This window comes from Schistocerca gregaria, unplaced genomic scaffold, assembly GCF_023897955.1.
Source record: "Schistocerca gregaria isolate iqSchGreg1 unplaced genomic scaffold, iqSchGreg1.2 ptg000169l, whole genome shotgun sequence".
Taxonomy (NCBI): Eukaryota; Metazoa; Arthropoda; class Insecta; order Orthoptera; family Acrididae; genus Schistocerca; species Schistocerca gregaria.
This window is the reverse complement of record NW_026061724.1, coordinates 13,858,700-14,147,057: the sequence shown is the minus strand read 5'-3', so window position 1 is coordinate 14,147,057 and position 288,358 is coordinate 13,858,700. Positions and strand designations below refer to the sequence as shown.

General features: G+C 29.4%; 8 long non-coding RNA genes across 9 annotated transcripts; 4 read left to right on the top strand and 4 right to left on the bottom strand.

Moving 5' to 3' along the window:
* The first annotated feature begins 33,437 nt into the window (after positions 1 to 33,437).
* On the top strand, positions 33,438 to 47,969 carry LOC126302183 (uncharacterized). The gene is made up of 2 exons (XR_007553099.1): positions 33,438 to 34,283; positions 47,772 to 47,969. It is a non-coding gene; the product is annotated as an uncharacterized LOC126302183 (long non-coding RNA).
* Positions 47,970 to 50,590: 2,621 nt separating this feature from the next.
* On the top strand, positions 50,591 to 75,479 carry LOC126302187 (uncharacterized). Its single transcript, XR_007553103.1, has 2 exons — positions 50,591 to 51,273; positions 74,863 to 75,479. It is a non-coding gene; the product is annotated as an uncharacterized LOC126302187 (long non-coding RNA).
* Positions 75,480 to 93,704: 18,225 nt separating this feature from the next.
* Positions 93,705 to 110,233, top strand: LOC126302190 (uncharacterized). The gene is made up of 2 exons (XR_007553107.1): positions 93,705 to 94,601; positions 109,964 to 110,233. It is a non-coding gene; the product is annotated as an uncharacterized LOC126302190 (long non-coding RNA).
* Positions 110,234 to 111,330: 1,097 nt separating this feature from the next.
* LOC126302184 (uncharacterized) lies at positions 111,331 to 237,840 on the bottom strand. Its single transcript, XR_007553100.1, has 2 exons — positions 237,148 to 237,840; positions 111,331 to 111,889 (listed from the first exon to the last, which is right to left on the bottom strand). It is a non-coding gene; the product is annotated as an uncharacterized LOC126302184 (long non-coding RNA).
* Positions 125,007 to 237,182, top strand: LOC126302189 (uncharacterized). 2 transcript variants are annotated; one of them, XR_007553105.1, is made up of 2 exons: positions 125,007 to 125,258; positions 236,847 to 237,182. It is a non-coding gene; the product is annotated as an uncharacterized LOC126302189 (long non-coding RNA). The 2 variants fall into 2 exon arrangements; XR_007553106.1 differs by lacking the exon at positions 125,007 to 125,258 and adding an exon at positions 138,263 to 138,514.
* On the bottom strand, positions 126,498 to 140,425 carry LOC126302191 (uncharacterized). Its single transcript, XR_007553108.1, has 2 exons — positions 140,084 to 140,425; positions 126,498 to 126,828 (listed from the first exon to the last, which is right to left on the bottom strand). It is a non-coding gene; the product is annotated as an uncharacterized LOC126302191 (long non-coding RNA).
* Positions 167,333 to 180,296, bottom strand: LOC126302188 (uncharacterized). Its single transcript, XR_007553104.1, has 2 exons — positions 179,149 to 180,296; positions 167,333 to 167,483 (listed from the first exon to the last, which is right to left on the bottom strand). It is a non-coding gene; the product is annotated as an uncharacterized LOC126302188 (long non-coding RNA).
* Positions 180,495 to 196,530, bottom strand: LOC126302192 (uncharacterized). The gene is made up of 2 exons (XR_007553109.1): positions 196,296 to 196,530; positions 180,495 to 180,825 (listed from the first exon to the last, which is right to left on the bottom strand). It is a non-coding gene; the product is annotated as an uncharacterized LOC126302192 (long non-coding RNA).
* Positions 237,841 to 288,358: the final 50,518 nt, after the last annotated feature.

Below are 288,358 nucleotides of genomic sequence, written 5' to 3'. Positions count from 1 at the left end.
AGTTGTTATATTGTTTTCTATTAATGATTGTATTACAATTCATTTTGGTAAGAATCCAAGGAATGGTGGTAGTCCACCTAAAGATAATAAAGATAAGAATATTATGAATTTAATTTCGGTTTTTATATTTCTGGCTGAATAAATTTGATTTATGAAAAATAAATTTATTTGCTTAAATAATAAAACTATAATTAATCTTAATAGTGAGTAAATAATGAAGTATAGTTCTCAGATGTTTTCTCTGACTGTTAATGATCTAATTATTCAACCTAGATGTCTGATTGATGAATATGCTAAAAGTTGTCGTAAGGATGTTTGATTTAAACCTCCTATTGCCCCAATAATAATTCTTAAGATAATAATTGTTCAAATAAAAGTTCTTAATTGAATACAATAAGATAAGACCATTATTGGGGCGATTTTTTGTCATGTTATTAATGTTAAACAATAATTTCATCTTGATGCTCCTATAACTTCTGGAAATTAGAAATGGGAAGGTGCAGCTCCAATCTTTAATAATAGTCTAGATCTAATTATTATTGATGGGATAAATTCTGTTTCCCATCCCATGGGATATTTTATTTGAATCAGCAAAATTGAAAATAATAATATTGTCGATGCTATTGCTTGGACAATAAAATATTTAATGGATGGTTCATTTATTATTATATTTTTATTTCTTGTTAGGAGCGGAATAAATGAAAGTAAGTTGATCTCAAGTCCTATTCAAACCCCAAATCAGGAATTTGATGAAATGGACAGGATCGTTCCTATCATTAATGTTGATAGGAAGAGAAGTTTTGTAGAGTTGTTGGTCATTAAAAAGGAGAGGATTGATACCTCTATAAATGGGGTATGAACCCATTAGCTTGTTTAGCTTACCTTTTTACATTAAGGTGTATGATGCACGTTAGTTTTTGATACTAAAGGAGGTAGTTTAATTCCATCTTATGTAATTTTAATGAAGGTAATTTTATTTACTTTATTTACCCTATCAAGGTAACCCTTTAATCAGGCACTTCATTTATTTAATATATAAATCGAAAGTTTTTTTTTAAATTCTTTTATGTATTATTTTGTTTAATTAGGATTAATTTATCCTGCTCATTTTATTTTATATATATATATATATATAATAAATAATTTATATTAACATATTACATTTAATTGAAATTAAAGTATTATAAGTTCATCTTACCATTATCAATTGATTATTTTAATGCAATTATTTACCTAGGATTATAGCTACTTATGTTTTTAGCTTAAAATAGGTTATTATAATATAATATATATAATAATATGTAATTTAATATTTAATATTATTATAATTGGATATAATAAATAAAATTATTAATTTAAATATAAAATATTATAATTAATATAATTATTTATATCCAATTGGAATTCAACCCTTTAACCCTATACAAATTCCATTACTTAATACAGCTATTCTTTTAGCATCAGGAGTAACAGTAACATGAGCACATCATAGTTTAATGGAATCTAATCATACTCAAGCACTACAAGGATTATTCTTCACAGTGTTATTAGGACTATACTTTACAATACTTCAAGCATATGAATATTGAGAAGCACCTTTTACCATTGCAGATGCAGTTTATGGATCAACATTCTTTGTTGCAACAGGATTCCATGGTTTACACGTAATTATTGGAACAATCTTTTTATCAACATGTCTACTTCGACACTCAATAAATCAATTTTCACCAAGACATCACTTTGGATTTGAAGCAGCAGCATGATACTGACACTTCGTAGATGTAGTATGATTATTCTTATATATCTCTATTTATTGATGAGGTAGATAATTGTTTTTCTAGTATAAATAGTACATTTGACTTCCAATCAGAAAGCTTGATATAAATCAAGAAAAACAATTCTAATTCTATCAACAAGAGTTTTCATTAGATTTATTATTCCAATAATTGTTATAATCCTGGCAACAACACTATCAAAAAAATTAATTAATGATCGAGAAAAAAGATCACCATTTGAATGTGGGTTTGATCCAAAAAGATCAGCACGAATACCATTCTCAATGCGATTCTTCCTAATCGCAGTAATCTTTTTAATTTTTGATGTAGAAATTGCACTAATTCTACCAATTGTAATTATTTTTAAAACTTCAGACATTATAATCTGAACAGTATCAACAATATTTTTTATTCTAGTTCTATTAGGAGGACTATACCATGAATGAAACCAAGGAGCATTACAATGAGCAGAATAAAGGGTTGTAGTTAAATATAACATTTGGGTTGCATTCAAAAAGTATTGATATTATCAATCAACCTTAAATAGAATAAGAAGCGAAATATTGCAGTCAGTTTCGACCTGGAAGATTGGTATGTACTACCCTTATTCTTATTAATTGAAGCCAAAAAGAGGCGTATTACTGTTAATAATATAATTGAACTATAATAGTTCCAATTAAGGAAATGTAAAGCCAATATGAAAGCTGCTAACTTTTTATATTAGCGGTTAAACTCCGTTAACATTTCTAAAATTTATATAGTTTAAATAAAACATTACATTTTCACTGTAAAAATAATATATCTATATTTATAAATACTTAAAAGTAAAAATACTTCCTTAACATCTTCAGTGTCACGCTCTAATTATAAGCTATTTAAGTAAACGAAAAACAATATTACCAAAATAAATATTCAAGAAATAAAAGTTAAAAGATAAATCTTGAAATTAGAATCATATCAACCTTGAATATAACCAATTAAATAAATAAATAATCTATATAAACCTTGACCACCAAGTAATTCACCTCAACCATAATCAAATGACTTAGATGAATAATAACCTATTTTTAAAGGAATATATCTAATAAACTTAGTTGAAAGAAAAGGTATAAATCATATAGAACCAGCAAATCTAACAAAAGAAAGTATACTTAAAGAAAATAAATTATGAGAAAAATCAAAATTAGAAATAAGATAACCTAAATAAGCACCTAAAATAACAACTGTAATAGTTAAAAACTTTAAATAATAAGGTAAAGCAATCACATGAGGAATAGGAAAAATTAATCAAGATAAAAGACTACCACCAAAAACAGCAACAAACAATAGAACAATTATTCCAAATGAAATATAATAACCCTTATCATCAAAAGAAAATCTAGAATAAAAATTATTATCACCAGATATTGAATAATAAAACAAACGAAAAGAATAAGAAGCAGTTAAACCAGTAGAAAAAAAATAAAGAAAAAAAATTAAACAATTAATTCATCTTAAACAAACCATCTCAAGAATTAAATCCTTTGAATAAAATCCCGCTAAAAAAGGTATTCCACACAAAGATAAACTAGAAACATTAAAACAAACTGAAGTTAAAGGTATGAAATTAACAATTGATCCTATAAAACGAATATCCTGAGAATCCTTCAAATTATGAATTATTGAACCTGCACATATAAATAATAATGCCTTAAATAAAGCATGAGCCAATAAATGAAAAAATGCAAGCTTTGGATAACCTATAGCCAAAATTCTTATTATTAAACCAAGTTGTCTTAAAGTAGAAAGAGCAATAATCTTCTTTAAATCAAACTCAAAATTAGCGCCCAATCCAGCCATAAATATAGTTATACAACCAATTAAAAGTAAAAATCAACCACAATTATAAGTATCCAATATTGGTCTAAAACGAATTAATAAATAAACACCAGCAGTAACAAGAGTAGAAGAATGAACTAAAGCAGAAACAGGAGTAGGAGCTGCTATAGCAGCAGGAAGTCATGAAGAGAAAGGAATCTGAGCTCTCTTAGTTATAGCTGCTAAAACAATTAATATAGTAATGAGCTTTATTTCAAAAGAATTAGAAATAAAATCATAATAATAAATATAATTTCAACCACCAAAATTTAACATTCATGCAATAGAAATTAAAATAGCAACATCACCAATACGATTAGAAAGTGCAGTTAATATACCAGCACTATAAGATTTTACATTTTGATAATAAATAACTAAACAATAAGAAACTAAACCTAAACCATCTCAACCTAATAAAATTCTAATTAAATTAGGACTAATAATTAAAAAACCTATAGAAAGAATAAATATTAAAACAATAATAATAAAACGATTTATATTCTTTTCACCAGATATATAATCCTCTCTATAATAAATAACCAAAGAAGAAATATATATAACAAAAGATATAAAAATAAGAGATATTCAATCCAAAATTAAAGTTATAACAACTATAGAACCATTTAAATTGAAAAGCTCACACTCAACAAAAACTCTATAATCAATTATTAAATAATAAATACCTAAAATAAAAATTATAGTTCTCGAAATAAACAAAGAAAAAAAACTCAAAGAACAAATAGAAAATAAATTCACGGCCTAAGATGAAAAACTTCATATCATTGATTCCACAAAACAATATTTTTAATTAAAATACTTAAGCAAACTAAACAAAGAAATATTCACCCTTTAAACAGAGAATATTTAAAGGCAATCAATGTAAAAGTAAAAGATGATATTCACGAAAATAACCAAGAGAACAAGTATAAACACCAGAATAATAATTCCCATGCTGAGAATAAGAATATATATACAAAGTATAAACAGCTCTAAAAAAAGATAAAAAAATCAAAGCAAAGAATCTAAAAGAAGATCAAGATATAATTCTATTTAATAATCTAATTTCACCTACCAAATTTAAAGAAGGAGGAGCAGCCATATTTGATGATCTTAAAAGAAATCATCATAAAGCCATTCTTGGCATCAAATTAATTATACCCTTGTTAATTAATAATCTTCGTCTACCTAAACGTTCATAAATAATATTAGATAAACAAAATAAACCAGAAGAACATAAACCATGACCAACCATTAGAGAAAGAGAACCTACACAACCTCATCAATTCACAGTCATCAATCCACCAATAACCATTCTTATATGAGCAACAGAAGAATATGCAATTAAAGACTTTAAATCAACCTGACGAAAACAAATAAATCTTACAATAACACCCCCAGATAAACCTAAAGACAATCAAAAATAATTAAACTTTAAACCCAAATAAGAAATAACCTTTATAACACGAAAAATACCATATCCACCTAACTTTAATAAAACACCAGCAAGAATTATTCTACCTGAAATAGGGGCCTCTACATGAGCCTTAGGAAGTCATAAATGAACCAAAAACATAGGTATCTTAACTAAAAAAGCCAAAATTATAAATACATAAAACATAAAATAATAAGAACCAAAATCAACCAATAAAGGAAAATATAAAGTATTAGAAAAATCATAAACCTTAAATAAAACTAATAATAAAGGTAATCTAGCAACCAAAGTATAAAAAATTAAATAAACACCAGCCTGCAAACGCTCAGGTTGCTAACCCCAACCCAAAATTAAAAGTAAAGTAGGAACTAATCTAGCCTCAAAAAAAATATAAAAAGAAAGAAGACTTAATCTAGCAAATGAACAATAAAGCATAATTATTAAAATCAAAACCATAAAAACAAAAAAATTAGAATGATATGAACTTAAATAAACTGAACCTCTAGCAGTGATTATTAAAGAACAAATCCAAAAACTAAGTAAAATTAAACTAAAAGAAAAATAATCAATACCAAAATAATATCTAATTATATTCAAATCAGCATATGAATAAACACAAATTATAAAAACAAAACCCGACAGAAACATTAAAGAATGAACCAACCATCAACAATTATTTAATAAACAAAGAGGGATCAAAAAAATAGTTATAAACAAATACTTTAACATAAAGATAAACCAAAAGAATTAAAAAAAATCATTACCATGAGAACGAATTATTGAAACTAAAATAGAAAGACCTAAAGCACCCTCACAAACAGAAAAAACTAAAAAAATAACAGGAAAAAAATAATCATAATCAAACTCAATAAGAAAAACAATAACTAACATAAATAAAGAAAGAACAATATATTCTAATCTCAAAAGAACCATTAATAAATGTTTACATTTAGAAGAAAAAACATAAACACCAGCAAAATAAATCAATAAAGAAGTAAAAATAGAGAATATAAACATTAGTTTTAATAGTTTAAAAAAACGCCGGTCTTGTAAACCGGAAATAAGTCCAGCCCCCACTTTTAAAACTTCAGAGGTGGAAAAGCTTCCATCATCGGTCCCCAAAACCGGTATTTTAAATAAACTAACCCCTGAAATGATCAAAATAATAATTATATCATTATCAAATGTAATAAATATTAATTTTATTAAATTAAGACACCCAATATCAATAATGCTTTTTATTATCCTTCAAACCTTCCTAGTTGGATTAATAACAGGAACAATAATAGAAAGATATTGATTATCATATATTTTATTTTTAACATTTCTTGGTGGTATACTAGTATTATTTATTTACATTACAAGAATTGCATCAAACGAAATATTTCAGCCTAAATCAATCCTATAATTATTACATTAATAATGTGAGTATTTATCATATTAATATTAATTATTCTAGATATATCTATATTTATAGACTTTTTCAAAAACACCGAAACTATAAATATTGATAATTCAATCAATTATCAAGAAATAACAATATCTTTAGAAAAATTATATAATAGACCAACATTCATTATTACAATAATAATAATAATTTATTTATTTTTAGCACTACTAGCAGTTGTTAAAATCACCAATATTAATCAGAGACCTATTCGTAAAATAAGATAATTACTAATGAATAAACCCTTACGATTAAGACATCCTTTAATTAAAATTATTAATAACTCTTTAATTGACTTACCTGCCCCAACAAATATTTCATTTTGATGAAATTTTGGATCCCTATTAGGCTTATGTTTGGTGATTCAAATCGTAACTGGACTATTTTTAGCTATACATTATACATCAAATATTGAAATAGCATTCAGTAGTGTAGTACACATCTGCCGAGACGTAAATAATGGTTGAATTATCCGAACCTTACACGCAAATGGAGCATCTATATTTTTTATTTGTATTTACTTACATGTAGGACGGGGAATTTACTATGGATCTTATATATATATACATACCTGAATAATTGGTACAGTGATTTTATTTTTAGTTATAGCAACTGCATTTATAGGATATGTCTTACCCTGAGGCCAAATATCTTTTTGAGGTGCAATAGTAATTACTAATTTATTATCAGCAATCCCATACTTAGGAACAGATTTAGTCCAATGAGTATGAGGAGGATTCGCTGTTGATAATGCAACATTAAATCGATTCTTCACATTCCATTTTGTATTACCATTTATTATTGCTGCTATAGCAGCAATTCATTTATTTTTTCTTCACCAAACAGGATCTAATAATCCTCTTGGACTAAATGGAGATATTGAAAAAATTCCATTCCATCCATACTTTACCTTTAAGGATTCTATTACATTTGTAATAATAACATCATTATTAATTATACTATGTTTAATTAATCCTTACCTATTAGGAGATCCAGATAACTTTGTACCTGCCAACCCATTAGTAACACCAGTTCACATTCAACCAGAATGATATTTCCTATTTGCATATGCAATTCTACGATCTATCCCTAATAAGTTAGGAGGTGTTATTGCATTATTTTTATCAATTAGAATCTTAATAATTTTACCATTTTATAATAAAACACCATTCCGAGGCATTCAATTTTACCCTATTAATCAAATTTTATTCTGAATTATAGTAGTTGTTGTATGCTTACTAACGTGAATTGGTAAACGACCTGTTGAAGAACCTTATATTATAACAGGTCAAATCTTAACAGTTATTTACTTCACATATTTCTTAATTAATGTCCATGTCGCAAACGCATGAGATAAATTAATTAAGGAATAAAGTTAATTAGCTTAGGAAAAGCATATGTTTTGAAAACATAAAATTAGAAGTTTAACTCTTCTATTAACTTTTCTCAAAAAATTTCACTAAACAAATGAGATAAATAAAATCTTTAAACCAACAAAGAAAATAAAAAAATTCAAAGATAAAGGTAAAAAACTTTTTCAAGCTAAGTACATTAATTTATCATAACGGAACCGTGGTAATGTTCCACGAACCCAAATAAAACCAAAAGATATAATAGCAAGCTTAATAAAAAATATAAAAGAATAAAAATCACCGCCCAAAAAAATTAAAGCCAATAACATTCTTATGAAGACAATTCTAGTATATTCAGCTAAAAAAATTAAAGTAAAACCATCCGCACCATACTCAATATTAAATCCTGAAACTAACTCAGATTCCCCTTCAGCAAAATCAAAAGGAGTACGATTAGTTTCAGCTAAGCAAGAAGCAAAACAAGCTAAAGCTAAAGGAAAAGAAATAATAATAAATCAACAATAAAGCTGATAGTTTATAAAATCAAACATATTAAAACTACCAATTAAAATAATTAAAGACAATAAAATTAAAGCTAAACTAACTTCATAAGAAATTGTTTGAGCAACAGAACGAAGAGAACCTAATAATGAATAATTTGAATTAGAAGATCAACCAGCAATTATAACAGTATAAACACCTAATCCAGTACAACATAAAAAAAATAAAAATCCATAAGAAAAAGGACACATATAAGTTAAATAAGGAAAAATTACTCAAACGGCTAAAGAAATCATTAAATTAAAAACAGGGGAAAAATAATAAAGTAGGTAATTAGATATAATAGGAATTGGCTGCTCCTTACAAATTAACTTAATAGCATCTCTAAATGGCTGAGGAATTCCAACAAAACCTACCTTATTTGGACCCTTTCGAATCTGAATATAACCTAAAACCTTACGCTCTAATAAAGTTAAAAAGGCAACACTAATTAAAACACAAATAACCAATAAAAGAAAATTCAAAATAAATATAAATTAATCATAAAGTATCAATACTATTTGTAGAAAAAATCTACATAAATGAATTCTAAATTCAACACATTAATCTGTCAAAATAGTAAATAAATTAATATTAATCAATATAACAAAAAATATTTTAACCATATGGTGCTTTCGTACTAATATGGATTAACAATCTTAGGATAGAAACCGACCTGGCTCACGCCGGTCTGAACTCAGATCATGTAAGAATTTAAAGGTCGAACAGACCTAATCATTGGGCTCCTGCACCCAAAATTGGATCAAAATAACAAACATAAATAAATGATATAATAATGAAGAGTTTATCTATTCTTCATGTCACCCCAACAAAACATCATCATTAAATATAGAAAGACAAACAAAAAACTATATAAAAGTAAAATGTCAAGCTCTATAGGGTCTTCTCGTCCTAAAGAAGAATTTAAGCCTTTTGACTCAAAAGTTAAATTCAAAAATTTATTAAGAGACAGTTGATTTCTCGTCAAGCCATTCATTCCAGCCACTAATTAAGAGACTAATGATTATGCTACCTTTGCACGGTCAAAATACCGCGGCTCTTTAAAAATACGCTCAGTGAGCAGGCCAGACCTCAAAATATAAACAAGAGGACATGTTTTTGATAAACAGGCGGAAATCAATTTTGCCTAGTTCCTTATAATAAGTTCACAAGGTAAAAATTTCATACAAATAAATATACTAATTCTATCATTATTACAAAAATTTTAAAATTAAATTAATAATCTTAATAAAAAACTAAAATATTTATAAAATCAAAATAAAAAATAATGAACTAAAACGTAATCTTAAAGATAGCTGGTTTAAAGCTTACTATTATATTTCTATAAAATAAATTATAGGTTATTAACTTCAAAGCTTATCCCTTAAAGAATAAATAAGTTAATATTTTTACTTAAAAAATTAAATAAAAACAAATAACTTTAAAAAATTAAATTTTTTCTTAAGAAACTAGATATCTTGGGAAACGATTAACATCTCATTTCTATAAATAATTTAATAATAATTATGATACATTAACTATAAATTATTTATAAATCAACCCAAATCGAGACAAGTAAAATAAATACTAAAATTTTGATAAACCCTGATACAAAAGGTACAATAAATAAAATCTACTTAAAAAAATTTAAAATAATATTTCATAAAACACTTACATTACCAATAAACTATAACTTAAAAAATCAATTCTATAAAATATACTAAGACAAAAATACAATAAAATTATTTATATTAAATAATTAAATAAACAAAAAATAAATATAATAAAATAAATAATCAAGATATCCTGATTTGCACAGAAAAATTTTCAGTGTAAATGAAACACTTTACTAATAAGTTATATCTTGAAACTCTTCCTAGATACACTTTCCAGTACATCTACTTTGTTACGACTTATCTCATCTAAATTGAAGCTACTTTAAAATAAAATAGAATAATCAATAATGAGAGCGACGGGCGATGTGTACACATCTCAGAGCCAATATCAGTTAAATTAAATAAATTAAATTACTTTCAAATCCACCTTCATTAACAGTATTTCACTATCAAATCCGTTATAAACAAAAATCTATTGTAACCCACCTCCTCTTAACTATAAGCTGCACCTTGACCTGAAATATTTTATAATTATAAATCTTGAGAATTATAACTCTAAAAAGATTCTCTGATAACGGAGATATACAAACAAATAAATTAAGTAGAGTAAATCGTGTATTATCAATCATGGGGTAAGTTCCTCTGAATGGAATGAGATACCGCCAAATTCTTTGGGTTTAAAGACCTTAACTAATAGTACCCTGGTAAATATAATTAACATTTAAAATAATAGGGTATCTAATCCTAGTTTATTATTTAAATTTCACAGATTCATAAAAAGGGCCACAAATAAATTTTAACATTTCACCTTACAAATTTATATTTCAACCCTAATAATATAAACAACTGTTTTAACCAATAATATTCACTTGTATCAATCGTATAACCGCGGCTGCTGGCACGAATTATGCCGATACTAAATCAATTGCTAAATCCAAAATCACTTGATAATTATATCAAATTACTGCAAAAAGAACATTTAGTCTAACAAAACTTACATATAATACAAAGAAAAAGTGAATAAACAAGCAAGAATAAAACTTTTAAAAATAAAAAATAAGAAAATTTTAAATCTATTAATTCAGGAAAAAATAAAAGATTCGAATATTTAAAGAAAAAAAAAGAAAAAAACCACAAACATTAACAAAAAAAAGAAACGCCCCTATGTATGACCACAACAACTTCTCTATTATATATAATTAAAGATTAATATGGAACATGTATAGCAATAAATGTATTATATTCTTTCTTATTTAATCTTTCTTTTCACTAATAAATAAAGAAAGATTAAATAATATAATAAATATATTTTATACAATTATGTAATTTAATATAATATGTTATTAATATGAATTCTTTTTTTTATATTAAGTTAACTTTCATATATATTAGTTAAATAATCTAATTATAGATAATTTACATAATTATATTATTATAATAATATAATTATTTATATTAATTATAATATTTTATATTTAAATTAAAAATTTTATTTATTATATCCAATTATAATAATATTAAATATTAAATTACATATTATTATATATTATATTATAATAACCTATTTTAAGCTAAAAACATAAGTAGCTATAATCCTAGGTAAATAATTGCATTAAAATAATCAATTGATAATGGTAAGATGAACTTATAATACTTTAATTTCAATTAAATGTAATATATTAATATAAATTATTTATTATATATATATATATAAAAAATAAAATGAGCAGGATAAATTAATCCTAAGAAACAAAATAATACATAAAAGAATTTCAAAAAAAACTTTCGATTTATATATTAAATAAATGAAGTGCCTGATTAAAGGGTTACCTTGATAGGGTAAATAAAGTAAATAAAATTACCTTCATTAAAATTACATAAGATGGAATTAAACTACCTCCTTTAGTATCAAAAACTAACGTGCATCATACACCTTAATGTAAAAAGGTAAGCTAAACAAGCTAATGGGTTCATACCCCATTTATAGAGGTATCAATCCTCTCCTTTTTAATGACCAACAACTCTACAAAACTTCTCTTCCTATCAACATTAATGATAGGAACGATCCTGTCCATTTCATCAAATTCCTGATTTGGGGTTTGAATAGGACTTGAGATCAACTTACTTTCATTTATTCCGCTCCTAACAAGAAATAAAAATATAATAATAAATGAATCATCAATTAAATATTTTATTGTCCAAGCAATAGCATCGACAATATTATTATTTTCAATTTTGCTGATTCAAATAAAATATCCCATGGGATGGGAAACAGAATTTATCCCATCAGTAATAATTAGATGTAGACTATTATTAAAGATTGGAGCTGCACCTTTCCATTTCTGATTTCCAGAAGTTATAGGAGCATCAAGATGAAATAATTGTTTAACATTAATAACATGACAAAAAATCGCCCCAATAATGGTCTTATCTTATTGTATTCAATTAAGAACTTTTATTTGAACAATTATTATCTTAAGAATTATTATTGGGGCAATAGGAGGTTAAAATCAAACATCCTTACGACAACTTTTAGCATATTCATCAATCAGACATCTAGGTTGAATAATTAGATCATTAACAGTCAGAGAAAACATCTGAGAACTATACTTCATTATTTACTCACTATTAAGATTAATTATAGTTTTATTATTTAAGCAAATAAATTTATTTTTCATAAATCAAATTTATTCAGCCAGAAATATAAAAACCGAAATTAAATTCATAATATTCTTATCTTTATTATCTTTAGGTGGACTACCACCATTCCTTGGATTCTTACCAAAATGAATTGTAATACAATCATTAATAGAAAACAATATAACAACTATTATAACTATTATAGTTGTATTAACTACAATTACACTCTACTACTATATACGTATTAGATTCTCAGCTCTAATTATATCATACACAGAAAATTCGTGATCTATAAAGATAAAGTCCCAAGAATCAAGAATCATTCTTCCTATAACAGTAATAATTTCAACAATAGGATTGATTTCAACATCAACCTTAATTTCATTATACTAAGGACTTTAGACGTAGAATTTGACACTTATATAACACCAGAACAAGACCTAGAAATGATGGATTCCGACTACTAGATGTAGATAACCGAACAATCCTACCAATAAATACAGAAGTACGAGTATTAACAAGAGCATCAGATGTTCTACACTCATGAGCAGTTCCTGCATTAGGGGTTAAAATTGATGCAACGCCAGGTCGGTTAAATCAAGGAACATTCACAATAAATCGACCTGGATTATTCTTTGGACAATGCTCAGAAATCTGTGGAGCAAACCACAGATTTATACCAATTGTAATTGAAAGAACTTCAGTAAATTTATTTATTAAGTGATTATCTAAGATAATTTAAGGAGTTAGTTAAAATAAATAACATTAGAGTGTCAATCTAAAGTAACTAAAAAAAATTAGTACACCTTGAAATTCATCAGATGACTGAAAGTAAGTAATGGTCTCTTAAACCAAATAATAGTAAATTAACGACTACTTCTGATGGGGAAATTATATCCAAATCCCTCAAATATCCCCTCTTATATGATTCTCACTATTCATTATATTTTCAGCTACATTAATCTTGTTTAATCAAATAAACTTCTTCTCATTTAAACCTAACCTTATTAAAAGAGCAGAAAAAGGAACAATTGAAATAAAAAACTTAAATTGAAAATGATAACAAATCTATTCTCAACATTTGACCCATCAACTAACATCTTTAATTTATCATTAAATTGAACTAGAACATTTCTAGGACTATTATTAATCCCATCACTATTTTGACTTACACCATCACGAATTAACATTATCTGAAATAAACTAAATTTAACCTTACATAATGAATTTAAAACACTTCTTGGACCAAAATCATTTAATGGAACAACATTCATTTTCATCTCAATTTTTATTATAATATTATTTAACAATTTCATAGGATTATTCCCTTATATTTTTACTAGAACAAGACATTTAGCATTAACATTTGCAATTGCCCTACCTATATGGCTAAGATTTATATTATTTGGATGAATTAACCATACTAATCATATATTTACACACCTTGTACCACAAGGTACACCGCCTGCATTAATATCATTTATAGTACTAATTGAAACAATTAGTAATGTTATTCGACCAGGTACATTAGCAGTACGGTTGGCAGCAAATATAATTGCAGGACACTTATTATTAACCTTATTAGGAAACACAGGACCATCTATAGCAATAAACTTAATCTCATTACTAATTATTGGACAAATACTTCTATTAATTCTAGAATCAGCAGTAGCAATAATTCAAGCCTATGTTTTCTCAATTCTAAGAACTCTATATTCTAGAGAAGTATATTAAACCTATGTTAACAACTCACTCAAACCACCCATTCCACTTAGTAGACTATAGACCTTGACCATTAACAGGAGCAATTGGAGCAATAGTCCTAGTATCAGGACTAGCAAAATGATTCCACCTATTTAATATTAACTTATTCATAATTGGATTTGGAATTACCCTACTAACTATAATTCAATGATGACGAGATGTAGTACGAGAAGGAACATATCAAGGATTACATACAGGATTTGTATCAATTGGATTACGATGAGGAATAATTTTATTTATTGCATCAGAGGTATTATTTTTCGTTTCTTTTTTTTGAGCATTCTTTAGAAGAAGATTAGCACCAACAATTGAACTAGGAATACTATGACCTCCAATAGGAATTCAACCCTTTAACCCTATACAAATTCCATTACTTAATACAGCTATTCTTTTAGCATCAGGAGTAACAGTAACATGAGCACATCATAGTTTAATGGAATCTAATCATACTCAAGCACTACAAGGATTATTCTTCACAGTGTTATTAGGACTATACTTTACAATACTTCAAGCATATGAATATTGAGAAGCACCTTTTACCATTGCAGATGCAGTTTATGGATCAACATTCTTTGTTGCAACAGGATTCTATGGTTTACACGTAATTATTGGAACAATCTTTTTATCAACATGTCTACTTCGACACTCAATAAATCAATTTTCACCAAGACATCACTTTGGATTTGAAGCAGCAGCATGATACTGACACTTCGTAGATGTAGTATGATTATTCTTATATATCTCTATTTATTGATGAGGTAGATAATTGTTTTTCTAGTATAAATAGTACATTTGACTTCCAATCAGAAAGCTTGATATAAATCAAGAAAAACAATTCTAATTCTATCAACAAGAGTTTTCATTAGATTTATTATTCCAATAATTGTTATAATCCTGGCAACAACACTATCAAAAAAATTAATTAATGATCGAGAAAAAAGATCACCATTTGAATGTGGGTTTGATCCAAAAAGATCAGCACGAATACCATTCTCAATACGATTCTTCCTAATCGCAGTAATCTTTTTAATTTTTGATGTAGAAATTGCACTAATTCTACCAATTGTAATTATTTTTAAAACTTCAGACATTATAATCTGAACAGTATCAACAATATTTTTTATTCTAGTTCTATTAGGAGGACTATACCATGAATGAAACCAAGGAGCATTACAATGAGCAGAATAAAGGGTTGTAGTTAAATATAACATTTGGGTTGCATTCAAAAAGTATTGATATTATCAATCAACCTTAAATAGAATAAGAAGCGAAATATTGCAGTCAGTTTCGACCTGGAAGATTGGTATGTACTACCCTTATTCTTATTAATTGAAGCCAAAAAGAGGCGTATTACTGTTAATAATATAATTGAACTATAATAGTTCCAATTAAGGAAATGTAAAGCCAATATGAAAGCTGCTAACTTTTTATATTAGCGGTTAAACTCCGTTAACATTTCTAAAATTTATATAGTTTAAATAAAACATTACATTTTCACTGTAAAAATAATATATCTATATTTATAAATACTTAAAAGTAAAAATACTTCCTTAACATCTTCAGTGTCACGCTCTAATTATAAGCTATTTAAGTAAACGAAAAACAATATTACCAAATTAAATATTCAAAAAATAAAAGTTAAAAGATAAATCTTGAAATTAGAATCATATCAACCTTGAATATAACCAATTAAATAAATAAATAATCTATATAAACCTTGACCACCAAGTAATTCACCTCAACCATAATCAAATGACTTAGATGAATAATAACCTATTTTTAAAGGAATATATCTAATAAACTTAGTTGAAAGAAAAGGTATAAATCATATAGAACCAGCAAATCTAACAAAAGAAAGTATACTTAAAGAAAATAAATTATGAGAAAAATCAAAATTAGAAATAAGATAACCTAAATAAGCACCTAAAATAACAACTGTAATAGGTAAAAACTTTAAATAATAAGGTAAAGCAATCACATGAGGAATAGGAAAAATTAATCAAGATAAAAGACTACCACCAAAAACAGCAACAAACAATAGACCAATTATTCCAAATGAAATATAATAACCCATATCATCAAAAGAAAATCTAGAATAAAAATTATTATCACCAGATATTGAATAATAAAACAAACGAAAAGAATAAGAAGCAGTTAAACCAGTAGAAAAAAAATAAAGAAAAAAAATTAAACAATTAATTCATCTTAAACAAACCATCTCAAGAATTAAATCCTTTGAATAAAATCCCGCTAAAAAAGGTATTCCACACAAAGATAAACTAGAAACATTAAAACAAACTGAAGTTAAAGGTATGAAATTAACAATTGATCCTATAAAACGAATATCCTGAGAATCCTTCAAATTATGAATTATTGAACCTGCACATATAAATAATAATGCCTTAAATAAAGCATGAGCCAATAAATGAAAAAATGCAAGCTTTGGATAACCTATAGCCAAAATTCTTATTATTAAACCAAGTTGTCTTAAAGTAGAAAGAGCAATAATCTTCTTTAAATCAAACTCAAAATTAGCGCCCAATCCAGCCATAAATATAGTTATACAACCAATTAAAAGTAAAAATCAACCACAATTATAAGTATCCAATATTGGTCTAAAACGAATTAATAAATAAACACCAGCAGTAACAAGAGTAGAAGAATGAACTAAAGCAGAAACAGGAGTAGGAGGTGCTATAGCAGCAGGAAGTCATGAAGAGAAAGGAATCTGAGCTCTCTTAGTTATAGCTGCTAAAACAATTAATATAGTAATGAGCTTTATTTCAAAAGAATTAGAAATAAAATCATAATAATAAATATAATTTCAACCACCAAAATTTAACATTCATGCAATAGAAATTAAAATAGCAACATCACCAATACGATTAGAAAGTGCAGTTAATATACCAGCACTATAAGATTTTACATTTTGATAATAAATAACTAAACAATAAGAAACTAAACCTAAACCATCTCAACCTAATAAAATTCTAATTAAATTAGGACTAATAATTAAAAAACCTATAGAAAGAATAAATATTAAAACAATAATAATAAAACGATTTATATTCTTTTCACCAGATATATAATCCTCTCTATAATAAATAACAAAAGAAGAAATATATATAACAAAAGATATAAAAATAAGAGATATTCAATCCAAAATTAAAGTTATAACAACTATAGAACCATTTAAATTGAAAAGCTCTCACTCAACAAAAACTCTATAATCAATTATTAAATAATAAATACCTAAAATAAAAATTATAGTTCTCGAAATAAACAAAGAAAAAAAACTCAAAGAACAAATAGAAAATAAATTCACGGCCTAAGATGAAAAACTTCATATCATTGATTCCACAAAACAATATTTTTAATTAAAATACTTAAGCAAACTAAACAAAGAAATATTCACCCTTTAAACAGAGAATATTTAAAGGCAATCAATGTAAAAGTAAAAGATGATATTCACGAAAATAACCAAGAGAACAAGTATAAACACCAGAATAATAATTCCCATGCTGAGAATAAGAATATATATACAAAGTATAAACAGCTCTAAAAAAAGAAAAAAAAAATCAAAGCAAAGAATCTAAAAGAAGATCAAGATATAATTCTATTTAATAATCTAATTTCACCTACCAAATTTAAAGAAGGAGGAGCAGCCATATTTGATGATCTTAAAAGAAATCATCATAAAGCCATTCTTGGCATCAAATTAATTATACCCTTGTTAATTAATAATCTTCGTCTACCTAAACGTTCATAAATAATATTAGATAAACAAAATAAACCAGAAGAACATAAACCATGACCAACCATTAGAGAAAGAGAACCTACACAACCTCATCAATTCATAGTCATCAATCCACCAATAACCATTCTTATATGAGCAACAGAAGAAATGCAATTAAAGACTTTAAATCAACCTGACGAAAACAAATAAATCTTACAATAACACCCCCAGATAAACCTAAAGACAATCAAAAATAATTAAACTTTAAACCCAAATAAGAAATAACCTTTATAACACGAAAAATACCATAACCACCTAACTTTAATAAAACACCAGCAAGAATTATTCTACCTGAAATAGGGGCCTCTACATGAGCCTTAGGAAGTCATAAATGAACCAAAAACATAGGTATCTTAACTAAAAAAGCCAAAATTATAAATACATAAAACATAAAATAATAAGAACCAAAATCAACCAATAAAGGAAAATATAAAGTATTAGAAAAATCATAAACCTTAAATAAAACTAATAATAAAGGTAATCTAGCAACCAAAGTATAAAAAATTAAATAAACACCAGCCTGCAAACGCTCAGGTTGAAAACCCCAACCCAAAATTAAAAGTAAAGTAGGAACTAATCTAGCCTCAAAAAAAATATAAAAAGAAAGAAGACTTAATCTAGCAAATGAACAATAAAGCATAATTATTAAAATCAAAACCATAAAAACAAAAAAATTAGAATGATATGAACTTAAATAAACTGAACCTCTAGCAGTGATTATTAAAGAACAAATCCAAAAACTAAGTAAAATTAAACTAAAAGAAAAATAATCAATACCAAAATAATATCTAATTATATTCAAATCAGCATATGAATAAACACAAATTATAAAAACAAAACCCGACAGAAACATTAAAGAATGAACCAACCATCAACAATTATTTAATAAACAAAGAGGGATCAAAAAAATAGTTATGAATAAATACTTTAACATAAAGATAAACCAAAAGAATTAAAAAAAATCATTACCATGAGAACGAATTATTGAAACTAAAATAGAAAGACCTAAAGCACCCTCACAAACAGAAAAAACTAAAAAAATAACAGGAAAAAAATAATCATAATCAAACTCAATAAGAAAAACAATAACTAACATAAATAAAGAAAGAACAATATATTCTAATCTCAAAAGAACCATTAATAAATGTTTACGTTTAGAAGAAAAAACATAAACACCAGCAAAATAAATCAATAAAGAAGTAAAAATAGAGAATACAAACATTAGTTTTAATAGTTTTAAAAAAACGCCGGTCTTGTAAACCGGAAATAAGTCCAGCCCCCACATTTAAAACTTCAGAGGTGGAAAAGCTTCCATCATCGGTACCCAAAACCGGTATTTTAAATAAACTAACCCCTGAAATGATCAAAATAATAATTATATCATTATCAAATGTAATAAATATTAATTTTATTAATTTAAGACACCCAATATCAATAATGCTTTTTATTATCCTTCAAACCTTCCTAGTTGGATTAATAACAGGAACAATAATAGAAAGATATTGATTATCATATATTTTATTTTTAACATTTCTTGGTGGTATACTAGTATTATTTATTTACATTACAAGAATTGCATCAAACGAAATATTTCAGCCTAAATCAATCACTATAATTATTACATTAATAATGTGAGTATTTATCATATTAATATTAATTATTCTAGATATATCTATATTTATAGACTTTTTCAAAAACACCGAAACTATAAATATTGATAATTCAATCAATTATCAAGAAATAATAATATCTTTAGAAAAATTATATAATAGACCAACATTCATTATTACAATAATAATAATAATTTATTTATTTTTAGCACTACTAACACCAATATTAATCAGGGACCTATTCGTAAAATAAGATAATTACTAATGAATAAACCCTTACGATTAAGACATCCTTTAATTAAAATTATTAATAACTCTTTAATTGACTTACCTGCCCCAACAAATATTTCATTTTGATGAAATTTTGGATCCCTATTAGGGTTATGTTTGGTAATTCAAACCGTAACTGGACTATTTTTACCTATACATTATACATCAAATATTGAAATAGCATTCAGTAGTGTAGTACACATCTGCCGAGACGTAAATAATGGTTGAATTATCCGAACCTTACACGCAAATGGAGCATCTATATTTTTTATTTGTATTTACTTACATGTAGGATGGGGAATTTACTATGGATCTTATATATATATACATACCTGAATAATTGGTACAGTGATTTTATTTTTAGTTATAGCAACTGCATTTATTGGATATGTCTTACCCTGAGGCCAAATATCTTTTTGAGGTACAACAGTAATTACTAATTTATTATCAGCAATCCCATACTTAGGAACAGATTTAGTCCAATGAGTATGAGGAGGATTCGCTGTTGATAATGCAACATTAAATCGATTCTTCACATTCCATTTTGTATTACCATTTATTATTGCTGCTATAGCAGCAATTCATTTATTTTTTCTTCACCAAACAGGATCTAATAATCCTCTTGGACTAAATGGAGATATTGAAAAAATTCCATTCCATCCATACTTTACCTTTAAGGATTCTATTACATTTGTAATAATAACATCATTATTAATTATACTATGTTTAGTTAATCCTTACCTATTAGGAGATCCAGATAACTTTGTACCTGCCAACCCATTAGTAACACCAGTTCACATTCAACCAGAATGATATTTCCTATTTGCATATGCAATTCTACGATCTATCCCTAATAAGTTAGGAGGTGTTATTGCATTATTTTTATCAATTAGAATCTTAATAATTTTACCATTTTATAATAAAACACCATTCTGAGGCATTCAATTTTACCCTATTAATCAAATTTTATTCTGAATTATAGTAGTTGTTGTATGCTTACTAACGTGAATTGGTAAACGACCTGTTGAAGAACCTTATATTATAACAGGTCAAATCTTAACAATTATTTACTTCACATATTTCTTAATTAATGTCCATGTCGCAAACGCATGAGATAAATTAATTAAGGAATAAAGTTAATTAGCTTAGGAAAAGCATATGTTTTGAAAACATAAAATTAGAAATTTAACTCTTCTACTAACTTTTCTCAAAAAATTTCACTAAACAAATGAGATAAATAAAATCTTTAAACCAACAAAGAAAATAAAAAAATTCAAAGATAAAGGTAAAAAACTTTTTCAAGCTAAGTACATTAATTTATCATAACGGAACCGTGGTAATGTTCCACGAACCCAAATAAAACCAAAAGATATAATAGCAAGCTTAATAAAAAATATAAAAGAATAAAAATCACCGCCCAAAAAAATTAAAGCCAATAACATTCTTATGAAGACAATTCTAGTATATTCAGCTAAAAAAATTAAAGTAAAACCACCCGCACCATACTCAATATTAAATCCTGAAACTAACTCAGATTCCCCTTCAGCAAAATCAAAAGGAGTACGATTAGTTTCAGCTAAGCAAGAAGCAAAACAAGCTAAAGCTAAAGGAAAAGAAATAATAATAAATCAACAATAAAGCTGATAGTTTATAAAATCAAACAAATTAAAACTACCAATTAAAATAATTAAAGACAATAAAATTAAAGCTAAACTAACTTCATAAGAAATTGTTTGAGCAACAGAACGAAGAGAACCTAATAAAGAATAATTTGAATTAGAAGATCAACCAGCAATTATAACAGTAGAAACACCTAATCTAGTACAACATAAAAAAAATAAAAATCCATAAGAAAAAGAACACATATAAGTTAAATAAGGAAAAATTACTCAAACGGCTAAAGAAATCATTAAATTAAAAACAGGGGAAAAATAATAAAGTAGGTAATTAGATATAATAGGAATTGGCTGCTCCTTACAAATTAACTTAATAGCATCTCTAAATGGCTGAGGAATTCCAACGAAACCTACCTTATTTGGACCCTTTCGAATCTGAAAATAACCTAAAACCTTACGCTCTAATAAAGTTAAAAAGGCAACACTAATTAAATCACAAATAACCAATAAAAGAAAATTCAAAATAAATATAAATAAATCATAAAGTATCAATACTATTTGTAGAAAAAATCTACATAAATGAATTCTAAATTCAACACATTAATCTGTCAAAATAGTAAATAAATTAATATTAATCAATATAACAAAAAATATTTTAACCATATGGTCCTTTCGTACTAATATGGATTAACAATCTTAGGATAGAAACCGACCTGGCTCACGCCGGTCTGAACTCAGATCATGTAAGAATTTAAAGGTCGAACAGACCTAATCATTGGGCTCCTGCACCCAAAATTTTTCTTAATCCAACATCGAGGTCGCAATCTGCTTTGTCGATATGAGCTCTCAAAAACAATTACGCTGTTATCCCTAAGGTAACTTAATCTTATGATCATAAATTATGGATCAAAATAACAAACATAAATAAATGATATAATAATGAAGAGTTTATCTATTCTTCATGTCACCCCAACAAAACATCATCATTAAATATAGAAAGACAAACAAAAAACTATATAAAAGTAAAATGTCAAGCTCTATAGGGTCTTCTCGTCCTAAAGAAGAATTTAAGCCTTTTGACTCAAAAGTTAAATTCAAAAATTTATTAAGAGACAGTTGATTTCTCGTCAAGCCATTCATTCCAGCCACTAATTAAGAGACTAATGATTATGCTACCTTTGCACGGTCAAAATACCGCGGCACTTTAAAAATACGCTCAGTGAGCAGGCCAGACCTCAAAATATAAACAAGAGGACATGTTTTTGATAAACAGGCGGAAATCAATTTTGCCTAGTTCCTTATAATAAGTTCACAAGGTAAAAATTTCATACAAATAAATATACTAATTCTATCATTATTACAAAAATTTTAAAATTAAATTAATAATCTTAATAAAAAACCTAAAATATTTATAAAATCAAAATAAAAAATAATGAACTAAAACGTAATCTTAAAGATAGCTGGTTTAAAGCTTACTATTATATTTCTATAAAATAAATTATAGGTTATTAACTTCAAAGCTTATCCCTTAAAGAATAAATAAGTTAATATTTTTACTTAAAAAATTAAATAAAAACAAATAACTTTAAAAAATTAAATTTTTTCTTAAGAAACTAGATATCTTGGGAAACGATTAACATCTCATTTCTATAAATAATTTAATAATAATTATGATACATTAACTATAAATTATTTATAAATCAACCCAAATCGAGGCAAGTAAAATAAATACTAAAATTTTGATAAACCCTGATACAAAAGGTACAATAAATAAAATCTACTTAAAAAAATTTAAAATAATATTTCATAAAACACTTACATTACCAATAAACTATAATTTAAAAAATCAATTCTATAAAATATACTAAGACAAAAATACAATAAAATTATTTATATTAAATAATTAAATAAACAAAAAATAAATATAATAAAATAAATAATCAAGATATCCTGATTTGCACAGAAAAATTTTCAATGTAAATGAAACACTTTACTAATAAGTTATATCTTGAAACTCTTCCTAGATACACTTTCCAGTACATCTACTATGTTACGACTTATCTCATCTAAATTGAAGCTACTTTAAAATAAAATAGAATAATCAATAATGAGAGCGACGGGCGATGTGTACACATCTCAGAGCCAATATCAGTTAAATTAAATAAATTAAATTACTATCAAATCCACCTTCATTAACAGTATTTCACTATCAAATCCGTTATAAACAAAAATCTATCGTAACCCACCTCCTCTTAACTATAAGCTGCACCTTGACCTGAAATATTTTATAATTATAAATCTTGAGAACTATAACTCTAAAAAGATTCTCTGATAACGGAGATATACAAACAAATAAATTAAGTAGAGTAAATCGTGTATTATCAATCATGGGGTAGGTTCCTCTGAATGGAATGAGATACCGCCAAATTCTTTGGGTTTAAAGACCTTAACTAATAGTACCCTGGTAAATATAATTAACATTTAAAATAATAGGGTATCTAATCCTAGTTTATTATTTAAATTTCACAGATTCATAAAAAGGGCCACAAATAAATTTTAACATTTCACCTTACAAATTTATATTTCAACCCTAATAATATAAACAACTGTTTTAACCAATAATATTCACTTGTATCAATCGTATAACCGCGGCTGCTGGCACGAATTATGCCGATACTAAATCAATTGCTAAATCCAAAATCACTTGATAATTAAATCAAATTACTGCAAAGAGAACATTTACTCAACAAAACTTACATATAATACAAAGAAAAAGTGAATAAACAAGCAAGAATAAAACTTTTAAAAATAAAAAATAAGAATATTTTAAATCTATTAATTCAGGAAAAAATAAAAGTTTAATATTTAAAGAAAAAAAAAGAAAAAAACCACAAACATTAACAAAAAAAAAGAAACGCCCGTATATATGACCACAACAACTTCTCTATTATATATAATTAAAGATTAATATGGAACATGTATAGCAATAAATGTATTATATTCTTTCTTATTTAATCTTTCTTTTCACTAATAAATAAAGAAAGATTAAATAATATAATAAATATATTTTATACAATTATGTAATTTAATATAATATGTTATTAATATGAATTCTTTTTTATATTAAGTTAACTTTCATATATATTAGTTAAATAATCTAATTATAGATAATTTACATAATTATATTATTATAATTAATATAATTATTTATATTAATTATAATATTTTATATTTAAATTAATAATTTTATTTATTATATCCAATTATAATAATATTAAATATTAAATTACATATTATTATATATATTATATTATTATAACCTATTTTAAGCTAAAAACATAAGTAGCTATAATCCTAGGTAAATAATTGCATTAAAATAATCAATTGATAATGGTAAGATGAACTTATAATACTTTAATTCCAATTAAATGTAATATATTAATATAAATTATTTATTATATATATATATAAAAAAATGAGCAGGATAAATTAATCCTAATTAATCAAAATAATACATAAAAGAATTTCAAAAAAAAACTTTCGATTTATATATTAAATAAATGAAGTGCCTGATTAAAGGGTTACCTTGATAGGGTAAATAAAGTAAATAAAATTACCTTCATTAAAATTACATAAGATAGAATTAAACTACCTCCTTTAGTATCAAAAACTAACGTGCATCATACACCTTAATGTAAAAAGGTAAGCTAAACAAGCTAATGGGTTCATACCCCATTTATAGAGGTATCAATCCTCTCCTTTTTAATGACCAACAACTCTACAAAACTTCTCTTCCTATCAACGTTAATGATAGGAACGATCCTGTCCATTTCATCAAATTCCTGATTTGGGGTTTGAATAGGACTTGAGATCAACTTACTTTCATTTATTCCGCTCCTAAGAAGAAATAAAAATATAATAATAAATGAATCATCAATTAAATATTTTATTGTCCAAGCAATAGCATCGACAATATTATTATTTTCAATTTTGCTGATTCAAATAAAATATCCCATGGGATGGGAAACAGAATTTATCCCATCAATAATAATTAGATCTAGACTATTATTAAAGATTGGAGCTGCACCTTTCCATTTCTGATTTCCAGAAGTTATAGGAGCATCAAGATGAAATAATTGTTTAACATTAATAACATGACAAAAAATCGCCCCAATAATGGTCTTATCTTATTGTATTCAATTAAGAACTTTTATTTGAACAATTATTATCTTAAGAATTATTATTGGGGCAATAGGAGGTTTAAATCAAACATCCTTACGACAACTTTTAGCATATTCATCAATCAGACATCTAGGTTGAATAATTAGATCATTAACAGTCAGAGAAAACATCTGAGAACTATACTTCATTATTTACTCACTATTAAGATTAATTATAGTTTTATTATTTAAGCAAATAAATTTATTTTTCATAAATCAAATTTATTCAGCCAGAAATATAAAAACCGAAATTAAATTCATAATATTCTTATCTTTATTATCTTTAGGTGGACTACCACCATTCCTTGGATTCTTACCAAAATGAATTGTAATACAATCATTAATAGAAAACAATATAACAACTATTATAACTATTATAGTTGTATTAACTACAATTACACTCTACTACTATATACGTATTAGATTCTCAGCTCTAATTATATCATACACAGAAAATTCGTGATCTATAAAGATAAAGTCCCAAAAATCAAGAATCATTCTTCCTATAACAGTAATAATTTCAACAATAGGATTGATTTCAACATCAACCTTAATTTCATTATACTAAGGACTTAAGTTAATCAAACTAATAACCTTCAAAGTTATAATTAAAAGAATAATCTTTTAGGCCTTAGTAAAATTTTACACCTCTAGAATTGCAGTCTAGAATCATAATTGAATATAAGACCTAAATATTATAAGAGAGAAAACATCTCATAAGTAGATTTACAGTCTACCACCTAAAATTCAGCCATCTTACCGCAAAAATGATTATTCTCAACAAACCATAAGGACATTGGTACTTTATACTTCATATTTGGAGCATGAGCAGGAATAGTAGGAACATCAATAAGAATACTTATTCGTGCTGAACTTGGCCAACCCGGATCTCTAATTGGGGATGACCAGATTTATAATGTTATTATTACAGCTCACGCATTCGTAATAATTTTCTTTATAGTAATACCTATTATAATTGGTGGATTTGGTAATTGACTTGTTCCACTAATAATTGGTGCACCAGATATAGCATTTCCACGAATAAATAATATAAGTTTTTGATTACTACCACCTTCACTAACCCTTCTTCTTACATCTTCTATAGTAGATAATGGTGCTGGCACAGGATGAACAGTTTACCCTCCTCTAGCAGGAGCTATTGCACACGGGGGTGCATCTGTAGATCTAGCTATTTTTTCACTGCACTTAGCAGGTGTATCATCTATTCTTGGTGCAGTGAATTTCATTACAACAGCAATTAATATACGATCAGAAGGTATAACTTTAGATCAAACACCTTTATTTGTATGATCTGTAGCTATTACAGCATTACTTCTCCTTCTTTCACTTCCAGTTTTAGCAGGAGCTATTACTATATTATTAACAGATCGAAATTTAAATACATCATTCTTTGACCCTGCAGGAGGGGGTGACCCAATTCTATATCAACATCTATTTTGATTCTTTGGACACCCAGAAGTTTATATTTTAATTCTACCGGGGTTCGGAATTATTTCACATATTGTATGTCAAGAAAGAGGAAAAATTGAATCATTTGGAACATTAGGTATAATTTATGCTATACTATCAATTGGACTAATAGGATTTATTGTATGAGCACATCATATATTTACAGTAGGAATGGATGTTGACACACGAGCATATTTTACATCAGCAACAATAATTATTGCTGTACCTACAGGAATTAAGGTATTTAGATGATTAGCTACATTATATGGAACTAAATTCAAGTTCAATCCACCATTATTATGAGCTCTAGGATTTATTTTCCTATTTACAATTGGTGGATTAACAGGATTAGTATTAGGAAATTCATCACTTGATATTGTATTACATGTTACATATTATGTAGTAGCCCACTTTCATTATGTATTATCTATAGGAGCAGTATTTGCAATTATAGGAGGTGTCATTCAATGATATCCACCATTTACAGGATTAACTATAAATAATACATGATTAAAAATCCAATTTACAATTATATTCATTGGAGTAAATTTAACATTCTTTCCTCAACACTTCCTAGGATTAGCAGGAATACCTCGACGATACTCTGACTACCCAGACGCATATACATCATGAAACGTAGTATCAAGAATTGGGTCTACAATTTCTATTGTAGGAATCATTATATTCATTGTAATTATATGAGAAAGAATGATTACAAACCGAGCAATTATATTTAGAGCTAACATAAGAAGATCAACAAAATGACTACAAAATAACCCTCCTGCAGAACATAGTTACTCAGAATTACCATTAATCTCTAGATTCTAATATGGCAGATTAGTGCAGTAGATTTAAGCTCTACAAATAAAGGTTTGACCTTTTATTAGAAAATATTTATTAATGGCAACATGATCAAATTTATCTCTTCAAGATGGAGCTTCACCATTAATGGAGCAATTATCATTCTTTCATGATCATACTATGGTCGTATTATTATTAATTACAGTAATTGTAGGTTATGCCCTAAGTTATATATTATTTATTGCCTATACTAACCGTAATATACTTCATGGACATTTAATTGAAACAATCTGAACAGCTTTACCAGCAATTACATTAATTTTTATTGCCCTTCCATCATTACGACTATTATATTTACTTGATGATTCAGTAGATGCAATAATTACAATTAAAACCATTGGACGACAATGATATTGAAGATATGAATATTCAGACTTCATAGACGTAGAATTTGACACTTATATAACACCAGAACAAGACCTAGAAAATGATGGATTCCGACTACTAGATGTAGATAACCGAACAATCCTACCAATAAATACAGAAGTACGAGTATTAACAAGAGCATCAGATGTTCTACACTCATTAGCAGTTCCTGCATTAGGGGTTAAAATTGATGCAACGCCAGGTCGGTTAAATCAAGGAACATTCACAATAAATCGACCTGGATTATTCTTTGGACAATGCTCAGAAATCTGTGGAGCAAACCACAGATTTATACCAATTGTAATTGAAAGAACTTCAGTAAATTTATTTATTAAGTGATTATCTAAGATAATTTAAGGAGTTAGTTAAAATAAATAACATTAGAGTGTCAATCTAAAGTAACTAAAAAAAATTTGTACACCTTGAAATTCATCAGATGACTGAAAGTAAGTAATGGTCTCTTAAACCAAATAATAGTAAATTAACGACTACTTCTGATGGGGAAATTATATCCAAATCCCTCAAATATCCCCTCTTATATGATTCTCACTATTCATTATATTTTCAGCTACATTAATCTTGTTTAATCAAATAAACTTCTTCTCATTTAAACCTAACCTTATTAAAAGAGCAGAAAAAGGAACAATTGAAATAAAAAACTTAAATTGAAAATGATAACAAATCTATTCTCAACATTTGACCCATCAACTAACATCTTTAATTTATCATTAAATTGAACTAGAACATTTCTAGGACTATTATTAATCCCATCACTATTTTGACTTACACCATCACGAATTAACATTATCTGAAATAAACTAAATTTAACCTTACATAATGAATTTAAAACACTTCTTGGACCAAAATCATTTAATGGAACAACATTCATTTTCCTCTCAATTTTTATTATAATATTATTTAACAATTTCATAGGATTATTCCCTTATATTTTTACTAGAACAAGACATTTAGCATTAACATTTGCAATTGCCCTACCTATATGGCTAAGATTTATATTATTTGGATGAATTAACCATACTAATCATATATTTACACACCTTGTACCACAAGGTACACCGCCTGCATTAATATCATTTATAGTACTAATTGAAACAATTAGTAATGTTATTCGACCAGGTACATTAGCAGTACGGTTGGCAGCAAATATAATTGCAGGACACTTATTATTAACCTTATTAGGAAACACAGGACCATCTATAGCAATAAACTTAATCTCATTACTAATTATTGGACAAATACTTCTATTAATTCTAGAATCAGCAGTAGCAATAATTCAAGCCTATGTTTTCTCAATTCTAAGAACTCTATATTCTAGAGAAGTATATTAAACCTATGTTAACAACTCACTCAAACCACCCATTCCACTTAGTAGACTATAGACCTTGACCATTAACAGGAGCAATTGGAGCAATAGTCCTAGTATCAGGACTAGCAAAATGATTCCACCTATTTAATATTAACTTATTCATAATTGGATTTGGAATTACCCTACTAACTATAATTCAATGATGACGAGATGTAGTACAGGAAGGAACATATCAAGGATTACATACAGGATTTGTATCAATTGGATTACGATGAGGAATAATTTTATTTATTGCATCAGAGGTATTATTTTTCGTTTCTTTTTTTTGAGCATTCTTTAGAAGAAGATTAGCACCAACAATTGAACTAGGAATACTATGACCTCCAATAGGAATTCAACCCTTTAACCCTATACAAATTCCATTACTTAATACAGCTATTCTTTTAGCATCAGGAGTAACAGTAACATGAGCACATCATAGTTTAATGGAATCTAATCATACTCAAGCACTACAAGGATTATTCTTCACAGTGTTATTAGGACTATACTTTACAATACTTCAAGCATATGAATATTGAGAAGCACCTTTTACCATTGCAGATGCAGTTTATGGATCAACATTCTTTGTTGCAACAGGATTCCATGGTTTACACGTAATTATTGGAACAATCTTTTTATCAACATGTCTTCTTCGACACTCAATAAATCAATTTTCACCAAGACATCACTTTGGATTTGAAGCAGCAGCATGATACTGACACTTCGTAGACGTAGTATGATTATTCTTATATATCTCTATTTATTGATGAGGTAGATAATTGTTTTTCTAGTATAAATAGTACATTTGACTTCCAATCAGAAAGCTTGATATAAATCAAGAAAAACAATTCTAATTCTATCAACAAGAGTTTTCATTAGATTTATTATTCCAATAATTGTTATAATCCTGGCAACAACACTATCAAAAAAATTAATTAATGATCGAGAAAAAAGATCACCATTTGAATGTGGGTTTGATCCAAAAAGATCAGCACGAATACCATTCTCAATACGATTCTTCCTAATCGCAGTAATCTTTTTAATTTTTGATGTAGAAATTGCACTAATTCTACCAATTGTAATTATTTTTAAAACTTCAGACATTATAATCTGAACAGTATCAACAATATTTTTTATTCTAGTTCTATTAGGAGGACTATACCATGAATGAAACCAAGGAGCATTACAATGAGCAGAATAAAGGGTTGTAGTTAAATATAACATTTGGGTTGCATTCAAAAAGTATTGATATTATCAATCAACCTTAAATAGAATAAGAAGCGAAATATTGCAGTCAGTTTCGACCTGGAAGATTGGTATGTACTACCCTTATTCTTATTAATTGAAGCCAAAAAGAGGCGTATTACTGTTAATAATATAATTGAACTATAATAGTTCCAATTAAGGAAATGTAAAGCCAATATGAAAGCTGCTAACTTTTTATATTAGCGGTTAAACTCCGTTAACATTTCTAAAATTTATATAGTTTAAATAAAACATTACATTTTCACTGTAAAAATAATATATCTATATTTATAAATACTTAAAAGTAAAAATACTTCCTTAACATCTTCAGTGTCACGCTCTAATTATAAGCTATTTAAGTAAACGAAAAACAATATTACCAAAATAAATATTCAAAAAATAAAAGTTAAAAGATAAATCTTGAAATTAGAATCATATCAACCTTGAATATAACCAATTAAATAAATAAATAATCTATATAAACCTTGACCACCAAGTAATTCACCTCAACCATAATCAAATGACTTAGATGAATAATAACCTATTTTTAAAGGAATATATCTAATAAACTTAGTTGAAAGAAAAGGTATAAATCATATAGAACCAGCAAATCTAACAAAAGAAAGTATACTTAAAGAAAATAAATTATGAGAAAAATCAAAATTAGAAATAAGATAACCTAAATAAGCACCTAAAATAACAACTGTAATAGTTAAAAACTTTAAATAATAAGGTAAAGCAATCACATGAGGAATAGGAAAAATTAATCAAGATAAAAGACTACCACCAAAAACAGCAACAAACAATAGAGCAATTATTCCAAATGAAATATAATAACCCTTATCATCAAAAGAAAATCAAGAATAAAAATTATTATCACCAGATATTGAATAATAAAACAAACGAAAAGAATAAGAAGCAGTTAAACCAGTAGAAAAAAAATAAAGAAAAAAAATTAAACAATTAATTCATCTTAAACAAACCATCTCAAGAATTAAATCCTTTGAATAAAATCCCGCTAAAAAAGGTATTCCACACAAAGATAAACTAGAAACATTAAAACAAACTGAAGTTAAAGGTATGAAATTAACAATTGATCCTATAAAACGAATATCCTGAGAATCCTTCAAATTATGAATTATTGAACCTGCACATATAAATAATAATGCCTTAAATAAAGCATGAGCCAATAAATGAAAAAATGCAAGCTTTGGATAACCTATAGCCAAAATTCTTATTATTAAACCAAGTTGTCTTAAAGTAGAAAGAGCAATAATCTTCTTTAAATCAAACTCAAAATTAGCGCCCAATCCAGCCATAAATATAGTTATACAACCAATTAAAAGTAAAAATCAACCACAATTATAAGTATCCAATATTGGTCTAAAACGAATTAATAAATAAACACCAGCAGTAACAAGAGTAGAAGAATGAACTAAAGCAGAAACAGGAGTAGGAGCTGCTATAGCAGCAGGAAGTCATGAAGAGAAAGGAATCTGAGCTCTCTTAGTTATAGCTGCTAAAACAATTAATATAGTAATGAGCTTTATTTCAAAAGAATTAGAAATAAATTCATAATAATAAATATAATTTCAACCACCAAAATTTAACATTCATGCAATAGAAATTAAAATAGCAACATCACCAATACGATTAGAAAGTGCAGTTAATATACCAGCACTATAAGATTTTACATTTTGATAATAAATAACTAAACAATAAGAAACTAAACCTAAACCATCTCAACCTAATAAAATTCTAATTAAATTAGGACTAATAATTAAAAAACCTATAGAAAGAATAAATATTAAAACAATAATAATAAAACGATTTATATTCTTTTCATCTGATAAATAATCCTCTCTATAATAAATAACCAAAGAAGAAATATATATAACAAAAGATATAAAAATAAGAGATATTCATACCAAAATTAAAGTTATAACAACTATAGAACCATTTAAATTGAAAAGCTCTCACTCAACAAAAACTCTATAATCAATTATTAAATAATAAATACCTAAAATAAAAATTATAGTTCTCGAAATAAACAAAGAAAAAAAACTCAAAGAACAAATAGAAAATAAATTCACGGCCTAAGATGAAAAACTTCATATCATTGATTCCACAAAACAATATTTTTAATTAAAATACTTAAGCAAACTAAACAAAGAAATATTCACCCTTTAAACAGAGAATATTTAAAGGCAATCAATGTAAAAGTAAAAGATGATATTCACGAAAATAACCAAGAGAACAAGTATAAACACCAGAATAATAATTCCCATGCTGAGAATAAGAATATATATACAAAGTATAAACAGCTCTAAAAAAGATAAAAAAATCAAAGCAAAGAATCTAAAAGAAGATCAAGATATAATTCTATTTAATAATCTAATTTCACCTACCAAATTTAAAGAAGGAGGAGCAGCCATATTTGATGATCTTAAAAGAAATCATCATAAAGCCATTCTTGGCATCAAATTAATTATACCCTTGTTAATTAATAATCTTCGTCTACCTAAACGTTCATAAATAATATTAGATAAACAAAATAAACCAGAAGAACATAAACCATGACCAACCATTAGAGAAAGAGAACCTACACAACCTCATCAATTCATAGTCATCAATACACCAATAACCATTCTTATATGAGCAACAGAAGAATATGCAATTAAAGACTTTAAATCAACCTGACGAAAACAAATAAATCTTACAATAACACCCCCAGATAAACCTAAAGACAATCAAAAATAATTAAACTTTAAACCCAAATAAGAAATAACCTTTATAACACGAAAAATACCATAACCACCTAACTTTAATAAAACACCAGCAAGAATTATTCTACCTGAAATAGGGGCCTCTACATGAGCCTTAGGAAGTCATAAATGAACCAAAAACATAGGTATCTTAACTAAAAAAGCCAAAATTATAAATACATAAAACATAAAATAATAAGAACCAAAATCAACCAATAAAGGAAAATACAAAGTATTAGAAAAATCATAAACCTTAAATAAAACTAATAATAAAGGTGATCTAGCAACCAAAGTATAAAAAATTAAATAAACACCAGCCTGCAAACGCTCAGGTTGATAACCCCAACCCAAAATTAAAAGTAAAGTAGGAACTAATCTAGCCTCAAAAAAAATATAAAAAGAAAGAAGACTTAATCTAGCAAATGAACAATAAAGCATAATTATTAAAATCAAAACCATAAAAACAAAAAAATTAGAATGATATGAACTTAAATAAACTGAACCTCTAGCAGTGATTATTAAAGAACAAATCCAAAAACTAAGTAAAATTAAACTAAAAGAAAAATAATCAATACCAAAATAATATCTAATTATATTCAAATCAGCATATGAATAAACACAAATTATAAAAACAAAACCCGACAGAAACATTAAAGAATGAACCAACCATCAACAATTATTTAATAAACAAAGAGGGATCAAAAAAATAGTTATAAATAAATACTTTAACATAAAGATAAACCAAAAGAATTAAAAAATCATTACCATGAGAACGAATTATTGAAACTAAAATAGAAAGACCTAAAGCACCCTCACAAACAGAAAAAACTAAAAAAATAACAGGAAAAAAATAATCATAATCAAACTCAATAAGAAAAACAATAACTAACATAAATAAAGAAAGAACAATATATTCTAATCTCAAAAGAACCATTAATAAATGTTTACGTTTAGAAGAAAAAACATAAACACCAGCAAAATAAATCAATAAAGAAGTAAAAATAGAGAATATAAACATTAGTTTTAATAGTTTAAAAAAAAACGCCGGTCTTGTAAACCGGAAATAAGTCCAGCCCCCACTTTTAAAACTTCAGAGGTGGAAAAGCTTCCATCATCGGTCCCCAAAACCGGTATTTTAAATAAACTAACCCCTGAAATGATCAAAATAATAATTATATCATTATCAAATGTAATAAATATTAATTTTATTAAATTAAGACACCCAAAATCAATAATGCTTTTTATTATCCTTCAAACCTTCCTAGTTGGATTAATAACAGGAACAATAATAGAAAGATATTGATTATCATATATTTTATTTTTAACATTTCTTGGTGGTATACTAGTATTATTTATTTACATTACAAGAATTGCATCAAACGAAATATTTCAGCCTAAATCAATCACTATAATTATTACATTAATAATGTGAGTATTTATCATATTAATATTAATTATTCTAGATATATCTATATTTATAGACTTTTTCAAAAACACCGAAACTATAAATATTGATAATTCAATCAATTATCAAGAAATAACAATATCTTTAGAAAAATTATATAATAGACCAACATTCATTATTACAATAATAATAATAATTTATTTATTTTTAGCACTACTAGCAGTTGTTAAAATCACCAATATTAATCAGGGACCTATTCGTAAAATAAGATAATTACTAATGAATTAACCCTTACGATTAAGACATCCTTTAATTAAAATTATTAATAACTCTTTAATTGACTTACCTGCCCCAACAAATATTTCATTTTGATGAAATTTTGGATCCCTATTAGGGTTATGTTTGGTAATTCAAATCGTAACTGGACTATTTTTAGCTATACATTATACATCAAATATTGAAATAGCATTCAGTAGTGTAGTACACATCTGCCGAGACGTAAATAATGGTTGAATTATCCGAACCTTACACGCAAATGGAGCATCTATATTTTTTATTTGTATTTACTTACATGTAGGACGGGGAATTTACTATGGATCTTATATATATATACATACCTGAATAATTGGTACAGTGATTTTATTTTTAGTTATAGCAACTGCATTTATAGGATATGTCTTACCCTGAGGCCAAATATCTTTTTGAGGTACAACAGTAATTACTAATTTATTATCAGCAATCCCATACTTAGGAACAGATTTAGTCCAATGAGTATGAGGAGGATTCGCTGTTGATAATGCAACATTAAATCGATTCTTCAAATTCCATTTTGTATTACCATTTATTATTGCTGCTATAGCAGCAATTCATTTATTTTTTCTTCACCAAACAGGATCTAATAATCCTCTTGGACTAAATGGAGATATTGAAAAAATTCCATTCCATCCATACTTTACCTTTAAGGATTCTATTACATTTGTAATAATAACATCATTATTAATTATACTATGTTTAATTAATCCTTACCTATTAGGAGATCCAGATAATTTTGTACCTGCCAACCCATTAGTAACACCAGTTCACATTCAACCAGAATGATATTTCGTATTTGCATATGCAATTCTACGATCTATCCCTAATAAGTTAGGAGGTGTTATTGCATTATTTTTATCAATTAGAATCTTAATAATTTTACCATTTTATAATAAAACACCATTCCGAGGCATTCAATTTTACCCTATTAATCAAATTTTATTCTGAATTATAGTAGTTGTTGTATGCTTACTAACGTGAATTGGTAAACGACCTGTTGAAGAACCTTATATTATAACAGGTCAAATCTTAACAATTATTTACTTCACATATTTCTTAATTAATGTCCATGTCGCAAACGTATGAGATAAATTAATTAAGGAATAAAGTTAATTAGCTTAGGAAAAGCATATGTTTTGAAAACATAAAATTAGAAGTTTAACTCTTCTATTAACTTTTCTCAAAAAATTTCACTAAACAAATGAGATAAATAAAATCTTTAAACCAACAAAGAAAATAAAAAAATTCAAAGATAAAGGTAAAAAACTTTTTCAAGCTAAGTACATTAATTTATCATAACGGAACCGTGGTAATGTTCCACGAACCCAAATAAAACCAAAAGATATAATAGCAAGCTTAATAAAAAATATAAAAGAATAAAAATCACTGCCCAAAAAAATTAAAGCCAATAACATTCTTATGAAGACAATTCTAGTATATTCAGCTAAAAAAATTAAAGTAAAACCACCCGCACCATACTCAATATTAAATCCTGAAACTAACTCAGATTCCCCTTCAGCAAAATCAAAAGGAGTACGATTAGTTTCAGCTAAGCAAGAAGCAAAACAAGCTAAAGCTAAAGGAAAAGAAATAATAATAAATCAACAATAAAGCTGATAGTTTATAAAATCAAACATATTAAAACTACCAATTAAAATAATTAAAGGCAATAAAATTAAAGCTAAACTAACTTCATAAGAAATTGTTTGAGCAACAGAACGAAGAGAACCTAATAATGAATAATTTGAATTAGAAGATCAACCAGCAATTATAACAGTATAAACACCTAATCTAGTACAACATAAAAAAAATAAAAATCCATAAGAAAAAGAACACATATAAGTTAAATAAGGAAAAATTACTCAAACGGCTAAAGAAATCATTAAATTAAAAACAGGGGAAAAATAATAAAGTAGGTAATTAGATATAATAGGAATTGGCTGCTCCTTACAAATTAACTTAATAGCATCTCTAAATGGCTGAGGAATTCCAACAAAACCTACCTTATTTGGACCCTTTCGAATCTGAATATAACCTAAAACCTTACGCTCTAATAAAGTTAAAAAGGCAACACTAATTAAAACACAAATAACCAATAAAAGAAAATTCAAAATAAATATAAATTAATCATAAAGTATCAATACTATTTGTAGAAAAAATCTACATAAATGAATTCTAAATTCAACACATTAATCTGTCAAAATAGTAAATAAATTAATATTAATCAATATAACAAAAAATATTTTAACCATATGGTCCTTTCGTACTAATATGGATTAACAATCTTAGGATAGAAACCGACCTGGCTCACGCCGGTCTGAACTCAGATCATGTAAGAATTTAAAGGTCGAACAGACCTAATCATTGGGCTCCTGCACCCAAAATTTTTCTTAATCCAACATCGAGGTCGCAATCTGCTATGTCGATATGAGCTCTCAAAAACAATTACGCTGTTATCCGTAAGGTAACTTAATCTTATGATCATAAATTATGGATCAAAATAACAAACATAAATAAATGATATAATAATGAAGAGTTTATCTATTCTTCATGTCACCCCAACAAAACATCATCATTAAATATAGAAAGACAAACAAAAAACTATATAAAAGTAAAATGTCAAGCTCTATAGGGTCTTCTCGTCCTAAAGAAGAATTTAAGCCTTTTGACTCAAAAGTTAAATTCAAAAATTTATTAAGAGACAGTTGATTTCTCGTCAAGCCATTCATTCCAGCCACTAATTAAGAGACTAATGATTATGCTACCTTTGCATGGTCAAAATACCGCGGCTCTTTAAAAATACGCTCAGTGAGCAGGCCAGACCTCAAAATATAAACAAGAGGACATGTTTTTGATAAACAGGCGGAAATCAATTTTGCCTAGTTCCTTATAATAAGTTCACAAGGTAAAAATTTCATACAAAAAAATATACTAATTCTATCATTATTACAAAAATTTTAAAATTAAATTAATAATCTTAATAAAAAACCTAAAATATTTATAAAATCAAAATAAAAAATAATGAACTAAAACGTAATCTTAAAGATAGCTGGTTTAAATCTTACTATTATATTTCTATAAAATAAATTATAGGTTATTAACTTCAAAGCTTATCCCTTAAAGAATAAATAAGTTAATATTTTTACTTAAAAAATTAAATAAAAACAAATAACTTTAAAAAATTAAATTTTTTCTTAAGAAACTAGATATCTTGGGAAACGATTAACATCTCATTTCTATAAATAATTTAATAATAATTATGATACATTAACTATAAATTATTTATAAATCAACCCAAATCGAGACAAGTAAAATAAATACTAAAATTTTGATAAACCCTGATACAAAAGGTACAATAAATAAAATCTACTTAAAAAAATTTAAAATAATATTTCATAAAACACTTACATTACCAATAAACTATAATTTAAAAAATCAATTCTATAAAATATACTAAGACAAAAATACAATAAAATTATTTATATTAAATAATTAAATAAACAAAAAATAAATATAATAAAATAAATAATCAAGATATCCTGATTTGCACAGAAAAATTTTCAGTGTAAATGAAACACTTTACTAATAAGTTATATCTTGAAACTCTTCCTAGATACACTTTCCAGTACATCTACTATGTTACGACTTATCTCATCTAAATTGAAGCTACTTTAAAATAAAATAGAATAATCAATAATGAGAGCGACGGGCGATGTGTACACATCTCAGAGCCAATATCAGTTAAATTAAATAAATTAAATTACTATCAAATCCACCTTCATTAACAGTATTTCACTATCAAATCCGTTATAAACAAAAATCTATTGTAACCCACCTCCTCTTAACTATAAGCTGCACCTTGACCTGAAATATTTTATAATTATAAATCTTGAGAATTATAACTCTAAAAAGATTCTCTGATAACGGAGATATACAAACAAATAAATTAAGTAGAGTAAATCGTGTATTATCAATCATGGGGTAGGTTCCTCTGAATGGAATGAGATACCGCCAAATTCTTTGGGTTTAAAGACCTTAACTAATAGTACCCTGGTAAATATAATTAACATTTAAAATAATAGGGTATCTAATCCTAGTTTATTATTTAAATTTCACAGATTCATAAAAAGGGCCACAAATAAATTTTAACATTTCACCTTACAAATTTATATTTCAACCCTAATAATATAAACAACTGTTTTAACCAATAATATTCACTTGTATCAATCGTATAACCGCGGCTGCTGGCACGAATTATGCCGATACTAAATCAATTGCTAAATCCAAAATCACTTGATAATTAAATGAAATTACTGCAAAAGAACATTTAGTCTAACAAAACTTACATATAATACAAAGAAAAAGTGAATAAACAAGCAAGAATAAAACTTTTAAAAATAAAAAATAAGAAAATTTTAAATCTATTAATTCAGGAAAAAATAAAAGATTCAAATATTTAAAGAAAAAAAAAAGAAAAAAACCACAAACATTAACAAAAAAAAAAGAAGCGCCCCTATGTATGACCACAACAACTTCCCTATTATATATAATTAAAGATTAATATGGAACATGTATAGCAATAAATGTATTATATTCTTTCTTATTTAATCTTTCTTTTCACTAATAAATAATCGTAATCCAATTGATACAAATTATAATTATATACCTATTATATACCTATTATAATTGGTGGATTTGGTAATTGACTTGTTCCACTAATAATTGGTGCACCAGATATAGCATTTCCACGAATAAATAATATAAGTTTTTGATTACTACCACCTTCACTAACCCTTCTTCTTACATCTTCTATAGTAGATAATGGTGCTGGTACAGGATGAACAGTTTACCCTCCTCTAGCAGGAGCTATTGCACACGGGGGTGCATCTGTAGATCTAGCTATTTTTTCACTGCACTTAGCAGGTGTATCATCTATTCTTGGTGCAGTGAATTTCATTACAACAGCAATTAATATACGATCAGAAAGTATAACTTTAGATCAAACACGTTTATTTGTATGATCTGTAGCTATTACAGCATTACTTCTCCTTCTTTCACTTCCAGTTTTAGCAGGAGCTATTACTATATTATTAACAGATCGAAATTTAAATACATCATTCTTTGACCCTGCAGGAGGGGGTGACACCATTCTATATCAACATCTATTTTGATTCTTTGGACACCCAGAAGTTTATATTTTAATTCTACCGGGGTTCGGAATTATTTCACATATTGTATGTCAAGAAAGAGGAAAAATTGAATCATTTGGAACATTAGGTATAATTTATGCTATACTATCAATTGGACTAATAGGATTTATTGTATGAGCACATCATATACTTACAGTAGGAATGGATGTTGACACACGAGCATATTTTACATCAGCAACAATAATTATTGCTGTACCTACAGGAATTAAGGTATTTAGATGATTAGCTACATTATATGGAACTAAATTCAAGTTCAATCCACCATTATTATGAGCTCTAGGATTTATTTTCCTATTTACAATTGGTGGATTAACAGGATTAGTATTAGCAAATTCATCACTTGATATTGTATTACATGATACATATTATGTAGTAGCCCACTTTCATTATGTATTATCTATAGGAGCAGTATTTGCAATTATAGGAGGTGTCATTCAATGATATCCACTATTTACAGGATTAACTATAAATAATACATGATTAAAAATCCAATTTACAATTATATTCATTGGAGTAAATTTAACATTCTTTCCTCAACACTTCCTAGGATTAGCAGGAATACCTCGACGATACTCTGACTACCCAGACGCATATACATCATGAAACGTAGTATCAAGAATTGGGTCTACAATTTCTATTGTAGGAATCATTATATTCATTGTAATTATATGAGAAAGAATGATTACAAACCGAGCAATTATATTTAGAGCTAACATAAGAAGATCAACAGAATGACTACAAAATAACCCTCCTGCAGAACATAGTTACTCAGAATTACCATTAATCTCTAGATTCTAATATGGCAGATTAGTGCAGTAGATTTAAGCTCTACAAACAAAGGTTTGACCTTTTATTAGAAAATATTTATTAATGGCAACATGATCAAATTTATCTCTTCAAGATGGAGCTTCACCATTAATGGAGCAATTATCATTCTTTCATGATCATACTATGGTTGTATTATTATTAATTACAGTAATTGTAGGTTATGCCCTAAGTTATATATTATTTATTGCCTATACTAACCGTAATATACTTCATGGACATTTAATTGAAACAATCTGAACAGCTTTACCAGCAATTACATTAATTTTTATTGCCCTTCCATCATTACGACTATTATATTTACTTGATGATTCAGTAGATGCAATAATTACAATTAAAACCATTGGACGACAATGATATTGAAGATATGAATATTCAGACTTCATAGACGTAGAATTTGACACTTATATAACACCAGAACAAGACCTAGAAAATGATGGATTCCGACTACTAGATGTAGATAACTGAACAATCCTACCAATAAATACAGAAGTACGAGTATTAACAAGAGCATCAGATGTTCTACACTCATGAGCAGTTCCTGCATTAGGGGTTAAAATTGATGCAACGCCAGGTCGGTTAAATCAAGGAACATTCACAATAAATCGACCTGGATTATTCTTTGGACAATGCTCAGAAATCTGTGGAGCAAACCACAGATTTATACCAATTGTAATTGAAAGAACTTCAGTAAATTTATTTATTAAGTGATTATCTAAGATAATTTAAGGAGTTAGTTAAAATAAATAACATTAGAGTGTCAATCTAAAGTAACTAAAAAAAATTAGTACACCTTGAAATTCATCAGATGACTGAAAGTAAGTAATGGTCTCTTAAACCAAATAATAGTAAATTAACGACTACTTCTGATGGGGAAATTATATCCAAATCCCTCAAATATCCCCTCTTATATGATTCTCACTATTCATTATATTTTCAGCTACATTAATCTTGTTTAATCAAATAAACCTCTTCTCATTTAAACCTAACCTTATTAAAAGAGCAGAAAAAGGAACAATTGAAATAAAAAACTTAAATTGAAAATGATAACAAATCTATTCTCAACATTTAAACCCGTCAACTAACATCTTTAATTTATCATTAAATTGAACTAGAACATTTCTAGGACTATTATTAATCCCATCACTATTTTGACTTACACCATCACGAATTAACATTATCTGAAATAAACTAAATTTAACCTTACATAATGAATTTAAAACACTTCATGGACCAAAATCATTTAATGGAACAACATTCATTTTCCTCTCAATTTTTATTATAATATTATTTAACAATTTCATAGGATTATTCCCTTATATTTTTACTAGAACAAGACATTTAGCATTAACATTAGCAATTGCCCTACCTATATGGCTAAGATTTATATTATTTGGATGAATTAACCATACTAATCATATATTTACACACCTTGTACCACAAGGTACACCGCCTGCATTAATATCATTTATAGTACTAATTGAAACAATTAGTAATGTTATTCAACCAGGTACATTAGCAGTACGGTTGGCAGCAAATATAATTGCAGGACACTTATTATTAACCTTATTAGGAAACACAGGACCATCTATAGCAATAAACTTAATCTCATTACTAATTATTGGACAAATACTTCTATTAATTCTAGAATCAGCAGTAGCAATAATTCAAGCCTATGTTTTCTCAATTCTAAGAACTCTATATTCTAGAGAAGTATATTAAACCTATGTTAACAACTCACTCAAACCACCCATTCCACTTAGTAGACTATAGACCTTGACCATTAACAGGAGCAATTGGAGCAATAGTCCTAGTATCAGGACTAGCAAAATGATTCCACCTATTTAATATTAACTTATTCATAATTGGATTTGGAATTACCCTACTAACTATAATTCAATGATGACGAGATGTAGTACAGGAAGGAACATATCAAGGATTACATACAGGATTTGTATCAATTGGATTACGATGAGGAATAATTTTATTTATTGCATCAGAGGTATTATTTTTCGTTTCTTTTTTTTGAGCATTCTTTAGAAGAAGATTAGCACCAACAATTGAACTAGGAATACTATGACCTCCAATAGTAATTCAACCCTTTAACCCTATACAAATTCCATTACTTAATACAGCTATTCTTTTAGCATCAGGAGTAACAGTAACATGAGCACATCATAGTTTAATGGAATCTAATCATACTCAAGCACTACAAGGATTATTCTTCACAGTGTTATTAGGACTATACTTTACAATACTTCAAGCATATGAATATTGAGAAGCACCTTTTACCATTGCAGATGCAGTTTATGGATCAACATTCTTTGTTGCAACAGGATTCCATGGTTTACACGTAATTATTGGAACAATCTTTTTATCAACATGTCTTCTTCGACACTCAATAAATCAATTTTCACCAAGACATCACTTTGGATTTGAAGCAGCAGCATGATACTGACACTTCGTAGACGTAGTATGATTATTCTTATATATCTCTATTTATTGATGAGGTAGATAATTGTTTTTCTAGTATAAATAGTACATTTGACTTCCAATCAGAAAGCTTGATATAAATCAAGAAAAACAATTCTAATTCTATCAACAAAAGTTTTCATTACATTTATTATTCCAATAATTGTTATAATCCTGGCAACAACACTATCAAAAAAATTAATTAAAGATCGAGAAAAAAGATCACCATTTGAATGTGGGTTTGATCCAAAAAGATCAGCACGAATACCATTCTCAATACGATTCTTCCTAATCGCAGTAATCTTTTTAATTTTTGATGTAGAAATTGCACTAATTCTACCAATTGTAATTATTTTTAAAACTTCAGACATTATAATCTGAACAGTATCAACAATATTTTTTATTCTAGTTCTGTTAGGAGGACTATACCATGAATGAAACCAAGGAGCATTACAATGAGCAGAATAAAGGGTTGTAGTTAAATATAACATTTGGGTTGCATTCAAAAAGTATTGATATTATCAATCAACCTTAAATAGAATAAGAAGCGAAATATTGCAGTCAGTTTCGACCTGGAAGATTGGTATGTACTACCCTTATTCTTATTAATTGAAGCCAAAAAGAGGCGTATTACTGTTAATAATATAATTGAACTATAATAGTTCCAATTAAGGAAATGTAAAGCCAATATGAAAGCTGCTAACTTTTCATATTAGCGGTTAAACTCCGTTAACATTTCTAAAATTTATATAGTTTAAATAAAACATTACATTTTCACTGTAAAAATAATATATCTATATTTATAAATACTTAAAAGTAAAAATACTTCCTTAACATCTTCAGTGTCACGCTCTAATTATAAGCTATTTAAGTAAACGAAAAACAATTTTACCAAAATAAATATTCAAAAAATAAAAGTTAAAAGATAAATCTTGAAATTAGAATCATATCAACCTTGAATATAACCAATTAAATAAATAAATAATCTATATAAACCTTGACCACCAAGTAATTCACCTCAACCATAATCAAATGACTTAGATGAATAATAACCTATTTTTAAAGGAATATATCTAATAAACTTAGTTGAAAGAAAAGGTATAAATCATATAGAACCAGCAAATCTAACAAAAGAAAGTATACTTAAAGAAAATAAATTATGAGAAAAATCAAAATTAGAAATAAGATAACCTAAATAAGCACCTAAAATAACAACTGTAATAGGTAAAAACTTTAAATAATAAGGTAAAGCAATCACATGAGGAATAGGAAAAATTAATCAAGATAAAAGACTACCACCAAAAACAGCAACAAACAATAGACCAATTATTCCAAATGAAATATAATAACCCATATCATCAAAAGAAAATCTAGAATAAAAATTATTATCACCAGATATTGAATAATAAAACAAACGAAAAGAATAAGAAGCAGTTAAACCAGTAGAAAAAAAATTAAACAATTAATTCATCTTAAACAAACCATCTCAAGAATTAAATCCTTTGAATAAAATCCCGCTAAAAAAGGTATTCCACACAAAGATAAACTAGAAACATTAAAAAAAATGAAGTTAAAGGTATGAAATTAACAATTGATCCTATAAAACGAATATCCTGAGAATCCTTCAAATTATGAATTATTGAACCTGCACATATAAATAATAATGCCTTAAATAAAGCATGAGCCAATAAATGAAAAAATGCAAGCTTTGGATAACCTATAGCCAAAATTCTTATTATTAAACCAAGTTGTCTTAAAGTAGAAAGAGCAATAATCTTCTTTAAATCAAACTCAAAATTAGCGCCCAATCCAGCCATAAATATAGTTATACAACCAATTAAAAGTAAAAATCAACCACAATTATAAGTATCCAATATTGGTCTAAAACGAATTAATAAATAAACACCAGCAGTAACAAGAGTAGAAGAATGAACTAAAGCAGAAACAGGAGTAGGAGCTGCTATAGCAGCAGGAAGTCATGAAGAGAAAGGAATCTGAGCTCTCTTAGTTATAGCTGCTAAAACAATTAATATAGTAATGAGCTTTATTTCAAAAGAATTAGAAATAAAATCATAATAATAAATATAATTTCAACCACCAAAATTTAACATTCATGCAATAGAAATTAAAATAGCAACATCACCAATACGATTAGAAAGTGCAGTTAATATACCAGCACTATAAGATTTTACATTTTGATAATAAATAACTAAACAATAAGAAACTAAACCTAAACCATCTCAACCTAATAAAATTCTAATTAAATTAGGACTAATAATTAAAAAACCTATAGAAAGAATAAATATTAAAACAATAATAATAAAACGATTTATATTCTTTTCACCAGATATATAATCCTCTCTATAATAAATAACCAAAGAAGAAATATATATAACAAAAGATATAAAAATAAGAGATATTCAATCCAAAATTAAAGTTATAACAACTATAGAACCATTTAAATTGAAAAGCTCTCACTCAACAAAAACTCTATAATCAATTATTAAATAATAAATACCTAAAATAAAAATTATAGTTCTCGACATAAACAAAGAAAAAAAACTCAAAGAACAAATAGAAAATAAATTCACGGCCTAAGATGAAAAACTTCATATCATTGATTCCACAAAACAATATTTTTAATTAAAATACTTAAGCAAACTAAACAAAGAAATATTCACCCTTTAAACAGAGAATATTTAAAGGCAATCAATGTAAAAGTAAAAGATGATATTCACGAAAATAACCAAGAGAACAAGTATAAACACCAGAATAATAATTCCCATGCTGAGAATAAGAATATATATACAAAGTATAAACAGCTCTAAAAAAAGATAAAGAAATCAAAGCAAAGAATCTAAAAGAAGATCAAGATATAATTCTATTTAATAATCTAATTTCACCTACCAAATTTAAAGAAGGAGGAGCAGCCATATTTGATGATCTTAAAAGAAATCATCATAAAGCCATTCTTGGCATCAAATTAATTATACCCTTGTTAATTAATAATCTTCGTCTACCTAAACGTTCATAAATAATATTAGATAAACAAAATAAACCAGAAGAACATAAACCATGACCAACCATTAGAGAAAGAGAACCTACACAACCTCATCAATTCATAGTCATCAATCCACCAATAACCATTCTTATATGAGCAACAGAAGAATATGCAATTAAAGACTTTAAATCAACCTGACGAAAACAAATAAATCTTACAATAACACCCCCAGATAAACCTAAAGACAATCAAAAATAATTAAACTTTAAACCCAAATAAGAAATAACCTTTATAACACGAAAAATACCATAACCACCTAACTTTAATAAAACACCAGCAAGAATTATTCTACCTGAAATAGGGGCCTCTACATGAGCCTTAGGAAGTCATAAATGAACCAAAAACATAGGTATCTTAACTAAAAAAGCCAAAATTATAAATACATAAAACATAAAATAATAAGAACCAAAATCAACCAATAAAGGAAAATATAAAGTATTAGAAAAATCATAAACCTTAAATAAAACTAATAATAAAGGTAATCTAGCAACCAAAGTATAAAAAATTAAATAAACACCAGCCTGCAAACGCTCAGGTTGATAACCCCAACCCAAAATTAAAAGTAAAGTAGGAACTAATCTAGCCTCAAAAAAAATATAAAAAGAAAGAAGACTTAATCTAGCAAATGAACAATAAAGCATAATTATTAAAATCAAAACCATAAAAACAAAAAAATTAGAATGATATGAACTTAAATAAACTGAACCTCTAGCAGTGATTATTAAAGAACAAATCCAAAAACTAAGTAAAATTAAACTAAAAGAAAAATAATCAATACCAAAATAATATCTAATTATATTCAAATCAGCATATGAATAAACACAAATTATAAAAACAAAACCCGACAGAAACATTAAAGAATGAACCAACCATCAACAATTATTTAATAATCAAAGAGGGATCAAAAAAATAGTTATAAATAAATACTTTAACATAAAGATAAACCAAAAGAATTAAAAAAATCGTTACCATGAGAACGAATTATTGAAACTAAAATAGAAAGACCTAAAGCACCCTCACAAACAGAAAAAACTAAAAAAATAACAGGAAAAAAATAATCATAATCAAACTCAATAAGAAAAACAATAACTAACATAAATAAAGAAAGAACAATATATTCTAATCTCAAAAGAACCATTAATAAATGTTTACGTTTAGAAGAAAAAACATAAACACCAGCAAAATAAATCAATAAAGAAGTAAAAATAGAGAATATAAACATTAGTTTTAATAGTTTAAAATAAACGCCGGTCTTGTAAACCGGAAATAAGTCCAGCCCCCACTTTTAAAACTTCAGAGGTGGAAAAGCTTCCATCATCGGTCCCCAAAACCGGTATTTTAAATAAACTAACCCCTGAAATGATCAAAATAATAATTATATCATTATAAAATGTAATAAATATTAATTTTATTAAACTAAGACACCCAATATCAATAATGCTTTTTATTATCCTTCAAACCTTCCTAGTTGGATTAATAACAGGAACAATAATAGAAAGATATTGATTATCATATATTTTATTTTTAACATTTCTTGGTGGTATACTAGTATTATTTATTTACATTACAAGAATTGCTACAAACGAAATATTTCAGCCTAAATCAATCACTATAATTATTACATTAATAATGTGAGTATTTATCATATTAATATTAATTATTCTAGATATATCTATATTTATAGACTTTTTCAAAAACACCGAAACTATAAATATTGATAATTCAATCAATTATCAAAAAATAACAATATCTTTAGAAAAATTATATAATAGACCAACATTCATTATTACAATAATAATAATAATTTATTTATTTTTAGCACTACTAGCAGTTGTTAAAATCACCAATATTAATCAGGGACCTATTCGTAAAATAAGATAATTACTAATGAATAAACCCTTACGATTAAGACATCCTTTAATTAAAATTATTAATAACTCTTTAATTGACTTACCTGCCCCAACAAATATTTCATTTTGATGAAATTTTGGATCCCTATTAGGGTTATGTTTGGTAATTCAAATCGTAACTGGACTATTTTTAGCTATACATTATACATCAAATATTGAAATAGCATTCAGTAGTGTAGTACACATCTGCCGAGACGTAAATAATGGTTGAATTATCCGAACCTTACACGGAAATGGAGCAACTATATTTTTTATTTGTATTTACTTACATGTAGGACGGGGAATTTACTATGGATCTTATATATATATTCAAACCTGAATAATTGGTACAGTGATTTTATTTTTAGTTATAGCAACAAGTTGTTGTGGTCATACATAGGGGCGTTTCTTTTTTTTTTGTTAATATTTGTGGTTTTTTTTCTTTTTTTTTCTTTAAATATTTGAATCTTTTATTTTTTCCTGAATAAATAGATTTAAAATTTTCTTATTTTTTATTTATAAAAGTTTTATTCTTGCTTGTTTATTCACTTTTTCTTTGTATTATATGTAAGTTTTGTTAGACTAAATGTTCTTTTTGCAGTAATTTGATTTAATTATCAAGTGATTTTGGATTTAGCAATTGATTTAGTATCGGCATAATTCGTGCCAGCAGCCGCGGTTATACGATTGATACAAGTGAATATTATTGGTTAAAACAGTTGTTTATATTATTAGGGTTGAAATATAAATTTGTAAGGTGAAATGTTAAAATTTATTTGTGGCCCTTTTTATGAATCTGTGAAATTTAAATAATAAACTAGGATTAGATACCCTATTATTTTAAATGTTAATTATATTTACCAGGGTACTATTAGTTAAGGTCTTTAAACCCAAAGAATTTGGCGGTATCTCATTCCATTCAGAGGAACCTACCCCATGATTGATAATACACGATTTACTCTACTTCATTTATTTGTTTGTATATCTCTGTTATCAGAGAATCTTTTTAGAGTTATAATTCTCAAGATTTATAATTATAAAATATTTCAGGTCAAGGTGCAGCTTATGGTTAAGAGGAGGTGGGTTACAATAGATTTTTGTTTATAACGGATTTGATAGTGAAATACTGTTAATGAAGGTGGATTTGATAGTAATTTAATTTATTTAATTTAACTGATATTGGCTCTGAGATGTGTACACATCGCCCGTCGCTCTCATTATTGATTATTCTATTTTATTTTAAAGTAGCTTCAATTTAGATGAGATAAGTCGTAACATAGTAGATGTACTGGAAAGTGTATCTAGGAAGAGTTTCAAGATATAACTTATTAGTAAAGTGTTTCATTTACACTGAAAATTTTTCTGTGCAAATCAGGATATCTTGATTATTTATTTTATTATATTTATTTATTGTTTATTTAATTATTTAATATAAATAATTTTATTGTATTTTTGTCTTAGTATATTTTATAGAATTGATTTTTTAAATTATAGTTTATTGGTAATGTAAGTGTTTTATGAAATATTATTTTAAATTTTTTTAAGTAGATTTTATTTATTGTACCTTTTGTATCAGGGTTTATCAAAATTTTAGTATTTATTTTACTTGTCTCGATTTGGGTTGATTTATAAATAATTTATAGTTAATGTATCATAATTATTATTAAATTATTTATAGAAATGAGATGTTAATCGTTTCCCAAGATATCTAGTTTCTTAAGAAAAAATTTAATTTTTTAAAGTTATTTGTTTTTATTTAATTTTTTAAGTAAAAATATTAACTTATTTATTCTTTAAGGGATAAGCTTTGAAGTTAATAACCTATAATTTATATTATAGAAATATAATAGTAAGGTTTAAACCAGCTATCTTTAAGATTACGTTTTAGTTCATTATTTTTTATTTTGATTTTATAAATATTTTAGGTTTTTTATTAAGATTATTAATTTAATTTTAAAATTTTTGTAATAATGATAGAATTAGTATATTTTTTTGTATGAAATTTTTAGCTTGTGAACTTATTATAAGGAACTAGGCAAAATTGATTTCCGCCTGTTTATCAAAAACATGTCCTCTTGTTTATATTTTGAGGTCTGTCCTGCTCACTGAGCGTATTTTTAAAGAGCCGCGGTATTTTGACCGTGCAAAGGTAGCATAATCATTAGTCTCTTAATTAGTGGCTGGAATGAATGGCTTGACGAGAAATCAACTGTCTCTTAATAAATTTTTGAATTTAACTTTTGAGTCAAAAGGCTTAAATTCTTCTTTAGGACGAGAAGACCCTATAGAGCTTGACATTTTACTTTTATATAGTTTTTTGTTTGTCTTTCTATATTTAATGATGATGTTTTGTTGGGGTGACATGAAGAATAGATAAACTCTTCATTATTATATCATTTATTTATGTTTGTTATTTTGATCCATAATTTATGATCATAAGATTAAGTTACCTTAGGGATAACAGCGTAATTGTTTTTGAGAGCTCATATCGACAAAGCAGATTGCGACCTCGATGTTGGATTAAGAAAAATTTTGGGTGCAGGAGCCCAATGATTAGGTCTGTTCGACCTTTAAATTCTTACATGATCTGAGTTCAGACCGGCGTGAGCCAGGTCGGTTTCTATCCTAAGATTGTTAATCCATATTAGTACGAAAGGACCATATGGTTAAAATATTTTTTGTTATATTGATTAATATTAATTTATTTACTATTTTGACAGATTAATGTGTTGAATTTAGAATTCATTTATGTAGATTTTTTCTACAAATAGTATTGATACTTTATGATTTATTTATATTTATTTTGAATTTTCTTTTATTGGTTATTTGTGTTTTAATTAGTGTTGTCTTTTTAACTTTATTAGAGCGTAAGGTTTTAGGTTATATTCAGATTCGAAAGGGTCCAAATAAGGTAGGTTTTGTTGGAATTCCTCAGCCATTTAGAGATGCTATTAAGTTAATTTGTAAGGAGCAGCCAATTCCTATTATATCTAATTACCTACTTTATTATTTTTCCCCTGTTTTTAATTTAATGATTTCTTTAGCCGTTTGAGTAATTTTTCCTTATTTAACTTATATGTGTTCTTTTTCTTATGGATTTTTATTTTTTTTATGTTGTACTAGATTAGGTGTTTATACTGTTATAATTGCTGGTTAATCTTCTAATTCAAATTATTCATTATTAGGTTCTCTTCGTTCTGTTGCTCAAACAATTTCTTATGAAGTTAGTTTAGCTTTAATTTCATTGTCTTTAATTATTTTAATTGGTAGTTTTAATATGTTTGATTTTATAAACTATCAGCTTTATTGTTGATTTATTATTATTTCTTTTCCTTTAGCTTTAGCTTGTTTTGCTTCTTGCTTAGCTGAAACTAATCGTACTCCTTTTGATTTTGCTGAAGGGGAATCTGAGTTAGTTTCAGGATTTAATATTGAGTATGGTGCGGGTGGTTTTACTTTAATTTTTTTAGCTGAATATACTAGAATTGTCTTCATAAGAATGTTATTGGCTTTAATTTTTTTGGGCGGTGATTTTTATTCTTTTATATTTTTAATTAAGCTTGCTATTACATCTTTTGGTTTTATTTGGGTTCGTGGAACATTACCACGGTTCCGTTATGATAAATTAATGTACTTAGCTTGAAAAAGTTTTTTACCTTTATCTTTGAATTTTTTTATTTTCTTTGTTGGTTTAAAGTTTTTATTTATCTCATTTGTTTAGTGAAATCTTTTGAGAAAAGTTAATAGAAGAGTTAAACTTCTAATTTTATGTTTTCAAAACATATGCTTTTCCTAAGCTAATTAACTTTATTCCTTAATTAATTTATCTCATGCGTTTGCGACATGGACATTAATTAAGAAATATGTGAAGTAAATAATTGTTAAGATTTGACCTGTTATAATATAAGGTTCTTCAACAGGTCGTTTACCAATTCACGTTAGTAAGCATACAACAACTACTATAATTCAGAATAAAATTTGATTAATAGGGTAAAATTGAATGCCTCAGAATGGTGTTTTATTATAAAATGGTAAAATTATTAAGATTCTAATTGATAAAAATAATGCAATAACACCTCCTAACTTATTAGGGATAGATCGTAGAATTGCATATGCAAATAGGAAATATCATTCTGGTTGAATGTGAACTGGTGTTACTAATGGGTTGGCAGGTACAAAGTTATCTGGATCTCCTAATAGGTAAGGATTAATTAAACATAGTATAATTAATAATGATGTTATTATTACAAATGTAATAGAATCCTTAAAGGTAAAGTATGGATGGAATGGAATTTTTTCAATATCTCCATTTAGTCCAAGAGGATTATTAGATCCTGTTTGGTGAAGAAAAAATAAATGAATTGCTGCTATAGCAGCAATAATAAATGGTAATACAAAATGGAATGTGAAGAATCGATTTAATGTTGCATTATCAACAGCGAATCCTCCTCATACTCATTGGACTAAATCTGTTCCTAAGTATGGGATTGCTGATAATAAATTAGTAATTACTGTTGTACCTCAAAAAGATATTTGGCCTCAGGGTAAGACATATCCTATAAATGCAGTTGCTATAACTAAAAATAAAATCACTGTACCAATTATTCAGGTATGTATATATATATAAGATCCATAGTAAATTCCCCGTCCTACATGTAAGTAAATACAAATAAAAAATATAGATGCTCCATTTGCGTGTAAGGTTCGGATAATTCAACCATTATTTACGTCTCGGCAGATGTGTACTACACTACTGAATGCTATTTCAATATTTGATGTATAATGTATAGCTAAAAATAGTCCAGTTACGATTTGAATCACCAAACATAACCCTAATAGGGATCCAAAATTTCATCAAAATGAAATATTTGTTGGGGCAGGTAAGTCAATTAAAGAGTTATTAATAATTTTAATTAAAGGATGTCTTAATCGTAAGGGTTTATTCATTAGTAATTATCTTATTTTACGAATAGGTCCCTGATTAATATTGGTGATTTTAACAACTGCTAGTAGTGCTAAAAATAAATAAATTATTATTATTATTGTAATAATGAATGTTGGTCTATTATATAATTTTTCTAAAGATATTGTTATTTCTTGATAATTGATTGAATTATCAATATTTATAGTTTCGGTGTTTTTGAAAAAGTCTATAAATATAGATATATCTAGAATAATTAATATTAATATGATAAATACTCACATTATTAATGTAATAATTATAGTGATTGATTTAGGCTGAAATATTTCGTTTGATGCAATTCTTGTAATGTAAATAAATAATACTAGTATACCACCAAGAAATGTTAAAAATAAAATATATGATAATCAATATCTTTCTATTATTGTTCCTTTTATTAATCCAACTAGGAAGGTTTGAAGGCTAATAAAAAGCATTATTGATATTGGGTGTCTTAATTTAATAAAATTAATATTTATTACATTTGATAATGATATAATTATTATTTTGATCATTTCAGGGGTTAGTTTATTTAAAATACCGGTTTTGGAGACCGATGATGGAAGCTTTTCCACCTCTGAAGTTTTAAAAGTGGGGGCTGGACTTATTTCCGGTTTACAAGACCGGCGTTTTTTTTAAACTATTAAAACTAATGTTTATATTCTCTATTTTTACTTCTTTATTGATTTATTTTGCTGGTGTTTATGTTTTTTCTTCTAAATGTAAACATTTATTAATGGTTCTTTTGAGATTAGAATATATTGTTCTTTCTTTATTTATGTTAGTTATTGTTTTTCTTATTGAGTTTGATTATTTTTATTTTTTTCCTGTTATTTTTTTGGTTTTTTCTGTTTGTGAGGGTGCTTTAGGTCTTTCTATTTTAGTTTCAATAATTCGTTCTCATGGTAATGATTTTTTTAATCCTTTTGGTTTATCTTTATGTTAAAGTATTTATTTATAACTATTTTTTTGATCCCTCTTTGTTTATTAAATAATTGTTGATGGTTGGTTCATTCTTTAATGTTTCTGTCGGGTATTGTTCATTTGCTAGATTAAGTCTTCTTTCTTTTTATATTTTTTTTTAGGCTAGATTAGTTCCTTCTTTACTTTTAATTTTGGGTTGGGGTTATCAACCTGAGCGTTTGCAGGCTGGTGTTTATTTAATTTTTTATACTTTGGTTGCTAGATTACCTTTATTATTAGTTTTATTTAAGGTTTATGATTTTTCTAATACTTTATATTTTCCTTTATTGGTTGATTTTGGTTCTTATTATTTTATGTTTTATGTATTTATAATTTTGGCTTTTTTAGTTAAGATACCTATGTTTTTGGTTCATTTATGACTTCCTAAGGCTCATGTAGAGGCCCCTATTTCAGGTAGAATAATTCTTGCTCGTGTTTTATTAAAGTTAGGTGGTTATGGTATTTTTCGTGTTATAAAGGTTATTTCTTATTTGGGTTTAAAGTTTAATTATTTTTGATTGTCTTTAGGTTTATCTGGGGGTGTTATTGTAAGATTTATTTGTTTTCGTCAGGTTGATTTAAAGTCTTTAATTGCATATTCTTCTGTTGCTCATATAAGAATGGTTATTGGTGGATTGATGACTATGAATTGATGAGGTTGTGTAGGTTCTCTTTCTCTAATGGTTGGTCATGGTTTATGTTCTTCTGGTTTATTTTGTTTATCTAATATTATTTATGAACGTTTAGGTAGACGAAGATTATTAATTAACAAGGGTATAATTAATTTGATGCCAAGAATGGCTTTATGATGATTTCTTTTAAGATCATCAAATATGGCTGCTCCTCCTTCTTTAAATTTGGTAGGTGAAATTAGATTATTAAATAGAATTATATCTTGATCTTCTTTTAGATTCTTTGCTTTGATTTTTTTATCTTTTTTTTAGAGCTGTTTATACTTTGTATATATATTCTTATTCTCAGCATGGGAATTATTATTCTGGTGTTTATACTTGTTCTCTTGGTTATTTTCGTGAATATCATCTTTTACTTTTACATTGATTGCCTTTAAATATTCTCTGTTTAAAGGGTGAATATTTCTTTGTTTAGTTTGCTTAAGTATTTTAATTAAAAATATTGTTTTGTGGAATCAATGATATGAAGTTTTTCATCTTAGGCCGTGAATTTATTTTCTATTTGTTCTTTGAGTTTTTTTTCTTTGTTTATGTCGAGAACTATAATTTTTATTTTAGGTATTTATTATTTAATAATTGATTATAGAGTTTTTGTTGAGTGAGAGCTTTTCAATTTAAATGGTTCTATAGTTGTTATAACTTTAATTTTGGATTGAATATCTCTTATTTTTATATCTTTTGTTATATATATTTCTTCTTTGGTTATTTATTATAGAGAGGATTATATATCTGGTGAAAAGAATATAAATCGTTTCATTATTATTGTTTTAATATTTATTCTTTCTATAGGTTTTTTAATTATTAGTCCTAATTTAATTAGAATTTTATTAGGTTGAGATGGTTTAGGTTTAGTTTCTTATTGTTTGGTTATTTATTATCAAAATGTAAAATCTTATAGTGCTGGTATATTAACTGCACTTTCTAATCGTATTGGTGATGTTGCTATTTTAATTTCTATTGCATGAATGTTAAATTTTGGTGGTTGAAATTATATTTATTATTATGATTTTATTTCTAATTCTTTTGAAATAAAGCTCATTACTATATTAATTGTTTTAGCAGCTATAACTAAGAGAGCTCAGATTCCTTTCTCTTCATGACTTCCTGCTGCTATAGCAGCTCCTACTCCTGTTTCTGCTTTAGTTCATTCTTCTACTCTTGTTACTGCTGGTGTTTATTTATTAATTCGTTTTAGACCAATATTGGATACTTATAATTGTGGTTGATTTTTACTTTTAATTGGTTGTATAACTATATTTATGGCTGGATTGGGCGCTAATTTTGAGTTTGATTTAAAGAAGATTATTGCTCTTTCTACTTTAAGACAACTTGGTTTAATAATAAGAATTTTGGCTATAGGTTATCCAAAGCTTGCATTTTTTCATTTATTGGCTCATGCTTTATTTAAGGCATTATTATTTATATGTGCAGGTTCAATAATTCATAATTTGAAGGATTCTCAGGATATTCGTTTTATAGGATCAATTGTTAATTTCATACCTTTAACATCAGTTTGTTTTAATGTTTCTAGTTTATCTTTGTGTGGAATACCTTTTTTAGCGGGATTTTATTCAAAGGATTTAATTCTTGAGATGGTTTGTTTAAGATGAATTAATTGTTTAATTTTTTTTCTTTATTTTTTTTCTACTGGTTTAACTGCTTCTTATTCTTTTCGTTTGTTTTATTATTCAATATCTGGTGATAATAATTTTTATTCTAGATTTTCTTTTGATGATAAGGGTTATTATATTTCATTTGGAATAATTGGTCTATTGTTTGTTGCTGTTTTTGGTGGTAGTCTTTTATCTTGATTAATTTTTCCTATTCCTCATGTGATTGCTTTACCTTATTATTTAAAGTTTTTAACTATTACAGTTGTTATTTTAGGTGCTTATTTAGGTTATCTTATTTCTAATTTTGATTTTTCTCATAATTTATTTTCTTTAAGTATACTTTCTTTTGTTAGATTTGCTGGTTCTATATGATTTATACCTTTTCTTTCAACTAAGTTTATTAGATATATTCCTTTAAAAATAGGTTATTATTCATCTAAGTCATTTGATTATGGTTGAGGTGAATTACTTGGTGGTCAAGGTTTATATAGATTATTTATTTATTTAATTGGTTATATTCAAGGTTGATATGATTCTAATTTCAAGATTTATCTTTTAACTTTTATTTTTTGAATATTTATTTTGGTAATATTGTTTTTCGTTTACTTAAATAGCTTATAATTAGAGCGTGACACTGAAGATGTTAAGGAAGTATTTTTACTTTTAAGTATTTATAAATATAGATATATTATTTTTACAGTGAAAATGTAATGTTTTATTTAAACTATATAAATTTTAGAAATGTTAACGGAGTTTAACCGCTAATATAAAAAGTTAGCAGCTTTCATATTGGCTTTACATTTCCTTAATTGGAACTATTATAGTTCAATTATATTATTAACAGTAATACGCCTCTTTTTGGCTTCAATTAATAAGAATAAGGGTAGTACATACCAATCTTCCAGGTCGAAACTGACTGCAATATTACGCTTCTTATTCTATTTAAGGTTGATTGATAATATCAATACCTTTTGAATGCAACCCAAATGTTATATTTAACTACAACCCTTTATTCTGCTCATTGTAATGCTCCTTGGTTTCATTCATGGTATAGTCCTCCTAATAGAACTAGAATAAAAAATATTGTTGATACTGTTCAGATTATAATGTCTGAAGTTTTAAAAATAATTACAATTGTAGAATTAGTGCAATTTCTACATCAAAAATTAAAAAGATTACTGCGATTAGGAAGAATCGTATTGAGAATGGTATTCGTGCTGATCTTTTTGGATCAAACCCACATTCAAATGGTGATCTTTTTTCTCGATCATTAATTAATTTTTTTGATAGTGTTGTTGCCAGGATTATAACAATTATTAGAATAATAAATCTAATGAAAACTCTTGTTGATAGAATTAGAATTGTTTTTCTTGATTTATATCAAGCTTTCTGATTGGAAGTCAAATGTACTATTTATACTAGAAAAACAATTATCTACCTCATCAATAAATAGAGATATATAAGAATAATCATACTACATCTACGAAGTGTCAGTATCATGTCTTGGTGAAAATTGATTTATTGAGTGTCGAAGTAGACATGTTGATAAAAAGATTGTTCCAATAATTACGTGTAAACCATGGAATCCTGTTGCAACAAAGAATGTTGATCCATAAACTGCATCTGCAATGGTAAAAGGTGCTTCTCAATATTCATATGCTTGAAGTATTGTAAAGTATAGTCCTAATAACACTGTGAAGAATAATCCTTGTAGTGCTTGAGTATGATTAGATTCCATTAAACTATGATGTGCTCATGTTACTGTTACTCCTGATGCTAAACGAATAGCTGTATTAAGTAATGGAATTTGTATAGGGTTAAAGGGTTGAATTCCTATTGGAGGTCATAGTATTCCTAGTTCAATTGTTGGTGCTAATCTTCTTCTAAAGAATGCTCAAAAAAAAGAAACGAAAAATAATACCTCTGATGCAATAAATAAAATTATTCCTCATCGTAATCCAATTGATACAAATCCTGTATGTAATCCTTGATATGTTCCTTCTCGTACTACATCTTGTCATCATTGAATTATAGTTAGTAGGGTAATTCCAAATCCAATTATGAATAAGTTAATATTAAATAGGTGGAATCATTATGCTAGTCCTGATACTAGGACTATTGCTCCAATTGCTCCTGTTAATGGTCAAGGTCTATAGTCTACTAAGTGGAATGGGTGGTTTGAGTGAGTTGTTAACATAGGTTTATTATACTTCTCTAGAATATAGAGTTCTTAGAATTGAGAAAACATAGGCTTGAATTATTGCTACTGCTGATTCTAGAATTAATAGAAGTATTTGTCCAATAATTAGTAATGAGATTAAGTTTATTGCTATAGATGGTCCTGTGTTTCCTAATAAGGTTAATAATAAGTGTCCTGCAATTATATTTGCTGCCAACCGTACTGCTAATGTACCTGGTCGAATAACATTACTAATTGTTTCAATTAGTACTATAAATGATATTAATGCAGGCGGTGTACCTTGTGGTACAAGGTGTGTAAATATATGATTAGTATGGTTAATTCATCCAAATAATATAAATCTTAGCCATATAGGTAGGGCAATTGCAAATGTTAATGCTAAATGTCTTGTTCTAGTAAAAATATAAGGGAATAATCCTATGAAATTGTTAAATAATATTATAATAAAAATTGAGATGAAAATGAATGTTGTTCCATTAAATGATTTTGGTCCAAGAAGTGTTTTAAATTCATTATGTAAGGTTAAATTTAGTTTATTTCAGATAATGTTAATTCGTGATGGTGTAAGTCAAAATAGTGATGGGATTAATAATAGTCCTAGAAATGTTCTAGTTCAATTTAATGATAAATTAAAGATGTTAGTTGATGGGTCAAATGTTGAGAATAGATTTGTTATCATTTTCAATTTAAGTTTTTTATTTCAATTGTTCCTTTTTCTGCTCTTTTAATAAGGTTAGGTTTAAATGAGAAGAAGTTTATTTGATTAAACAAGATTAATGTAGCTGAAAATATAATGAATAGTGAGAATCATATAAGAGGGGATATTTGAGGGATTTGGATATAATTTCCCCATCAGAAGTAGTCGTTATTTTACTATTATTTGGTTTAAGAGACCATTACTTACTTTCAGTCATCTGATGAATTTCGAGGTGTACTAATTTTTTTTAGTTACTTTAGATTGACACTCTAATGTTATTTATTTTAACTAACTCCTTAAATTATCTTAGATAATCATTTAATAAATAAATTTACTGAAGTTCTTTCAATTACAATTGGTATAAATCTGTGGTTTGCTCCACAGATTTCTGAGCATTGTCCAAAGAATAATCCAGGTCGATTTATTGTGAATGTTCCTTGATTTAACCGACCTGGCGTTGCATCAATTTTAACCCCTAATGCAGGAACTGCTCATGAGTGTAGAACATCTGATGCTCTTGTTAATACTCGTACTTCTGTATTTATTGGTAGGATTGTTCGGTTATCTACATCTAGTAGTCGGAATCCATCATTTTCTAGGTCTTGTTCTGGTGTTATATAAGTGTCAAATTCTACGTCTATGAAGTCTGAATATTCATATCTTCAATATCATTGTCGTCCAATGGTTTTAATTGTAATTATTGCATCTACTGAATCATCAAGTAAATATAATAGTCGTAATGATGGAAGGGCAATAAAAATTAATGTAATTGCTGGTAAAGCTGTTCAGATTGTTTCAATTAAATGTCCATGAAGTATATTACGGTTAGTATAGGCAATAAATAATATATAACTTAGGGCATAACCTACAATTACTGTAATTAATAATAATACAACCATAGTATGATCATGAAAGAATGATAATTGCTCCATTAATGGTGAAGCTCCATCTTGAAGAGATAAATTTGATCATGTTGCCATTAATAAATATTTTCTAATAAAAGGTCAAACCTTTATTTGTAGAGCTTAAATCTACTGCACTAATCTGCCATATTAGAATCTAGAGATTAATGGTAATTCTGAGTAACTATGTTCTGCAGGAGGGTTATTTTGTAGTCATTCTGTTGATCTTCTTATGTTAGCTCTAAATATAATTGCTCGGTTTGTAATCATTCTTTCTCATATAATTACAATGAATATAATGATTCCTACAATAGAAATTGTAGACCCAATTCTTGATACTACGTTTCATGATGTATATGCGTCTGGGTAGTCAGAGTATCGTCGAGGTATTCCTGCTAATCCTAGGAAGTGTTGAGGAAAGAATGTTAAATTTACTCCAATGAATATAATTGTAAATTGGATTTTTAATCATGTATTATTTATAGTTAATCCTGTAAATAGTGGATATCATTGAATGACACCTCCTATAATTGCAAATACTGTTCCTATAGATAATACATAATATTAGATAAACAAAATAAACCAGAAGAACATAAACCATGACCAACCATTAGAGAAAGAGAACCTACACAACCTCATCAATTCATCGTCATCAATCTACCAATAACCATTCTTATATGAGCAACAGAAGAATATGCAATTAAAGACTTTAAATCAACCTGACGAAAACAAATAAATCTTACAATAACACCCCCAGATAAACCTAAAGACAATCAAAAATAATTAAACTTTAAACCCAAATAAGAAATAACCTTTATAACACGAAAAATACCATAACCACCTAACTTTAATAAAACACCAGCAAGAATTATTCTACCTGAAATAGGGGCCTCTACATGAGCCTTAGGAAGTCATAAATGAACCAAAAACATAGGTATCTTAACTAAAAAAGCCAAAATTATAAATACATAAAACATAAAATAATAAGAACCAAAATCAACCAATAAAGGAAAATACAAAGTATTAGAAAAATCATAAACCTTAAATAAAACTAATAATAAAGGTGATCTAGCAACCAAAGTATAAAAAATTAAATAAACACCAGCCTGCAAACGCTCAGGTTGATAACCCCAACCCAAAATTAAAAGTAAAGTAGGAACTAATCTAGCCTCAAAAAAAATATAAAAAGAAAGAAGACTTAATCTAGCAAATGAACAATAAAGCATAATTATTAAAATCAAAACCATAAAAACAAAAAAATTAGAATGATATGAACTTAAATAAACTGTACCTCTAGCAGTGATTATTAAAGAACAAATCCAAAAACTAAGTAAAATTAAACTAAAAGAAAAATAATCAATACCAAAATAATATCTAATTATATTCAAATCAGCATATGAATAAACACAAATTATAAAAACAAAACCCGACAGAAACATTAAAGAATGAACCAACCATCAACAATTATTTAATAAACAAAGAGGGATCAAAAAAATAGTTATAAATAAATACTTTAACATAAAGATAAACCAAAAGAATTAAAAAAATCATTACCATGAGAACGAATTATTGAAACTAAAATAGAAAGACCTAAAGCACCCTCACAAACAGAAAAAACTAAAAAAATAACAGGAAAAAAATAATCATAATCAAACTCAATAAGAAAAACAATAACTAACATAAATAAAGAAAGAACAATATATTCTAATCTCAAAAGAACCATTAATAAATGTTTACGTTTAGAAGAAAAAACATAAACACCAGCAAAATAAATCAATAAAGAAGTAAAAATAGAGAATATAAACATTAGTTTTAATAGTTTAAAAAAAACGCCGGTCTTGTAAACCGGAAATAAGTCCAGCCCCCACTTTTAAAACTTCAGAGGTGGAAAAGCTTCCATCATCGGTCCCCAAAACCGGTATTTTAAATAAACTAACCCCTGAAATGATCAAAATAATAATTATATCATTATCAAATGTAATAAATATTAATTTTATTAAATTAAGACACCCAATATCAATAATGCTTTTTATTATCCTTCAAACCTTCCTAGTTGGATTAATAACAGGAACAATAATAGAAAGATATTGATTATCATATATTTTATTTTTAACATTTCTTGGTGGTTTACTAGTATTATTTATTTACATTACAAGAATTGCATCAAACGAAATATTTCAGCCTAAATCAATCACTATAATTATTACATTAATAATGTGAGTATTTATCATATTAATATTAATTATTCTAGATATATCTATATTTATACTCTTTTTCAAAAACACCGAAACTATAAATATTGATAATTCAATCAATTATCAAGAAATAACAATATCTTTAGAAAAATTATATAATAGAACAACATTCATTATTACAATAATAATAATAATTTATTTATTTTTAGCACTACTAGCAGTTGTTAAAATCACCAATATTAATCAGGGACCTATTCGTAAAATAAGATAATTACTAATGAATAAACCCATACGATTAAGACATCCTTTAATTAAAATTATTAATAACTCTTTAATTGACTTACCTGCCCCAACAAATATTTCATTTTGATGAAATTTTGGATCCCTATTAGGGTTATGTTTGGTAATTCAAATCGTAACTGGACTATTTTTAGCTATACATTATACATCAAATATTGAAATAGCATTCAGTAGTGTAGTACACATCTGCCGAGACGTAAATAGTGGTTGAATTATCCGAACTTTACACGCAAATGGAGCATCTATATTTTTTTTTTGTATTTACTTACATGTAGGACGGGGAATTTACTATGGATCTTATATATATATACATACCTGAATAATTGGTACAGTGATTTTATTTTTAGTTATAGCAACTGCATTTATAGGATATGTCTTACCCTGAGGCCAAATATCTTTTTGAGGTGCAACAGTAATTACTAATTTATTACCAGCAATCCCATACTTAGGAACAGATTTAGTCCAATGAGTATGAGGAGGATTCGCTGTTGATAATGCAACATTAAATCGATTCTTCACATTCCATTTTGTATTACCATTTATTATTGCTGCTATAGCAGCAATTCATTTATTTTTTCTTCACCAAACAGGATCTAATAATCCTCTTGGACTAAATGGAGATATTGAAAAAATTCCATTCCATCCATACTTTACCTTTAAGGATTCTATTACATTTGTAATAATAACATCATTATTAATTATACTATGTTTAATTAATCCTTACCTATTAGGAGATCCATATAACTTTGTACCTGCCAACCCATTAGTAACACCAGTTCACATTCAACCAGAATGATATTTCCTATTTGCATATGCAATTCTACGATCTATCCCTAATAAGTTAGGAGGTGTTATTGCATTATTTTTATCAATTAGAATCTTAATAATTTTACCATTTTATAATAAAACACCATTCCGAGGCATTCAATTTTACCCTATTAATCAAATTTTATTCTGAATTATAGTAGTTGTTGTATGCTTACTAACGTGAATTGGTAAACGACCTGTTGAAGAACCTTACATTATAACAGGTCAAATCTTAACAATTATTTACTTCACATATTTCTTAATTATTATCCATGTCACAAACGCATGAGATAAATTAATTAAGGAATAAAGTTAATTAGCTTAGGAAAAGCATATGTTTTGAAAACATAAAATTAGAAGTTTAACTCTTCTATTAACTTTTCTCAAAAAATTTCACTAAACAAATGAGATAAATAAAATCTTTAAACCAACAAAGAAAATAAAAAAATTCAAAGATAAAGGTAAAAAACTATTTCAAGCTAAGTACATTAATTTATCATAACGGAACCGTGGTAATGTTCCACGAACCCAAATAAAACCAAAAGATATAATAGGAAGCTTAATAAAAAATATAAAAGAATAAAAATCACCGCCCAAAAAATTAAAGCCAATAACATTCTTATGAAGACAATTCTAGTATATTCAGCTAAAAAAATTAAAGTAAAACCACCCGCACCATACTCAATATTAAATCCTGAAAATATAATAAATTAAAGACAATAAAATTAAAGCTAAACTAACTTCATAAGAAATTGTTTGAGCAACAGAATGACGAGAACCTAATAATGAATAATTTGAATTAGAAGATCAACCAGCAATTATAACAGTATAAACACCTAATCTAGTACAACATAAAAAAAATAAAAATCCATAAGAAAAAGAACACATATAAGTAAAATAAGGAAAAATTACTCAAACGGCTAAAGAAATCATTAAATTAAAAACAGGGGAAAAATAATAAAGTAGGTAATTAGATATAATAGGAATTGGCTGCTCCTTACAAATTAACTTAATAGCATCTCTAAATGGCTGAGGAATTCCAACAAAACCTACCTTATTTGGACCCTTTCGAATCTGAATATAACCTAAAACCTTACGCTCTAATAAAGTTAAAAAGGCAACACTAATTAAAACACAAATAACCATTAAAAGAAAATTCAAAATAAATATAAATAAATCATAAAGTATCAATACTATTTGTAGAAAAAATCTACATAAATGAATTCTAAATTCAATACATTAATCTGTCAAAATAGTAAATAAATTAATATTAATCAATATAACAAAAAATATTTTAACCATATGGTCCTTTCGTACTAATATGGATTAACAATCTTAGGATAGAAACCGACCTGGCTCACGCCGGTCTGAACTCAGATCATGTAAGAATTTAAAGGTCGAACAGACCTAATCATTGGGCTCCTGCACCCAAAATTTTTCTTAATCCAACATCGAGGTCGCAATCTGCTTTGTCGATATGAGCTCTCAAAAACAATTACGCTGTTATCCCTAAGGTAACTTAATCTTATGATCATAAATTATGGATCAAAATAACAAACATAAATAAATGATATAATAATGAAGAGTTTATCTATTCTTCATGTCACCCCAACAAAACATCATCATTAAATATAGAAAGACAAACAAAAAACTATATAAAAGTAAAATGTCAAGCTCTATAGGGTCTTCTCGTCCTAAAGAAGAATTTAAGCCTTTTGACTCAAAAGTTAAATTCAAAAATTTATTAAGAGACAGTTGATTTCTCGTCAAGCCATTCATTCCAGCCACTAATTAAGAGACTAATGATTATGCTACCTTTGCACAGTCAAAATATCGCGGCTCTTTAAAAATACGCTCAGTGAGCAGGCCAGACCTCAAAATATAAACAAGAGGACATGTTTTTGATAAACAGGCGGAAATCAATTTTGCCTAGTTCCTTATAATAAGTTCACAAGGTAAAAATTTCATACAAATAAATATACTAATTCTATCATTATTACAAAAATTTTAAAATTAAATTAATAATCTTAATAAAAAACCTAAAATATTTATAAAATCAAAATAAAAAATAATGAACTAAAACGTAATCTTAAAGATAGCTGGTTTAAAGCTTACTATTATATTTCTATAAAATAAATTATAGGTTATTAACTTCAAAGCTTATCCCTTAAAGAATAAATAAGTTAATATTTTTACTTAAAAAATTAAATAAAAACAAATAACTTTAAAAAATTAAATTTTATCTTAAGAAACTAGATATCTTGGGAAACGATTAACATCTCATTTCTATAAATAATTTAATAATAATTATGATACATTAACTATAAATTATTTATAAATCAACCCAAATCGAGACAAGTAAAATAAATACTAAAATTTTGATAAACCCTGATACAAAAGGTACAATAAATAAAATCTACTTAAAAAAATTTAAAATAATATTTCATAAAACACTTACATTACCAATAAACTATAACTTAAAAAATCAATTTTATAAAATATACTAAGACAAAAATACAATAAAATTATTTATATTAAATAATTAAATAAACAAAAAATAAATATAATAAAATAAATAATCAAGATATCCTGATTTGCACAGAAAAATTTTCAGTGTAAATGAAACACTTTACTAATAAGTTATATCTTGAAACTCTTCCTAGATACACTTTCCAGTACATCTACTATGTTACGACTTATCTCATCTAAATTGAAGCTACTTTAAAATAAAATAGAATAATCAATAATGAGAGCGACGGGCGATGTGTACACATCTCAGAGCCAATATCAGTTAAATTAAATAAATTAAATTACTATCAAATCCACCTTCATTAACAGTATTTTACTATCAAATCCGTTATAAACAATAATCTATTGTAACCCACCTCCTCTTAACTATAAGCTGCACCTTGACCTGAAATATTTTATAATTATAAATCTTGAGAATTATAACTCTAAAAGGATTCTCTGATAACGGAGATATACAAACAAATAAATTAAGTAGAGTAAATCGTGTATTATCAATCATGGGGTAGGTTCCTCTGAATGGAATGAGATACCGCCAAATTCTTTGGGTTTAAAGACCTTAACTAATAGTACCCTGGTAAATATAATTAACAATTAAAATAATAGGGTATCTAATCCTAGTTTATTATTTAAATTTCGCAGATTCATAAAAAGGGCCACAAATAAATTTTAACATTTCAAATTACAAATTTATATTTCAACCCTAATAATATAAACAACTGTTTTAACCAATAATATTCACTTGTATCAATCGTATAACCGCGGCTGCTGGCACGAATTATGCCGATACTAAATCAATTGCTAAATCCAAAATCACTTGATAATTAAATCAAATTACTGCAAAAAGAACATTTAGTCTAACAAAACTTACATATAATACAAAGAAAAAGTGAATAAACAAGCAAGAATAAAACTTTTAAAAATAAAAAATAAGAAAATTTTAAATCTATTAATTCAGGAAAAAATAAAAGATTCAAATATTTAAAGAAAAAAAAGAAAAAACCACAAACATTAACAAAGAAAAAAAGAAACGCCCCTATGTATGACCACAACAACTTCTCTATTATATATAATTAAAGATTAATATGGAACATGTATAGCAACAAATGTATTATATTCTTTCTTATTTAATCTTTCTTTTCACTAATAAATAAAGAAAGATTAAATAATATAATAAATATATTTTATACAATTATGTAATTTAATATAATATGTAATTAATATGAATTCTTTTTTTTATATTAAGTTAACTTTCATATATATTAGTTAAATAATATAATTATAGATAATTTACATAATTATATTATTATAATTAATATAATTATTTATATTAATTATAATATTTTATATTTAAATTAATAATTTTATTTATTATATCCAATTATAATAATATTAAATATTAAATTACATATTATTATATATATTATATTATAATAACCTATTTTAAGCTAAAAACATAAGTAGCTATAATCCTAGGTAAATAATTGCATTAAAATAATCAATTGATAATGGTAAGATGAACTTATAATACTTTAATTTCAATTAAATGTAATATATTAATAAAAATTATTTATTATATATATATATAAAAAAAAATGAGCAGGATAAATTAATCCTAATTAAACAAAATAATACATAAAAGAATTTCAAAAAAAACTTTCGATTTATATATTAAATAAATGAAGTGCCTGATTAAAGGGTTACCTTGATAGGGTAAATAAAGTAAATAAAATTACCTTCATTAAAATTACATAATGGGTTCATACCCCATTTATAGAGGTATCAATCCTCTCCTTTTTAATGACCAACAACTCTACAAAACTTCTCTTCCTATCAACATTAATGATAGGAACGATCCTGTCCATTTCATCAAATTCCTGATTTGGGGTTTGAATAGGACTTGAGATCAACTTACTTTCATTTATTCCGCTCCTAACAGGAAATAAAAATATAATAATAAATGAATCATCAATTAAATATTTTATTGTCCAAGCAATAGCATCGACAATATTATTATTTTCAATTTTGCTGATTCAAATAAAATATCCCATGGGATGGGAAACAGAATTTATCCCATCAATAATAATTAGATCTAGACTATTATTAAAGATTGGAGCTGCACCTTTCCATTTCTGATTTCCAGAAGTTATAGGAGCATCAAGATGAAATAATTGTTTAACATTAATAACATGACAAAAAATCGCCCCAATAATGGTCTTATCTTATTGTATTCAATTAAGAACTTTTATTTGAACAATTATTATCTTAAGAATTATTATTGGGGCAATAGGAGGTTTAAATCAAACATCCTTACGACAACTTTTAGCATATTCATCAATCAGACATCTAGGTTGAATAATTAGATCATTAACAGTCAGAGAAAACATCTGAGAACTATACTTCATTATTTACTCACTATTAAGATTAATTATAGTTTTATTATTTAAGCAAATAAATTTATTTTTCATAAATCAAATTTATTCAGCCAGAAATATAAAAACCGAAATTAAATTCATAATATTCTTATCTTTATTATCTATAGGTGGACTACCACCATTCCTTGGATTCTTACCAAAATGAATTGTAATACAATCATTAATAGAAAACAATATAACAACTATTATAACTATTATAGTTGTATTAACTACAATTACACTCTACTACTATATACGTATTAGATTCTCAGCTCTAATTATATCATACACAGAAAATTCGTGATCTATAAAGATAAAGTCCCAAAAATCAAGAATCATTCTTCCTATAACAGTAATAATTTCAACAATAGGATTGATTTCAACATCAACCTTAATTTCATTATACTAAGGACTTAAGTTAATCAAACTAATAACCTTCAAAGTTATAATTAAAAGAATAATCTTTTAGGCCTTAGTAAAATTTTACACCTCTAGAATTGCAGTCTAGAATCATAATTGAATATAAGACCTAAATATGATAAGAGAGAAAACATCTCATAAGTAGATTTACAGTCTACCACCTAAAATTCAGCCATCTTACCGCAAAAATGATTATTCTCAACAAACCATAAGGACATTGGTACTTTATACTTCATATTTGGAGCATGAGCAGGAATAGTAGGAACATCAATAAGAATACTTATTCGTGCTGAACTTGGCCAACCCGGATCTCTAATTGGGGATGACCAGATTTATAATGTTATTATTACAGCTCACGCATTTGTAATAATTTTCTTTATAGTAATACCTATTATAATTGGTGGATTTGGTAATTGACTTGTTCCACTAATAATTGGTGCACCAGATATAGCATTTCCACGAATAAATAATATAAGTTTTTGATTACTACCACCTTCACTAACCCTTCTTCTTACATCTTCTATAGTAGATAATGGTGCTGGTACAGGATGAACAGTTTACCCTCCTCTAGCAGGAGCTATTGCACACGGGGGTGCATCTGTAGATCTAGCTATTTTTTCACTGCAATTAGCAGGTGTATCATCTATTCTTGGTGCAGTGAATTTCATTACAACAGCAATTAATATACGATCAGAAAGTATAACCTTAGATCAAACACCTTTATTTGTATGATCTGTAGCTATTACAGCTTTACTTCTCCTTCTTTCACTTCCAGTTTTAGCAGGAGCTATTACTATATTATTAACAGATCGAAATTTAAATACATCATTCTTTGACCCTGCAGGAGGGGGTGACCCAATTCTATATCAACATCTATTTTGATTCTTTGGACACCCAGAAGTTTATATTTTAATTCTACCGGGGTTCGGAATTATTTCACATATTGTATGTCAAGAAAGAGGAAAAATTGAATCATTTGGAACATTAGGTATAATTTATGCTATACTATCAATTGGACTAATAGGATTTATTGTATGAGCACATCATATATTTACAGTAGGAATGGATGTTGACACACGAGCATATTTTACATCAGCAACAATAATTATTGCTGTACCTACAGGAATTAAGGTATTTAGATGATTAGCTACATTATATGGAACTAAATTCAAGTTCAATCCACCATTATTATGAGCTCTAGGATTTATTTTCCTATTTACAATTGGTGGATTAACAGGATTAGTATTAGCAAATTCATCACTTGATATTGTATTACATGATACATATTATGTAGTAGCCCACTTTCATTATGTATTATCTATAGGAGCAGTATTTGCAATTATAGGAGGTGTCATTCAATGATATCCACTATTTACAGGATTAACTATAAATAATACATGATTAAAAATCCAATTTACAATTATATTCATTGGAGTAAATTTAACATTCTTTCCTCAACACTTCCTAGGATTAGCAGGAATACCTCGACGATACCCTGACTACCCAGACGCATATACATCATGAAACGTAGTATCAAGAATTGGGTCTACAATTTCTATTGTAGGAATCATTATATTCATTGTAATTATATGAGAAAGAATGATTACAAACCGAGCAATTATATTTAGAGCTAACATAAGAAGATCAACAGAATGACTACAAAATAACCCTCCTGCAGAACATAGTTACTCAGAATTACCATTAATCTCTAGATTCTAATATGGCAGATTAGTGCAGTAGATTTAAGCTCTACAAATAAAGGTTTGACCTTTTATTAGAAAATATTTATTAATGGCAACATGATCAAATTTATCTCTTCAAGATGGAGCTTCACCATTAATGGAGCAATTATCATTCTTTCATGATCATACTATGGTCGTATTATTATTAATTACAGTAATTGTAGGTTATGCCCTAAGTTATATATTATTTATTGCCTATACTAACCGTAATATACTTCATGGACATTTAATTGAAACAATCTGAACAGCTTTACCAGCAATTACATTAATTTTTATTGCCCTTCCATCATTACGACTATTATATTTACTTGATGATTCAGTAGATGCAATAATTACAATTAAAACCATTGGACGACAATGATATTGAAGATATGAATATTCAGACTTCATAGACGTAGAATTTGACACTTATATAACACCAGAACAAGACCTAGAAAATGATGGATTCCGACTACTAGATGTAGATAACCGAACAATCCTACCAATAAATACAGAAGTACGAGTATTAACAAGAGCATCAGATGTTCTACACTCATGAGCAGTTCCTGCATTAGGGGTTAAAATTGATGCAACGTCAGGTCGGTTAAATCAAGGAACATTCACAATAAATCGACCTGGATTATTCTTTGGACAATGCTCAGAAATCTGTGGAGCAAACCACAGATTTATACCAATTGTAATTGAAAGAACTTCAGTAAATTTATTTATTAAGTGATTATCTAAGATAATTTAAGGAGTTAGTTAAAATAAATAACATTAGAGTGTCAATCTAAAGTAACTAAAAAAAATTAGTACACCTTGAAATTCATCAGATGACTGAAAGTAAGTAATGGTCTCTTAAACCAAATAATAGTAAATTAACGACTACTTCTGATGGGGAAATTATATCCAAATCCCTCAAATATCCCCTCTTATATGATTCTCACTATTCATTATATTTTCAGCTACATTAATCTTGTTTAATCAAATAAACTTCTTCTCATTTAAACCTAACCTTATTAAAAGAGCAGAAAAAGGAACAATTGAAATAAAAAACTTAAATTGAAAATGATAACAAATCTATTCTCAACATTTGACCCATCAACTAACATCTTTAATTTATCATTAAATTGAACTAGAACATTTCTAGGACTATTATTAATCCCATCATTATTTTGACTTACACCATCACGAATTAACATTATCTGAAATAAACTAAATTTAAACTTACATAATGAATTTAAAACACTTCTTGGACCAAAATCATTTAATGGAACAACATTCATTTTCATCTCAATTTTTATTATAATATTATTTAACAATTTCATAGGATTATTCCCTTATATTTTTACTAGAACAAGACATTTAGCATTAACATTTGCAATTGCCCTACCTATATGGCTAAGATTTATATTATTTGGATGAATTAACCATACTAATCATATATTTATTATATTATTTAATCTTTCTTTATTTATTAGTGAAAGATTAAATAAGAAAGAATATAATACATTTATTGTTATACATGTTCCATATTAATCTTTAATTATATATAATAGAGAAGTTGTTGTGGTCATACATAGGGGCGTTTCTTTTTTTTGTTAATGTTTGTGGTTTTTTTCTTTTTTTTCTTTAAATATTTGAATCTTTTATTTTTTCCTGAATTAATAGATTTAAAATTTTCTTATTTTTTATTTTTAAAAGTTTTATTCTTGCTTGTTTATTCACTTTTTCTTTGTATTATATGTAAGTTTTGTTAGACTAAATGTTCTTTTTGCAGTAATTTGATTTAATTATCAAGTGATTTTGGATTTAGCAATTGATTTAGTATCGGCATAATTCGTGCCAGCAGCCGCGGTTATACGATTGATACAAGTGAATATTATTGGTTAAAACAGTTGTTTATATTATTAGGGTTGAAATATAAATTTGTAAGGTGAAATGTTAAAATTTATTTGTGGCCCTTTTTATGAATCTGTGAAATTTAAGTAATAAACTAGGATTAGATACCCTATTATTTTAAATGTTAATTATATTTACCAGGGTACTATTAGTTAAGGTCTTTAAACCCAAAGAATTTGGCGGTATCTCATTCCATTCAGAGGAACCTACCCCATGATTGATAATACACGATTTACTCTACTTAATTTATTTGTTTGTATATCTCCGTTATCAGAGAATCTTTTTAGAGTTATAATTCTCAAGATTTATAATTATAAAATATTTCAGGTCAAGGTGCAGCTTATAGTTAAGAGGAGGTGGGTTACAATAGATTTTTGTTTATAACGGATTTGATAGTGAAATACTGTCAATGAAGGTGGATTTGAAAGTAATTTAATTTATTTAATTTAACTGATATTGGCTCTGAGATGTGTACACATCGCCCGTCGCTCTCATTATTGATTATTCTATTTTATTTTAAAGTAGCTTCAATTTAGATGAGATAAGTCGTAACATAGTAGATGTACTGGAAAGTGTATCTAGGAAGAGTTTCAAGATATAACTTATTAGTAAAGTGTTTCATTTACACTGAAAATTTTTCTGTGCAAATCAGGATATCTTGATTATTTATTTTATTATATTTATTTTTTGTATATTTAATTATTTAATATAAATAATTTTATTGTATTTTTGTCTCAGTATATTTTATAGAATTGATTTTTTAAATTATAGTTTATTGGTAATGTAAGTGTTTTATGAAATATTATTTTAAATTTTTTTAAGTAGATTTTATTTATTGTACCTTTTGTATCAGGGTTTATCAAAATTTTAGTATTTATTTTACTTGTCTCGATTTGGGTTGATTTATAAATAATTTATAGTTAATGTATCATAATTATTATTAAATTATTTATAGAAATGAGATGTTAATCGTTTCCCAAGATATCTAGTTTCTTAAGAAAAAATTTAATTTTTTAAAGTTATTTGTTTTTATTTAATTTTTTAAGTAAAAATATTAACTTATTTATTCTTTAAGGGATAAGCTTTGAAGTTAATAACCTATAATTTATTTTATAGAAATATAATAGTAAGCTTTAAACCAGCTATCTTTAAGATTACGTTTTAGTTCATTATTTTTTATTTTGATTTTATAAATATTTTACGTTTTTTAATAAGATTATTAATTTAATTTTAAAATTTTTGTAATAATGATTAAATTAGTATATTTATTTGTATGAAATTTTTACCTTGTGAACTTATAATAAGGAACTAGGCAAAATTGATTTCCGCCTGTTTATCAAAAACATGTCCTCTTGTTTATATTTTGAGGTCTGGCCTGCTCACTGAGTGTATTTTTAAAGAGCCGCGGTATTTTGACCGTGCAAAGGTAGCATAATCATTAGTCTCTTAATTAGTGGCTGGAATGAATGGCTTGATGAGAAATCAACTGTCTCTTAATAAATTTTTGAATTTAACTTTTGAGTCAAAAGGCTTAAATTCTTCTTTAGGACGAGAAGACCCTATAGAGCATGACATTTTACTTTTATATAGTTTTTTGTTTGTCTTTCTATATTTAATGATGATGTTTTGTTGGGGTGACATGAAGAATAGATAAACTCTTCATTATTATATCATTTATTTATGTTTGTTATTTTGATCCATAATTTATGATCATAAGATTAAGTTACCTTAGGGATAACAGCGTAATTGTTTTTGAGAGCTCATATCGACAAAGCAGATTGCGACCTCGATGTTGGATTAAGAAAAATTTTGGGTGCAGGAGCCCAATGATTAGGTCTGTTCGACCTTTAAATTCTTACATGATCTGAGTTCAGACCGGCGTGAGCCAGGTCGGTTTCTATCCTAAGATTGTTAATCCATATTAGTACGAAAGGACCATATGGTTAAAATATTTTTTGTTATATTGATTAATATTAATTTATTTACTATTTTGACAGATTAATGTGTTGAATTTAGAATTCATTTATGTAGATTTTTTCTACAAATAGTATTGATACTTTATGATTTATTTATATTTATTTTGAATTTTCTTTTACTGGTTATTTGTGTTTTAATTACTGTTGCCTTTTTAACTTTATTAGAGCGTAAGGTTTTAGGTTATATTCAGATTCGAAAGGGTCCAAATAAGGTAGGTTTTGTTGGAATTCCTCAGCCATTTAGAGATGCTATTAAGTTAATTTGTAAGGAGCAGCCAATTCCTATTATATCTAATTACCTACTTTATTATTTTTCCCCTGTTTTTAATTTAATGATTTCTTTAGCCGTTTGAGTAATTTTTCCTTATTTAACTTATGTGTGTTCTTTTTCTTATGGATTTTTATTTTTTTTATGTTGTACTAGATTAGGTGTTTATACTGTTATAATTGCTGGTTGATCTTCTAATTCAAATTATTCATTATTAGGTTCTCTTCGTTCTGTTGCTCAAACAATTTCTTATGAAGTTAGTTTAGCTTTAATTTTATTGTCTTTAATTATTTTAATTGGTAGTTTTAATATGTTTGATTTTATAAACTATCAGCTTTATTGTTGATTTATTATTATTTCTTTTCCTTTAGCTTTAGCTTGTTTTGCTTCTTGCTTAGCTGAAACTAATCGTACTCCTTTTGATTTTGCTGAAGGGGAATCTGAGTTAGTTTCAGGATTTAATATTGAGTATGGTGTGGGTGGTTTTACTTTAATTTTTTTAGCTGAATATACTAGAATTGTCTTCATAAGAATGTTATTGGCTTTAATTTTTTTGGGCGGTGATTTTTATTCTTTTATATTTTTTATTAAGCTTGCTATTATATCTTTTGGTTTTATTTGGGTTCGTGGAACATTACCACGGTTCCGTTATGATAAATTAATGTACTTAGCTTGAAAAAGTTTTTTACCTTTATCTTTGAATTTTTTTATTTTCTTTGTTGGTTTAAAGATTTTATTTATCTCATTTGTTTAGTGAAATTTTTTGAGAAAAGTTAATAGAAGAGTTAAACTTCTAATTTTATGTTTTCAAAACATATGCTTTTCCTAAGCTAATTAACTTTATTCCTTAATTAATTTATCTCATGCGTTTGCGACATGGACATTAATTAAGAAATATGTGAAGTAAATAATTGTTAAGATTTGACCTGTTATAATATAAGGTTCTTCAACAGGTCGTTTACCAATTCACGTTAGTAAGCATACAACAACTACTATAATTCAGAATAAAATTTGATTAATAGGGTAAAATTGAATGCCTCGGAATGGTGTTTTATTATAAAATGGTAAAATTATTAAGATTCTAATTGATAAAAATAATGCAATAACACCTCCTAACTTATTAGGGATAGATCGTAGAATTGCATATGCAAATAGGAAATATCATTCTGGTTGAATGTGAACTGGTGTTACTAATGGGTTGGCAGGTACAAAGTTATCTGGATCTCCTAATAGGTAAGGATTAATTAAACATAGTATAATTAATAATGATGTTATTATTACAAACGTAATAGAATCCTTAAAGGTAAAGTATGGATGGAATGGAATTTTTTCAATATCTCCATTTAGTCCAAGAGGATTATTAGATCCTGTTTGGTGAAGAAAAAATAAATGAATTGCTGCTATAGCAGCAATAATAAATGGTAATACAAAATGGAATGTGAAGAATCGATTTAATGTTGCATTATCAACAGCGAATCCTCCTCATACTCATTGGACTAAATCTGTTCCTAAGTATGGGATTGCTGATAATAAATTAGTAATTACTGTTGCACCTCAAAAAGATATTTGGCCTCAGGGTAAGATATATCCTATAAATATAGTTGCTATAACTAAAAATAAAATCACTGTACCAATTATTCAGGTATGTATATATATATATAAGATCCATAGTAAATTCCCCGTCCTACATGTGAGTAAATACAAATAAAAAATATAGATGCTCCATTTGCGTGTAAGGTTCGGATAATTCAACCATTATTTACGTCTCGGCAGATGTGTACTACACTACTGAATGCTATTTCAATATTTGATGTATAATGTATAGCTAAAAATAGTCCAGTTACGATTTGAATTACCAAACATAACCCTAATAGGGATCCAAAATTTCATCAAAATGAAATATTTGTTGGGGCAGGTAAGTCAATTAAAGAGTTATTAATAATTTTAATTAAAGGATGTCTTAATCGTAAGGGTTTATTCATTAGTAATTATCTTATTTTACGAATAGGTCCCTGATTAATATTGGTGATTTTAACAACTGCTAGTAGTGCTAAAAATAAATAAATTATTATTATTATTGTAATAATGAATGTTGGTCTATTATATAATTTTTCTAAAGATATTGTTATTTCTTGATAATTGATTGAACTATCAATATTTATAGTTTTGGTGTTTTTGAAAAAGTCTATAAATATAGATATATCTAGAATAATTAATATTAATGTGATAAATACTCACATTATTAATGTAATAATTATAGTGATTGATTTAGGCTGAAATATTTCGTTTGATGCAATTCTTGTAATGTAAATAAATAATACTAGTATACCACCAAGAAATGTTAAAAATAAAATATATGATAATCAATATCTTTATATTATTGTTCCTGTTATTAATCCAACTAGGAAGGTTTGAAGGATAATAAATAGCATTATTGATATTGGGTGTCTTAATTTAATAAAATTAATATTTATTACATTTGATAATGATATAATTATTATTTTGATCATTTCAGGGGTTAGTTTATTTAAAATACCGGTTTTGGGGACCGATGATGGAAGCTTTTCCACCTCTGAAGTTTTAAAAGTGGGGGCTGGACTTATTTCCGGTTTACAAGACCGGCGTTTTTTTTAAACTATTAAAACTAATGTTTATATTCTCTATTTTTACTTCTTTATTGATTTATTTTGCTGGTGTTTATGTTTTTTCTTCTAAACGTAAACATTTATTAATGGTTCTTTTGAGATTAGAATATATTGTTCTTTCTTTATTTATGTTAGTTATTGTTTTTCTTATTGAGTTTGATTATGATTATTTTTTTCCTGTTATTTTTTTAGTTTTTTCTGTTTGTGAGGGTGCTTTAGGTCTTTCTATTTTAGTTTCAATAATTCGTTCTCATGGTAATGATTTTTTTAATTCTTTTGGTTTATCTTTATGTTAAAGTATTTATTTATAACTATTTTTTTGATCCCTCTTTGTTTATTAAATAATTGTTGGTTCATTCTTTAATGTTTCTGTCGGGTTTTGTTTTTATAATTTGTGTTTATTCATATGCTGATTTGAATATAATTAGATATTATTTTGGTATTGATTATTTTTCTTTTAGTTTAATTTTACTTTGTTTTTGGATTTGTTCTTTAATAATCACTGCTAGAGGTTCAGTTTATTTAAGTTCATATCATTCTAATTTTTTTGTTTTTATGGTTTTGATTTTAATAATTATGCTTTATTGTTCATTTGCTAGATTAAGTCTTCTTTCTTTTTATATTTTTTTTGAGGCTAGATTAGTTCCTACTTTACTTTTAATTTTGGGTTGGGGTTATCAACCTGAGCGTTTGCAGGCTGGTGTTTATTTAATTTTTTATACTTTGGTTGCTAGATTACCTTTATTATTAGTTTTATTTAAGGTTTATGATTTTTCTAATACTTTATATTTTCCTTTATTGGTTGATTTTGGTTCTTATTATTTTATGTTTTATGTATTTATAATTTTGGCTTTTTTAGTTAAGATACCTATGTTTTTGGTTCATTTATGACTTCCTAAGGCTCATGTAGAGGCCCCTATTTCAGGTAGAATAATTCTTGCTGGTGTTTTATTAAAGTTAGGTGGATATGGTATTTTTCGTGTTATAAAGGTTATTTCTTATTTGGGTTTAAAGTTTAATTATTTTTGATTGTCTTTAGGTTTATCTGGGGGTGTTATTGTAAGATTTATTTGTTTTCGTCAGGTTGATTTAAAGTCTTTAATTGCATATTCTTCTGTTGCTCATATAAGAATGGTTATTGGTGGATTGATGGCTATGAATTGATGAGGTTGTGTAGGTTCTCTTTCTCTAATGGTTGGTCATGGTTTATGTTCTTCTGGTTTATTTTGTTTATCTAATATTATTTATGAACGTTTAGGTAGACAAAGATTATTAATTAACAAGGGTATAATTAATTTGATGCCAAGAATGGCTTTATGATGATTTCTTTTAAGATCATCAAATATGGCTACTCCTCCTTCTTTAAATTTGGTAGGTGAAATTAGATTATTAAATAGAATTATATCTTGATCTTCTTTTAGATTCTTTGCTTTGATTTTTTTATCTTTTTTTAGAGCTGTTTATACTTTGTATATATATTCTTATTGTCAGCATGGGAATTATTATTCTGGTGTTTATACTTGTTCTCTTGGTTATTTTCGTGAATATCATCTATTACTTTTACATTGATTGCCATTAAATATTCTCTGTTTAAAGGGTGAATATTTCTTTGTTTAGTTTGCTTAAGTATTTTAATTAAAAATATTGTTTTGTGGAATCAATGATATGAAGTTTTTCATCTTAGGTCGTGAATTTATTTTCTATTTGTTCTTTGAGTTTTTTTTCTTTGTTTATTTCGAGAACTATAATTTTTATTTTAGGTATTTATTATTTAATAATTGATAATAGAGTTTTTGTTGAGTGAGAGCTTTTCAATTTAAATGGTTCTATAGTTGTTATAACTTTAATTTTGGATTGAATATCTCTTATTTTTATATCTTTTGTTATATATATTTCTTCTTTGGTTATTTATTATAGAGAGGATTATATATCTGGTGAAAAGAATATAAATCGTTTTATTATTATTGTTTTAATATTTATTCTTTCTATAGGTTTTTTAATTATTAGTCCTAATTTAATTAGAATTTTATTAGGTTGAGATGGTTTAGGTTTAGTTTCTTATTGTTTAGTTATTTATTATCAAAATGTAAAATCTTATAGTGCTGGTATATTAACTGCACTTTCTAATCATATTGGTGATGTTGCTATTTTAATTTCTATTGCATGAATGTTAAATTTTGGTGGTTGAAATTATATTTATTATTATGATTTTATTTCTAATTCTTTTGAAATAAAGCTCATTACTATATTAATTGTTTTATCAGCTATAACTAAGAGAGCTCAGATTCCTTTCTCTTCATGACTTCCTGCTGCTATAGCAGCTCCTACTCCTGTTTCTGCTTTAGTTCATTCTTCTACTTTTGTTACTGCTGGTGTTTATTTATTAATTCGTTTTAGACCAATATTGGATACTTATAATTGTGGTTGATTTTTACTTTTAATTGGTTGTATAACTATATTTATGGCTGGATTGGGCGCTAATTTTGAGTTTGATTTAAAGAAGATTATTGCTCTTTCTACTTTAAGACAACTTGGTTTAATAATAAGAATTTTGGCTATAGGTTATCCAAAGCTTGCAATTTTTCATTTATTGGCTCATGCTTTATTTAAGGCATTATTATTTATATGTGCAGGTTCAATAATTCATAATTTGAAGGATTCTCAGGATATTCGTTTTATAGGATCAATTGTTAATTTCATACCTTTAACTTCAGTTTGTTTTAATGTTTCTAGTTTATCTTTGTGTGGAATACCTTTTTTAGCGGGATTTTATTCAAAGGATTTAATTCTTGAGATGGTTTGTTTAAGATGAATTAATTGTTTAATTTTTTTTCTTTATTTTTTTTCTACTGGTTTAACTGCTTCTTATTCTTTTCGTTTGTTTTATTATTCAATATCTGGTGATAATAATTTTTATTCTAGATTTTCTTTTGATGATAAGGGTTATTATATTTCATTTGGAATAATTGGTCTATTGTTTGTTGCTGTTTTTGGTGGTAGTCTTTTATCTTGATTAATTTTTCCTATTCCTCATGTGATTGCTTTACCTTATTATTTAAAGTTTTTAACTATTACAGTTGTTATTTTAGGTGCTTATTTAGGTTATCTTATTTCTAATTTTGATTTTTCTCATAATTTATTTTCTTTAAGTATACTTTCTTTTGTTAGATTTGCTGGTTCTATATGATTTATACCTTTTCTTTCAACTAAGTTTATTAGATATATTCCTTTAAAAATAGGTTATTATTCATCTAAGTCATTTGATTATGGTTGAGGTGAATTACTTGGTGGTCAAGGTTTATATAGATTATTTATTTATTTAATTGGTTATATTCAAGGTTGATATGATTCTAATTTCAAGATTTATCTTTTAACTTTTATTTTTTGAATATTTATTTTGGTAATATTGTTTTTCGTTTACTTAAATAGCTTATAATTAGAGCGTGACACTGAAGATGTTAAGGAAGTATTTTTACTTTTAAGTATTTATAAATATAGATATATTATTTTTGCAGTGAAAATGTAATGTTTTATTTAAACTATATAAATTTTAGAAATGTTAACGGAGTTTAACCGCTAATATAAAAAGTTAGCAGCTTTCATATTGGCTTTACATTTCCTTAATTGGAACTATTATAGTTCAATTATATTATTAACAGTAATACGCCTCTTTTTGGCTTCAATTAATAAGAATAAGGGTAGTACATACCAATCTTCCAGGTCGAAACTGACTGCAATATTTCGCTTCTTATTCTATTTAAGGTTGATTGATAATATCAATACTTTTTGAATGCAACCCAAATGTTATATTTAACTACAACCCTTTATTCTGCTCATTGTAATGCTCCTTGGTTTCATTCATGGTATAGTCCTCCTAATAGAACTAGAATAAAAAATATTGTTGATACTGTTCAGATTATAATGTCTGAAGTTTTAAAAATAATTACAATTGGTAGAATTAGTGCAATTTCTACATCAAAAATTAAAAAGATACCTGCGATTAGGAAGAATCGTATTGAGAATGGTATTCGTGCTGATCTTTTTGGATCAAACCCACATTCAAATGGTGATCTTTTTTCTCGATCATTAATTAATTTTTTTGATAGTGTTGTTGCCAGGATTATAACAATTATTGGAATAATAAATCTAATGAAAACTCTTGTTGATAGAATTAGAATTGTTTTTCTTGATTTATATCAAGCTTTCTGATTGGAAGTCAAATGTACTATTTATACTAGAAAAACAATTATCTACCTCATCAATAAATAGAGATATATAAGAATAATCATACTACGTCTACGAAGTGTCAGTATCATGCTGCTGCTTCAAATCCAAAGTGATGTCTTGGTGAAAATTGATTTATTGAGTGTCGAAGTAGACATGTTGATAAAAAGATTGTTCCAATAATTACGTGTAAACCATGGAATCCTGTTGCAACAAAGAATGTTGATCCATAAACTGCATCTGCAATGGTAAAAGGTGCTTCTCAATATTCATATGCTTGAAGTATTGTAAAGTATAGTCCTAATAACACTGTGAAGAATAATCCTTGTAGTGCTTGAGTATGATTAGATTCCATTAAACTATGATGTGCTCATGTTACTGTTACTCCTGATGCTAAAAGAATAGCTGTATTAAGTAATGGAATTTGTATAGGGTTAAAGGGTTGAATTCCTATTGGAGGTCATAGTATTCCTAGTTCAATTGTTGGTGCTAATCTTCTTCTAAAGAATGCTCAAAAAAAAGAAACGAAAAATAATACCTCTGATGCAATAAATAAAATTATTCCTCATCGTAATCCAATTGATACAAATCCTGTATGTAATCCTTGATATGTTCCTTCTCGTACTACATCTCGTCATCATTGAATTATAGTTAGTAGGGTAATTCCAAATCCAATTATGAATAAGTTAATATTAAATAGGTGGAATCATTATGCTAGTCCTGATACTAGGACTATTGCTCCAATTGCTCCTGTTAATGGTCAAGGTCTATAGTCTACTAAGTGGAATGGGTGGTTTGAGTGAGTTGTTAACATAGGTTTATTATACTTCTCTAGAATATAGAGTTCTTAGAATTGAGAAAACATAGGCTTGAATTATTGCTACTGCTGATTCTAGAATTAATAGAAGTATTTGTCCAATAATTAGTAATGAGATTAAGTTTATTGCTATAGATGGTCCTGTGTTTCCTAATAAGGTTAATAATAAGTGTCCTGCAATTATATTTGCTGCCAACCGTACTGCTAATGTACCTGGTCGAATAACATTACTAATTGTTTCAATTAGTACTATAAATGATATTAATGCAGGCGGTGTACCTTGTGGTACAAGGTGTGTAAATATATGATTAGTATGGTTAATTCATCCAAATAATATAAATCTTAGCCATATAGGTAGGGCAATTGCAAATGTTAATGCTAAATGTCTTGTTCTAGTAAAAATATAAGGGAATAATCCTATGAAATTGTTAAATAATATTATAATAAAAATTGAGATGAAAATGAATGTTGTTCCATTAAATGATTTTGGTCCAAGAAGTGTTTTAAATTCATTATGTAAGGTTAAATTTAGTTTATTTCAGATAATGTTAATTCGTGATGGTGTAAGTCAAAATAGTGATGGGATTAATAATAGTCCTAGAAATGTTCTAGTTCAATTTAATGATAAATTAAAGATGTTAGTTGATGGGTCAAATGTTGAGAATAGATTTGTTATCATTTTCAATTTAAGTTTTTTATTTCAATTGTTCCTTTTTCTGCTCTTTTAATAAGGTTAGGTTTAAATGAGAAGAAGTTTATTTGATTAAACAAGATTAATGTAGCTGAAAATATAATGAATAGTGAGAATCATATAAGAGGGGATATTTGAGGGATTTGGATATAATTTCCCCATTAGAAGTAGTCGTTAATTTACTATTATTTGGTTTAAGAGACCATTACTTACTTTCAGTCATCTGATGAATTTCAAGGTGTACTAATTTTTTTTAGTTACTTTAGATTGACACTCTAATGTTATTTATTTTAACTAACTCCTTAAATTATCTTAGATAATCACTTAATAAATAAATTTACTGAAGTTCTTTCAATTACAATTGGTATAAATCTGTGGTTTGCTCCACAGATTTCTGAGCATTGTCCAAAGAATAATCCAGGTCGATTTATTGTGAATGTTCCTTGATTTAACCGACCTGGCGTTGCATCAATTTTAACCCCTAATGCAGGAACTGCTCATGAGTGTAGAACATCTGATGCTCTTGTTAATACTCGTACTTCTGTATTTATTGGTAGGATTGTTCGGTTATCTACATCTAGTAGTCGGAATCTATCATTTTCTAGGTCTTGTTCTGGTGTTTATAAGTGTCAAATTCTACGTCTATGAAGTCTGAATATTCATATCTTCAATATCATTGTCGTCCAATGGTTTTAATTGTAATTATTGCATCTACTGAATCATCAAGTAAATATAATAGTTGTAATGATGGAAGGGCAATAAAAATTAATGTAATTGCTGGTAAAGCTGTTCAGATTGTTTCAATTAAATGTCCATGAAGTATATTACGGTTAGTATAGGCAATAAATAATATATAACTTAGGGCATAACCTACAATTACTGTAATTAATAATAATACGACCATAGTATGATCATGAAAGAATGATAATTGCTCCATTAATGGTGAAGCTCCATTTTGAAGAGATAAATTTGATCATGTTGCCATTAATAAATATTTTCTAATAAAAGGTCAAACCTTTATTTGTAGAGCTTAAATCTACTGCACTAATCTGCCATATTAGAATCTAGAGATTAATGGTAATTCTGAGTAACTATGTTCTGCAGGAGGGTTATTTTGTAGTCATTCTGTTGATCTTCTTATGTTAGCTCTAAATATAATTGCTCGGTTTGTAATCATTCTTTCTCATATAATTACAATGAATATAATGATTCCTACAATAGAAATTGTAGACCCAATTCTTGATACTACGTTTCATGATGTATATGCGTCTGGGTAGTCAGAGTATCGTCGAGGTATTCCTGCTAATCCTAGGAAGTGTTGAGGAAAGAATGTTAAATTTACTCCAATGAATATAATTGTAAATTGGATTTTTAATCATGTATTATTTATAGTTAATCCTGTAAATAGTGGATATCATTGAATGACACCTCCTATAATTGCAAATACTGCTCCTATAGATAATACATAATGAAAGTGGGCTACTACATAATATGTATCATGTAATACAATATCAAGTGATGAATTTGCTAATACTAATCCTGTTAATCCACCAATTGTAAATAGGAAAATAAATCCTAGAGCTCATAATAATGGTGGATTGAACTTGAATTTAGTTCCATATAATGTAGCTAATCATCTAAATACCTTAATTCCTGTAGGTACAGCAATAATTATTGTTGCTGATGTAAAATATGCTCGTGTGTCAACATCCATTCCTACTGTAAATATATGATGTGCTTATACAATAAATCCTATTAGTCCAATTGATAGTATAGCATAAATTATACCTAATGTTCCAAATGATTCAATTTTTCCTCTTTCTTGACATACAATATGTGAAATAATTCCAAACCCCGGTAGAATTAAAATATAAACTTCTGGGTGTCCAAAGAATCAAAATAGATGTTGATATAGAATTGGGTCACCCCCTCCTGCAGGGTCAAAGAATGATGTATTTAAATTTCGATCTGTTAATGATATAGTAATAGCTCCTGCTAAAACTGGAAGTGAAAGAAGGAGAAGTAATGCTGTAATAGCTACAGATCATACAAATAAAGGTGTTTGATCTAAAGTTATACTTTCTGATCGTATATTAATTGCTGTTGTAATGAAATTCACTGCACCAAGAATAGATGATACACCTGCTAAGTGCAGTGAAAAAATAGCTAGATCTACAGATGCACCCCCGTGTGCAATAGCTCCTGCTAGAGGAGGGTAAACTGTTCATCCTGTACCAGCACCATTATCTACTATAGAAGATGTAAGAAGAAGGGTTAGTGAAGGTGGTAGTAATCAAAAACTTATATTATTTATTCGTGGAAATGCTATATCTGGTGCACCAATTATTAGTGGAACAAGTCAATTACCAAATCCACCAATTATAATAGGTATTACTATAAAGAAAATTATTACGAATGCGTGAGCTGTAATAATAACATTATAAATCTGGTCATCCCCAATTAGAGATCCGGGTTGGCCAAGTTCAGCACGAATAAGTATTCTTATTGATGTTCCTACTATTCCTGCTCATGCTCCAAATATGAAGTATAAAGTACCAATGTCCTTATGGTTTGTTGAGAATAATCATTTTTGCGGTAAGATGGCTGAATTTTAGGTGGTAGACTGTAAATCTACTTATGAGATGTTTTCTCTCTTATCATATTTAGGTCATATATTCAATTATGATTCTAGACTGCAATTCTAGAGGTGTAAAATTTTACTAAGGCCTAAAAGATTATTCTTTTAATTATAACTTTGAAGGTTATTAGTTTGATTAACTTAAGTCCTTAGTATAATGAAATTAAGGTTGATGTTGAAATCAATCCTATTGTTGAAATTATTACTGTTATAGGAAGAATGATTCTTGATTTTTGGGACTTGATCTTTATAGATCACGAATTTTCTGTGTATGATATAATTAGAGCTGAGAATCTAATACGTATATAGTAGTAGAGTGTAATTGTAGTTAATACAACTATAATAGTTATAATAGTTGTTATATTGTTTTCTATTAATGATTGTATTACAATTCATTTTGATAAGAATCCAAGGAATGGTGGTAGTCCACCTAAAGATAATAAAGATAAGAATATTATGAATTTAATTTCGTTTTTTATATTTCTGGCTGAATAAATTTGATTTATGAAAAATAAATTTATTTGCATAAATAATAAAACTATAATTAATCTTAATAGTGAGTAAATAATGAAGTATAGTTCTCAGATGTTTTCTCTGACTGTTAATGATCTAATTATTCAACCTAGATGTCTGATTGATGAATATGCTAAAAGTTGTCGTAAGGATGTTTGATTTAAACCTCCTATTGCCCCAATAATAATTCTTAAGATAATAATTGTTCAAATAAAAGTTCTTAATTGAATACAATAAGATAAGACCATTATTGGGGCGATTTTTTGTCATGTTATTAATGTTAAACAATTATTTCATCTTGATGCTCCTATAACTTCTGGAAATCAGAAATGGAAAGGTGCAGCTCCAATCTTTAATAATAGTCTAGATCTAATTATTATTGATGGGATAAATTCTGTTTCTCATCCCATGGGATATTTTATTTGAATCAGCAAAATTGAAAATAATAATATTGTCGATGCTATTGCTTGGACAATAAAATATTTAATTGATGATTCATTTATTATTATATTTTTATTTCTTGTTAGGAGCAGAATAAATGAAAGTAAGTTGATCTCAAGTCCTATTCAAACCCCAAATCAGGAATTTGATGAAATGGACAGGATCGTTCCTATCATTAATGTTGATAGGAAGAGAAGTTTTGTAGAGTTGTTGGTCATTAAAAAGGAGAGGATTGATACCTCTATAAATGGGGTATGAACCCATTAGCTTCTTTAGCTTACCTTTTTACATTAAGGTGTATGATGCACGTTAGTTTTTGATACTAAAGGAGGTAGTTTAATTCTATCTAATGTAATTTTAATGAAGGTAATTTTATTTACTTTATTTACCCTATCAAGGTAACCCTTTAATCAGGCACTTCATTTATTTAATATATAAATCGAAAGTTTTTTTTTGAAATTCTTTTATGTATTATTTTGTTTAATTAGGATTAATTTATCCTGCTCATTTTTTTTTATATATATATATAATAAATAATTTATATTAATATATTACATTTAATTGAAATTAAAGTATTATAAGTTCATCTTACCATTATCAATTGATTATTTTAATGCAATTATTTACCTAGGATGATAGCTACTTATGTTTTTAGCTTAAAATAGGTTATTATTATATAATATATATAATAATATGTAATTTAATATTTAATATTATTATAATTGGATATAATAAATAAAATTATTAATTTAAATATAAAATATTATAATTAATATAATTATTTATATCCAATAGGAATTCAACCCTTTAACCCTATACAAATTCCATTACTTAATACAGCTATTCTTTTAGCATCAGGAGTAACAGTAACATGAGCACATCATAGTTTAATGGAATCTAATCATACTCAAGCACTACAAGGATTATTCTTCACAGTGTTATTAGGACTATACTTTACAATTCTTCAAGCATATGAATATTGAGAAGCACCTTTTACCATTGCAGATGCAGTTTATGGATCAACATTCTTTGTTGCAACAGGATTCCATGGTTTACACATAATTATTGGAACAATCTTTTTATAAACATGTCTGCTTCGACACTCAATAAATCAATTTTCACCAAGACATCACTTTGGATTTGAAGCAGCAGCATGATACTGACACTTCGTAGATGTAGTATGATTATTCTTATATATCTCTATTTATTGATGAGGTAGAGAATTGTTATAATCCTGGCAACAACACTATCAAAAAAAATTAATTAATGATCGAGAAAAAAGATCACCATTTGAATGTGGGTTTGATCCAAAAAGATCAGCACGAATACCATTCTCAATACGATTCTTCCTAATCGCAGGAATCTTTTTAATTTTTGATGTAGAAATTGCACTAATTCTACCAATTGTAATTATTTTTAAAACTTCAGACATTATAATCTGAACAGTATCAACAATATTTTTTATTCTAGTTCTATTAGGAGGACTATACCATGAATGAAACCAAGGAGCATTACAATGAGCAGAATAAAGGGTTGTAGTTAAATATAACATTTGGGTTGCATTCAAAAAGTATTGATATTATCAATCAACCCTAAATAGAATAAGAAGCGAAATATTGCAGTCAGTTTCGACCTGGAAGATTGGTATGTACTACCCTTATTCTTATTAATTGAAGCCAAAAAGAGGCGTATTACTGTTAATAATATAATTGAACTATAATAGTTCCAATTAAGGAAATGTAAAGCCAATATGAAAGCTGCTAACTTTTTATATTAGCGGTTAAACTCCGTTAACATTTCTAAAATTTATATAGTTTAAATAAAACATTACATTTTCACTGCAAAAATAATATATCTATATTTATAAATACTTAAAAGTAAAAATACTTCCTTAACATCTTCAGTGTCACGCTCTAATTATAAGCTATTTAAGTAAACGAAAGACAATATTACCAAAATAAATATTCAAAAAATAAAAGTTAAAAGATAAATCTTGAAATTAGAATCATATCAACCTTGAATATAACCAATTAAATAAATAAATAATCTATATAAACCTTGACCACCAAGTAATTCACCTCAACCATAATCAAATGACTTAGATGAATAATAACCTATTTTTAAAGGAATATATCTAATAAACTTAGTTGAAAGAAAAGGTATAAATCATATAGAACCAGCAAATCTAACAAAAGAAAGTATACTTAAAGAAAATAAATTATGAGAAAAATCAAAATTAGAAATAAGATAACCTAAATAAGCACCTAAAATAACAACTGTAATAGTTAAAAACTTTAAATAATAAGGTAAAGCAATCACATGAGGAATAGGAAAAATTAATCAAGATAAAAGACTACCACCAAAAACAGCAACAAACAATAGACCAATTATTCCAAATGAAATATAATAACCCTTATCATCAAAAGAAAATCTAGAATAAAAATTATTATCACCAGATATTGAATAATAAAACAAACGAAAAGAATAAGAAGCAGTTAAACCAGTAGAAAAAAAATAAAGAAAAAAAATTAAACAATTAATTCATCTTAAACAAACCATCTCAAGAATTAAATCCTTTGAATAAAATCCCGCTAAAAAAGGTATTCCACACAAAGATAAACTAGAAACATTAAAACAAACTGAAGTTAAAGGTATGAAATTAACAATTGATCCTATAAAACGAATATCCTGAGAATCCTTCAAATTATGAATTATTGAACCTGCACATATAAATAATAATGCCTTAAATAAAGCATGAGCCAATAAATGAAAAAATGCAAGCTTTGGATAACCTATAGCCAAAATTCTTATTATTAAACCAAGTTGTCTTAAAGTAGAAAGAGCAATAATCTTCTTTAAATCAAACTCAAAATTAGCGCCCAATCCAGCCATAAATATAGTTATACAACCAATTAAAAGTAAAAATCAACCACAATTATAAGTATCCAATATTGGTCTAAAACGAATTAATAAATAAACACCAGCAGTAACAAGAGTAGAAGAATGAACTAAAGCAGAAACAGGAGTAGGAGCTGCTATAGCAGCAGGAAGTCATGAAGAGAAAGGAATCTGAGCTCTCTTAGTTATAGCTGCAAAAACAATTAATATAGTAATGAGCTTTATTTCAAAAGAATTAGAAATAAAATCATAATAATAAATATAATTTCAACCACCAAAATTTAACATTCATGCAATAGAAATTAAAATAGCAACATCACCAATACGATTAGAAAGTGCAGTTAATATACCAGCACTATAAGATTTTACATTTTGATAATAAATAACTAAACAATAAGAAACTAAACCTAAACCATCTCAACCTAATAAAATTCTAATTAAATTAGGACTAATAATTAAAAAACCTATAGAAAGAATAAATATTAAAACAATAATAATAAAACGATTTATATTCTTTTCACCAGATATATAATTCTCTCTATAATAAATAACCAAAGAAGAAATATATATAACATAAGATATAAAAATAAGAGATATTCAATCCAAAATTAAAGTTATAACAACTATAGCACCATTTAAATTGAAAAGCTCTCACTCAACAAAAACTCTATAATCAATTATTAAATAATAAATACCTAAAATAAAAATTATAGTTCTCGAAATAAACAAAGAAAAAAAACTCAAAGAACAAACAGAAAATAAATTCACGGCCTAAGATGAAAAACTTCATATCATTGATTCCACAAAACAATATTTTTAATTAAAATACTTAAGCAAACTAAACAAAGAAATATTCACCCTTTAAACAGAGAATATTTAAAGGCAATCAATGTAAAAGTAAAAGATGATATTCACGAAAATAACCAAGAGAACAAGTATAAACACCAGAATAATAATTCCCATGCTGAGAATAAGAATATATATACAAAGTATAAACAGCTCTAAAAAAAGATAAAAAAATCAAAGCAAAGAATCTAAAAGAAGATCAAGATATAATTCTATTTAATAATCTAATTTCACCTACCAAATTTAAAGAAGGAGGAGCAGCCATATTTGATGATCTTAAAAGAAATCATCATAAAGCCATTCTTGGCATCAAATTAATTATACCCTTGTTAATTAATAATCTTCGTCTACCTAAACGTTCATAAATAATATTAGATAAACAAAATAAACCAGAAGAACATAAACCATGACCAACCATTAGAGAAAGAGAACCTACACAACCTCATCAATTCATAGTCATCAATCCACCAATAACCATTCTTATATGAGCAACAGAAGAATATGCAATTAAAGACTTTAAATCAACCTGACGAAAACAAATAAATCTTACAATAACACCCCCAGATAAACCTAAAGACAATCAAAAATAATTAAACTTTAAACCCAAATAAGAAATAACCTTTATAACACGAAAAATACCATAACCACCTAACTTTAATAAAACACCAGCAAGAATTATTCTACCTGAAATAGGGGCCTCTACATGAGCCTTAGGAAGTCATAAATGAACCAAAAACATAGGTATCTTAACTAAAAAAGCCAAAATTATAAATACATAAAACATAAAATAATAAGAACCAAAATCAACCAATAAAGGAAAATATAAAGTATTAGAAAAATCATAAACCTTAAATAAAACTAATAATAAAGGTAATCTAGCAACCAAAGTATAAAAAATTAAATAAACACCAGCCTGCAAACGCTCAGGTTGATAACCCCAACCCAAAATTAAAAGTAAAGTAGGAACTAATCTAGCCTCAAAAAAAATATAAAAAGAAAGAAGACTTAATCTAGCAAATGAACAATAAAGCATAATTATTAAAATCAAAACCATAAAAACAAAAAAATTAGAATGATATGAACTTAAATAAACTGAACCTCTAGCAGTGATTATTAAAGATCAAATCCAAAAACTAAGTAAAATTAAACTAAAAGAAAAATAATCAATACCAAAATAATATCTAATTATATTCAAATCAGCATATGAATAAACACAAATTATAAAAACAAAACCCGACAGAAACATTAAAGAATGAACCAACCATCAACAATTATTTAATAAACAAAGAGGGATCAAAAAAATAGATATAAATAAATACTTTAACATAAAGATAAACCAAAAGAATTAAAAAAATCATTACCATGAGAACGAATTATTGAAACTAAAATAGAAAGACCTAAAGCACCCTCACAAACAGAAAAAACTAAAAAAATAACAGGAAAAAAATAATCATAATCAAACTCAATAAGAAAAACAATAACTAACATAAATAAAGAAAGAACAATATATTCTAATCTCAAAAGAACCATTAATAAATGTTTATGTTTAGAAGAAAAAACATAAAAACCAGCAAAATAAATCAATAAAGAAGTAAAAATAGAGAATATAAACATTAGTTTTAATAGTTTAAAAAAAACGCCGGTCTTCTAAACCGGAAATAAGTCCAGCCCCCACTTTTAATACTTCAGAGGTGGAAAAGCTTCCATCATCGGTCCCCAAAACCGGTATTTTAAATAAACTAACCCCTGAAATGATCAAAATAATAATTATATCATTATCAAATGTAATAAATATTAATTTTATTAAATTAAGACACCCAATATCAATAATGCTTTTTATTATCCTTCAAACCTTCCTAGTTGGATTAATAACAGGAACAATAATATAAAGATATTGATTATCATATATTTTATTTTTAACATTTCTTGGTGGTATACTAGTATTATTTATTTACATTACAAGAATTGCATCAAACGAAATATTTCAGCATAAATCAATCACTATAATTATTACATTAATAATGTGAGTATTTATCATATTAATATTAATTATTCTAGATATATCTATAATTATAGACTTTTTCAAAAACACCGAAACTATAAATATTGATAATTCAATCAATTATCAAGAAATAACAATATCTTTAGAAAAATTATATAATAGACCAACATTCATTATTACAATAATAATAATAATTTATTTATTTTTAGCACTACTAGCAGTTGTTAAAATCACCAATATTAATCAGGGACCTATTCGTAAAATAAGATAATTACTAATGAATAAACCCTTACGATTAAGACATCCTTTAATTAAAATTATTAATAACTCTTTAATTGACTTACCTGCCCCAACAAATATTTCATTTTGATGAAATTTTGGATCCCTATTAGGGTTATGTTTGGTAATTCAAATCGTAACTGGACTATTTTTAGCTATACATTATACATCAAATATTGAAATAGCATTCAGTAGTGTAGTACACATCTGCCGAGACGTAAATAATGGTTGAATTATCCGAACCTTACACGCAAATGGAGCATCTATATTTTTTATTTGTAATTACTTACATGTAGGACGGGGAATTTACTATGGATCTTATATATATATACATACCTGAATAATTGGTACAGTGATTTTATTTTTAGTTATAGCAACTGCATATATAGGATATGTCTTACCCTGAGGCCAAATATCTTTTTGAGGTGCAACAGTAATTACTAATTTATTATCAGCAATCCCATACTTAGGAACAGATTTAGTCCAATGAGTATGAGGAGGATTCGCTGTTGATAATGCAACATTAAATCGATTCTTCACATTCCATTTTGTATTACCATTTATTATTGCTGCTATAGCAGCAATTCATTTATTTTTTCTTCACCAAACAGGATCTAATAATCCTCTTGGAGTAAATGGAGATATTGAAAAAATTCCATTCCATCCATACTTTACCTTTAAGGATTCTATTACATTTGTAATAATAACATCATTATTAATTATACTATGTTTAATTAATCCTTACCTATTAGGAGATCCAGATAACTTTGTACCTGCCAACCCATTAGTAACACCAGTTCACATTCAACCAGAATGATATTTCCTATTTACATATGCAATTCTACGATCTATCCCTAATAAGTTAGGAGGTGTTATTGCATTATTTTTATCAATTAGAATCTTAATAATTTTACCATTTTATAATAAAACACCATTCCGAGGCATTCAATTTTACCCTATTAATCAAATTTTATTCTGAATTATAGTAGTTGTTGTATGCTTACTAACGTGAATTGGTAAACGACCTGTTGAAGAACCTTATATTATAACAGGTCAAATCTTAACAATTATTTACTTCACATATTTCTTAATTAATATCCATGTCGCAAACGCATGAGATAAATTAATTAAGGAATAAAGTTAATTAGCTTAGGAAAAGCATATGTTTTGAAAACATAAAATTAGAAGTTTAACTCTTCTATTAACTTTTCTCAAAAAATTTCACTAAACAAATGAGATAAATAAAATCTTTAAACCAACAAAGAAAATAAAAAAATTCAAAGATAAAGGTAAAAAACTTTTTCAAGCTAAGTACATTAATTTATCATAACGGAACCGTGGTAATGTTCCACGAAACCAAATAAAACCAAAAGATATAATAGCAAGCTTAATAAAAAATATAAAAGAATAAAAATCACCGCCCAAAAAAATTAAAGCCAATAACATTCTTATGAAGACAATTCTAGTATATTCAGCTAAAAAAATTAAAGTAAAACCACCCGCACCATACTCAATATTAAATCCTGAAACTAACTCAGATTCCCCTTCAGCAAAATCAAAAGGAGTACGATTAGTTTCAGCTAAGCAAGAAGCATAACAAGCTAAAGCTAAAGGAAAAGAAATAATAATAAATCAACAATAAAGCTGATAGTTTATAAAATCAAACATATTAAAACTACCAATTAAAATAATTAAAGACAATAAAATTAAAGCTAAACTAACTTCATAAGAAATAGTTTGAGCAACAGAACGAAGAGAACCTAATAATGAATAATTTGAATTAGAAGATCAACCAGCAATTATAACAGTATAAACACCTAATCTAGTACAACATAAAAAAAATAAAAATCCATAAGAAAAAGAACAAATATAAGTTAAATAAGGAAAAATTACTCAAACGGCTAAAGAAATCATTAAATTAAAAACAGGGGAAAAATAATAAAGTAGGTAATTAGATATAATAGGAATTGGCTGCTCCTTACAAATTAACTTAATAGCATCTCTAAATGGCTGAGGAATTCCAACAAAACCTACCTTATTTGGACCCTTTCGAATCTGAATATAACCTAAAACCTTACGCTCTAATAAAGTTAAAAAGGCAACACTAATTAAAACACAAATAACCAATAAAAGAAAATTCAAAATAAATATAAATAAATCATAAAGTATCAATACTATTTGTAGAAAAAATCTACATAAATGAATTCTAAATTCAACACATTAATCTGTCATAATAGTAAATAAATTAATATTAATCAATATAACAAAAAATATTTTAACCATATGGTCCTTTCGTACTAATATGGATTAACAATCTTAGGATAGAAACCGACCTGGCTCACGCCGGTCTGAACTCAGATCATGTAAGAATTTAAAGGTCGAACAGACCTAATCATTGGGCTCCTGCACCCAAAATTTTTCTTAATCCAACATCGAGGTCGCAATCTGCTTTGTCGATATGAGCTCTCAAAAACAATTACGCTGTTATCCCTAAGGTAACTTAATCTTATGATCATAAATTATGGATCAAAATAACAAACATAAATAAATGATATAATAATGAAGAGTTTATCTATTCTTCATGTCACCCCAACAAAACATCATCATTAAATATAGAAAGACAAACAAAAAACTATATAAAAGTAAAATGTCAAGCTCTATAGGGTCTTCTCGTCCTAAAGAAGAATTTAAGCCTTTTGACTCAAAAGTTAAATTCAAAAATTTATTAAGAGACATTTGATTTCTCGTCAAGCCATTCATTCCAGCCACTAATTAAGAGACTAATGATTATGCTACCTTTGCACGGTCAAAATACCGCGGCTCTTTAAAAATACGCTCAGTGAGCAGGCCAGACCTCAAAATATAAACAAGAGGACATGTTTTTGATAAACAGGCGGAAATCAATTTTGCCTAGTTCCTTATAATAAGTTCACAAGGTAAAAATTTCATACAAATAAATATACTAATTCTATCATTATTACAAAAATTTTAAAATTAAATTAATAATCTTAATAAAAAACCTAAAATATTTATAAAATCAAAATAAAAAATAATGAACTAAAACGTAATCTTAAAGATAGCTGGTTTAAAGCTTACTATTATATTTCTATAAAATAAATTATAGGTTATTAACTTCAAAGCTTATCCCTTAAAGAATAAATAAGTTAATATTTTTACTTAAAAATTAAATAAAAACAAATAACTTTAAAAAATTAAATTTTTTCTTAAGAAACTAGATATCTTGGGAAACGATTAACATCTCATTTCTACAAATAATTTAAGAATAATTATGATACATTAACTATAAATTATTTATAAATCAACCCAAATCGAGACAAGTAAAATAAATACTAAAATTTTGATAAACCCTGATACAAAAGGTACAATAAATAAAATCTACTTAAAAAAATTTAAAATAATATTTCATAAGACACTTACATTACCAATAAACTATAATTTAAAAAATCAATTCTATAAAATATACTAAGACAAAAATACAATTAAATTATTTATATTAAATAATTAAATAAACAAAAAATTAATATAATAAAATAAATAATCAAGATATCCTGATTTGCACAGAAAAATTTTCAGTGTAAATGAAACACTTTACTAATAAGTTATATCTTGAAACTCTTCCTAGATACACTTTCCAGTACATCTACTATGTTACGACTTATCTCATCTAAATTGAAGCTACTTTAAAATAAAATAGAATAATCAATAATGAGAGCGACGGGCGATGTGTACACATCTCAGAGCCAATATCAGTTAAATTAAATAAATTAAATTACTATCAAATCCACCTTCATTAACAGTATTTCACTATCAAATCCGTTATAAACAAAAATCTATTGTAACCCACCTCCTCTTAACTATAAGCTGCACCTTGACCTGAAATATTTTATAATTATAAATCTTGAGAATTATAACTCTAAAAAGATTCTCTGATAACGGAGATATACAAACAAATAAATTAAGTAGAGTAAATCGTGTATTATCAATCATGGGGTAGGTTCCTCTGAATGGAATGAGATACCGCCAAATTCTTTGGGTTTAAAGACCTTAACTAATAGTACCCTGGTAAATATAATTAACATTTAAAATAATAGGGTATCTAATCCTAGTTTATTATTTAAATTTCACAGATTCATAAAAAGGGCCACAAATAAATTTTAACATTTCACCTTACAAATTTATATTTCAACCCTAATAATATAAACAACTGTTTTAACCAATAATATTCACTTGTATCAATCGTATAACCGCGGCTGCTGGCACGAATTATGCCGATACTAAATCAATTGCTAAATCCAAAATCACTTGATAATTAAATCAAATTACTGCAAAAAGAACATTTAGTCTAACAAAACTTACATATAATACAAAGAAAAAGTGAATAAACAAGCAAGAATAAAACTTTTAAAAATAAAAAATAAGAAAATTTTAAATCTATTAATTCAGGAAAAAATAAAAGATTCAAATATTTAAAGAAAAAAAAGAAAAAAACCACAAACATTAACAAAAAAAAAAGAAACGCCCCTATGTATGACCACAACAACTTCTCTATTATATATAATTAAAGATTAATATGGAACATGTATAGCAATAAATGTATTATATTCTTTCTTATTTAATCTTTCTTTTCACTAATAAATAAAGAAAGATTAAATAATATAATAAATATATGATTAGCATGGTTAATTCATCCAAATAATATAAATCTTAGCCATATAGGTAGGGCAATTGCAAATGTTAATGCTAAATGTCTTGTTCTAGTAAAAATATAAGGGAATAATCCTATGAAATTGTTAAATAATATTATAATAAAAATTGAGATGAAAATGAATGTTGTTCCATTAAATGATTTTGGTCCAAGAAGTGTTTTAAATTCATTATGTAAGGTTAAATTTAGTTTATTTCAGATAATGTTAATTCGTGATGGTGTAAGTCAAAATAGTGATGGGATTAATAATAGTCCTAGAAATGTTCTAGTTCAATTTAATGATAAATTAAAGATGTTAGTTGATGGGTCAAATGTTGAGAATAGATTTGTTATCATTTTCAATTTAAGTTTTTTATTTCAATTGTTCCTTTTTCTGCTCTTTTAATAAGGTTAGGTTTAAATGAGAAGAAGTTTATTTGATTAAACAAGATTAATGTAGCTGAAAATATAATGAATAGTGAGAATCATATAAGAGGGGATATTTGAGGGATTTGGATATAATTTCCCCATCAGAAGTAGTCGTTAATTTACTATTATTTGGTTTAAGAGACCATTACTTAATTTCAGTCATCTGATGAATTTCAAGGTGTACTAATTTTTTTTAGTTACTTTAGATTGACACTCTAATGTTATTTATTTTAACTAACTCCTTAAATTATCTTAGATAATCACTTAATAAATAAATTTACTGAAGTTCTTTCAATTACAATTGGTATAAATCTGTGGTTTGCTCCACAGATTTCTGAGCATTGTCCAAAGAATAATCCAGGTCGATTTATTGTGAATGTTCCTTGATTTAACCGACCTGGCGTTACATCAATTTTAACCCCTAATGCAGGAACTGCTCATGAGTGTAGAACATCTGATGCTCTTGTTAATACTCGTACTTCTGTATTTTTTGGTAGGATTGTTCGGTTATCTACATCTAGTAGTCGGAATCCATCATTTTCTAGGTCTTGTTCTGGTGTTATATAAGTGTCAAATTCTACGTCTATGAAGTCTGAATATTCATATCTTCAATATCATTGTCGTCCAATGGTTTTAATTGTAATTATTGCATCTACTGAATCATCAAGTAAATATAATAGTCGTAATGATGGTTTGATGGTTTGTTTAAGATGAATTAATTGTTTAATTTTTTTTCTTTATTTTTTTTCTACTGGTTTAACTGCTTCTTATTCTTTTCGTTTGTTTTATTATTCAATATCTGGTGATAATAATTTTTATTCTAGATTTTCTTTTGATGATAAGGGTTATTATATTTCATTTGGAATAATTGGTCTATTGTTTGTTGCTGTTTTTGGTGGTAGTCTGTTATCTTGATTAATTTTTCCTATTCCTCATGTGATTGCTTTACCTTATTATTTAATGTTTTTAACTATTACAGTTGTTATTTTAGGTGCTTATTTAGGTTATCTTATTTCTAATTTTGATTTTTCTCATAATTTATTTTCTTTAAGTATACTTTCTTTTGTTAGATTTGCTGGTTCTATATGATTTATACCTTTTCTTTCAACTAAGTTTATTAGATATATTCCTTTAAAAATAGGTTATTATTCATCTAAGTCATTTGATTATGGTTGAGGTGAATTACTTGGTGGTCAAGGTTTATATAGATTATTTATTTATTTAATTGGTTATATTCAAGGTTGATATGATTCTAATTTCAAGATTTATCTTTTAACTTATATTTTTTGAATATTTATTTTGGTAATATTGTTTTTCGTTTACTTAAATAGCTTATAATTAGAGCGTGACACTGAAGATGTTAAGGAAGTATTTTTACTTTTAAGTATTTATAAATATAGATATATTATTTTTACAGTGAAAATGTAATGTTTTATTTAAACTATATAAATTTTAGAAATGTTAACGGAGTTTAACCGCTAATATAAAAAGTTAGCAGCTTTCATATTGGCTATACATTTCCTTAATTGGAACTATTATAGTTCAATTATATTATTAACAGTAATACGCCTCTTTTTGGCTTCAATTAATAAGAATAAGGGTAGTACATACCAATCTTCCAGGTCGAAACTGACTGCAATATTTCGCTTCTTATTCTATTTAAGGTTGATTGATAATATCAATACTTTTTGAATGCAACCCAAATGTTATATTTAACTACAACCCTTTATTCTGCTCATTGTAATGCTCCTTGGTTTCATTCATGGTATAGTCCTCCTAATAGAACTAGAATAAAAAATATTGTTGATACTGTTCAGATTATAATGTCTGAAGTTTTAAAAATAATTACAATTGGTAGAATTAGTGCAATTTCTACATCAAAAATTAAAAAGATTACTGCGATTAGGAAGAATCGTATTGAGAATGGTATTCGTGCTGATCTTTTTGGATCAAACCCACATTCAAATGGTGATCTTTTTTCTCGATCATTAATTAATTTTTTTGATAGTGTTGTTGCCAGGATTATAACAATTATTGGAATAATAAATCTAATGAAAACTCTTGTTGATAGAATTAGAATAGTTTTTCTTGATTTATATCAAGCTTTCTGATTGGAAGTCAAATGTACTATTTATACTAGAAAAACAATTATCTACCTCATCAATAAATAGAGATATATAAGAATAATCATACTACGTCTACGAAGTGTCAGTATCATGCTGCTGCTTCAAATCCAAAGTGATGTCTTGGTGAAAATTGATTTATTGAGTGTCGAAGTAGACATGTTGATAAAAAGATTGTTCCAATAATTACGTGTAAACCATGGAATCCTGTTGCAACAAAGAATGTTGATCCATAAACTGCATCTGCAATGGTAAAAGGTGCTTCTCAATATTCATATGCTTGAAGTATTGTAAAGTATAGTCCTAATAACACTGTGAAGAATAATCCTTGTAGTGCTTGAGTATGATTAGATTCCATTAAACTATGATGTGCTCATGTTACTGTTACTCCTGATGCTAAAAGAATAGCTGTATTAAGTAATGGAATTTGTATAGGGTTAAAGGGTTGAATTCCTATTGGAGGTCATAGTATTCCTAGTTCAATTGTTGGTGCTAATCTTCTTCTAAAGAATGCTCAAAAAGAAGAAACGAAAAATAATACCTCTGATGCAATAAATAAAATTATTCCTCATCGTAATCCAATTGATACAAATCCTGTATGTAATCCTTGATATGTTCCTTCTCGTACTACATCTCGTCATCATTGAATTATAGTTAGTAGGGTAATTCCAAATCCAATTATGAATAAGTTAATATTAAATAGGTGGAATCATTTTGCTAGTCCTGATACTAGGACTATTGCTCCAATTGCTCCTGTTAATGGTCAAGGTCTATAGTCTACTAAGTGGAATGGGTGGTTTGAGTGAGTTGTTAACATAGGTTTAATATACTTCTCTAGAATATAGAGTTCTTAGAATTGAGAAAACATAGGCTTGAATTATTGCTACTGCTGATTCTAGAATTAATAGAAGTATTTGTCCAATAATTAGTAATGAGATTAAGTTTATTGCTATAGATGGTCCTGTGTTTCCTAATAAGGTTAATAATAAGTGTCCTGCAATTATATTTGCTGCCAACCGTACTGCTAATGTACCTGGTCGAATAACATTACTAATTGTTTCAATTAGTACTATAAATGATATTAATGCAGGCGGTGTACCTTGTGGTACAAGGTGTGTAAATATATGATTAGTATGGTTAATTCATCCAAATAATATAAATCTTAGCCATATAGGTAGGGCAATTGCAAATTTTAATGCTAAATGTCTTGTTCTAGTAAAAATATAAGGGAATAATCCTATGAAATTGTTAAATAATATTATAATAAAAATTGAGATGAAAATGAATGTTGTTCCATTAAATGATTTTGGTCCAAGAAGTGTTTTAAATTCATTATGTAAGGTTAAATTTAGTTTATTTCAGATAATGTTAATTCGTGATGGTGTAAGTCAAAATAGTGATGGGATTAATAATAGTCCTAGAAATGTTCTAGTTCAATTTAATGATATATTAAAGATGTTAGTTGATGGGTCAAATGTTGAGAATAGATTTGTTATCATTTTCAATTTAAGTTTTTTATTTCAATTGTTCCTTTTTCTGCTCTTTTAATAAGGTTAGGTTTAAATGAGAAGAAGTTTATTTGATTAAACAAGATTAATGTAGCTGAAAATATAATGAATAGTGAGAATCATATAAGAGGGGATATTTGAGGGATTTGGATATAATTTCCCCATCAGAAGTAGTCGTTAATTTACTATTATTTGGTTTAAGAGACCATTACTTACTTTCAGTCATCTGATGAATTTCAAGGTGTACTAATTTTTTTTAGTTACTTTAGATTGACACTCTAATGTTATTTATTTTAACTAACTCCTTAAATTATCTTAGATAATCACTTAATAAATAAATTTACTGAAGTTCTTTCAATTACAATTGGTATAAATCTGTGGTTTGCTCCACAGATTTCTGAGCATTGTCCAAAGAATAATCCAGGTCGATTTATTGTGAATGTTCCTTGATTTAACCGACCTGGCGTTGCATCAATTTTAACCCCTAATGCAGGAACTGCTCATGAGTGTAGAACATCTGATGCTCTTGTTAATACTCGTACTTCTGTATTTATTGGTAGGATTGTTCGGTTATCTACATCTAGTAGTCGGAATCCATCATTTTCTAGGTCTTGTTCTGGTGTTATATAAGTGTCAAATTCTACGTCTATGAAGTCTGAATATTCATATCTTCAATATCATTGTCGTCCAATGGTTTTAATTGTAATTATTGCATCTACTGAATCATCAAGTAAATATAATAGTCGTAATGATGGAAGGGCAATAAAAATTAATGTAATTGCTGGTAAAGCTGTTCAGATTGTTTCAATTAAATGTCCATGAAGTATATTACGGTTAGTATAGGCAATAAATAATATATAACTTAGGGCATAACCTACAATTACTGTAATTAATAATAATACGACCATAGTATGATCATGAAAGAATGATAATTGCCCCATTAATGGTGAAGCTCCATCTTGAAGAGATAAATTTGATCATGTTGCCATTAATAAATATTTTCTAATAAAAGGTCAAACCTTTATTTGTAGAGCTTAAATCTACTGCACTAATCTGCCATATTAGAATCTAGAGATTAATGGTAATTCTGAGTAACTATGTTCTGCAGGAGGGTTATTTTGTAGTCATTCTGTTGATCTTCTTATGTTAGCTCTAAATATAATTGCTCGGTTTGTAATCATTCTTTCTCATATAATTACAATGAATATAATGATTCCTACAATAGAAATTGTAGACCCAATTCTTGATACTACGTTTCATGATGTATATGCGTCTGGGTAGTCAGAGTATCGTCGAGGTATTCCTGCTAATCCTAGGAAGTGTTGAGGAAAGAATGTTAAATTTACTCCAATGAATATAATTGTAAATTGGATTTTTAATCATGTATTATTTATAGTTAATCCTGTAAATAGTGGATATCATTGAATGACACCTCCTATAATTGCAAATACTGCTCCTATAGATAATACATAATGAAAGTGGGCTACTACATAATATGTATCATGTAATACAATATCAAGTGATGAATTTGCTAATACTAATCCTGTTAATCCACCAATTGTAAATAGGAAAATAAATCCTAGAGCTCATAATAATGGTGGATTGAACTTGAATTTAGTTCCATATAATGTAGCAAATCATCTAAATACCTTAATTCCTGTAGGTACAGCAATAATTATTGTTGCTGATGTAAAATATGCTCGTGTGTCAACATCCATTCCCACTGTAAATATATGATGTGCTCATACAATAAATCCTATTAGTCCAATTGATAGTATAGCATAAATTATACCTAATGTTCCAAATGATTCAATTTTTCCTCTTTCTTGACATACAATATGTGAAATAATTCCGAACCCCGGTAGAATTAAAATATAAACTTCTGGGTGTCCAAAGAATCAAAATAGATGTTGATATAGAATTGGGTCACCCCCTCCTGCAGGGTCAAAGAATGATGTATTTAAATTTCGATCTGTTAATAATATAGTAATAGCTCCTGCTAAAACTGGAAGTGAAAGAAGGAGAAGTAATGCTGTAATAGCTACAGATCATACAAATAAAGGTGTTTGATCTAAAGTTATACTTTCTGATCGTATATTAATTGCTGTTGTAATGAAATTCACTGCACCAAGAATAGATGATACACCTGCTAAGTGCAGTGAAAAAATAGCTAGATCTACAGATGCACCCCCGTGTGCAATAGCTCCTGCTAGAGGAGGGTAAACTGTTCATCCTGTACCAGCACCATTATCTACTATAGAAGATGTAAGAAGAAGGGTTAGTGAAGGTGGTAGTAATCAAAAACTTATATTATTTATTCGTGGAAATGCTATATCTGGTGCACCAATTATTAGTGGAACAAGTCAATTACCAAATCCACCAATTATAATAGGTATTACTATAAAGAAAATTATTACGAATGCGTGAGCTGTAATAATAACATTATAAATCTGGTCATCCCCAATTAGAGATCCGGGTTGGCCAAGTTCAGCACGAATAAGTATTCTTATTGATGTTCCTACTATTCCTGCTCATGCTCCAAATATGAAGTATAAAGTACCAATGTCCTTATGGTTTGTTGAGAATAATCATTTTTGCGGTAAGATAGCTGAATTTTAGGTGGTAGACTGTAAATCTACTTATGAGATGTTTTCTCTCTTATCATATTTAGGTCTTATATTCAATTATGATTCTAGACTGCAATTCTAGAGGTGTAAAATTTTACTAAGGCCTAAAAGATTATTCTTTTAATTATAACTTTGAAGGTTATTAGTTTGATTAACTTAAGTCCTTAGTATAATGAAATTAAGGTTGATGTTGAAATCAATCCTATTGTTGAAATTATTACTGTTATAGGAAGAATGATTCTTGATTTTTGGGACTTTATCTTTATAGATCACGAATTTTCTGTGTATGATATAATTAGAGCTGAGAATCTAATACGTATATAGTAGTAGAGTGTAATTGTAGTTAATACAACTATAATAGTTTTAATAGTTGTTATATTGTTTTCTATTAATGATTGTATTACAATTCATTTTGGTAAGAATCCAAGGAATGTTGGTAGTCCACCTAAAGATAATAAAGATAAGAATATTATGAATTTAATTTCGGTTTTTATATTTCTGGCTGAATAAATTTGATTTATGAAAAATAAATTTATTTGCTTAAATAATAAAACTATAATTAATCTTAATAGTGAGTAAATAATGAAGTATAGTTCTCAGATGTTTTCTCTGACTGTTAATGATCTAATTATTCAACCTAGATGTCTGATTGATGAATATGCTAAAAGTTGTCGTAAGGATGTTTGATTTAAACCTCCTATTGCCCCAATAATAATTCTTAAGATAATAATTGTTCAAATAAAAGTTCTTAATTGAATACAATAAGATAAGACCATTATTGGGGCGATTTTTTGTCATGTTATTAATGTTAAACAATTATTTCATCTTGATGCTCCTATAACTTCTGGAAATCAGAAATGGAAAGGTGCAGCTCCAATCTTTAATAATAGTCTAGATCTAATTATTATTGATGGGATAAATTCTGTTTCCCATCCCATGGGATATTTTATTTGAATCAGCAAAATTGAAAATAATAATATTGTCGATGCTATTGCTTGGACAATAAAATATTTAATTGATGATTCATTTATTATTATATTTTTATTTCTTGTTAGGAGCGGAATAAATGAAAGTAAGTTGATCTCAAGTCCTATTCAAACCCCAAATCAGGAATTTGATGAAATGGACAGGATCGTTCCTATCATTAATGTTGATAGGAAGAGAAGTTTTGTAGAGTTGTTGGTCATTAAAAAGGAGAGGATTGATACCTCTATAAATGGGGTATGAACCCATTAGCTTGTTTAGCTTACCTTTTTACATTAAGGTGTATGATGCACGTTAGTTTTTGATACTAAAGGAGGTAGTTTAATTCTATCTTATGTAATTTTAATGAAGGTAATTTTATTTACTTTATTTACCCTATCAAGGTAACGCTTTAATCAGGCACTTCATTTATTTAATATATAAATCGAAAGTTTTTTTTGAAATTCTTTTATGTATTATTTTGTTTAATTAGGATTAATTTATCCTGCTCATTTTATTTTTTTATATATATATATATAATATATATATAATATATAATATAATATATAATATAATATATATAATATAATATAGTTCTCGAAATAAACAAAGAAAAAAACTCAAAGAACAAATAGAAAATAAATTCACGGCCTAAGATGAAAAACTTCATATCATTGATTCCACAAAACAATATTTTTAATTAAAATACTTAAGCAAACTAAACAAAGAAATATTCACCCTTTAAACAGAGAATATTTAAAGGCAATCAATGTAAAAGTAAAAGATGATATTCACGAAAATAACCAAGAGAACAAGTATAAACACCAGAATAATAATTCCCATGCTGATAATAAGAATATATATACAAAGTATAAACAGCTCTAAAAAAAGATAAAAAAATCAAAGCAAAGAATCTAAAAGAAGATCAAGATATAATTCTATTTAATAATCTAATTTCACCTACCAAATTTAAAGAAGGAGGAGCAGCCATATTTGATGATCTTAAAAGAAATCATCATAAAGCCATTCTTGGCATCAAATTAATTATACCCTTGTTAATTAATAATCTTCGTCTACCTAAACGTTCATAAATAATATTAGATAAACAAAATAAACCAGAAGAACATAAACCATGACCAATCACTAGAGAAAGAGAACCTACACAACCTCATCAATTCATAGTCATCAATCCACCAATAACCATTCTTATATGAGCAACAGAAGAATATGCAATTAAAGACTTTAAATCAACCTGACGAAAACAAATAAATCTTACAATAACACCCCCAGATAAACCTAAAGACAATCAAAAATAATTAAACTTTAAACGCAAATAAGAAATAACCTTTATAACACGAAAAATACCATAACCACCTAACTTTAATAAAACACCAGCAAGAATTATTCTACCTGAAATAGGGGCCTCTACATGAGCCTTAGGAAGTCATAAATGAACCAAAAACATAGGTATCTTAACTAAAAAAGCCAAAATTATAAATACATAAAACATAAAATAATAAGAACCAAAATCAACCAATAAAGGAAAATATAAAGTATTAGAAAAATCATAAACCTTAAATAAAACTAATAATAAAGGTAATCTAGCAACCAAAGTATAAAAAATTAAATAAACACCAGCCTGCAAACGCTCAGGTTGATAACCCCAACCCAAAATTAAAAGTAAAGTAGGAACTAATCTAGCCTCAAAAAAAATATAAAAAGAAAGAAGACTTAATCTAGCAAATGAACAATAAAGCATAATTATTAAAATCAAAACCATAAAAACAAAAAAATTAGAATGATATGAACTTAAATAAACTGAACCTCTAGCAGTGATTATTAAAGATCAAATCCAAAAACTAAGTAAAATTAAACTAAAAGAAAAATAATCAATACCAAAATAATATCTAATTATATTCAAATCAGCATATGAATAAACACAAATTATAAAAACAAAACCCGACAGAAACATTAAAGAATGAATCAACCATCAACAATTATTTAATAAACAAAGAGGGATCAAAAAAATAGTTATAAATAAATACTTTAACATAAAGATAAACCAAAAGAATTAAAAAAATCATTACCATGAGAACGAATTATTGAAACTAAAATAGAAAGACCTAAAGCACCCTCACAAACAGAAAAAACTAAAAAAATAACAGGAAAAAAATAATCATAATCAAACTCAATAAGAAAAACAATAACTAACATAAATAAAGAAAGAACAATATATTCTAATCTCAAAAGAACCATTAATAAATGTTTACGTTTAGAAGAAAAAACATAAACACCAGCAAAATAAATCAATAAAGAAGTAAAAATAGAGAATATAAACATTAGTTTTAATAGTTTAAAAAAAACGCCGGTCTTGTAAACCGGAAATAAGTCCAGCCCCCACTTTTAAAACTTCAGAGGTGGAAAAGCTTCCATCATCGGTCCCCAAAACCGGTATTTTAAATAAACTAACCCCTGAAATGATCAAAATAATAATTATATCATTATCAAATGTAATAAATATTAATTTTATTAAATTAAGACACCCAATATCAATAATGCTTTTTATTATCCTTCAAACCTTCCTAGTTTGATTAATAACAGGAACAATAATAGAAAGATATTGATTATCATATATTTTATTTTTAACATTACTTGGTGGTATACTAGTATTATTTATTTACATTACAAGAATTGCATCAAACGAAATATTTCAGCCTAAATCAATCACTATAATTATTACATTAATAATGTGAGTATTTATCATATTAATATTAATTATTCTAGATATATCTATATTTATAGACTTTTTCAAAAACACCGAAACTATAAATATTGATAATTCAATCAATTATCAAGAAATAACAATATCTTTAGAAAAATTATATAATAGACCAACATTCATTATTACAATAATAATAATAATTTATTTATTTTTAGCACTACTAGCAGTTGTTAAAATCACCAATATTAATCAGGGACCTATTCGTAAAATAAGATAATTACTAATGAATAAACCCTTACGATTAAGACATCCTTTAATTAAAATTATTAATAACTCTTTAATTGACTTACCTGCCCCAACAAATATTTCATTTTGATGAAATTTTGGATCCCTATTAGGGTTATGTTTGGTAATTCAAATTGTAACTGGACTATTTTTACCTATACATTATACATCAAATATTGAAATAGCATTCAGTAGTGTAGTACACATCTGCCGAGACGTAAATAATGGTTGAATTATCCGAACCTTACACGCAAATGGAGCATCTATATTTTTTATTTGTATTTACTTACATGTAGGATGGGGAATTTACTATGGATCTTATATATATATACATACCTGAATAATTGGTACAGTGATTTTATTTTTAGTTATAGCAACTGCATTTATAGGATATGTCTTACCCTGAGGCCAAATATCTTTTTGAGGTGCAACAGTAATTACTAATTTATTATCAGCAATCCCATACTTAGGAACAGATTTAGTCCAATGAGTATGAGGAGGATTCGCTGTTGATAATGCAACATTAAATCGATTCTTCACATTCCATTTTGTATTACCATTTATTATTGCTGCTATAGCAGCAATTCATTTATTTTTTCTTCACCAAACAGGATCTAATAATCCTCTTGGAGTAAATGGAGATATTGAAAAAATTCCATTCCATCCATACTTTACCTTTAAGGATTCTATTACATTTGTAATAATAACATCATTATTAATTATACTATGTTTAATTAATCCTTACCTATTAGGAGATCCAGATAACTTTGTACCTGCCAACCCATTAGTAACACCAGTTCACATTCAACCAGAATGATATTTCCTATTTGCATATGCAATTCTACGATCTATCCCTAATAAATTAGGAGGTGTTATTGCATTATTTTTATCAATTAGAATCTTAATAATGTTACCATTTTATAATAAAACACCATTCCGAGGCATTCAATTTTACCCTATTAATCAAATTTTATTCTGAATTATAGTAGTTGTTGTATGCTTACTAACGTGAATTGGTAAACGACCTGTTGAAGAACCTTATATTATAACAGGTCAAATCTTAACAATTATTTACTTCACATATTTCTTAATTAATGTCCATGTCGCAAACGCATGAGATAAATTAATTAAGGAATAAAGTTAATTAGCTTAGGAAAAGCATATGTTTTGAAAACATAAAATTAGAAGTTTAACTCTTCTATTAACTTTTCTCAAAAAATTTCACTAAACAAATGAGATAAATAAAATCTTTAAACCAACAAAGAAAATAAAAAAATTCAAAGATTAAGGTAAAAAACTTTTTCAAGCTAAGTACATTAATTTATCATAACGGAACCATGGTAATGTTCCACGAACCCAAATTAAACCAAAAGATATAATAGCAAGCTTAATAAAAAATATAAAAGAATAAAAATCACCGCCCAAAAAAATTAAAGCCAATAACATTCTTATGAAGACAATTCTAGTATATTCAGCTAAAAAAATTAAAGTAAAACCACCCGCACCATACTCAATATTAAATCCTGAAACTAACTCAGATTCCCCTTCAGCAAAATCAAAAGGAGTACGATTAGTTTCAGCTAAGCAAGAAGCAAAACAAGCTAAAGCTAAAGGAAAAGAAATAATAATAAATCAACAATAAAGCTGATAGTTTATAAAATCAAACATATTAAAACTACCAATTAAAATAATTAAAGACAATAAAATTAAAGCTAAACTAACTTCATAAGAAATTGTTTGAGCAACAGAACGAAGAGAACCTAATAATGAATAATTTGAATTAGAAGATCAACCAGCAATTATAACAGTATAAACACCTAATCTAGTACAACATAATAAAAATAAAAATCCATAAGAAAAAGAACACATATAAGTTAAATAAGGAAAAATTACTCAAACGGCTAAAGAAATCATTAAATTAAAAACAGGGGAAAAATAATAAAGTAGGTAATTAGATATAATAGGAATTGGCTGCTCCTTACAAATTAACTTAATAGCATCTCTAAATGGCTGAGGAATTCCAACAAAACCTACCTTATTTGGACCCTTTCGAATCTGAATATAACCTAAAACCTTACGCTCTAATAAAGTTAAAAAGGCAACACTAATTAAAACACAAATAACCAATAAAAGAAAATTCAAAATAAATATAAATAAATCATAAAGTATCAATACTATTTGTAGAAAAAATCTACATAAATGAATCTAAATTCAACACATTAATCTGTCAAAATAGTAAATAAATTAATATTAATCAATATAACAAAAAATATTTTAACCATATGGTCCTTTCGTACTAATATGGATTAACAATCTTAGGATAGAAACCGACCTGGCTCACGCCGGTCTGAACTCAGATCATGTAAGAATTTAAAGGTCGAACAGACCTAATCATTGGGCTCCTGCACCCAAAATTTTTCTTAATCCAACATCGAGGTCGCAATCTGCTTTGTCGATATGAGCTCTCAAAAACAATTACGCTGTTATCCCTAAGGTAACTTAATCTTATGATCATAAATTATGGATCAAAATAACAGACATAAATAAATGATATAATAATGAAGAGTTTATCTATTCTTCATGTCACCCCAACAAAACATCATCATTAAATATAGAAAGACAAACAAAAAACTATATAAAAGTAAAATGTCAAGCTCTATAGGGTCTTCTCGTCCTAAAGAAGAATTTAAGCCTTTTGACTCAAAAGTTAAATTAAAAAATTTATTAAGAGACAGTTGATTTCTCGTCAAGCCATTCATTCCAGCCACTAATTAAGAGACTAATGATTATGCTACCTTTGCAAGGTCAAAATACCGCGGCTCTTGAAAAATACGCTCAGTGAGCAGGCCAGACCTCAAAATATAAACAAGAGGACATGTTTTTGATAAACAGGCGGAAATCAATTTTGCCTAGTTCCTTATAATAAGTTCACATGGTAAAAATTTCATACAAATAAATATACTAATTCTATCATTATTACAAAAATTTTAAAATTAAATTAATAATCTTAATAAAAAACCTAAAATATTTATAAAATCAAAATAAAAAATAATGAACTAAAACGTAATCTTAAAGATAGCTGGTTTAAAGCTTACTATTATATTTCTATAAAATAAATTATAGGTTATTAACTTCAAAGCTTATCCCTTAAAGAATAAATAACTTAATATTTTTACTTAAAAAATTAAATAAAAACAAATATCTTTAAAAAATTAAATTTTTTCTTAAGAAAGTAGATATCTTGGGAAACGATTAACATCTCATTTCTATAAATAATTTAATAATAATTATGATACATTAACTATAAATTATTTATAAATCAACCCATATCGAGACAAGTAAAATAAATACTAAAATTTTGATAAACACTGATACAAAAGGTACAATAAATAAAATCTACTTAAAAAAATTTAAAATAATATTTCATAAAACACTTACATTACCAATAAACTATAATTTAAAAAATCAATTCTATAAAATATACTAAGACAAAAATACAATAAAATTATTTATATTAAATAATTAAATAAACAAAAAATAAATATAATAAAATAAATAATCAACATATCCTGATTTGCACAGAAAAATTTTCAGTGTAAATGAAACACTTTACTAATAAGTTATATCTTGAAACTCTTCCTAGATACACTTTCCAGTACATCTACTATGTTACGACTTATCTCATCTAAATTGAAGCTACTTTAAAATAAAATAGAATAATCAATAATGAGAGCGACGGGCGATGTGTACACATCTCAGAGCCAATATCAGTTAAATTAAATAAATTAAATTACTATCAAATCCACCTTCATTAACAGTATTTCACTATCAAATCCGTTATAAACAAAAATCTATTGTAACCCACCTCCTCTTAACTATAAGCTGCACCTTGACCTGAAATATTTTATAATTATAAATCTTGAGAATTATAACTCTAAAAAGATTCTCTGATAACGGAGATATACAAACAAATAAATTAAGTAGAGTAAATCGTGTATTATCAATCATGGGGTAGGTTCCTCTGAATGGAATGAGATACCGCCAAATTCTTTGGGTTTAAAGACCTTAACTAATAGTACCTTGGTAAATATAATTAACATTTAAAATAATAGGGTATCTAATCCTAGTTTATTATTTAAATTTCACAGATTCATAAAAAGGGCCACAAATAAATTTTAACATTTCACCTTACAAATTTATATTTCAACCCTAATAATATAAACAACTGTTTTAACCAATAATATTCACTTGTATCAATCGTATAACCGCGGCTGCTGGCGCGAATTATGCCGATACTAAATCAATTGCTAAATCCAAAATCACTTGATAATTAAATCAAATTACTGCAAAAAGAACATTTAGTCTAACAAAACTTACATATAATACAAAGAAAAAGTGAATAAACAAGCAAGAATAAAACTTTTAAAAATAAAAAATAAGAAAATTTTAAATCTATTAATTCAGGAAAAAATAAAAGATTCAAATATTTAAAGAAAAAAAAAGAAAAAAACCACAAACATTCACAAAAAAAAAGAAACGCCCCTATGTATGACCACAACAACTTCTCTATTATATGTAATTAAAGATTAATATGGAACATGTATAGCAATAAATGTATTATATTCTTTCTTATTTAATCTTTCTTTTCACTAATAAATAAAGAAAGATTAAATAATATAATAAATATATTTTATACAATTATGTAATTTAATATAATATGTTATTAATATGTATTCTTTTTTTATATTAAGTTAACTTTCATATATATTAGTTAAATAATCTAATTATAAATAATTTACATAATTATATTATTATAATTAATATAATTATTTATATTAATTATAATATTTTATATTTAAATTATTAATTTTATTTATTATATCCAATTATAATAATATTAAATATTAAATTACATATTATTATATATATTAATTATAATAACCTATTTTAAGCTAAAAACATAAGTAGCTATAATCCTAGGTAAATAATTGCATTAAAATAATCAATTGATAATGGTAAGATGAACTTATAATACTTTAATTTCAATTAAATGTAATATATTAATATAAATTATTTATTATATATATATATATATAAAAATTAAAATGAGCAGGATAAATTAATCCTAATTAAACAAAATAATACATAAAAGAATTTCAAAAAAAAACTTTCGATTTATATATTAAATAAATGAAGTGCCTGATTAAAGGGTTACCTTGATAGGGTAAATAAAGTAAATAAAATTACCTTCATTAAAATTACATAAGATAGAATTAAAGTACCTCCTTTAGTATCAAAAACTAACGTGCATCATACACCTTAATGTAAAAAGGTAAGCTAAACAAGCTAATGGGTTCATACCCCATTTATAGAGGTATCAATCCTCTCCTTTTTAATGACCAACAACTCTACAAAACTTCTCTTCCTATCAACATTAATGATAGGAACGATCCTGTCCATTTCATCAAATTCCTGATTTGGGGTTTGAATAGGACTTGAGATCAACTTACTTTCATTTATTCCGCTCCTAACAAGAAATAAAAATATAATAATAAATGAATCATCAATTAAATATTTTATTGTCCAAGCAATAGCATCGACAATATTATTATTTTCAATTTTGCTGATTCAAATAAAATATCCCATGGGATGGGAAACAGAATTTATCCCATCAATAATAATTAGATCTAGACTATTATTAAAGATTGGAGCTGCACCTTTCCATTTCTGATTTCCAGAAGTTATAGGAGCATCAAGATGAAATAATTGTTTAACATTAATAACATGACAAAAAATCGCCCCAATAATGGTCTTATCTTATTGTATTCAATTAAGAACTTTTATTTGAACAATTATTATCTTAAGAATTATTATTGTGGCAATAGGAGGTTTAAATCAAACATCCTTACGACAACTTTTAGCATATTCATCAATCAGACATCTAGGTTGAATAATTAGATCATTAACAGTCAGAGAAAACATCTGAGAACTATACTTCATTATTTACTCACTATTAAGATTAATTATAGTTTTATTATTTAAGCAAATAAATTTATTTTTCATAAATCAAATTTATTCAGCCAGAAATATAAAAACCGAAATTAAATTCATAATATTCTTATCTTTATTATCTTTAGGTGGACTACCACCATTCCTTGGATTCTTACCAAAATGAATTGTAATACAATCATTAATAGAAAACAATATAACAACTATTATAACTATTATAGTTGTATTAACTACAATTACACTCTACTACTATATACGTATTAGATTCTCAGCTCTAATTATATCATACACAGAAAATTCGTGATCTATAAAGATAAAGTCCCAAAAATCAAGAATCATTCTTCCTATAACAGTAATAATTTCAACAATAGGATTGATTTCAACATCAACCTTAATTTCATTATACTAAGGACTTTAGACGTAGAATTTGACACTTATATAACACCAGAACAAGACCTAGAAAATGATGGATTCCGACTACTAGATGTAGATAACCGAACAATCCTACCAATAAATACAGAAGTACGAGTATTAACAAGAGCATCAGATGTTCTACACTCATGAGCAGTTCCTGCATTAGGGGTTAAAATTGATGCAACGCCAGGTCGGTTAAATCAAGGAACATTCACAATAAATCGACCTGGATTATTCTTTGGACAATGCTCAGAAATCTGTGGAGCAAACCACAGATTTATACCAATTGTAATTGAAAGAACTTCAGTAAATTTATTTATTAAGTGATTATCTAAGATAATTTAAGGAGTCAGTTAAAATAAATAACATTAGAGTGTCAATCTAAAGTAACTAAAAAAAATTAGTACACCTTGAAATTCATCAGATGACTGAAAGTAAGTAATGGTCTCTTAAACCAAATAATAGTAAATTAACGACTACTTCTGATGGGGAAATTATATCCAAATCCCTCAAATATCCCCTCTTATATGATTCTCACTATTCATTATATTTTCAGCTACATTAATCTTGTTTAATCAAATAAACTTCTTCTCATTTAAACCTAACCTTATTAAAAGAGCAGAAAAAGGAACAATTGAAATAAAAAACTTAAATTGAAAATGATAACAAATCTATTCTCAACATTTGACCCATCAACTAACATCTTTAATTTATCATTAAATTGAACTAGAACATTTCTAGGACTATTATTAATCCCATCACTATTTTGACTTACACCATCACGAATTAACATTATCTGAAATAAACTAAATTTAACCTTACATAATGAATTTAAAACACTTCTTGGACCAAAATCATTTAATGGAACAACATTCATTTTCATCTCAATTTTTATTATAATATTATTTAACAATTTCATAGGATTATTCCCTTATATTTTTACTAGAAGAAGACATTTAGCATTAACATTTGCAATTGCCCTACCCATATGGCTAAGATTTATATTATTTGGATGAATTAACCATACTAATCATATATTTACACACCTTGTACCACAAGGTACACCGCCTGCATTAATATCATTTATAGTATTAATTGAAACAATTAGTAATGTTATTCGACCAGGTACATTAGCAGTACGGTTGGCAGCAAATATAATTGCAGGACACTTATTATTAACCTTATTAGGAAACACAGGACCATGTTGTTGTTGTTGTCATCAGTCCTGAGACTGGTTTGATGCAGCTCTCCATGCTACTCTATCCTGTGCAAGCTGCTTCATCTCCCAGTACCTACTGCAACCTACATCCTTCTGAATCTGCTTAGTGTACTCATCTCTCGGTCTCCCTCTACGATTTTTACCCTCCACGCTGCCCTCCAATGCCCTCCACAGGACCATCTATAGCAATAAACTTAATCTCATTACTAATTATTGGACAAATACTTCTATTAATTCTAGAATCAGCAGTAGCAATAATTCAAGCCTATGTTTTCTCAATTCTAAGAACTCTATATTCTAGAGAAGTATATTAAACCTATGTTAACAACTCACTCAAACCACCCATTCCACTTAGTAGACTATAGACCTTGACCATTAACAGGAGCAATTGGAGCAATAGTCCTAGTATCAGGACTAGCAAAATGATTCCACCTATTTAATATTAACTTATTCATAATTGGATTTGGAATTACCCTACTAACTATAATTCAATGATGACGAGATGTAGTACGAGAAGGAACATATCAAGGATTACATACAGGATTTGTATGAATTGGATTACGATGAGGAATAATTTTATTTATTGCATCAGAGGTATTATTTTTCGTTTCTTTTTTTTGAGCATTCTTTAGAAGAAGATTAGCACCAACAATTGAACTAGGAATACTATGACCTCCAATAGGAATTCAACCCTTTAACCCTATACAAATTCCATTACTTAATACAGCTATTCTTTTAGCATCAGGAGTAACAGTAACATGAGCACATCATAGTTTAATGGAATCTAATCATACTCAAGCACTACAAGGATTATTCTTCACAGTGTTATTAGGACTATACTTTACAATACTTCAAGCATATGAATATTGAGAAGCACCTTTTACCATTGCAGATGCAGTTTATGGATCAACATTCTTTGTTGCAACAGGATTCCATGGTTTACACGTAATTATTGGAACAATCTTTTTATCAACATGTCTACTTCGACACTCAATAAATCAATTTTCACCAAGACATCACTTTGGATTTGAAGCAGCAGCATGATACTGACACTTCGTAGACGTAGTATGATTATTCTTATATATCTCTATTTATTGATGAGGTAGATAATTGTTTTTCTAGTATAAATAGTACATTTGACTTCCAATCAGAAAGCTTGATATAAATCAAGAAAAACAATTCTAATTCTATCAACAAGAGTTTTCATTAGATTTATTATTCCAATAATTGTTATAATCCTGGCAACAACACTATCAAAAAAATTAATTAATGATCGAGAAAAAAGATCACCATTTGAATGTGGGTTTGATCCAAAAAGATCAGCACGAATACCATTCTCAATACGATTCTTCCTAATCGCAGTAATCTTTTTAATTTTTGATGTAGAAATTGCACTAATTCTACCAATTGTAATTATTTTTAAAACTTCAGACATTATAATCTGAACAGTATCAACAATATTTTTTGTTCTAGTTCTATTAGGAGGACTATACCATGAATGAAACCAAGGAGCATTACAATGAGCAGAATAAAGGGTTGTAGTTAAATATAACATTTGGGTTGCATTCAAAAAGTATTGATTTTATCAATCAACCTTACATAGAATAAGAAGCGAAATATTGCAGTCAGTTTCGACCTGGAAGATTGGTATGTACTACCCTTATTCTTATTAATTGAAGCCAAAAAGAGGCGTATTACTGTTAATAATATAATTGAACTATAATAGTTCCAATTAAGGAAATGTAAAGCCAATATGAAAGCTGCTAACTTTTTATATTAGCGGTTAAACTCCGTTAACATTTCTAAAATTTATATAGTTTAAATAAAACATTACATTTTCACTGTAAAAATAATATATCTATATTTATAAATACTTAAAAGTAAAAATACTTCCTTAACATCTTCAGTGTCATGCTCTAATTATAAGCTATTTAAGTAAACGAAAAACAATATTACCAAAATAAATATTCAAAAAATAAAAGTTAAAAGATAAATCTTGAAATTAGAATCATATCAACCTTGAATATAACCAATTAAATAAATAAATAATCTATATAAACCTTGACCACCAAGTAATTCACCTCAACCATAATCAAATGACTTAGATGAATAATAACCTATTTTTAAAGGAATATATCTAATAAACTTAGTTGAAAGAAAAGGTATAAATCATATAGAACCAGCAAATCTAACAAAAGAAAGTATACTTAAAGAAAATAAATTATGAGAAAAATCAAAATTAGAAATAAGATAACCTAAATAAGCACCTAAAATAACAACTGTAATAGTTAAAAACTTTAAATAATAAGGTAAAGCAATCACATGAGGAATAGGAAAAATTAATCAAGATAAAAGACTACCACCAAAAACAGCAACAAACAATAGACCAATTATTCCAAATGAAATATAATAACCCTTATCATCAAAAGAAAATCTAGAATAAAAATTATTATCTCCAGATATTGAATAATAAAACAAACGAAAAGAATAAGAAGCAGTTAAACCAGTAGAAAAAAAATAAAGAAAAAAAATTAAACAATTAATTCATCTTAAACAAACCATCTCAAGAATTAAATCCTTTGAATAAAATCCCGCTAAAAAAGGTATTCCACACAAAGATAAACTAGAAACATTAAAACATACTGAAGTTAAAGGTATGAAATTAACAATTGATCCTATAAAACGAATATCCTGAGAATCCTTCAAATTATGAATTATTGAACCTGCACATATAAATAATAATGCCTTAAATAAAGCATGAGCCAATAAATGAAAAAATGCAAGCTTTGGATAACCTATAGCCAAAATTCTTATTATTAAACCAAGTTGTCTTAAAGTAGAAAGAGCAATAATCTTCTTTAAATCAAACTCAAAATTAGCGCCCAATCCAGCCATAAATATAGTTATACAACCAATTAAAAGTAAAAATCAACCACAATTATAAGTATCCAATATTGGTCTAAAACGAATTAATAAATAAACACCAGCAGTAACAAGAGTAGAAGAATGAACTAAAGCAGAAACAGGAGTAGGAGCTGCTATAGCAGCAGGAAGTCATGAAGAGAAAGGAATCTGAGCTCTCTTAGTTATAGCTGCAAAAACAATTAATATAGTAATGAGCTTTATTTCAAAAGAATTAGAAATAAAATCATAATAATAAATATAATTTCAACCACCAAAATTTAACATTCATGCAATAGAAATTAAAATAGCAACATCACCAATACGATTAGAAAGTGCAGTTAATATACCAGCACTATAAGATTTTACATTTTGATAATAAATAACTAAACAATAAGAAACTAAACCTAAACCATCTCAACCTAATAAAATTCTAATTAAATTAGGACTAATAATTAAAAAACCTATAGAAAGAATAAATATTAAAACAATAATAATAAAACGATTTATATTCTTTTCACCAGATATATAATCCTCTCTATAATAAATAACCAAAGAAGAAATATATATAACAAAAGATATAAAAATAAGAGATATTCAATCCAAAATTAAAGTTATAACAACTATAGAACCATTTAAATTGAAAAGCTCTCACTCAACAAAAACTCTATAATCAATTATTAAATAATAAATACCTAAAATAAAAATTATAGTTCTCGAAATAAACAAAGAAAAAAAACTCAAAGAACAAATAGAAAATAAATTCACGGCCTAAGATGAAAAACTTCATATCATTGATTCCACAAAACAATATTTTTAATTAAAATACTTAAGCAAACTAAACAAAGAAATATTCATCCTTTAAACAGAGAATATTTAAAGGCAATCAATGTAAAAGTAAAAGATGATATTCACGAAAATAACCAAGAGAACAAGTATAAACATCAGAATAATAATTCCCATGCTGAGAATAAGAATATATATACAAAGTATAAACAGCTCTAAAAAAAGATAAAAAAATCAAAGCAAAGAATCTAAAAGAAGATCAAGATATAATTCTATTTAATAATCTAATTTCACCTACCAAATTTAAAGAAGGAGGAGCAGCCATATTTGATGATCTTAAAAGAAATCATCATAAAGCCATTCTTGGCATCAAATTAATTATACCCTTGTTAATTAATAATCTTCGTCTACCTAAACGTTCATAAATAATATTAGATAAACAAAATAAACCAGAAGAACATAAACCATGACCAACCATTAGAGAAAGAGAACCTACACAACCTCATCAATTCATAGTCATCAATCCACCAATAACCATTCTTATATGAGCAACAGAAGAATATGCAATTAAAGACTTTAAATCAACCTGACGAAAACAAATAAATCTTACAATAACACCCGCAGATAAACCTAAAGACAATCAAAAATAATTAAACTTTAAACGCAAATAAGAAATAACCTTTATAACACGAAAAATACCATAACCACCTAACTTTAATAAAACACCAGCAAGAATTATTCTACCTGAAATAGGGGCCTCTACATGAGCCTTAGGAAGTCATAAATGAACCAAAAACATAGGTATCTTAACTAAAAAAGCCAAAATTATAAATACATAAAACATAAAATAATAAGAACCAAAATCAACCAATAAAGGAATATATAAAGTATTAGAAAAATCATAAACCTTAAATAAAACTAATAATAAAGGTAATCTAGCAACCAAAGTATAAAAAATTAAATAAACACCAGCCTGCAAACGCTCAGGTTGATAACCCCAACCCAGAATTAAAAGTAAAGTAGGAACTAATCTAGCCTCAAAAAAAATATAAAAAGAAAGAAGACTTAATCTAGCAAATGAACAATAAAGCATAATTATTAAAATCAAAACCATAAAAACAAAAAGATTAGAATGATATGAACTTAAATAAACTGAACCTCTAGCAGTGATTATTAAAGAACAAATTCAAAAACTAAGTAAAATTAAACTAAAAGAAAAATAATCAATACCAAAATAATATCTAATTATATTCAAATCAGCATATGAATAAACACAAATTATAAATACAAAACCCGACAGAAACATTAAAGAATGAACCAACCATCAACAATTATTTAATAAACAAAGAGGGATCAAAAAATAGTTATAAATAAATACTTTAACATAAAGATAAACCAAAAGAATTAAAAAAATCATTACCATGAGAACGAATTATTGAAACTAAAATAGAAAGACCTAAAGCACCCTCACAAACAGAAAAAACTAAAAAAATAACAGGAAAAAAATAATCATAATCAAACTCAATAAGAAAAACAATAACTAACATAAATAAAGAAAGAACAATATATTCTAATCTCAAAAGAACCATTAATAAATGTTTACGTTTAGAAGAAAAAACATAAACACCAGCAAAATAAATCAATAAAGAAGTAAAAATAGAGAATATAAACATTAGTTTTAATAGTTTAAAAAAAACGCCGGTCTTGTAAACCGGAAATAAGTCCAGCCCCCACTTTTAAAACTTCAGAGGTGGAAAAGCTTCCATCATCGGTCCCCAAAACCGGTATTTTAAATACACTAACCCCTGAAATGATCAAAATAATAATTATATCATTATCAAATGTAATAAATATTAATTTTATTAAATTAAGACACCCAATATCAATAATGCTTTTTATTATCCTTCAAACCTTCCTAGTTGGATTAATAACAGGAACAATAATAGAAAGATATTGATTATCATATATTTTATTTTTAACATTTCTTGGTGGTATACTAGTATTATTTATTTACATTACAAGAATTGCATCAAAAGAAATATTTCAGCCTAAATCAATCACTATAATTATTACATTAATAATGTGAGTATTTATCATATTAATATTAATTATTCTAGATATATCTATATTTATAGACTTTTTCAAAAACACCGAAACTATAAATATTGATAATTCAATCAATTATCAAGAAATAACAATATCTTTAGAAAAATTATATCATAGACCAACATTCATTATTACAATAATAATAATAATTTATTTATTTTTAGCACTACTAGCAGTTGTTAAAATCACCAATATTAATCAGGGACCTATTCGTAAAATAAGATAATTACTAATGAATAAACCCTTACGATTAAGACATCCTTTAATTAAAATTATTAATAACTCTTTAATTGACTTACCTGCCCCAACAAATATTTCATTTTGATGAAATTTTGGATCCCTATTAGGGTTATGTTTGGTAATTCAAATCGTAACTGGACTATTTTTAGCTGTACATTATACATCAAATATTGAAATAGCATTCAGTAGTGTAGTACACATCTGCCGAGACGTAAATAATGGTTGAATTATCCGAACCTTACACGCAAATGGAGCATCTATATTTTTTATTTGTATTTACTTACATGTAGGACGGGGAATTTACTATGGATCTTATATATATATACATACCTGAATAATTGGTACAGTGATTTTATTTTTAGTTATAGCAACTGCATTAATAGGATATGTCTTACCCTGAGGCCAAATATCTTTTTGAGGTGCAACAGTAATTACTAATTTATTATCAGCAATCCCATACTTAGGAACAGATTTAGTCCAATGAGTATGAGGAGGATTCGCTGTTGATAATGCAACATTAAATCGATTCTTCACATTCCATTTTGTATTACCATTTATTATTGTTGCTATAGCAGCAATTCATTTATTTTTTCTTCACCAAACAGGATCTAATAATCCTCTTGGACTAAATGGAGATATTGAAAAAATTCCATTCCATCCATACTTTACCTTTAAGGATTCTATTACATTTGTAATAATAACATCATTATTAATTATACTATGTTTAATTAATCCTTACCTATTAGGAGATCCAGATAACTTTGTACCTGCCAACCCATTAGTAACACCAGTTCACATTCAACCAGAATGATATTTCCTATTTGCATATGCAATTCTACGATCTATCCCTAATAAGTTAGGAGGTGTTATTGCATTATTTTTATCAATTAGAATCTTAATAGTTTTACCATTTTATAATAAAACACCATTCCGAGGCATTCAATTTTACCCTATTAATCAAATTTTATTCTGAATTATAGTAGTTGTTGTATGCTTACTAACGTGAATTGGTAAACGACCTGTTGAAGAACCTTATATTATAACAGGTCAAATCTTAACAATTATTTACTTCACATATTTCTTAATTAATGTCCATGTCGCAAACGCATGAGATAAATTAATTAAGGAATAAAGTTAATTAGCTTAGGAAAAGCATATGTTTTGAAAACATAAAATTAGAAGTTTAACTCTTCTATTAACTTTTCTCAAAAAATTTCACTAAACAAATGAGATAAATAAAATCTTTAAACCAACAAAGAAAATAAAAAAATTCAAAGATAAACGTAAAAAACTTTTTCAAGCTAAGTACATTAATGTATCATAACGGAACCGTGGTAATGTTCCACGAACCCAAATAAAACCAAAAGATATAATAGCAAGCTTAATAAAAAATATAAAAGAATAAAAATCACCGCCCAAAAAAATTAAAGCCAATAACATTCTTATGAAGACAATTCTAGTATATTCAGCTAAAAAAATTAAAGTAAAACCACCCGCACCATACTCAATATTAAATCCTGAAACTAAATGAGATTCCCCTTCAGCAAAATGAAAAGGAATACGATTAGTTTCAGCTAAGCAAGAAGCAAAACAAGCTAAAGCTAAAGGAAAAGAAATAATAATAAATCAACAATAAAGCTGATAGTTTATAAAATCAAACATATTAAAACTACCAATGAAAATAATTAAAGACAATAAAATTAAAGCTAAACTAACTTCATAAGAAATTGTTTGAGCAACAGAACGAAGAGAACCTAATAATGAATAATTTGAATTAGAAGATCAACCAGCAATTATAACAGTATAAACACCTAATCTAGTACAACATAAAAAAAATAAAAATCCATAAGAAAAAGAACACATATAAGTTAAATAAGGAAAAATTACTCAAACGGCTAAAGAAATCATTAAATTAAAAACAGGGGAAAAATAATAAAGTAGGTAATTAGATATAATAGGAATTGGCTGCTCCTTACAAATTAACTTAATAGCATCTCTAAATGGCTGAGGAATTCCAACAAAACCTACCTTATTTGGACCCTTTCGAATCTGAATATAACCTAAAACCTTACGCTCTAATAAAGTTAAAAAGGCAACACTAATTAAAACACAAATAACCAATAAAAGAAAATTCAAAATAAATATAAATAAATCATAAAGTATCAATACTATTTGTAGAAAAAATCTACATAAATGAATTCTAAATTCAACACATTAATCTGTCAAAATAGTAAATAAATTAATATTAATCAATATAACAAAAAATATTTTAACCATATGGTCCTTTCGTACTAATATGGATTAACAATCTTAGGATAGAAACCGACCTGGCTCACGCCGGTCTGAACTCAGATCATGTAAGAATTTAAAGGTCGAACAGACCTAATCATTGGGCTCCTGCACCCAAAATTTTTCTTAATCCAACATCGAGGTCGCAATCTGCTTTGTCGATATGAGCTCTCAAAAACAATTACGCTGTTATCCCTAAGGTAACTTTATCTTATGATCATAAATTATGGATCAAAATAACAAACATAAATAAATGATATAATAATGAAGAGTTTATCTATTCTTCATGTCACCCCAACAAAACATCATCATTAAATATAGAAAGACAAACAAAAAACTATATAAAAGTAAAATGTCAAGCTCTATAGGGTCTTCTCGTCCTAAAGAAGATTTTAAGCCTTTTGACTCAAAAGTTAAATTCAAAAATTTATTAAGAGACAGTTGATTTCTCGTCAAGCCATTCATTCCAGCCACTAATTAAGAGACTAATGATTATGCTACCTTTGCACGGTCAAAATACCGCGGCTCTTTAAAAATACGCTCAGTGAGCAGGCCAGACCTCAAAATATAAACAAGAGGACATGTTTTTGATAAACAGGCGGAAATCAATTTTGCCTAGTTCCTTATAATAAGTTCACAAGGTAAAAATTTCATACAAATAAATATACTAATTCTATCATTATTACAAAAATTTTAAAATTAAATTAATAATCTTAATAAAAAACCTAAAATATTTATAAAATCAAAATAAAAAATAATGAACTAAAACGTAATCTTAAAGATAGCTGGTTTAAAGCTTACTATTATATTTCTATAAAATAAATTATAGGTTATTAACTTCAAAGCTTATCCCTTAAAGAATAAATAAGTTAATATTTTTACTTAAAAAATTAAATAAAAACAAATAACTTTAAAAAATTAAATTTTTTCTTAAGAAACTAGATATCTTGGGAAACGATTAACATCTCATTTCTATAAATAATTTAATAATAATTATGATACATTAACTATAAATTATTTATAAATCAACCCAATTCAAGACAAGTAAAATAAATACTAAAATTTTGATAAACCCTGATACAAAAGGTACAATAAATAAAATCTACTTAAAAAAATTTAAAATAATATTTCATAAAACACTTACATTACCAATAAACTATAATTTAAAAAATCAATTCTATAAAATATACTAAGACAAAAATACAATAAAATTATTTATATTAAATAATTAAATAAACAAAAAATAAATATAATAAAATAAATAATCAACATATCCTGATTTGCACAGAAAAATTTTCAGTGTAAATGAAACACTTTACTAATAAGTTATATCTTGAAACTCTTCCTAGATACACTTTCCAGTACATCTACTATGTTACGACTTATCTCATCTAAATTGAAGCTACTTTAAAATAAAATAGAATAATCAATAATGAGAGCGACGGGCGATGTGTACACATCTCAGAGCCAATATCAGTTAAATTAAATAAATTAAATTACTATCAAATCCACCTTCATTAACAGTATTTCACTATCAAATCCGTTATAAACAAAAATCTATTGTAACCCACCTCCTCTTAACTATAAGCTGCACCTTGACCTGAATTATTTTATAATTATAAATCTTGAGAATTATAACTCTAAAAAGATTCTCTGATAACGGAGATATACAAACAAATAAATTAAGTAGAGTAAATCGTGTATTATCAATCATGGGGTAGGTTCCTCTGAATGGAATGAGATACCGCCAAATTCTTTGGGGTTAAAGACCTTAACTAATAGTACCCTGGTAAATATAATTAACATTTAAAATAATAGAGTATCTAATCCTAGTTTATTATTTAAATTTCACAGATTCATAAAAAGGGCCACAAATAAATTTTAACATTTCACCTTACAAATTTATATTTCAACCCTAATAATATAAACAACTGTTTTAACCAATAATATTCACTTGTATCAATCGTATAACCACGGCTGCTGGCACGAATTATGCCGATACTAAATCAATTGCTAAATCCAAAATCACTTGATAATTAAATCAAATTACTCCAAAAAGAACATTTAGTCTAACAAAACTTACATATAATACAAAGAAAAAGTGAATAAACAAGCAAGAATAAAACTTTTAAAAATAAAAAATAAGAAAATTTTAAATCTATTAATTCAGGAAAAAATAAAAGATTCAAATATTTAAAGAAAAAAAAGAAAAAAACCACAAACATTAACAAAAAAAAAAAGAAACGCCCCTATGTATGACCACAACAACTTCTCTATTATATATAATTAAAGATTAATATGGAACATGTATAGCAATAAATGTATTATATTCTTTCTTATTTAATCTTTCTTTTTACTGATAAATAAAGAAAGATTAAATAATATAATAAATATATTTTATACAATTATGTAATTTAATATAATATGTTATTAATATGAATTCTTTTTTTTATATTAAGTTAACTTTCATATATATTAGTTAAATAATCTAATTATAGATAATTTACATAATTATATTATTATAATTAATATAATTATTTATATTAATTATAATATTTTATATTTAAATTAATAATTTTATTTATTATATCCAATTATAATAATATTAAATATTAAATTACATATCATTATATATATTATATTATAATAACCTATTTTAAGCTAAAAACATAAGTAGCTATAATCCTAGGTAAATAATTGCATTAAAATAATCAATTGATAATGGTAAGATGAACTTATAATACTTTAATTTCAATTAAATGTAATATATTAATATAAATTATTTATTATATATATATATATATATAAAAAATAAAATGAGCAGGATAAATTAATCCTAATTAAACAAAAAATACATAAAAGAATTTAAAAAAAAACTTTCGATTTATATATTAAATAAATGAAGTGCCTGATTAAAGGGTTACCTTGATAGGGTAAATAAAGTAAATAAAATTACCTTCATTAAAATTACATAAGATAGAATTAAACTACCTCCTTTAGTATCAAAAACTATCGTGCATCATACACCTTAATGTAAAAAGGTAAGCTAAACAAGCTAATGGTTTCATACCCCATTTATAGAGGTATCAATCCTCTCCTTTTTAATGACCAACAACTCTACAAAACTTCTCTTCCTATCAACATTAATGATAGGAACGATCCTGTCCATTTCATCAAATTCCTGATTTGGGGTTTGAATAGGACTTGAGATCAACTTACTTTCATTTATTCCGCTCCTAACAAGAAATAAAAATATAATAATAAATGAATCATCAATTAAATATTTTATTGTCCAAGCAATAGCATCGACAATATTATTATTTTCAATTTTGCTGATTCAAATAAAATATCCCATGGGATGGGAAACAGAATTTATCCCATCAATAATAATTAGATCTAGACTATTATTAAAGATTGGAGCTGCACCTTTCCATTTCTGATTTCCAGAAGTTATAGGAGCATCAAGATGAAATAATTGTTTAACATTAATAACATGACAAAAAATCGCCCCAATAATGGTCTTATCTTATTGTATTCAATTAAGAACTTTTATTTGAACAATTATTATCTTAAGAATTATTATTGGGGCAATAGGAGGTTTAAATCAAACATCCTTACGACAACTTTTAGCATATTCATCAATCAGACATCTAGGTTGAATAATTAGATCATTAACAGTCAGAGAAAACATCTGAGAACTATACTTCATTATTTACTCACTATTAAGATTAATTATAGTTTTATTATTTAAGCAAATAAATTTATTTTTCATAAATCAAATTTATTCAGCCAGAAATATAAAAACCGAAATTAAATTCATAATATTCTTATCTTTATTATCTTTAGGTGGACTACCACCATTCCTTGGATTCTTACCAAAATGAATTGTAATACAATCATTAATAGAAAACAATATAACAACTATTATAACTGTTATAGTTGTATTAACTACAATTACACTCTACTACTATATACGTATTAGATTCTCAGCTCTAATTATATCATACACAGAAAATTCGTGATCTATAAAGATAAAGTCCCAAAAATCAAGAATCATTCTTCCTATAACAGTAATAATTTCAACAATAGGATTGATTTCAACATCAACCTTAATTTCATTATACTAAGGACTTAAGTTAATCAAACTAATAACCTTCAAAGTTATAATTAAAAGAATAATCTTTTAGGCCTTAGTAAAATTTTACACCTCTAGAATTGCAGTCTAGAATCATAATTGAATATAAGACCTAAATATGATAAGAGAGAAAACATCTCATAAGTAGATTTACAGTCTACCACCTAAAATTCAGCCATCTTACCGCAAAAATGATTATTCTCAACAAACCATAAGGACATTGGTGCTTTATACTTCATATTTGGAGCATGAGCAGGAATAGTAGGAACATCAATAAGAATACTTATTCGTGCTGAACTTGGCCAACCCGGATCTCTAATTGGGGATGACCAGATTTATAATGTTATTATTACAGCTCACGCATTCGTAATAATTTTCTTTATAGTAATACCTATTATAATTGGTGGATTTGGTAATTGACTTGTTCCACTAATAATTGGTGCACCAGATATAGCATTTCCATGAATAAATAATATAAGTTTTTGATTACTACCACCTTCACTAACCCTTCTTCTTACATCTTCTATAGTAGATAATGGTGCTGGTACAGGATGAACAGTTTACCCTCCTCTAGCAGGAGCTATTGCACACAGGGGTGCATCTGTAGATCTAGCTATTTTTTCACTGCACTTAGCAGGTGTATCATCTATTCTTGGTGCAGTGAATTTCATTACAACAGCAATTAATATACGATCAGAAAGTATAACTTTAGATCAAACACCTTTATTTGTATGATCTGTAGCTATTACAGCATTACTTCTCCTTCTTTCACTTCCAGTTTTAGCAGGAGCTATTACTATATTATTAACAGATCGAAATTTAAATACATCATTCTTTGACCTCGACGGTACTCTGACTACCCAGACGCATATACATCATGAAACGTAGTATCAAGAATTGGGTCTACAATTTCTATTGTAGGAATCATTATATTCATTGTAATTATATGAGAAAGAATGATTACAAACCGAGCAATTGTATTTAGAGCTAACATAAGAAGATCAACAGAATGACTACAAAATAACACTCCTGCAGAACATAGTTACTCAGAATTACCATTAATCTCTAGATTCTAATGTGGCAGATTAGTGCAGTAGATTTAAGCTCTACAAATAAAGGTTTGACCTTTTATTAGAAAATATTTATTAATGGCAACATGATCAAATTTATCTCTTCAAGATGGAGCTTCACCATTAATGGAGCAATTATCATTCTTTAATGATCATACTATGGTCGTATTATTATTAATTACAGTAATTGTAGGTTATGCCCTAAGTTATATATTATTTATTGCCTATACTAACCGTAATATACTTCATGGACATTTAATTGAAACAATCTGAACAGCTTTACCAGCAATTACATTAATTTTTATTGCCCTTCCATCATTACGACTATTATATTTACTTGATGATTCAGTAGATGCAATAATTACAATTAAAACCATTGGACGACAATGATATTGAAGATATGAATATTCAGACTTCATAGACGTAGAATTTGACACTTATATAACACCAGAACAAGACCTAGAAAATGATGGATTCCGACTACTAGATGTAGATAACCGAACAATCCTACCAATAAATACAGAAGTACGAGTATTAACAAGAGCATCAGATGTTCTACACTCATGAGCAGTTCCTGCATTAGGGGTTAAAATTGATGCAACGCCAGGTCGGTTAAATCAAGGAACATTCACAATAAATCGACCTGGATTATTCTTTGGACAATGCTCAGAAATCTGTGGAGCAAACCACAGATTTATACCAATTGTAATTGAAAGAACTTCAGTAAATTTATTTATTAAGTGATTATCTAAGATAATTTAAGGAGTTAGTTAAAATAAATAACATTAGAGTGTCAATCTAAAGTAACTAAAAAAAATTAGTACACCTTGAAATTCATCAGATGACTGAAAGTAAGTAATTGTCTCTTAAACCAAATAATAGTAAATTAATGACTACTTCTGATGGGGAAATTATATCCAAATCCCTCAAATATCCCCTCTTATATGATTCTCACTATTCATTATATTTTCAGCTACATTAATCTTGTTTAATCAAATAAACTTCTTCTCATTTAAACCTAACCTTATTAAAAGAGTAGAAAAAGGAACAATTGAAATAAAAAACTTAAATTGAAAATGATAACAAACCTATTCTCAACATTTGACCCATCAACTAACATCTTTAATTTATCATTAAATTGAACTAGAACATTTCTAGGACAATTATTAATCCCATCACTATTTTGACTTACACCATCACGAATTAACATTATCTGAAATAAACTAAATTTAACCTTATATAATGAATTTAAAACACTTCTTGGACCAAAATCATTTAATGGAACAACATTCATTTTCATCTCAATTTTTATTATAATATTATTTAACAATTTCATAGGATTATTCCCTTATATTTTTACTAGAACAAGACATTTAGCATTAACATTTGCAATTGCCCTACCTATATGGCTAAGATTTATATTATTTGGATGAATTAACCATACTAATCATATATTTACACACCTTGTACCACAAGGTACACCGCCTGCATTAATATCATTTATAGTACTAATTGAAACAATTAGTAATGTTATTCGACCAGGTACATTAGCAGTATGGTTGGCAGCAAATATAATTGCAGGACACTTATTATTAACCTTATTAGGAAACACAGGACCATCTATAGCAATAAACTTAATCTCATTACTAATTATTGGACAAATACTTCTATTAATTCTAGAATCAGCAGTAGCAATAATTCAAGCCTATGTTTTCTCAATTCTAAGAACTCTATATTCTAGAGAAGTATATTAAACCTATGTTAACAACTCACTCAAACCACCCATTCCACTTAGTAGACTATAGACCTTGACCATTAACAGGAGCAATTGGAGCAATAGTCCTAGTATCAGGACTAGCAAAATGATTCCACCTATTTAATATTAACTTATTCATAATTGGATTTGGAATTACCCTACTAACTATAATTCAATGATGACGAGATGTACTACGAGAAGGAACATATCAAGGATTACATACAGGATTTGTATCAATTGGATTACGATGAGGAATAATTTTATTTATGGCATCAGAGGTATTATTTTTCGTTTCTTTTTTTTGAGCATTCTTTAGAAGAAGATTAGCACCAACAATTGAACTAGGAATACTATGACCTCCAATAGGAATTCAACCCTTTAACCCTATACAAATTCCATTACTTAATACAGCTATTCTTTTAGCATCAGGAGTAACAGTAACATGAGCACATCTTAGCTTAATGGAATCTAATCATACTCAAGCACTACAAGGATTATTCTTCACAGTGTTATTAGGACTATACTTTACAATACTTCAAGCATATGAATATTGAGAAGCACCTTTTACCATTGCAGATGCAGTTTATGGATCAACATTCTTTGTTGCAACAGGATTCCATGGTTTACACGTAATTATTGGAACAATCTTTTTATCAACATGTCTACTTCGACACTCAATAAATCAATTTTCACCCAGACATCACTTTGGATTTGAAGCAGCAGCATGATACTGACACTTCGTAGACGTAGTATGATTATTCTTATATATCTCTATTTATTGATGAGGTAGATAATTGTTTTTCTAGTATAAATAGTACATTTGACTTCCAATCAGAAAGCTTGATATAAATCAAGAAAAACAATTCTAATTCTATCAACAAGAGTTTTCATTAGATTTATTATTCCAATAATTGTTATAATCCTGGCAATAACACTATCAAAAAAATTAATTAATGATCGAGAAAAAAGATCACCATTTGAATGTGGGTTTGATCCAAAAAGATCAGCACGAATACCATTCTCAATACGATTCTTCCTAATCGCAGTAATCTTTTTAATTTTTGATGTAGAAATTGCACTAATTCTACCAATTGTAATTATTTTTAAAACTTCAGACATTATAATCTGAACAGTATCAACAATATTTTTTATTCTAGTTCTATTAGGAGGACTATACCATGAATGAAACCAAGGAGCATTACAATGAGCAGAATAAAGGGTTGTAGTTAAATATAACATTTGGGTTGCATTCAAAAAGTATTGATATTATCAATCAACCTTAAATAGAATAAGAAGCGAAATATTGCAGTCAGTTTCGACCTGGAAGATTGGTATGTACTACCCTTATTCTTATTAATTGAAGCCAAAAAGAGGCGTATTACTGTTAATAATATAATTGAACTATAATAGTTCCAATTAAGGAAATGTAAAGCCAATATGAAAGCTGCTAACTTTTTATATTAGCGGTTAAACTCTGTTAACATTTCTAAAATTTATATAGTTTAAATAAAACATTACATTTTCACTGTAAAAATAATATATCTATATTTATAAATACTTAAAAGTAAAAATACTTCCTTAACATCTTCAGTGTCACGCTCTAATTATAAGCTATTTAAGTAAACGACTAAACAATATTACCAAAATAAATATTCAAAAAATAAAAGTTAAAAGATAAATCTTGAAATTAGAATCATATCAACCTTGAATATAACCAATTAAATAAATAAATAATCTATATAAACCTTGACCACCAAGTAATTCACCTCAACAATAATCAAATGACTTAGATGAATAATAACCTATTTTTAAAGGAATATATCTAATAAACTTAGTTGAAAGAAAAGGTATAAATCATATAGAACCAGCAAATCTAACAAAAGAAAGTATACTTAAAGAAAATAAATTATGAGAAAAATCAAAATTAGAAATAAGATAACCTAAATAAGCACCTAAAATAACAACTGTAATAGTTAAAAACTTTAAATAATAAGGTAAAGCAATCACATGAGGAATAGGAAAAATTAATCAAGATAAAAGACTACCACCAAAAACAGCAACAAACAATAGACCAATTATTCCAAATGAAATATAATAACCCTTATCATCAAAAGAAAATCTAGAATAAAAATTATTATCACCAGATATTGAATAATAAAACAAACGAAAAGAATAAGAAGCAGTTAAACCAGTAGAAAAAAAATAAAGAAAAAAAAAGTAAACAATTAATTCATCTTAAACAAACCATCTCAAGAATTAAATCCTTTGAATAAAATCCCGCTAAAAAAGGTATTCCACACAAAGATAAACTAGAAACATTAAAACAAACTGATGTTAAAGGTATGAAATTAACAATTGATCCTATAAAACGAATATCCTGAGAATCCTTCAAATTATGAATTATTGAACCTGCACATATAAATAATAATGCCTTAAATAAAGCATGAGCCAATAAATGAAAAAATGCAAGCTTTGGATAACCTATAGCCAAAATTCTTATTATTAAACCAAGTTGTCTTAAAGTAGAAAGAGCAATAATCTTCTTTAAATCAAACTCAAAATTAGCGCCCAATCCAGCCATAAATATAGTTATACAACCAATTAAAAGTAAAAATCAACCACAATTATAAGTATCCAATATTGGTCTAAATCGAATTAATAAATAAACAACAGCAGTAACAAGAGTAGAAGAATGAACTAAAGCAGAAACAGGAGTAGGAGCTGCTATAGCAGCAGGAAGTCATGAAGAGAAAGGAATCTGAGCTCTCTTAGTTATAGCTGCTAAAACAATTAATATAGTAATGAGCTTTATTTCAAAAGAATTAGAAATAAAATCATAATAATAAATATAATTTCAACCACCAAAATTTAACATTCATGCAATAGAAATTAAAATAGCAACATCACCAATACGATTAGAAAGTGCAGTTAATATACCAGCACTATAAGATTTTACATTTTGATAATAAATAACTAAACAATAAGAAACTAAACCTAAACCATCTCAACCTAATAAAATTCTAATTAAATTAGGACTAATAATTAAAAAACCTATAGAAAGAATAAATATTAAAACAATAATAATAAAACGATTTATATTCTTTTCACCAGATATATAATCCTCTCTATAATAAATAACCAAAGAAGAAATATATATAACAAAAGATATAAAAATAAGAGATATTCAATCCAAAATTAAAGTTATAACAACTATAGAACCATTTAAATTGAAAAGCTCTCACTCAACAAAAACTCTATAATCAATTATTAAATAATAAATACCTAAAATAAAAATTATAGTTCTCGAAATAAACAAAGAAAAAAACTCAAAGAACAAATAGAAAATAAATTCACGGCCTAAGATGAAAAACTTCATATCATTGATTCCACAAAACAATATTTTTAATTAAAATACTTAAGCAAACTAAACAAAGAAATATTCACCCTTTAAACAGAGAATATTTAAAGGCAATCAATGTAAAAGTAAAAGATGATATTCACGAAAATAACCAAGAGAACAAGTATAAACACCAGAATAATAATTCCCATGCTGAGAATAAGAATATATATACAAAGTATAAACAGCTCTAAAAAAAGATAAAAAAATCAAAGCAAAGAATCTAAAAGAAGATCAAGATATAATTCTATTTAATGATCTAATTTCACCTACCAAATTTAAAGAAGGAGGAGCAGCCATATTTGATGATCTTAAAAGAAATCATCATAAAGCCATTCTTGGCATCAAATTAATTATACCCTTGTTAATTAATAATCTTCGTCTACCTAAACGTTCATAAATAATATTAGATAAACAAAATAAACCAGAAGAACATAAACCATGACCAACCATTAGAGAAAGAGAACCTACACAACCTCATCAATTCATAGTCATCAATCCACCAATAACCATTCTTATATGAGCAACAGAAGAATATGCAATTAAAGACTTTAAATCAACCTGACGAAAACAAATAAATTTTACAATAACACCCCCAGATAAACCTAAAGACAATCAAAAATAATTAAACTTTAAACCCAAATAAGAAATAACCTTTATAACACGAAAAATACCATAACCACCTAACTTTAATAAAACACCAGCAAGAATTATTCTACCTGAAATAGGGGCCTCTACATGAGCCTTAGGAAGTCATAAATGAACCAAAAACATAGGTATCTTAACTAAAAAAGCCAAAATTATAAATACATAAAACATAAAATAATAAGAACCAAAATCAACCAATAAAGGAAAATATAAAGTATTAGAAAATTCATAAACCTTAAATAAAAAAATAATAAAGGTAATCTAGCAACCAAAGTATAAAAAATTAAATAAACACCAGCCTGCAAACGCTCAGGTTGATAACCCCAACCCAAAATTAAAAGTAAAGTAGGAACTAATCTAGCCTCAAAAAAAATATAAAAAGAAAGAAGACTTAATCTAGCAAATGAACAATAAAGCATAATTATTAAAATCAAAACCATAAAAACAAAAAAATTAGAATGATATGAACTTAAATAAACTGAACCTCTAGCAGTGACTATTAAAGAACAAATCCAAAAACTAAGTAAAATTAAACTAAAAGAAAAATAATCAATACCAAAATAATATCTAATTATATTCAAATCAGCATATGAATAAACACAAATTATAAAAACAAAACCCGACAGAAACATTAAAGAATGAACCAACCATCAACAATTATTTAATAAACAAAGAGGGATCAAAAAAATAGTTATAAATAAATACTTTAACATAAAGATAAACCAAAAGAATTAAAAAAATCATTACCATGAGAACGAATTATTGAAACTAAAATAGAAAGACCTAAAGCACCCTCACAAACAGAAAAAACTAAAAAAATAACAGGAAAAAAATAATCATAATCAAACTCAATAAGAAAAACCATAACTAACATAAATAAAGAAAGAACAAAATATTCTAATCTCAAAAGAACCATTAATAAATGTTTACGTTTAGATGAAAAAACATAAACACCAGCAAAATAAATCAATAAAGAAGTAAAAATAGAGAATATAACCATTAGTTTTAATAGTTTAAAAAAAACGCCGGTCTTGTAAACCGGAAATAAGTCCAGCCCCCACTTTTAAAACTTCAGAGGTGGAAAAGCTTCCATCATCGGTCCCCAAAACCGGTATTTTAAATAAACTAACCCCTGAAATGATCAAAATAATAATTATATCATTATCAAATGTAATAAATATTAATTTTATTAAATTAAGACACCCAATATCAATAATGCTTTTTATTATCCTTCAAACCGTCCTAGTTGGATTAATAACAGGAACAAGTACATTAATTTATCATAACGGAACCGTGGTAATGTTCCACGAACCCAAATAAAACCAAAAGATATAATAGCAAGCTTAATAAAAAATATAAAAGAATAAAAATCACCGCCCAAAAAAATTAAAGCCAATAACATTCTTATGAAGACAATTCTAGTATATTCAGCTAAAAAAATTAAAGTAAAACCACCCGCACCATACTCAATATTAAATCCTGAAACTAACTCAGATTCCCCTTCAGCAAAATCAAAAGGAGTACGATTAGTTTCAGCTAAGCAAGAAGCAAAACAAGCTAAAGCTAAAGGAAAAGAAATAATAATAAATCAACAATAAAGCTGATAGTTTATAAAATCAAACATATTAAAACTACCAATTAAAATAATTAAAGACAATAAAATTAAAGCTAAACTAACTTCATAAGAAATTGTTTGAGCAACAGAACGAAGAGAACCTAATAATGAATAATTTGAATTAGAAGATCAACCAGCAATTATAACAGTATAAACACCTAATCTAGTACAACATAAAAAAATAAAAATCCATAAGAAAAAGAACACATATAAGTTAAATAAGGAAAAATTACTCAAATGGCTAAAGAAATCGTTAAATTAAAAACAGGGGAAAAATAATAAAGTAGGTAATTAGATATAATAGGAATTGGCTGCTCCTTACAAATTAACTTAATAGCATCTCTAAATGGCTGAGGAATTCCAACAAAACCTACCTTATTTGGACCCTTTCGAATCTGAATATAACCTAAAACCTTACGCTCTAATAAAGTTAAAAAGGCAACACTAATTAAAACACAAATAACCAATAAAAGAAAATTCAAAATAAATATAAATAAATCATAAAGTATCAATACTATTTGTAGAAAAAATCTACATAAATGAATTCTAAATTCAACACATTAATCTGTCAAAATAGTAAATAAATTAATATTAATCAATATAACAAAAAATATTTTAACCATATGGTCCTTTCGTACTAATATGGATTAACAATCTTAGGATAGAAACCGACCTGGCTCACGCCGGTCTGAACTCAGATCATGTAAGAATTTAAAGGTCGAACAGACCTAATCATTGGGCTCCTGCACCCAAAATTTTTCTTAATCCAACATCGAGGTCGCAATCTGCTTTGTCGATATGAGCTCTCAAAAACAATTACGCTGTTATCCCTAAGGTAACTTAATCTTATGATCATAAGTTATGGATCAAAATAACAAACATAAATAAATGATATAATAATGAAGAGTTTATCTATTCTTCATGTCACCCCAACAAAACATCATCATTAAATATAGAAAGACAAACAAAAAACTATATAAAAGTAAAATGTCAAGCTCTATAGGGTCTTCTCGTCCTAAAGAAGAATTTAAGCCTTTTGACTCAAAAGTTAAATTCAAAAATTTATTAAGAGACAGTTGATTTCTCGTCAAGCCATTCATTCCAGCCACTAATTAAGAGACTAATGATTATGCTACCTTTGCACGGTCAAAATACCGCGGCTCTTTAAAAATACGCTCAGTGAGCAGGCCAGACCTCAAAATATAAACAAGAGGACATGTTTTTGATAAACAGGCGGAAATCAATTTTGCCTAGTTCCTTATAATAAGTTCACAAGGTAAAAATTTCATACAAATAAATATACTAAATCTATCATTATTACAAAAATTTTAAAATTAAATTAATAATCTTAATAAAAAACCTAAAATATTTATAAAATCAAAATAAAAAATAATGAACTAAAACGTAATCTTAAAGATAGCTGGTTTAAAGCTTACTATTATATTTCTATAAAATAAATTATAGGTTATTAACTTCAAAGCTTATCCCTTAAAGAATAAATAAGTTAATATTTTTACTTAAAAAATTAAATAAAAACAAATAACTTTAAAAAATTAAATTTTTTCTTAAGAAACTAGATATCTTGGGAAACGATTAACATCTCATTTCTATAAATAATTTAATAATAATTCTGATACATTAACTATAAATTATTTATAAATCAACCCAAATCGAGACAAGTAAAATAAATACTAAAATTTTGATAAACCCTGATACAAAAGGTACAATAAATAAAATCTACTTAAAAAAATTTAAAATAATATTTCATAAAACACTTACATTACCAATAAACTATAATTTAAAAAATCAATTCTATAAAATATACTAAGACAAAAATACAATAAAATTATTTATATTAAATAATTAAATAAACAAAAAATAAATATAATAAAATAAATAATCAACATATCCTGATTTGCACAGAAAATTTTCAGTGTAAATGAAACACTTTACTAATAAGTTATATCTTGAAACTCTTCCTAGATACACTTTCCAGTACATCTACTATGTTACGACTTATCTCATCTAAATTGAAGCTACTTTAAAATAAAATAGAATAATCAATAATGAGAGCGACGGGCGATGTGTACACATCTCAGAGCCAATATCAGTTAAATTAAATAAATTAAATTACTATCAAATCCACCTTCATTAACAGTATTTCACTATCAAATCCGTTATAAACAAAAATCTATTGTAACCCACCTCCTCTTAACTATAAGCTGCACCTTGACCTGAAATATTTTATAATTATAAATCTTGAGAATTATAACTCTAAAAAGATTCTCTGATAACGGAGATATACAAACAAATAAATTAAGTAGAGTAAATCGTGTATTATCAATCATGGGGTAGGTTCCTCTGAATGGAATGAGATACCGCCAAATTCTTTGGGTTTAAAGACCTTAACTAATAGTACCCTGGTAAATATAATTAACATTTAAAATAATAGGGTATCTAATCCTAGTTTATTATTTAAATTTCACAGATTCATAAAAAGGGCCACAAATAAATTTTAACATTTCACCTTACAAATTTATATTTCAACCCTAATAATATAAACAACTGTTTTAACCAATAATATTCACTTGTATCAATCGTATAACCGCGGCTGCTGGCACGAATTATGCCGATACTAAATCAATTGCTAAATCCAAAATCACTTGATAATTAAATCAAATTACTGCAAAAAGAACATTTAGTCTAACAAAACTTACATATAATACAAAGAAAAAGTGAATAAACAAGCAAGAATAAAACTTTTAAAAATAAAAAATAAGAAAATTTTAAATCTATTAATTCAGGAAAAAATAAAAGATTCAAATATTTAAAGAAAAAAAAAGAAAAAAACCACAAACATTAACAAAAAAAAGAAACGCCCCTATGTATGACCACAACAACTTCTCTATTATATATAATTAAAGATTAATATGGAACATGTATAGCAATAAATGTATTATATTCTTTCTTATTTAATCTTTCTTTTCACTAATAAATAAAGAAAGATTAAATAATATAATAAATATATTTTATACAATTATGTAATTTAATATAATATGTTATTAATATGAATTCTTTTTTTATATTAAGTTAACTTTCATATATATTAGTTAAATAATCTAATTATAGATAATTTACATAATTATATTATTATAATTAATATAATTATTTATATTAATTATAATATTTTATATTTAAATTAATAATTTTATTTATTATATCCAATTATAATAATATTAAATATTAAATTACATATTATTATATATATTATATTATAATAACCTATTTTAAGCTAAAAACATAAGTAGCTATAATCCTAGGTAAATAATTGCATTAAAATAATCAATTGATAATGGTAAGATGAACTTATAATACTTTAATTTCAATTAAATGTAATATATTAATATAAATTATTTATTATATATATATATATATATATATATATATATATATATATATATATATATATATATATATATATATATAAAATGAGCAGGATAAATTAATCCTAATTAAACAAAATAATACATAAAAGAATTTCAAAAAAAAACTTTCGATTTATATATTAAATAAATGAAGTGCCTGATTAAAGGGTTACCTTGATAGGGTAAATAAAGTAAATAAAATTACCTTCATTAAAATTACATAAGATAGAATTAAAGTACCTCCTTTAGTATCAAAAACTAACGTGCATCATACACCTTAATGTAAAAAGGTAAGCTAAACAAGCTAATGGGTTCATACCCCATTTATAGAGGTATCAATCCTCTCCTTTTTAATGACCAACAACTCTACAAAACTTCTCTTCCTATCAACATTAAAGATAGGAACGATCCTGTCCATTTCATCAAATTCCTGATTTGGGGTTTGAATAGGACTTGAGATCAACTTACTTTCATTTATTCCGCTCCTAACAAGAAATAAAAATATAATAATAAATGAATCATCAATTAAATATTTTATTGTCCAAGCAATAGCATCGACAATATTATTATTTTCAATTTTGCTGATTCAAATAAAATATCCCATGGGATGGGAAACAGATTTTATCCCATCAATAATAATTAGATCTAGACTATTATTAAAGATTGGAGCTGCACCTTTCCATTTCTGATTTCCAGAAGTTATAGGAGCATCAAGATGAAATAATTGTTTAACATTAATAACATGACAAAAAATCGCCCCAATAATGGTCTTATCTTATTGTATTCAATTAAGAACTTTTATTTGAACAATTATTATCTTAAGAATTATTATTGGGGCAATAGGAGGTTTAAATCAAACATCCTTACGACAACTTTTAGCATATTCATCAATCAGACATCTAGGTTGAATAATTAGATCATTAACAGTCAGAGAAAACATCTGAGAACTATACTTCATTATTTACTCACTATTAAGATTAATTATAGTTTTATTATTTAAGCAAATAAATTTATTTTTCATAAATCAAATTTATTCAGCCAGAAATATAAAAACCGAAATTAAATTCATAATATTCTTATCTTTATTATCTTTAGGTGGACTACCACCATTCCTTGGATTCTTACCAAAATGAATTGTAATACAATCATTAATAGAAAACAATATAACAACTATTATAACTATTATAGTTGTATTAACTACAATTACACTCTACTACTATATACGTATTAGATTCTCAGCTCTAATTATATCATACACAGAAAATTCGTGATCTATAAAGATAAAGTCCCAAAAATCAAGAATTATTCTTCCTATAACAGTAATAATTTCAACAATAGGATTGATTTCAACATCAACCTTAATTTCATTATACTAAGGACTTTAGACAAAGAATTTGACACTTATATAACACCAGAACAAGACCTAGAAAATGATGGATTCCGACTACTAGATGTAGATAACCGAACAATCCTACCAATAAATACAGAAGTACGAGTATTAACAAGAGCATCAGATGTTCTACACTCATGAGCAGTTCCTGCATTAGGGGTTAAAATTGATGCAACGCCAGGTCGGTTAAATCAAGGAACATTCACAATAAATCGACCTGGATTATTCTTTGGACAATGCTCAGAAATCTGTGGAGCAAACCACAGATTTATACCAATTGTAATTGAAAGAACTTCAGTAAATTTATTTATTAAGTGATTATCTAAGATAATTTAAGGAGTTAGTTAAAATAAATAACATTAGAGTGTCAATCTAAAGTAACTAAAAAAAATTAGTACACCTTGAAATTCATCAGATGACTGAAAGTAAGTAATGGTCTCTTAAACCAAATAATAGTAAATTAACGACTACTTCTGATGGGGAAATTATATCCAAATCCCTCAAATATCCCCTCTTATATGATTCTCACTATTCATTATATTTTCAGCTACATTAATCTTGTTTAATCAAATAAACTTCTTCTCATTTAAACCTAACCTTATTAAAAGAGCAGAAAAAGGAACAATTGAAATAAAAAACTTAAATTGAAAATGATAACAAATCTATTCTCAACATTTGACCCATCAACTAACATCTTTAATTTATCATTAAATTGAACTAGAACATTTCTAGGACTATTATTAATCCCATCACTATTTTGACTTACACCATCACGAATTAACATTATCTGAAATAAACTAAATTTAACCTTACATAATGAATTTAAAACACTTCTTGGACCAAAATCATTTAATGGAACAACATTCATTTTCATCTCAATTTTTATTATAATATTATTTAACAATTTCATAGGATTATTCCCTTATATTTTTACTAGAACAAGACATTTAGCATTAACATTTGCAATTGCCCTACCTATATGGCTAAGATTTATATTATTTGGATGAATTAACCATACTAATCATATATTTACACACCTTGTACCACAAGGTACACCGCCTGCATTAATATCATTTATAGTACTAATTGAAACAATTAGTAATGTTATTCGACCAGGTACATTAGCAGTATGGTTGGCAGCAAATATAATTGCAGGACACTTATTATTAACCTTATTAGGAAACACAGGACCATCTATAGCAATAAACTTAATCTCATTACTAATTATTGGACAAATACTTCTATTAATTCTAGAATCAGCAGTAGCAATAATTCAAGCCTATGTTTTCTCAATTCTAAGAACTCTATATTCTAGAGAAGTATATTAAACCTATGTTAACAACTCACTCAAACCACCCATTCCACTTAGTAGACTATAGACCTTGACCATTAACAGGAGCAATTGGAGCAATAGTCCTAGTATCAGGACTAGCAAAATGATTCCACCTATTTAATATTAACTTATTCATAATTGGATTTGGAATTACCCTAGTAACTATAATTCAATGATGATGAGATGTAGTACGAGAAGGAACATATCAAGGATTACATACAGGATTTGTATCAATTGGATTACGATGAGGAATAATTTTATTTATTGCATCAGAGGTATTATTTTTCGTTTCTTTTTTTTGAGCATTCTTTAGAAGAAGATTAGCACCAACAATTGAACTAGGAATACTATGACCTCCAATAGGAATTCAACCCTTTAACCCTATACAAATTCCATTACTTAATACAGCTATTCTTTTAGCATCAGGAGTAACAGTAACATGAGCACATCATAGTTTAATGGAATCTAATCATACTCAAGCACTACAAGGATTATTCTTCACAGTGTTATTAGGACTATACTTTACAATACTTCAAGCATATGAATATTGAGAAGCACCTTTTACCATTGCAGATGCAGTTTATGGATCAACATTCTTTGTTGCAACAGGATTCCATGGTTTACACGTAATTATTGGAACAATCTTTTTATCAACATGTCTACTTCGACACTCAATAAATCAATTTTCACCAAGACATCACTTTGGATTTGAAGCAGCAGCATGATACTGACACTTCGTAGACGTAGTATGATTATTCTTATATATCTCTATTTATTGATGAGGTAGATAATTGTTTTTCTAGTATAAATAGTACATTTGACTTCCAATCAGAAAGCTTGATATAAATCAAGAAAAACAATTCTAATTCTATCAACAAGAGTTTTCATTAGATTTATTATTCCAATAATTGTTATAATCCTGGCAACAACACTATCAAAAAAATTAATTAATGATCGAGAAAAAAGATCACCATTTGAATGTGGGTTTGATCCAAAAAGATCAGCACGAATACCATTCTCAATACGATTCTTCCTAATCGCAGTAATCTTTTTAATTTTTGATGTAGAAATTGCACTAATTCTACCAATTGTAATTATTTTTAAAACTTCAGACATTATAATCTGAACAGTATCAACAATATTTTTTATTCTAGTTCTATTAGGAGGACTATACCATGAATGAAACCAAGGAGCATTACAATGAGCAGAATAAAGGGTTGTAGTTAAATATAACATTTGGGTTGCATTCAAAAAGTATTGATATTATCAATCAACCTTAAATAGAATAAGAAGCGAAATATTGCAGTCAGTTTCGACCTGGAAGATTGGTATGTACTACCCTTATTCTTATTAATTGAAGCCAAAAAGAGGCGTATTACTGTTAATAATATAATTGAACTATAATAGTTCCAATTAAGGAAATGTAAAGCCAATATGAAAGCTGCTAACTTTTTATATTAGCGGTTAAACTCCGTTAACATTTCTAAAATTTATATAGTTTAAATAAAACATTACATTTTCACTGTAAAAATAATATATCTATATTTATAAATACTTAAAAGTAAAAATACTTCCTTAACATCTTCAGTGTCACGCTGTAATTATAAGCTATTTAAGTAAACGAAAAACAATATTACCAAAATAAATATTCAAAAAATAAAAGTTAAAAGATAAATCTTGAAATTAGAATCATATCAACCTTGAATATAACCAATTAAATAAATAAATAATCTATATAAACCTTGACCACCAAGTAATTCACCTCAACCATAATCAAATGACTTAGATGAATAATAACCTATTTTTAAAGGAATATATCTAATAAACTTAGTTGAAAGAAAAGGTATAAATCATATAGAACCAGCAAATCTAACAAAAGAAAGTATACTTAAAGAAAATAAATTATGAGAAAAATCAAAATTAGAAATAAGATAACCTAAATGAGCACCTAAAATAACAACTGTAATAGTTAAAAACTTTAAATAATAAGGTAAAGCAATCACATGAGGAATAGGAAAAATTAATCAAGATAAAAGACTACCACCAAAAACAGCAACAAACAATAGACCAATTATTCCAAATGAAATATAATAACCCTTATCATCAAAAGAAAATCTAGAATAAAAACTGTTATCACCAGATATTGAATAATAAAACAAACGAAAAGAATAAGAAGCAGTTAAACCTGTAGAAAAAAAATAAAGAAAAAAAATTAAACAATTAATTCATCTTAAACAAACCATCTCAAGAATTAAATCCTTTGAATAAAATCCCGCTAAAAAAGGTATTCCACACAAAGATAAACTAGAAACATTAAAACAAACTGAAGTTAAAGGTATGAAATTAACAATTGATCCTATAAAACGAATATCCTGAGAATCCTTCAAATTATGAATTATTGAACCTGCACATATAAATAATAATGCCTTAAATAAAGCATGAGCCAATAAATGAAAAAATGCAAGCTTTGGATAACCTATAGCCAAAATTCTTATTATTAAACCAAGTTGTCTTAAAGTAGAAAGAGCAATAATCTTCTTTAAATCAAACTCAAAATTAGCGCCCAATCCAGCCATAAATATAGTTATACAACCAATTAAAAGTAAAAATCAACCACAATTATAAGTATCCAATATTGGTCTAAAACGAATTAATAAATAAACACCAGCAGTAACAAGAGTAGAAGAATGAACTAAAGCAGAAACAGGAGTAGGAGCTGCTATAGCAGCAGGAAGTCTTGAAGAGAAAGGAATCTGAGCTCTCTTAGTTATAGCTGCTAAAACAATTAATATAGTAATGAGCTTTATTTCAAAAGAATTAGAAATAAAATCATAATAATAAATATAATTTCAACCACCAAAATTTAACATTCATGCAATAGAAATTAAAATAGCAACATCACCAATACGATTAGAAAGTGCAGTTAATATACCAGCACTATAAGATTTTACATTTTGATAATAAATAACTAAACAATAAGAAACTAAACCTAAACCATCTCAACCTAATAAAATTCTAATTAAGTTAGGACTAATAATTAAAAAACCTATAGAAAGAATAAATATTAAAACAATAATAATAAAACGATTTATATTCTTTTCACCAGATATATAATCCTCTCTATAATAAATAACCAAAGAAGAAATATATATAACAAAAGATATAAAAATAAGAGATATTCAATCCAAAATTAAAGTTATAACAACTATAGAACCATTTAAATTGAAAAGCTCTCACTCAACAAAAACTCTATAATCAATTATTAAATAATAAATACCAAAAATAAAAATTATAGTTCTCGAAATAAACAAAGAAAAAAAACTCAAAGAACAAATAGAAAATAAATTCACGGCCTAAGATGAAAACTTCATATCATTGATTCCACAAAACAATATTTTTAATTAAAATACTTAAGCAAACTAAACAAAGAAATATTCATCCTTTAAACAGAGAATATTTAAAGGCAATCAATGTAAAAGTAAAAGATGATATTCACGAAAATAACCAAGAGAACAAGTATAAACACCAGAATAATAATTCCCATGCTGAGAATAAGAATATATATACAAAGTATAAACAGCTCTAAAAAAAGATAAAAAAATCAAAGCAAAGAATCTAAAAGAAGATCAAGATATAATTCTATTTAATAATCTAATTTCACCTACCAAATTTAAAGAAGGAGGAGCAGCCATATATGATGATCTTAAAAGAAATCATCATAAAGCCATTCTTGGCATCAAATTAATTATACCCTTGTTAATTAATAATCTTCGTCTACCTATACGTTCATAAATAATAATAGATAAACAAAATAAACCAGAAGAACATAAACCATGACCAACCATTAGAGAAAGAGAACCTACACAACCTCATCAATTCATAGTCATCAATCCACCAATAACCATTCTTATATGAGCAACAGAAGAATATGCAATTAAAGACTTTAAATCAACCTGACGAAAACAAATAAATCTTACAATAACACCCCCAGATAAACCTAAAGACAATCAAAAATAATTAAACTTTAAACCCAAATAAGAAATAACCTTTATAACACGAAAAATACCATAACCACCTAACTTTAATAAAACACCAGCAAGAATTATTCTACCTGAAATAGGGGCCTCTACATGAGCCTTAGGAAGTCATAAATGAACCAAAAACATAGGTATCTTAACTAAAAAAGCCAAAATTATAAATACATAAAACATAAAATAATAAGAACCAAAATCAACCAATAAAGGAAAATATAAAGTATTAGAAAAATCATAAACCTTAAATAAAACTAATAATAAAGGTAATCTAGCAACCAAAGTATAAAAAATTAAATAAACACCAGCCTGCAAACGCTCAGGTTGATAACCCCAACCCAAAATTAAAAGTAAAGTAGGAACTAATCTAGCCTCAAAAAAAATATAAAAAGAAAGAAGACTTAATCTAGCAAATGAACAATAAAGCATAATTACTAAAATCAAAACCATAAAAACAAAAAAATTAGAATGATATGAACTTAAATAAACTGAACCTCTAGCAGTGATTATTAAAGAACAAATCCAAAAACTAAGTAAAATTAAACTAAAAGAAAAATAATCAATACCAAAATAATATCTAATTATATTCAAATCAGCATATGAATAAACACAAATTATAAAAACAAAACCCGACAGAAACATTAAAGAATGAACCAACCATCAACAATTATTTAATAAACAAAGAGGGATCAAAAAAATAGTTATAAATAAATACTTTAACATAAAGATAAACCAAAAGAATTAAAAAAATCATTACCATGAGAACGAATTATTGAAACTAAAATAGAAAGACCTAAAGCACCCTCACAAACAGAAAAAACTAAAAAAATAACAGGAAAAAAATAATCATAATCAAACTCAATAAGAAAAACAATAACTAACATAAAAAAAGAAAGAACAATATATTCTAATCTCAAAAGAACCATTAATAAATGTTTACGTTTAGAAGAAAAAACATAAACACCAGCAAAATAAATCAATAAAGAAGTAAAAATAGAGAATATATACATTAGTTTTAATAGTTTAAAAAAAACGCCGGTCTTGTAAACCGGAAATAAGTCCAGCCCCCACTTTTAAAACTTCAGAGGTGGAAAAGCTTCCATCATCGGTCCCCAAAACCGGTATTTTAAATAAACTAACCCCTGAAATGATCAAAATAATAATTATATCATTATCAAATGTAATAAGTATTAATTTTATTAAATTAAGACACCCAATATCAATAATGCTTTTTATTATCCTTCAAACCTTCCTAGTTGGATTAATAACAGGAACAAAAATAGAAAGATATTGATTATCATATATTTTATTTTTAACATTTCTTGGTGGTATACTAGTATTATTTATTTACATTACAAGAATTGCATCAAACGAAATATTTCAGCCTAAATCAATCACTATAATTATTACATTAATAATGTGAGTATTTATCATATTAATATTAATTATTCTAGATATATCTATATTTATAGACTTTTTCAAAAACACCGAAACTATAAATATTGATAATTCAATCAATTATCAAGAAATAACAATATCTTTAGAAAAATTATATAATAGACCAACATTCATTATTACAATAATAATAATAATTTATTTATTTTTAGCACTACTAGCAGTTGGTAAAATCACCAATATTAATCAGGGACCTATTCGTAAAATAAGATAATTACTAATGAATAAACCCTTACGATTAAGACATCCTTTAATTAAAATTATTAATAACTCTTTAATTGACTTACCTGCCCCAACAAATATTTCATTTTGATGAAATTTTGGATCCCTATTAGGGTTATGTTTGGTAATTCAAATCGTAACTGGACTATTTTTAGCTATACATTATACATCAAATATTGAAATAGCATTCAGTAGTGTAGTACACATCTGCCGAGACGTAAATAATGGTTGAATTATCCGAACCTTACACGCAAATGGAGCATCTATATTTTTTATTTGTATTTACTTACATGTAGGACGGGGAATTTACTATGGATCTTATATATATATATATATACATACCTGAATAATTGGTACAGTGATTTTATTTTTAGTTATAGCAACTGCATTTATAGGATATGTCTTACCCTGAGGCCAAATATCTTTTTGAGGTGCAACAGTAATTACTAATTTATTATCAGCAATCCCATACTTAGGAACAGATTTAGTCCAATGAGTATGAGGAGGATTCGCTGTTGATAATGCAACATTAAATCGATTCTTCACATTCCATTTTGTATTACCATTTATTATTGCTGCTATAGCAGCAATTCATTTATTTTTTCTTCACCAAACAGGATCTAATAATCCTCTTGGACTAAATGGAGATATTGAAAAAATTCCATTCCATCCATACTTTACCTTTAAGGATTCTATTACATATGTAATAATAACATCATTATTAATTATACTATGTTTAATTAATCCTTACCTATTAGGAGATCCAGATAACTTTGTACCTGCCAACCCATTCGTAACACCAGTTCACATTCAACCAGAATGATATTTCCTATTTGCATATGCAATTCTACGATCTATCCCTAATAAGTTGGGAGGTGTTATTGCATTATTTTTATCAATTAGAATCTTAATAATTTTACCATTTTATAATAAAACACCATTCCGAGGCATTCAATTTTACCCTATTAATCAAATTTTATTCTGAATTATAGTAGTTGTTGTATGCTTACTAACGTGAATTGGTAAACGACCTGTTGAAGAACCTTATATTATAACAGGTCAAATCTTAACAATTATTTACTTCACATATTTCTTAATTAATGTCCATGTCGCAAACACATGAGATAAATTAATTAAGGAATAAAGTTAATTAGCTTAGGAAAAGCATATGTTTTGAAAACATAAAATTAGAAGTTTAACTCTTCTATTAACTTTTCTCAAAAAATTTCACTAAACAAATGAGATAAATAAAATCTTTAAACCAACAAAGAAAATAAAAAAATTCAAAGATAAAGGTAAAAAACTTTTTCAAGCTAAGTACATTAATTTATCATAACAGAACCGTGGTAATGTTCCACGAACCCAAATAAAACCAAAAGATATAATAGCAAGCTTAATAAAAAATATAAAAGAATAAAAATCACCGCCCAAAAAAATTAAAGCCAATAACATTCTTATGAAGACAATTCTAGTATATTCAGCTAAAAAAATTAAAGTAAAACCACCCGCAACATACTCAATATTAAATCCTGAAACTAACTCAGATTCCCCTTCAGCAAAATCAAAAGGAGTACGATTAGTTTCAGCTAAGCAAGAAGCAAAACAAGCTAAAGCTAAAGGAAAAGAAATAATAATAAATCAACAATAAAGCTGATAGTTTATAAAATCAAACATATTAAAACTACCAATTAAAATAATTAAAGACAATAAAATTAAAGCTAAACTAACTTCATAAGAAATTGTTTGAGCAACAGAACGAAGAGAACCTAATAATGAATAATTTGAATTAGAAGATCAACCAGCAATTATAACAGTATAAACACCTAATCTAGTACAACATAAAAAAAATAAAAATCCATAAGAAAAAGAACACATATAAGTTAAATAAGGAAAAATTACTCAAACAGCTAAAGAAATCATTAAATTAAAAACAGGGGAAAAATAATAAAGTAGGTAATTAGATATAATAGGAATTGGCTGCTCCTTACAAATTAACTTAATAGCATCTCTAAATGGCTCTAATAAAGTTAAAAAGGCAACACTAATTAAAACACAAATAACCAATAAAAGAAAATTCAAAATAAATATAAATAAATCATAAAGTATCAATACTATTTGTAGAAAAAATCTACATAAAAGAATTCTAAATTCAACACATTAATCTGTCAAAATAGTAAATAAATTAATATTAATCAATATAACAAAAAATATTTTAACCATATGGTCCTTTCGTACTAATATGGATTAACAATCTTAGGATAGAAACCGACCTGGCTCACGCCGGTCTGAACTCAGATCATGTAAGAATTTAAAGGTCGAACAGACCTAATCATTGGGCTCCTGCACCCAAAATTTTTCTTAATCCAACTTCGAGGTCGCAATCTGCTTTGTCGATATGAGCTCTCAAAAACAATTACGCTGTTATCCCTAAGGTAACTTAATCTTATGATCATAAATTATGGATCAAAATAACAAACATAAATAAATGATATAATAATGAAGAGTTTATCTATTCTTCATGTCACCCCAACAAAACATCATCATTAAATATAGAAAGACAAACAAAAAACTATATAAAAGTAAAATGTCAAGCTCTATAGGGTCTTCTCGTCCTAAAGAAGAATTTAAGCCTTTTGACTCAAAAGTTAAATTCAAAAATTTATTAAGAGACAGTTGATTTCTCGTCAAGCCATTCATTCCAGCCACTAATTAAGAGACTAATGATTATGCTACCTTTGCACGGTCAAAATACCGCGGCTCTTTATAAATACGCTCAGTGAGCAGGCCAGACCTCAAAATATAAACAAGAGGACATGTTTTTGATAAACAGGCGGAAATCAATTTTGCCTAGTTCCTTATAATAAGTTCACAAGGTAAAAATTTCATACAAATAAATATACTAATTCTATCATTATTACAAAAATTTTAAAATTAAATTAATAATCTTAATAAAAAACCTAAAATATTTATAAAACCAAAATAAAAAATAATGAACTAAAACGTAATCTTAAAGACAGCTGGTTTAAAGCTTACTATTATATTTCTATAAAATAAATTATAGGTTATTAACTTCAAAGCTTATCCCTTAAAGAATAAATAAGTTAATATTTTTACTTAAAAAATTAAATAAAAACAAATAACTTTAAAAAATTAAATTTTTTCTTAAGAAACTAGATATCTTGGGAAACGATTAACATCTCATTTCTATAAATAATTTAATAATAATTATGATACATTAACTATAAATTATTTATAAATCAACCCAAATCGAGACAAGTAAAATAAATACTAAAATTTTGATAAACCCTGATACAAAAGGTACAATAAATAAAATCTACTTAAAAAAATTTAAAATAATATTTCATAAAACACTTACATTACCAATAAACTATAATTTAAAAAATCAATTCTATAAAATATACTAAGACAAAAATACAATAAAATTATTTATATTAAATAATTAAATAAACAAAAAATAAATATAATAAAATAAATAATCAAGATATCCTGATTTGCACAGAAAAATTTTCAGTGTAAATGAAACACTTTACTAATAAGTTATATCTTGAAACTCTTCCTAGATACACTTTCCAGTACATCTACTATGTTACGACTTATCTCATCTAAATTGAAGCTACTTTAAAATAAAATAGAATAATCAATAATGAGATCGACGGGCGATGTGTACACATCTCAGAGCCAATATCAGTTAAATTAAATAAATTAAATTACTATCAAATCCACCTTCATTAACAGTATTTCACTATCAAATCCGTTATAAACAAAAATCTATTGTAACCCACCTCCTCTTAACTATAAGCTGCACCTTGACCTGAAATATTTTATAATTATAAATCTTGAGAATTATAACTCTAAAAAGATTCTCTGATAACGGAGATATACAAACAAATAAATTAAGTAGAGTAAATCGTGTATTATCAATCATGGGGTAGGTTCCTCTGAATGGAATGAGATACCGCCAAATTCTTTGGGTTTAAAGACCTTAACTAATAGTACCCTGGTAAATATAATTAACATTTAAAATAATAGGGTATCTAATCCTAGTTTATTATTTAAATTTCACAGATTCATAAAAAGGGCCACAAATAAATTTTAACATTTCACCTTACAAATTTATATTTCAACCCTAATAATATAAACAACTGTTTTAACCAATAATATTCACTTGTATCAATCGTATAACCGCGGCTGCTGGCACGAATTATGCTGATACTAAATCAATTGCTAAATCCAAAATCACTTGATAATTAAATCAAATTACTGCAAAAAGAACATTTAGTCTAACAAAACTTACATATAATACAAAGAAAAAGTGAATAAACAAGCAAGAATAAAACTTTTAAAAATAAAAAATAAGATAAATTTTAAATCTATTAATTCAGAAAAAAATAAAAGATTCAAATATTTAAAGAAAAAAAAGAAAAAAACCACAAACATTAACAAAAAAAAAAGAAACGCCCCTATGTATGACCACAACAACTTCTCTATTATATATAATTAAAGATTAATATGGAACATGTATAGCAATAAATGTATTATATTCTTTCTTATTTAATCTTTCTTTTCACTAATAAATAAATAAAGATTAAATAATATAATAAATATATTTTATACAATTATGTAATTTAATATAATATGTTATTAATATGAATTCTTTTTTTTATATTAAGGTAACTTTCATATATATTAGTTAAATAATCTAATTATAGATAATTTACATAATTATATTATTATAATTAATATAATTATTTATATTAATTATAATATTTTATATTTAAATTAATAATTTTATTTATTATATCCAATTATAATTATATTAAATATTAAATTACATATTATTATATATATTATATTATAATAACCTATTTTAAGCTAAAAACATAAGTAGCTATAATCCTAGGTAAATAATTGCATTAAAATAATCAATTGATAATGGTAAGATGTACTTATAATACTTTAATTTCAATTAAATATAATATTTTAATATAAATTATTTATTTTATATATATATATATATATATATATATATATATATATATATATATATATATATATATATATATATAAAATGAGCAGGATAAATTAATCCTAATTAAACAAAATAATACATAAAAGAATTTCAAAAAAAAACTTTCGATTTATATATTAAATAAATGAAGTGCCTGATTAAAGGGTTACCTTGATAGGGTAAATAAAGTAAATAAAATTACCTTCATTAAAATTACATAAGATAGAATTAAACTACCTCCTTTAGTATCAAAAACTAACGTGCATCATACACCTTAATGTAAAAAGGTAAGCTAAACAAGCTAATGGGTTCATACCCCATTTATAGAGGTATCAATCCTCTCCTTTTTAATGACCAACAACTCTACAAAACTTCTCTTCCTATCAACATTAATGATAGGAACGATCCTGTCCATTTCATCAAATTCCTGATTTGGGGTTTGAATAGGACTTGAGATCAACTTACTTTCATTTATTCCGCTCCTAACAAGAAATAAAAATATAATAATAAATGAATCATCAATTAAATATTTTATTGTCCAAGCAATAGCATCGACAATATTATTATTTTCAATTTTGCTGATTCAAATAAAATATCCCATGGGATGGGAAACAGATTTTATCCCATCAATAATAATTAGATCTAGACTATTATTAAAGATTGGAGCTGCACCTTTCCATTTCTGATTTCCAGAAGTTATAGGAGCATCAAGATGAAATAATTGTTTAACATTAATAACATGACAAAAAATCGCCCCAATAATGGTCTTATCTTATTGTATTCAATTAAGAACTTTTATTTGAACAATTATTATCTTAAGAATTATTATTGGGGCAATAGGAGGTTTAAATCAAACATCCTTACGACAACTTTTAGCATATTCATCAATCAGACATCTAGGTTGAATAATTAGATCATTAACAGTCAGAGAAAACATCTGAGAACTATACTTCATTATTTACTCACTATTAAGATTAGTTATAGTTTTATTATTTAAGCAAATAAATTTATTTTTCATAAATCAAATTTATTCAGCCAGAAATATAAAAACCGAAATTAAATTCATAATATTCTTATCTTTATTATCTTTAGGTGGACTACCACCATTCCTTGGATTCTTACCAAAATGAATTGTAATACAATCATTAATAGAAAACAATATAACAACTATTATAACTATTATAGTTGTATTAACTACAATTACACTCTACTACTATATACGTATTAGATTCTCAGCTCTAATTATATCATACACAGAAAATTCGTGATCTATAAAGATAAAGCCCCAAAAATCAAGAATCATTCTTCCTATAACAGTAATAATTTCAACAATAGGATTGATTTCAACATCAACCTTAATTTCATTATACTAAGGACTTAAGTTAATCAAACTAATAACCTTCAAAGTTATAATTAAAAGAATAATCTCTTAGGCCTTAGTAAAATTTTACACCTCTAGAATTGCAGCCTAGAATCATAATTGAATATAAGACCTAAATATGATAAGAGAGAAAACATCTCATAAGTAGATTTACAGTCTACCACCTAAAATTCAGCCATCTTACCGCAAAAATGATTATTCTCAACAAACCATAAGGACATTGGTACTTTATACTTCATATTTGGAGCATGAGCAGGAATAGTAGGAACATCAATAAGAATACTTATTCGTGCTGAACTTGGCCAACCCGGATCTCTAATTGGGGATGACCAGATTTATAATGTTATTATTACAGCTCACGCATTCGTAATAGTTTTCTTTATAGTAATACCTATTATAATTGGTGGATTTGGTAATTGACTTGTTCCACTAATAATTGGTGCACCAGATATAGCATTTCCACGAATAAATAATATAAGTTTTTGATTACTACCACCTTCACTAACCCTTCTTCTTACATCTTCTATAGTAGATAATGGTGCTGGTACAGGATGAACAGTTTACCCTCCTCTAGCAGGAGCTATTGCACACGGGGGTGCATCTGTAGATCTAGCTATTTTTTCACTGCACTTAGCAGGTGTATCATCTATTCTTGGTGCAGTGAATTTCATTACAACAGCAATTAATATACGATCAGAAAGTATAACTTTAGATCAAACACCTTCATTTGTATGATCTGTAGCTATTACAGCATTACTTCTCCTTCTTTCACTTCCAGTTTTAGCAGGAGCTATTACTATATTATTAACAGATCGAAATTTAAATACATCATTCTTTGACCCTGCAGGAGGGGGTGACCCAATTCTATATCAACATCTATTTTGATTCTTTGGACACCCAGAAGTTTATATTTTAATTCTACCGGGGTTCGGAATTATTTCACATATTGTATGTCAAGAAAGAGGAAAAATTGAATCATTTGGAACATTAGGTATAATTTATGCTATACTATCAATTGGACTAATAGGATTTATTGTATGAGCACATCATATATTTACAGTAGGAATGGATGTTGACACACGAGCATATTTTACATCAGCAACAATAATTATTGCTGTACCTACAGGAATTAAGGTATTTAGATGATTAGCTACATTATATGGAACTAAATTCAAGTTCAATCCACAATTATTATGAACTCTAGGATTTATTTTCCTATTTACAATTGTTGGATTAACAGGATTAGTATTAGCAAATTCATCACTTGATATTGTATTACATGATACATATTATGTAGTAGCCCACTTTCATTATGTATTATCTATAGGAGCAGTATTTGCAATTATAGGAGGTGTCATTCAATGATATCCACTATTTACAGGATTAACTATAAATAATACATGATTAAAAATCCAATTTACAATTATATTCATTGGAGTAAATTTAACATTCTTTCCTCAACACTTCCTAGGATTAGCAGGAATACCTCGACGATACTCTGACTACCCAGACGCATATACATCATGAAACGTAGTATCAAGAATTGGGTCTACAATTTCTATTGTAGGAATAATTATATTCATTGTAATTATATGAGAAAGAATGATTACAAACCGAGCAATTATATTTAGAGCTAACATAAGAAGATCAACAGAATGACTACAAAATAACCCTCCTGCTGAACATAGTTACTCAGAATTACCATTAATCTCTAGATTCTAATATGGCAGATTAGTGCAGTAGATTTAAGCTCTACAAATAAAGGTTTGACCTTTTATTAGAAAATATTTATTAATGGCAACATGATCAAATTTATCTCTTCAAGATGGAGCTTCACCATTAATGGAGCAATTATCATTCTTTCATGATCATACTATGGTCGTATTATTATTAATTACAGTAATTGTAGGTTATGCCCTAAGTTATATATTACTTATTGCCTATACTAACCGTAATATACTTCATGGACATTTAATTGAAACAATCTGAACAGCTTTACCAGCAATTACATTTATTTTTATTGCCCTTCCATCATTACGACTATTATATTTACTTGATGATTCAGTAGATGCAATAATTACAATTAAAACCATTGGACGACAATGATATTGAAGATATGAATATTCAGACTTCATAGACGTAGAATTTGACACTTATATAACACCAGAACAAGACCTAGAAAATGATGGATTCCGACTACTAGATGTAGATAACCGAACAATCCTACCAATAAATACAGAAGTACGAGTATTAACAAGAGCATCAGATGTTCTACACTCATGAGCAGTTCCTGCATTAGGGGTTAAAATTGATGCAACGCCAGGTCGGTTAAATCAAGGAACATTCACAATAAATCGACCTGGATTATTCTTTGGACAATGCTCAGAAATCTGTGGAGCAAACCACAGATTTATACCAAATGTAATTGAAAGAACTTCAGTAAATTTATTTATTAAGTGATTATCTAAGATAATTTAAGGAGTTAGTTAAAATAAATAACATTAGAGTGTCAATCTAAAGTAACTAAAAAAAATTAGTACACCTTGAAATTCATCAGATGACTGAAAGTAAGTAATGGTCTCTTAAACCAAATAATAGTAAATTAACGACTACTTCTGATGGGGAAATTATATCCAAATCCCTCAAATATCCCCTCTTATATGATTCTCACTATTCATTATATTTTCAGCTACATTAATCTTGTTTAATCAAATAAACTTCTTCTCATTTAAACCTAACCTTATTAAAAGAGCAGAAAAAGGAACAATTGAAATAAAAAACTTAAATTGAAAATGATAACAAATCTATTCTCAACATTTGACCCATCAACTAACATCTTTAATTTATCATTAAATTGAACTAGAACATTTCTAGGACTATTATTAATCCCATCACTATTTTGACTTACACCATCACGAATTAACATTATCTGAAATAAACTAAATTTAACCTTACATAATGAATTTAAAACACTTCTTGGACCAAAATCATTTAATGGAACAACATTCATTTTCATCTCAATTTTTATTATAATATTATTTAACAATTTCATAGGATTATTCCCTTATATTTTTACTAGAACAAGACATTTAGCATTAACATTTGCAATTGCCCTACCTATATGGCTAAGATTTATATTATTTGGATGAATTAACCATACTAATCATATATTTACACACCTTGTACCACAAGGTACACCGCCTGCATTAATATCATTTATAGTACTAATTGAAACAATTAGTAATGTTATTCGACCAGGTACATTAGCAGTACGGTTGGCAGCAAATATAATTGCAGGACACTTATTATTAACCTTATTAGGAAACACAGGACCATCTATAGCAATAAACTTAATCTCATTACTAATTATTGGACAAATACTTCTATTAATTCTAGAATCAGCAGTAGCAATAATTCAAGCCTATGTTTTCTCAATTCTAAGAACTCTATATTCTAGAGAAGTATATTAAACCTATGTTAACAACTCACTCAAACCACCCATTCCACTTAGTAGACTATAGACCTTGACCATTAACAGGAGCAATTGGAGCAATAGTCCTAGTATCAGGACTAGCAAAATGATTCCACCTATTTAATATTAACTTATTCATAATTGGATTTGGAATTACCCTACTAACTATAATTCAATGATGACGAGATGTAGTACGAGAAGGAACATATCAAGGATTACATACAGGATTTGTATCAATTGGATTACGATGAGGAATAATTTTATTTATTGCATCAGAGGTATTATTTTTCGTTTCTTCTTTTTGAGCATTCTTTAGAAGAAGATTAGCACCAACAATTGAACTAGGAATACTATGACCTCCAATAGGAATTCAACCCTTTAACCCTATACAAATTCCATTACTTAATACAGCTATTCTTTTAGCATCAGGAGTAACAGTAACATGAGCACATCATAGTTTAATGGAATCTAATCATACTCAAGCACTACAAGGATTATTCTTCACAGTGTTATTAGGACTATACTTTACAATACTTCAAGCATATGAATATTGAGAAGCACCTTTTACCATTGCAGATGCAGTTTATGGATCAACATTCTTTGTTGCAACAGGATTCCATGGTTTACACGTAATTATTGGAACAATCTTTTTATCAACATGTCTACTTCGACACTCAATAAATCAATTTTCACCAAGACATCACTTTGGATTTGAAGCAGCAGCATGATACTGACACTTCGTAGACGTAGTATGATTATTCTTATATATCTCTATTTATTGATGAGGTAGATAATTGTTTTTCTAGTATAAATAGTACATTTGACTTCCAATCAGAAAGCTTGATATAAATCAAGAAAAACTATTCTAATTCTATCAACAAGAGTTTTCATTAGATTTATTATTCCAATAATTGTTATAATCCTGGCAACAACACTATCAAAAAAATTAATTAATGATCGAGAAAAAAGATCACCATTTGAATGTGGGTTTGATCCAAAAAGATCAGCACGAATACCATTCTCAATACGATTCTTCCTAATCGCAGTAATCTTTTTAATTTTTGATGTAGAAATTGCACTAATTCTACCAATTGTAATTATTTTTAAAACTTCAGACATTATAATCTGAACAGTATCAACAATATTTTTTATTCTAGTTCTATTAGGAGGACTATACCATGAATGAAACCAAGGAGCATTACAATGAGCAGAATAAAGGGTTGTAGTTAAATATAACATTTGGGTTGCATTCAAAAAGTATTGATATTATCAATCAACCTTAAATAGAATAAGAAGCGAAATATTGCAGTCAGTTTCGACCTGGAAGATTGGTATGTACTACCCTTATTCTTATTAATTGAAGCCAAAAAGAGGCGTATTACTGTTAATAATATAATTGAACTATAATAGTTCCAATTAAGGAAATGTATAGCCAATATGAAAGCTGCTAACTTTTTATATTAGCGGTTAAACTCCGTTAACATTTCTAAAATTTATATAGTTTAAATAAAACATTACATTTTCACTGTAAAAATAATATATCTATATTTATAAATACTTAAAAGTAAAAATACTTCCTTAACATCTTCAGTGTCACGCTCTAATTATAAGCTATTTAAGTAAATGAAAAACAATATTACCAAAATAAATATTCAAAAAATAAAAGTTAAAAGATAAATCTTGAAATTAGAATCATATCAACCTTGAATATAACCAATTAAATAAATAAATAATCTATATAAACCTTGACCACCAAGTAATTCACCTCAACCATAATCAAATGACTTAGATGAATAATAACCTATTTTTAAAGGAATATATCTAATAAACTTAGTTGAAAGAAAAGGTATAAATCATATAGAACCAGCAAATCTAACAAAAGAAAGTATACTTAAAGAAAATAAATTATGAGAAAAATCAAAATTAGAAATAAAATAACCTAAATAAGCACCTAAAATAACAACTGTAATAGTTAAAAACTTTAAATAATAAGGTAAAGCAATCACATGAGGAATAGGAAAAATTAATCAAGATAAAAGACTACCACCAAAAACAGCAACAAACAATAGACCAATTATTCCAAATGAAATATAATAACCCTTATCATCAAAAGAAAATCTAGAATAAAAATTATTATCACCAGATATTGAATAATAAAACAAACGAAAAGAATAAGAAGCAGTTAAACCAGTAGAAAAAAAATAAAGAAAAAAAATTAAACAATTAATTCATCTTAAACAAACCATCTCAAGAATTAAATCCTTTGAATAAAATCCCGCTAAAAAAGGTGTTCCACACAAAGATAAACTAGAAACATTAAAACAAACTGAAGTTAAAGGTATGAAATTAACAATTGATCCTATAAAACGAATATCCTGAGAATCCTTCAAATTATGAATTATTGAACCTGCACATATAAATAATAATGCCTTAAATAAAGCATGAGCCAATAAATGAAAAAATGCAAGCTTTGGATAACCTATAGCCAAAATTCTTATTATTAAACCAAGTTGTCTTAAAGTAGAAAGAGCAATAATCTTCTTTAAATCAAACTCAAAATTAGCGCCCAATCCAGCCATAAATATAGTTATACAACCAATTAAAAGTAAAAATCAACCACAATTATAAGTATCCAATATTGGTCTAAATCGAATTAATAAATAAACAACAGCAGTAACAAGAGTAGAAGAATGAACTAAAGCAGAAACAGGAGTAGGAGCTGCTATAGCAGCAGGAAGTCATGAAGAGAAAGGAATCTGAGCTCTCTTAGTTATAGCTGCTAAAACAATTAATATAGTAATGAGCTTTATTTCAAAAGAATTAGAAATAAAATCATAATAATAAATATAATTTCAACCACCAAAATTTAACATTCATGCAATAGAAATTAAAATAGCAACATCACCAATACGATTAGAAAGTGCAGTTAATATACCAGCACTATAAGATTTTACATTTTGATAATAAATAACTAAACAATAAGAAACTAAACCTAAACCATCTCAACCTAATAAAATTCTAATTAAATTAGGACTAATAATTAAAAAACCTATAGAAAGAATAAATATTAAAACAATAATAATAAAACGATTTATATTCATTTCACCAGATATATAATCCTCTCTATAATAAATAACCAAAGAAGAAATATATATAACAAAAGATATAAAAATAAGAAATATTCAATCCAAAATTAAAGTTATAACAACTATAGAACCATTTAAATTGAAAAGCTCTCACTCAACAAAAACTCTATAATCAATTATTAAATAATAAATACCTAAAATAAAAATTATAGTTCTCGAAATAAACAAAGAAAAAAAACTCAAAGAACAAATAGAAAATAAATTCACGGCCTAAGATGAAAAACTTCATATCATTGATTCCACAAAACAATATTTTTAATTAAAATACTTAAGCAAGCTAAACAAAGAAATATTCACCCTTTAAACAGAGAATATTTAAAGGCAATCAATGTAAAAGTAAAAGATGATATTCACGAAAATAACCAAGAGAACAAGTATAAACACCAGAATAATAATTCCCATGCTGAGAATAAGAATATATATACAAAGTATAAACAGCTCTAAAAAAAGATAAAAAAATCAAAGCAAATAATCTAAAAGAAGATCAAGATATAATTCTATTTAATAATCTAATTTCACCTACCAAATTTAAAGAAGGAGGAGCAGCCATATTTGATGATCTTAAAAGAAATCATCATAAAGCCATTCTTGGCATCAAATTAATTATACCCTTGTTAATTAATAATCTTCGTCTACCTAAACGTTCATAAATAATATTAGATAAACAAAATAAACCAGAAGAACATAAACCATGACCAACCATTAGAGAAAGAGAACCTACACAACCTCATCAATTCATAGTCATCAATCCACCAATAACCATTCTTATATGAGCAACAGAAGAATATGCAATTAAAGACTTTAAATCAACCTGACGAAAACAAATAAATCTTACAATAACACCCCCAGATAAACCTAAAGACAATCAAAAATAATTAAACTTTAAACCCAAATAAGAAATAACCTTTATAACACGAAAAATACCATAACCACCTAACTTTAATAAAACACCAGCAAGAATTATTCTACCTGAAATAGGGGCCTATACATGAGCCTTAGGAAGTCATAAATGAACCAAAAACATAGGTATCTTAACTAAAAAAGCCAAAATTATAAATACATAAAACATAAAATAATAAGAACCAAAATCAACCAATAAAGGAAAATATAAAGTATTAGAAAAATCATAAACCTTAAATAAAACTAATAATAAAGGTAATCTAGCAACCAAAGTATAAAAAATTAAATAAACACCAGCCTGCAAACGCTCAGGTTGATAACCCCAACCCAAAATTAAAAGTAAAGTAGGAACTAATCTAGCCTCAAAAAAAATATAAAAAGAAAGAAGACTTAATCTAGCAAATGAACAATGAAGCATAATTATTAAAATCAAAACCATAAAAACAAAAAAATTAGAATGATATGAACTTAAATAAACTGAACCTCTAGCAGTGATTATTAAAGAACAAATCCAAAAACTAAGTAAAATTAAACTAAAAGACAAATAATCAATACCAAAATAATATCTAATTATATTCAAATCAGCATATGAATAAACACAAATTATAAAAACAAAACCCGACAGAAACATTAAAGAATGAACCAACCATCAACAATTATTTAATAAACAAAGAGGGATCAAAAAAATAGTTATAAATAAATACTTTAACATAAAGATAAACCAAAAGAATTAAAAAAATCATTACCATGAGAACGAATTATTGAAACTAAAATAGAAAGACCTAAAGCACCCTCACAAACAGAAAAAACTAAAAAAATAACAGGAAAAAAATAATCATAATCAAACTCAATAAGAAAAACAATAACTAACATAAAAAAAGAAAGAACAATATATTCTAATCTCAAAAGAACCATTAATAAATGTTTACGTTTAGAAGAAAAAACATAAACACCAGCAAAATAAATCAATAAAGAAGTAAAAATAGAGAATATAAACATTAGTTTTAATAGTTTAAAAAAAACGCCGGTCTTGTAAACCGGAAATAAGTCCAGCCCCCACTTTTAAAACTTCAGAGGTGGAAAAGCTTCCATCATCGGTCCCCAAAACCGGTATTTTAAATAAACTAACCCCTGAAATGATCAAAATAATAATTATATCATTATCAAATGTAATAAATATTAATTTTATTAAATTAAGACACCCAATATCAATAATGCTTTTTATTATCCTTCAAACCTTCCTAGTTGGATTAATAACAGGAACAATAATAGAAAGATATTGATTATCATATATTTTATTTTTAACATTTCTTGGTGGTATACTAGTATTATTTATTTACATTACAAGAATTGCATCAAACGAAATATTTCAGCCTAAATCAATCACTATAATTATTACATTAATAATGTGAGTATTTATCATATTAATATTAATTATTCTAGATATATCTATATTTATAGACTTTTTCAAAAACACCGAAACTATAAATATTGATAATTCAATCAATTATCAAGAAATAACAATATCTTTAGAAAAATTATATAATAGACCAACATTCATTATTACAATAATAATAATAATTTATTTATTTTTAGCACTACTAGCAGTTGTTAAAATCACCAATATTAATCAGGGACCTATTCGTAAAATAAGATAATTACTAATGAATAAACCCTTACGATTAAGACATCCTTTAATTAAAATTATTAATAACTCTTTAATTGACTTACCTGCCCCAACAAATATTTCATTTTGATGAAATTTTGGATCCCTATTAGGGTTATGTTTGGTAATTCAAATCGTAACTGGACTATTTTTAGCTATACATTATACATCAAATATTGAAATAGCATTCAGTAGTGTAGTACACATCTGCCGAGACGTAAATAATGGTTGAATTATCCGAACCTTACACGCAAATGGAGCATCTATATTTTTTATTTGTATTTACTTACATGTAGGACGGGGAATTTACTATGGATCTTATATATATATATATATACATACCTGAATAATTGGTACAGTGATTTTATTTTTAGTTATAGCAACTGCATTTATAGGATATGTCTTACCCTGAGGCCAAATATCTTTTTGAGGTGCAATAGTAATTACTAATTTATTATCAGCAATCCCATACTTAGGAACAGATTTAGTCCAATGAGTATGAGGAGGATTCGCTGTTGATAATGCAACATTAAATCGATTCTTCACATTCCATTTTGTATTACCATTTATTATTGCTGCTATAGCAGCAATTCATTTATTTTTTCTTCACCAAACAGGATCTAATAATCCTCTTGGACTAAATGGAGATATTGAAAAAATTCCATTCCATCCATACTTTACCTTTAAGGATTCTATTACATATGTAATAATAACATCATTATTAATTATACTATGTTTAATTAATCCTTACCTATTAGGAGATCCAGATAACTTTGTACCTGCCAACCCATTCGTAACACCAGTTCACATTCAACCAGAATGATATTTCCTATTTGCATATGCAATTCTACGATCTATCCCTAATAAGTTAGGAGGTGTTATTGCATTATTTTTATCAATTAGAATCTTAATAATTTTACCATTTTATAATAAAACACCATTCCGAGGCATTCAATTTTACCCTATTAATCAAATTTTATTCTGAATTATAGTAGTTGTTGTATGCTTACTAACGTGAATTGGTAAACGACCTGTTGAAGAACCTTATATTATAACAGGTAAAATCTTAACAATTATTTACTTCACATATTTCTTAATTAATGTCCATGTCACAAACGCATGAGATAAATTAATTAAGGAATAAAGTTAATTAGCTTAGGAAAAGCATATGTTTTGAAAACATAAAATTAGAAGTTTAACTCTTCTATTAACTTTTCTCAAAAAATTTCACTAAACAAATGAGATAAATAAAATCTTTAAACCAACAAAGAAAATAAAAAAATTCAAAGATAAAGGTAAAAAACTTTTTCAAGCTAAGTACATTAATTTATCATAACGGAACCGTGGTAATGTTCCACGAACCCAAATAAAACCAAAAGATATAATAGCAAGCTTAATAAAAAATATAAAAGAATAAAAATCACCGCCCAAAAAAATTAAAGCCAATAACATTCTTATGAAGACAATTCTAGTATATTCAGCTAAAAAAATTAAAGTAAAACCACCCGCACCATACTCAATATTAAATCCTGAAACTAACTCAGATTCCCCTTCAGCAAAATCAAAAGGAGTACGATTAGTTTCAGCTAAGCAAGAAGCAAAACAAGCTAAAGCTAAAGGAAAAGAAATAATAATAAATCAACAATAAAGCTGATAGTTTATAAAATCAAACATATTAAAACTACCAATTAAAATAATTAAAGACAATAAAATTAAAGCTAAACTAACTTCATAAGAAATTGTTTGAGCAACAGAACGAAGAGAATTATAACAGTATAAACACCTAATCTAGTACAACATAAAAAAAATAAAAATCCATAAGAAAAAGAACACATATAAGTTAAATAAGGAAAAATTACTCAAACGGCTAAAGAAATCATTAAATTAAAAACAGGGGAAAAATAATAAAGTAGGTAAATAGATATAATAGGAATTGGCTGCTCCTTACAAATTAACTTAATAGCATCTCTAAATGGCTGAGGAATTCCAACAAAACCTACCTTATTTGGACCCTTTCGAATCTGAATATAACCTAAAACCTTACGCTCTAATAAAGTTAAAAAGGCAACACTAATTAAAACACAAATAACCAATAAAAGAAAATTCAAAATAAATATAAATAAATCATAAAGTATCAATACTATTTGTAGAAAAAATCTACATAAATGAATTCTAAATTCAACACATTAATCTGTCAAAATAGTAAATAAATTAATATTAATCAATATAACAAAAAATATTTTAACCATATGGTCCTTTCGTACTAATATGGATTAACAATCTTAGGATAGTAACCGACCTGGCTCACGCCGGTCTGAACTCAGATCATGTAAGAATTTAAAGGTCGAACAGACCTAATCATTTCAGGGGTTAGTTTATTTAAAATACCGGTTTTGGGGACCGATGATGGAAGCTTTTCCACCTCTGAAGTTTTAAAAGTGGGGGCTGGACTTATTTCCGGTTTACAAGACCGGCGTTTTTTTTAACCTATTAAAACTAATGTTTATATTCTCTATTTTTACTTCTTTATTGATTTATTTTGCTGGTGTTTATGTTTTTTCTTCTAAACGTAAACATTTATTAATGTTTCTTTTGAGATTAGAATATATTGTTCTTTCTTTATTTATGTTAGTTATTGTTTTTCTTATTGAGTTTGATTATGATTATTTTTTTCCTGTTATTTTTTTAGTTTTTTCTGTTTGTGAGGGTGCTTTAGGTCTTTCTATTTTAGTTTCAATAATTCGTTCTCATGGTAATGATTTTTTTAATTCTTTTGGTTTATCTTTATGTTAAAGTATTTATTTATAACTATTTTTTTGATCCCTCTTTGTTTATTAAATAATTGTTGATGGTTGGTTCATTCTTTAATGTTTCTGTCGGGTTTTCTTTTTATAATTTGTGTTTATTCATATGCTGATTTGAATATAATTAGATATTATTTTGGTATTGATTATTTTTCTTTTAGTTTAATTTTACTTAGTTTTTGGATTTGTTCTTTAATAATCACTGCTAGAGGTTCAGTTTATTTAAGTTCATATCATTCTAATTTTTTTGTTTTTATGGTTTTGATTTTAATAATTATGCTTTATTGTTCATTTGCTAGATTAAGTCTTCTTTCTTTTTATATTTTTTTTTTGAGGCTAGATTAGTTCCTACTTTACTTTTAATTTTGGGTTGGGGTTATCAACCTGAGCGTTTGCAGGCTGGTGTTTATTTAATTTTTTATACTTTGGTTGCTAGATTACCTTTATTATTAGTTTTATTTAAGGTTTATGATTTTTCTAATACTTTATATTTTCCTTTATTCGTTGATTTTGGTTCTTATTATTTTATGTTTTATGCATTTATAATTTTGGCTTTTTTAGTTAAGATACCTATGTATTTGGTTCATTTATGACTTCCTAAGGCTCATGTAGAGGCCCCTATTTCAGGTAGAATAATTCTTGCTGGTGTTTTATTAAAGTTAGGTGGTTATGGTATTTTTCTTGTTATAAAGGTTATTTCTTATTTGGGTTTAAAGTTTAATTATTTTTGATTGTCTTTAGGTTTATCTGGGGGTGTTATTGTAAGATTTATTTGTTTCCGTCAGGTTGATTTAAAGTCTTTAATTGCATATTCTTCTGTTGCTCATATAAGAATGGTTATTGGTGGATTGATGACTATGAATTGATGAGGTTGTGTAGGTTCTCTTTCTCTAATGGTTGGTCATGGTTTATGTTCTTCTGGTTTATTTTGTTTATCTAATATTATTTATGAACGTTTAGGTAGACGAAGATTATTAATTAACAAGGGTATAATTAATTTGATGCCAAGAATGGCTTTATGATGATTTCTTTTAAGATCATCAAATATGGCTGCTCCTCCTTCTTTAAATTTGGTAGGTGAAATTAGATTATTAAATAGAATTATATCTTGATCTTCTTTTAGATTCTTTGCTTTGATTTTTTTTATCTTTTTTTAGAGCTGTTTATACTTTGTATATATATTCTTATTCTCAGCATGGGAATTATTATTCTGGTGTTTATACTTGTTCTCTTGGTTATTTTCGTGAATATCATCTTTTACTTTTACATTGATTGCCTTTAAATATTCTCTGTTTAAAGGGTGAATATTTCTTTGTTAAGTTTGCTTAAGTATTTTAATTAAAAATATTGTTTTGTGGAATCAATGATATGAAGTTTTTCATCTTAGGCCGTGAATTTATTTTCTATTTGTTCTTTGAGTTTTTTTTCTTTGTTTATTTCGAGAACTATAATTTTTATTTTAGGTATTTATTATTTAATAATTGATTATAGAGTTTTTGTTGAGTGAGAGCTTTTCAATTGAAATGGTTCTATAGTTGTTATAACTTTAATTTTGGATCGAATATCTCTTATTTTTATATCTTTTGTTATATATATTTCTTCTTTGGTTATTTATTATAGAGAGGATTATATATCTGGTGAAAAGAATATAAATCGTTTTATTATTATTGTTTTAATATTTATTCTTTCTATAGGTTTTTTAATTATTAGTCCTAATTTAATTAGAATTTTATTAGGTTGAGATGGTTTAGGTTTAGTTTCTTATTGTTTAGTTATTTATTATCAAAATGTAAAATCTTATAGTGCTGGTATATTAACTGCACTTTCTAATCGTATTGGTGATGTTGCTATTTTAATTTCTATTGCATGAATGTTAAATTTTGGTGGTTGAAATTATATTTATTATTATGATTTTATTTCTAATTCTTTTGAAATAAAGCTCATTACTATATTAATTGTTTTAGCAGCTATAACTAAGAGAGCTCAGATTCCTTTCTCTTCATGACTTCCTGCTGCTATAGCAGCTCCTACTCCTGTTTCTGCTTTAGTTCATTCTTCTACTCTTGTTACTGCTGGTGTTTATTTATTAATTCGTTTTAGACCAATATTGGATACTTATAATTGTGGTTGATTTTTACTTTTAATTGGTTGTATAACTATATTTATGGATGGATTGGGCGCTAATTTTGAGTTTGATTTATAGAAGATTATTGCTCTTTCTACTTTAAGACAACTTGGTTTAATAATAAGAATTTTGGCTATAGGTTATCCAAAGCTTGCATTTTTTCATTTATTGGCTCATGCTTTATTTAAGGCATTATTATTTATATGTGCAGGTTCAATAATTCATAATTTGAAGGATTCTCAGGATATTCGTTTTATAGGATCAATTGTTAATTTCATACCTTTAACTTCAGTTTGTTTTAATGTTTCTAGTTTATCTTTGTGTGGAATACCTTTTTTAGCGGGATTTTATTCAAAGGATTTAATTCTTGAGATGGTTTGTTTAAGATGAATTAATTGTTTAATTTTTTTTCTTTATTTTTTTTCTACTGGTTTAACTGCTTCTTATTCTTTTCGTTTGTTTTATTATTCAATATCTGGTGATAATAATTTTTATTCTAGATTTTCTTTTGATGATAAGGGTTATTATATTTCATTTGGAATAATTGGTCTATTGTTTGTTGCTGTTTTTGGTGGTAGTCTTTTATCTTGATTAATTTTTCCTATTCCTCATGTGATTGCTTTACCTTATTATTTAAAGTTTTTAACTATTACAGTTGTTATTTTAGGTGCTTATTTAGGTTATCTTATTTCTAATTTTGATTTTTCTCATAATTTATTTTCTTTAAGTATACTTTCTTTTGTTAGATTTGCTGGTTCTATATGATTTATACCTTTTCTTTCAACTAAGTTTATTAGATATATTCCTTTAAAAATAGGTTATTATTCATCTAAGTCATTTGATTATGGTTGAGGTGAATTACTTGGTGGTCAAGGTTTATATAGATTATTTATTTATTTAATTGGTTATATTCAAGGTTGATATGATTCTAATTTCAAGATTTATCTTTTAACTTTTATTTTTTGAATATTTATTTTGGTAATATTGTTTTTCGTTTACTTAAATAGCTTATAATTAGAGCGTGACACTGAAGATGTTAAGGAAGTATTTTTACTTTTAAGTATTTATAAATATAGATATATTATTTTTACAGTGAAAAAGTAATGTTTTATTTAAACTATATAAATTTTAGAAATGTTAACGGAGTTTAACCACTAATATAAAAAGTTAGCAGCTTTCATATTGGCTTTACATTTCCTTAATTGGAACTATTATAGTTCAATTATATTATTAACAGTAATACGCCTCTTTTTGGCTTCAATTAATAAGAATAAGGGTAGTACATACCAATCTTCCAGGTCGAAACTGACTGCAATATTTCGCTTCTTATTCTATTTAAGGTTGATTGATAATATCAATACTTTTTGAATGCAACCCAAATGTTATATTTAACTACAACCCTTTATTCTGCTCATTGTAATGCTCCTTGGTTTCATTCATGGTATAGTCCTCCTAATAGAACTAGAATAAAAAATATTGTTGATACTGTTCAGATTATAATGTCTGAAGTTTTAAAAATAATTACAATTGGTAGAATTAGTGCAATTTCTACATCAAAAATTAAAAAGATTACTGCGATTAGGAAGAATCGTATTGAGAATGGTATTCGTGCTGATCTTTTTGGATCAAACCCACATTCAAATGGTGATCTTTTTTCTCGATCATTAATTAATTTTTTTGATAGTGTTGTTGCCAGGATTATAACAATTATTGGAATAATAAATCTTATGAAAACTCTTGTTGATAGAATTAGAATTGTTTTTCTTGATTTATATCAAGCTTTCTGATTGGAAGTCAAATGTACTATTTATACTAGAAAAACAATTATCTACCTCATCAATAAATAGAGATATATAAGAATAATCATACTACGTCTACGAAGTGTCAGTATCATGCTGCTGCTTCAAATCCAAAGTGATGTCTTGGTGAAAATTGATTTATTGAGTGTCGAAGTAGACATGTTGATAAAAAGATTGTTCCAATAATTACGTGTAAACCATGGAATCCTGTTGCAACAAAGAATGTTGATCCATAAACTGCATCTGCAATGGTAAAAGGTGCTTCTCAATATTCATATGCTTGAAGTATTGTAAAGTATAGTCCTAATAACACTGTGAAGAATAATCCTTGTAGTGCTTGAGTATGATTAGATTCCATTAAACTATGATGTGCTCATGTTACTGTTACTCCTGATGCTAAAAGAATAGCTGTATTAAGTAATGGAATTTGTATAGGGTTAAAGGGTTGAATTCCTATTGGAGGTCATAGTATTCCTAGTTCAATTGTTGGTGCTAATCTTCTTCTAAAGAATGCTCAAAAAAAAGAAACGAAAAATAATACCTCTGATGCAATAAATAAAATTATTCCTCATCGTAATCCAATTGATACAAATCCTGTATGTAATCCTTGATATGTTCCTTCTCGTACTACATCTCGTCATCATTGAATTATAGTTAGTAGGGTAATTCCAAATCCAATTATGAATAAGTTAATATTAAATAGGTGGAATCATTTTGCTAGTCCTGATACTAGGACTATTGCTCCAATTGCTCCTGTTAATGGTCAAGGTCTATAGTCTACTAAGTGGAATGGGTGGTTTGAGTGAGTTGTTAACATAGGTTTAATATACTTCTCTAGAATATAGAGTTCTTAGAATTGAGAAAACATAGGCTTGAATTATTGCTACTGCTGATTCTAGAATTAATAGAAGTATTTGTCCAATAATTAGTAATGAGATTAAGTTTATTGCTATAGATGGTCCTGTGTTTCCTAATAAGGTTAATAATAAGTGTCCTGCAATTATATTTGCTGCCAACCGTACTGCTAATGTACCTGGTCGAATAACATTACTAATTGTTTCAATTAGTACTATAAATGATATTAATGCAGGCGGTGTACCTTGTGGTACAAGGTGTGTAAATATATGATTAGTATGGTTAATTCATCCAAATAATATAAATCTTAGCCATATAGGTAGGGCAATTGCAAATGTTAATGCTAAATGTCTTGTTCTAGTAAAAATATAAGGGAATAATCCTATGAAATTGTTAAATAATATTATAATAAAAATTGAGATGAAAATGAATGTTGTTCCATTAAATGATTTTGGTCCAAGAAGTGTTTTAAATTCATTATGTAAGGTTAAATTTAGTTTATTTCAGATAATGTTAATTCGTGATGGTGTAAGTCAAAATAGTGATGGGATTAATAATAGTCCTAGAAATGTTCTAGTTCAATTTAATGATAAATTAAAGATGTTAGTTGATGGGTCAAATGTTGAGAATAGATTTGTTATCATTTTCAATTTAAGTTTTTTATTTCAATTGTTCCTTTTTCTGCTCTTTTAATAAGGTTAGGTTTAAATGAGAAGAAGTTTATTTGATTAAACAAGATTAATGTAGCTGAAAATATAATGAATAGTGAGAATCATATAAGAGGGGATATTTGAGGGATTTGGATATAATTTCCCCATCAGAAGTAGTCGTTAATTTACTATTATTTGGTTTAAGAGACCATTACTTACTTTCAGTCATCTGATGAATTTCAAGGTGTACTAATTTTTTTTAGTTACTTTAGATTGACACTCTAATGTTATTTATTTTAACTAACTCCTTAAATTATCTTAGATAATCACTTAATAAATAAATTTACTGAAGTTCTTTCAATTACATTTGGTATAAATCTGTGGTTTGCTCCACAGATTTCTGAGCATTGTCCAAAGAATAATCCAGGTCGATTTATTGTGAATGTTCCTTGATTTAACCGACCTGGCGTTGCATCAATTTTAACCCCTAATGCAGGAACTGCTCATGAGTGTAGAACATCTGATGCTCTTGTTAATACTCGTACTTCTGTATTTATTGGTAGGATTGTTCGGTTATCTACATCTAGTAGTCGGAATCCATCATTTTCTAGGTCTTGTTCTGGTGTTATATAAGTGTCAAATTCTACGTCTATGAAGTCTGAATATTCATATCTTCAATATCATTGTCGTCCAATGGTTTTAATTGTAATTATTGCATCTACTGAATCATCAAGTAAATATAATAGTCATAATGATGGAAGGGCAATAAAAATTAATGTAATTGCTGGTAAAGCTGTTCAGATTGTTTCAATTAAATGTCCATGAAGTATATTACGGTTAGTATAGGCAATAAATAATATATAACTTAGGGCATAACCTACAATTACTGTAATTAATAATAATACGACCATAGTATGATCATGAAAGAATGATAATTGCTCCATTAATGGTGAAGCTCAATCTTGAAGAGATAAATTTGATCATGTTGCCATTAATAAATATTTTCTAATAAAAGGTCAAACCTTTATTTGTAGAGCTTAAATCTACTGCACTAATCTGCCATATTAGAATCTAGAGATTAATGGTAATTCTGAGTAACTATGTTCTGCAGGAGGGTTATTTTGTAGTCATTCTGTTGATCTTCTTATGTTAGCTCTAAATATAATTGCTCGGTTTGTAATCATTCTTTCTCATATAATTACAATGAATATAATGATTCCTACAATAGAAATTGTAGACCCAATTCTTGATACTACGTTTCATGATGTATATGCGTCTGGGTAGTCAGAGTATCGTCGAGGTATTCCTGCTAATCCTAGGAAGTGTTGAGGAAAGAATGTTAAATTTACTCCAATGAATATAATTGTAAATTGGATTTTTAATCATGTATTATTTATAGTTAATCCTGTAAATAGTGGATATCATTGAATGACACCTCCTATAATTCCAAATACTGCTCCTATAGATAATACATAATATTAGATAAACAAAATAAACCAGAAGAACATAAACCATGACCAACCATTAGAGAAAGAGAACCTACACAACCTCATCAATTCATAGTCATCAATCCACCAATAACCATTCTTATATGAGCAACAGAAGAATATGCAATTAAAGACTTTAAATCAACCTGACGAAAACAAATAAATCTTACAATAACACCCCCAGATAAACCTAAAGACAATCAAAAATAATTAAACTTTAAACCCAAATAAGAAATAACCTTTATAACACGAAAAATACCATATCCACCTAACTTTAATAAAACACCAGCAAGAATTATTCTACCTGAAATAGGGGCCTCTACATGAGCCTTAGGAAGTCATAAATGAACCAAAAACATAGGTATCTTAACTAAAAAAGCCAAAATTATAAATACATAAAACATAAAATAATAAGAACCAAAATCAACCAATAAAGGAAAATATAAAGTATTAGAAAAATCATAAACCTTAAATAAAACTAATAATAAAGGTAATCTAGCAACCAAAGTATAAAAAATTAAATAAACACCAGCCTGCAAACGCTCAGGTTGATAACCCCAACCCAAAATTAAAAGTAAAGTAGGAACTAATCTAGCCTAAAAAAAAATATAAAAAGAAAGAAGACTTAATCTAGCAAATGAACAATAAAGCATAATTATTAAAATCAAAACCATAAAAACAAAAAAATTAGAATGATATGAACTTAAATAAACTGAACCTCTAGCAGTGATTATTAAAGAACAAATCCAAAAACTAAGTAAAATTAAACTAAAAGAAAAATAATCAATACCAAAATAATATCTAATTATATTCAAATCAGCATATGAATAAACACAAATTATAAAAACAAAACCCGACAGAAACATTAAAGAATGAACCAACCATCAACAATTATTTAATAAACAAAGAGGGATCAAAAAAATAGTTATAAATAAATACTTTAACATAAAGATAAACCAAAAGAATTAAAAAAATCATTACCATGAGAACGAATTATTGAAACTAAAATAGAAAGACCTAAAGCACCCTCACAAACAGAAAAAACTAAAAAAATAACAGGAAAAAAATAATCATAATCAAACTCAATAAGAAAAACAATAACTAACATAAATAAAGAAAGAACAATATATTCTAATCTCAAAAGAACCATTAATAAATGTTTACGTTTAGAAGATAAAACATAAACACCAGCAAAATAAATCAATAAAGAAGTAAAAATAGAGAATATAAACATTAGTTTTAATAGTTTAAAAAAAACGCCGGTCTTGTAAACCGGAAATAAGTCCAGCCCCCACTTTTAAAACTTCAGAGGTGGAAAAGCTTCCATTATCGGTCCCCAAAACCGGTATTTTAAATAAACTAACCCCTGAAATGATCAAAATAATAATTATATCATTATCAAATGTAATAAATATTAATTTTATTAAATTAAGACACCCAATATCAATAATGCTTTTTATTATCCTTCAAACCTTCCTAGTTGGATTAATAACAGGAACAATAATAGAAAGATATTGATTATCATATATTTTATTTTTAACATTTCTTGGTGGTATACTAGTATTATTTATTTACATTACAAGAATTGCATCAAACGAAATATTTCAGCCTAAATCAATCACTATAATTATTACATTAATAATGTGAGTATTTATCATATTAATATTAATTATTCTAGATATATCTATATTTATAGACTTTTTCAAAAACACCGAAACTATAAATATTGATAATTCAATCAATTATCAAGAAATAACAATATCTTTAGAAAAATTATATAATAGACCAACATTCTTTATTACAATAATAATAATAATTTATTTATTTTTAGCACTACTAGCAGTTGTTAAAATCACCAATATTAATCAGGGACCTATTCGTAAAATAAGATAATTACTAATGAATAAACCCTTACGATTAAGACATCCTTTAATTAAAATTATTAATAACTCTTTAATTGACTTACCTGCCCCAACAAATATTTCATTTTGATGAAATTTTGGATCCCTATTAGGGTTATGTTTGGTAATTCAAATCGTAACTGGACTATTTTTAGCTATACATTATACATCAAATATTGAAATAGCATTCAGTAGTGTAGTACACATCTGCCGAGACGTAAATAATGGTTGAATTATCCGAACCTTACACGCAAATGGAGCATCTATATTTTTTATTTGTATTTACTTACATGTAGGACGGGGAATTTACTATGGATCTTATATATATATATATATATATACATACCTGAATAATTGGTACAGTGATTTTATTTTTAGTTACAGCAACTGCATTTATAGGATATGTCTTACCCTGAGGCCAAATATCTTTTTGAGGTGCAACAGTAATTACTAATTTATTATCAGCAATCCCATACTTAGGAACAGATTTAGTCCAATGAGTATGAGGAGGATTCGCTGTTGATAATGCAACATTAAATCGATTCTTCACATTCCATTTTGTATTACCATTTATTATTGCTGCTATAGCAGCAATTCATTTATTTTTTCTTCACCAAACAGGATCTAATAATCCTCTTGGACTAAATGGAGATATTGAAAAAATTCCATTCCATCCATACTTTACCTTTAAGGATTCTATTACATTTGTAATAATAACATCATTATTAATTATACTATGTTTAATTAATCCTTACCTATTAGGAGATCCAGATAACTTTGTACCTGCCAACCCATTAGTGACACCAGTTCACATTCAACCAGAATGAAATTTCCTATTTGCATATGCAATTCTACGATCTATCCCTAATAAGTTAGGAGGTGTTATTGCATTATTTTTATCAATTAGAATCTTAATAATTTTACCATTTTATAATAAAACACCATTCCGAGGCATTCAATTTTACCCTATTAATCAAATTTTATTCTGAATTATAGTAGTTGTTGTATGCTTACTAACGTGAATTGGTAAACGACCTGTTGAAGAACCTTATATTATAACAGGTCAAATCTTAACAATTATTTACTTCACATATTTCTTAATTAATGTCCATGTCGCAAACGCATGAGATAAATTAATTAAGGAATAAAGTTAATTAGCTTAGGAAAAGCATATGTTTTGAAAACATAAAATTAGAAGTTTAACTCTTCTATTAACTTTTCTCAAAAAATTTCACTAAACAAATGAGATAAATAAAATCTTTAAACCAACAAAGAAAATAAAAAAATTCAAAGATAAAGGTAAAAAACTTTTTCAAGCTAAGTACATTAATTTATCATAACGGAACCGTGGTAATGTTCCACGAACACAAATAAAACCAAAAGATATAATAGCAAGCTTAATAAAAAATATAAAAGAATAAAAATCACCGCCCAAAAAAATTAAAGCCAATAACATTCTTATGAAGACAATTCTAGTATATTCAGCTACAAAAATTAAAGTAAAACCACCCGCACCATACTCAATATTAAATCCTGAAACTAACTCAGATTCCCCTTCAGCAAAATCAAAAGGAGTACGATTAGTTTCAGCTAAGCAAGAAGCAAAACAAGCTAAAGCTAAAGGAAAAGAAATAATAATAAATCAACAATAAAGCTGATAGTTTATAAAATCAAACATATTAAAACTACCAATTAAAATAATTAAAGACAATAAAATTAAAGCTAAACTAACTTCATAAGAAATTGTTTGAGCAACAGAACGAAGAGAACCTAATAATGAATAATTTGAATTAGAAGATCAACCAGCAATTATAACAGTATAAACACCTAATCTAGTACAACATAAAAAAATTAAAAATCCATAAGAAAAAGAACACATATAAGTTAAATAAGGAAAAATTACTCAAACGGCTAAAGAAATCATTAAATAAAAAACAGGGGAAAAATAATAAAGTAGGTAATTAGATATAATAGGAATTGGCTGCTCCTTATAAATTAACTTAATAGCATCTCTAAATGGCTGAGGAATTCCAACAAAACCTACCTTATTTGGACCCTTTCGAATCTGAATATAACCTAAAACCTTACGCTCTAATAAAGTTAAAAAGGCAACACTAATTAAAACACAAATAACCAATAAAAGAAAATTCAAAATAAATATAAATAAATCATAAAGTATCAATACTATTTGTAGAAAAAATCTACATAAATGAATTCTAAATTCAACACATTAATCTGTCAAAATAGTAAATAAATTAATATTAATCAATATAACAAAAAATATTTTAACCATATGGTCCTTTCGTACTAATATGGATTAACAATCTTAGGATAGAAACCGACCTGGCTCACGCCGGTCTGAACTCAGATCATGTAAGAATTTAAAGGTCGAACAGACCTAATCATTGGGCTCCTGCACCCAAAATTTTTCTTAATCCAACATCGAGGTCGCAATCTGCTTTGTCGATATGAGCTCTCAAAAACAATTACGCTGTTATCCCTAAGGTAACTTAATCTTATGATCATAAATTATGGATCAAAATAACAAACATAAATAAATGATATAATAATGAAGAGTTTATCTATTCTTCATGTCACCCCAACAAAACATCATCATTAAATATAGAAAGACAAACAAAAAACTATATAAAAGTAAAATGTCAAGCTCTATAGGGTCTTCTCGTCCTAAAGAAGAATTTAAGCCTTTTGACTCAAAAGTTAAATTCAAAAATTTATTAAGAGACAGTTGATTTCTCGTCAAGCCATTCATTCCAGCCACTAATTAAGAGACTAATGATTATGCTACCTTTGCACGGTCAAAATACCGCGGCTCTTTAAAAATACGCTCAGTGAGCAGGCCAGACCTCAAAATATAAACAAGAGGACATGTTTTTGATAAACAGGCGGAAATCAATTTTGCCTAGTTCCTTATAATAAGTTCACAAGGTAAAAATTTCATACAAATAAATATACTAATTCTATCATTATTACAAAAATTTTAAAATTAAATTAATAATCTTAATAAAAAACCTAAAATATTTATAAAATCAAAATAAAAAATAATGAACTAAAACGTAATCTTAAAGATAGCTGGTTTAAAGCTTACTATTATATTTCTATAAAATAAATTATAGGTTATTAACTTCAAAGCTTATCCCTTAAAGAATAAATAAGTTAATATTTTTACTTAAAAAATTAAATAAAAACAAATAACTTTAAAAAATTAAATTTTTTCTTAAGAAACTAGATATCTTGGGAAACGATTAACATCTCATTTCTATAAATAATTTAATAATAATTATGATACATTAACTATAAATTATTTATAAATCAACCCAAATCGAGACAAGTAAAATAAATACTAAAATTTTGATAAACCCTGATACAAAAGGTACAATAAATAAAATCTACTTAAAAAAATTTAAAATAATATTTCATAAAACACTTACATTACCAATAAACTATAATTTAAAAAATCAATTCTATAAAATATACTAAGACAAAAATACAATAAAATTATTTATATTAAATAATTAAATAAACAAAAAATAAATATAATAAAATAAATAATCAAGATATCCTGATTTGCACAGAAAAATTTTCAGTGTAAATGAAACACTTTACTAATAAGTTATATCTTGAAACTCTTCCTAGATACACTTTCCAGTACATCTACTATGTTACGACTTATCTCATCTAAATTGAAGCTACTTTAAAATAAAATAGAATAATCAATAATGAGAGCGACGGGCGATGTGTACACATCTCAGAGCCAATATCAGTTAAATTAAATAAATTAAATTACTATCAAATCCACCTTCATTAACAGTATTTCACTATCAAATCCGTTATAAACTAAAATCTATTGTAACCCACCTGCTCTTAACTATAAGCTGCACCTTGACCTGAAATATTTTATAATTATAAATCTTGAGAATTATAACTCTAAAAAGATTCTCTGATAACGGAGATATACAAACAAATAAATTAAGTAGAGTAAATCGTGTATTATCAATCATGGGGTAGGTTCCTCTGAATGGAATGAGATACCGCCAAATTCTTTGGGTTTAAAGACCTTAACTAATAGTACCCTGGTAATTATAATTAACATTTAAAATAATAGGGTATCTAATCCTAGTTTATTATTTAAATTTCACAGATTCATAAAAAGGGCCACAAATAAATTTTAACATTTCACCTTACAAATTTATATTTCAACCCTAATAATATAAACAACTGTTTTAACCAATAATATTCACTAGTATCAATCGTATAACCGCGGCTGCTGGCACGAATTATGCCGATACTAAATCAATTGCTAAATCCAAAATCACTTGATAATTAAATCAAATTACTGCAAAAAGAACATTTAGTCTAACAAAACTTACATATAATACAAAGAAAAAGTGAATAAACAAGCAAGAATAAAACTTTTAAAAATAAAAAATAAGAAAATTTTAAATATATTAATTCAGGAAAAAATAAAAGATTCAAATATTTAAAGAAAAAAAAAAGAAAAAAACCACAAACATTAACAAAAAAAAAGAAACGCCCCTATGTATGACCACAACAACTTCTCTATTATATATAATTAAAGATTAATATGGAACATGTATAGCAATAAATGTATTATATTCTTTCTTATTTAATCTTTCTTTTCACTAATAAATAAAGAAAGATTAAATAATATAATAAATATATTTTATACAATTATGTAATTTAATATAATATGTTATTAATATGAATTCTTTTTTTTATATTAAGTTAACTTTCATATATATTAGTTAAATAATCTAATTATAGATAATTTACATAATTATAGTATTATAATTAATATAATTATATATATTAATTATAATATTTTATATTTAAATTAATAATTTTATTTATTATATCCAATTATAATAATATTAAATATTAAATTACATAATATTATATATATTATATTATAATAACCTATTTTAAGCTAAAAACATAAGTAGCTATAATCCTAGGTAAATAATTGCCTTAAAATAATCAATTGATAATGGTAAGATGAACTTATAATACTTTAATTTCAATTAAATGTAATATATTAACATAAATTACTTATTATATATATATATATATATATATAAATAAAATGAGCAGGATAAATTAATCCTAATTAAACAAAATAATACATAAAAGAATTTCAAAAAAAACTTTCGATTTATATATTAAATAAATGAAGTGCCTGATTAAAGGGTTACCTTGATAGGTTAAATAAAGTAAATAAAATTACCTTCATTAAAATTACATAAGATAGAATTAAACTACCTCCTTTAGTATCAAAAACTAACGTGCATCATACACCTTAATGTAAAAAGGTAAGCTAAAGAAGCTAATGGGTTCATACCCCATTTATAGAGGTATCAATCCTCTCCTTTTTAATGACCAACAACTCTACAAAACTTCTCTTCCTATCAACATTAATGATAGGAACGATCCTGTCCATTTCATCAAATTCCTGATTTGGGGTTTGAATAGGACTTGAGATCAACTTACTTTCATTTATTCTGCTCCTAACAAGAAATAAAAATAAAATAATAAATGAATCATCAATTAAATATTTTATTGTCCAAGCAATATCATCGACAATAATATTATTTTCAATTTTGCTGATTCAAATAAAATATCCCATGGGATGGGAAACAGAATTTATCCCATCAATAATAATTAGATCTAGACTATTATTAAAGATTGGAGCTGCACCTTTCCATTTCTGATTTCCAGAAGTTATAGGAGCATCAAGATGAAATAATTGTTTAACATTAATAACATGACAAAAATCGCCCCAATAATGGTCTTATCTTATTGTATTCAATTAAGAACTTTTATTTGAACAATTATTATCTTAAGAATTATTATTGGGGCAATAGGAGGTTTAAATCAAACATCCTTACGACAACTTTTAGCATATTCATCAATCAGACATCTAGGTTGAATAATTAGATCATTAACAGTCAGAAAAGACATCTGAGAACTATACTTCATTATTTACTTACTATTAAGATTAATTATAGTTCTATTATTTAAGCAAATAAATTTATTTTTCATAAATCAAATTTATTCAGCCAGAAATATAAAAACCGAAATTAAATTCATAATATTCTTATCTTTATTATCTTTAGGTGGACTACCACCATTCCTTGGATTCTTACCAAAATGAATTGTAATACAATCATTAATAGAAAACAATATAACAACTATTATAACTATTATAGTTGTATTAACTACAATTACACTCTACTACTATATACATATTAGATTCTCAGCTCTAATTATATCATACACAGAAAATTCGTGATCTATAAAGATAAAGTCCCAAAAATCAAGAATCATTCTTCCTATAACAGTAATAATTTCAACAATAGGATTGATTTCAACATCAACCTTAATTTCATTATACTAAGGACTTAAGTTAATCAAACTAATAACCTTCAAAGTTATAATTAAAAGAATAATCTTTTAGGCCTTAGTAAAATTTTACACCTCTAGAATTGCAGTCTAGAATCATAATTGAATATAAGACCTAAATATGATAAGAGAGAAAACATCTCATAAGTAGATTTACAGTCTACCACCTAAAATTCAGCCATCTTACCGCAAAAATGATTATTCTCAACAAACCATAAGGACATTGGTACTTTATACTTCATATTTGGAGCATGAGCAGGAATAGTAGGAACATCAATAAGAATACTTATTCGTGCTGAACTTGGCCAACCCGGATCTCTAATTGGGGATGACCAGATTTATAATGTTATTATTACAGCTCACGCATTCGTAATAATTTTCTTTATAGTAATACCTATTATAATTGGTGGATTTGGTAATTGACTTGTTCCACTAATAATTGGTGCACCAGATATAGCATTTCCACGAATAAATAATATAAGTTTTTGATTACTACCACCTTCACTAACCCTTCTTCTTACATCTTCTATAGTAGATAATGGTGCTGGTACAGGATGAACAGTTTACCCTCCTCTAGCAGGAGCTATTGCACACGGGGGTGCATCTGTAGATCTAGCTATTTTTTCACTGCACTTAGCAGGTGTATCATCTATTCTTGGTGCAGTGAATTTCATTACAACAGCAATTAATATACGATCAGAAAGTATAACTTTAGATCAAACACCTTTATTTGTATGATCTGTGCTATTACAGCATTACTTCTCCTTCTTTCACTTCCAGTTTTAGCAGGAGCTATTACTATATTATTAACAGATCGAAATTTAAATACATCATTCTTTGACCCTGCAGGAGGGGGTGACCCAATTCTATATCAACATCTATTTTGATTCTTTGGACACCCAGAAGTTTATATTTTAATTCTACCGGGGTTCGGAATTATTTCACATATTGTATGTCAAGAAAGAGGAAAAATTGAATCATTTGGAACATTAGGTATAATTTATGCTATACTATCAATTGGACTAATAGGATTTATTGTATGAGCACATCATATATTTACAGTAGGAATGGATGTTGACACACGAGCATATTTTACATCAGCAACAATAATTATTGCTGTACCTACAGGAATTAAGGTATTTAGATGATTAGCTACATTATATGGAACTAAATTCAAGTTCAATCCACCATTATTATGAGCTCTAGGATTTATTTTCCTATTTACAATTGGTGGATTAACAGGATTAGTATTAGCAAATTCATCACTTGATATTGTATTACATGATACATATTATGTAGTAGCCCACTTTCATTATGTATTATCTATAGGAGCAGTATTTGCAATTATAGGAGGTGTCATTCAATGATATCCACTATTTACAGGATTAACTATAAATAATACATGATTAAAAATCCAATTTACAATTATATTCATTGGAGTAAATTTAACATTCTTTCCTCAACACTTCCTAGGATTAGCAGGAATACCTCGACGATACTCTGACTACCCAGACGCATATACATCATGAAACGTAGTATCAAGAATTGGGTCTACAATTTCTATTGTAGGAATCATTATATTCATTGTAATTATATGAGAAAGAATGATTACAAACCGAGCAATTATATTTAGAGCTAACATAAGAAGATCAACAGAATGACTACAAAATGACCCTCCTGCAGAACATAGTTACTCAGAATTACCATTAATCTCTAGATTCTAATATGGCAGATTAGTGCAGTAGATTTAAGCTCTACAAATAAAGGTTTGACCTTTTATTAGAAAATATTTATTAATGGCAACATGATCAAATTTATCTCTTCAAGATGGAGCTTCACCATTAATGGAGCAATTATCATTCTTTCATGATCATACTATGGTCGTATTATTATTAATTACAGTAATTGTAGGTTATGCCCTAAGTTATATATTATTTATTGCCTATACTAACCGTAATATACTTCATGGACATTTAATTGAAACAATCTGAACAGCTTTACCAGCAATTACATTAATTTTTATTGCCCTTCCTTCATTACGACTATTATATTTACTTGATGATTCAGTAGATGCAATAATTACAATTAAAACCATTGGACGACAATGATATTGAAGATATGAATATTCAGACTTCATAGACGTAGAATTTGACACTTATATAACACCAGAACAAGACCTAGAAAATGATGGATTCCGACTACTAGATGTAGATAACTGAACAATCCTACCAATAAATACAGAAGTACGAGTATTAACAAGAGCATCAGATGTTCTACACTCATGAGCAGTTCCTGCATTAGGGGTTAAAATTGATGCAACGCCAGGTCGGTTAAATCAAGGAACATTCACAATAAATCGACCTGGATTATTCTTTGGACAATGCTCAGAAATCTGTGGAGCAAACCACAGATTTATACCAATTGTAATTGAAAGAACTTCAGTAAATTTATTTATTAAGTGATTATCTAAGATAATTTAAGGAGTTAGTTAAAATAAATAACATTAGAGTGTCAATCTAAAGTAACTAAAAAAAATTAGTACACCTTGAAATTCATCAGATGACTGAAAGTAAGTAATGGTCTCTTAAACCAAATAATAGTAAATTAACGACTACTTCTGATGGGGAAATTATATCCAAATCCCTCAAATATCCCCTCTTATATGATTCTCACTATTCATTATATTTTCAGCTACATTAATCTTGTTTAATCAAATAAACTTCTTCTCATTTAAACCTAACCTTATTAAAAGAGCAGAAAAAGGAACAATTGAAATAAAAAACTTAAATTGAAAATGATAACAAATCTATTCTCAACATTTGACCCATCAACTAACATCTTTAATTTATCATTAAATTGAACTAGAACATTTCTAGGACTATTATTAATCCCATCACTATTTTGACTTACACCATCACGAATTAACATTATCTGAAATAAACTAAATTTAACCTTACATAATGAATTTAAAACACTTCTTGGACCAAAATCATTTAATGGAACAACATTCATTTTCATCTCAATTTTTATTATAATATTATTTAACAATTTCATAGGATTATTCCCTTATATTTTTACTAGAACAAGACATTTAGCATTAACATTTGCAATTGCCCTACCTATATGGCTAAGATTTATATTATTTGGATGAATTAACCATACTAATCATATATTTACACACCTTGTACCACAAGGTACACCGCCTGCATTAATATCATTTATAGTACTAATTGAAACGATTAGTAATGTTATTCGACCAGGTACATTAGCAGTACGGTTGGCAGCAAATATAATTGCAGGACACTTATTATTAACCTTATTAGGAAACACAGGACCATCTATAGCAATAAACTTAATCTCATTACTAATTATTGGACAAATACTTCTATTAATTCTAGAATCAGCAGTAGCAATAATTCAAGCCTATGTTTTCTCAATTCTAAGAACTCTATATTCTAGAGAAGTATTCATAATTGGATTTGGAATTACCCTACTAACTATAATTCAATGATGACGAGATGTAGTACGAGAAGGAATATATCAAGGATTACATACAGGATTTGTATCAATTGGATTACGATGAGGAATAATTTTATTTATTGCATCAGAGGTATTATTTTTCGTTTCTTTTTTTTTGAGCATTCTTTAGAAGAAGATTAGCACCAACAATTGAACTAGGAATACTATGACCTCCAATAGGAATTCAACCCTTTAACCCTATACAAATTCCATTACTTAATACAGCTATTCTTTTAGCATCAGGAGTGACAGTAACATGAGCACATCATAGTTTAATGGAATCTAATCATACTCAAGCACTACAAGGATTATTCTTCACAGTGTTATTAGGACTATACTTTACAATACTTCAAGCATATGAATATTGAGAAGCACCTTTTACCATTGCAGATGCAGTTTATGGATCAACATTCTTTGTTGCAACAGGATTCCATGGTTTACACGTAATTATTGGAACAATCTTTTTATCAACATGTCTACTTCGACACTCAATAAATCAATTTTCACCAAGACATCACTTTGGATTTGAAGCAGCAGCATGATACTGACACTTCGTAGACGTAGTATGATTATTCTTATATATCTCTATTTATTGATGAGGTAGATAATTGTTTTTCTAGTATAAATAGTACATTTGACTTCCAATCAGAAAGCTTGATATAAATCAAGAAAAACAATTCTAATTCTATCAACAAGAGTTTTCATAAGATTTATTATTCCAATAATTGTTATAATCCTGGCAACAACACTATCAAAAAAATTAATTAATGATCGAGAAAAAGGATCACCATTTGAATGTGGGTTTGATCCAAAAAGATCAGCACGAATACCATTCTCAATACGATTCTTCCTAATCGCAGTAATCTTTTTAATTTTTGATGTAGAAATTGCACTAATTCTACCAATTGTAATTATTTTTAAAACTTCAGACATTATAATCTGAACAGTATCAACAATATTTTTTATTCTAGTTCTATTAGGAGGACTATACCATGAATGAAACCAAGGAGCATTACAATGAGCAGAATAAAGGGTTGTAGTTAAATATAACATTTGGGTTGCATTCAAAAAGTATTGATATTATCAATCAACCTTAAATAGAATAAGAAGCGAAATATTGCAGTCAGTTTCGACCTGGAAGATTGGTATGTACTACCCTTATTCTTATTAATTGAAGCCAAAAAGAGGCGTATTACTGTTAATAATATAATTGAACTATAATAGTTCCAATTAAGGAAATGTAAAGCCAATATGAAAGCTGCTAACTTTTTATATTAGCGGTTAAACTCCGTTAACATTTCTAAAATTTATATAGTTTAAATAAAACATTACATTTTCACTGTAAAAATAATATATCTATATTTATAAATACTTAAAAGTAAAAATACTTCCTTAACATCTTCAGTGTCACGCTCTAATTATAAGCTATTTAAGTAAACGAAAAACAATATTACCAAAATAAATATTCAAAAAATAAAAGTTAAAAGATAAATCTTGATATTAGAATCATATCAACCTTGAATATAACCAATTAAATAAATAAATAATCTATATAAACCTTGACCACCAAGTAATTCACCTCAACCATAATCAAATGACTTAGATGAATAATAACCTATTTTTAAAGGAATATATCTAATAAACTTAGTTGAAAGAAAAGGTATAAATCATATAGAACCAGCAAATCTAACAAAAGAAAGTATACTTAAAGAAAATAAATTATGAGAAAAATCAAAATTAGAAATAAGATAACCTAAATAAGCACCTAAAATAACAACTGTAATAGTTAAAAACTTTAAATAATAAGGTAAAGCAATCACATGAGGAATAGGAAAAATTAATCAAGATAAAAGACTACCACCAAAAACAGCAACAAACAATAGACCAATTATTCCAAATGAAATATAATAACCCTTATCATCAAAAGAAAATCTAGAATAAAAATTATTATCACCAGATATTGAATAATAAAACAAACGAAAAGAATAAGAAGCAGTTAAACCAGTAGAAAAAAAAAAAGAAAAAAAATTAAACAATTAATTCATCTTAAACAAACCATCTCAAGAATTAAATCCTTTGAATAAAATCCCGCTAAAAAAGGTATTCCACACAAAGATAAACTAGAAACATTAAAACAAACTGAAGTTAAAGGTATGAAATTAACAATTGATCCTTTAAAACGAATATACTGAGAATCCTTCAAATTATGAATTATTGAACCTGCACATATAAATAATAATGCCTTAAATAAAGCATGAGCCAATAAATGAAAAGATGCAAGCTTTGGATAACCTATAGCCAAAATTCTTATTATTAAACCAAGTTGTCTTAAAGTAGAAAGAGCAATAATCTTCTTTAAATCAAACTCAAAATTAGCGCCCAATCCAGCCATAAATATAGTTATACAACCAATTAAAAGTAAAAATCAACCACAATTATAAGTATCCAATATTGGTCTAAAACGAATTAATAAATAAACACCAGCAGTAACAAGAGTAGAAGAATGAACTAAAGCAGAAACAGGAGTAGGAGCTGCTATAGCAGCAGGATGTCATGAAGAGAAAGGAATCTGAGCTCTCTGAGTTATAGCTGCTAAAACAATTAATATAGTAATGAGCTTTATTTCAAAAGAATTAGAAATAAAATCATAATAATAAATTTAATTTCAACCACCAAAATTTAACATTCATGCAATAGAAATTAAAATAGCAACATCACCAATACGATTAGAAAGTGCAGTTAATATACCAGCACTATAAGATTTTACATTTTGATAATAAATAACTAAACAATAAGAAACTAAACCTAAACCATCTCAAACTAATAAAATTCTAATTAAATTAGGACTAATAATTAAAAAACCTATAGAAAGAATAAATATTAAAACAATAATAATAAAACGATTTATATTCTTTTCACCAGATATATAATCCTCTCTATAATAAATAACCAAAGAAGAAATATATATAACAAAAGATATAAAAATAAGAGATATTCAATCCAAAATTAAAGTTATAACAACTATAGAACCATTTAAATTGAAAAGCTCTCACTCAACAAAAACTCTATAATCAATTATTAAATAATAAATACCTAAAATAAAAATTATAGTTCTCGAAATAAACAAAGAAAAAAACTCAAAGAACAAATAGAAAATAAATTCACGGCCTAAGATGAAAAACTTCATATCATTGATTCCACAAAACAAAATTTTAATTAAAATACTTAAGCAAACTAAACAAAGAAATATTCACCCTTTAAACAGAGAATATTTAAAGGCAATCAATGTAAAAGTAAAAGATGATATTCACGAAAATAACCAAGAGAACAAGTATAAACACCAGAATAATAATTCCCATGCTGAGAATAAGAATATATATACAAAGTATAAACAGCTCTAAAAAAAGATAAAAAAATCAAAGCAAAGAATCTAAAAGAAGATCAAGATATAATTCTATTTAATAATCTAATTTCACCTACCAAATTTAAAGAAGGAGGAGCAGCCATATTTGATGATCTTAAAAGAAATCATCATAAAGCCATTCTTGGCATCAAATTAATTATACCCTTGTTAATTAATAATCTTCGTCTACCTAAACGTTCATAAATAATATTAGATAAACAAAATAAACCAGAAGAACATAAACCATGACCAACCATTAGAGAAAGAGAACCTACACAACCTCATCAATTCATAGTCATCAATCCACCAATAACCATTCTTATATGAGCAACAGAAGAATATGCAATTAAAGACTTTAAATCAACCTGACGAAAACAAATAAATCTTACAATAACACCCCCAGATAAACCTAAAGACAATCAAAAATAATTAAACTTTAAACCCAAATAAGAAATAACCTTTATAACACGAAAAATACCATAACCACCTAACTTTAATAAAACACCAGCAAGAATTATTCTACCTGAAATAGGGGCCTCTACATGAGCCTTAGGAAGTCATAAATGAACCAAATACATAGGTATCTTAACTAAAAAAGCCAAAATTATAAATACGTAAAACATAAAATAATAAGAACCAAAATCAACCAATAAAGGAAAATATAAAGTATTAGAAAAATCATAAACCTTAAATAAAACTAATAATAAAGGTAATCTAGCAACCAAAGTATAAAAAATTAAATAAACACCAGCCTGCAAACGCTCAGGTTGATAACTCCAACCCAAAATTAAAAGTAAAGTAGGAACTAATCTAGCCTCAAAAAAAATATAAAAAGAAAGAAGACTTAATCTAGCAAATGAACAATAAAGCATAATTATTAAAATCAAAACCATAAAAACAAAAAAATTAGAATGATATGAACTTAAATAAACTGAACCTCTAGCAGTGATTATTAAAGAACAAATCCAAAAACTAAGTAAAATTAAACTAAAAGAAAAATAATCAATACCAAAATAATATCTAATTATATTCAAATCAGCATATGAATAAACACAAATTATAAAAACAAAACCCGACAGAAACATTAAAGAATGAACCAACCATCAACAATTATTTAATAAACAAAGAGGGATCAAAAAATAGTTATAAATAAATACTTTAACATAAAGATAAACCAAAAGAATTAAAAAAATCATTACCATGAGAACGAATTATTGAAACAAAAATAGAAAGACCTAAAGCACCCTCACAAACAGAAAAAACTAAAAAAATAACAGGAAAAAAATAATCATAATCAAACTCAATAAGAAAAACAATAACTAACATAAATAAAGAAAGAACAATATATTCTAATCTCAAAAGAACCATTAATAAATGTTTACATTTAGAAGAAAAAACATAAACACCAGCAAAATAAATCAATAAAGAAGTAAAAATAGAGAATATAAACATTAGTTTTAATAGTTTAAAAAAAACGCCGGTCTTGTAAACCGGAAATAAGTCCAGCCCCCACTTTTAAAACTTCAGAGGTGGAAAAGCTTCCATCATCGGTCCCCAAAACCGGTATTTTAAATAAACTAACCCCTGAAATGATCAAAATAATAATTATATCATTATCAAATGTAATAAATATTAATTTTATTAAATTAAGACACCCAATATCAATAATGCTTTTTATTATCCTTCAAACCTTCCTAGTTGGATTAATAACAGGAACAATAATAGAAAGATATTGATTATCATATATTTTATTTTTAACATTTCTTGGTGGTATACTAGTATTATTTATTTACATTACAAGAATTGCATCAAACGAAATATTTCAGCCTAAATCAATCACTATAATTATTACATTAATAATGTGAGTATTTATCATATTAATATTAATTATTCTAGATATATCTATATTTATAGACTTTTTCAAAAACACCGAAACTATAAATATTGATAATTCAATCAATTATCAAGAAATAACAATATCTTTAGAAAAATTATATAATAGACCAACATTCATTATTACAATAATAATAATAATTTATTTATTTTTAGCACTACTAGCAGTTGTTAAAATCACCAATATTAATCAGGGACCTATTCGTAAAATAAGATAATTACTAATGAATAAACCCTTACGATTAAGACATCCTTTAATTAAAATTATTAATAACTCTTTAATTGACTTACCTGCCCCAACAAATATTTCATTTTGATGAAATTTTGGATCCCTATTAGGGTTATGTTTGGTAATTCAAATCGTAACTGGACTATTTTTAGCTATACATTATACATCAAATATTGAAATAGCATTCAGTAGTGTAGTACACATCTGCCGAGACGTAAATAATGGTTGAATTATCCGAACCTTACACGCAAATGGAGCATCTATATTTTTTATTTGTATTTACTTACATGTAGGATGGGGAATTTACTATGGATCTTATATATATATATACATACCTGAATAATTGGTACAGTGATTTTATTTTTAGTTATAGCAACTGCATTTATAGGATATGTCTTACCCTGAGGCCAAATAACTTTTTGAGGTGCAACAGTAATTACTAATTTATTATCAGCAATCCCATACTTAGGAACAGATTTAGTCCAATGAGTATGAGGAGGATTCGCTGTTGATAATGCAACATTAAATCGATTCTTCACATTCCATTTTGTATTACCATTTATTATTGCTGCTATAGCAGCAATTCATTTATTTTTTCTTCACCAAACAGGATCTAATAATCCTCTTGGACTAAATGGAGATATTGAAAAAATTCCATTCCATCCATACTTTACCTTTAAGGATTCTATTACATTTGTAATAATAACATCATTATCAATTATACTATGTTTAATTAATCCTTACCTATTAGGAGATCCAGATAACTTTGTACCTGCCAACCCATTAGTAACACCAATTCACATTCAACCAGAATGATATTTCCTATTTGCATATGCAATTCTACGATCTATCCCTAATAAGTTAGGAGGTGTTATTGCATTATTTTTATCAATTAGAATCTTAATAATTTTACCATTTTATAATAAAACACCATTCCGAGGCATTCAATTTTACCCTATTAATCAAATTTTATTCTGAATTATAGTAGTTGTTGTATGCTTACTAACGTGAATTGGTAAACGACCTGTTGAAGAACCTTATATTATAACAGGTCAAATCTTAACAATTATTTACTTCACATATTTCTTAATTAATGTCCATGTCGCAAACACATGAGATAAATTAATTAAGGAATAAAGTTAATTAGCTTAGGAAAAGCATATGTTTTGAAAACATAAAATTAGAAGTTTAACTCTTCTATTAACTTTTCTCAAAAAATTTCACTAAACAAATGAGATAAATAAAATCTTTAAACCAACAAAGAAAATAAAAAAATTCAAAGATAAAGGTAAAAAACTTTTTCAAGCTAAGTACATTAATTTATCATAACGGAACCGTGGTAATGTTCCACGAACCCAAATAAAACCAAAAGATATAATAGCAAGCTTAATAAAAAATATAAAAGAATAAAAATCACCGCCCAAAAAAATTAAAGCCAATAACATTCTTATGAAGACAATTCTAGTATATTCAGCTAAAAAAATTAAAGTAAAACCACCCGCACCATACTCAATATTAAATCCTGAAACTAACTCAGATTCCCCTTCAGCAAAATCAAAAGGAGTACGATTAGTTTCAGCTAAGCAAGAAGCAAAACAAGCTAAAGCTAAAGGAAAAGAAATAATAATAAATCAACAATAAAGCTGATAGTTTATAAAATCAAACATATTAAAACTACCAATTAAAATAATTAAAGACCATAAAATTAAAGCTAAACTAACTTCATAAGAAATTGTTTGAGCAACAGAACGAAGAGAACCTAATAATGAATAATTTGAATTAGAAGATCAACCAGCAATTATAACAGTATAAACACCTAATCTAGTACAACATAAAAAAAATAAAAATCCATAAGAAAAAGAACACATATAAGTTAAATAAGGAAAAATTACTCAAACGGCTAAAGAAATCATTAAATTAAAAACAGGGGAAAAATAATAAAGTAGGTAATTAGATATAATAGGAATTGGCTGCTCCTTACAAATTAACTTAATAGCATCTCTAAATGGCTGAGGAATTCCAACAAAACCTACCTTATTTGGACCCTTCCGAATCTGAATATAACCTAAAACCTTACGCTCTAATAAAGTTAAAAAGGCAACACTAATTAAAACACAAATAACCAATAAAAGAAAATTCAAAATAAATATAAATAAATCATAAAGTATCAATACTATTTGTAGAAAAAATCTACATAAATGAATTCTAAATTCAACACATTAATCTGTCAAAATAGTAAATAAATTAATATTAAACAATATAACAAAAAATGTTTTAACCATATAGTCCTTTCGTACTAATATGGATTAACAATCTTAGGATAGAAACCGACCTGGCTCACGCCGGTCTGAACTCAGATCATGTAAGAATTTAAAGGTCGAACAGACCTAATCATTGGGCTCCTGCACCCAAAATTTTTCTTAATCCAACATCGAGGTCGCAATCTGCTTTGTCGATATGAGCTCTCAAAAACAATTACGCTGTTATCCCTAAGGTAACTTAATCTTATGATCATAAATTATGGATCAAAATAACAAACATAAATAAATGATATAATAATGAAGAGTTTATCTATTCTTCATGTCACCCCAACAAAACATCATCATTAAATATAGAAAGACAAACAAAAAACTATATAAAAGTAAAATGTCAAGCTTTATAGGGTCTTCTCGCTTAAAGAAGAATTTAAGCCTTTTGACTCAAAAGTTAAATTCAAAAATTTATTAAGAGACAGTTGATTTCTCGTCAAGCCATTCATTCCAGCCACTAATTAAGAGACTAATGATTATGCTACCTTTGCACGGTCAAAATACCGCGGCTCTTTAAAAATACGCTCAGTGAGCAGGCCAGACCTCAAAATATAAACAAGAGGACATGTTTTTGATAAACAGGCGGAAATCAATTTTGCCTAGTTCCTTATAATAAGTTCACAAGGTAAAAATTTCATACAAATAAATATACTAATTCTATCATTATTACAAAAATTTTAAAATTAAATTAATAATCTTAATAAAAAACCTAAAATATTTATAAAATCAAAATAAAAAATAATGAACTAAAACGTAATCTTAAAGATAGCTGGTTTAAAGCTTACTTTTATATTACTATAAAATAAATTATAGGTTATTAACTTCAAAGCTTATCCCTTAAAGAATAAATAAGTTAATATTTTTACTTAAAAAATTAAATAAAAACAAATAACTTTAAAAAATTAAATTTTTTCTTAAGAAACTAGATATCTTGGGAAACGATTAACATCTCATTTCTATAAATAATTTAATAATAATTATGATACATTAACTATAAATTATTTATAAATCAACCCAAATCGAGACAAGTAAAATAAATACTAAAATTTTGATAAACCCTGATACAAAAGGTACAATAAATAAAATCTACTTAAAAAAATTTAAAATAATATTTCATAAAACACTTACATTACCAATAAACTATAATTTAAAAAATCAATTCTATAAAATATACTAAGACAAAAATACAATAAAATTATTTATATTAAATAATTAAATAAACAAAAAATAAATATAATAAAATAAATAATCAAGATATCCTGATTTGCACAGAAAAATTTTCAGTGTAAATGAAACACTTTACTAATAAGTTATATCTTGAAACTCTTCCTAGATACACTTTCCAGTACATCTACTATGTTACGACTTATCTCATCTAAATTGAAGCTACTTTAAAATAAAATAGAATAATCAATAATGAGAGCGACGGGCGATGTGTACACATCTCAGAGCCAATATCAGTTAAATTAAATAAATTAAATTACTATCAAATCCACCTTCATTAACAGTATTTCACTATCAAATCCGTTATAAACTAAAATCTATTGTAACCCACCTCCTCTTAACTATAAGCTGCACCTTGACCTGAAATATTTTATAATTATAAATCTTGAGAATTATAACTCTAAAAAGATTCTCTGATAACGGAGATATACAAACAAATAAATTAAGTAGAGTAAATCGAGTATTATCAATCATGGGGTAGGTTCCTCTGAATGGAATGAGATACTGCCAAATTCTTAGGGTTTAAAGACCTTAACTAATAGTACCCTGGTAAATATAATTAACATTTAAAATAATAGGGTATCTAATCCTAGTTTATTATTAAAATTTCACAGATTCATAAAAAGGGCCACAAATAAATTTTAACATTTCACCTTACAAATTTATATTTCAACCCTAATATATAAACAACTGTTTTAACCAATAATATTCACTTGTATCAATCGTATAACCGCGGCTGCTGGCACGAATTCTTTTGATACTAAATCAATTGCTAAATCCAAAATCACTTGATAATTAAACCAAATTACTGCAAAAAGAACATTTAGTCTAACAAAACTTACATATAATACAAAGAAAAAGTGAATAAACAAGCAAGAATAAAACTTTTAAAAATAAAAAAATTAAAGATTAATATGGAACATGTATAGCAATAAATGTATTATATTCTTTCTTATTTAATCTTTCTTTTCACTAATAAATAAAGAAAGATTAAATAATATAATAAATATATTTTATACAATTATGTAATCTAATATAATATGTTATTAATATGAATTCTTTTTTTATATTAAGTTAACTTTCATATATATTAGTTAAATAATCTAATTATAGATAATTTACATAATTATATTATTATAATTAATATAATTATTTATATTATTTATAATATTTTATATTTAAATTAATAATTTTATTTATTATATCCAATTATAATAATATTAAATATTAAATTACATAATATTATATATATTATATTATCTTTAGGTGGACTACCACCATTCCTTGGATTCTTACCAAAATGAATTATAATACAATCATTAATAGAAAACAATATAACATCTATTATAACTGTATTAATCTTTAATTATATATAATAGAGAAGTTGTTGTGGTCATACATAGGGGCGTTTCTTTTTTTTTGTTAATGTTTGTGGTTTTTTTCTTTTTTTTTCTTTAAATATTTGAATCTTTTATTTTTTCCTGAATTAATAGATTTAAAATTTTCTTATTTTTTATTTTTAAAAGTTTTATTCTTGCTTGTTTATTCACTTTTTCTTTGTATTATATGTAAGTTTTGTTAGACTAAATGTTCTTTTTGCAGTAATTTGATTTAATTATCAAGTGATTTTGGATTTAGCAATTGATTTAGTATCGGCATAATTCGTGCCAGCAGCCGCGGTTATACGATTGATACAAGTGAATATTATTGGTTAAAACAGTTGTTTATATTATTAGGGTTGAAATATAAATTTGTAAGGTGAAATGTTAAAATTTATTTGTGGCCCTTTTTATGAATCTGTGAAATTTAAATAATAAACTAGGATTAGATACCCTATTATTTTAAATGTTAATTATATTTACCAGGGTACTATTAGTTAAGGTCTTTAAACCCAAAGAATTTGGCGGTATCTCATTCCATTCAGAGGAACCTACCCCATGATTGATAATACTCGATTTACTCTACTTAATTTATTTGTTTGTATATCTCCGTTATCAGAGAATCTTTTTAGAGTTATAATTCTCAAGATTTATAATTATAAAATATTTCAGGTCAAGGTGCAGCTTATAGTTAAGAGGAGGTGGGTTACAATAGATTTTAGTTTATAACGGATTTGATAGTGAAATACTGTTAATGAAGGTGGATTTGATAGTAATTTAATTTATTTAATTTAACTGATATTGGCTCTGAGATGTGTACACATCGCCCGTCGCTCTCATTATTGATTATTCTATTTTATTTTAAAGTAGCTTCAATTTAGATGAGATAAGTCGTAACATAGTAGATGTACTGGAAAGTGTATCTAGGAAGAGTTTTAAGATATAACTTATTAGTAAAGTGTTTCATTTACACTGAAATTTTTCTGTGCAAATCAGGATATCTTGATTATTTATTTTATTATATTTATTTTTTGTTTATTTAATTATTTAATATAAATAATTTTATTGTATTTTTGTCTTAGTATATTTTATAGAATTAATTTTTTAAATTATAGTTTATTGGTAATGTAAGTGTTTTATGAAATATTATTTTAAATTTTTTTAAGTAGATTTTATTTATTGTACCTTTTGTATCAGGGTTTATCAAAATTTTAGTATTTATTTTACTTGTCTCGATTTGGGTTGATTTATAAATAATTTATAGTTAATGTATCATAATTATTATTAAATTATTTATAGAAATGAGATGTTAATCGTTTCCCAAGATATCTAGTTTCTTAAGAAAAAATTTAATTTTTTAAAGTTATTTGTTTTTATTTAATTTTTTAAGTAAAAATATTAACTTATTTATTCTTTAAGGGATAAGCTTTGAAGTTAATAACCTATAATTTATTTTATTGAAATATAATAGTAAGCTTTAAACCAGCTATCTTTAAGATTACGTTTTAGTTCATTATTTTTTATTTTGATTTTATAAGTATTTTAGGTTTTTTATTAAAATTATTAATTTAATTTAAAAATTTTTGTAATAATGATAGAATTAGTATATTTTTTTGTATGAAATTTTTACCTTGTGAACTTATTATAAGGAACTAGGCAAAATTGATTTCCGCCTGTTTATCAAAAACATGTCCTCTTGTTTATATTTTGAGGTCTGGCCTGCTCACTGAGCGTATTTTTAAAGAGCCGCGGTATTTTGACCGTGCAAAGGTAGCATAATCATTAGTCTCTTAATTAGTGGCTGGAATGAATGGCTTGACGAGAAATCAACTGTCTCTTAATAAATTTTTGAATTTAACTTTTGAGTCAAAAGGCTTAAATTCTTCTTTAGGACGAGAAGACACTATAGAGCTTGACATTTTACTTTTATATAGTTTTTTGTTTGTCTTTCTATATTTAATGATGATGTTTTGTTGGGGTGACATGAAGAATAGATAAACTCTTCATTATTATATCATTTATTTATGTTTGTTATTTTGATCCATAACTTATGATCATAAGATTAAGTTACCTTAGGGATAACAGCGTAATTGTTTTTGAGAGCTCATATCGACAAAGCAGATTGCGACCTCGATGTTGGATTAAGAAAAATTTTGGGTGCAGGAGCCCAATGATTAGGTCTGTTCGACCTTTAAATTCTTACATGATCTGAGTTCAGACCGGCGTGAGCCAGGTCGGTTTCTATCCTAAGATTGTTAATCCATATTAGTACGAAAGGACCATATGGTTAAAATATTTTTTGTTATATTGATTAATATTAATTTATTTACTATTTTGACAGATTAATGTGTTGAATTTAGAATTCATTTATGTAGATTTTTTCTACAAATAGTATTGATACTTTATGATTTATTTACATTTATTTTGAATTTTCTTTTATTGGTTATTTGTGTTTTAATTAGTGTTGCCTTTTTAACTTTATTAGAGCGTAAGGTTTTAGGTTATATTCAGATTCGAAAGGGTCCAAATAAGGTAGGTTTTGTTGGAATTCCTCAGCCATTTAGAGATGCTATTAAGTTAATTTGTAAGGAGCAGCCAATTCCTATTATATCTAATTACCTACTTTATTATTTTTCCCCTGTTTTTAATTTAATGATTTCTTTAGCCGTTTGAGTAATTTTTCCTTATTTAACTTATATGTGTTCTTTTTCTTATGGATTTTTATTTTTTTTATGTTGTACTAGATTAGGTGTTTATACTGTTATAATTGCTGGTTGATCTCTAATTCAAATTATTCATTATTAGGTTCTCTTCGTTCTGTTGCTCAAACAATTTCTTATGAAGTTAGTTTAGCTTTAATTTTATTGTCTTTAATTATTTTAATTGGTAGTTTTAATATGTTTGATTTTATAAACTATCAGCTTTATTGTTGATTTATTATTATTTCTTTTCCTTTAGCTTTAGCTTGTTTTGCTTCTTGCTTAGCTGAAACTAATCGTACTCCTTTTGATTTTGCTGAAGGGGAATCTGAGTTAGTTTCAGGATTTAATATTGAGTATGGTGCGGGTGGTTTTACTTTAATTTTTTTAGCTGAATATACTAGAATTGTCTTCATAAGAATGTTATTGGCTTTAATTTTTTTGGGCGGTGATTTTTATTCTTTTATATTTTTTATTAAGCTTGCTATTATATCTTTTGGTTTTATTTGGGTTCGTGGAACATTACCACGGTTCCGTTATGATAAATTAATGTACTTAGCTTGAAAAAGTTTTTTACCTTTATCTTTGAATTTTTTTATTTTCTTTGTTGGTTTAAAGATTTTATTTATCTCATTTGTTTAGTGAAATTTTTTGAGAAAAGTTAATAGAAGAGTTAAACTTCTAATTTTATGTTTTCAAAACATATGCTTTTCCTAAGCTAATTAACTTTATTCCTTAATTAATTTATCTCATGCGTTTGCGACATGGACATTAATTAAGAAATATGTGAAGTAAATAATTGTTAAGATTTGACCTGTTATAATATAAGGTTCTTCAACAGGTCGTTTACCAATTCACGTTAGTAAGCATACAACAACTACTATAATTCAGAATAAAATTTGATTAATAGGGTAAAATTGAATGCCTCAGAATGGTGTTTTATTATAAAATGGTAAAATTATTAAGATTCTAATTGATAAAAATAATGCAATAACACCTCCTAACTTATTAGGGATAGATCGTAGAATTGCATATGCAAATAGGAAATATCATTCTGGTTGAATGTGAACTGGTGTTACGAATGGGTTGGCAGGTACAAAGTTATCTGGATCTCCTAATAGGTAAGGATTAATTAAACATAGTATAATTAATAATGATGTTATTATTACAAATGTAATAGAATCCTTAAAGGTAAAGTATGGATGGAATGGAATTTTTTCAATATCTCCATTTAGTCCAAGAGGATTATTAGATCCTGTTTGGTGAAGAAAAAATAAATGAATTGCTGCTATAGCAGCAATAATAAATGGTAATACAAAATGGAATGTGAAGAATCGATTTAATGTTGCATTATCAACAGCGAATCCTCCTCATACTCATTGGACTAAATCTGTTCCTAAGTATGGGATTGCTGATAATAAATTAGTAATTACTGTTGCACCTCAAAAAGATATTTGGCCTCAGGGTAAGACATATCCTATAAATGCAGTTGCTATAACTAAAAATAAAATCACTGTACCAATTATTCAGGTATGTATATATATATATAAGATCCATAGTAAATTCCCCGTCCTACATGTAAGTAAATACAAATAAAAAATATAGATGCTCCATTTGCGTGTAAGGTTCGGATAATTCAACCATTATTTACGTCTCGGCAGATGTGTACTACACTACTGAATGCTATTTCAATATTTGATGTATAATGTATAGCTAAAAATAGTCCAGTTACGATTTGAATTACCAAACATAACCCTAATAGGTATCCTAAATTTCATCAAAATGAAATATTTGTTGGGGCAGGTAAGTCAATTAAAAAGTTATTAATAATTTTAATTAAAGGATGTCTTAATCGTAAGGGTTTATTCATTAGTAATTATCTTATTTTACGAATAGGTCCCTGATTAATATTGGTGATTTTAACAACTGCTAGTAGTGCTAAAAATAAATGAATTGTTATTATTATTGTAATAACGAATGTTGGTCTATTATATAATTTTTCTAAAGATATTGTTATTTCTTGATAATTGATTGAATTATCAATATTTATAGTTTCGGTGTTTTTGAAAAAGTCTATAAATATAGATATATCTAGAATAATTAATATTAATATGATAAATACTCACATTATTAATGTAATAATTATAGTGATTGATTTAGGCTGAAATATTTCGTTTGATGCAATTCTTGTAATGTAAATAAATAATACTGGTATACCACCAAGAAATGTTAAAAATAAAATATATGATAATCAATATCTTTCTATTATTGTTCCTGTTATTAATCCAACTAGGAAGGTTTGAAGGATAATAAAAAGCATTATTGATATTGGGTGTCTTAATTTAATAAAATTAATATTTATTACATTTGATAATGATATAATTATTATTTTGATCATTTCAGGGGTTAGTTTATTTAAAATACCGGTTTTGGGGACCGATGATGGAAGCTTTTCCACCTCTGAAGTTTTAAAAGTGGGGGCTGGACTTATTTCCGGTTTACAAGACCGGCGTTTTTTTTAAACTATTAAAACTTATGTTTGTATTCTCTATTTTAGAATATAATGTTCTTTCTTTATTTATGTTAGTTATTGTTTTTCTTATTGAGTTTGATTATGATTATTTTTTTCCTGTTTTTTTTTGTTTTTCTGTTTGTGAGGGTGCTTTAGGTCTTTCTATTTTAGTTTCAATAATTCGTTCTCATGGTAATGATTTTTTTAATTCTTTTGGTTTATCTTTATGTTAAAGTATTTATTTATAACTATTTTTTTGATCCCTCTTTGTTTATTAAATAATTGTTGATGGTTGGTTCATTCTTTAATGTTTCTGTCGGGTTTTGTTTTTATAATTTGTGTTTATTCATATGCTGATTTGAATATAATTAGATATTATTTTGGTATTGATTATTTTTCTTTTAGTTTAATTTTACTTAGTTTTTGGATTTGTTCTTTAATAATCACTGCTAGAGGTTCAGTTTATTTAAGTTCATATCATTCTAATTTTTTTGTTTTTATGGTTTTGATTTTAATAATTATGCTTTATTGTTCATTTGCTAGATTAAGTCTTCTTTCTTTTTATATTTTTTTTGAGGCTAGATTAGTTCCTACTTTACTTTTAATTTTGGGTTGGGGTTATCAACCTGAGCGTTTGCAGGCTGGTGTTTATTTAATTTTTTATACTTTGGTTGCTAGATTACCTTTATTATTAGTTTTATTTAAGGTTTATGATTTTTCTAATACTTTATATTTTCCTTTATTGGTTGATTTTGGTTCTTATTATTTTATGTTTTATGTATTTATAATTTTGGCTTTTTTAGTTAAGATACCTATGTTTTTGGTTCATTTATGACTTCCTAAGGCTCATGTAGAGGCCCCTATTTCAGGTAGAATAATTCTTGCTGGTGTTTTATTAAAGTTAGGTGGTTATGGTATTTTTCGTGTTATAAAGGTTATTTCTTATTTGGGTTTAAAGTTTAATTATTTTTGATTGTCTTTAGGTTTATCTGGGGGTGTTATTGTAAGATTTATTTGTTTTCGTCAGGTTGATTTAAAGTCTTTAATTGCATATTCTTCTGTTGCTCATATAAGAATGGTTATTGGTGGATTGATGACTATGAATTGATGAGGTTGTGTAGGTTCTCTTTCTCTAATGGTTGGTCATGGTTTATGTTCTTCTGGTTTATTTTGTTTATCTAATATTATTTATGAACGTTTAGGTAGACGAAGATTATTAATTAACAAGGGTATAATTAATTTGATGCCAAGAATGGCTTTATGATGATTTCTTTTAAGATCATCAAATATGGCTGCTCCTCCTTCTTTAAATTTGGTAGGTGAAATTAGATTATTAAATAGAATTATATCTTGATCTTCTTTTAGATTCTTTGCTTTGATTTTTTTATCTTTTTTTAGAGCTGTTTATACTTTGTATATATATTCTTATTCTCAGCATGGGAATTATTATTCTGGTGTTTATACTTGTTCTCTTGGTTATTTTCGTGAATATCATCTTTTACTTTTACATTGATTGCCTTTAAATATTCTCTGTTTAAAGGGTGAATATTTCTTTGTTTAGTTTGCTTAAGTATTTTAATTAAAAATATTGTTTTGTGGAATCAATGATATGAAGTTTTTCATCTTAGGCCGTGAATTTATTTTCTATTTGTTCTTTGAGTTTTTTTTCTTTGTTTATTTCGAGAACTATAATTTTTATTTTAGGTATTTATTATTTAATAATTGATTATAGAGTTTTTGTTGAGTGAGAGCTTTTCAATTTAAATGGTTCTATAGTTGTTATAACTTTAATTTTGGATTGAATATCTCTTATTTTTATATCTTTTGTTATATATATTTCTTCTTTGGTTATTTATTATAGAGAGGATTATATATCTGGTGAAAAGAATATTAATCGTTTTATTATTATTGTTTTAATATTTATTCTTTCTATAGGTTTTTTAATTATTAGTCCTATTTTAATTAGAATTTTATTAGGTTGAGATGGTTTAGGTTTAGTTTCTTATTGTTTAGTTATTTATTATCAAAATGTAAAATCTTATAGTGCTGGTATATTAACTGCACTTTCTAATCGTATTGGTGATGTTGCTATTTTAATTTCTATTGCATGAATGTTAAATTTTGGTGGTTGAAATTATATTTATTATTATGATTTTATTTCTAATTCTTTTGAAATAAAGCTCATTACTATATTAATTGTTTTAGCAGCTATAACTAAGAGAGCTCAGATTCCTTTCTCTTCATGACTTCCTGCTGCTATAGCAGCTCCTACTCCTGTTTCTGCTTTAGTTCATTCTTCTACTCTTGTTACTGCTGGTGTTTATTTATTAATTCGTTTTAGACCAATATTGGATACTTATAATTGTGGTTGATTTTTACTTTTAATTGGTTGTATAACTATATTTATGGCTGGATTGGGCGCTAATTTTGAGTTTGATTTAAAGAAGATTATTGCTCTTTCTACTTTAAGACAACTTGGTTTAATAATAAGAATTTTGGCTATAGGTTATCCAAAGCTTGCATTTTTTCATTTATTGGCTCATGCTTTATTTAAGGCATTATTATTTATATGTGCAGGTTCAATAATTCATAATTTGAAGGATTCTCAGGATATTCGTTTTATAGGATCAATTGTTAATTTCATACCTTTAACTTCAGTTTGTTTTAATGTTTCTAGTTTATCTTTGTGTGGAATACCTTTTTTAGCGGGATTGTATTCAAAGGATTTAATTCTTGAGATGGTTTGTTTAAGATGAATTAATTGTTTAATTTTTTTTCTTTATTTTTTTTCTACTGGTTTAACTGCTTCTTATTCTTTTCGTTTGTTTTATTATTCAATATCTGGTGATAATAATTTTTATTCTAGATTTTCTTTTGATGATAAGGGTTATTATATTTCATTTGGAATAATTGGTCTATTGTTTGTTGCTGTTTTTGGTGGTAGTCTTTTATCTTGATTAATTTTTCCTATTCCTCATGTGATTGCTTTACCTTATTATTTAAAGTTTTTAACTATTACAGTTGTTATTTTAGGTGCTTATTTAGGTTATCTTATTTCTAATTTTGATTTTTCTCATAATTTATTTTCTTTAAGTATACTTTCTTTTGTTAGATTTGCTGGTTCTATATGATTTATACCTTTTCTTTCAACTAAGTTTATTAGATATATTCCTTTAAAAATAGGTTATTATTCATCTAAGTCATTTGATTATGGTTGAGGTGAATTACTTGGTGGTCAAGGTTTATATAGATTATTTATTTATTTAATTGGTTATATTCAAGGTTGATATGATTCTAATTTCAAGATTTATCTTTTAACTTTTATTTTTTGAATATTTATTTTGGTAATATTGTTTAGTCGTTTACTTAAATAGCTTATAATTAGAGCGTGACACTGAAGATGTTAAGGAAGTATTTTTACTTTTAAGTATTTATAAATATAGATATATTATTTTTACAGTGAAAATGTAATGTTTTATTTAAACTATATAAATTTTAGAAATGTTAACGGAGTTTAACCGCTAATATAAAAAGTTAGCAGCTTTCATATTGGCTTTACATTTCCTTAATTGGAACTATTATAGTTCAATTATATTATTAACAGTAATACCCCTCTTTTTGGCTTCAATTAATAAGAATAAGGGTAGTACATACCAATCTTCCAGGTCGAAACTGACTGCAATATTTCGCTTCTTATTCTATTTAAGAAACGAAATATTTCGTTTGATGCAATTCTTGTAATGTAAATAAATAATACTAGTATACCACCAAGAAATGTTAAAAATAAAATATATGATAATCAATATCTTTCTATTATTGTTCCTGTTATTAATCCAACTAGGAAGGTTTGAAGGATAATAAAAAGCATTATTGATATTGGGTGTCTTAATTTAATAAAATTAATATTTATTATATTTGATAATGATATAATTATTATTTTGATCATTTCAGGGGTTAGTTTATTTAAAATACCGGTTTTGGGGACCGATGATGGAAGCTTTTCCACCTCTGAAGTTTTAAAAGTGGGGGCTGGACTTATTTCCGGTTTACAAGACCGGCGTTTTTTTTAAACTATTAAAACTAATGTTTATATTCTCTATTTTTACTTCTTTATTGATTTATTTTGCTGGTGTTTATGTTTTTTCTTCTAAACGTAAACATTTATTAATGGTTCTTTTGAGATTAGAATATAATGTTCTTTCTTTATTTATGTTAGTTATTGTTTTTCTTATTGAGTTTGATTATGATTATTTTTTTCCTGTTTTTTTTTGTTTTTCTGTTTGTGAGGGTGCTTTAGGTCTTTCTATTTTAGTTTCAATAATTCGTTCTCATGGTAATGATTTTTTTAATTCTTTTGGTTTATCTTTATGTTAAAGTATTTATTTATAACTATTTTTTTGATCCCTCTTTGTTTATTAAATAATTGTTGATGGTTGGTTCATTCTTTAATGTTTCTGTCGGGTTTTGTTTTTATAATTTGTGTTTATTCATATGCTGATTTGAATATAATTAGATATTATTTTGGTATTGATTATTTTTCTTTTAGTTTAATTTTACTTAGTTTTTGGATTTGTTCTTTAATAATCACTGCTAGAGGTTCAGTTTATTTAAGTTCATATCATTCTAATTTTTTTGTTTTTATGGTTTTGATTTTAATAATTATGCTTTATTGTTCATTTGCTACATTAAGTCTTCTTTCTTTTTATATTTTTTTTGAGGCTAGATTAGTTCCTACTTTACTTTTAATTTTGGGTTGGGGTTATCAACCTGAGCGTTTGCAGGCTGGTGTTTATTTAATTTTTTATACTTTGGTTGCTAGATTACCTTTATTATTAGTTTTATTTAAGGTTTATGATTTTTCTAATACTTTATATTTTCCTTTATTGGTTGATTTTGGTTCTTATTATTTTATGTTTTATGTATTTATAATTTTGGCTTTTTTAGTTAAGATACCTATGTTTTTGGTTCATTTATGACTTCCTAAGGCTCATGTAGAGGCCCCTATTTCAGGTAGAATAATTCTTGCTGGTGTTTTATTAAAGTTAGGTGGTTATGGTATTTTTCGTGTTATAAAGGTTATTTCTTATTTGGGTTTAAAGTTTAATTATTTTTGATTGTCTTTAGGTTTATCTGGGGGTGTTATTGTAAGATTTATTTGTTTTCGTCAGGTTGATTTAAAGTCTTTAATTGCATATTCTTCTGTTGCTCATATAAGAATGGTTATTGGTTGATTGATGACTATGAATTGATGAGGTTGTGTAGGTTCTCTTTCTCTAATGGTTGGTGATGGTTTATGTTCTTCTGGTTTATTTTGTTTATCTAATATTATTTATGAACGTTTAGGTAGACGAAGATTATTAATTAACAAGGGTATAATTAATTTGATGCCAAGAATGGCTTTATGATGATTTCTTTTAAGATCATCAAATATGGCTGCTCCTCCTTCTTTAAATTTGGTAGGTGAAATTAGATTATTAAATAGAATTATATCTTGATCTTCTTTTAGATTCTTTGCTTTGATTTTTTTATCTTTTTTTAGAGCTGTTTATACTTTGTATATATATTCTTATTCTCAGCATGGGAATTATTATTCTGGTGTTTATACTTGTTCTCTTGGTTATTTTCGTGAATATCATCTTTTACTTTTACATTGATTGCCTTTAAATATTCTCTGTTTAAAGGGTGAATATTTCTTTGTTTAGTTTGCTTAAGTATTTTAATTAAAAATATTGTTTTGTGGAATCAATGATATGAAGTTTTTCATCTTAGGCCGTGAATTTATTTTCTATTTGTTCTTTGAGTTTTTTTTCTTTGTTTATTTCGAGAACTATAATTTTTATGTTAGGTATTTATTATTTAATAATTGATTATAGAGTTTTTGTTGAGTGAGAGCTTTTCAATTTAAATGGTTCTATAGTTGTTATAACTTTAATTTTGGATTGAATATCTCTTATTTTTATATCTTTTGTTATATATATTTCTTCTTTGGTTATTTATTATAGAGAGGATTATAAATCAGATGAAAAGAATATAAATCGTTTTATTATTATTGTTTTAATATTTATTCTTTCTATAGGTTTTTTAATTATTAGTCCTACTTTAATTAGAATTTTATTAGGTTGAGATGGTTTAGGTTTAGTTTCTTATTGTTTAGTTATTTATTATCAAAATGTAAAATCTTATAGTGCTGGTATATTAACTGCACTTTCTAATCGTATTGGTGATGTTGCTATTTTAATTTCTATTGCATGAATGTTAAATTTTGGTGGTTGAAATTATATTTATTATTATGATTTTATTTCTAATTCTTTTGAAATAAAGCTCATTACTATATTAATTGTTTTAGCAGCTATAACTAAGAGAGCTCAGATTCCCTTCTCTTCATGACTTCCTGCTGCTATAGCAGCTCCTACTCCTGTTTCTGCTTTAGTTCATTCTTCTACTCTTGTTATTGCTGGTGTTTATTTATTAATTCGTTTTAGACCAATATTGGATACTTATAATTGTGGTTGATTTTTACTTTTAATTGGTTGTATAACTATATTTATGGCTGGATTGGGCGCTAATTTTGAGTTTGATTTAAAGAAGATTATTGCTCTTTCTACTTTAAGACAACTTGGTTTAATAATAAGAATTTTGGCTATAGGTTATCCAAAGCTTGCATTTTTTCATTTATTGGCTCATGCTTTATTTAAGGCATTATTATTTATATGTGCAGGTTCAATAATTCATAATTTGAAGGATTCTCAGGATACTCGTTTTATAGGATCAATTGTTAATTTCATACCTTTAACTTCAGTTTGTTTTAATGTTTCTAGTTTATCTTTGTGTGGAATACCTTTTTTAGCGGGATTTTATTCAAAGGATTTAATTCTTGAGATGGTTTGTTTAAGATGAATTAATTGTTTAATTTTTTTTCTTTATTTTTTTTCTACTGGTTTAACTGCTTCTTATTCTTTTCGTTTGTTTTATTATTCAATATCTGGTGATAATAATTTTTATTCTAGATTTTCTTTTGATGATAAGGGTTATTATATTTCATTTGGAATAATTGGTCTATTGTTTGTTGCTGTTTTTGGTGGTAGTCTTTTATCTTGATTAATTTTTCCTATTCCTCATGTGATTGCTTTACCTTATTATTTAAAGTTTTTAACTATTACAGTTGTTATTTTAGGTGCTTAATTAGGTTATCTTATTTCTAATTTTGATTTTTCTCATAATTTATTTTCTTTAAGTATACTTTCTTTTGTTAGATTTGCTGGTTCTATATGATTTAAACCTTTTCTTTCAACTAAGTTTATTAGATATATTCCTTTAAAAATAGGTTATTATTCATCTAAGTCATTTGATTATGGTTGAGGTGAATTACTTGGTGGTCAAGGTTTATATAGATTATTTATTTATTTAATTGGTTATATTCAAGGTTGATATGATTCTAATTTCAAGATTTATCTTTTAACTTTTATTTTTTGAATATTTATTTTGGTAATATTGTTTTCCGTTTACTTAAATAGCTTATAATTAGAGCGTGACACTGAAGATGTTAAGGAAGTATTTTTACTTTTAAGTATTTATAAATATAGATATATTATTTTTACAGTGAAAATGTAATGTTTTATTTAAACTATATAAATTTTAGAAATGTTAACGGAGTTTAACCGCTAATATAAAAAGTTAGCAGCTTTCATATTGGCTTTACATTTCCTTAATTGGAACTATTATAGTTCAATTATATTATTAACAGTAATACGCCTCTTTTTGGCTTCAATTAATAAGAATAAGGGTAGTACATACCAATCTTCCAGTTCGAAACTGACTGCAATATTTCGCTTCTTATTCTATTTAAGGTTGATTGATAATATCAATACTTTTTGAATGCAACCCAAATGTTATATTTAACTACAACCCTTTATTCTGCTCATTGTAATGCTCCTTGGTTTCATTCATGGTATAGTCCTCCTAATAGAACTAGAATAAAAAATATTGTTGATACTGTTCAGATTATAATGTCTGAAGTTTTAAAAATAATTACAATTGGTAGAATTAGTGCAATTTCTACATCAAAAATTAAAAAGATTACTGCGATTAGGAAGAATCGTATTGAGAATGGTATTCGTGCTGATCTTTTTGGATCAAACCCACATTCAAATGGTGATCTTTTTTCTCGATCATTAATTAATTTTTTTGATAGTGTTGTTGCCAGGATTATAACAATTATTGGAATAATAAATCTAATGAAAACTCTTGTTGATAGAATTAGAATTGTTTTTCTTGATTTATATCAAGCTTTCTGATTGGAAGTCAAATGTACTATTTATACTAGAAAAACTATTATCTACCTCATCAATAAATAGAGATATATAAGAATAATCATACTACGTCTACGAAGTGTCAGTATCATGCTGCTGCTTCAAATCCAAAGTGATGTCTTGGTGAAAATTGATTTATTGAGTGTCGAAGTAGACATGTTGATAAAAAGATTGTTCCAATAATTACGTGTAAACCATGGAATCCTGTTGCAACAAAGAATGTTGATCCATAAACTGCATCTGCAATGGTAAAAGGTGCTTCTCAATATTCATATGCTTGAAGTATTGTAAAGTATAGTCCTAATAACACTGTGAAGAATAATCCTTGTAGTGCTTGAGTATGATTAGATTCCATTAAACTATGATGTGCTCATGTTACTGTTACTCCTGATGCTAAAAGAATAGCTGTATTAAGTAATGGAATTTGTATAGGGTTAAAGGGTTGAATTCCTATTGGAGGTCATAGTATTCCTAGTTCAATTGTTGGTGCTAATCTTCTTCTAAAGAATGCTCAAAAAAAAGAAACGAAAAATAATACCTCTGATGCAATAAATAAAATTATTCCTCATCGTAATCCAATTGATACAAATCCTGTATGTAATCCTTGATATGTTCCTTCTCGTACTACATCTCGTCATCATTGAATTATAGTTAGTAGGGTAATTCCAAATCCAATTATGAATAAGTTAATATTAAATAGGTGGAATCATTTTGCTAGTCCTGATACTAGGACTATTGCTCCAATTGCTCCTGTTAATGGTCAAGGTCTATAGTCTACTAAGTGGAATGGGTGGTTTGAGTGAGTTGTTAACATAGGTTTAATATACTTCTCTAGAATATAGAGTTCTTAGAATTGAGAAAACATAGGCTTGAATTATTTCTACTGCTGATTCTAGAATTAATAGAAGTATTTGTCCAATAATTAGTAATGAGATTAAGTTTATTGCTATAGGTGGTCCTGTGTTTCCTAATAAGGTTAATAATAAGTGTCCTGCAATTATATTTGCTGCCAACCGTACTGCTAATGTACCTGGTCGAATAACACTACTAATTGTTTCAATTAGTACTATAAATGATATTAATGCAGGCGGTGTACCTTGTGGTACAAGGTGTGTAAATATATGATTAGTATGGTTAATTCATCCAAATAATATAAATCTTAGCCATATGGGTAGGGCAATTGCAAATGTTAATGCTAAATGTCTTGTTCTAGTAAAAATATAAGGGAATAATCCTATGAAATTGTTAAATAATATTATAATAAAAATTGAGATGAAAATGAATGTTGTTCCATTAAATGATTTTGGTCCAAGAAGTGTTTTAAATTCATTATGTAAGGTTAAATTTAGTTTATTTCAGATAATGTTAATTCGTGATGGTGTAAGTCAAAATAGTGATGGGATTAATAATAGTCCTAGAAATGTTCTAGTTCAATTTAATGATAAATTAAAGATGTTAGTTGATGGGTCAAATGTTGAGAATAGATTTGTTATCATTTTCAATTTAAGTTTTTTATTTCAATTGTTCCTTTTTCTGCTCTTTTAATAAGGTTAGGTTTAAATGAGAAGAAGTTTATTTGATTAAACAAGATTAATGTAGCTGAAAATATAATGAATAGTGAGAATCATATAAGAGGGGATATTTGAGGGATTTGGATATAATTTCCCCATCAGAAGTAGTCGTTAATTTACTATTATTTGGTTTAAGAGACCATTACTTACTTTCAGTCATCTGATGAATTTCAAGGTGTACTAATTTTTTTTAGTCACTTTAGATTGACACTCTAATGTTATTTATTTTAACTAACTCCTTAAATTATCTTAGATAATCACTTAATAAATAAATTTACTGAAGTTCTTTCAATTACAATTGGTATAAATCTGTGGTTTGCTCCACAGATTTCTGAGCATTGTCCAAAGAATAATCCAGGTCGATTTATTGTGAATATTCCTTGATTTAACCGACCTGGCGTTGCATCAATTTTAACCCCTAATGCAGGAACTGCTCATGAGTGTAGAACATCTGATGCTCTTGTTAATACTCGTACTTCTGTATTTATTGGTAGGATTGTTCGGTTATCTACATCTAGTAGTCGGAATCCATCATTTTCTAGGGCATGTTCTGGTGTTATATAAGTGTCAAATTCTACGTCTATGAAGTCTGAATATTCATATCTTCAATATCATTGTCGTCCAATGGTTTTAATTGTAATTATTGCATCTACTGAATCATCAAGTAAATATAATAGTCGTAATGATGGAAGGGCAATAAAAATTAATGTAATTGCTGGTAAAGCTGTTCAGATTGTTTCAATTAAATGTCCATGAAGTATATTACGGTTAGTATAGGCAATAAATAATATATAACTTAGGGCATAACCTACAATTACTGTAATTAATAATAATACGACCATAGTATGATCATGAAAGAATGATAATTGCTCCATTAATGGTGAAGCTCCATCTTGAAGAGATAAATTTGATCATGTTGCCATTAATAAATATTTTCTAATAAAAGGTCAAACCTTTATTTGTAGAGCTTAAATCTACTGCACTAATCTGCCATATTAGAATCTAGAGATTAATGGTAATTCTGAGTAACTATGTTCTGCAGGAGGGTCATTTTGTAGTCATTCTGTTGATCTTCTTATGTTAGCTCTAAATATAATTGCTCGGTTTGTAATCATTCTTTCTCATATAATTACAATGAATATAATGATTCCTACAATAGAAATTGTAGACCCAATTCTTGATACTACGTTTCATGATGTATATGCGTCTGGGTAGTCAGAGTATCGTCGAGGTATTCCTGCTAATCCTAGGAAGTGTTGAGGAAAGAATGTTAAATTTACTCCAATGAATATAATTGTAAATTGGATTTTTAATCATGTATTATTTATAGTTAATCCTGTAAATAGTGGATATCATTGAATGACACCTCCTATAATTGCAAATACTGCTCCTATAGATAATACATAATGAAAGTGGGCTACTACATAATATGTATCATGTAATACAATATCAAGTGATGAATTTGCTAATACTAATCCTGTTAATCCACCAATTGTAAATAGGAAAATAAATCCTAGAGCTCATAATAATGGTGGATTGAACTTGAATTTAGTTCCATATAATGTAGCTAATCATCTAAATACCTTAATTCCTGTAGGTACAGCAATAATTATTGTTGCTGATGTAAAATATGCTCGTGTGTCAACATCCATTCCTACTGTAAATATATGATGTGCTCATACAATAAATCCTATTAGTCCAATTGATAGTATAGCATAAATTATACCTAATGTTCCAAATGATTCAATTTTTCCTCTTTCTTGACATACAATATGTGAAATAATTCCGAACCCCGGTAGAATTAAAATATAAACTTCTGGGTGTCCAAAGAATCAAAATAGATGTTGATATAGAATTGGGTCACCCCCTCCTGCAGGGTCAAAGAATGATGTATTTAAATTTCGATCTGTTAATAATATAGTAATAGCTCCTGCTAAAACTGGAAGTGAAAGAAGGAGAAGTAATGCTGTAATAGCTACAGATCATACAAATAAAGGTGTTTGATCTAAAGTTATACTTTCTGATCGTATATTAATTGCTGTTGTAATGAAATTCACTGCACCAAGAATAGATGATACACCTGCTAAGTGCAGTGAAAAAATAGCTAGATCTACAGATGCACCCCCGTGTGCAATAGCTCCTGCTAGAGGAGGGTAAACTGTTCATCCTGTACCAGCACCATTATCTACTATAGAAGATGTAAGAAGAAGGGTTAGTGAAGGTGGTAGTAATCAAAAACTTATATTATTTATTCGTGGAAATGCTATATCTGGTGCAACAATTATTAGTGGAACAAGTCAATTACCAAATCCACCAATTATAATAGGTATTACTATAAAGAAAATTATTACGAATGCGTGAGCTGTAATAATAACATTATAAATCTGGTCATCCCCAATTAGAGATCCGGGTTGGCCAAGTTCAGCACGAATAAGTATTCTTATTGATGTTCCTACTATTCCTGCTCATGCTCCAAATATGAAGTATAAAGTACCAATGTCCTTATGGTTTGTTGAGAATAATCATTTTTGCGGTAAGATGGCTGAATTTTAGGTGGTAGACTGTAAATCTACTTATGAGATGTTTTCTCTCTTATCATATTTAGGTCTTATATTCAATTATGATTCTAGACTGCAATTCTAGAGGTGTAAAATTTTACTAAGGCCTAAAAGATTATTCTTTTAATTATAACTTTGAAGGTTATAAGTTTGATTAACTTAAGTCCTTAGTATAATGAAATTAAGGTTGATGTTGAAGTCAATCCTATTGTTGAAATTATTACTGTTATAGGAAGAATGATTCTTGATTTTTGGGACTTTATCTTTATAGATCACGAATTTTCTGTGTATGATATAATTAGAGCTGAGAATCTAATACGTATATAGTAGTAGAGTGTAATTGTAGTTAATACAACTATAATAGTTATAATAGTTGTTATATTGTTTTCTATTAATGATTGTATTACAATTCATTTTGGTAAGAATCCAAGGAATGGTGGTAGTCCACCTAAAGATAATAAAGATAAGAATATTATGAATTTAATTTCGGTTTTTATATTTCTGGCTGAATAAATTTGATTTATGAAAAATAAATTTATTTGCTTAAATAATAAAACTATAATTAATCTTAATAGTGAGTAAATAATGAAGTATAGTTCTCAGATGTTTTCTCTGACTGTTAATGAACTAATTATTCAACCTAGATGTCTGATTGATGAATATGCTAAAAGTTGTCGTAAGGATGTTTGATTTAAACCTCCTATTGCCCCAATAATAATTCTTAAGATAATAATTGTTCAAATAAAAGTTCTTAATTGAATACAATAAGATAATACCATTATTGGGGCGATTTTTTGTCATGTTATTAATGTTAAACAATTATTTCATCTTGATGCTCCTATAACTTCTGGAAATCAGAAATGGAAAGGTGCAGCTCCAATCTTTAATAATAGTCTAGATCTAATTATTATTGATGGGATAAATTCTGTTTCCCATCCCATGGGATATTTTATTTGAATCAGCAAAATTGAAAATAATAATATTGTCGATGCTATTGCTTGGACAATAAAATATTTAATTGATGATTCATTTATTATTATATTTTCTTTTCTTGTTAGGAGCGGAATAAATGAAAGTAAGTTGATCTCAAGTCCTATTCAAACCCCAAATCAGGAATTTGATGAAATGGACAGGATCGTTCCTATCATTAATGTTGATAGGAAGAGAAGTTTTGTAGAGTTGTTGGTCATTAAAAAGGAGAGGATTGATACCTCTATAAATGGGGTATGAACCCATTAGCTTGTTTAGCTTACCTTTTTACATTAAGGTGTATGATGCACGTTAGTTTTTGATACTAAAGGAGGTACTTTAATTCTATCTTATGTAATTTTAATGAAGGTAATTTTATTTACTTTATTTACCCTATCAAGGTAACCCTTTAATCAGGCACTTCATTTATTTAATATATAAATCGAAAGTTTTTTTTTGAAATTCTTTTATGTATTATTTTGTTTAATTAGGATTAATTTATCCTGCTCATTTTATTTTTTATATATATATATATAATAAATAATTTATATTAATATATTACATTTAATTGAAATTAAAGTATTATAAGTTCATCTTACCATTATCAATTGATTATTTTAAGGCAATTATTTACCTAGGATTATAGCTACTTATGTTTTTAGCTTAAAATAGGTTATTATAATATAATATATATAATAATATGTAATTTAATATTTAATATTATTATAATTGGATATAATAAATAAAATTATTAATTTAAATATAAAATATTATAATTAATATAAATAATTATATTAATTATAATAATATAATTATGTAAATTATCTATAATTAGATTATTTAACTAATATATATGAAAGTTAACTTTATATAAAAAAAAGAATTCATATTAATATCATATTATATTACATAATTGTATAAAATATATTTATTATATTATTTAATCTTTATTTATTTATTAGTGAAAAGAAAGATTAAATAAGAAAGAATATAATACATTTATTGCTATACATGTTCCATATTAATCTTTAATTATATATAATAGAGAAGTTGTTGTGGTCATACATAGGGGCGTTTCTTTTTTTTTGTTAATGTTTGTGGTTTTTTTCTTCTTTTTTCTTTAAATATTTGAATCTTTTATTTTTTCCTGAATTAATAGATTTAAAATTTTCTTATTTTTTATTTTTAAAAGTTTTATTCTTGCTTGTTTATTCACTTTTTCTTTTATTATATGTAAGTTTTGTTAGACTAAATGTTCTTTTTGCAGTAATTTGATTTAATTAACAAGTGATTTTGGATTTAGCAATTGATTTAGTATCGGCATAATTCGTGCCAGCAGCCGCGGTTATACGATTGATACAAGTGAATCTTATTGGTTAAAACAGTTGTTTATATTATTAGGGTTGAAATATAAATTTGTAAGGTGAAATGTTAAAATTTATTTGTGGCCCTTTTTATGAATCTGTGAAATTTAAATAATAAACTAGGATTAGATACCCTATTATTTTAAATGTTAATTATATTTACCAGGGTACTATTAGTTAAGGTCTTTAAACCCAAAGAATTTGGCGGTATCTCATTCCATTCAGAGGAACCTACCCCATGATTGATAATACACGATTTACTCTACTTCATTTATTTGTTTGTATATCTCCGTTATCAGAGAATCTTTTTAGAGTTATAATTCTCAAGATTTATAATTATAAAATATTTCAGGTCAAGGTGCAGCTTATAGTTAAGAGGAGGTGGGTTACAATAGATTTTTGTTTATAACGGATTTGATAGTGAAATACTGTTAATGAAGGTGGATTTGATAGTAATTTAATTTATTTAATTTAACTGATATTGGCTCTGAGATGTGTACACATCACCCGTCGCTCTCATTATTGATTATTCTATTTTATTTTAAAGTAGCTTCAATTTAGATGAGATAAGTCGTAACATAGTAGATGTACTGGAAAGTGTATCTAGGAAGAGTTTTTATTAGTAAAGTGTTTCATTTACACTGAAAATTTTTCTGTGCAAATCAGGATATCTTGATTATTTATTTTATTATATTTATTTTTTGTTTATTTAATTATTTAATATAAAAATTTTATTGTATTTTTGTCTTAGTATATTTTATAGAATTGATTTTTTAAATTATAATTTATTGGTAATGTAAGTGTTTTATGAAATATTATTTTAAATTTTTTTAAGTAGATTTTATTTATTGTACCTTTTGTATCAGGGTTTATCAAAATTTTAGTATTTATTTTACTTGTCTCGATTTGGGTTGATTTATAAATAATTTATAGTTAATGTATCATAATTATTATTAAATTATTTATAGAAATGAGATGTTAATCGTTTCCCAAGATATCTAGTTTCTTAAGAAAAAATTTAATTTTTTAAAGTTATTTGTTTTTATTTAATTTTTTAAGTAAAAATATTAACTTATTTATTCTTTAAGGGATAAGCTTTGAAGTTAATAACCTATAATTTATTTTATAGAAATATAATAGTAAGCTTTAAACCAGCTATCTTTAAGATTACGTTTTAGTTCATTATTTTTTATTTTGATTTTATAAGTATTTTAGGTTTTTTATTAAAATTATTAATTTAATTTTAAAATTTTTGTAATAATGATAGAATTAGTATATTTATTTGTATGAAATTTTTACCTTGTGAACTTATTATAAGGAACTAGGCAAAATTGATTTCCGCCTGTTTATCAAAAACATGTCCTCTTGTTTATATTTTGAGGTCTGGCCTGCTCACTGAGCGTATTTTTAAAGAGCCGCGGTATTTTGACCGTGCAAAGGTAGCATAATCATTAGTCTCTTAATTAGTGGCTGGAATGAATGGCTTGACGAGAAATCAACTGTCTCTTAATAAATTTTTGAATTTAACTTTTGAGTCAAAAGGCTTAAATTCTTCTTTAGGACGAGAAGACCCTATAGAGCTTGACATTTTACTTTTATATAGTTTTTTGTTTGTCTTTCTATATTTAATGATGATGTTTTGTTGGGGTGACATGAAGAATAGATAAACTCTTCATTATTATATCATTTATTTATGTTTGTTATTTTGATCCATAACTTATGATCATAAGATTAAGTTACCTTAGGGATAACAGCGTAATTGTTTTTGAGAGCTCATATCGACAAAGCAGATTGCGACCTCGATGTTGGATTAAGAAAAATTTTGGGTGCAGGAGCCCAATGATTAGGTCTGTTCGACCTTTAAATTCTTACATGATCTGAGTTCAGACCGGCGTGAGCCAGGTCGGTTTCTATCCTAAGATTGTTAATCCATATTAGTACGAAAGGACCATATGGTTAAAATATTTTTTGTTATATTGATTAATATTAATTTATTTACTATTTTGACAGATTAATGTGTTGAATTTAGAATTCATTTATGTAGATTTTTTCTACAAATAGTATTGATACTTTATGATTTATTTATATTTATTTTGAATTTTCTTTTATTGGTTATTTGTGTTTTAATTAGTGTTGCCTTTTTAACTTTATTAGAGCGTAAGGTTTTAGGTTATATTCAGATTCGAAAGGGTCCAAATAAGGTAGGTTTTGTTGGAATTCCTCAGCCATTTAGAGATGCTATTAAGTTAATTTGTAAGGAGCAGCCAATTCCTATTATATCTAATTACCTACTTTATTATTTTTCCCCTGTTTTTAATTTAATGATTTCTTTAGCCGTTTGAGTAATTTTTCCTTATTTAACTTATATGTGTTCTTTTTCTTATGGATTTTTATTTTTTTTATGTTGTACTAGATTAGGTGTTTATACTGTTATAATTGCTGGTTGATCTCTAATTCAAATTATTCATTATTAGGTTCTCTTCGTTCTGTTGCTCAAACAATTTCTTATGAAGTTAGTTTAGCTTTAATTTTATTGTCTTTAATTATTTTAATTGGTAGTTTTAATATGTTTGATTTTATAAACTATCAGCTTTATTGTTGATTTATTATTATTTCTTTTCCTTTAGCTTTAGCTTGTTTTGCTTCTTGCTTAGCTGAAACTAATCGTACTCCTTTTGATTTTGCTGAAGGGGAATCTGAGTTAGTTTCAGGATTTAATATTGAGTATGGTGCGGGTGGTTTTACTTTAATTTTTTTAGCTGAATATACTAGAATTGTCTTCATAAGAATGTTATTGGCTTTAATTTTTTTGGGCGGTGATTTTTATTCTTTTATATTTTTTATTAAGCTTGCTATTATATCTTTTGGTTTTATTTGGGTTCGTGGAACATTACCACGGTTCCGTTATGATAAATTAATGTACTTAGCTTGAAAAAGTTTTTTACCTTTATCTTTGAATTTTTTTATTTTCTTTGTTGGTTTAAAGATTTTATTTATCTCATTTGTTTAGTGAAATTTTTTGAGAAAAGTTAATAGAAGAGTTAAACTTCTAATTTTATGTTTTCAAAACATATGCTTTTCCTAAGCTAATTAACTTTATTCCTTAATTAATTTATCTCATGCGTTTGCGACATGGACATTAATTAAGAAATATGTGAAGTAAATAATTGTTAAGATTTGACCTGTTATAATATAAGGTTCTTCAACAGGTCGTTTACCAATTCACGTTAGTAAGCATACAAACACTACTATAATTCAGAATAAAATTTGATTAATAGGGTAAAATTGAATGCCTCAGAATGGTGTTTTATTATAAAATGGTAAAATTATTAAGATTCTAATTGATAAAAATAATGCAATAACACCTCCTAACTTATTAGGGATAGATCGTAGAATTGCATATGCAAATAGGAAATATCATTCTGGTTGAATGTGAACTGGTGTTACTAATGGGTTGGCAGGTACAAAGTTATCTGGATCTCCTAATAGGTAAGGATTAATTAAACATAGTATAATTAATAATGATGTTATTATTACAAATGTAATAGAATCCTTAAAGGTAAAGTATGGATGGAATGGAATTTTTTCAATATCTCCATTTAGTCCAAGAGGATTATTAGATCCTGTTTGGTGAAGAAAAAATAAATGAATTGCTGCTATAGCAGCAATAATAAATGGTAATACAAAATGGAATGTGAAGAATCGATTTAATGTTGCATTATCAACAGCGAATCCTCCTCATACTCATTGGACTAAATCTGTTCCTAAGTATGGGATTGCTGATAATAAATTAGTAATTACTGTTGTACCTCAAAAAGATATTTGGCCTCAGGGTAAGACATATCCTATAAATGCAGTTGCTATAACTAAAAATGAAATCACTGTACCAATTATTCAGGTATGTATATATATATAAGATCCATAGTAAATTCCCCGTCCCACATGTAAGTAAATACAAATAAAAAATATAGATGCTCCATTTGCGTGTAAGGTTCGTATAATTCAACCATTATTTACGTCTCGGCAGATGTGTACTACAATACTGAATGCTATTTCAATTTTTGATGTATAATATATAGCTAAAAATAGTCCAGTTACGATTTGAATTACCAAACATAACCCTAATAGGGATCCAAAATTTCATCAAAATGAAATATTTGTTGGGGCAGGTAAGTCAATTAAAGAGTTATTAATAATTTTAATTAAAGGATGTCTTAATCGTAAGGGTTTATTCATTAGTAATTATCTTATTTTACGAATAGGTCCCTGATTAATATTGGTGATTTTAACAACTGCTAGTAGTGCTAAAAATAAATAAATTATTATTATTATTGTAATAATGAATGTTGGTCTATTATATAATTTTTCTAAAGATATTGTTATTTCTTGATAATTGATTGAATTATCAATATTTATAGTTTCGGTGTTTTTGAAAAAGTCTATAAATATAGATAAATCTAGAATAATTAATATTAATATGATAAATACTCACATTATTAATGTAATAATTATAGTGATTGATTTAGGCTGAAATATTTCGTTTGATGCAATTCTTGTAATGTAAATAAATAATACTAGTATACCACCAAGAAATGTTAAAAATAAAATATATGATAATCAATATCTTTCTATTATTGTTCCTGTTATTAATCCAACTAGGAAGGTTTGAAGGGTAATAAAAAGCATTATTGATATTGGGTGTCTTAATTTAATAAAATTAATATTTATTACATTTGATAATGATATAATTATTATTTTGATCATTTCAGGGGTTAGTTTATTTAAAATACCGGTTTTGGGGACCGATGATGGAAGCTTTTCCACCTCTGAAGTTTTAAAAGTGGGGGCTGGACTTATTTCCGGTTTACAAGACCGGCGTTTTTTTTAAACTATTAAAACTAATGTTTATATTCTCTATTTTTACTTCTTTATTGATTTATTTTGCTGGTGTTTATGTTTTTTCTTCTAAACATAAACATTTATTAATGGTTCTTTTGAGATTAGAATATATTGTTCTTTCTTTATTTATGTTAGTTATTGTTTTTCTTATTGAGTTTGATTATGATTATTTTTTTCCTGTTATTTTTTTAGTTTTTTCTGTTTGTGAGGGTGCTTTAGGTCTTTCTATTTTAGTTTCAATAATTCGTTCTCATGGTAATGATTTTTTTAATTCTTTTGGTTTATCTTTATGTTAAAGTATTTATTTATAACTATTTTTTTGATCCCTCTTTGTTTATTAAATAATTGTTGATGGTTGGTTCATTCTTTAATGTTTCTGTCGGGTTTTGTTTTTATAATTTGTGTTTATTCATATGCTGATTTGAATATAATTAGATATTATTTTGGTATTGATTATTTTTCTTTTAGTTTAATTTTACTTAGTTTTTGGATTTGTTCTTTAATAATCACTGCTAGAGGTTCAGTTTATTTAAGTTCATATCATTCTATTTTTTTTGTTTTTATGGTTTTGATTTTAATAATTATGCTTTATTGTTCATCTGCTAGATTAAGTCTTCTTTCTTTTTATATTTTTTTTGAGGCTAGATTAGTTCCTACTTTACTTTTAATTTTGGGTTGGGGTTATCAACCTGAGCGTTTGCAGGCTGGTGTTTATTTAATTTTTTATACTTTGGTTGCTAGATTACCTTTATTATTAGTTTTATTTAAGGTTTATGATTTTTCTAATACTTTATATTTTCCTTTATTGGTTGATTTTGGTTCTTATTATTTTATGTTTTATGTATTTATAATTTTGGCTTTTTTAGTTAAGATACCTATGTTTTTGGTTCATTTATAACTTCCTAAGGCTCATGTAGAGGCCCCTATTTCAGGTAGAATAATTCTTGCTGGTGTTTTATTAAAGTTAGGTGGTTATGGTATTTTTCGTGCTATAAAGGTTATTTCTTATTTGGGTTTAAAGTTTAATTATTTTTGATTGTCTTTAGGTTTATCTGGGGGTGTTATTGTAAGATTTATTTGTTTTCGTCAGGTTGATTTAAGGTCTTTAATTGCATATTCTTCTGTTGCTCATATAAGAATGGTTATTGGTGGATTGATGACTATGAATTGATGAGGTTGTGTAGGTTCTCTTTCTCTAATGGTTGGTCATGGTTTATGTTCTTCTGGTTTATTTTGTTTATCTAATATTATTTATGAACGTTTAGGTAGACGAAGATTATTAATTAACAAGGGTATAATTAATTTGATGCCAAGAATGGCTTTATGATGATTTCTTTTAAGATCATCAAATATGGCTGCTCCTCCTTCTTTAAATTTGGTAGGTGAAATTAGATTATTAAATAGAATTATATCTTGATCTTCTTTTAGATTCTTACCAAAATGAATTGTAATACAATCATTAATAGAAAACAATATAACAACTATTATAACTATTATAGTTGTATTAACTACAATTACACTCTACTACTATATACGTATTAGATTCTCAGCTCTAATTATATCATACACAGAAAATTCGTGATCTATAAAGATAAAGTCCCAAAAATCAAGAATCATTCTTCCTATAACAGTAATAATTTCAACAATAGGATTGATTTCAACATCAACCTTAATTTCATTATACTAAGGACTTAAGTTAATCAAACTAATAACCTTCAAAGTTATAATTAAAAGAATAATCTTTTAGGCCTTAGTAAAATTTTACACCTCTAGAATTGCAGTCTAGAATCATAATTGAATATAAGACCTAAATATGATAAGAGAGAAAACATCTCATAAGTAGATTTACAGTCTACCACCTAAAATTCAGCCATCTTACCGCAAAAATGATTATTCTCAACAAACCATAAGGACATTGGTACTTTATACTTCATATTTGGAGCATGAGCAGGAATAGTAGGAACATCAATAAGAATACTTATTCGTGCTGAACTTGGCCAACCCGGATCTCTAATTGGGGATGACCAGATTTATAATGTTATTATTACAGCTCACGCATTCGTAATAATTTTCTTTATAGTAATACCTATTATAATTGGTGGATTTGGTAATTGACTTGTTCCACTAATAATTGGTGCACCAGATATAGCATTTCCACGAATAAATAATATAAGTTTTTGATTACTACCACCTTCACTAACCCTTCTTCTTACATCTTCTATAGTAGATAATGGTGCTGGTACAGGATGAACAGTTTACCCTCCTCTAGCAGGAGCTATTGCACACGGGGGTGCATCTGTAGATCTAGCTATTTTTTCACTGCACTTAGCAGGTGTATCATCTATTCTTGGTGCAGTGAATTTCATTACAACAGCAATTAATATACGATCAGAAAGTATAACTTTAGATCAAACACCTTTATTTGTATGATCTGTAGCTATTACAGCATTACTTCTCCTTCTTTCACTTCCAGTTTTAGCAGGAGCTATTACTATATTATTAACAGATCGAAATTTAAATACATCATTCTTTGACCCTGCAGGAGGGGGTGACCCAATTCTATATCAACATCTATTTTGATTCTTTGGACACCCAGAAGTTTATATTTTAATTCTACCGGGGTTCGGAATTATTTCACATATTGTATGTCAAGAAAGAGGAGAAATTGAATCATTTGGAACATTAGGTATAATTTATGCTATACTATCAATTGGACTAATAGGATTTATTGTATGAGCACATCATATATTTACAGTAGGAATGGATGTTGACACACGAGCATATTTTACATCAGCAACAATAATTATTGCTGTACCTACAGGACTTAAGGTATTTAGATGATTAGCTACATTATATGGAACTAAATTCAAGTTCAATCCACCATTATTATGAGCTCTAGGATTTATTTTCCTATTTACAATTGGTGGATTAACAGGATTAGTATTAGCAAATTCATCACTTGATATTGTATTACATGATACATATTATGTAGTAGCCCACTCTCATTATGTATTATCTATAGGAGCAGTATTTGCAATTATAGGAGGTGTCATTCAATGATATCCACTATTTACAGGATTAACTATAAATAATACATGATTAAAAATCCAATTTACAATTATATTCATTGGAGTAAATTTAACATTCTTTCCTCCACACTTCCTAGGATTAGCAGGAATACCTCGACGATACTCTGACTACCCAGACGCATATACATCATGAAACGTAGTATCAAGAATTGGGTCTACAATTTCTATTGTAGGAATCATTATATTCATTGTAATTATATGAGAAAGAATGATTACAAACCGAGCAATTATATTTAGAGCTAACATAAGAAGATCAACAGAATGACTACAAAATAACCCTCCGGCAGAACATAGTTACTCAGAATGACCATTAATCTCTAGATTCTAATATGGCAGATTAGTGCAGTAGATTTAAGCTCTACAAATAAAGGTTTGACCTTTTATTAGAAAATATTTATTAATGGCAACATGATCAAATTTATCTCTTCAAGATGGAGCTTCACCATTAATGGAGCAATTATCATTCTTTCATGATCATACTATGGTCGTATTATTATTAATTACAGTAATTGTAGGTTATGCCCTAAGTTATATATTATTTATTGCCTATACTAACCGTAATATACTTCTTGGACATTTAATTGAAACAATCTGAACAGCTTTACCAGCAATTACATTAATTTTTATTGCCCTTCCATCATTACGACTATTATATTTACTTGATGATTCAGTAGATGCAATAATTACAATTAAAACCATTGGACGACAATGATATTGAAGATATGAATATTCAGACTTCATAGACGTAGAATTTGACACTTATATAACACCAGAACAAGACCTAGAAAATGATGGATTCCGACTACTAGATGTAGATAACCGAACAATCCTACCAATAAATACAGAAGTACGAGTATTAACAAGAGCATCAGATGTTCTACACTCATGAGCAGTTCCTGCATTAGGGGTTAAAATTGATGCAACGCCAGGTCGGTTAAATCAAGGAACATTCACAATAAATCGACCTGGATTATTCTTTGGACAATGCTCAGAAATCTGTGGAGCAAACCACAGATTTATACCAATTGTAATTGAAAGAACTTCAGTAAATTTATTTATTAAGTGATTATCTAAGATAATTTAAGGAGTTAGTTAAAATAAATAACATTAGAGTGTCAATCTAAAGTAACTAAAAAAAATTAGTACACCTTGAAATTCATCAGATGACTGAAAGTAAGTAATGGTCTCTTAAACCAAATAATAGTAAATTAACGACTACTTCTGATGGGGAAATTATATCCAAATCCCTCAAATATCCCCTCTTATATGATTCTCACTATTCATTATATTTTCAGCTACATTAATCTTGTTTAATCAAATAAACTTCTTCTCATTTAAACCTAACCTTATTAAAAGAGCAGAAAAAGGAACAATTGAAATAAAAAACTTAAATTGAAAATGATAACAAATCTATTCTCAACATTTGACCCATCAACTAACATCTTTAATTTATCATTAAATTGAACTAGAACATTTCTAGGACTATTATTAATCCCATCACTATTTTGACTTACACCATCACGAATTAACATTATCTGAAATAAACTAAATTTAACCTTACATAATGAATTTAAAACACTTCTTGGACCAAAATCATTTAATGGAACAACATTCATTTTCATCTCAATTTTTATTATAATATTATTTAACAATTTCATAGGATTATTCCCTTATATTTTTACTAGAACAAGACATTTAGCATTAACATTTGCAATTGCCCTACCTATATGGCTAAGATTTATATTATTTGGATGAATTAACCATACTAATCATATATTTACACACCTTGTACCACAAGGTACACCGCCTGCATTAATATCATTTATAGTACTAATTGAAACAATTAGTAATGTTATTCGACCAGGTACATTAGCAGTACGGTTGGCAGCAAATATAATTGCAGGACACTTATTATTAACCTTATTAGGAAACACAGGACCATCTATAGCAATAAACTTAATCTCATTACTAATTATTGGACAAATACTTCTATTAATTCTAGAATCAGCAGTAGCAATAATTCAAGCCTATGTTTTCTCAATTCTAAGAACTCTATATTCTAGAGAAGTATATTAAACCTATGTTAACAACTCACTCAAACCACCCATTCCACTTAGTAGACTATAGACCTTGACCATTAACAGGAGCAATTGGAGCAATAGTCCTAGTATCAGGACTAGCAAAATGATTCCACCTATTTAATATTAACTTATTCATAATTGGATTTGGAATTACCCTACTAACTATAATTCAATGATGACGAGATGTAGTACGAGAAGGAACATATCAAGGATTACATACAGGATTTGTATCAATTGGATTACGATGAGGAATAATTTTATTTATTGCATCAGAGGTATTATTTTTCGTTTCTTTTTTTTGAGCATTCTTTAGAAGAAGATTAGCACCAACAATTGAACTAGGAATACTATGACCTCCAATAGGAATTCAACCCTTTAACCCTATACAAATTCCATTACTTAATACAGCTATTCTTTTAGCATCAGGAGTAACAGTAACATGAGCACATCATAGTTTAATGGAATCTAATCATACTCAAGCACTACAAGGATTATTCTTCACAGTGTTATTAGGACTATACTTTACAATACTTCAAGCATATGAATATTGAGAAGCACCTTTTACCATTGCAGATGCAGTTTATGGATCAACATTCTTTGTTGCAACAGGATTCCATGGTTTACACGTAATTATTGGAACAATCTTTTTATCAACATGTCTACTTCGACACTCAATAAATCAATTTTCACCAAGACATCACTTTGGATTTGAAGCAGCAGCATGATACTGACACTTCGTAGACGTAGTATGATTATTCTTATATATCTCTATTTATTGATGAGGTAGATAATTGTTTTTCTAGTATAAATAGTACATTTGACTTCCAATCAGAAAGCTTGATATAAATCAAGAAAAACAATTCTAATTCTATCAACAAGAGTTTTCATTAGATTTATTATTCCAATAATTGTTATAATCCTGGCAACAACACTATCAAAAAAATTAATTAATGATCGAGAAAAAAGATCACCATTTGAATGTAGGTTTGATCCAAAAAGATCAGCACGAATACCATTCTCAATACGATTCTTCCTAATCGCAGTAATCTTTTTAATTCTTGATGTAGAAATTGCACTAATTCTACCAATTGTAATTATTTTTAAAACTTCAGACATTATAATCTGAACAGTATCAACAATATTTTTTATTCTAGTTCTATTAGGAGGACTATACCATGAATGAAACCAAGGAGCATTACAATGAGCAGAATAAAGGGTTGTAGTTAAATATAACATTTGGGTTGCATTCAAAAAGTATTGATATTATCAATCAACCTTAAATAGAATAAGAAGCGAAATATTGCAGTCAGTTTCGACCTGGAAGATTGGTATGTACTACCCTTATTCTTATTAATTGAAGCCAAAAAGAGGCGTATTACTGTTAATAATATAATTGAACTATAATAGTTCCAATTAAGGAAATGTAAAGCCAATATGAAAGCTGCTAACTTTTTATATTAGCGGTTAAACTCCGTTAACATTTCTAAAATTTATATAGTTTAAATAAAACATTACATTTTCACTGTAAAAATAATATATCTATATTTATAAATACTTAAAAGTAAAAATACTTCCTTAACATCTTCAGTGTCACACTCTAATTATAAGCTATTTAAGTAAACGAAAAACAATATTACCAAAATAAATATTCAAAAAATAAAAGTTAAAAGATAAATCTTGAAATTAGAATCATATCAACCTTGAATATAACCAATTAAATAAATAAATAATCTATATAAACCTTGACCACCAAGTAATTCACCTCAACCATAATCAAATGACTTAGATGAATAATAACCTATTTTTAAAGGAATATATCTAATAAACTTAGTTGAAAGAAAAGGTATAAATCATATAGAACCAGCAAATCTAACAAAAGAAAGTATACTTAAAGAAAATAAATTGTGAGAAAAATCAAAATTAGAAATAAGATAACCTAAATAAGCACCTAAAATAACAACTGTAATAGTTAAAAACTTTAAATAATAAGGTAAAGCAATCACATGAGGAATAGGAAAAATTAATCAAGATAAAAGACTACCACCAAAAACAGCAACAAACAATAGACCAATTATTCCAAATGAAATATAATAACCCTTATCATCAAAAGAAAATCTAGAATAAAAATTATTATCACCAGATATTGAATAATAAAACAAACGAAAAGAATAAGAAGCAGTTAAACCAGTAGAAAAAAAATAAAGAAAAAAAATTAAACAATTAATTCATCTTAAACAAACCATCTCAAGAATTAAATCCTTTGAATAAAATCCCGCTAAAAAAGGTATTCCACACAAAGATAAACTAGAAACATTAAAACAAACTGAAGTTAAAGGTATGAAATTAACAATTGATCCTATAAAACGAATGTCCTGAGAATCCTTCAAATTATGAATTATTGAACCTGCACATATAAATAATAATGCCTTAAATAAAGCATGAGCCAATAAATGAAAAAATGCAAGCTTTGGATAACCTATAGCCAAAATTCTTATTATTAAACCAAGTTGTCTTAAAGTAGAAAGAGCAATAATCTTCTTTAAATCAAACTCAAAATTAGCGCCCAATCCAGCCATAAATATAGTTATACAACCAATTAAAAGTAAAAATCAACCACAATTATAAGTAGCCAATATTGGTCTAAAACGAATTAATAAATAAACACCAGCAGTAACAAGAGTAGAAGAATGAACTAAAGCAGAAACAGGAGTAGGAGCTGCTATAGCAGCAGGAAGTCATGAAGCGAAAGGAATCTGAGCTCTCTTAGTTATAGCTGCTAAAACAATTAATATAGTAATGAGCTTTATTTCAAAAGAATTAGAAATAAAATCATAATAATAAATATAATTTCAACCACCAAAATTTAACATTCATGCAATAGAAATTAAAATAGCAACATCACCAATACGATTAGAAAGTGCAGTTAATATACCAGCACTATAAGATTTTACATTTTGATAATAAATAACTAAACAATAAGAAACTAAACCTAAACCATCTCAACCTAATAAAATACTAATTAAATTAGGACTAATAATTAAAAAACCTATAGAAAGAATAAATATTAAAACAATAATAATAAAACGATTTATATTCTTTTCTCCAGATATATAATCCTCTCTATAATAAATAACCAAAGAAGAAATATATATAACAAAAGATATAAAAATAAGAGATATTCAATCCAAAATTAAAGTTATAACAACTATGGAACCATTTAAATTGAAAAGCTCTCACTCAACAAAAACTCTATAATCAATTATTAAATAATAAATACCTAAAATAAAAATTATAGTTCTCGAAATAAACAAATAAAAAAAACTCAAAGAACAAATAGAAAATAAATTCACAGCCTAAGATGAAACACTTCATATCATTGATTCCACAAAACAATATTTTTAATTAAAATACTTAAGCAAACTAAACAAAGAAATATTCACCCTTTAAACAGAGAATATTTAAAGGCAATCAATGTAAAAGTAAAAGATGATATTCACGAAAATAACCAAGAGAACAAGTATAAACACCAGAATAATAATTCCCATGCTGAGAATAAGAATATATATACAAAGTATAAACAGCTCTAAAAAAAGATAAAAAAATCAAAGCAAAGAATCTAAAAGAAGATCAAGATATAATTCTATTTAATAATCTAATTTCACCTACCAAATTTAAAGAAGGAGGAGCAGCCATATTTGATGATCTTAAAAGAAATCATCATAAAGCCATTCTTGGCATCAAATTAATTATACCCTTGTTAATTAATAATCTTTGTCTACCTAAACGTTCATAAATAATATTAGATAAACAAAATAAACCAGAAGAACATAAACCATGACCAACCATTAGAGAAAGAGAACCTACACAACTCCATCAATTCATAGTCATCAATCCACCAATAACCATTCTTATATGAGCAACAGAAGAATATGCAATTAAAGACTTTAAATCAACCTGACGAAAACAAATAAATCTTACAATAACACCCCCAGATAAACCTAAAGACAATCAAAAATAATTAAACTTTAAACCCAAATAAGAAATAACCTTTATAACACGAAAAATACCATAACCACCTAACTTTAATAAAACACCAGCAAGAATTATTCTACCTGAAATAGGGGCCTCTACATGAGCCTTAGGAAGTCATAAATGAACCAAAAACATAGGTATCTTAACTAAAAAAGCCAAAATTATAAATACATAAAACATAAAATAATAAGAACCAAAATCAACCAATAAAGGAAAATATAAAGTATTAGAAAAATCATAAACCTTAAATAAAACTAATAATAAAGGTAATCTAGCAACCAAAGTATAAAAAATTAAATAAACACCAGCCTGCAAACGCTCAGGTTGATAACCCCAACCCAAAATTAAAAGTAAAGTAGGAACTAATCTAGCCTCAAAAAAAAATATAAAAAGAAAGAAGACTTAATCTAGCAAAAGAAACAATAAAGCATAATTATTAAAATCAAAACCATAAAAACAAAAAAATTAGAATGATATGAACTTAAATAAACTGAACCTCTAGCAGTGATTATTAAATAACAAATCCAAAAACTAAGTAAAATTAAACTAAAAGAAAAATAATCAATACCAAAATAATATCTAATTATATTCAAATCAGCATATGAATAAACACAAATTATAAAAACAAAACCCGACAGAAACATTAAAGAATGAACATACCATCAACAATTATTTAATAAACAAAGAGGGATCAAAAAATAGTTATAAATAAATACTTTAACATAAAGATAAACCAAAAGAATTAAAAAATCATTACCATGAGAACGAATTATTGAAAATAAAATAGAAAGACCTAAAGCACCCTCACTAACAGAAAAAACTAAAAAAATAACAGGAAAAAAATAATCATAATCAAACTCAATAAGAAAAACAATAACTAACATAAATAAAGAAAGAACAATATATTCTAATCTCAAAAGAACTATTAATAAATGTTTACGTTTAGAAGAAAAAACATAAACACCAGCAAAATAAATTAATAAAGAAGTAAAAATAGAGAATATAAACATTAGTTTTAATAGTTTAAAAAAAACGCCGGTCTTGTAAACCGGAAATAAGTCCAGCCCCCACTTTTAAAACTTCAGACGTGGAAAAGCTTCCATCATCGGTCCCCAAAACCGGTATTTTAAATAAACTAACCCCTGAAATGATCAAAATAATAATTATATCATTATCAAATGTAATAAATATTAATTTTATTAAATTAAGACACCCAATATCAATAATGCTTTTTATTATCCTTCAAACCTTCCTAGTTGGATTAATAACAGGAACAATAATAGAAAGGTATAGATTATCATATATTTTATTTTTAACATTTCTTGGTGGTATACTAGTATTATTTATTTACATTACAAGAATTGCATCAAACGAAATATTTCAGCCTAAATCAATCACTATAATTATTACATTAATAATGTGAGTATTTATCATATTAATATTAATTATTCTAGATATATCTATATTTATAGACTTTTTCAAAAACACCGAAACTATAAATATTGATAATTCAATCAATTATCAAGAAATAACAATATCTTTAGAAAAATTATATAATAGACCAACATTCATTATTACAATAATAATAATAATTTATTTATTTTTAGCACTACTAGCAGTTGTTAAAATCACCAATATTAATCAGGGACCTATTCGTAAAATAAGATAATTACTAATGAATAAACCCTTACGATTAAGACATCCTTTAATTAAAATTATTAATAACTCTTTAATTGACTTACCTGCCCCAACAAATATTTCATTTTGATGAAATTTTGGATCCCTATTAGGGTTATGTTTGGTAATTCAAATCGTAACTGGACTATTTTTAGCTATACATTATACATCAAATATTGAAATAGCATTCAGTAGTGTAGTACACATCTGCCGAGACGTAAATAATGGTTGATTTATCCGAACCTTACACGCAAATGGAGCATCTATATTTTTCATTTGTATTTACTTACATGTAGGACGGGGAATTTACTATGGATCTTATATATATATATACATACCTGAATAATTGGTACTGTGATTTTATTTTTAGTTATAGCAACTGCATTTATAGGATATGTCTTACCCTGAGGCCAAATATCTTTTTGAGGTACAACAGTAATTACTAATTTATTATCAGCAATCCCATACTTAGGAACAGATTTAGTCCAATGAGTATGAGGAGGATTCGCTGTTGATAATGCAACAATAAATCGATTCTTCACATTCCATTTTGTATTACCATTTATTATTGCTGCTATAGCAGCAATTCATTTATTTTTTCTTCACCAAACAGGATCTAATAATCTTCTTGGACTAAATGGAGATATTGAAAAAATTCCATTCCATCCATACTTTACCTTTAAGGATTCTATTACATTTGTAATAATAACATCATTATTAATTATACTATGTTTAATTAATCCTTACCTATTAGGAGATCCAGATAACTTTGTACCTGCCAACCCATTAGTAACACCAGTTCACATTCAACCAGAATGATATTTCCTATTTGCATATGCAATTCTACGATCTATCCCTAATAAGTTAGGAGGTGTTATTGCATTATTTTTATCAATTAGAATCTTAATAATTTTACCATTTTATAATAAAACACCATTCCGAGGCATTCAATTTTACCCTATTAATCAAATTTTATTCTGAATTATAGTAGTTGTTGTATGCTTACTAACGTGAATTGGTAAACGACCTGTTGAAGAACCTTATATTATAACAGGTCAAATCTTAACAATTATTTACTTCACATATTTCTTAATTAATGTCCATGTCGCAAACGCATGAGATAAATTAATTAAGGAATAAAGTTAATTAGCTTAGGAAAAGCATATGTTTTGAAAACATAAAATTAGAAGTTTAACTCTTCTATTAACTTTTCTCAAAAAATTTCACTAAACAAATGAGATAAATAAAATCTTTAAACCAACAAAGAAAATAAAAAAATTCAAAGATAAAGGTAAAAAACTTTTTCAAGCTAAGTACATTAATTTATCATAACGGAACCATGGTAATGTTCCACGAACCCAAATAAAACCAAAAGATATAATAGCAAGCTTAATAAAAAATATAAAAGAATAAAAATCACCGCCCAAAAAAATTAAAGCCAATAACATTCTTATGAAGACAATTCTAGTATATTCAGCTAAAAAAATTCTACATCTACATCTACATCCGTACTCCGCAAGCCACCTGACGGTGTGTGGCGGAGGGTACCCTGAGTACCTCTATCGGTTCTCCCTTCTATTCCAGTCTCGTATTGTACGTGGAAAGAAGGACTGTCGGTATGCTTCTGTGTGGGCTCTAATCTCTCTGATTTTATCCTCATGGTCTCTTCGCGAGATATACGTAGGAGGGAGCAATATACTGCTTGACTCTTCGGTGAAGGTATGTTCTCGAAACTTCAACAAAAGCCCGTACCGAGCTACTGAGCGTCTCTCCTGCAGAGTCTTCCACTGGAGTTTATCTATCATCTCCGTAACGCTTTCGCAATTACTAAATGATCCTGTAACGAAGCGCGCTGCTCTCCGTTGGATCTTCTCTATCTCTTCTATCAACCCTACCTGGTGCGGATCCCACACTGCTGAGCAGTATTCAAGCATTGGGCGAACAAGCGTACTGTAACCTACTTCCTTTGTTGTCGGATTGCATTTCCTTAGGATTCTTCCAATGAATCTCAGTCTGGCATCTGCTTTACCGACGATCAACTTTATATGATCATTCCATTTTAAATCACTCCTAATGCGTACTCCCAGATAATTTATGGAATTAACTGCTTCCAGTTGCTGACCTGCTATTTTGTAGCTAAATGATAAGGGACCTATCTTTCTATGTATTCGCATCACATTACACTTCGCTACATTGAGATTCAATTGCCATTCCGTGCACCATGCGTCAATTCGCTGCAGATCCTCCTGCATTTCAGTACAATTTTCCATTGTTGCAACCTCTCGATACACCACAGCATCATCTGCAAAAAGCCTCAGTGAACTTCCGATGTCATCCACCAGGTCATTTATGTATATTGTGAATAGCAACGGTCCTATGACACTCCCCTGCGGCACACCTGAAATCACTCTTACTTCGGAAGACTTCTCTCCATTGAGAATGACGTGCTGCGTTCTGTTATCTAGGAACTCCTCAATCCAAACACACAATTGATCTGATAGTCCGTATGCTCTTACTTTGTTCATTAAACGACTATGGGGAACTGTGTCAAACGCCTTGCGGAAGTCAAGAAACACGGCATCTACCTGTGAACCCGTGTCTAAGGCCCTCTGAGTCTCGTGGACGAATAGCGCGAGCTGGGTTTCACACGATCGTCTTTTTCGAAACCCATGCTGATTCCTACAGAGTAGATTTCTAGTCTCCAGAAAAGACATTATACTCGAACATAATACGTGTTCCAAAATTCTACAACTGATCGACGTTAGAGATATAGGTCTATAGTTCTGCACATCTGTTCGACGTCCCTTCTTGAGAACGGGGATGACCTGTGCCCTTTTCCAATCCTTTGGAACGCTTCGCTCTTCTAGAGACCTACGGTACACCGCTGCAAGAAGGGGGGCAAGTTCCTTCGCGTACTCTGTGTAAAATCGAATTAAAGTAAAACCACCCGCACCATACTCAATATTAAATCCTGAAACTAACTCAGATTCCCCTTCAGCAAAATCAAAAGGAGTACGATTAGTTTCAGCTAAGCAAGAAGCAAAACAAGCTAAAGCTAAAGGAAAAGAAATAATAATAAATCAACAATAAAGCTGATAGTTTATAAAATCAAACATATTAAAACTACCAATTAAAATAATTAAAGACAATAAAATTAAAGCTAAACTAACTTCATAAGAAATTGTTTGAGCAACAGAACGAAGAGAACCTAATAATGAATAATTTGAATTAGAAGATCAACCAGCAATTATAACAGTATAAACGCCTAATCTAGTACAACATAAAAAAAATAAAAATCCATAAGAAAAAGAACACATATAAGTTAAATAAGGAAAAATTACTCAAACGGCTAAAGAAATCATTAAATTAAAAACAGGGGAAAATAATAAAGTAGGTAATTAGATATAATAGGAATTGGCTGCTCCTTACAAATTAACTTAATAGCATCTCTAAATGGCTGAGGAATTCCAACAAAACCTACCTTATTTGGACCCTTTCGAATCTGAATATAACCTAAAACCTTACGCTCTAATAAAGTTAAAAAGGCAACACTAATTAAAACACAAATAACCAAAAAAAGAAAATTCAAAATAAATATAAATAAATCATAAAGTATCAATACTATTTGTAGAAAAAATCTACATAAATGAATTCTAAATTCAACACATTAATCTGTCAAAATAGTAAATAAATTAATATTAATCAATATAAGAAAAAATATTTTAACCATATGGTCCTTTTGTACTAATATGGATTAACAATCTTAGGATAGAAACCGACCTGGCTCACGCCGGTCTGAACTCAGATCATGTAAGAATTTAAAGGTCGAACAGACCTAATCATTGGGCTCCTGCACCCAAAATTTTTCTTAATCCAACATCGAGGTCGCAATCTGCTTTATCGATATGAGCTCTCAAAAACAATTACGCTGTTATCCCTAAGGTAACTTAATCTTATGATCATAAATTATGGATCAAAATAACAAACATAAATAAATGATATAATAATGAAGAGTTTATCTATTCTGCATGTCACCCCAACAAAACATCATCATTAAATATAGAAAGACAAACAAAAAACTATATAAAAGTAAAATGTCAAGCTCTATAGGGTCTTCTCGTCCTAAAGAAGAATTTAAGCCTTTTGACTCAAAAGTTAAATTCAAAAATTTATTAAGAGACAGTTGATTTCTCATCAAGCCATTCATTCCAGCCACTAATTAAGAGACTAATGATTATGCTACCTTTGCACGGTCAAAATACCGCGGCTCTTTAAAAATACGCTCAGTGAGCAGGCCAGACCTCAAAATATAAACAAGAGGACATGTTTTTGATAAACAGGCGGAAATCAATTTTGCCTAGTTCCTTATAATAAGTTCACAAGGTAAAAATTTCATACAAATAAATATACTAATTCTATCATTATTACAAAAATTTTAAAATTAAATTAATAATCTTAATAAAAAACATAAAATATTTATAAAATCAAAATAAAAAATAATGAACTAAAACGTAATCTTAAAGATAGCTGGTTTAAAGCTTACTATTATATTTCTATAAAATAAATTATAGGTTATTAACTTCAAAGCTTATCCCTTAAAGAATAAATAAGTTAATATTTTTACTTAAAAAATTAAATAAAAACAAATAACTTTAAAAAATTAAATTTTTTCTTAAGAAACTAGATATCTTGGGAAACGATTAACATCACATTTCTATAAATAATTTAATAATAATTATGATACATTAACTATAAATTATTTATAAATCAACCCAAATCGAGACAAGTAAAATAAATACTAAAATTTTGATAAACCCTGATACAAAAGGTACAATAAATAAAATCTACTTAAAAAAATTTAAAATAATATTTCATAAAACACTTACATTACCAATAAACTATAATTTAAAAAATCAATTCTATAAAATATACTAAGAAAAAATTCAATAAAATTATTTATATTTAATAATTAAATAAACAAAAAATAAATATAATAAAATAAATAATCAAGATATCCTGATTTGCACAGAAAAATTTTCAGTGTAAATGAAACACTTTACTAATAAGTTATATCTTGAAACTCTTCCTAGATACACTTTCCAGTACATCTACTATGTTACGACTTATCTCATCTAAATTGAAGCTACTTTAAAATAAAATAGAATAATCAATAATGAGAGCGACAGGCGATGTGTACACATCTCAGAGCCAATATCAGTTAAATTAAATAAATTAAATTACTATCAAATCCACCTTCATTAACAGTATTTCACTATCAAATCCGTTATGAACAAAAATCTATTGTAACCCACCTCCTCTTAACTATAAGCTGCACCTTGACCTGAAATATTTTATAATTATAAATCTTGAGAATTATAACTCTAAAAAGATTCTCTGATAACGGAGATATACAAACAAATAAATTAAGTAGAGTAAATCGTGTATTATCAATCATGGGGTAGGTTCCTCTGAATGGAATGAGATACTGCCAAATTCTTTGGGTTTAAAGACCTTAACTAATAGTACCCTGGTAAATATAATTAACATTTAAAATAATAGGGTATCTAATCTTAGTTTATTATTTAAATTTCACAGATTCATAAAAAGGGCCACAAATAAATTTTAACATTTCACCTTACAAATTTATATTTGAACCCTAATAATATAAACAACTGTTTTAACCAATAATATTCACTTGTATCAATCGTATAACCGCGGCTGCTGGCACGAATTATGCCGATACTAAATCAATTGCTAAATCCAAAATCACTTGATAATTAAATCAAATTACTGCAAAAAGAACATTTAGTCTAACAAAACTTACATATAATACAAAGAAAAAGTGAATAAACAAGCAAGAATAAAACTTTTAAAAATAAAAAATAAGAAAATTTTAAATCTATTAATTCAGGAAAAAATAAAAGATTCAAATATTTAAAGAAAAAAAAAGAAAAAAACCACAAACATTAACAAAAAAAAAAGAAACGCCCCTATGTATGACCACAACAACTTCCCTATTATATATAATTAAAGATTAATATGGAACATGTATAGCAATAAATGTATTATATTCTTTCTTATTTAATCTTTCTTTTCACTAATAAATAAAGAAAGATTAAATAATATAATAAATATATTTTATACAATTATGTAATTTAATATAATATGTTATTAATATGAATTCTTTTTTTTATATTAAGTTAACTTTCATATATATTAGTTAAATAATCTAATTATAGATAATTTACATAATTATATTATTATAATTAATATAATTATTTATATTAATTATAATATTTTATATTTAAATTAATAATTTTATTTATTATATCCAATTATAATAATATTAAATATTAAATTACATATTATTATATATATTATATTATAATAACCTATTTTAAGCTAAAAACATAAGTAGCTATAATCCTAGGTAAATAATTGCATTAAAATAATCAATTGATAATGGTAAGATGAACTTATAATACTTTAATTTCAATTAAATGTAATATATTAATATAAATTATTTATTATATATATATATAAAAAAATAAAATGAGCAGGATAAATTAATCCTAATTAAACAAAATAATACATAAAAGAATTTCAAAAAAAAACTTTCGATTTATATATTAAATAAATGAAGTGCCTGATTAAAGGGTTACCTTGATAGGGTAAATAAAGTAAATAAAATTACCTTCATTAAAATTACATAAGATAGAATTAAACTACCTCCTTTATTATTTTCAATTTTGCTGATTCAAATAAAATATCCCATGGGATGGGAAACAGAATTTATCCCATCAATAATAATTAGATCTAGACTATTATTAAAGATTGGAGCTGCACCTTTCCATTTCTGATTTCCAGAAGTTATAGGAGCATCAAGATGAAATAATTGTTTAACATTAATAACATGACAAAAAATCGCCCCAATAATGGTCTTATCTTATTGTATTCAATTAAGAACTTTTATTTGAACAATTATTATCTTAAGAATTATTATTGGGGCAATAGGAGGTTTAAATCAAACATCCTTACGACAACTTTTAGCATATTCATCAATCAGACATCTAGGTTGAATAATTAGATCATTAACAGTCAGAGAAAACATCTGAGAACTATACTTCATTATTTACTCACTATTAAGATTAATTATAGTTTTATTATTTAAGCAAATAAATTTAATTTTCATAAATCAAATTTATTCAGCCAGAAATATAAAAACCGAAATTAAATTCATAATATTCTTATCTTTATTATCTTTAGGTGGACTACCACCATTCCTTGGATTCTTACCAAAATGAATTGTAATACAATCATTAATAGAAAACAATATAACAACTATTATAACTATTATAGTTGTATTAACTACAATTACACTCTACTACTATATACGTATTAGATTCTCAGCTCTAATTATATCATACACAGAAAATTTGTGATCTATAAAGATAAAGTCCCAAAAATCAAGAATCATTCTTCCTATAACAGTAATAATTTCAACAATAGGATTGATTTCAACATCAACCTTAATTTCATTATACTAAGGACTTAAGTTAATCAAACTAATAACCTTCAAAGTTATAATTAAAAGAATAATCTTTTAGGCCTTAGTAAAATTTTACACCTCTAGAATTGCAGTCTAGAATCATAATTGAATATAAGACCTAAATATGATAAGAGAGAAAACATCTCATAAGTAGATTTACAGTCTACCACCTAAAATTCAGCCATCTTACCGCAAAAATGATTATTCTCAACAAACCATAAGGACATTGGTACTTTATACTTCATATTTGGAGCATGAGCAGGAATAGTAGGAACATCAATAAGAATACTTATTCGTGCTGAACTTGGCCAACCCGGATCTCTAATTGGGGATGACCAGATTTATAATGTTATTATTACAGCTCACGCATTCGTAATAATTTTCTTTATAGTAATACCTATTATAATTGGTGGATTTGGTAATTGACTTGTTCCACTAATAATTGGTGCACCAGATATAGCATTTCCACGAATAAATAATATAAGTTTTTGATTACTACCACCTTCACTAACCCTTCTTCTTACATCTTCTATAGTAGATAATGGTGCTGGTACAGGATGAACAGTTTACCCTCCTCTAGCAGGAGCTATTGCACACGGGGGTGCATCTGTAGATCTAGCTATTTTTTCACTGCACTTAGCAGGTGTATCATCTATTCTTGGTGCAGTGAATTTCATTACAACAGCAATTAATATACGATCAGAAAGTATAACTTTAGATCAAACACCTTTATTTGTATGATCTGTAGCTATTACAGCATTACTTCTCCTTCTTTCACTTCCAGTTTTAGCAGGAGCTATTACTATATTATTAACAGATCGAAATTTAAATACATCATTCTTTGACCCTGCAGGAGGGGGTGACCCAATTCTATATCAACATCTATTTTGATTCTTTGGACACCCAGAAGTTTATATTTTAATTCTACCGGGGTTCGGAATTATTTCACATATTGTATGTCAAGAAAGAGGAAAAATTGAATCATTTGGAACATTAGGTATAATTTATGCTATACTATCAATTGGACTAATAGGATTTATTGTATGAGCACATCATATATTTACAGTAGGAATGGATGTTGACACACGAGCATATTTTACATCAGCAACAATAATTATTGCTGTACCTACAGGACTTAAGGTATTTAGATGATTAGCTACATTATATGGAACTAAATTCAAGTTCAATCCACCATTATTATGAGCTCTAGGATTTATTTTCCTATTTACAATTGGTGGATTAACAGGATTAGTATTAGCAAATTCATCACTTGATATTGTATTACATGATACATATTATGTAGTAGCCCACTCTCATTATGTATTATCTATAGGAGCAGTATTTGCAATTATAGGAGGTGTCATTCAATGATATCCACTATTTACAGGATTAACTATAAATAATACATGATTAAAAATCCAATTTACAATTATATTCATTGGAGTAAATTTAACATTCTTTCCTCAACACTTCCTAGGATTAGCAGGAATACCTCGACGATACTCTGACTACCCAGACGCATATACATCATGAAACGTAGTATCAAGAATTGGGTCTACAATTTCTATTGTAGGAATCATTATATTCATTGTAATTATATGAGAAAGAATGATTACAAACCGAGCAATTATATTTAGAGCTAACATAAGAAGATCAACAGAATCACCAGAACAAGACCTAGAAAATGATGGATTCCGACTACTAGATGTAGATAACCGAACAATCCTACCAATAAATACAGAAGTACGAGTATTAACAAGAGCATCAGATGTTCTACACTCATGAGCAGTTCCTGCATTAGGGGTTAAAATTGATGCAACGCCAGGTCGGTTAAATCAAGGAACATTCACAATAAATCGACCTGGATTATTCTTTGGACAATGCTCAGAAATCTGTGGAGCAAACCACAGATTTATACCAATTGTAATTGAAAGAACTTCAGTAAATTTATTTATTAAGTGATTATCTAAGATAATTTAAGGAGTTAGTTAAAATAAATAACATTAGAGTGTCAATCTAAAGTAACTAAAAAAAATTAGTACACCTTGAAATTCATCAGATGACTGAAAGTAAGTAATGGTCTCTTAAACCAAATAATAGTAAATTAACGACTACTTCTGATGGGGAAATTATATCCAAATCCCTCAAATATCCCCTGTAATTATTAGTCCTAATTTAATTAGAATTTTATTAGGTTGAGATGGTTTAGGTTTAGTTTCTTATTGTTTAGTTATATATTATCAAAATGTAAAATCTTATAGTGCTGGTATATTAACTGCACTTTCTAATCGTATTGGTGATGTTGCTATTTTAATTTCTATTGCATGAATGTTAAATTTTGGTGGTTGAAATTATATTTATTATTATGATTTTATTTCTAATTCTTTTGAAATAAAGCTCATTACTATATTAATTGTTTTAGACATTACTCCCATGGCGGAAATTGCGGATGGTGACTGTTGTATTCAATCCCGATGCAATTTCTGTGTTTCATTAACACTCTGATATTCCGCAGATTACAGAATCATACCAGATGTGCATCGGAAACTACTACTGGTCTTCCAGTGAACGATCAAAGCGTGACTGTTTGAGACATTACTCCCATGGAGGGAAGTGAGCGTGGTGACTGTTGTATTCAATCCCGATGCAATTTCTGTGTTTAATCAACTCTCTGATAGTCCACATATTACAGAATGCCACCAGATGTGCATCAGAAACTACTACTGGTCTTCCAGGGAACGATCAAAGCGTAGACTCTTTGAGACATTACTCCTGTGGAGGAAATTGCACATGGTGCCTATTGTATTCAATCCCGATGTAATTTCTGTGTTTCATCAACACTCTGATAGTCCACAGAATGCAGAATGCCACCAGATGTGCATCGGAAACTACTACTGGTCATCTAGGGAACGATCAAAGCGTAGACTGTTTGAGACATTACTCCCGTTGAGAAAAGTGCGCATGGTGACTGTTGTATTCAATCCCGATGCAATTTCTATGTTTCATCAACACTCTGATAGTCCAAAGATTATAGAATGCCACCAGATGTGCATCGGAAACTACTACTGGTCTTCCAGGGAACGATCAAAGCGTAGACTGTTTGAGACATTACTCACGTTGAGGAAAGTGCGCATGGTGACTGTTGTATTCAATCCCTATGCAATTTCTGCGTTTCATCAACACTTTGAAGGTCAACAGATTACAGAATGCCTCCAGATGTGCATCGGAAACTACTTCTGGTCTTCCAGGGAACGATCAAAGCGTAGACTGTTTGAGACATTACTCCCGTGGTGGAAACTGCGGATGGTGACTGTTGTATTCAATCCCAATGCAATTTCTGTGTTTCATCAACACTCTGATAGTCCACAGATTACAGATTTCCTCCAGATATGCATCAGAAACTACTACTGGTCTTCCTATGAACGGTCAAAGCATAGACTGTTTGAGACATTACTCCCATGTAGGAAAGTGCGCATGGTGACTGTTGTATTCAATCCCGATGCAATTTCTATGTTTCATCAACACTCTGATAGCCCACAGATTACAGAATGCCACCAGATGTGCGTCGGAAACTACTACTGGTCTTCCAGGAAACGATTAAAGCGAGGACTGTTTCAGACATTACTCCAATGGCGGAAAGTGTGGATGGTGACTGTTGTATTCAATCCCGATGCAATTTCTGTGTTTCATCAACACTCTGATAGTCCACAGATATCAGAATGCCACCAGATGTGCATCGGAATCTACTACTGGTCTTCCAGGGAACGATCAAAGCGTAGACTGTTTGAGACATTAATCCTGTGGAAGAAAGTGAGCATGGTGTCTGTTGTATTCAATCCCGATGCAATTTCTGTGTTTCATCAACACTCTGATAGTCCACAGAATACAGAATGCCACCAGATGTGCATCGGAAGCTACTACTGGTCTTCACGGAACGATCAAATCGTAGACCGTTTGAGACATTACTCCCGTGGAGGAAAGTGTGGATGGTGACTGTTGTATTCAATCCCGAAGCAATTTCTGTATTTCATCAACACTTTGAAGGTCAGCAGATTACAGAATGGCTCCAGATGTGCATCGGAAACTACTACTGGTCTTCCACAGAACGATCAAAGCGTTGACTTTTTGAGACATTACTCCCGTTTTGGAAAGTGCGGATGGTGACTGTTGTATTCAATCCCAATGCAATTTCTGTGTTTCATCAACACTGTGATAGTCCACAGATTACAGATTTTCTCCAGATTTGCATCGGAAACTACTACTGGTCTTCCTGGGAACGATCGAAGCATAGACTGTTCGAGCCATTACTCCCATGTACTAAAGCGCGCATGGTGAAAGTTGTATTCAATCCCGATGCAATTTCTATGTTTCATCAACACTCTGATAGTCCACAAAATACAGAATGCCACCAGATGTACATGGGGAACTACTACTGGTCTTCCAGGGAACGATCAAAGCGTAGAGTATTTGAGACATTACTCCCGTGGAGGAAAGTGCGCATGGTGACAGTTGTATTCAATCCCGATGTAATTTCTGTGTTTCATCAACACTCTGATAGCTCACGGGTTACAGAATGCCACCAGATGTGCATCGGAAACAACTACTGGTCTTCCAGGGAACGATTAAAGCGAGGACTGTTTCAGACATTACTCCCATGGCGGAAATTGCGGATAGTGACTGTTGTATTCAATCCCGATGCAATTTCTGTGTTTCATCAACACTCTGATAGGCCACAGAATACAGAATGCCACCAGATGTGCATCGGAAACTACTACTGGTCTTCCAGGGAACGATCAAAGCGTAGACTGTTTGAGACATTACTCCCTTGGAGGAAAGTGCGCATGGTGACTGTTGTATTCAATCCCGATGCAATTTCTATGTTTCATCAACACTCTGATAGCCCACAGATTACAGAATGCCACCAGATGTGCGTCGGAAACTACTACTGGTCTTCCTTGAAACGATTAAAGCGAGGACTGTTTCAGACATTACTCCCATGGCGGAAAGTGTGGATGGTGACTGTTGTATTCAATCTCGAAGCAATTTCTGTGTTTCATCAACACTTGATAGTCCACAGATTACAGAATGCCACCATCTGTGCATCGGAAACTACTACTGGTCTTCCAGGGAACGATCAAAGCGATGACAGTTTGTGACATTTCTCCCATGGAGAAATGTACGCATGGTGCCTGTTGTATTCAATCCCGATGCAATTTCTGTCTTTTATCAACACCCGGATAGACCACAGATTACCGAATACCTCCAGATGTGCATCGGAAACTACTACTGGTCTTCCAGGAACGATCAAAGCGTAGACTGTTTGACACATTACTACTATGTAGGAAAGTGCGCATGGTGACCGTTGTATTCAATCCCGATGCAATATCAGTGTTTCAACAACATTCTGATAGTCCACAGATTACAGAATGCCACCGGATGTGCATCGGAAACTACTACTGGTCTTCCAGTGAACTATCAAAGCGTAGACTGTTTGAGACATTACTCCCATGGAGGAAGGGGCACATGGTGACTGTTGTATTGAATCCCGATGCAATTTCTGTGTTTCAACAACACTCTGATGGTCCACAGATTACAGAATGCCTCCAGATGTGCATCGGAAACTACTACTGGTCTTCCTGGGAACGATCAAAGCTTAGACTGTTTGAGACATTATTCCCATGAAGGAAAGTGTGCATGGTGACTGTTGTATTCAATCCCGATGCAATTTCTGTGTTTCATCAACACTTTGAAGGTCCACAGATTACAGAATGCCTCCAGATGTGCATCGGAAACTACTACTGGTCCTTCAGTGAACGATCAAAGGGTAGACTGTTTCAGACGTTACTCCCATGGAGGAATGTGCGGATGGTGACTGTTGTATTCAGCCCAGACGGAATTTCTGTGTTTCATCAACACTCTGATATTCCACAGATTACAGAATGCCACCAGATGTACATCGGGAACTACTACTAGTCTTCCAGGGAATGATCAAAGCGTAGACTGTTTGACACACTACTCCCGTTTAGGAAAGTTCGCATGGTGACTATTGTATTCAATCCCGATGCAATTTCTGTGTTTCATCAACACCCTGACAGTCCACATATTACAGAATGAAACCAGATGTGCATCGGAAACTACTACTGGTCTTCCAGGGAACGATCAAAGCGTAAACTGTTTGAGACATTACCCCCTTGGAGGAAAGTGCGCATGGTAACTGTTGTATTCAATCCCGACGCAATTTCTGTGGTTCATCAACACTCTGATAGCCCACAGACTACAGAATGCCACCAGATGTGCATCGGAAACTACTACTGGTCTTCCAGGAAACGATTAAAGCGAGGACTGTTTCAGATATTACTCCCATGGCGGGAAGTGTGGATGGTGACAGTTGTATTCAATCATGATGCAATTTCTGTGTTTCATCAACACTCTGATAGTCCCCAGATAACAGAATGCCCTAAGATGTGCATCGGAAACTACTACTGGTCTTCCAGGGAACGATCAAATCGTAGACTGTTTGAGACATTACTCCCATGGAGGAAAGTGCGCATCGTGTCTGTTGTATTCAAACCCGATGCCATTTCTGTGCTTCATCAACAATCTGATAGCCCACAGGTTACAGAATGCCACCAGATGTGCATCGGAAACTACTACTGGTCTTCCTGGGAAGGATCAAAGCGTAGACTGATTCAGACGTTACTCCATGGATGAAATTGCGGTTGGTGACTGTTGTATTCAATCCCGATGCAATTTCTGAGTTTCATCAACACTCTGATAGTCCACAGAATACAGATTGTCTCCAGATGTGCATCGGAAACTACTACTGGTCTTCCAGGGAACGATCAAAGCGTAGACTGTTTTAGACATTATTCCCATGGAGAAAAGTGCGGATTGTTACTGTTGTATTCAATCCCGATGCAATTTCTGTGTTTCATCAACACTTGATAGTCCACAGATTACAGAATGCCACCATATGTGCATCGGAAACTACTACTGGTCTTCCAGGGAACGATCACAGCGATGACAGTTTGAGACATTACTCCCATGGAGGAATGTACGCATGGTGCCTGTTGTATTCAATCCCGATGCAATTTCTGTCTTTTATCAACGCCCGGATAGACCACAGATTACCTAATACCTCCAGATGTGCATCGAAAACTACTACTGGTCTTCCTGGGACCGATCAACGCGTAGACCGTTTGAGACATTCCTCCCATGGAGGAAAGTGCGGATGGTGACTGTTGTATTCAATCCTGATGCAATTTCTGTGTTTCATCAACAATCTGATAGTCCACAGATTACAGAATCCCACCAGGTGTAATCGGGAACTACTACTGGTCTTCCAGGGAATGATCAAAACGTAGACTGTTGGACACACTACTACCGTTTAGGAAAGTGCGCATGGTGACTATTGTATTCAATCCCGATGCAATTTCTGTGTTTCATCAACACTCTGACAGTCCACATATTACAGAATGAAACCAGATGTGCATCGGAAACTACTACTGGTCTTCCAGGGAACGATCAAAGCGTAGACTGTTTGAGACATTACTCCCGTGGAGGAAAGTGCGCATGGTGACTGTTGTATTCAATCCCGATGCAATATCTGTGTTTCATCAACACTCTGATAGCTCACAGGTTACAGAATGCCACCAGATGTGCATCGGAAACTACTACTGGTCTTCCAGGGAACGATTAAAGCGAGGACTGTTTCAGACATTACTCCCATGGCGGAAATTGCGGATGATGACTGTTGTATTCAATCCCGATGCAATTTTTGTGTTTCATCAACACGCTGATAGTGCGCAGATTACAGAATCATACCAGATGTGCATCGGAAACTACTACTGGTCTTCCAGGGAATGATCAAAGCGTAGACTGTTTGACACACTACTACCGTTTAGGAAAGTGCGCATGGTGACTATTGTATTCAATCCCGATGCAATTTCTGTGTTTCATCAACACTCTGACAGTCCACATATTACAGAATGAAACCAAATGTGCATCGGAAACTACTACTGGTCTTCCAGGGAACCATCAAAGCGTAAACTGTTTGAGACATTACTCCCGTGGAGGAAAGTGTGGATGGTGCCTGTTGTATTCAATCCCGATGCAATTTCTGTGTTTCACCAACACTCTGATAGTCCACAGAATACAGATTGTCTCCAGATGTGCATCGGAAACTACTACTGGTCTTCCTGGGTACGATCAAAGCGTAGACTGTACCAGACATTACTCCCATTGAGGAAAGTGCGGATTGTGACAGTTGTATTCACTCCCGATGCAATTTCTGTGTTTCATCAACACTTTGAAGGTCCACAGATTACAGAATGCCTCAAGATGTTCACTGGAATCTACTATTGGTGTTCCAGCGAACGATCATAGCGTAGACTGAGATACAACTCCCATTTAGGGAAGTGTGCATGGTTACTGTTGTATTCAATCCTGATGCAAGTTCTGTGTTTCAACAACACTCTGATATTCCACAGATTACAGAATGCCTCCAGATGTGCATCAGAAACTACTACTGGTCTTCCAGGGAACGATAAAAGAGTAGACTGTTGAGAGACATTACTGCCATGGAGGAAAGTGCCCATGGTGATTGTTGTATTCAATCCCGATGCAGATTATGTGTTTCATCAATACATTGAAGAACCACAGATTACAGAATGCCTCCAAATGTGAATCGAAACTGCTACTGGTCTTCCAGGGAACGATCAGAGATTAGACTGTTTGAGACATTACTCCCATGGAGGAAAGTGCGCATGGTGACTGTTGTATTCAATCCCGATGCATTTTCTGTCTTTTATCAACAAAAGGATAGACCACAGATTACAGAATACCTCCAGATGTGCATCGGAAACTACTACTGGTCTTCAGGGAACGATCAAGGCGATGACAGTTTGAGACATTACTAACATGGAGAAATGTACGCATGGCGCTGTTGTATTCAATTCCGATGCAATTTCTATGTTCATCAACTCTCTGATAGTCCACAGATTGCAGAATGCCTCCAGATGTGCATCGGAAACTACTACTGGTCTTCAGGGAACGATCAAGGCGATGACAGTTTGAGAAATTACTAACATGGAGAAATGTACGCATGGTGCCTGTTCTATTCAATCCCGATGCAATTTCTGTCTCTTATCAACACCCGGATAGACCACAGATTACAGAATACCTCCAGATGTGCATCGGAAACTACTACTGGTCTTCCAGGGAACGATCAAAGCGTAGACTGTTAGAGACATTACTCCCATGGAGGAAAGTGGCCATGGTGATTGTTGTATTCAATCCCGATGCAGTTTCTGTGTTTCATCAATACTTTGAAGAACCACAGATTACAGAATGCCTCCAGATGTGAATCGAAAGTACTACTGGTCATCCAGGGAACGATCAGAGATTAGATTGTTTGAGACATGACTCCCATGGAGGAAAGTGCGCATGATGACTGTTGTATTCAATCCCGATGCAATTTCTGTCTTTTGTCAACAACCGGATAGACCACAGATTATAGAATACCTCCAGATGTGCATCGGAAACTACTACTGGTCTTCCACGGAACGATCAAAGCGTAGACTATTTGAGACATTACTCCCATGGAGGAGAGTGCGCATGGTGACTGTTGTATTCAATCACGATGCAATTTCTATGTTCTTCAACTCTCTGATAGTCCACAGATTGCAGAATGCTTCGATATGTGCATCGGAAACTACTACTGGTCTTCAGGGAACGATCAAGTCGATGACAGTTTGAGACATTACTAACATGGAGAAATGTACGCATGGTGCCTGTTGTATTGAATCCCGATGCAATTTCTGTCTCTTATCAACACCCGGATAGACCACAGATTACAGAATACCTCCAGATGTGCATCGGAAACTACTACTGGACTCCAGGGAACGATCAAAGCGTAGACTGTTTGAGACATTACTCCCATAGGGCAAAGTGGTCATGGTGACTGTTGTATTCAATCCCGATGTAAAATCTGTGTTTCATCAACACTCTGATAGTCCACAGATTACAGAATGCCTCCAGATGTGCATCGGAAACTGCTACTGGTCTAACAGGGAACGATCTTAGCGATGACAGTTTGAGACATTACTCCCATAAAGAAATGTACGCATGGCTCCTGTTGTATTCAATCCCGATGCAATTTCTGTCTTTTATCAACACCCGGATAGACCACAGATTACAGAGTACCTAAAGATGTGCATCGGAAACTACTACTGGTCTTCCAGGGAACGATCAAAGCGTAGACTGTTTGAGACATTACTCCCATGGAGGGAAGTGCGCATGGTGACTGTTGTATTCAATCCCGATGCAATTTCTGTGTTCATCAACTCTCTGATAGTCCACAGGTTACAGAATGCCTCCAGATGTGCATCGGAAACTACTACTGGTCTTCCAGGGAACGATCAAAGGGCAGACTGTTTCAGACGTTACTCCAATGGAGGAATGTGCGGATGGTGACTGTTGTATTCAATCCCGAAGCAATTTTTTGTGTTTCATCAACACTCTGATAGTCCACAGCTTACAGAAGGCCTAGAGATGTGCATCGGAAACTACTACTGTTCTTCCAGGGAACGATCAAAGCGTAGACTGTTTGAGAAATTACTCCCATTAAGGAAAGTGCGCATGGTGACTGTTGTATTCAATCCCGTGGTAATTTCTGTGTTTCATCAACACTTTGAAGGTCCACAGATTACAGAATTCCTCAAGATGTTCATTGGAAACTACTATTGGTGTTCCAGGGAACGATCAAAGCGTAGACTGAGATATAACTCCCATGGAGGAAAGTGCGCATGGTTACTGTTGTATTCAATCCTGATGCAATTTCTGTGTTTCAACAACACTCTGATAGTCCACAGATTACTGAATGCCTCCACATGTGCATCGGAAACTACTAATGGTCTTCAGGGAACGATCAAAGCGATGACAGTTTGAGACATTACTCCCATGGAGAAATGTACGCTTGGTGCCTGTTGTATTCAATCCCGGTGCAATTTCTGTCTTTTATCAACACCCGGATAGACCTCAGATTACAGAATACCTCAAGATGTGCATCGGAAACTACTACTGGTCTTCCAGAGAACGATCAAAGCGTAGACTGTTTGAGACATTACTCCCATGTAGGAAAATGGTCATGGTGACTGTAGTATTCAATCCTGATGTAATTTCTGTGTTTCATCAACACTCTGATAGTCCACATATTACAGAATGCTTCCAGTTGTGCATCGGAAACTACTACTGGTATTCCAGGGAACGATCAAAAGCGTAGACTGTTTGAGACATTACTCCCATGGAGGAAAGTGCGCATTGTGACTATTGTATTCAATCCCGATGCAATTTCTGTGTTTCATCAACACTCTGACAGTCCACATATTACAGAATGAAACCAAATGTGCATCGGAAACTACTACTGGTCTTCCAGGGAACCATCAAAGCGTAAACTGTTTGAGACATTACTCCCTTGGAGGAAAGTGCGCATGGTGACTGTTGTACTCAATCCCGATGCAATTTCTGTATTTCATCAAAACTCTGATAGACCACAGATTACAGAATGCCACCAGATGTGCATCGGAAACTACTACTGGTCTTCCAGGAAACGATTAAAGCAAGGACTGTTTCAGACATTACTCCCATGGCGGAAAGTGTGGATGGTGACTGTTGTATTCAATTCCGATGCAATTTCTGTGTTTCATCAACACTCTGATAGTCCACAGGTAACAGAATGCCACCAGATGTGCATCGGAAACTACTACTGGTCTTCCAGGGAACGATCAAAGCGTAGACTGTTTGAGACATTAATCCTGTGGAGGAAAGTGAGCATGGTGCCTGTTTTATTCAATCCCGATGCAATTTCTGTGTTTCATGAACACTCTGACAGTCCACAGAATACAGAATGCCACCAGATGTGCATAGGAAACTACTACTGGTCTTCCAGGGAACGATCAAAGCGTAGACTGTTTCAGACGTTACTCCCTTGGAGGAAATTGCGGATGGTGACTGTTGTATTCAATCCCGATGCAATTTCTGTGTTTCACCAACACTCTGATAGTCCACAGAATACATATTGTCTCCAGATGTGCATCGGAAACTACTACTGGTCTTCCTGGGTACGATCAAAGCGTAGACTGTACCAGACATTACTCCCATTGAGGAAAGTGCGGATTGTGACAGTTGTATTCACTCCCGATGCAATTTCTGTGTTTCATCAACACTTTGAAGGTCCACAGATTACAGAATGCCTCAAGATGTTCACTGGAATCTACTATTGGTGTTCCAGGGAACGATCATAGCGTAGACTGAGATACAACTCCCATTTAGGGAAGTGTGCATGGTTACTGTTGTATTCAATCCTGATGCAAGTTCTGTGTTTCAACAACACTCTGATATTCCACAGATTACAGAATGCCTCCAGATGTGCATCAGAAACTACTACTGGTCTTCCAGGGAACGATAAAAGAGTAGACTGTTGAGAGACATTACTCCCATGGAGGAAAGTGCCCATGGTGATTGTTGTATTCAATCCCGATGCAGATTATGTGTTTCATCAATACATTGAAGAGCCACAGATTACAGAATGCCTCCAAATGTGAATCGAAACTGCTACTGGTCTTCCAGGGAACGATCAGAGATTAGACTGTTTGAGACATTACTCCCATGGAGGAAAGTGCGCATGGTGACTGTTGTATTCAATCCCGATGCATTTTCTGTCTTTTATCAACAAAAGGATAGACCACAGATTACAGAATACCACCAGATGTGCATCGGAAACTACTACTAGTCTTCAGGGAACGATCAAGGCGATGACAGTTTGAGACATTACTAACATGGAGAAATGTACGCATGGCGCCTGTTGTATTCAATTCCGATGCAATTTCTATGTTCATCAACTCTCTGATAGTCCACAGATTGCAGAATGCCTCCAGATGTGCATCGGAAACTACTACTGGTCTTCCAGGGAACGATCAAAGCGTAGACTGTTAGAGACATTACTCCCATGGAGGAAAGTGGCCATGGTGATTGTTGTATTCAATCCCGATGCAGTTTCTGTGTTTCATCAATACTTTGAAGAACCACAGATTACAGAATGCCTCCAGATGTGAATCGAAAGTACTACTGGTCATCCAGGGAACGATCAGAGATTAGATTGTTTGAGACATGACTCCCATGGAGGAAAGTGCGCATGATGACTGTTGTATTCAATCCCGATGCAATTTCTGTCTTTTGTCAACAACCGGATAGACCACAGATTATAGAATACCTCCAGCTGTGCATCGGAGACTACTACTGGTCTTCCACGGAACGATCAAAGCGTAGACTGTTTGAGACATTACTCCCATGGAGGAGAGTGCGCATGGTGACTGTTGTATTCAATCACGATGCAATTTCTATGTTCTTCAACTCTCTGATAGTCCACAGATTGCAGAATGCTTCGAGATGTGCATCGGAAACTACTACTGGTCTTCAGGGAACGATCAAGTCGATGACAGTTTGAGACATTACTAACATGGAGAAATGTACGCATGGTGCCTGTTGTATTGAATCCCGATGCAATTTCTGTCTCTTATCAACACCCGGATAGACCACAGATTACAGAATACCTCCAGATGTGCATCGGAAACTACTACTGGACTCCAGGGAACGATCAAAGCGTAGACTGTTTGAGACATTACTCCCATAGGGCAAAGTGGTCATGGTGACTGTTGTATTCAATCCCGATGTAAAATCTGAGTTTCATCAACACTCTGATAGTCCACAGATTACAGAATGCCTCCAGATGTGCATCGGAAACTACTACTGGTCTAACAGGGAACGATCTTAACGATGACAGTTTGAGACATTACTCCCATAAAGAAATGTACGCATGGCTCCTGTTGTATTCAATCCCGATGCAATTTCTGTCTTTTATCAACACCCGGATAGACCACAGATTACAGAGTACCTAAAGATGTGCATCGGAAACTACTACTGGTCTTCCAGGGAACGATCAAAGCGTAGACTGTTTGAGACATTACTCCCATGGAGGGAAGTGCGCATGGTGACTGTTGTATTCAATCCCGATGCAATTTCTGTGTTCATCAACTCTCTGATAGTCCACAGGTTACAGAATGCCTCCAGATGTGCATCGGAAACTACTACTGGTCTTCCAGGGAACGATCAAAGGGCAGACTGTTTCAGACGTTACTCCAATGGAGGAATGTGCGGATGGTGACTGTTGTATTCAATCTCGAAGCAATTTTTTGTGTTTCATCAACACTCTGATAGTCCACAGCTTACAGAAGGCCTAGAGATGTGCATCGGAAACTACTACTGTTCTTCCAGGGAACGATCAAAGCGTAGACTGTTTGAGAAATTACTCCCATTAAGGAAAGTGCGCATGGTGACTGTTGTATTCAATCCCGTGGTAATTTCTGAGTTTCATCAACACTTTGAAGGTCCACAGATTACAGAATTCATCAAGATGTTCATTGGAAACTACTATTGGTGTTCCAGGGAACGATCAAAGCGTAGACTGAGATATAACTCCCATGGAGGAAAGTGCGCATGGTTACTGTTGTATTCAATCCTGATGCAATTTCTGTGTTTCAACAACACTCTGATAGTCCACAGATTACTGAATGCCTCCACATGTGCATCGGAAACTACTAATGGTCTTCAGGGAACGATCAAAGCGATGACAGTTTGAGACATTACTCCCATGGAGAAATGTACGCTTGGTGCCTATTGTATTCAATCCCGGTGCAATTTCTGTCTTTTATCAACACCCGGATAGACCTCAGATTACAGAATACCTCAAGATGTGCATCGGAAACTACTACTGGTCTTCCAGAGAACGATCAAAGCGTAGACTGTTTGAGACATTACTCCCATGTAGGAAAATGGTCATGGTGACTGTAGTATTCAATCCTGATGTAATTTCTGTGTTTCATCAACACTCTGATAGTCCACATATTACAGAATGCTTCCAGTTGTGCATCGGAAACTACTACTGGTATTCCAGGGAACGATCAAAAGCGTAGACTGTTTGAGACATTACTCCCATGGAGGAAAGTGCGCATGGTGACTGCTGTATTCAATCCCGATGCAATTTTAGTGTTTCATCAACACTCTGATAGTTCACAGATTACAGAATGCCTCCAGATGTGCATCGGAAACTACCACTGGTGTTCCAGGTAACGATCAAAGCGTAGACTGTTTGAGACATTACTTCCATGGAGGAAGGTGCACATGGTAACTATTGTATTGAATCCCGATGCAATTTCTGTTTTTCATCAACACTCTGATAGTCCACAGATTACAGAATGCCTCCAGATGTGCATCGGTAACTGCTACTGGCCTTCGGGGGAACGAACAAAGCGTAGACTGTTAGAGACATTACTCCCTTGGAGGAAAGTGCGCATGGTGACTGTTGTATTCAATCCCGATGTAATTTCTGTGTTTCATCAACACTCTGATAGTCCACAGATTGCAGAATGCCTCCAGATGTGCATCGGAAACCTCTACTGGTGTAACAGGGAACGATCTTAGCGATGACAGTTTGAGCCATTACTCCCATGGAGAAATGTACGCATGGTGCCTGTAGTATTCAATCCCGATGCAATTTCTGTGTTTCATCAACACTCTGATAGGCCACAGATTACAGAATGCCTCCAGATGTGAATCGGAAACTACTACTGGTCTTCCAGGGAACGATCAAAGCGTAGACTGTTTGACACACTACTACCGTTTAGGAAAGTGCGCGTGGTGACTATTGTATTCAATCCCGATGCAATTTCAGTGTTTCAACAACACTCTGATAGTCCACAGATTACAGAATGCCTCCAGTTGTGCATCGGAAACTACTACTGGTCTTCCAGGGAACGATGAAACGCGTAGACTGTTTGAGACATTACTCCCATGGAGGAAAGTGCACATTGTGACTGTTGTATTCAATCCCTTTGCAATTTCAGTGTTTCAACAACACTCTGATAGTCCACAGATTACAGAATGCCTACAGATATGCATCGGAAACTACTACTGGTGTTCCAGGGAACGATCAAAGCGTAGACTGAATTAGACATTACTCCCATGGAGGAAGGTGCACATGGTGACTATTGTATTGAATCCCGATGCAATTTCTGTGTTTCATCAACACTCTGATAGTCCACAGATTACAGAATGCCTCCAGATGTGCATCGGTAACTACTACTGGTCTTCCAGGGAACGATCAAAGCGTAGACTGTTTGAGGCATTACTCCCATGGTGGAAAATGCGGATGGTGACTGTTGTATTCAATCCCAGTGCAATTTCCGTGTTTCATCAACACTCTGTTAGTGCACAAATTACAGAATGCCTGCAGATGTGCATCGGAAACTACTACTGGTCATCCAGGGAACGATCAAAGCGTAGACTGTTTGAGTCATTACTCCCATGGAGGAATGTGCGCATCGTGTCTGTTGTATTCAAACCCGATGCCAGTTCTGTGTTTCATCAACAATCTGATAGTCCACAGATTACAGTATGCCACCAGATGTGCATCGGAAACTACTAGTGGTCTTCCTGGGAACGATCAAAGCTTAGACTGTATCAGTCGTTACTCCCATGGAGGAAATTGCGGATGGTGACTGTTGTATTCAATCCCGATGCAATTTCTGTGTTTCATCAACACTCTGATAGTCCACAGAATACAGATTGTCTCCAGACGTGCATCGGAAACTACTACTGGTCTTCCTGGGAACGATCAAAGCGTAGACTGTACCAGACAATACTCCCATTGAGGAAATTACGGATTGTGACAGTTGTATTCACTCCCGATGCAATTTCTGTGTTTCATCAAGACTTTGAAATTCCACAGATTACAGAATGCCTCCAGATGTGCATCGGAAACTACTACTGGTCTTCCTGGGAACGATCAAAGCGTCGACTGTTTCAGACGTTACTCCCATGGAGGAAATTGCGGATGGTGACTGTTGTATTCAATCCCGATGCAATTTCTGTGTTTCATCAACACTCTGATACTCTACAGATTGCAGAATGCCTCCAGATGTGCATCGGAAACTACAACTGGTGTTCCAGGGAACGATCAAAGCGTAGACTGTATGAGACATTACTCGATTGGAGGAAAGTGTGCATGGTGACTGTTGTATTCAATCCCGATGCAATTTCTGTGTTTCATCAACACTCTGATAGTCCACAGATTACAGATTGCCTCCAGAAGTGCATCGAAAACTACTACTGGTCTTCCTGGGAACGATCAAATCTCAGACTGTTTGAGACATTATTCCCATGGAGGAAAGTGGGCATGGTGACTGTTGTATTCAATCCCGATGCAATTTCTATGTTTCATCAACACTCTGATAGTCCACAGATTACAGATTGCCTCCAGATGTGCATCGGAAACTACTACTGGTATTCCAGGGAACGATTAAAGCGTAAACTGTATGAGACATTACTCAAATGGAGCCAAGTGCGCATGGTGACTGTTGTATTCAATCCCGATGCAATTTCTGTGTTTCATCAACACTCTGATAGTCCGCATATTACAGAATGCCACCAGATGTGCATCGGAAACAACTACTGGTCTTCCAGGGAACGACCAAAGCGTAGACTGTTTGAGACATTACTTCCGTGGAGGAAAGTGTGCATGCTGACTGTTGTATTCAATCCCGAACTAATTTCTGTGTTCCATCAGCACTTTGAAGGTCAACAGATTACAGAATGCCTCCAGATGTGCATCGGAAACTACTACTGGTCTTCCAGGGAACGATCAAAGCGTAGACTGTTTGAGGCATTACTCCCGTGGTGGAAAGTGCGGATGGTGACTGTTGTATTCAATCCCAGTGCAATTTCTGTGTTTCATCAACACTCTGTTAGTCCACAGATTACAGAATGCCTCCAGATGTGCATCGGAAACTACCACTGGTGTTCCAGGGAACGATCAAAGCGTAGACTGTTTGAGACATTACTCCCATGGAGGAAGGTGCACATGGTGAATATTGTATTGAATCCCGATGCAATTTCTGTGTTTCATCAACACTCTGATAGTCCACAGGTTAGAGAATGTCTCCAGATGTGCATCGGTAACTACTACTGGCCTTCGGGGGAACGAACAAAACGTAGACTGTTAGAGACATTACTACCTTGGAGGAAAGTGTGCATGGTGACTGCTGTATTCAATCCCGATGCAATATCTGTGTTTAATCAACACTCTGAAAGTCCACAGATTACAGAATGCTTCCAGATGTGCATGAGAAACTACTACTGGTCTTCCAGGGAACGATCAAAAGCGTAAACTGTTTGAGACATAACTCCCATGGAGGAAAGTGCGCATGGTGACTGTTGTATTCAATCCCGATGCAATTTCTGTGTTTCATCAACACTCTGATAGCTCACAGGTTACAGAATGCCACCAGATGTGCAACGGAAACTACTACTGGTATTCCAGATAACGATTAAAGCGAGGACTGCTTCTGACATTACTCCCATGGCGGAAAGTGCGGATGGTGACTGTTGTATTCAATCCCGATGCAATTTCTGTGTTTCATCAACACTCTGATAGTCCACAGATTACAGAATCATACCAGATGTGCATCGGAAACTACTACTGGTCTTCCAGGGAACGATCAAAGCGTAGACTGTTTGAGACATTACTCCCATGGAGGGAAGTGCGCATGGTGACTGTTGTATTCAATCCCGATGCAATTTCTGTGTTTCATCAGCACTCTGATAGTCCACAGATTACAGAATACCACTAGATGTGCATCGGAAACTACTACTGGTCTTCCCGGGAACGATCAAAGCGTAGACTGTTTGGGACTTTACTCCCGTGGAGCAAAATGCGCATGGTGACTGTTGTATTCAATCCCGATGCAATTTCTGTGTTTCATCAACACTTTGAAGGTCAACAGATTACAGAATGCCTCCAGATGTGCATCGGAAACTACTACTGGTCATCCAGGGAACGATCAAAGCGTAGACTGTTTGAGACATTACTCCCATGGAGGAAAGTGCGCATCGTGTCTGTTGTATTCAAACCCGATGCCAGTTCTGTGTTTCATCAACAATCTGATAGTCCACAGATTACAGTATGCCACCAGATGTGCATCGGAAACTACTACTGGTCTTCCTGGGAACGATCAAAGCGTAGACTGTTTCAGACGTTACTCCCATGGAGGAAATTGCGGATGGTGACTGTTGTATTCAATCCTGATGCAAATTCTGTGTTTCATCAACACTGTGATAGTCCACAGAATACAGATTGTCTCCAGATGTGCATCGGAAACTACTACTGGTCTTCCTGGGAACGATCAAAACGTAGACTGTACCAGACATTACTCCCATTGAGGAAAGTGCGGATTGTGACAGTTGTATTCACTCCCGATGCAATTTCTGTGTTTCATCAACACTTTGAAGGTCCACAGATTACAGAATACCTCCAGATGTGCATCGGAAACTACTAATGGTCTTCCAATGTACGATCAAAGCGTAGACTGTTTCAGACATTACTCCCATGGAGGAAATTGCGGATGGTGACTGTTGTATTCAATCCCGATGCAATTTCTGTGTTTCATCAACACTCTGATACTCTACAGATTACAGAATGCCTCCAGATGTGCATCGGAAACTACTACTGGTGTTCCAGGGAACGATCAAAGCGTAGACTGTTTGAGACATTACTCCCATGGAGGAAGGTGCACATGGTGACTATTGTATTGAATCCCGATGTAATTTCTGTGTTTCATCAACACTCTGATAGTCCACAGATTACACAATGCCTCCAGATGTGCATCGGTAACTACTACTGGTCTTCCAGGGAACGATCAAAGCGTAGACTGTTAGAGACATTACTCGATTGGAGGAAAGTGTGCATGGTGACTGTTGTATTCAATCCCGATGCAATTTCTGTGTTTCATCAACACTCTGATAGCTCACAGGTTACAGAATGCCTCCAGATATGCATCGGAAACTACTACTGGTATTCCAGGGAACGATTAAAGCGTAAACTGTATGAGACATTACTCAAATGGAGCAAAGTGCGCATGGTGACTGTTGCAATCAAACCCGATGCAATTTCTGTGTTTCATCAACACTTTGAAGGTCCACAGATTACAGAATGCCTCCAAATGTGCAACGGAAACTACTACTGGTCTTCCAGGGAACGATCAAAGCGTAGACAGTTTGAGACAATACTCTTATGGAGGAAAGTGCGTATGGTGACTGTTGTATTCAATCCCGATGCAATTTCTGTGTTTCATCAACACTCTGATAGCTCACAGGTTACAGAATGCCACCAGATGTGCATCGGAAACTACTACTGGTCTTCCAGGGAACGATCAAAGCGTAGACTGTTTGAGACATTACTCCCATGGAGGGAAGTGCGCATGGTGACTGTTGTAATCAATCCCGATGCAATTTCTGTGTTTGATCAACACTCTGATAGTCCACAGATTAACGAATGCCACTAGATGTGCATCGGAAACTACTACTGGTCTTCCAGGCAACGATCAAAGCGTAGACACTTAGAGACATTACTCCTGTGGAGGAAAGTGCGCATGGTGCCTGTTGTATTCAATCCCGATGCAATTTCTGTGTTTCATCAACACTCTGATAGTCCACAGATTACAGAATGCCACTAGATGTGCATCGGAAACTACTACTGTTCCTACTGTTCTTCCTGGGAACGATCAAAGCGTAGACTGTTTCAGACGTTACTCCCATGGAGGAAATTGCGGATGGTGACTGTTGTATTCCATCCCGATGCAATTTCTGTGTTTCATCAACACTCTGATAGTCCATAGATTACAGAATGCCACCAGATGTGCATCGGAAACTATTACTGGTCTTCCAGGGAACGAACAAAGCGTAGACTGTTAGAAACATTATTCCCATGGAGGAAAGAGTGCTTGGTGACTGTTGTATTCAATCCCGATGCAATTTCTGTGTTTCATCAACACTCTGATAGTCCACAGATAACAGATTGCCTAAAGAAGTGCATCGAATACTAGTACTTGTCTTCCTGGGAAAAATCAAAACATAGACTGTATGAGGCATTAGTCCCATGGAGTAAAGTGCGGATTGTGACAGTTGTATTCACTCCCTTTGCAGTTTCTGTGTTTCATCAACACTTTGAAGGTCCACAGATTACAGAATGCCTCCAGATGTGCATCGGAAACTACTACTGGACATCCAGGGAACGATCAAAGCGTAGACTGTTTGAGACATTACTCCCATGGAGGAAAGTGCGCATGGTGACTGTTGTAGTCAATCCCAATGCAATTTCAGTGTTTCAACAACATTCTGATAGTCCACAGATTACAGAATGCCTCCAGATGTGCATCGGAAACTACTACTGGTCTTCCAGGGAACGATCAAAGTGTAGACTGTTTGAGACATTACTCCCATGGAGGAAGGTGCACGTGGTGATTGTTGTATTGAATCCCGATGCAATTTCTGTGTTTCATCAACACTCTGATAGTCCACAGATTACAGAATGCCTCCAGATGTGCATCGGAAACTACTACTCGTCTTCCAGGGAACAATCAAAGCGTAGACTGTTAGAGACATTACTCCCATGGAGGAAAGTGTGCATGGTGACTGTTGTATTCAATCCCGATGCAATTTCTGTGTTTCATCAACACTCTGATAGTCCACAGATTACAGATTGCCTCCAGAAGTGTATCGAAAACTACTACTGGTCTTCCTGGGAACGATCAAAGCTTAGACTGTTTGAGACATTATTCCCATGGAGGAAAGTGTGCATGGTGACTGTTGTATTCAGTCCCGATGCAATTTCTGTGTTTCATCAACACTCTGATAGTCCACAGAATACAGATTGTCTCCAGATGTGCATCGGAAACTACTACCAGTCTTCGCGGGACCGATCAAGGCGTAGACTGTTTGAGACATTACTCGCATGGAGGGAAGTGCGCATGGTGACAGTTGTATTCAATCCCGATGCAATTTCTGTGTTTCATCAACACTCAGATACTAAACAGATTACACAATGCCACCAGATGTGCATCGGAAACTACTACATGTCTTCCAAGGAGCGATCAAAGCGTAGTCTGTTTGAGACATTACTCCCATGGAGAAAAGTGTGAATGGTGACTGTTGTATTAAATCCCGATGCATTTTCTGTGTTTCATCAACACTCTGATAGTCCACAGATTACAGAATGCCACCAGATGTACATCGGGAACTACTACTGGTCTTCCAGGGAACGATCAAAGCGTAGACTGTTTGAGACATTACTACTATGTAGGAAAGTGCGCATGGTGACTGTTGTATTCGATCCCGATGAAATTTCTGTGTTTCAACAACACTATGATCGTCCACAGATTACAGACTGCCTCCAGATATGCATCGGAAACTACTACTGGTCTTCCAGGGAACGAACAAAGCGTAGACTGTTTTAGACATTATTCCCATGGAGAAAAGTGCGGATTGTGACTGTTGTATTCAATCCCGATGCAATTTCTGTGTTTCATCAACACTCTGATAGTCCACAGATTACAGAATGCCACCAGATGTGCATCGGAAACTATTACTGGACTTCCAGGGAACGATCAAAGCGTAGACTGTTAGAAACATTATTCCCATGGAGGAAAGAGTGCTTGGTGACTGTTGTATTCAATCCCGATGCAATTTCTGTGTTTCATCAACACTCTGATAGTCCACAGATAACAGATTGCCTCCAGAAGTGCATCGAATACTAGTACTTGTCTTCCTGGGAAAAATCAAAACTTAGACTGTGTGAGGCATTATTCCCATGGAGTAAAGTGCGGATTGTGACAGTTGTATTCACTCCCTTTGCAGTTTCTGTGTTTCATCAACACTTTGAAGGCCCACAGATTACAGAATGCCTCCAGATGTGCATCGGAAACTACTACTGGTCTTACAGGGAACGATCAAAGCGTAGACTGTTTGAGACATTACTCCCATGGAGGAAAGTGAGCATGGTGACTGTTGTAGTCAATCGCGATGCAATTTCAGTGTTTCTCAACATTCTGATAGTCCACAGATTACAGAATGCCTCCAGATGTGCATCAGAAACTACTACTGGTCTTCCAGGGAACGATCAAAGTGTAGACTGTTTCAGACATTACTCCCATGGAGGAATGTGCACGTGGTGACTGTTGTATTGAATCCCGATGCAATTTCTGTGTTTCATCAACACTCTGATAGTCCACAGATTACAGAATGCCTCCAGATGTGCATCGGAAACTACTACTAGTCTTCCAGGGAACGATCAAAGCGTAGACTGTTAGAGACATTACTCCCATGGAGCAAAGTGTGCATGGTGACTGTTGTATTCAATCCCGATGCTAATTCTGTGTTTCATCAACACTCTGATAATCCACAGATAACAGATTGCCTCCAGAAGTGCATCTAAAACTACTACTGGTCTTCTTGGGAACGATCAAAGCTTAGGCTGTTTGAGACATTATTCCCATGGAGGAAAGTGTGCATGGTGACTGTTGTATTCAATCCCGATGCAATTTCTGTGTTTCATCAACACTTTGAAGGTCCACAGATTACAGAATGCCTCCAGATGAGCTTCGGAAACCACTACTGGTCTTCCAGGGAACGATCAAAGGGTAGACTGTTTCAGACGTTACTCCCATAGAGGAATGTGCTGATGGTGACTGTTGTATTGAATCCCGATGCAATTTCTGTGTTTCATCAACACTCTGAAAGTCCACAGATTATAGATTGTCTCCAGATGTGCATCGGAAACTACTACTGGTCTTCGTGGGACCGATCAAGACGTAGACTCTTTGAGACATTACTCCCATGGAGGAAAGTGCGGATGGTGACTGTTGTATTCAATTCCGATGCAATTTCTGTGTTTCATCAACACTCTGATACTAAACAGATTACACAATGCCACCAGATGTGCATCGGAAACTACTACTGGTCTTCCAGAGAACATCAAAGCGTAAACTGTTTGAGACATTACTCCCTTGGAGGAAAGTGCGCATGGTGACTGTTGTATTCAATCCCGATGCAATTTCTTTGTTTCATTAACACTCTGATAGCCCACAGATTACAGAATGCCACCAGATGTGCATCGGAAACTACTACTGGTCTTCCAGGGAACGATTAAAGCGAGGACTGTTTCAGACATCTCTCCCATGGAGGAAAGTGTGGATGGTGACTGTTGTATTCAATCCCGATGCAATTTCTGTGTTTCATCAACACTCTGATAGTCCACAGATTACAGAATGCCACCAGATGTGCATCGGAAACTACTACTGGTCTTCCAGGGAACGATCAATGCGTAGACAGTTTGAGACATTATTCCTGTGGAGGAAAGAGAGCATGGTGATTGTTGTATTCAGTCCCGATGCAATTTCTGTCTTTTATCAACACCCGGATGGACCACAGATTACAGAATACCTCCAGATGTGCATCGGAAACTACTACTGGTCTTCCAGGATCGATCAAAGCGTAGACTGTTTGAGACATTGCTACTATGTAGGAAAGTGCGCATGGTGACTGTTGTATTCAATCCCGATGCAATTTCTGTGTTTCAACAACACTCTGATAGTCCACAGATTACAGACTGCCTCCAGATGTGCATCGGAAACTACTACTGGTCTTCCAGGGAACGATTAAAGCGAGGACTGTTTCAGACATCTCTCCCATGGAGGAAAGTGTGGATTGTGACAGTTGTATTCACTCCCGATGCCATTGTTGTGTTTCATCAACACTTTGAAGGTCCACAGATTACAGAATGCCTCCAGATATGCATCGGAAACTACTACTGGTCTTCCAGGACACGATCAAATCGATGACAGTTTGAGACATTTCTCCCATGGAGAAATGTACGCATGGTGCCTGTTGTATTCAATCCCGATGCAATTTCTGTCTTTTATTAACACCCGGATGGACCACAGATTACAGAATGCCTCCAGATGTGCATCGGAAACTACTACTGGTCTTCCAGGGAACGATTAAAGCGAGGACTGTTTCGGACATCTCTCCCATGGAAGAAAGTGTGGAAGGTGACTGTTGTATTCAATCCCGATGCAATTTCTGTGTTTCATCAACACTCTGATAGTCCACAGATTACAGAATGCCACCAGATGTGCATCGGAAACTACTACTGGTCTTCCTGGGAACGTCAAAGCGTAGACTGTTTCAGACGTTACTCCCATGGAGGAAATTGCGGATGGTGAATGTTGTATTCCATCCCGATGCAATTTCTGTGTTTCATCAACACTCTGATAGTCCACAGAATACAGATTGTCTCCAGATGTGAATCGTAAACTACTACTGGTCTTCCAGGGAACGAACAAAGCGTAGACTGTTTTAGACATTATTCCCATGGAGAAAAGTGCGGATTGTGACTGTTGTATTCAACCCCGATGCAATTTATGTGTTTCATCTACACTCAGATAGGCCACAGATTACAGAATACCACCAGATGTGCATCGGAAACTATTACTGGTCTTCCAGGGAACGATCAAAGCGTAGACTGTTAGAGACATTATGCCCATGGAGGTAAGAGTGCTTGGAGACTGTTGTATTCAATCCCGATGCAATTTCTGTGTTTCATCAACACTCTGATAGTCCACAGATAACAGATTGCCTCCAGAAGTGCATCGAAAACTAGTACTGGTCTTCCTGGGAAAAATCAAATCTTAGACTGTTTGAGACATTATTCCTGTGGAGGAAAGTGCGGATTGTGAGAGTTGTATTCACTCCCTTTGCAATTCCTGTGTTTCATCAACACTTTGAAGGTCCACAGTTTACAGAATGTTTCCAGATGTGCATCGGAAACTCCTACTGGTCTTCCAGGGAACGATCAAAGCGTAGACTGTTTGAGACATTACTCCCATGGAGGAAAGTGCGCATGGTGACTGTTGTAGCCAATCCCGATGCAATTTCAGTGTTTCAACAACATTCTGATAGTCCACAGATGTCAGATTGCCTCCAGACGTGCATCGGAAACTACTACTGGTCTTCCAGGGACCGGTCAAAGCGTAGACTGTTTGAGACATTACTCCCGTGGAGGAAAGTGCGCATGGTGACAGTTGTATTCATTCCCGAAGATATTTCTGTGTTTCATCAACACCCTGATAGTCCACAGATTATAGAATGGGACCAGATGTGCATCGGAAACCACTACTGGTCTCCCAGGGAACGATCAAAGCGTAGACTGTTTGAGACATTACTCCCATGGAGGAAAGTGCGCATGGTGACTGTTGTATTCAATCTCGATTCAATTTCTGTGTTTCATCAACACTTTGAAGGTCCACAGATTACAGAATGCCTCCAGATGTGCATGGGAAACTACTACCGGTCTTCCAGGGAACGATCAAAGCGTAGACTGTTTGAGACGTTACTCCCGTGGAGGAAAGTGCGAATGGTGACTGTTGTATTCAATCCCAATGCAATTTCTGTGTTTCATCAACACTCCGATAGTCCACAGATTACAGATTGCCACCAGATATGCATCGGAAACTACTACTGGTCTTCCTGGAAACGATCAAAGCATACACTGTTTGAGACATTACTCCCATGGAGGAAAGTGCGCATGGTGACTGTTGTATTCAATCCCGATGCAATATCTGTGTTTCATCAACACTTTGAAGGTCCACAGATTACAGAATGCCTCCAGATGTGCATCGGAAACTACTACTGGTCATCCTGTGAACGATCAAAGCGTAAACTGTTTGAGACATTACTCCCATGGAGGAAAGTGCGCATGGTGACTGTTGTATTCAATCCCAATGCAATTTCTGTGTTTCATCTACACTCTGATAGTCCACAGAATACAGATTGTCTCCAGATGTGCATCGGAAAGTACTACTGTTCTTCCTCTGAACGATCAAAGCGTAGACTGTACCAGACATTACTCCCATTGAGGAAAGTTCGGACTGTGACAGTTGTATTCACTCCCGATGCAATTTCTGTGTTTCATCAACACTTTGAAGCTCCACAGATTACAGAATGCCTCCAGATGTGCATCGGAAACTACTACAGGTCTTCCAGGGAACGATCAAAGCGTAGACTGTTTTAGACATTATTCCCATGGAGAAAAGTGCGTATTGTGAATGTTGTATTCAATCCCGATGCAATTTCTGTGTTTCATCAACACTTTGATAGTCCACAGATTACAGAATGCCACCAGATGTGCATCGGAAACTACTACTGGTCTTCCAGGGAACGATCAAAGCGTAGACTGTTTGAGACATTACTTCCGTGGAGGAAAGTGCGCATTGTGACTGTTGTATTCAATGCCGATGCAATTTCTGTGTTTCATCAACACTCTGATAGTCCACAGATTACAGAGTGCCACCAGACGTGCGTCGGAAGCTACTACTGGTCTTCCAGGGAAGGATCAAAGCGTAGACCGTTAGAGACATTACTCCCATGGAAGAAAGTGCGCATGGTGATCGTTGTATTCAATACCGATGCAATTTCTGTTCTTCATCAACACTCTGATGGTCCACAGATTACAGATTGCCTCCAGATGTACATCGGAATCTACTACTGGTCTTCATGGGAACGATAAAAGCGTGGACAATTTCAGACGTTACTCGCATGGAGGAAAGTGCGGATGGTGACAGTTGCATTCACTTCCGATGCACTTTCTGTGTTTCATCAACATTTTGAAGGTCCACAGATTACAGAAATCCTCCACATGTTCACCGGAAACAACTAATGGTCTTCCAATGAACGATCAAAGCGTAGACTGTTTCAGACATTACTCCCATGGAGGAAAGTGCGGATGGTGACTGTTATATTCAATCCCGATTCAATTTCTGTGTTTCATCAACACTCTGATAGTCCACAGATTACAGAATGCCTCCAGATGTGCATCGGGAACTACAACTGGTCTAACAGGGAACGATCAAAGCGTAGAATGTTTGAGACATTACTCCCATGGAGGAAAGTGCGCATGGTGAGTGTTGTATTCAATCCCAATGCAATTTCTGTGTTTCATCAACACTCTGATAGTCCACAGATTTAAGATTGTCTCCAGATGTGCATCGGAAACTACTACTGGTCTTCCTGGGACCGATCAAGGCGTAGACTGTTTCAGACATTATTCCCATGGAGGAAAGTGTGCATGGTGACTGTTGAATTCAATCCCGATGCAATTTCTGTGTTTCATCAACACTCTGACAGTCCACAGATTACAGATTGCCTCCAGATGTGCATCGGAAAATACTACTGGTCTTCCAGGGAACGATCAAAGCGTAGACTCTTTGAGCCATTACTCCCATGGAGGAAAGTGCGCATGGTGACTGTTGTATTCAAACCCGATGCCATTTCTGTGTTTCATCAACACTCTGACAGGTTACAGATTACAGAATGCCACCAGATGTGCATCGGAAACTACTACTGGTCTTCCAGGAAACGATCAAAGGCTAGAATGTTTCAGACGTTACTCCCATGGAGGAGAGTGCGGTGGTGACTGTTGTATTCAATCCCGATGCAATTTCTGTGTTTCATCAACACTCTGATAGTCCACAGATTACAGATTGCCACCAGATATGCAACGGAAACTACTACTGGTCTTCCTGGGAACGATTAAAGCATAGACTGTTTGAGACATTACTCCCATGGAGGAAAGTGCGCATGGTGACTGTTGTATTCAATCCCGATGCAATATCTGTGTTTCATCAACACTTTGAAGCTCCACAGATTACAGAATGCCTCCAGATGTGTATGGGAAACTACTACTGGTCTTCCAGGGAACGATCAAAGCATAGACTGTTTGAGACATTACTCCCATGGAGGAAAGTGCGCATGGTGACTGTTGTATTCAATCCCAATGCAATTTCTGTGTTTCATCAACACTCTGATCGTCCACAGATTTAAGATTGTCTCCAGATGTGTATCGGAAACTACTACTGGTCTTCCTGGGACCGATCAAGGCGTAGACTGTTTCAGACATTATTCCCATGGAGGAAAGTGTGCATGGTGACTGTTGAATTCAATCCCGATGCAATTTCTGTGTTTCATCAACACTTTGAAAGTCCACAGATTACAGAATGCCTTCAGATGTGCATCGGAAACTACTACTGGTCTTCCAGGGAACGATCAAAGGGTAGACTGTTCCAGTCGTTACTCCCATTTAGGAATGTGCGGTTGGTGACTGTTGTATTCAATCCCGATGCAATTTCTGTGTTTCATCAACACTCTGATAGTCCACAGATTAAAGATTGTCTCCAGATGTGCATCGGAAACTACTACTGGTCTTCCTGGGACCGATCAAGGTGTAGACTGTTTCAGACATTACTCCCATGGAGCAAAGTGGGGATTGTGACTGTTGTATTCAATCCCAATGCAATTTCTGTGTTTCATCAACACTCTGATAGTCCACAGATTACAGATTGCCACCAGATATGCATCCGAAACTACTACTGGTCTTCCTGGGAACGATCAAAGCATACACTGTTTGAGACATTACACCCATGGAGGAAAGTGCGCATGGTGACTGTTCTATTCAATCCCGATGCATTTTCTGTGTTTCATCAACACTTTGAAGGTCCACAGATTACAGAATGCCTCCAGATGTGCATCGGAAACTACTACTGGTCTTCCTGTGAACGATCAAAGCTTAAAGTGTTTGAGACATTACTCCCATGGAGGAAAGTGCGCATGGTGACTGTTCTATTCAATCCCGATGCAACTTCTGTGCTTCATCAACACTCTGATCGTCCACAGATTAAAGATTGTCTCCAGATGTGCATCGGAAACTACTACTGGTCTTCCTGGGACCGATCAAGGCGTAGACTGTTTCAGACATTACTCCCATGGAGGAAAGTGGGGATTGTGACTGTTGTATTCACTCCCGATGCAATTTCTGTGTTTCATCAACACTTTGAAAGACCACAGATTACAGATTGCCTCCAGATGTGCATCGTAAACTACTACTGGTCTTCCAGGGAACGATCAAAGCGTAGACTGTTTGAGACATTACTCCCATGGAGGAAAGTGCGGATAGTGACTGTTGTATTCAATCCCGATGCCATTTCTGTGTTTCATCAACACTCTGATAGTCCACAGATTACAGAATGCCACCAGATGTGCATCGGAAACTACTACTGGTCTTCCAGGGAACGATCAAAGCGTAAAATGTTTGAGACATTACTCCCGTGGAGGAGAGTGCGCATGGTGACTGTTGTATTCAATCCCGATGCAATATCTGTGTTTCATCAACACTCTGATAGCCCAAAGATTACAGAATGCCACCAGATGTGCATTGGAAACTTCTACTGGTCTTCCAGGGAACGATTAAAGAGAGGACCGTTTCAGACATTACTCCCATAGTGGAAAGTGCGGATGGTGACTGTTGTATTCAATCCCGATGCAATTTCTGTGTTTCATCAACACTCTGGTAGTCCACAGATGTCAGATTGCCTCCAGACGTGCATCGGAAACTACTGCTGGTCTTCCAGGGAACGATCAAGAAGTAGACTGTTTCAGACATTACTCCTGTGGAGGAAAGTGCGCATGGTGCCTGTTACATTCACTCCCGATGGAATTTCTGTGTTTCATCAACACACTGATAGTCCACAGAATACAGAATCCCACCAGATGTGCAACATAAACTGCTACTGGTCTTCCAGGGACCGGTCAAAGCGTAGACTGTTTCAGACATTACTCCCGTGGAGGAAAGTGCGCATGGTGACTGTTGTATTCAATCCCGAAGATATTTCTGTGTTTCATCAACACCCTGATAGTCCACAGATTATAGAATGCCACCAGATGTGCATCGGAAACCACTACTGGTCTCCCAGGGAACGATCAAAGCGTAGACTGTTTGAGACATTACTCCCGTGGAGGAAAGTGCGCATGGTGCTTGTTGTATTCAATCTCGATTCAATTTCTGTGTTTCATCAACACTTTGAAGGTCCACAGATTACAGAATACCTCCAGATGTGCATGGGAAACTACTACCGGTCTTCCAGGGAACGATCAAAGCGTAGACTGTTTGAGACGTTACTCCCGTGGAGGAAAGTGCGAATGGTGACTGTTGTATTCAATCCCAATGCAATTTCTGTGTTTCATCAACACTCCGATGGTCCACAGAATACAGATTGCCACCAGATATGCATCGGAAACTACTATTGGTCTTCCTGGAAACGATCAAAGCATACACTGTTTGAGACATTACTCCCATGGAGGAAAGTGCGCATGGTGACTGTTGTATTCAATCCCGATGCAATTTCTGTGTTTCATCAACACTTTGAAGGTCCACAGATTACAGAATGCCTCCAGATGTGCATCGGAAACTACTACTGGTCATCCTGTGAACGATCAAAGCGTAAACTGTTTGAGACATTACTCCCATGGAGGAAAGTGCGCATGGTGACTGTTGTATTAAATCCCAATGCAATTTCTGTGTTTCATCTACACTCTGATAGTCCACAGAATACAGATTGTCTCCAGATGTGCATCGGAAAGTACTACTGTTCTTCCTCTGAACGATCAAAGCGTAGACTGTACCAGACATTACTCCCATTGAGGAAAGTTCGGACTGTGACAGTTGTATTCACTCCCGATGCAATTTCTGTGTTTCATCAACACTTTGAAGCTCCACAGATTACAGAATGCCTCCAGATGTGCATCGGAAACTACTACTGGTCTTCCAGGGAACGATCAAAGCGTAGACTGTTTTAGACATTATTCCCATGGAGAAAAGTGCGTATTGTGAATGTTGTATTCAATCCCGATGCAATTTCTGTGTTTCATCAACACTTTGATAGTCCACAGATTACAGAATGCCACCAGATGTGCATCGGAAACTACTACTGGTCTTCCAGGGAACGATCAAAGAGTAGACTGTTTGAGACAATACTTCCGTGGAGGAAAGAGCGCATTGTGACTGTTGTATTCAATGCCGATGCAATTTCTGTGTTTCATTAACACTCTGATAGTCCACAGATTACAGAGTGCCACCAGACGTGCGTCGGAAGCTACTACTGGTCTTCCAGTGAAGGATCAAAGCGTAGACCGTTAGAGACATTACTCCCATGGAAGAAAGTGCGCATGGTGATCGTTGTATTCAATACCGATGCAATTTCTGTGTTTCATCAACACTCTGATAGTCCACAGATCACAGATTGCCTCCAGATGTGCATCGGAAAATACTACTGGTCTTCCAGGGAACGATCAAAGGGTAGACTCTTTGAGCCATTACTCCCATGGAGGAAAGTGCGCATGGTGACTGTTGTATTCAAACCCGATGCCATTTCTGTGTTTCATCAACACTCTGACAGGTTACAGATTACAGAATGCCACCAGATGTGCATCGGAAACTACTACTGGTCTTCCAGGAAACGATCAAAGCCTAGAATGTTTCAGACGTTACTCCCATGGAGGAGAGTGCGGATGGTGACTGTTGTATTCAATCCCGATGCAATTTCTGTGTTTCATCAACACTCTGATAGTCCACAGATTACAGATTGCCACCAGATATGCATTGGAAACTACTACTGGTTTTCCTGGGAACGATTAAAGCATAGATTGTTTGAGACATTACTCCCATGGAGGAATGTGCGCATGGTGACTGTTGTATTCAATCCCGATGCAATATCTGTGTTTCATCAACACTTTGAAGGTCCACAGATTACAGAATGCCTCCAGATGTGCATGGGAAACTACTACTGGTCTTCCAGGGAACGATCAAAGCATAGACTGTTTGAGACATTACTCCCATGGAGGAAAGTGCGCATGGTGACTGTTGTATTCAATCCCAATGCAATTTCTGTGTTTCATCAACACTCTGATAGTCCACAGATTAAAGATTGTCTCCAGATGTGCATCGGAAACTACTACTGGTCTTCCTGGGACCGATCAAGGTGTAGACTGTTTCAGACATTACTCCCATGGAGCAAAGTGGGGATTGTAACTGTTGTATTCAATCCCAATGCAATTTCTGTGTTTCATCAACACTCTGATAGTCCACAGATTACAGATTGCCACCAGATATGCATCCGAAACTACTACTGGTCTTCCTGGGAACGATCAAAGCATACACTGTTTGAGACATTACTCCCATGGAGGAAAGTGCGCATGGTGACTGTTGTATTCAATCCCGATGCATTTTCTGTGTTTCATCAACACTTTGAAGGTCCACAGATTACAGAATGCCTCCAGATGTGCATCGGAAACTACTACTGGTCTTCCTGTGAACGATCAAAGCTTAAAGTGTTTGAGACATTACTCCCATGGAGGAAAGTGCGCATGGTGACTGTTGTATTCAATCCCAATGCAATTTCTGTGTTTCATCAACACTCTGATAGTCCACAGAATACAGATTGTCTCCAGATGTGCATCGGAAATTACTACTGGTCTTCCAGGGAACGATCAAAGCGTAGACTGTTTGAGACATTACTCCCATGGAGGAAAGTGCGGATAGTGACTGTTGTATTCAATCCCGATGCAATTTCTGTGTTTCATCAACACTCTGATAGTCCACAGATTACAGAATGCCACCAGATGTGCATCGGAAACTACTACTGGTCTTCCAGGGAACGATCAAAGCGTAGACTGTTTGAGACATTACTCCCATGGAGGAAAGTGCGGATAGTGACTGTTGTATTCAATCCCGATGCAATTTCTGTGTTTCATCAACACTCTGATAGTCCACAGATTACAGAATGCCACCAGATGTGCATCGGAAACTACTACTGGTCTTCCAGGGAACGATCAAAGCGTAAACTGTTTGAGACATTACTCCCGTGGAGGAGAGTGCGCATGGTGACTGTTGTATTCAATCCCGATGCAATATCTGTGTTTCATCAACACTCTGATAGCCCAAAGATTACAGAATGCCACCAGATGTGCATTGGAAACTTCTACTGGTCTTCCAGGGAACGATTAAAGAGAGGACCGTTTCAGACATTACTCCCATAGTGGAAAGTGCGGATGGTGACTGTTGTATTCAATCCCGATGCAATTTGTGTGTTTCATCAACACTCTGGTAGTCCACAGATGTCAGATTGCCTCCAGACGTGCATCGGAAACTACTGCTGGTCTTCCAGGGAACGATCAGGAAGTAGACTGTTTCAGACATTACTCCTGTGGAGGAAAGTGCGCATGGTGCCTGTTACATTCACTCCCGATGGAATTTCTGTGTTTCATCAACACTCTGATAGTCCACAGAATACAGAATCCCACCAGATGTGCAACGGAAACTGCTACTGGTCTTCCAGGGACCGGTCAAAGCGTAGACTGTTTGAGACATTACTCCCGTGGAGGAAAGTGCGCATGGTGACTGTTGTATTTAATCCCGAAGATATTTCTGTGTTTCATCAACACCCTGATAGTCCACAGATTATAGAATGCCACCAGATGTGCATCGGAAACCACTACTGGTCTCCCAGGGAACGATCAAAGCGTAGACTGTTTCAGACATTACTCCCGTGGAGGAAAGTGCGCATGGTGCTTGTTGTATTCAATCTCGATTCAATTTCTGTGTTTCATGAACACTTTGAAGGTCCACAGATTACAGAATACCTCCAGATGTGCATGGGAAACTACTACCGGTCTTCCAGGGAACGATCAAAGCGTAGACTGTATGAGACGTTACTCCCGTGGAGGAAAGTGCGCATGGTGACTGTTGTTATCAATCCCAATGCAATTTCTGTGTTTCATCAACACTCCGATAGTCCACAGATTACAGATTGCCACCAGATATGCATCGGAAACTACTACTGGTCTTCCTGGAAACGATCAAAGCATACACTGTTTGAGACATTACTCCCATGGAGGAAAGTGCGCATGGTGCTTGTTGTATTCAATCCCGATGCAATTTCTGTGTTTCATCAACACTTTGAAGGTCAACAGATTACAGAATGCCTCCAGATGTGCATCGGAAACTACTACTGGTCATCCTGTGAACGATCAAAGCGTAAACTGTTTGAGACATTACTCCCATGGAGGAAAGTGCGCATGGTGACTGTTGTATTCAATCCCAATGCAATTTCTGTGTTTCATCTACACTCTGATAGTCCACAGAATACAGATTGTCTCCAGATGTGCATCGGAAAGTACTACTGTTCTTCCTCTGAACGATCAAACCGTAGACTGTACCAGACATTACTTCCATTGAGGAAAGTTCGGACTGTGACAGTTGTATTCACTCCCGATGCAATTTCTGTGTTTCATCAACACTTTGAAGCTCCACAGATTACAGAATGCCTCCAGATGTGCATCGGAAACTACTACTGGTCTTCCAGGGAACGATCAAAGCGTAGACTGTTTTAGACATTATTCCCATGGAGAAAAGTGCGTATTGTGAATGTTGTATTCAATCCCGATGCAATTTCTGTGTTTCATCAACACTTTGATAGTCCACAGATTACAGAATGCCACCAGATGTGCATCGGAAACTACTACTGGTCTTCCAGGGAACGATCAAAGCGTAGACTGTTTGAGACAATACTTCCGTGGAGGAAAGTGCGCATTGTGACTCTTGTATTCACTCCCGATGCAATTTCTGTGTTTCATCAACACTTTGAAGCTCCACAGATTACAGAATGCCTCCAGATGTGCATCGGAAATTACTACTGGTCTTCCAAGGAACGATCAAAGCGTACACTCTTTGAGACATTACTCATATGGAGGAAAGTTCCCATGGTGATTGTTGTATTCAAACCCGATGCCATTTCTGTGTTTCATCAACACTCTGACAGGTTACAGATTACAGAATGCCACCAGATGTGCATCGGAAACCACTACTGGTCTTCCAGGAAACGATCAAAGCCTAGAATGTTTCAGACGTTACTCCCATGGAGGAGAGTGCGGATGGTGACTGTTTTATTCAATCCCGATGCAATATCTGTGTTTCATCAACACTTTGAAGGTCCACAGATTACAAAATGCCTCCAGATGTTGCATGGGAAACTACTACTGGTCTTCCAGGGAACGATCAAAGCATAGACTGTTTGAGACATTACTCCCATGGAGGAAAGTGCGCATGGTGACTGTTGTATTCAATCCCAATGCAATTTCTGTGTTTCATCAACACTCTGATAGTCCACAGATTAAAGATTGTCTCCAGATGTGCATCGAAAACTACTACTGGTCTTCCTGGGACCGATCAAGGCGTAGACTGTTTCAGACATTATTCCCATGGAGGAAAGTGTGCATGGTGACTGTTGAATTCAATCCCGATGCAATTTCTGTGTTTCATCAACACTTTGAAAGTCCACAGATTACAGAATGCCTTCAGATGTGCATCGGAAACTACTACTGGTCTTCCAGGGAACGATCAAAGGGTAGACTGTTCCAGTCGTTACTCCCATTTAGGAATGTGCGGTTGGTGACTGTTGTATTCAATCCCGATGCAATTTCTGTGTTTCATCAACACTCTGATAGTCCACAGATTAAAGATTGTCTCCAGATGTGCATCGGAAACTACTACTGGTCTTCCTGGGACCGATCAAGGTGTAGACTGTTTCAGACATTACTCCCATGGAGCAAAGTGGGGATTGTGACTGTTGTATTCAATCCCAATGCAATTTCTGTGTTCCATCAACACTCTGATAGTCCACAGAATACAGATTGTCTCCAGATGTGCATCGGAAATCACTACTGGTCTTTAGGGAACGATCAAAGCGTAAACTGTTTGAGACATTACTCACATGGAGGAAAGTGCGCATGGTGAAAGTTCTATTCAATCCCGATGCAACTTCTGTGTTTCATCAACACTCTGATAGACCACAGATTAAAGATTGTCTCCAGATGTGCATCGGAAACTACTACTGGTCTTCCTGGGACCGATCAAGGCGTAGACTGTTTCAGACATTACTCCCATGGAGGAAAGTGGGGATTGTGACTGTTGTATTCACTCCCGATGCAATATCTGTGTTTCATCAACACTTTGAAAGACCGCAGATTACAGATTGCCTCCAGATGTGCATCGTAAACTACTACTGGTCTTCCAGGGAACGATCAAAGCGTAGACTGTTTGAGACATTACTCCCATGGAGGAAAGTGCGGATAGTGACTGTTGTATTCAATCCCGATGCAATTTCTGTGTTTCATCAACACTCTGATAGTCCACAGATTACAGAATGCCACCAGATGTGCATCGGAAACTACTACTGGTCTTCCAGGGAACGATCAAAGCGTAAACTGTTTGAGACATTACTCCCGTGGAGGAGAGTGCGCATGGTGACTGTTGTATTCAATCCCGATGCAATATCTGTGTTTCATCAACACTCTGATAGCCCAAAGATTACAGAATGCCACCAGATGTGCATTGGAAACTTCTACTGGTCTTCCAGGGAACGATTAAAGAGAGGACCGTTTCAGACATTACTCCCATAGTGGAAAGTGCGGATGGTGACTGTTGTATTCAATCCCGATGCAATTTGTGTGTTTCATCAACACTCTGGTAGTCCACAGATGTCAGATTGCCTCCAGACGTGCATCGGAAACTACTGCTGGTCTTCCAGGGAACGATCAAGAAGTAGACTGTTTCAGACATTACTCCTGTGGAGGAAAGTGCGCATGGTGCCTGTTACATTCACTCCCGATGGAATTTCTGTGTTTCATCAACACTCTGAGAGTCCACAGAATACAGAATCCCACCAGATGTGCAACGGAAACTGCTACTGGTCTTCCAGGGACCGGTCAAAGCGTAGACTGTTTGAGACATTACTCCCGTGGAGGAAAGTGCGCATGGTGACTGTTGTATTCAATCCCGAAGATATTTCTGTGTTTCATCAACACCCTGATCGTCCACAGATTATAGAATGCCACCAGATGTGCATCGGAAACCACTACTGGTCTCCCAGGGAATGATCAAAGCGTAGACTGTTTGAGACATTACTCCCGTGGAGGAAAGTGCGCATGGTGCTTGTTGTATTCAATCTCGATTCAATTTCTGTGTTTCATCAACACTTTGAATGTCCACAGATTACAGAATACCTCCAGATGTGCATGGGAAACTACTACCGGTCTTCCAGGGAACGATCAAAGCGTAGACTGTTTGAGACGTTACTCCCGTGGAGGAAAGTGCCAATGGTGACTGTTGTATTCAATCCCAATGCAATTTCTGTGTTTCATCAACACTCCGATAGTTCACAGATAACAGATTGCCACCAGATATGCATCGGAAACTACTACTGGTCTTCCTGGGAACGATCAAAGCATACACTGTTTGAGACATTACTCCCATGGAGGAAAGTGCGGATGGTGACTGTTGTATTCAATCCCGATGCAATTTGTGTGTTTCATCAACACTCTGGTAGTCCACAGATGTCAGATTGCCTCCAGACGTGCATCGGAAACTACTGCTGGTCTTCCAGGGAACGATCAAGAAGTAGACTGTTTCAGACATTACTCCTGTGGAGGAAAGTGCGCATGGTGCCTGTTACATTCACTCCCGATGGAATTTCTGTGTTTCATCAACACTCTGAGAGTCCACAGAATACAGAATCCCACCAGATGTGCAACGGAAACTGCTACTGGTCTTCCAGGGACCGGTCAAAGCGTAGACTGTTTGAGACATTACTCCCGTGGAGGAAAGTGCGCATGGTGACTGTTGTATTCAATCCCGAAGATATTTCTGTGTTTCATCAACACCCTGATCGTCCACAGATTATAGAATGCAACCAGATGTGCATCGGAAACCACTACTGGTCTCCCAGGGAATGATCAAAGCGTAGACTGTTTGAGACATTACTCCCGTGGAGGGAAGTGCGCATGGTGCTTGTTGTATTCAATCTCGATTCAATTTCTGTGTTTCATCAACACTTTGAATGTCCACAGATTACAGAATACCTCCAGATGTGCATGGGAAACTACTACCGGTCTTCCAGGGAACGATCAAAGCGTAGACTGTTTGAGACGTTACTCCCGTGGAGGAAAGTGCCAATGGTGACTGTTGTATTCAATCCCAATGCAATTTCTGTGTTTCATCAACACTCCGATAGTCCACAGATTACAGATTGCCACCAGATATGCATCGGAAACTACTACTGGTCTTCCTGGGAACGATCAAAGCATACACTGTTTGAGACATTACTCCCATGGAGGAAAGTGCGCATGGTGACTGTTGTATTCAATCCCGATGCAATTTCTGTGTTTCATCAACACTCTGATAGTCCACAGATTACAGAATGCCACCAGACGTGCGTCGGAAGCTACTACTGGTCTTCCAGGGAAGGATCAAAGTGTAGACCGTTACAGACATTACTCCCATGGAAGAAAGTGCGCATGGTGATCGTTGTATTCAATACCGATGCAATTTCTGTTTTTCATCAACACTCTGATAGTATACAGATTACAGATTGCCTCCAGATGTGCATCGGAAACTACTACTGGTCTTCCTGGGAACGATAAAAGCGTAGACAGTTTCAGACGTTACTCCCATGGAGGAAAGTGCGGATGGTGACTGTTGCATTCACTTCCGATGCACTTTCTGTGTTTCATCAACATTTTGAAGGTCCACAGATTACAGAAATCCTCCAGATGTTCACCGGAAACTACTAATGGTCTTCCAATGTACGATCAAAGCGTAGACTGTTTCAGACATTACTCCCATGGAGGAAAGTGCGGATGGTGACTGTTGTATTCAATCCCAATGCAATTTCTGTGTTCCATCAACACTCTGATAGTCCACAGAATACAGATTGTCTCCAGATGTGCATCGGAAATCACTACTGGTCTTTAGGGAACGATCAAAGCGTAAACTGTTTGAGACATTACTCACATGGAGGAAAGTGCGCATGGTGAAAGTTCTATTCAATCCCGATGCAACTTCTGTGTTTCATCAACACTCTGATAGACCACAGATTAAAGATTGTCTCCAGATGTGCATCGGAAACTACTACTGGTCTTCCTGGGACCGATCAAGGCGTAGACTGTTTCAGACATTACTCCCATGGAGGAAAGTGGGGATTGTGACTGTTGTATTCACTCCCGATGCAATATCTGTGTTTCATCAACACTTTGAAAGACCGCAGATTACAGATTGCCTCCAGATGTGCATCGTAAACTACTACTGGTCTTCCAGGGAACGATCAAAGCGTAGACTGTTTGAGACATTACTCCCATGGAGGAAAGTGCGGATAGTGACTGTTGTATTCAATCCCGATGCAATTTCTGTGTTTCATCAACACTCTGATAGTCCACAGATTACAGAATGCCACCAGATGTGCATCGGAAACTACTACTGGTCTTCCAGGGAACGATCAAAGCGTAAACTGTTTGAGACATTACTCCCGTGGAGGAGAGTGCGCATGGTGACTGTTGTATTCAATCCCGGTGCTATATCTGTGTTTCATCAACACTCTGATAGCCCAAAGATTACAGAATGCCACCAGATGTGCATTGGAAACATCTACTGGTCTTCCAGGGAACGATTAAAGAGAGGACCGTTTCAGACATTACTCCCATAGTGGAAAGTGCGGATGGTGACTGTTGTATTCAATCCCGATGCAATTTGTGTGTTTCATCAACACTCTGGTAGTCCACAGATGTCAGATTGCCTCCAGACGTGCATCGGAAACTACTGCTGGTCTTCCAGGGAACGATCAGGAAGTAGACTGTTTCAGACATTACTCCTGTGGAGGAAAGTGCGCATGGTGCCTGTTACATTCACTCCCGATGGAATTTCTGTGTTTCATCAACACTCTGATAGTCCACAGAATACAGAATCCCACCAGATGTGCAACGGAAACTGCTACTGGTCTTCCAGGGACCGGTCAAAGCGTAGACTGTTTGAGACATTACTCCCGTGGAGGAAAGTGCGCATGGTGACTGTTGTATTTAATCCCGAAGATATTTCTGTGTTTCATCAACACCCTGATAGTCCACAGATTATAGAATGCCACCAGATGTGCATCGGAAACCACTACTGGTCTCCCAGGGAACGATCAAAGCGTAGACTGTTTCAGACATTACTCCCGTGGAGGAAAGTGCGCATGGTGCTTGTTGTATTCAATCTCGATTCAATTTCTGTGTTTCATGAACACTTTGAAGGTCCACAGATTACAGAATACCTCCAGATGTGCATGGGAAACTACTACCGGTCTTCCAGGGAACGATCAAAGCGTAGACTGTATGAGACGTTACTCCCGTGGAGGAAAGTGCGCATGGTGACTGTTGTTATCAATCCCAATGCAATTTCTGTGTTTCATCAACACTCCGATAGTCCACAGATTACAGATTGCCACCAGATATGCATCGGAAACTACTACTGGTCTTCCTGGAAACGATCAAAGCATACACTGTTTGAGACATTACTCCCATGGAGGAAAGTGCGCATGGTGCTTGTTGTATTCAATCCCGATGCAATTTCTGTGTTTCATCAACACTTTGAAGGTCAACAGATTACAGAATGCCTCCAGATGTGCATCGGAAACTACTACTGGTCATCCTGTGAACGATCAAAGCGTAAACTGTTTGAGACATTACTCCCATGGAGGAAAGTGCGCATGGTGACTGTTGTATTCAATCCCAAAGCAATTTCTGTGTTTCATCTACACTCTGATAGTCCACAGAATACAGATTGCCTCCAGATGTGCATCGGAAAGTACTACTGTTCTTCCTCTGAACGATCAAACCGTAGACTGTACCAGACATTACTTCCATTGAGGAAAGTTCGGACTGTGACAGTTGTATTCACTCCCGATGCAATTTCTGTGTTTCATCAACACTTTGAAGCTCCACAGATTACAGAATGCCTCCAGATGTGCATCGGAAACTACTACTGGTCTTCCAGGGAACGATCAAAGCGTAGACTGTTTTAGACATTATTCCCATGGAGAAAAGTGCGTATTGTGAATGTTGTATTCAATCCCGATGCAATTTCTGTGTTTCATCAACACTTTGATAGTCCACAGATTACAGAATGCCACCAGATGTGCATCGGAAACTACTACTGGTCTTCCAGGGAACGATCAAAGCGTAGACTGTTTGAGACAATACTTCCGTGGAGGAAAGTGCGCATTGTGACTCTTGTATTCACTCCCGATGCAATTTCTGTGTTTCATCAACACTTTGAAGCTCAGCAGATTACAGAATGCCTCCAGATGTGCATCGGAAATTACTACTGGTCTTCCAAGGAACGATCAAAGCGTACACTCTTTGAGACATTACTCATATGGAGGAAAGTTCCCATGGTGATTGTTGTATTCAAACCCGATGCCATTTCTGTGTTTCATCAACACTCTGACAGGTTACAGATTACAGAATGCCACCAGATGTGCATCGGAAACCACTACTGGTCTTCCAGGAAACGATCAAAGCCTAGAATGTTTCAGACGTTACTCCCATGGAGGAGAGTGCGGATGGTGACTGTTTTATTCAATCCCGATGCAATATCGGTGTTTCATCAACACTTTGAAGGTCCACAGATTACAGAATGCCTCCAGATGTGCATGGGAAACTACTACTGGTCTTCCAGGGAACGATCAAAGCATAGACTGTTTGAGACATTACTCCCATGGAGGAAAGTGCGCATGGTGACTGTTGTATTCAATCCCAATGCAATTTCTGTGTTTCATCAACACTCTGATAGTCCACAGATTAAAGATTGTCTCCAGATGTGCATCGAAAACTACTACTGGTCTTCCTGGGACCGATCAAGGCGTAGACTGTTTCAGACATTATTCCCATGGAGGAAAGTGTGCATGGTGACTGTTGAATTCAATCCCGATGCAATTTCTGTGTTTCATCAACACTTTGAAAGTCCACAGATTACAGAATGCCTTCAGATGTGCATCGGAAACTACTACTGGTCTTCCAGGGAACGATCAAAGGGTAGACTGTTCCAGTCGTTACTCCCATTTAGGAATGTGCGGTTGGTGACTGTTGTATTCAATCCCGATGCAATTTCTGTGTTTCATCAACACTCTGATAGTCCACAGATTAAAGATTGTCTCCAGATGTGCATCGGAAACTACTACTGGTCTTCCTGGGACCGATCAAGGTGTAGACTGTTTCAGACATTACTCCCATGGAGCAAAGTGGGGATTGTGACTGTTGTATTCAATCCCAATGCAATTTCTGTGTTCCATCAACACTCTGATAGTCCACAGAATACAGATTGTCTCCAGATGTGCATCGGAAATCACTACTGGTCTTTAGGGAACGATCAAAGCGTAAACTGTTTGAGACATTACTCACATGGAGGAAAGTGCGCATGGTGAAAGTTCTATTCAATCCCGATGCAACTTCTGTGTTTCATCAACACTCTGATAGACCACAGATTAAAGATTGTCTCCAGATGTGCATCGGAAACTACTACTGGTCTTCCTGGGACCGATCAAGGCGTAGACTGTTTCAGACATTACTCCCATGGAGGAAAGTGGGGATTGTGACTGTTGTATTCACTCCCGATGCAATATCTGTGTTTCATCAACACTTTGAAAGACCGCAGATTACAGATTGCCTCCAGATGTGCATCGTAAACTACTACTGGTCTTCCAGGGAACGATCAAAGCGTAGACTGTTTGAGACATTACTCCCATGGAGGAAAGTGCGGATAGTGACTGTTGTATTCAATCCCGATGCAATTTCTGTGTTTCATCAACACTCTGATAGTCCACAGATTACAGAATGCCACCAGATGTGCATCGGAAACTACTACTGGTCTTCCAGGGAACGATCAAAGCGTAAACTGTTTGAGACATTACTCCCGTGGAGGAGAGTGCGCATGGTGACTGTTGTATTCAATCCCGATGCAATATCTGTGTTTCATCAACACTCTGATAGCCCAAAGATTACAGAATGCCACCAGATGTGCATTGGAAACTTCTACTGGTCTTCCAGGGAACGATTAAAGAGAGGACCGTTTCAGACATTACTCCCATAGTGGAAAGTGCGGATGGTGACTGTTGTATTCAATCCCGATGCAATTTGTGTGTTTCATCAACACTCTGGTAGTCCACAGATGTCAGATTGCCTCCAGACGTGCATCGGAAACTACTGCTGGTCTTCCAGGGAACGATCAAGAAGTAGACTGTTTCAGACATTACTCCTGTGGAGGAAAGTGCGCATGGTGCCTGTTACATTCACTCCCGATGGAATTTCTGTGTTTCATCAACACTCTGAGAGTCCACAGAATACAGAATCCCACCAGATGTGCAACGGAAACTGCTACTGGTCTTCCAGGGACCGGTCAAAGCGTAGACTGTTTGAGACATTACTCCCGTGGAGGAAAGTGCGCATGGTGACTGTTGTATTCAATCCCGAAGATATTTCTGTGTTTCATCAACACCCTGATCGTCCACAGATTATAGAATGCCACCAGATGTGCATCGGAAACCACTACTGGTCTCCCAGGGAATGATCAAAGCGTAGACTGTTTGAGACATTACTCCCGTGGAGGAAAGTGCGCATGGTGCTTGTTGTATTCAATCTCGATTCAATTTCTGTGTTTCATCAACACTTTGAATGTCCACAGATTACAGAATACCTCCAGATGTGCATGGGAAACTACTACCGGTCTTCCAGGGAACGATCAAAGCGTAGACTGTTTGAGACGTTACTCCCGTGGAGGAAAGTGCCAATGGTGACTGTTGTATTCAATCCCAATGCAATTTCTGTGTTTCATCAACACTCCGATAGTTCACAGATAACAGATTGCCACCAGATATGCATCGGAAACTACTACTGGTCTTCCTGGGAACGATCAAAGCATACACTGTTTGAGACATTACTCCCATGGAGGAAAGTGCGGATGGTGACTGTTGTATTCAATCCCGATGCAATTTGTGTGTTTCATCAACACTCTGGTAGTCCACAGATGTCAGATTGCCTCCAGACGTGCATCGGAAACTACTGCTGGTCTTCCAGGGAACGATCAAGAAGTAGACTGTTTCAGACATTACTCCTGTGGAGGAAAGTGCGCATGGTGCCTGTTACATTCACTCCCGATGGAATTTCTGTGTTTCATCAACACTCTGAGAGTCCACAGAATACAGAATCCCACCAGATGTGCAACGGAAACTGCTACTGGTCTTCCAGGGACCGGTCAAAGCGTAGACTGTTTGAGACATTACTCCCGTGGAGGAAAGTGCGCATGGTGACTGTTGTATTCAATCCCGAAGATATTTCTGTGTTTCATCAACACCCTGATCGTCCACAGATTATAGAATGCAACCAGATGTGCATCGGAAACCACTACTGGTCTCCCAGGGAATGATCAAAGCGTAGACTGTTTGAGACATTACTCCCGTGGAGGGAAGTGCGCATGGTGCTTGTTGTATTCAATCTCGATTCAATTTCTGTGTTTCATCAACACTTTGAATGTCCACAGATTACAGAATACCTCCAGATGTGCATGGGAAACTACTACCGGTCTTCCAGGGAACGATCAAAGCGTAGACTGTTTGAGACGTTACTCCCGTGGAGGAAAGTGCCAATGGTGACTGTTGTATTCAATCCCAATGCAATTTCTGTGTTTCATCAACACTCCGATAGTCCACAGATTACAGATTGCCACCAGATATGCATCGGAAACTACTACTGGTCTTCCTGGGAACGATCAAAGCATACACTGTTTGAGACATTACTCCCATGGAGGAAAGTGCGCATGGTGACTGTTGTATTCAATCCCGATGCAATTTCTGTGTTTCATCAACACTCTGATAGTCCACAGATTACAGAATGCCACCAGACGTGCGTCGGAAGCTACTACTGGTCTTCCAGGGAAGGATCAAAGTGTAGACCGTTACAGACATTACTCCCATGGAAGAAAGTGCGCATGGTGATCGTTGTATTCAATACCGATGCAATTTCTGTTTTTCATCAACACTCTGATAGTATACAGATTACAGATTGCCTCCAGATGTGCATCGGAAACTACTACTGGTCTTCCTGGGAACGATAAAAGCGTAGACAGTTTCAGACGTTACTCCCATGGAGGAAAGTGCGGATGGTGACTGTTGCATTCATTTCCGATGCACTTTCTGTGTTTCATCAACATTTTGAAGGTCCACAGATTACAGAAATCCTCCAGATGTTCACCGGAAACTACTAATGGTCTTCCAATGTACGATCAAAGCGTAGACTGTTTCAGACATTACTCCCATGGAGGAAAGTGCGGATGGTGACTGTTGTATTCAATCCCAATGCAATTTCTGTGTTCCATCAACACTCTGATAGTCCACAGAATACAGATTGTCTCCAGATGTGCATCGGAAATCACTACTGGTCTTTATGGAACGATCAAAGCGTAAACTGTTTGAGACATTACTCACATGGAGGAAAGTGCGCATGGTGAAAGTTCTATTCAATCCCGATGCAACTTCTGTGTTTCATCAACACTCTGATAGACCACAGATTAAAGATTGTCTCCAGATGTGCATCGGAAACTACTACTGGTCTTCCTGGGACCGATCAAGGCGTAGACTGTTTCAGACATTACTCCCATGGAGGAAAGTGGGGATTGTGACTGTTGTATTCACTCCCGATGCAATATCTGTGTTTCATCAACACTTTGAAAGACCGCAGATTACAGATTGCCTCCAGATGTGCATCGTAAACTACTACTGGTCTTCCAGGGAACGATCAAAGCGTAGACTGTTTGAGACATTACTCCCATGGAGGAAAGTGCGGATAGTGACTGTTGTATTCAATCCCGATGCAATTTCTGTGTTTCATCAACACTCTGATAGTCCACAGATTACAGAATGCCACCAGATGTGCATCGGAAACTACTACTGGTCTTCCAGGGAACGATCAAAGCGTAAACTGTTTGAGACATTACTCCCGTGGAGGAGAGTGCGCATGGTGACTGTTGTATTCAATCCCGGTGCTATATCTGTGTTTCATCAACACTCTGATAGCCCAAAGATTACAGAATGCCACCAGATGTGCATTGGAAACATCTACTGGTCTTCCAGGGAACGATTAAAGAGAGGACCGTTTCAGACATTACTCCCATAGTGGAAAGTGCGGATGGTGACTGTTGTATTCAATCCCGATGCAATTTGTGTGTTTCATCAACACTCTGGTAGTCCACAGATGTCAGATTGCCTCCAGACGTGCATCGGAAACTACTGCTGGTCTTCCAGGGAACGATCAAGAAGTAGACTGTTTCAGACATTACTCCTGTGGAGGAAAGTGCGCATGGTGCCTGTTACATTCACTCCCGATGGAATTTCTGTGTTTCATCAACACTCTGAGAGTCCACAGAATACAGAATCCCACCAGATGTGCAACGGAAACTGCTACTGGTCTTCCAGGGACCGGTCAAAGCGTAGACTGTTTGAGACATTACTCCCGTGGAGGAAAGTGCGCATGGTGACTGTTGTATTCAATCCCGAAGATATTTCTGTGTTTCATCAACACCCTGATCGTCCACAGATTATAGAATGCCACCAGATGTGCATCGGAAACCACTACTGGTCTCCCAGGGAATGATCAAAGCGTAGACTGTTTGAGACATTACTCCCGTGGAGGAAAGTGCGCATGGTGCTTGTTGTATTCAATCTCGATTCAATTCCTGTGTTTCATCAACACTTTGAATGTCCACAGATTACAGAATACCTCAAGATGTGCATGGGAAACTACTACCGGTCTTCCAGGGAACGATCAAAGCGTAGACTGTTTGAGACGTTACTCCCGTGGAGGAAAGTGCCAATGGTGACTGTTGTATTCAATCCCAATGCAATTTCTGTGTTTCATCAACACTCCGATAGTCCACAGAATACAGATTGCCACCAGATATGCATCGGAAACTACTACTGGTCTTCCTGGGAACGATCAAAGCATACACTGTTTGAGACATTACTCCCATGGAGGAAAGTGCGGATGGTGACTGTTGTATTCAATCCCGATGCAATTTGTGTGTTTCATCAACACTCTGGTAGTCCACAGATGTCAGATTGCCTCCAGACGTGCATCGGAAACTACTGCTGGTCTTCCAGGGAACGATCAAGAAGTAGACTGTTTCAGACATTACTCCTGTGGGGGAAAGTGCGCATGG